Genomic DNA, 261,648 nt, shown 5'->3' with positions numbered 1-261,648 from the left:
TGACACCGCTTCTCACCCTCAAGTACCGCTGCGCCGCCTCTGAGAGCGCATCCAGCCTTTCCCTGACATTTTCTGGCCCTCAGCTGCCGCCAAGGAAGCACCTTCGCTCCCGTCATACAGAAGGACAGAAAACTGGAGTATACAGAGAAAAAGAAAAGGTTTTATTTAGGATGGAAACACATAGTAATAAAAGATAGCAATATAGAGGAGTTTTATGTAATATACCGTCATTAGCATAGAAATAAATGCAAATATAGTAATTCCTAACTGTTAACGCTGAACTTTGTATGTCAATACTTTACAAACAGTAGTAAGCTAAGGAAGAGTACTCTACCGGGAAAAGGGCTACAAAATCACAAGCGGTCTCTGGACTACCAGTAGGAACTCGCCATGTACTGGTTCAGACTAGGACAGCTGTGGGGAGGAATATTTTTTTTTTTTTGGTTAAATGAGGTAAGGCCCATGTTTGTTATGTCCCAAGTTGGAAGGTGTTTCAAACCAGCAAGGACAAATTTGGGAGAAACTGCCACAGACTAGTAATGGGCAGCGTTCCGACTGGAAATGCTTGCACATCCACATTTTCCGGGAACAGACACGTCAATTTTGCGTTACTCAGCTGTCATGTCAACCAGGCTTTGTGTGCTGAGGTAGGAATTCATTGTCCCATGTAAGATTTGGGAAAGAGGAAGAAAAGTCAAATAGACTGAGGTTCAGCTCCTGAGTCTCAGACTCAAAAAGATTTGGAAGTGCCTTGTCAAACACTGGGTAAACTTACTACATTCATGAAAAATAAGGGAAGGTAACAAAAAGAGAGCTCCTCAGACTATTATAGTGTCTAATGAGCCAAAGTTTTGAGTCAGAACCAACCTGGAACTTTTTACTTTGATCTTCACTTTAGTTGAAAAGTTATTTTACAAGCCTGATTCTCCCAGTTGTTATTCTACTGTATATTCACAGTCCCTGCTTTACCCAGAAGCTGGTGCCTGTTCCTCAGGCTCTCAGTGTTCTTCCTAAACCACCAGCGCTTGGCTCTTAGGGCTAACTCCCTGCTTCCAGACTCCTTAATGGTTTCTGTGCCACCAAGGTTAAGCATCCAGCCCTGACACCAGAGCTACCGCGTCTCCAGTCAGTCTCTTCCCACCATGGTTCTCATCACCCACCTTCTTCAGGTGTCCCCAAACACTGCTTTTGTTTCCTGCTCCGAACACGCGCTCCAGCCCTATGGCAGAAGTGAGTGGGAAGCAAGCGTTCTCCTACCCACCGTACATTTATAAGGTTTCTTGGCCACGTGGATTTTCAAATGCACTTTAAGCGCCGAGCTTTTCCGGAAGCTTTTCCCACACTCACAGCACTCGTAGGGCTTGGCTCCTGCGTGGATCCTCAGGTGGGCACCGAGGGCTGAGCTGTGCCTGAATGTTTTTCCACACTCTTCGCACTTGTAAGGTCTCTCCCCACGGTGGATCCTCAGGTGCACGTTGAGAGCCGAGCTCCGACGGAAGCTGTCCCCGCACTCCACGCAGATGTAGGGCCGTTCCTCGGCGTGCGTGGTCTGGTGCTTGGCCAGAGTGGAGCGGTCGCTGCACCTCCGGCCACACTCGGCACACTGGTAGGGGCTGGGCAGGAGGCCGCCGTGGTACATGGGCAAGGCCTTCCCCCCATGGATCCGGCGATGAGTGGTGAGCGCCGAGCTCTGGCTAAAGCCCTTCCCACACACGGGGCACTTGTAGGGCTTCTCGCCCGTGTGTGTTCGCATGTGGGTCACCAGCGAGGAGCTCTGCCGGAAGGTTTTCCCACACTCGGTGCACTCATATGGTTTCTCTCCCGTGTGGATCCTCTGATGCCGAATGATGGCTGAGCTGTCCCGGAAACGCTTCCCGCACTCCTGACACTTGTGGGGCTTCTCTCCGGTGTGGACTCTCCGGTGTATGATCAGGGAGGAGCGGTCACTGAAGCTTTTCTCACACCGGGGGCAATTAAAGGGTTTCTCGCCCTTGTGGCTTCGCTGGTGGACAATGAGATGCGAGTTCTGGCTGAAGCTCTTCCCGCAATCGTTGCACTGGTAGTGTCTCTCTCCCGTGTGGGTCCGCTGGTGCCTGATCACATTAGACCTCTGGCTGAAGGTCTTCTCACACTCGTTGCACTGGTAGGGCTTCTCACCAGTGTGGATACGCTGGTGTTTGATCAGGTCCGAGTTGCGGGTGAAACTCTTCCCACATTCGGAGCAGATGAAGGGTTTCTCTGCCAGGTGGATCCTCTGGTGCTGGCTCAGGTACGAGCTCCGGCTGAAGCTCTTCCCGCACTCGGGGCACTCGTAGGTTTTCTCCACTACTTGCTGAATCCAAATGGCACCGTTCCCACACATGGGTGGGTCTGGCTTGTCCCCGGCAAGGATAACCTTGCTGATGTGGGCTTTACCACTGTCCTCGCACTCCCAGACTTCCATCCCACAGGGAGTTACCATTCCCCGTCTCTTTCCAAAAGACATCTCCACCTCTCTTTCTGTCTCCAGTTCCTGCTTGTGGTCCTGTCTTTGATCAGTGTCCTGGAGGGTATCTCCTGTGAGCTTTCTGGAGGGGAAGAGATGCAGTTCAGCTCTCACAGGACTTTCCTGATGAAGCTTGCCCTTCTGTGTGTCACTCATGGTCCTGTCACCTGCTGGAGTGAACAGAGGAACCAGCAATAAATAATCCCCCACGCTTCTCTGAGGGAGAAGTCCAAACAGGGCAACTGCAGAGACCTACTGCACTTCAGCCGCCATTAACCAACAGTGCAGGAGCCAGCCCCTCGGTATCTTCCCTGGGCAGAGTGAGGGCATGGAGACCGAGGAGCGCAGGAAGGGAGTGTGACCCAAGGATGGGCGGTCACTGTGGCACAGATTGCAAAGAGGATCCTCTGTCATAAAGTTACAGCCCTAAAGGACAAAACCTGTCACTTGCTTGTTCTCAAAGTTCCCATGTCTAGTGAGGTTAGAGGAACATCATTACTGCTCTCCTCAATCAACCCCTACCGTAGCTACTTCTCCTCCCATTGCCTATGAATCACTGCTCTTCTTCCAGCATTCCCATGCTTAATCAAGGAAGGAAGCAGCCAACACCACAGAGCTGGTGCTAGACTAGACTATTTTCTTTCTTCTTTCCAGTCATAGCCCTTTTCCTTAAAAAGAAAGCCCTACATATTCTGCAGCAAATTGTATCTAAATTTTGTCTACAGAACAGATAGGCAAGTGAGTGGAATGATAAACTGTTTTATTAGTGAAGCATGGAAATTGGAAATTAACATTTAGACTGAAAGATTTAGAGGCTCCTGATTTTTTATTATTTATAGTCATACGCAGAACACGCCTTGCAAATGGATCCTGGCACGTGAGGTAAGCTGATTAGCTGGACAGGACTGCTTATGGAGCTAACATCGTTCTCTTACATGTGGGAAGTCCTAATATGAGATGAATGCAGCAGGATAAACCCCTTGAGTTTTGTTTTGGGTGATTGGCTGATTTTGGAAGACAACACTATGCTGGTTATACTGATTTCCATGGGGCATGCACCCCAAGGCAGCAAAATGATCAATAAAACATTAAAAATACTGTCAGCATGTAAGGAAGAAAAAGCCACACTTTGGTTAGTTATGCCTTCTAACATTCTGAGTATACACAGGATTTTATTTCATTTTGGATAGGCTGTTTTTGAAAAGGTATTAGATTCCCCAGTACAATAAAGTTTCATCTTTATTGTACCTTGCCAATGAATTGTTTTTGAAAGCAGAATCTATATAGTACAGGAGCAGAAGAGGCAGGATAAGTGCGGCGTGTGCAGCACAGTACATGCCAAATTTTCAGCATTCAGCTCTTTTCTTCCCTTCCCAGACATGCTCTATTCAATTTCTCACCTTGCGAGCAATCTCTCCACAGTCGCTGCTTAGCTGCTTCTGGCCACAAAGCTGTTTCTCTTCACTCCATCCAGGAGGTTAAAGCCAAGTCAGGGACTGCAGATCCTGCCCAGAGGAAAGAAAACGGATGTCATAAATACCCGTCATAGTAGCAGTGTTGTAGAGTGAGATTACAGGAGAATAAGTATTTGGGAGACAAAAGCAAACAGAGCAAAGTGACACCCAGAAACACTGAGTCAGGTTCACCACCTGTTTTGCCACAGACACTGTGACACCACTGTTCGGGTCCAATAACCAGGGCCAGCTCACGTAGCGAAGAAGGGGTCAACTACAGATGCTGAGGAGAGCTGCCTGCCAGCTCGCTGCCCTCTCATGAGCGTTTGGATGTTCTTCCTGCTGCACTTCCGTATCAAAAATGCCTCCTACTGAGTTTTGTGTAAGAATATACTGACTCTTCAAACCATTTTCTCTCCATCACCTTTCTTCCTAGTAAACTAAATGGGAACATAATGTAGCTAAGGCAGTTCTGTTCTGCAGGCGGAGGAAAAATGCCGCCTTCACAATTGGGCTGCCTTCTGCATCTGGAGTCCCGTTTATTGCCTTTACCAAAGGAGTATTTTCCTTGGATGCTCTCAGTGGCCCAGCCAGGCACACACAGGTCCGGGTGAGGGAAGAGATTTTTGGTCTGCTCACATGTTATCGACAGGTGCAGTCCGAAGGCAGAATTTCCTGTCCTGTGCTCCATAAAATGGCAATTTGACTGCCTCGTTCCAGATGGGAGTTTACAGGGCTGGCAGCGAGCAGAAAAACAACAGTTGAGCACACCTGTTTATGCATGAACACCGAGGTGATTTAGTCAGCCGACATGCAATCCCACTTCCCAGGGACCTCTTTTCAGAGCAGAAGTACGCTGCGCAGGAGTGGAGTTTGTGGGGTAGAAAATTAGGTCACCCATTTAGCTTTAGCACCACATTTGTGCAGTGGTATTTGTACAGAGGCATTTTAAGATGCTGAGGGCGCAGTGACATCCTAGAAATGCTTAAAAACTGCACGTGTGAATGCCAGCTCTGCAATGGCATTGCACCATTTTGGTCACATGGATTCCCACTAGGAACAAGAATAAAATTACTCATGACTGGGTGTTCGTAAGAAAAAGAAGTGTAAACCAGCATCTTTTCCTTCCGAAATGAGAAACAGACTGAACTGGCTGCGCAGTGGTATACTGGAGGAGGTATCATGCCAGAGGTGGGTTGCCCATCCCTCCCGAGGGCAGAGGGAAGACTTCCCCACCTGCATAATGCCACCGCGATAAAAGAAGGCCCCTGATAAAATGGAGAGCTGACATTTTGTTGGCTCTGCCTCTGCCTGGAGTCACGTCCCTCCATTGCCTCCTCCACAGTGGATTTGGTGGGCATCACCGCTTGGGGAGAGGCTGTTTCCAGTCCTCCCGGCAGCAGGCAGCGGCTGCAGGCTCTGATCCCAAGTAAGATGGCCTGTGCCCAAACTCAGGCAGGAGAGGACATGCAGGGAGGCGTGGCAGGAGGAAGGGACAGTGGGAACACAGGTGTTTGTGACGCCAGCAACCACGCCGCCTGCCCCAGCTCTGCTCGGAGAATCTGGAGGAGGACACGGGCGGGCGGGCAGAGCCGCGGAGGTGACACTCCGGCAGCGCAGGAGGCCCCAGGCTGTTACAAGCGCGGCTCACGGCGCCATGTCGGCCATGTGGGCTTGTCTGGTTCTGTCTGGTGAGTAGGAAATATCTCTCCTTCAAGCTGGGGAGTCTGACCAGGCTGCTCTTCACCGCTTCCCATCGCTCCTCAGCTTTGGCAATTTGGAGGCGAGAGGAAGAGATGGGAGCACCCTTGAACACCCCAGGTGCAAAGATTTCAGGTGCTTAAAATTTTGCCAGTCTCCAGCCATTGGAGCTGGTATTTTATTCCTCAGGGAGGGCCGGAAAGTAACCAAGGAGCTGGGGAGAAGGACTTGGAGCTGGACGCAGTGGGCAGAGGCTGGAGCAGAGGTGGAGGCTGGCGACGTAATGATGGGGACAGCTGAGCGCGTAAACCAGACACAAGCGCAAACACAGAGATCTGGTCGTGGCCCAGAAGGCAAAAAGGGAAGAGCTAGCCAGGTGAAGTGACAGGGCAGGCAGGAGAAAGAGGTCTGAGAGAGGACCTGCATTAAAGACAAACAGAAAGGTATAGGGATGGAAGACATGCATAGAAAGGCCAGGTTGCTGTGGCCACATCCTGGTGGGAGACCACGGAGGGGTCCCATATCCCCCAGTCTCCTCACTCCCCTGCTTTCTGCAAACCTGCACGCAGTCCCCTGGCAAAGCATGGTGCTCTCGTCTCATACTGCCTGATCGAGTGCTCGATAACCCCCACTGTCCTCTCAGGGGAGAAAGTTACACGCTTCTGTTTGCATCTGCAGACACATAGGTGCTAGTAAGATAGAAGCCACGAGGAAGTTTTTAAGTCTTTTTTTACCCAAAGGGGAAAAAAAAACCACATCTTGGGTTAAGAGACTATTACAGAGGTTGCAAAGTCAACCTCTGAGCATGCCATTTTACAACCCGAGATTCGTTACCCCCGTGCATGGATGTAGTAACCCAGCTCTCTAATTACCTGGCTTTTTCACATGGGTTTTGGCTTCTTTAGCTCCTGGATGGACACCACCTTTCTAATAAGCTGCTATTCAGTCTGTTGTGTCACGCTTATTGTTCAGTGTTTGACACTCCGATTTATTTACTGATCCCATTTGAATTCTGCTATAGATAGAATGACTCATTTCCTCATGAACTTTTTACATACTCTATCTTTTAGTCCTTCACAGCTATTAATTGGATTATAGTGATTTTGCAAATGGCAAAATGACGGCAGAGAGGAATTAAAGTCAAAAACATCCTCTACTTTTAGAATCTGAGATATCTCAGCCCTGTTTTCTCAGAGTACGTATGCTAATGTAGCACACACGTGCCATTCAAAGACACCACACACAGACTCCAAAACTGCAAGAGAGCTCAGCCTTCCCGTAAATGGCAACCCACAAGGTAAGGAAAATGCCATTAATAACACGCTAAGAAACGTGGTACTTGCCTCTGTGGTGTAGCCAGGAATAAAACCTTCTTCTTGGAAGGGTATCCACAAAACTACCCTTGCCCTTCCAGCATCTATTGACTCATTCTTCCATGCACCTTCCAAGCTGTGGGAAACGAGGCAGATATCCTGAATATACTAAGTGCCTCACCCCAGCAACTGATTCCCTGCCAGAGCAGGTCCAGTCTCTACGCTGAAGGAGCTGCAAGTCCAAAGGAAAGGAGAGTAGGTTGCTGTGTACTTGAACAATGTATAAAAAGCATATGTGAGAGGAGGTGAAATTAAGACTGCACATGAAGCTTTTATCTGGACACATCTAACCTCCAAATGTTTGATTTCATAATGATCTTTACAGGGAAGAACTGGCTTTAAGTTTTGTATAAGGGTTCAGTGAATGCTTGGACCATTGTAAGGGCATACACATATCCACTGGGGTACGTTCCAGGAACTCAAGGGGTCTGGATCCATTTACCCAGAGGAAGAGAATTAGCAGAGGCTAAAATCTTGAAAGGAAACAGTCTCCTTGCTCCAGCCCTGATAGCAAAGCTACATTCCCAGTTTCAGACATGACTTCCAAGACATTTCTCACAGTTCAAGATTTGAATCTCCAGAACTTTGGTCAAGATCCCTCAGCCATGTACTGTCTCCAAAATCCTACACTCCTTTCAACATGGACAGAACAGGTTTTCCTCAGGTCTAGACCCCCATCTTGAGCCTGTTACTGCATTTCCCATGTGCTGGATCCTGCACTCAGAGAAGGCAAGAGAGATCTGGGTTCAGCCGTCCAGCTCTTCTCAGTGTGCTGTGGTTAGCATTCCTGTTTCCTTCTGACTCTCTGCATGTTCTTTTTCACCAGTGCTCTTGGGTTGGGGCTGCATAGCCGGCCCTTCAGGTGGGAAGGCGCAGCAGCTGGGAACGCCACTCTCTGACCAGGAGTACCGTCAGTTCTTCAGGTTCCTCCGGCCTGCCCACCGTGCCAGCTCTGCCTGCCTCCTTCGTGCGCTGTACGGCTGCCAGAACCCCCTGGTCCAGAGACTGGACGAGTACGAAAACCACGGAGTCGTCCCTGAGGGTAAAGCCAACCGTGACTCCCAAGGGCAGGCAGATGGATGGAGATCCTGCACGGCCAGCCCTGGACCTGATTGCTGGGAGGGGACAGAGACTCGTGAGATGGGGAGGGGAGCAGGTGGGTAGGAATCTTGCAGCGAGGAGAAAACATCTGCTCGTGAGCATCCTTCCTCGCACTTGATCACACCTACATGTGTCCCTAGGGCCAGCGTCCTCTCATGCCTTGGGTCATGGAGATGACCAAGAAGCGGTGGAGATTCTCACTGACGTTCAGGGAGGCCCCCAAATAGCATGGGGGTTTTCAGGGAGGCATGTCATTTGGCAGTGAAGTTTTTGCTGAGAGCTGATGGGACCCCAGCACTGCAGTTTATCACTGAGTATGTGTCTTTATTTGCCTCTTTCTAGGGCCCATATGCTCCGAACTGCGAGGAGCTCCTTTCTTCCCTGACTTCTGCACCTTTTCTTTTTATCGCTGTACTAGGAAAAGGTACTTCATTAAGGTGAGTTATTTAGCTGTTTCCTGAAGACCATGCTGTGTTCTGGGCAATGATCAGGCAAAAGGGAGAGCCCTGAAAATGAAGAAGAGGGAAAACAGGAGGCTAAAAGACAGGGATGATAGAAGAGAGCAATGGGCAGCCCACCTTCCAGGGGCACTTGCACCAAGCTGACTAGCTTACACAGATGGCACTTACAGCCACTTGCCAAAAAGGAGACTTTGGGGAAGGTCTTCTTGAAGAAAATGAACCTCTGAGGACCACCTTAGCCCTTATCTCCAGGTCTCACTCCCAAGCAGGACGAGACAATCTAGGCTACTGCAGGAGAAAGGGTGATTCATGGGAAGGAAAGTAAAGAGAAAGACAACTGGGAGTCACGGGAAGAGACTTATGGAGAGACTTGACAAGGAAAAGAGATAAAGGTTTCTCTCGTGTCTTGGAGGCATCTTTGTAGAGAATGGGAAAGATTGGATTGTGAGACGAGTGCTCACCCCACAGAACAGAGGGGTGGCTAGGTGCCTGATCCCCAGGCCCGCCGCCTCCACAGAGGTGTGTTTTCTCTTCCAGAGGACTGCATGCCCAGGAGAGACTAAGGCACGAGCCTTCAACGACATGACCATGAGCACTGATGCCATGTTGTCCGGCATCTTCAGTCCCCAGACCCTTTTTCCCATGTCTCCCACAACTGCCCAGCCAGCCAGTGGCCAGCAGCAAGGACAGCTGCCCACCAGTGACATCCAAGATCTCCTCCTGAGGCTACAAGATACCCATGTGCAGAGTTCACTGCAGACACTGCAGCAGTTGTTGAGCATGGGGAAGGCAGTGGAGGAGGAAGAATTGCAGGCTGCTGCCCTGAAGCTGCTGGTGGCCCTCAACAATGCAAGTGTCTCAGTGGTCAACCAGCACTGATACAGGGCACAGAAGAGAGAAGTGAGCAGCAGAGGAGGATCAGCCATTGTGGCTCTTCTACACGGTGTCGAGTCAGACACGGTGTCTTGGGGATGTACGGGAAGACAGAAACAAGAGGAGTCCTCCTTCCTAGGTCTGAGACATTGTCAAGGTTGGCAGTGCTTCCCCAGGCCAACAGTGTGGGGACCAAGGGAAAAAGTCATCTTCTCCAAGTGCATGTGAAATAGCATTGCTCAGGATTCAAAGAGAAAGATGTTTTCCTCTCGGCTGTACGGAAGAGATACTGTCCTCTGGCACACAAACTGTTCAGCTGCTATGGTTTAATTTGGGAGATGCCTATTATTGAACGAGGCAAGATGGAAAAATAGCTCATTTTTCCTGCTTGGGCTTTTACCACCACCACTAGCTCTCTGTCCTGCGCAGAGAGATGGGATTTGTTGTGTCAGTCAATGAATATCATGGCAGAACACTAGCCTCTCTTCATCAAGTGTAGGTGTTTCTGCTCAGAAGCACTGAGGGAAGAATCTTCTTTGGAAGTATGTGTGTGAATATACATACACATATACACAAGAGGGGCTCTCTAAATGCAGGAAGGCCTTACCCTGCAAGGGAACTGCTGGTCTAGCATTCTCCTTGTATTGGCGTTTGCACGTGGTTGTCATCTACTTCTGACATAGATGCTATGGAACACACGGGGTAAATACTCATATTAACAAGCTCCTCTGTCTCTCTCAGAAAACAAGTCTGATTTACAGGAACTTTGGCTTGAAGTGCTGTTCCTTTTATGAACACTGGACATACCTGTAGGTAAAACCATGTAAAGCCATCTGGAGCCAGCACTTGCTGCTAAAAGCAGAGTGGAAACTTTTCAGGAACCAGCTCTGGTTTTCGGCGTCTCCACTCAGAACGAGTTTAGAGCTACCTCAAACCTACTCTAAACTCCAGTGGCTGGTTTCAGCTTTTAAGAGACTTCCATTAAAGTGAGAATCCCCTACTCGCCCTTCCTCCCCACAGGCCTTCTTGTAATCTATTCCACCAAGGGCTATGAGGAGAAAGGAGTCAAAGGCAACTCTCCCTGGGGATGGACCACACCAAGCATATTCCCACGGAGAGGGTCGGGGATGTCTGCGTTCCCTTTACTGTGCCTAAGTGACACAAACACACTTAAGTGAGATATAGGCTCTGCCCCTATCCATTGAAGGAAGGCCTTAGAAGAAAAGCTTCTCAGAAGAAGATCTCAAAATTACCTGTCCTCCATTGGTCCTGGGAAGCGTCATCTTCCCCAAGGCTGAAGGCAGGTCACGCACGGGAAACACGCAAGCCCTTGACCAAGAGCGCTTGCTTGCTTTCATGATGGACTGCCAACACACAGTCCTTACTGGGTGGGATCCCTAACAAAACGCAGCCTGCCCTGGCCTCACCCTGGCACACCAGCTCCTTCTCTTCCGCCTACCAAGAGCCCAAAGCTGCCCGATTCCTGCCTGCGGCACCAGAGCTTTGCGTCCCCTCCGGCTGCCCGGCCATTGACTGCTCCTCCAGCCCCAGCAGCCGGGCACCGCCAGGGCATCTCTTGCAGCAGCCTTGGTAGCCATCACCGCCCTCGGGTCCTGGCTGGCAGCCCACGCGTGGGCTGGGACACACGTGGGGCTGCCAGATTTGCCCTCAGGGCGCCGAGCGCTACAGATGTCCTACTCCGATGGCTCGGGCCGGGCCCTTCACGATGCAGCGCCCCGAGCCGCGGTCTCCGGGCCACCCTTTGGCTGCCCTCCGGCCGGGTCGGTGGGGGCCGCGGGGGCTGACGGCCGCGGGGAGTCGCTCCCCCGCGCCATGACCGCCTGCTCCGCGCCGCTCGGGCGCAGTCCCCCGCCACCTGCCCGCCGGCCGGCCCGCCCCGACCGAGCGCCTCAGCCCCGCGGGGTCCCCGCCGGCCCCGCTCCCCTGGCCCGGCTTCCCCGGGCGCCTCGGCAATGTCACGTCGATCCTCACCGCGACCGCCGGCCCGCAGCCCCCGCGCTCCCGGCCCGTTACTTCGCGGGGCTCCGCTCGCCCGGCCCGGCCCCCTCCGCCCCCGCCCCGGCGCCGCCCCGCTTTTGTTGCGGCGGGCGCGGAGGAGCCGCGCTTCCCCCGGGCGGACTTACCGGGGCCGGGGCCATGTGCGCGGCGGCGGGCCGCGGCCGAGGCCGAGGCAGCAGAGGCGGAGGGGCCGCGGGGGGCGGCGGCGGGGCCGGGCGGCGGCGCTGCGGGGCCGCCGTGCGAGGGGCGGCGCGGCGCGCTCCGCTCCGGTCGCTGCTGTTAACCCTTGTCTGCGCCGGGCGCGGCCCCGCCGCCGCCGCCGGGACTGCAGAGGAAGGGGGGTACCCGCGGCGGCGCGGCGCTGCCCGGTGCTGCGCGCAGGGCCGCCGCCGGGAGGGAGGTTTCCTCTCGCCGCGATGCGAGAGGGCGGCTGGGGAGCGATGACCCGCCTGCGGGGGCCGGGGGGCTGCGAGACCGGAGCGAGTCAGCGAGGGCACCGTCACCCGCGGCGCCCGGGGGTCCTCCCCGGAGGAGCTGGCCAGGTCCGGAAGGGAGGCGGCTGGGCGCGGGTGAAAGAGGGGCCGCGGCGCGGGTTTGCGTCGTGTTAGGCACGAGCAGCTCTCCAGAGGTGGGGGCGTTGTCAGCTCCCGCACTCAGGAATTGCTCGGGTCACATCTCCTCCCTGTCCAGACATAGGGCAGTCAAAACCAAGACACGAGTCCCAGGGAACCGCGCACCCTCAGTTTTCCTCCGTGGCCATGGTTCCCAGCACCGGCTGTGTTTTACCGTGACCGCAATTAAAACCTGGAGGGTTGGGAAGCACCAACGCTAAAGCTAAATAAAGCCTAGAGCTGCTTTCTGCTGCAAAATCTTGGTGACGGGCGATATGTTGTTCCCTGAGGACACTTTTCTTCAGGTGAGTTGAGGCTTCACTCTGCTACTGTGTCTAAAGGTTTTCTGAGATGCTGGTCACCACAGCATCTTTTGCTATTTGGGTACAGGTTAATACATCCCAGTGCATACACGCATACAGCCATGGGAAAGGATCCACCCCAGGTAAATTTTACCTGTTACTGTGCCTCCTGCAAGTGCTGCTGATGCACAGGCCTTTAGCTGGGTATTTTTTCCCCAGGGGAGTGCAGGAATGGCTGTTCCCTCTGAATGAGATACAGCAGTAAGTAAGGGGCTGAGGTATGTGACAATGACTTTTTAGCAACTGGCCTTCAAGAGTCATAATGGGAACGTGTTTACCAAGCCCTCCATACACGCAGCTGAAGAATATTTTTTTCATTTTTCAGAGGGCAACTGACTTCTCAGTGGCCCATAGATGGTTTGCTGACTCCTGGAAAGGTCTCCTAATTTTGGGAGATAGAAAAGCACTGATCACATCAGCAGAGAAGAATGAAGTCATGCCCCATAGGTGATTTCAATAAAATTAACTTTATGATTCAGGAGCTTGGCAAATACTGGGCCATTTTCTTATTTCTAATTGTCCTCAGCAACACTAAAGAGAATTCTCGTCTCCACCTTAACAAGAGTCCAACTGTATTCCGTTCCGACCTGTGGACAGCAACTTTTCCAAAGGCAGAGAACGCGGGGTTATTCCTATATACAAAGTCTAGCCTGAGCAGCGTGGTTGCTGACTCCAAAGGTGGACGCGAAGCTTGAGCAAATCTAGACTTTGCAGCTGTCCCTGTGCAAAGGGAAGGACTTTGCACAGACTGCACATTCTTTCTTGTCAGCCCTGCCCCAGCTCCCTCCGCCTTCCATTTGAAGAAGACGCTCTCCCTTGTGGGACCGGCAAGTAAAAGTAATACCACTGGTAGGGAAAAACAAACCGGTGGTGCAGAAAGGCCAGCTATCAGAGCATAGTCCAAATAGTGAGGAGCAAAGGAAGGAGAGGCATTTCTGATGGGCAGGCAGAGCAAGACCTCCTCTGCCTTTTATTGTAGAGTGTGCTGCGAAAGGCCACATGCAGCACAGCTTCGATAGCAAACTCAAAGGGAGATGAGGAAAATCTGTTTCAACAACAGTTTGTGTCAAGAGCAAATTATGAAAGAGCTGAATTGTCACTTACTCATTTGTGCTAATCGGTATTCTGCAGTAAGAGCACTGGTATTATCAGGGTTTGCCATGTGATTTATGAGCCCAAGCCCAGTTATCACCTATGGCCTCTGCTACAGTCTTCCACTCTGTCTACATTTTTGCCTTTCACTGGCTCGTTCTTTTTGCTTCCTGAGAGCGTGCCTCAGTGAGTGGCCTATACCTGCCTGGCTTGTGTCTTAAGCAGAAGTGTCAGCTGAATTTTTCAAAGTAGTACCAGGGCATTAGCTAAATGTCCTTTACTAGATTAAATACCACTCAGAAAACCTCCAATTTTAAACTCAAGTAAGTCCTGCCTCTTACTGTTCACCCGTTGCCCCAGTGTGCCCTGTAAACCTGGTTTCAAACTATATCAGTTGCCCCGTCTTTTGGGCAGCTGTATCTGCAGCAGCCCAGCATAGGAGGTCTCTTCCACAGACATTATCCATATGGCATGAATGACACTGCGGGCATACATGAAAGCAGAAATTGTGAAAATAGAAGTAATCTGACTCAATAGCCTCATGAAACCCACTTCTTGCTCCACAGATGCTGCCATCTACAAATGAATGTTAAGATCAACTGAACTCACCTCATAAGAAAGAGATTTCACCACCCATTTGGGCAGGAGATGCCTCCACGTGTTTTCCAAAACCATTTCTGACAGCAGTCCCACCAGGGGCACATAACCGCAGGTCCCACGGCAGTGCAGCCCGACAAAGCAGGCATCATGACATCTGTATCAATCTTCTGCTGTTCCATCCTCTGCACAGGTAGCAGCTGGTTGCATCAGGCAGAGATTTTCTTCACTGAGGATTCAAGAGCAGCTACTGTCGCGCTTTCTCCACGTGCCATTTATGAAACATTAAGCTTTCGTAGGGGGTTAATTATCTCTGCCTTCTCTAACTCCTTCCTCTACTCCGTGAGACACCTGTGGCCAAAAAAGTTCGCCATCAGACAACAGGAAAAGACTTTTCTGAGACACATTACCTCTCATTTCTGCAACCTTTATCACAAATCAAGTCTTACAATATTTACTCTGAAACCAAGAGCAAGGGCTATTAATTTCAGATAAAAATGTATCACACATCAGCCTTCACTGATTTTCTATCTGCCTGAAGGTTAATAGCAACAGCAACTGTATTACACTATATAGTAATGAATAAAAAGGAAACATTACACATTCTAATTTAAATGTGAAGGAAACTGGAATCAATGAAAAAGGTTAACAAGCCTTACTTTGTTTCTTCGTGACTGTAGAAAAATGTCCGGATCAATCTCCTCAGATAGTGTTTCACAGTCTCGCCATACAAGTCCTCACCCTCATTTTCTCTTTCTTTTTAATCTTGGAGATAATAGGATCACTATTTACTAGTTTCCTTGATGGTTATGATCCTTGGAAGTCTCACAAAATCTAAGAGCATAGGCCTTCAATTAAGGTCTCGAGACCTTAAAAAAAAATCTTCTTTGTTAATTAAGAGGTGAAAAAGCGCAGCCCACTATGTATTAGAAAGGAATACCTTAAATAACTCTGAAAACTCAAATATGAAACCCGAATCAACAATTCCCAATTCAGTGAGTCCAATGTAATTTTCTTTTTTTTGCCAATATTCTGAAACAACTGTTCAAGTTTTTCAAAGCAGACTAACGTTGAGTCAATTATTCCAGCTCCCTCTGAAATGAACAGTTGTGTGGCTAAAGTTGGCTACAGTTGGCTGGAAATCTTTATTACTCGTTTGCCCATTAGGCACAGCCTTTCCAAGCAAACAAGATCTGACTTTGTAATTACAGGTATGTTCATAGATTCATAGATTCATAGATTTCTAGGTTGGAAAAGACCTTAGAGATCATCGAGTCCAACCATCCCTAATCCCCATTAAACCATATCCTCAAGTAGCTCATCCACCCTATTCTTAAACACATCCAGGGATGGGGACTCAACCACTTCCCTGGGCAGCTTATTCCAGTGGCTGACAACCCTTTCAGAGAAGAAATACTTCCTAACATCCAACCTGAATCTCCCCTGACTAAGCTTATGCCCATTTCCTCTTGTTCTATCTCCCATCACTAATGTAAAGAGCCCTTCCCCTAACTCCCCACCATCTTTTCTCAAGTATTTATAGGCCGTAATCAGGTCTCCCCTCAGCCTCCTCTTCTCCAGGCTAAACAGCCCCAACTCCCTCAGCCGCTCCTCATAAGTTTTATTTTCCAGCCCCTTGACCAGTTTAGTCGCCCTTCTTTGGACTCGCTCCAGGAGCTCAATATCTCTCTTAAAGCGAGGGGCCCAAAACTGGACACAATATTCCAGGTGCGGCCTCACCAGTGCCGAGTACAGGGGCAGGATCACTTCCCTGCTCCTGCTGGTCACACTATTCTTGATACATGCCAGTATCCCATTGGCCTTTTTGGCCACCTGGGCACACTGCTGGCTCATATCAAGCCGGTAGTCAACCAACACCCTCAGGTCCTTTTCCGCCGGGCAGCTCTCCAGCCACTCCTCCCCGAGCCTATAGCGATGCTTGGGGTTTTTATACCCCAAGTGAAGGACTCTGCACTTGGCCTTATTAAAGCTCATGCCATTGGCCTCAGCCCAACGATCCAGTCTGTTCAAATCCCTCTGAAGGGCCTCCCTACCCTCGAGCAGATCGACACAGCCTCCCAGCTTGGTGTCGTCCGCAAATTTACTGAGGGTACATTCAATCCCCTCATCCAGGTCATTGATAAAGATGTTAAACAGAACTGGACCCAGCACTGAGCCCTGGGGAACCCCACTGGTGACCGGCCTCCAGCCGGATTTAGCCCCATTTACCACCACTCTTTGGGCCCGGCCATCCAGCCAGTTTTTAACCCAAAGGAGGGTGTGCCTATCCAGGCCAGCAGTTACCAGTTTCTCCACCAGAACACTATGAGAAACTGTATCAAAGGCTTTACTGAGGTCTAGGAAAACTACATCCACAGCCCTTCCCTCGTCAACTAGGCGGGTCACCCTGTCATAGAAGGTGATCAGGTTTGATTGGCAAGACCTGCCTTTCATAAACCCATGTTGACTGGGTCTGATCACCCGGTTAACCTGTATGTGCTCATTAATAGCACTCAAGATAACCTGTTCCATGACTTTGCCCGTCACCGAGGTCAGACTGACAGGCCTGTAGTTCCCCGGATCCTCCTTCCGCCCTTTTTTGTAAATGGGGGTAACATCCGCCAGCCTCCAGTCCAGCGGAACTTCCCCAGTGAGCCAAGACTGCCCAAAGATAATGGACAGGGGTTTGGCAATGACATCCGCCAGCTCTCTCAGGCGGATACCATCAGGCCCCATAGACTTGTGGGCATCCAGCCGAAGGAGCAGATCCTTGACCCGTTCCTCTTGGATCACAGGAGCTTCGATCTGCTCTCCCTCCCTGCACTCAGACACCAAAGGCCAGCTCACCTGGGAACTGCTGACCTTATTATTAAAGACTGAGGCAAAGAAGGCATTAAGGACCTCAGCCTTGTCTTCATCCCTAGTGACTAACGTACCCCCTGAGTCCAGTAGGGGCTGGAGGTGATCTTTAGCCCTCCTTTTGTTATTAATATATTTATAGAAAGACTTTTTGTTGTCCCTTACGGAGCAGGCTAGTCTAAGTTCCAATTGGGCTTTTGCCTCCCTGATTATCTCCCTACATGCCCTAACTTCCTCCCTGTATTGATTCCTGGATGCCTGCCCATTCTTCCAAGACTTGTAGACATCCCTTTTTCTTTTGAGAAATTACTCAAAAGAGTTACTTGAGAGATTTTTCAGAAAACCAAGAGATATGTGGAAGAAGCAACAAGAAACTAGTGTCTTTGCAAGTAACTTTCAAGAAAACAAAGCATTAAAGCATTCTGAAATACATAGTAAAAAGTCTCCCAAAGACCTTACTCTGCTCCCAGAGTGATGCTCTGAGGACTGGGAGAAAGTCAGGTTTATTTTTTCATAACCTTAAAATAAACACGCTTGTTTTTCCTAACTTCCGTTTGTGTAGCTGAGGAGTCTCATTACGTTCACGGGTAATAGAAGAGTAAATCTCTGACTTGTCTATGAGTCATTCATATTCTGCCACTCGGAGACCATGGATCCCTGATTATACTGGTGTCAGCAGCCAAGTAGGCAGCAGTTCCTCCTAGCAAACACCTACATGCATGGCTCTGAAGTCATTTTAGTGGGAGAAAATGCTCAGAAAGGCAACCTGTTGATGTGAAAGCAGTAAACCAAAAGACCTGTGATTGATAGTTGTGTATAACTGCAACCTGCAAAATCATTTTTGTCTTCTTTAATTTTAAGATAAGGATGAAAAGGTGTGAGTCTAAGCCTCAAACACAAAGGTCCATCTAGTCAAGCATGTTGTCTCTGGCAGTGGTCAGAAAGCTGTAGGAGGAATATGACACAGTTATGTGCTGGAAGTCTCCTAAGGATGTTGCAGAAGAACATTAAGTGGAACAGAGCAGTAGGGAAGAAGGAAAAGAGATTCTTTCTTTTGGAGTATTCACATCTGTGAGGTGCAGCTGTCCTAAAAAAGCTTAAAATCAACTGACAAGCAGGCAGGGCAGAGTTCCTGAGGCCCCAAATGGAGGCGCAATGGGTACTCTCAGCATTGCAACATAACCACTCCAAAGCTAAGGAAGAGAAGCCACAAGATGGAAGGGACAGTTGACCTTGCTGAAGTTTCACATCTAACACAGCAAGAACTCCATTTATCTCCATATTGCTCCGGTACAACATCTCTCAGCACTATCAAACAAAGGTACTCTTTGAGTGTATTTCCCCAAAATACCATCTGGTACAAATGGACAATGGACATAGTTTCTTTTCTCATAATAGAGGTTCTCCAAAGTGAAATAAGATCAGAGATGCTGCTGAAGCCTCATCAGGTTCAATACACACCTGGCATTCAATTTTCTGACAATGAGAATCCCCATCAAATTCATTCTGCCCCACCATCCAGAAAGACTCACCCTTTCTCACCTGAACATCACCTCTGTGCGAGTTTTACTGGTACATGAAACAGGTGCTATAAACAAAGTCACCATTCAGTCACAGTCAAAGTTGAGACAGTAAAATCAGGCTAAATTTAAATGTATTCCCAGCATTACGGCAAGCAGACTGTTTATTAAGGCTTCATACCACAACTCCTTGCCACGGAATCCGAAACATTGGTCCTTTTATTTTACCAAGATGACACACCTGCGCTGTGCACAACCCAACTCAACTCCTACCTGCTCCTTCCAGAGCTTGGTTACCCACCATGCCTACGTGCTTCAGCACCCCCCAGCAGTGCCTGATCTTCCCAGGAGAGCTGGGTTGGTCCTTTGAGCTGAGTCGGTCCTTTGAGCTGCGTGGGCAGAGAGGTGGGAGTCCTGGAGGTAGGAAGCACCGGGGGAGGAAAGAGGAGCCAGAGAGAGTGAACCAGGTGATGGCCATGGAGGTGGCGAGTGGTTGGGGGCTGGCTGAAGGTGGCTGCTAGGCAATCACCACCCTCTTCTGGGCAGGGAAGATCAGTGTGGTGTGGGCTTTCCCTACAACAGGCAGTAGGAGCAGCAGAGGGTACCCAGAGATCCTAAATGGGTGGCTCCCAAAGGTCTGGAGCATTTGCTCACAGGTGCACATGAGCTCACAAGCATGGTAACTCCAGTCGGAGAAATGAGGCTTATAGTCAGCCATGCATCTGCTGGGACAGACACTTGGGAGCCGTTGTCCTCCACCTGGTAGGACAGGAGGTCTGGCGAGACAGCACTTGTGCCAGCTGAAGAGCGCACCGCTGCAGCTAGAGATGTGTTAGTGACAGTAACACGAATGGAAAGATACAGGCTGGTCAACGCTTGCAAAGTTACTTTTAGCTGCTCCTTAAACCCTGGAACCACAGCTTAGAACAAACAACAAAAAAGAAAATGGACCAAGAGCATCCAACCATACAAGTTCAAAATGCTGTTGCAGTGGCTTTTGTGTTCCTCAAGAAGCAGACTCTAAGCAGAGTTTATGGTAGGGAAAGATAATACAAGTATATGATACAGTAGGCAAGTATAGGTACCAGACTGGGCCTCTCTGCCCCAGTTTCTTTCAAGTCTGATCTTCTCAGGCCAGTTCTCACTGATCCTCGTGATAATAGCACATATTATACCTCTCTCTTTTTTTTCTCCCTGTGTCGTGCCCCCCTCATTATGGTTCTTAGAAAGAATAAAAAATAAAATGGCATTAGCTGCTCTAACAGCATGCAAAATGTCTTTCAGGAGCTCCTACTGATCTCCGCCTGATCTCAGTAGAGTCTTTTCAGATGCTACTTCCCTAGGCTTCATCTCCATATTCTTCTTGTCTCCTTGTCCTTCAGGCATTTGTACTCTGAAGGAGAAAGAAGCAAGCTGCTTGGCAGGCAGAACTCTGTGAGTCTACACAGGCTTGCTTTTGTATGCAGGCTGCATTGCCTTGCACTTCAGTATTCTTGTTCCCCATGAAACAGTGTGACCCTTGCATATCTTCATCCGTATTTCTAAGCACCTGGATTAATCCTGTCCTAATAAGTCTGATTCTCAACCACCTCTTAACATAAAGGGAGAATGATTATGTTTTAAAGGCAATCTCTCAAGCTCAGCAGAAGAATCTCTTTCAGATCTGATAGCTTTTTAAAGAAATCTCAAGTATCTTAATTCCATTTTTCAGTAGACCTTTCAATACAGGATATCTGGGACTAGATGTTGAACAGTGGAATCTCCCCCGTCAGCTCTTGAAAATAGTTGAGAATTCTGTTCTTTGTACCATGGCTCATTACTCAGCCCCCTTCTGTTGTTCTCTGCCTGCCAAATGCAGATATGATGGGCATTGTGAGATGCTCTAATGCTAGATTCCCTATAGCACAAGCACAGGGAAATGCAAATAATGATCCAACACTGCAATGTAGTCTCTGCCAGAAAAGCAAGGTACAAATATGTCTACACTTACTTCAAACCATGGCTGTAACGTGTCCTGATCTATCTGCATGAGTTCTATTCTTTTATAGGTTGATATTTTGAACAAATAGCTCATTTTTACAATTTTCTTTATCTCTGAGTTTTTATGAAGCTGCTACATGTACATAGTTTATGCGTTCCATTTACATTTTTCTGTACCCATATGAGCCTGCTGAATTCTCCAAAGAATATCAGATTTCAATGCACTTTGCACTGCTACTCCGTTACCTCTAAAGACCAGGCCATTCTTTACAGCAAACTCCAGTTTGAATTGGTAATGTGAGCTCACTGTGTAATTCCCTGACTCCTCTACAGTGACAGCCTTAATGCCTTTTCATAATCTCTCATCTTTTACTGTGCCTCTGCAAATTTATTCCACATTTCTGCAAGCAAGCAATCCCCTTTTCTCAGATTTATGTGCCTTGTATTTCTGGGTGCCTTTATCTTATGTAAGTCATGTTTTCAAACCTAATATTGGCTCTTTGTTTCCAACAGCTGTAATAAACTAAATATATAACAAAGAGTGTAAGAGCAGAGCAAGTACATATATCTGTGCCTAACTTGCTTAGACCTGCTCTCACTGCTCATCCGAAAGAGACAATGTCATCTTCTTTACAGCCCTTTTAGTCTCTTTGTCTCCAGCACTGGCAGGAAATTAAGGCCCTTCAAAACTCCCTCCTCAGCCCCTCCATATGCTTATATGTTGGATGAAAACATAATCTTCCTTTTTCTGAGGGCTGAGATTCTTGTGTAAAATCACAGGATTTCAGACACAGAGGGCTGAAGGAAAACCTTAAGGTCTCTCAAAATAAAAAAAAAAGACTCCCAAAAGACAGAAGCACTGCTTCTCCATCCCACCCCACCAGCTGCTTGTAATGCCATCCTTTCCCACAGTCAGATCCCCCTGCAGCACGTTACTTTATATAGGGAAAACCTGGTCCCCTCAGAGCCTTCCTGTGTCTCCACAGACTGAAGACCAGCATGAAAACATGCTGGACTGGGACAGGGGAAGTGCAAAGGCTGGATCCAGCTGTGAGCCAGATTGTTTTTTTTGAGACAAACAGCAGCTATGAATATAGGTTTATAATTGCACATTCAGGTACTCATTGCTTAATTACGACAATGCAGTAAGACACATGACAGGCACCTGTGTAAAGCACATTCCTGTAAAGCAGCAGCATGGATGTTATGGATGTCACCAGTGAGAAGTTCAGTCCTTGACTTGTGCTGATGGAGAACGCATTTTTCTTAAGACCGATGTCACAGGTTTATATGTCTTACATACTCACTAGTGGACCACTTACACCACCTAAGGAACTACTCCAAAATGTTACAAGAAGATCTGTTTAAGAGGCCTGTAAAAAACCTTGACTGTTGGAGCATTCGTAGTTCCTGCCTCTTGAGTCACTGCCTACCCAGCCAGGGTCTAAACTAACACTGAGCTGTACCCACCCTTTGGGGCAGGGAGGCGGTATCTCAAGCATTGCTTTTCCCAAACCTTTATCTCAAAAAAACCCAGTCATTCTGTATGGCATCACAGGTCTTATATGTAATTTACCTACGCAACAGTTGACATGAATGTAATTATTTGAAATACAGATATTGTTACAGGTGGGTGCAAGATTAAACTTAGTGTCCTGGTTGTTATGAGGACTATCCTAAAGGCACTTCCCATCCAGAATTTCGTGAATGATATTTAAGATTGCACATGATATTCTACATCTGAACTCTTATCAAGTAGAACGGTTAAACTAGCAGTTAGGCTCCTACTCTTAAAATATTTAATTAAGTCTCATATACAGCTTGGTGAGACATTAATTATTTCACTGTCCTGGAACTAATCCATAAGTCTAAGGAGTTCACAGGTATATTTGGTAATACAACCTCTATAAATTCCCAAGGACAAAGTGGAATGAATAATTTTGTTTTCTCATGAAGATGTTAGATAGGTCTTACATACAGCACCAAATCTGGGCTGAACAGAGAACTAGAAGTAGAAATGCCCAAAACACATTACAAAAGGTTCAAAGTCCACGCTATGATTGTAAAAATGTAGTCAAAATTTGTACAGTAACTTGATGTCTGTGGTACAGCAACTCATTGGGAATCTCTCTACAATCTCCAAACTGATTTATTCAGTAAGTCCTGTCTATGTGATTAAAACCACTGCCACAATTTCATGTTACAGATGTTGCAAGTATACAGCCAGATTTTCCTTTTCGATGCCAGCATCAGGTATGAAATCCATCTTTTTTCCTTCAGTCTGGTATCTCTGACGTAATTTCACACACAATTCCTGCTTGCACTGTGCTCCCAGAATGTGTCCCCACTGCTGGCTTTCTAGGGTGAACTTTGGTATAAATCCTTCTGATTGTTACCAGTACCAATCTAGAGTTTTTTTCCAAGTTATAGGGTACATCTCTACTCTTTCACAGCGGTTTATCATCTTAAACCACAGAAGAGTGACATATGGACTGAAGCAAAAAATACCACAGCAGGAGCATAGTGTTCTGATTCTTATTTGTGTATACCAGAGCATTCTCATTTTCTTTTCATGGTTATTCAATGGCCTATCTGCAGTGGTTTACTGCCTGCTGGGTAATGGCTCCTTTCTAATCAATTTTAGATTATTTTTCTCCATATTTACTCGTATCTTCCTTTACAGCCCTTTTAAACCAAAATCAATTTCATTTTTGCCTCAAATAGCCATCCTGGCTGAGCAAAGATAGATTCTTGAAATTTGTTCCTGGAATACAAATTACAGTCCACACCGTATTAATCCTGGTCTTAAACAGAGGAGCACACACACATTCAGCTCTTCTGAGATCCTGGCCAAGGCACATTGTAACTGTCCACAATTTAGTTCACAACTGCTACTCTGCACAGAGATCCCAAACAACTCTGGAGCTCAGCTTTATGTTTCAAGCATCCTAGGTCTGCATTCACACCCAATACGATAATGCCCCGTCCCTGGAGATGTTCAAGGCCAGTTTGTATGAGGCTTTGAGCAACCTGGTCTAGTGGAAGGTGTCCCTGCCTGTGGCAGAGTGGTTGGAACAATATGATTTTTAAGGTCGCTTCCAACCCAAACCATTCTATGATTCTATGATAAACCCATCCCCAGGTGCTCTTCCAGTGCTAACAGCAGCCTTGTACCCAGTTAGCACGTGCAGTGCCGTGCAAAGCACTGTTGTATAGCAGAATCTTACTATGCCCAAAACACATTTATTCCTACCCTGCCTTTACATTGCACTGAACAAGAGCTACACACAGATCTGTGGTAGCTGGCACTTACTCTGCAGAAAGCAAGAAGTGAAAGAGCAATGTCCTTCACTGCTGCAAATCCTTAATTAAGGTCCCGATCCTCGGTCATCTCCCATCAGTTTGCTGATTATCCTCTGCGCTCTGCTACCACAATAGGGCAGATTGGATCTCTCTGGGTATTCAGGCGCCTTTGCCCTGTGACTGCATGGGATTGGTGGCAGGACCCACCCTACTGCCCCTTCATCCCCAAAGTGATATGGTTCACCCGCAGTACAGCAAAAAAGAGCAGTCCCCAGGAGGGAGGAGAGGGCATCTGGCCTGAGGGAGAACAGAGCAAGAGAAGCGGGGGTGAATGCACACGTATACTGCTGGATACAAGAGGACCATACACTGAAAGGCAGGAGCAATCCTGGGCCTGTCCTATGGTGACACCACGGAGCCACGTGCTTGCCCAGGAGATGTCTTCTACAAAAGGTCCCAAGTCCAACATCTTGTGCTGTAATGCCTAACATGAAGACAAGCTGCACAAGAGATGAGCAAAACAAAACACAGGCCATGGGGAAGGGGTGAGGACAGAGGCACGTGCGTGCCCACAGTGCTGCATGTGCCTTCTGGAGGAGCTGCGTGCACGCTTGTCTGTGTCTATTGCTGAAGCCCACTCTACTGTTGTAGAGTGATTCCTACCTGTGATCAGGCATCAGCCAACTCCTGCTCCCTCGGCTTTCTCTGCAGTGCCTGTATCCATCCAGCTGTGACACTTCACAGTATGAAGACACTCTGGCCAGGTGGAAAGCTGTGCAAGGAGGAGCTGTTTTTGCAGCAGTCGATGACAGCTGGGGAGATTCTGGAGAACAGTAAAGGGCTGCAGAGCACACATGGACCTTGGGAGTCCTCAGGGAGTTGCTGTTCGCAGAAACCAAAAGGGGAGAAGATAATAGAGAGTTTGGAAACACTTGCGGAAGTGAGGGAGTCTGAGGAACTGGAAGTGAGGTCTTCTCTGAGTAAAAGCTACCACAACAGCTCGTGGCCTGTACTCATGGGTAAAAGCTGGCCAAGAGCCAATAGTAGGGAAACATGACAGAAGAGCATATGTGATAGCTTCACAGGAGCTTTGCAGTTCAGCGTCAGTATCCTTTCTTCTTTCTCAAGCCCATGGTGAAGAGAAAGGATCACAATCCCCCCATCTGCAGCAGCACCTCCTGCATGCTCACCCATCACTGCATTGCAGAGAGACTCCTCCTTTATCCACTGCCAGGGCCCATTCCTGGAGGCACCATAAGAGGAGAGGCTGTGGGTGCCCCATGCTGCCACAAGTCAGGCAGATTTTTGTGTCAGCAAGGAAAGTCAAATTTATCCCTAAAAAAACAATAGAAACATTGTTAAAGACTAATTCACAGCCAAGGCAGCACTTCCCAAACATAATCTGTCTCAACTCTTCCCTTTCGGATTTCTGGCGCTCTCAGTACAAGGTAGCAGACACACACTAATGCGGACTCTAACTTACCTATGGACTCTCAGTGGTGGGGCATGGTGATATATGACATTTGAGTGAGTCGCATACCTATATAATAGCAGGGCTTTTTTGAAGGGTGCAAGTCTTTAGATGATGTGGGAGAAAAAACTAAAAACCCAGGTTGTAGATCCTAACGATTAGGAGCTCCTGGATGTCCCAGCAGGAGTTACTTCCAAATGAAAGCCACTTTCTTCTCTGCAGTAGGGAAGTTGAAAGAACTAACCAGTGGGTGAGGCAAACAACACTGTTGTAACGAAAGACGAAAGAGGGAGTCTAGACACCAAAGCCAATCCAAAGAGAAGTAAGGCAGATTTCAGACAAAGGATGGTGAAACAAAGAGAGAGAGGGAAGAAAGCCAAATCTTCAGAGGTCTGAAAAAGTAGCAGAAATAGTCTTTATGTGTATGCAGATAAATCCCATTCTTTTTCTCCATCAGCATTTTCATGTAATAAATCAGGAGAAATGGCTGATAATGTTTAAAAATGCAGATACTTGATATTCCCAGTTCTTTTTCCTGGCTAGGCATAAAACTGGCTGCATCTTGAGACAATGAAGAGGTGAACTGGTTTAAAGGTGAGAAAAGATTGAATGCTGACTTGCCATCTAAGCGCTTTACCCACCACCAGGCCAGCCTGACAGCCCGGAAAACCCGAGAGCTCCTTTGGGGAATCTGATTTCTCCTATTTGGATGAGAGAGTGGAAGAAGCTCAAAAACATCTTCAGAGGTTGCAGTGCATTAGTATGGGTGGGGGGTGATGCTACAAGAATACTGTAGTTGCATGTGGATCCCCAAAACTTAACCTGAGAGCAGCCAGTCTTAAGAAAACCCTGTCATCCCTTCAAACTGGGAGCAGTGTGAGACTCCCCAGCTGGCTGAGCCACTGTCTCCCTGGGATGGTATTTCTCAAACCTTTTAAACACACACCTCCTCTCACCTTTTTTTTGCTTCATCTGTCTTAATGTGATCTCCTGAAGTGTTCACACCATGGCTAGACTTTCAAGATCAGATTCCATGTAGTTTGAATGTGCCCCTCAACATGACTAAATCAGGATTGTTTCATTTTATTACTTAAGTTTTATAGATTTTTTTCAATTTTTGCAATGAAAATTTAAAAATAATCTGTGGGAAGAGTGCTTTGCAGAAGAGAAAAGCATAAGGAAAAATTCTTTTCTTAGAAGTATGATGCAGTAATAAATCTGTGTGTATAAAATTGGAGAGATCATCTCTCTAAGGAGCTGTTCGGTGCTTGTTTAGACAATATCTTTTGAAGCAGTCAGCAGGTTTTCATTAAAAAAGAAGTATGATGTGGGGAGATAAGCCCAGGTTAGTGGTGCTCAGGTGGGTGCCTGTTTGTTTAAGCGTCTTTTCATATTATAGCTCCTTGGAGAGGAATAGGGGTCATATTTAAGAATAAGAACAACTATTTGAGCATAGTGCCCGGTATAAGAAAAAATCCTGCGCAAAAGCTTTAAATCTGGCTTCTCTGTAGGAGATCTTTTTTGAATGGCTGGATGTCTGGGGCTGGCTGGCTGGGAAGCAGCTCGGCAGAAAAGCTCTGGGGCTCCTGGTGCACAAGCTGACCACGAGCCAGAAGTGTGTCTTTGCAGCGAAGAAGGACTACAGACTCTTGGACTGCATTAGGAAGAGCCTTGCCAGCGGGGTGATCCTTCCTCTCTATGTGATACCTGTGAGACCACATCTGGAGTACTGCATCCAGTTTTGGTCTCCCCACTGCAAGAAAAACAGTCATACCTAACAAGTCCAATGCAGAGCTACCAAGATGGTCAGGGGGCTGGAGCACTTGTGGCAGAAGGAGAGGCTGAGTGAATCATGTCTGTGCTGCCTGGAGAAAGAAGCCTCGGGGTGACTTTGGTGCTGGCTGCAACTATCTGGTTGGAAGATAGAGAGAAATGAGAACCAGAGTCTTCTTGGAGGTGCAAGGTGACAGGATGAGAGGCAATGCGCAAAGTTGTGATATGGGAAGTTCTGCTTACATGTAAGGAAGAAAAGTACTACCATGAGGGTAGCCAGGTACTGAAGCAGGTTGCCCAGAGATGCTGGAGACTCTCCATCCTTAGAGAAATTCAAAAGCCAGTTTGGCAGTCTGATCTAGTTGGTAGGAGAAGTGAGGCATCTCAAAATGGAAGTGGCAGATGACAGGAAGGCAAGAGGCAGAAAGAAAGGCAAATGTGAAGGAAAACCAGAATATAGAAAAGGAGAAGAGAGACAGAAAAAAAAAGAAACTAACATGTAGAAAAAGCCTGGTGGAGAATGACAGGAGGTATCACAGATACAAAAAAATGAGCACAGTGACATTTCAGAGCAAGGAAGCAGGAGGAAATTTCCCTAGAAATGACTGAGAGTGAGTGAAGGGTCTCTGTTATTCTGTAGACCTTCATAAAAGGAAAATTAGAACAGGAAAAGCAGCCTAAAACAAAACCTAGATTTGCAGATGCCAGAATGTGGATCAGGACAAATAGAAAATAAATGTACATTGTTTGGCCCCCTTCCTTTCTTCTGGAAACACAGCAACTTCTGTCAGCTGAAACAGCACCCCACAGACCACTGATGAGAACAGCAAGCACCTCTGTGAGAGCACACCAATTAAGCTGAGTTTCCCATTCAGTCAGATAATTCCCATTCCTTTCTCTTCCCATATGTTCCTTCTAACTCCTTTATACCTCCTAACGTCCCTCACAGCATCTTTCACTCCTTCCTCTCCTCTTTCCTGCTTTTCTTCTAGCCTTTCTTTCCTTCCTTGCTGGGATACAAACCACATCTGCTGGGGGAGTGGTTTGAGCTGGGCTGTATAGCTAATGTGTCAGTGGCTCATGACTAGTAGCAAAATGCAAGCCTTCTCCTCAGAGGTGGTACTCATCTGGACCTATCAGAAGTATTATCATTATGCCAACCAGTGCCCCAGCCACTGAAAACTGAAGTGACTTCATATCCTCTGCACCACTGTCCCCCCAGTCAAATCTGGTTGAATTGGTAAATGAGTTGACAAATGATGAGGGAACAGCTGTGAAAGTGACAGCAAATGAGGACAGAAAAAAATGTCATTCTTGGACAAGGTTTGCTTCTTTTGGAAACTAGACAAACCCACTCTGCATTGAATGCGGTTCCTTCTCTTTGAGAAATTCTTGTTTAGGCGGAGTCTGGTGGACCATGCAGGATTCCCGGTGCCCAGCTCCATGATTTACCCAGGACATCGCGTCGTTTCCCAGCAAAGCCACACAGCCCTCCAGATGTGCACACAGCACCTGGTGCACAACCACGCCACCCTATCCTGTTTGCAGGTCGCATTTGTCCCCATTAACATCTCCTCTACCAGAGTTGGGTTATACAGATGCCATCCAGTACCTTAAAGGTAACAATCTTCAAAAGGTCTCAGCTTTCGCTCTCTTAGGAGGACCTAGGTTTCCATTCCTGTACCTGGCAGAATTTTGGCCTGTTGAGTTGCTGAAAGCCAAGTATTGAGCCTCGTGCCCCCAGTAGCATCGTATGCAGCCCAGTGCTGTTCTTGCCCAGATGAGAAGAGTTCTGGATAACTAGAGAGTAAAATAGTATTGTAAAATATTGGGCCTCCACACATGGTTAATAAATCATGTTTTATAGGGTGATTTTTTACTGTATATTTGAAAAGCACCATATATTTATAATAGCAATGGTTCTGAGAAAGGTTAAACACGTCACTGCTAAAGAAAACATATTATAAACCTGATATTGCTGGAAGGGCAAGTGCTCTTTTCCAAGAAACTGAAAACAAACTAGGTCTTGAAAAATGACAGCCAGAAGCAGGGCTCTCACAGCTTTGTCCCTAGATGGCACAAATAAAAGAGAAACAGAATTACAGTTTCATATGCGGATGCGCAACGGTGGGCTGGGCTGGTCGATTCTTGGACCATCACAACAGCGGTAGCAGCTCTTTCTAAATATGCCTAAGCTGAGCTTTTCAGCTAAATGAGAAGATGGAAGACTGAGTTGCCACTGCAGGGCCCTTTTTTGCATGTCTCGGAATTATAGTTCCATTAGGGTTAAAAAAATTGTAAACAAGTCTTCAAACAAAATGCTCGAGCACCTCATTCACTGCTTTGCTACCCATAATGAAGTCAAAGCTGATGCTGTAAAGCAATTTAAAGCACTTTAAAACGTAGAATGCAGAGGTATTTTACAACCCACAATACTTTTTGCTACACGGATGCGTTAGCAGTGTTTACGTACCAGAGCTAACTGCAGCTCTCACAGAAACGTATACAGCAGCCTTGAGGGTTTGACTACCTCGTACTCTGGAAAGGCTTGGGAAGCCGTTTATGGCAAGTTAGTATTACTTTCTTTAAAACAAACTAATAAAAGAGGTGCTCTGTTTTTTTTTTTTAAGAAAAGGGACTATCTGACAGTATCTAAATCCAAAGGAACCATCAAGTAAGTTTATGGATGGTCGTTCAGAGATGACATTTTCACAGTGACTGAAAGCATGAACCTGTCACAGAGAATCACTTCTCAAACAAAAGACTACAAAGGTGAGGTGATTGTCGGTTATTTTTATCCCAAAGAAGTACAAAGCACTCATGCCAAACAGCATGATGTTTGCTGGACTGAAAGAGCCGTACCTCTAGAAACAGAAAGAGGAGAAGGAAGTGATTATTGCTGAGTTGATTGGAACAACTTCCTAAATCCCACACATGAGAGGGTATTTCTCACATCTGCAACACTCAAATGTGATGCGTTCCGGAATGAACATGGAGCAGGGAGGTTTCCATCACTCTTCCCAGCAAAGTCAGCACCTGGGTATTCCAATGAAATACCCAATGTGCTTTTCCAGTACAGTTAATTACACCCTTGGATCTCTTGGGAAGCAAGTGTAATGGAAACACACCAGCTCCATACCTGGAAAACAGAGCTTTTCAAAATCTCCTACTGAGAAATGGTCATGGCTTTTGTTTGGTCCTCCAGGGTTTACTTCTCCAGCATTTAACATGGCAGTCCGTAACTTTTGAGCTCATCAGCTGATGGATGATGTGCTTGGAGAGAAACTAATGTGAAAGCTTTGGATAGCTCTTGGGCATTTTTCATTGCATGCCATCCAATGGACGCCACTGCATCGCAAAATCCTTTAAATTTCTTTTTCTGCGGATGTTCCCAAAGGATTCAACTTTTTGAACTCATAAACAGACACTGCAGAATACCAATGCTTGAGAGGCGATCTGCATTGCTGTTGCATTGCATAATTATCCAGGACAAAAAAAGCCAACAAATTTGTTACCACTGCTTCTGATTATCCACATTACACTCCTGTGAGTAAACACCCTACTGGAACCACTTCACTGCAATTTCAGATCAAAACTAAGGCATTTAATTTTTATTCTGGCAAGGTGTTGATTGAACTGTGTCCCTACAAACCTTTGCAGAAATTTAAAAAACTCTCAGATCCACGAGTATTGTTGTCATGGTTTGATGCGGGGGCGGGGGGGGGAGGGGTCTGGTGGCAGGAGAGGGGCTTTGCTCCCTGTGACCTCCCTGGATTTGGAACCGGGTCAGACCTGGTTCTGGCCACCAGATCGGACTGCCATCCCCCTCAGGGTTGAGCCAATCAGCACCTCTGCGAATTGCCCTATTTAAGTCAGGACAAAGGAACCAGAAAAGGTGCTTCGCCCAGGAGCGAGGAGAGAAGGGAGGAGGGCACTGCCCCCGCTCCCTGGCTCCCGGCCGGGCAGCTGCCTGCGTCGGGCCGGCGCCACCCACTGAGGAAGGCGGTGGCGGAGCCGGCTGGGGAACTCGGGGGCACCCCACTTCCGGGGTGCCCACTGGGCTGAGTTCACCCAGAGAGGACTGAGATCTGAGAGAAACAGCCGCATCGACAGCAGGTCAGTGAGGATGGAGCGGGAGGAGGTGTGCCGGAGCCGAGTTTCCCCTGCGGCTGATGGTGAGATGGCAGGCGGCCCCCCTGCAACCAGGACGGCCTCGGTGGAGTAGAGATCCACTTGCAACCCATGGAGAGAAGATGCCTGAGCCTGAGGACAGTCGTGTTGGGACTCATGACAAGGCAGAGAGGCATCTGGAGTCTGCGTGACGACCCACACCGGAGCGAGTGGCTACAACTCCCTAAGAATCCAAGACTGTGGTAAAGCCCACACTGGGGCAATCCGATGGGGAAGGATTGTTTCCTGTGGGCTGGACTCACGCTGGAGAAGTTTGTGGATTTTTCCTCATGAGTAGGGGATCCACTGGAGCAGGTGAAAAGGGTGTAAGGACTCCTCCTCCTTTAAGAAAGGAGCATCAGTAACAGCATGGGATGAACTGACCTGCACCCCCCAGTCCCTGCCCCCTGCGCTGCTGGGGGGAGGAGGTAGAGCCGGGAGGAAAAAGAAAGTGGGGGGGAAGGAAGGAAGGTGTCGGTTTTAAGATCTGGTTTTGTTTCTTTTTATCCTCTCAAGTAATCAGTTTTGTTTCCCTTTGTCCTTTTAAGTAACCATCAATAAATTGTTTTGCTTTAAGAAAGCCAAGTCTGTTTTGCCCAGGACCATGGTTGGTGGGTGCTCCCTCTGTTCTTGTCTCAACTCTCAGTCCCTTTATTATATTTTTCTCCTCTCCACTTTACTGGAGAAGGAGAGACTGTGTGAGTTTTAGTTGCTGAATTGGCCTAAAACCATGACAATTGTGATGGTGAAAATTATGGTGATCCTAAACAACTGTGTAGCCTGGATGAGATATGCCTCTTTAGTATATGGGATTGTCTGTGATCTATGGAGGCAGGGCTATTGTCCTTCGAAAAACTGCAGTTTGGGTAGCTGGAGTGATAGAGACTACTAACTGCTATATTAAAATGGCAGTATAAAACATTGCCAAAGGTATTGCAGGTTACATCTTCAAAACAGTTTTAATAGCAGGGTGAAGCTACTCTACAGAATATTTCAAGAAGTCTTATAAGAAATGCATCTTATTGCAATACACAGGATACTTCTTCTAAGTCTCTCAGAAGAAAAACTGTGAAACATCAGTCTGCCATAGATGAAAAACTTAAAAGAAGCTGGGAAGAGACAAAGAGGTCTCCTGAGGGTGAAGGAGATGGTTAAAGATGGCTTTTCTCACTGTGGGTCTAAAGAGTGTACTAAATCTAAAGCAAATCCATTCCAAGTAACTCCCATATGGACCAGGAGAGAGAGAAAAACCGATGCATTGAGGTGCCAGTAACCAAAAAGATAGCAAAATTTACCTTTAGTCCAGTATACCTCCCATTATTTCACCAACTGTTTTAAGAGAACACCTTTTATTACTCATGCTTTTTATGAAGCTCCTTTTTTTTTAGCAGCCTTGTCAAAAGCATGTTTTCTTTTAAGATGCTGAAGGCTGTTCTTGAAATGGCTACTACTAAATTGTCTAAGGCAGAACAGAACATAGCTTTCTTCTGTCGGGGGGGGGGTGAGCAGCTCTGAGAGGGTCATATTTCTCTTAATGCAGCTGGACAGGCCTTCTTTCAGCAGAAGCAGATCTTAAAAAGTGCTTCTTGCTATATCATCTCATTTTATACTCAGAGATTACTTTTCAGAAGGTATAAACCAGGAGGCAATACAGAAGGAAAAGTCTAAAAGTCTGGGATGTAAAAGCATTTAACACCAATACTGGATATTTCCAAGGTTTGCTGTTAGCACCCTCAAAAGCTTACAAGAGGAAAAGAATGATGCAGGTTGTGTTCCTATGAAAATCACTCTTCTAGTCCAAAAAATGTTATATCAAGGGAATAGATATGATACAGATTGCAGAGGCGGTCACATCTAATAAAGGCTATGACATATTTCCAAGCAATGTTATCAATGCGTTGCCTAGTAAGATCGCAAGGTCTGAGAAAAACAGCCAGTGAAAGAGTTCATCAGATCTCCCACACTCACTGGGTTGGAAGCTTTATCCTTTGGCCAATTTCCCTCCCAGACAGGAAGCAATGGAGCTGTCCTACAGCTCCATAAATGCACCTTATCTCTTGTATGGAAATGAACAGCAAACTCATTTTCTTGTCCTTGATCTGTGTGCTATGTAGGACAACACACAGCTTCTAAGAGATGTGTTTTTTCTTTTTCCATTCCAGCTGGAGGCCAATCCCTAGCAGCATACCCCAGGGACTGACTGTGGGACCAATGCTGTTTAACATCTTTGCTGATGACCTGGGTGAGGAGGAAGAGTGCACTCTCAGATGATCCAAAATTGAGAGGAGTGGTTGATATGCCAGAGAGAGGGTCACGCTGCCATCAGGAGGGACCTTGTCAGGCTGGAGAAATGGGCTGACAGGAACATTGTGAAGTTCAACAAGAAGAAGTGCAAAGTCCTGCACCTGGGCAGGAACAATCCCATGCACCAGTACAGCCTGGAGACGAGAAGGCTCGGTGGGATCTTCTCCATGTGTATAAATACCTGATAGGAGGGAGTAAAGAAGACAGAGTCAGGCACTTCTCAGCAGTGCCCAGTGGAAGTCTGACAAGCAATGAGAACAAACTGAAATACAGGAAATACCAAATAAACATAAGAAAAAGCTTTTTTTACCACGAGGGTGGATGGTCAGACACTGGAATAGGCTGCCCAGAGAAGTTGTGGAGTGCCCATCCTTGGAGATACTCAAAATGTAACTAGACACAGCCCTTGGCAGCCTGTCCTACGTGACCCTTCTCTGAGCACGGATTGGACTGAAGACCTCCAGAGGTGCCTTCACACCTTAGTGATTCTGTGGTTTTGTGAGAATAATGGTCAGCCTGGCCCCAGGCAGCCAGATGCACCAGGCTTGCTCTCAGAGCATTTTCTCTCTAAGGCACTAGTGGACAGTGGTTTTTTTAGAGCATTCCTGTGATGGGTGCTAGCCCAGGGCTGAAACTGGGATTGGCCCCAGAACAGCAAGGAAATCTTGGGTAGGACTTTGATGCACCTAGTTTTGCTCAGATGAGTCAGAACTGAAAGTTTTGCTGAATTCTATATTCGGATGTCTCTGAAGACCTGAAGAAAACTCTAAATGCTTAATGATTTTATTCTCTTGGCCAGTAGAGGGAGGAAAGAGAGAGAAAATGGAAAGAGAGTCATTCTTGATTCTCCAAGTCTGAACAGCAATTCTTTTTCATATTGGCACTAGGACTTCACGGCCCTGGGGCCAAACTTGCCCTGTCAGAGCTACTGTAATGAATAAAACCACATGAGATTTAGTTATTCTTTTAGATACTGTAGCCACACTGAACATCCTGCTGTGTGACTAACATCAAGGACCAAATCCAGCTGTGATCTGTCCTGACCGCTGACATATCACTGTGGACAACTGGGCTCAGCACAACTTTCCATACACCTAGAAGTGCATTTGATGCATCAAAGTCTGTGTCTCATTTGAACTCTTTTCCCCTAGCAAGACTGTAAAGTGATCAAATGAGGCCGCTACAGCCATTCACAAGGATGTTCTCTGATACAAAGTGAGGAGAACGCACTCTCGGGTGTTTACTTCCAGCATCTACCCCTGAACTGCATGCTGGACTGACAGGGGACAAGATCAGCCCCCCACCCCAACCTACCTATTGCTTTCAACATTTCATTGCTGAGGGAAAGAGTACTGTTCTTTTCCCTTCTGATATCCTGTCACTAGGCAAAGTAAGGACTTGCTGAGTGTTTTGCTCATGTGTAATACTGAAACAAATTAGCCTCACAAAAGCTAAGGTTGTAGGACCTGCCCCATCATAACGCCACCACTTCTAAGAGAGTTGCATTTATATGCTGCTGTCTTACTTAGCAGCAAATTATGAATGCTGAATTTAATGCTGAAAGTTATTGATGGAGAAATATAGGAAAATAAGTAATAGTTTGATCTAAAATTAGATCATCCTTGTCTGTGTCCAGTTTCAAATACAGTTATTCACTTGGCTCTGGCCTGAGTAAGCCCCAAAGTGAACAAGATCCAGGTTGCACTGCTGCACCAATGCTGTTCTGTCATTAAACTTTATGAGCTGCACCAGACATCTTCATTAGTCCCTCCTCTTCTCCAGAACTCCATGTCGGCAGTTTTAATAGAGTTCTGCTCTCAAAATAGTATTTCCAGGAGTGCATAAACAGTGTCGAGTCCCAAGTGCATTTTTCAGAGCTGAACGTATGGCACGTAAAAGGCAGTCAATCAACCCTTGATGAAACAGATTCTTCTGCATATAATTGCCTCATAAATGGCCCTTTGGAAAAACTTTGCTCAGGCTTGAGCCTGGCTCTTGATTGAGATGTCTGTGAAACTTCTGTCTGATATTTGTAACTTGCTATGCACACTCAGTTACTCTACAGAACCTTTTCTAGAGCGTGAAAAAACGTACACCCTTTAGAAAAATGAGAAAGAAAAACACGACAGAGATTCTCTCTCCTTTTTTTTTTTGTTATTTTAACGTGTCACATTCCTCACAGCTGAACCTGATGGCAAATGAAGAAACATGTTGTATACAGTTAAAACCTGTGATACAACCAAGGATAGAGCATATTCTTCTCAAAGATTAATATAAACTTTAAGTGAACACAGGGACATGCCCACGTGGTGGCAGCAGAGGAGGAAAGTGAGAAAACATCCACGAGAAGCCCAAAGATAAACATTAGTGACATGAGCTGGAGCATTTCTTAATTAAGTGTACACTTCAGTGCATGCTTCTTCAAAATTAGGACTGTGACTCAATGCATCGAGCATCCGTGACTAGCCAAATCCAGCCTGAAGACAAAGGCTACACCCCATCGCAATGGCAAGCATGTTGTCACCTGGCACTATTTCAGAGCGAAGATGCTCTAAAGCGTGAAAGCACGCCATGCCACCTACCATAAAGACACGTTTTTCTTCCTGTGGCTCACAGATTCTGTCACCCAGCAGCATCTAGAAGCAAGGAGCGGATTTCATCAGCTGGAAACAGAACAGCTAGAGCAGATAGAGGGCAGCAAGGACTGGCAGGGTTTCTCTCTGTACCCCAGATGTACAGGCACACTGTGGTGTGCAACCTGTCCTGCACGTTAGCAATGTGGCATCCACCCTTAAGAAGTCTCTTGCTATTACTTGTGAATCTGGGGAATAAAAATCTCAGCCTTAAGGAAACCTGCAGCTCACTTGCCTTTGGTCAAGCAGGATGGAAGAGCTGAGAAGGTGAGAAAAAAGCATGGGGACCTGATTAGACTCCCAGCCTCTTCTGGGAACCACAGGACAAGGGTGATCTGTGTTGAACCCAAACTGTACAGCATCCTTCACACAAGCTGGCCCAACAGCTATTCCCCGGCTCCTTGCCATGTGCATGCACACACTCATCTTCTCTCTCCCAGGAGGACTGTTTCAGCTGTCACAGGTCAGGGATAAAGAAAAATGAGCTTAATAAAAACAGAGGCAGACAAGAAAAACCCTCAAGCAACTAAATCATGGTTTTCTATTCAGAGAAATACCTGGTATAACTGAGTGTATTGCATCTTTTTAAAAGTCAGCTCTGTTTTGCCTCTTGCAAGCTAAGTGGGTGCATCCTCTCTTCTGCCTCACCATTCTGAAAGGCTCTAATAGCTGAACAAGGCACCCAGCAGTCCCCAGACTCCCAGTGGGTACTGGATTGTGCTTGTATTTCCAGACGAGTCACCTCTGAATAGATCTCCCAGGGAGCTGCAAGGAAGGAGTAGGCTACAGAACATGCTTTTGCTAAATTTAGTGCTTTTACTTTGGTGCAAAATATATATATTGGCCCAGCTAGGGAAGGGAGCGGTAGATTAAGGTGCTCCTCTGGCTTTTTGCAGGACTTACATTTCCTCAGAAACTGTTGGGATAAGAGGAGGGACAATGATGAAGAAATTAAATTCAAATCATCCCCATTTGAGTGTTTTAGTTTCCTGATCAGAAAGCAAGAACCGCTCCCTCCCAGCTGGTTTCATTACCAGATATCCCAAGCAGTGCTGTGCTCACAGGGGAATAAAGCTCCTTTTCTGACCTGCTCAATGCCAACAGTAGACCAACAACAAAGGAAAGACCCGGCATCAGTTTCCTGAGTTCTTCCAGGTCCTCAGGAAGCAGTGTCTGTAGCTTGATGTGTGATGGGGTATGTGTCTTGGGGACACAGGAAAGTAGAAGTGTAGTTCTCCATCAGGACTGGGACTGAGGGCTGACATTAGTATTTAGGGTAGCTCTGTATCATGGAGATCCAAAACCCAGTTTGAGCATGATGTACTGTTGCCAATAACTAGGATTCCTCTCCACGATCGGGGCAAGAAAGGGAGGAAATAGCAGTGGCTAGGGATCCTGGGACACCTGGTGTTGCCAGTCTTCACTGATGACCAGCTGCAAGTCTTCAGGACCCAGTTCTACTCTTCAACATACTGCTAAGGCTAAAGAGCTCTCAATCCCAAATAAAACTTCTGTGCCCTCCTCTTCTGAATCCTACTCTCTTGCTCGCAAGTCTAAACATGGAGATTGTCGTGATTGTAGAGCATGGTGTGCTCCTGCTGTCATGCCTACACATGCAAGTCCCCGTTCTCTGCCTATGGCACACACTCCTCAGGCCTCTTCTTTGGGATTATTCACTGTACCTTGTGGTGTTCCCAGCTCTCTTGCTCCCCTCTGAGTACTAGATCTTACATACAAATGCAAGTTAAATCTAGTTTAGGGTGCATGCTGGAAACGTTTATCTGAAAACAGTGGAAAGCAACATATCATTTGCCAAGAGCCTGCCATTACAATTTGCCGTAGTGAGCAGACGCCTACCTATAACATACTGATCTCCAGGAAGAAGTGATTAAATCTAGCACAACTCCACCTCGCTGGTCAGAGTCAGCAGCAATGTCCTCTCTAAACTGCCGTAGACTGGACCTCCCTTGTACAGCAATGTGGGGTGATATAGGGTGATAGCATTTCTATGAAACAGAATCATAGAACGGTTTGAGTTGGAAGGGACCTCAAAGATCACCTAGTTCCAACCCCCCTGCCATGGGCAGGGACACCCTCCACTACACTCCACATGCCTTAGACAAAGGAGAGAAAAGATCTAGAGCTTCAGACCGTGCTTTGGAATCGCATAGGAGAAGGACAAGGCTGGACATAGTCATGGTACAGGACAAATCAGTTAACAGCCATATCACTAAGTGCTGTCAATTTTAAAAGGCATTTTGAACAAAAGAGAAGCCTTTTCCTCCCAACTCTGCTGAAGCCCCAGCTGATTTCCACCTTATATAATCCCCTTTTTCAATAGACTGGATAGAAGTTAGTATTTACTAAGCCAGAGAGTACTATTCTCTCAAAAAATCACACGCTGAAACTATTTATGCCACCCTTGATATGCATGAATTTTGGAATCTGCTAGTCAGCAATAGATTTTTTTCTGCCTTTTTTTTTTTTTTTAAACAGAAATATGGCATTTAATAGGTCCTTTCAGGACTAGCAGCCAAGCAACTGTGAGTTCTCCTTCAGCGGGCAGGCCCAGCTAATTTCAAAATGGATTGCTCTGCAAAGGAAGGATAGCACTTCCCAGATCACAGACATGGTTTACTGGCCCAAGTCTCGTATAAAACAGTCTCTCAGTGAAGAGCTAAACAGTTTTAAAAGGTGTCAGAGAAATCATTAGGCAATAAAAATTCACCAAGCAATTTTGCCAGAGAAAAGGAATAAGTAAAAAGTGCATCGTTTCTCTCTCAGACTTCCTCGCAAGGCAGCTGCGTTCAGAGATGTGCCACAGCTTGAGTTGAGCTAAAGGCAATTAAAAAGCCTTCGCTGGCTAGTGTCAAACTTTCAACTTCAGTACTCACGCACTTTTATCAGAAAAGCAGCAATTGTATAAACAAACTGATCTTTATTTGTGGTGGGTGCACTCATTCCATACCCAAAGAAAACATATACACAAAGAACTGGCTCTTGCAAGGAAATGAAGATGCTAAAACACAGCTTCCAGCCAGTTCAGGCTATTTTGCTTCAAGGATATACTGATCTGCTTCTAGTTTATAAGTTTTAGTTATATCAAATGTTACAGATTCTTCTCTGAGGCCTTTCAGCCCATATACACATATCACAAGCTACTTAGAGTGTTAAAAGAAAGAAATCTGAGCCCAAATATTAAGCATGAGCTATTCTGGGAAAAGAGTAATCAAAAATTTTATTTTAGTTTGTGTTTTTTTCCTGGAAAACACAAACAAAATATCATGCCACTCATCTTAAATCAGCACTTGCTATTTTTTTTTTAAATTGCTTAACAATCAGAAGCTTGTAGATTCTAGCCAAATCACTTTTAAGCAAAGAGAAAAAAAAATCCACAAAGTGAGAATGGTGAAACAGAATAACATCTCTATTGCAATTAAGCAGAACATGCCTCTCTGATAGGACAATCAACTTGGTGCAGTAACTGCTAATGGAAGGACGTTCCTAGAATCATCAGGACATGCTGTGTTCCTGGTTACTTGAGAAATTTTAACAAGAAGCCTATTCGAGATTTCATAGTCCCATTTCTTATGCCATAAAAAACTTGCACACAGCATTCAAGCACATCCAGCATCTAGTGCCGGGCAGGAGCCCTCCCTCTCCCTCCAGATCTCAGTATACAAACCCCCAAGCCCATGGAACAAGAAGGCCAAGTTAGCTTGAACTGCAGCTTGGGCTGGTGGAGGAGTTTGCAGTCAGGGAGAACTTCCTTCTGGTTTTGAACTCCTGTGTTGGCCATATAGTCAAAGGGCACAGAAGAGTTACAAGTGGTGCAGTATACACTTACCGTGCCCTCTTTAAGCAGAAAAACAACAGTGCTGTGGGATTTGTGCATGAGGTATTTCTGAAGGGATGAATTGGGAATAACTTTTGCAGTGTGGTAAAGCCACTGTGCTGGAGAGCAGAGCTATTCCCTCAAAAAGCAATGCTGTGTAGATTAATTTATGATCTGCTCTTGCTTCAAACAAGTCTAGAACTAGAAAAAGAGCTCGTTAGAGTCCATGCTTTTGAGAATTACTTGTCAAGCTTAAATTATGCAACTCTACTTTCCCTCACCATCTATATCTCCCTCTTCAACACCTCAGTTACTCTTCCTTCAAAAGGTGCAAATAATTCTTGGTTCTCCTGTTCCCTTTCCCCCAAGGGGTATATTTATAATATAAGAGTCAGACTTTCTTGTAAAAAAGTGCAGAGGTAAAAATTCCTCTGTACAAAGTGCTGCACCTCACCCTGGATTGGGGCTCTCTCTTCCTTTACCAAATGTCTCTGCATCAAACAGATGGTCCAAAAGGAGACCATGAACGCAGATCTCAAGGGATAACATAGACAGCAGATACCCTACATGTTCATTTCAATTCTAGCTCCACACTGGAAGTGTTCTGGGAACAGGTTTCCTTCTTCCTAGCTCCCAGCTACCAAGAGCAGGCATGGTGACCCATCCTATCTCCCCATCTTTGAAGGTTTCAGTGGGTAGGTCATTCACCTAACGCCATGCACATTTTCACAATAGGAAGCCTCCTTGGTCTGTGATACAGCACCGAATAACAAACCCTAAGCTGCTCTGTTTACACAGCTGAAGACACATTGGGGAAATCACATCTTTGAGCCAAAACCCACAGCCCATTTGCTGTCATGATGGTAGAGCAGTTTTTTAAAGTTAGTTATAACACAACAAGCCAGTCATCAGCAACAGCAGCCTGACAAAATACTGCAATTTACAGCTCCACTTGTTCAGGGGAACTATTATTTTTGTAAAGATTGACTGATGTTTTCTGAATTGCACTAGAATATGAGGTTTTCTTTCCAAAAGCAGCATGGGATGGGGATAGGAGAGAGAAGTGTTTCTTTTAAACAACAGAGACATAAATGTTTGGTAAGTCAAAAGAGCACGTGCATAACTGCTGAATTATTAAACTATTGTACCTGAATGACCTGGTGTAAGAGCAGGCTGCAGTTCTTCAGCCATTTTGGCAGCAGAGAGTTGGCAAGTTCACTTGGCTAGACAACAGCCATCAAGTTGTTTCATCACAAACGCTCCCGTGTTTGTATTTCCATATTTAAGTGGACTGCGATATACAGCACAGAGATGGAAAGAGCCTGCTATCTTCTGTTTAAAGGACAGATGTGTATGTAGCACACAACAGTGTTAAAACCATAGATGGATGGAGGCAGGGGTTTCCTGGCTTGTAATTCACTGATACATGCTGATAGAGTTAAGCATTAAAACCATTCTTCACAAATACACTTCACTTCCAAGTCTAGTTTTTAGCTACCAGCTCATAGCAAGCTTTAGATAAGTCAGATACCACCTTTCCCTCCCCCAAGAAAGTATATTTAAACCTTTCCAATTCAATCAGAAAAAACAAGCTTCTAGCAAATGGAATTGTATCGGTATGGCCTTCCTAATATGAGAGACAAGGCTAAGAGCTTGGCATAGATAAACCTCCCTGAAACCTGAAGGCATATTTACAATGGATGAGCCATCGCACCGAATTCCAGATCGCTTCCTTTTCAGCAAAGTAAGGCTGCAGCTGAAGCAGTCCATCTTAGCTATCCATGCTGCGGCAGCAGCTACTTCCCTTGGTAAATCAGGTTATCTGAGATGGACAGGAGGTACCAATTTTATTTTGACAGATGAGTACCAGCTGTGTAAAGGACTTGACACTAAACATACACCCAGACACTGAAGGATAGTATTTCCTAGGCACCTTCCAGGAACAGAATTTATATCAGCACTACAGCACTACAAGTTTTGCTGCAGTAAAAAGAGAATTCCTGAAACCAAGTGCTCAAGTTTGAACTTCCAAAGAGGAAAGGTTTGCAGGAAGGTGACTTGAATCACAAACATTTACCCAGTATACATCACAACCTCTTTATTGAGGAAAAATACACAAAACTGTGAAAACCTCCTGTTCGTGTTAATCAAACCTTTTGATTTGTGACTGAAATCTAGTGTCTGTAGGCAGAAGCCCTGGTGTAGGCTATTGGCGACTCTGGATGGCACTTGTCACTGCCCCAGCTTGCTATACTGACCAGCTTATAACGCACATCAATCACCCAGATCAGCAGCCACCCACAGCCTCCCTGAAAGAAGAAAAAGTGGAAGGAGAGAGAAGGAAAAAGCAAGGAGCTATTGCCTGTCAGCAGTGTCAAAAGCATTCACACCCAGGAAGCCAGGGGAGGGCATGGCTTTGAGTCCTGGTTGCGTGTAGTGCAGTATTCCCATCTGACTGGTTACACACCATGCAAAAAGCTGCCCTGGCAGCTCTCTTGCAGATGTTGGTCTCTTCAGTATTTTGTTCCTAGTAGTTAACAAAGTCCTCCTGGGAGAAGAGAGACACCTCTCCTTGTTGGAGCGTGACAGCCAGTTCTTTGTCTGGGAAAGGCAACAGTGGTGTGGAGGCTGCAGATGTAGGAGTCATGGCTCTGTAACTCCTCCTGGGAGCCATTCCATATGCTTTGGGGGCAGACCCCAGCCTAGGGATTACTTCTCTTTGCACTTATGTTATCCAATATTATACAAAACAGTATTTCATGTCAGGAGGAGGAGTCTCTCCAGACACTTGTGTGGAGCCATATTGGCTTTTGCAGTGAAGCGGGGCCCTCTGGAGCTGGGAGGTGTGGAGCTAGCAGGGGAACCAGGCCAACCAGCCAGGAGCAGCAACAGGGTAGCAGTCACCAGTAGCAAGTGTGTATGATATATTAAGTCCTATAGTCCCCATACCTCTCCCTTGTCTCTTGCAGGGGTCACCAAAAGATCAGAAGGGTTGGGGCAAGCCCCTAAGAGAGAGCAAAGGCAGCACACCATCATGGAGAAAAGCCTCTTGCAGGGCACAGATGAGCACTCGCAAATCTTCTGGCAGCATCCCTGAGTCAGTCATCACCTGGCCAGCTTTCCCAGATTAACCTCCAGCCAGCTAGCAGGGTGCTTCCTTGCCGCTATCTGTGCTAGACTTTGGCTAAGGGCTGGTGAGACGGAGCACAGAGAAGCTCTGCACCGGCTGCGTTCAGGCATGTGTACCCCACATCTCCTGGCAGGGGGGTCCGTGGCTGTTTCGAATGAGGAGGTGGCAGAGCTCTCCTCAAATTGAAGATGAAGGGGAGAAGTTTCTCCTCCCCAGCCACCGAGCTGTCCCAAAGAGACAGGCACCAGGAGCTATCTGACCATGCTGCTGGGCAATGGGGGTGACACAGGCCAGAGGCCTTAGGCATTGAAACACCATGAGAGTGATCTCCTCTCTCTTGAGTTCATTCCTCTTCCCTTAGCCTTCACCTGGGCTTTGCCTTTCCAGATGCGGCAGCTTTCCAACAGAAGAGGCAGCCTGGCTCCTATCTGGAAAGGATTTCACACACTGCAGGCAACATTTGGGGGGCAGGGGTGGGAGATGTCTCTCCTGGCACTGGCCCCAGTCTGAGCTGTCACTGCCCTCAATAGGTCATCTTTCATGTCAGAGCAGCTGGTACTTACTGCCAGCCCCCATCTCTCCCCATACTGCTGTTAAGCATCCTGTGACAGCACTTGCTTCCTCCCCACTGCCTGGTGAGCAGGTTGTTGCTGCTGAACCACCTGTGTTGGAAAGCAAATCCTCATCAACACCAGGTACAGCTTCCCTGCTCTTACTTCTGTCAGCTCCGTTCTTTTCTTGCCTCGACTCACTGCTTCGTTTCCCCCTCCTCCCAAATATCCCATAACCAGACTGCAAAGCAGATGAGATAAAGCTTTAATAATTAATATGTTCCCTTGCTGTACTCACTGGATGCCTGAGAGCCCTGTTTTAATGTGTCAGATCTGGCTTTCTCCTAATACCACTGTCTGAGGCTACAGCAGAGTCAAACTGAACATCTTTTGAAGGCTGTTTCTAAGAAGATGAGAGAGTAGACCCTCCAAAGAGGCATGGATCCAGGGGGTTGAGGGAAGACACTTTCCTCAGGCCAGTTTGCCCTAGGACCTCACTGCTTGAGTGCCAAAGCCTCCCACCATCGGTGCACATAGTTAAGCAGTTCTTGGAAGGGCTGTGGCTTTTTTTTTGTGGGTACTATTAACAGGACATGACACGAAACATATGCTTATATAGACTCCTCATTCACATGCTCTGTTCTTGTGCACTAGTTCTACTTAGATCACGTTTCACCACTGCTTAATATTTGTCGTCGGCTCTTCCCCTTTCCTTCCCCCAAGTCCTGCCCTAAGTTGCACATAACAAACTGGAAGGAATATTTCTCTCAGCTTATCCAAGCTTTGCACTTTGTTGTATGAAATCTAAATTATGTGCTGCAGCAAAATATTCCTCTATCAAGAATATTGTGTGGTTTAGACAAAGGGTACAGGCAACTTAAAAGCTTTTTCTTTAAATTTCAGCCCCTGCTATTTTAGACATTATGTTGCTACCAGCACGGAGGTGCATATCATATTAGTGCTGTGCATGCTAGTCTTTATGGAGAAAAAAAAATAAGAACAGCTCCCTTGGGTTATGCATGCATATTTTTGGCTCATTAACTTTAATGGTCATAGTACAGCTGTGACAGGTTGGGAAGACAGGTAGAACAGGTGATCTTTGCTGTTCTCCAGATGATGTCTAGCCTACACTCATACCTTAAAGTCACAGGCAAGTCTACTTGGAGGAGCCTGATTCAAAGCAGAAGCATTCCTAGCCCTCATGCTGTATTTTAACCGGATAATAGGAAGCAAGCCTCCCTGTTCATTTCACTCTTAGCATCCCTTAGCGTGTAAAATACAGAAATGCCCTCCCACCCCCCTCCCCCCACACATACTAAACTCTGTGCCCCATGTCAGAGTCTTATTATAATTATTAACCTCAGCACAGCTGAATATGATGGGCTCTAAGCAGTACCTGGCTCAATGGCTTTCTGCAGTTCCAGGTCATTTCTGAGAGGAAAGCCACCAAAGCCATAGCATGCATGTATGGCTTTCACAAGGATGGGATTGTCATCCTTTATATTTGGCAACAAGTATTTTTTCCCCAGAACGGTTCTGTCTGAGCACTAGGCAAGGAGGAAGGAAAACAAGTATGTTTTCAGTTAAAAAAAAACCCTTAGTTCAGACAACAGGAAGAGCCAAAATTTCACTTGTAACATTTGCTACCCAGCAACACTCATGCTTCAAGACTTACAACTTTACATCACAGGGACACTTTTGGGAATCCCAATTCAGATATTAGTGCTTTTTGTGCCAAGCTGACAGAGAACTTTGACTTGTACCTCCAAAGGTTTGCTGCTGTTACTATTAAAATAGAGAGTCCGGAGGCAAGTCCGTCACTCACCTTCTCAGGAACCAGACCCCCAACACAGATGGAGCTGACATCGAAGCTACAGATCTGGGCTGTGCAAGTAGCTTGACAAAACATTCAAGACTATCATGCGTGTCTACATACAACAGAGATGAAGGTTCAACAAAAGCACATGGTACCTCAGCCTACCAGAGGCCAGCAAGTACATGATGAGGGGCCAGAGACATATTATAGGCATCAGCAGTTTTTGGCAGGGCAGAGGAGAAGCTATCCCAGGACTGCATGCATACAGTAATTACCAAGTACACATCAAAACCCAGACTCCATCTCTACTGCCACCATTGCTAGCAGCACAGAAAGCTACACAGGAAGGTTTAAGCTGCTGGAGGGCAGCTCTGGATGTGTGTAGGCATGTGGGAAACAGTCAGCCCATCTGTATTTGCCAGGACTGAAAAGATGGCTTAGCAATTATCCTGTCTGGAGGCCAGCAAGCCCTCAACGCTCTGGGATGAGAGGACATTGCCCGCCTGAAGTTGCCATGTGCTGCTATCAGGACCCATTTTTACTCAATTAGAAAGTCTCCACACAAGTGTTGACCCTCATACTGCAGGCTGGCCAGCCAGGGCCAGGACACTTGGGTTGACTGGCCACTTTCATCCATCCTGGGCTTCCCACACGGGTCAACCAGTGATTCTGTACTTGCTGCATGCCCCAGCACAGAGAATGGATCCACTGCTGGAAATCCACTTTTCTCTGAAATTATTTCCTCACTGTTAGTGAGAATGTTTTGGTGTGTTCGTTGTTTTTTTGTTAAAGAAAATTGATCACTGCTGGGTAAACTAATATGTTCCAACACCAAACGAGCACCAGACTCATTCTGGACAGCCATGTCCGCCAAAGGTTCCACAACAGCCCACTGGTGGGATTACTTCAATCTGTATTGGGGAGAATTGGGAACACTTTGCTCTAATTTTCCCTTCAAAAGAACAGAAGTTGTCCCTACATGCTACACCAAAAAATAAAGACCTCAACTAATACCAGTGGAGGAAGGACTTAAACCTTGATGTCCCAGACATGTACAGGCTGGCAACATGTCCTGGCTGAGCAGCTCTCCACAGATCTTTCAGGAAGTCACATTCTGCAGGTGAGAAGCATTTCCTGACCCCTTTTTTTCACTCAAAACTGATATTTATGAAGTGTTTCTGTTACAGAAATTATCCCTTTTCCAAAATTAGTTCACTAAGTGTTCCCCACCATTTCCAGTAACAGCAAATAAAACAGTACATAAATAACCTGTATCCCATCACCACCAGCTTTCACTGATCACAAGGAGTGTTAGCATGAGAAAGGAAAGAAACGAAATCAGAATTGGACAGTATTTGCTTTCCCCAGAAACTGGGAATACAGAGGATGAGTCTGGGAGGGAAAAAATATTTAACAGAAAATAAGTCCATTATAAGCTTGTCATTGGTAGAGCTACTTCAGAGAAACCTATTGAGGGTTTTAAGTGTTGAGGTACAACATGTGCCCTATTTCCTGTCTTTCGGTGGCACTCTGGATCTCAACATGGGAAATAACCTTTTTTTATAATAAGCTCCCTCTATGCCTTTTGTGTGCCCCAGGAAAAGGCAGGGCCCTCTAGTAACAGCAGCCAAGCTCTCCAGCAAAAGTTAGCACAGATGGATTGAACTGTTGGGCGTTCTGCTTTCTGTTTATGGTGTCAGGTTCCAGACAGTGGTTATTAATTAATCAGAGGTCAGTAACATGCTGAGACCAATCGTTCCTTCCAATAAGCCTCTGTTTTAAACAAAAACAAGCCAACCCAAAACCTCGTTTAAATAAACAGTCATTCCTCAGGGACATTTCTGTATTTGGCTTGGTGACAGCGAGAACTGCAGACATATGAGGACTACCACCCAGCGTGAAGTGCCTGGGGTGAGCACTGAATTAACTTGCTGCAGTTTTGAATACATCAGAGTGCAGAAGAATATCTCAAAGTGATCTCACACACAGCTTTAAAGGAAGCACATTCAGCAAATAAACATTAGTAGTGTCCCTGCCTGTCACCTTCAATTCTATTTTAACAACAGGATTGCTTTGTGGCATAGGCAGGGAAAGACCCAGAGCCTGCCTTACACTGGCTGCTGCCTTCCAGTTCACTGTGTTGGCTGCTCATACAACTCTTCAAGAAGGATTTTGAAGCCTCTGTATCCCCTGGATTCATCAGTTTTGAAATACAGGGTCAGGAAGCTGCTGCTGGAGAACATGCTAAAAGACTTACTGGCCACATGAGTTTGCATATGGGGGAAGAAGAAAATACTGCAGTTGTAGTCATTGCCAAGTAGTTTGAGACACAGCCCCTACACTTATTTCCAGGGATAAACTTTTTAATCTAAGCTTTTTGATACTCAAAGGTATTAGCGGATGCCAGGATTTCTCTGAGGTCCTTCAGGAGGTACATCTCTAGTGGCCTATGCAATATCATTCCCTACCCAGGCTGAAGAGGTGAAGTCTAGAGCAACGGCCAAATTATTCTTATGCTTTATAAGAGTGCATCTCTCATACTTCAGTGAGAATTCTTCAATAATCAGTTCTCAAAATGTCTATGTACTCGGGAGGAGAAAGGGAGGAGACAGTGGGAGAATGAGGAAGACATGAAGCCATTCCAGTGAACTCTTCTGTACCCAAACATCCTGTTGGCCGTATGACACAAGGCAGCTTTGATACTTGCAGCAGCAGCTGCTCATACTGTACCACTGCTCAAACAAGTACCAAGATACAAAGGCTTAGGAGAAAAGCTTTTAAAAGACGGATTGATAGAGGTATCCTCTCAGATACAGCCATGATGCTGGAACCCAAGAGCTACTGAATTCAGGCCACTTCTACTGAAGAAGCCCTGGCTGATAAGAGCTGCTCTCAACAGCTCTCAGGAAGCCTGCTGCCTCTTGGCCCTGCCATGCAGGCACTAACCAGATAGCGTTGCCCTTCTTCCTGCCTCCACACCCCACAACTGACAGGAATTTGGTCACCTTCATTCAATAAAAGGGGTCAGAAAAGGAAGACAGTAAATGAACATGTAGTTCATCCTACCCAGAAGCCTTAGAGGGATGTGATCGATCATGAACACTCAAATGATCCCACATGCAATCCCTTGCATCCTCAGTTACAAAATCTTTAAGCATAGCCTTCAGCTTATTTCCTAAAGTAGAATAAATTGTCCGAGTGCAGTTCAGTATGTCGGGGTAAATGCTAGAGTAATTGGGAGACGTTATTTCAGTCATTGCAACTGGAATTAGATCAAAGCCTGGTCACTCTTAAAGGAAAAAGGTAAACCAATCATATCACAAAGAAAAAAACTGTTTCTGCACAAATTTCCTTAAGCAGGCCTATTAGTATTGGAGAAAGCAGAGATCTTAACGGTACATTTTATGTTCTGTTGGTTGAAGTGAATGTTTGCATGGCTTCAAAGCACAAGTTCTCCATGTTGTTTACAGAGAGAACTGTTTAACCAGGAAAAGGGCTGTAGACTTGGGAAACAACTTGAACTCTGTAGAGTGATCTAGAGGCCAGACACTGAGACCTTGCATACAGGATCACTTGGAGTAACCTTTCCTAATGGGCTAAATTCAAGCTTAAAAATTCATTAGCTGCTCCTGAAGCGTTTACGTAGGTGTTTCTTTTGCCTTGCATTTATAGCTGCCACAAAGCTGATCAAAATGCAGAACGCCACCTTGTAGGCATGTTAACATTTTATTACATGCTTTTGTGGAATAGTCTGTACTGTTCTCAGGAATTCCATAAGTAAAATGTTGCACAGCTAATGCCTATCTACTGGCTAAAATCGCACCCCAGTTTACTATGGTAAAAAGGCAGCAGGGCTGACCGCATGATTCCTGGGGAGATGAGAGAGAGAGGATTCAACCTGCAGGAAACATGAAAGGTGTGGAAGCTTGATGAGGCTTTCAAACTTCCACCTTGAGGGTCCCTGTAGCTGAACAGTAGTGGTAGTAGTAGAACTGTAGTCAACCTGGCTAAAGTTCAAGTTCTCATACAAAGCACAGAGATAGGTTCAAGGATCTTGGATCCAATGTATTTGAGAATGTTGGAATTAGCTAAGGTTTGGGGTTTTTTGGTGGGATTTTGGTTTGGTATTTTTTTCCTTCAAGTAGCTATTCATTTCTCCAAGCATACATAGCAGCTCTGGCAGCAGGAATTGAAAGTGAATACAGCACAATAGGGATGTGCTAAACTAAGAAAGTACATTCAGTACTGACATGGCTAACACAGAATAAAAGGAGGTGGGGACACTTTTTTTTTTAATGAAAAAAATAAATAAATAGGCTTTTTACTCCTTCCCTCTCACCAGCTTTGTGGAAAGTTAAAACCAGTCTCACCTTTGTCCTCAGCCATCATGTTTCCAGGTTCCAGACCTGAAAGGAAAGTGCTGCCTTATCTGAGACACAGAAATGCAGAGGTTACAAGGCTATTCCAGGAAGGAGAGTCTGAGCCAAGAGGAGTTTCGAGCCAGGCTGTGGGCGAATGGAAAAGGCACCTCCTGGTTTTCAGAGCTAGGGCTTGGGGGTGTGTCTTGGAAATGTGTGCACACATGAAAAAGCAGACAGATCTCTGCTGTTGGGGCTGTAAGTCTGATGAATTTTTAATATGAGAAATTTAATTGTTGTGATTTACTTCTGAAGCCCAACACACTTGCCTGGTAAGTGGAGAAGCAGATGTGCTCATTCACCCAGCAGTGAGGAATACAGGTAAGACAGGAGAAAGGGGATAGGGGAACAAGATTAGAAGTGGCTCAAGTTGCTAGAAATGCAAAATGGTTTGCTTCAACGAAAAAACAGGAGTCAGACTGGACACATCTCTCCAGCTCCAAGTTTCTTTCATCTGAGGCACCAGATTTGCTTAATGGTTGCTTAATTTGCTTAATGGTACCAGGGCAGTGCTCTTCACAGAGAAAACTGTTTGCCCACGTCACCAGCTGAACCCTGGCCTGGGGATCCGAGGGACTCTCCTTTGGTCTTCAAGCTTAGAGCCTAATTAACTGCTTGGTTCCCTGGGCATGTGGCAGGGTTTGGGGGGGCAGAAGTGGCAACAGCAGCACCTGACAACAGTATTGCCTACCAGGTGAATGAATAGAAGAGAGATTATAGAAATAATAACAGGCAGACCATGGGGACAGGGGATCCTGGTTATGTAGAGCAGAATGGAGAGGGGCATATAGAGAGCGACAGCTAAGTTAGTTATCTCCTTTTTACAGGTTTATTGTGTGGAGCACAGGAGTTAGATCACTACTTATACATTTAATCAGCACGCAAGACAACTAATAGATTCCTTATTCTTAATGGTCATTTCTCTTCAGAACAGATAGATCTGAGATGGTTTAATACATCTTTCAACATCTTCAGAAAACATCTAAACAGCATGGAAACTTTTTTGTTCGTAAATAACAGGGTTTTTTTTTTTGAAATGTAACAACCGTACTTTAGGCTCTACTTCTCCACCCCCGTCCCAAAATCTTAATAGGCTTACCAGATAATATATCCTGAACAGAAAGTCTGGAGAAAGCCTTTTATGGCTGCCTCACCCTGGAAGTGAAGGTCACTGTCACCATTGAACCTCAAGATTTATGGGATAGAGGGAAGCACCACCACATAAGTTGTCTACAAAATAGACAAGGATGGGACGTAAGCTTTCCGCTTTCCTCTTTTTCTCTTGAGGGCTGTAAGGCTAAGCTTTGCAAAAATGCAGTGTCAGAAAAGATTTCCCTTTCTAAAAGCCTCTTAGTGACACTTTGAATTCATGCATTGAACTACAGACATGTCCAGAAGATAGCTTGCTATACTTGTAACCAGAATGGTAATTATTTGTCAGTTCTTCAAACATCAAAAAAAGAGGTGTCCATTATAGCCACTACAAACCACTAGTGTCAAGGGCCTGCTACTTGGGCTACTTTGGTCAGAAGACATCCCTGCTCTGACAGGCGGCCCCCACCTCAGGCTCTTTTGTGCAAGGTGCTCTGCAATGCCCACAAGACTGTGAGGCACCCGTATTCCCTGGGGAATAAGTCACTTTGAGAGTAACTGAGACCTGGCACTGAAGAACCTTGTATCCAGGAGTGCCTGAACAGTTTAAATTTCCTTTCTCCATCTAATACAGAAGATACTCGCACAGCTTTGTTTCCCCAGCAATGTTCTACCTAACCAAGCCAATAGCTCCTTGGTCAGGGTGAGTCCTTAGTCAGGGTGGGTAGCTACCTGTCCTGGTGTAGCCAGGCAGTAGGAATAGCTTCCCTTCCCTTGGCCCCATCACTTTGACCTGCTGCCTTTGGCACACAGCTTCAGACACACACAGCAAGTTGTCATGCTGCAAGTTCAAGCCTGGGAAAGAGCAACCCAAAGAGACTGATGTTGTCATGAGGCACAGCCATGCCATGATTAGGACCTCACATCCAATACAGTTAATTGCAACAGTATTTCTAGGAAGGGAAAGATACTGAGCTAGCTGAAGCAGCTCCAAGTATTATCAGAAATCCCTCTCAGAGCATGGAAGTGTGCCATATAAAACTCCCCATCTACCTGCAAAAGAAACTTAGTTCAGGTCCTCTCTTTCTCTCACCCCAGCATTAAGGTGAGCTCTCTCTCATCTATTAACTCTTTGGTTAGTCCAAATCCTTCATACACCATCAGCTGGCCGTGACAATTAGACAGATTCCTTTCAGTCATGAAGTCCAGGAATTCAAGCCGAATAATGGATTTTAATAGGGCTACAACTCTCCAGTGGAAGCTGCAGCACAAAGCAAAGAACAAAGTCACAATGCCAACATATTTTACAATTGGCTCTTATTTCCTAGGGATAGCTATCAAAATGTGAGCAAAGGCAAAAGGGATTGTAATGCCCATTAAAAAAAAAGAAAAGAAAAAAATAATAAAATCAAAGATAGGAAAGATAGGATACTGGTCTAAATCTATTTCAGTCATATTATTCATTACTTCTGAAGTTAAACTTTCAAATAGCTTAGAAGTCTATGCTATTGCCACATGAATAGAAAGTTATCTTGTACCCTAACTAAGCATGATAAGGGAGGAAGAAAAGGAAACAGATGAAAGTGCCAAAAGATTTTTAGTGACATAGTTTAGCATTGCCATTGTTAACCCCTCAGTTATGCCACATTCAGGCCTCTGACATGCTTTATGATGAGAGCTTTGCCCAGAGGTGTCAGATTTGTCTGCTGTTTCCTGTAAAGAAGGTACTGGTACCCCCCAGCTTTCCTAACTCACTTTGAGGAACTTGCCCACTTTTCTATCATGCGCTGAAATCCCTATGGATTCATTAAAAACCACATCATAGATATTGATGGATTTTCATGTGAGTGTTACAAAAGCCAGAAGAACTCAGGTGCTCACCTGGTGGCATTTGCGTACCTCATGGGATATGCCGGTGACTGGATCATTCCTTCCTGATCTGCAAGGATGACATCCATGCATCATGACAACTCTGAGCTCATCTTCTTGGGATTTTCTGGGGCATTGCCAGGCTTTTGTCCTGGAAAGAATAAGAATGTAGAGCATTAAATTTAGCTTTAATATTAAGTTTTACAGGGACTTTCATCAGGGACTAGGGCAATTCCTATATGACATGTCACCCCCATGGAAAAGCATGGATCGTGGGTGAGAGCCAATCTGAAGAGCAGAACCTTGAAATACTCAATTTAAAAGTTTATCTGGAAAAAGATGAATTAGAGGACAAACTAATTAGGAAAGCTACTACATTCCTATTCAACCAAGCCGGACCTTGTTCAACATAATCCTACAAAACTCAAACTCACTTTAGCCTTTTTTCAGGCTTCAGAATTTGCATATCAGTCAGTTTTGTCCAGGCTAGAGCTTCAGAGTGCTCTGGTTTTTCATATATCTGGAGAACATCTGTATGTAAAGTCTCCAGAAAGCCCACAAAGGCATCTTGAAAACAAGTACGTTCTTGAAGTGTCAGTCAAATAGGTCAGTACATCTTTAGAGGGCTGTGGTTGTACAGCTTGACTGTACCTTGGATCCTGAGCATCAAGTATTCAATGCTGAAAGCAGCAGGGACAATGGAGCAGAACACCATCTTCACCAGAGGCCTGGGCCTCTGGAGAACCACAGGAGACTGCACAGTACCACATAGCACAGCTAGAACACCACCACCACCACTGTAAAACTTTGAGAAATGTAGGCAAAAGTCATACAAGTTACACTGTGGAAAGACAGAAAAGTGAGGAACTATTCACATTTGAGAGATGTTCAATGTTGGTAACGTGGCTGCTTGGCAGTCACCTCTCGATGAGGCAGCACCTCCAGTCCCTGTCCTGCAAGAAGCACCCTACGGCTGGCCAGCAAGGATTTATCCAGTTCATTGCACAGTATCAGTTGCCTAAAGTCTACCTACGAGGCCACGCATCTTGTCTTCTTTACCTGTCCTGAAAAATTTCTAGGGTAGTTAAGGGTTTGTTCTTGGATTTAAATTGAAAATGGGATGGGACAGGGAGTTTTTGCCATTACTCCATCTCCACTGATGGGTACTTTCAGTTGTTAAGTATGCTAAATTACTTCCAGGTTACTTTCTGGCTCTTTGAAATTTTCAGCCTCTTTCTCCCCTGTCATACTATCATCCTGAACTTCTAGCTCATACTGACATTAAAGACCAAGTCTATGTTTTAGGTTCCTCAGTATAAGTAATTTCATTTAAAGACAGGCACCCACTGACTTCTGTTGCTCACCGGCTCTAGGGAAGGAGGGAAAAAAAAGAAAACAGGCTGTTTCAATATGTTGGCATATAAATAGACATAGAAATCTAGTTTAATATACCCAACCTTGAAAAACTGCCAGCCATAACAAATGCTATTACATAGCAGTGAGTCTGTGTGCTGGAGGACGCTCCAGGGAGCTATCTATTAGACTCCTATTCAGGGAAAAGTTTGACTGATGGCCCCATTTCTGATAGTATTTTCCTCTGTCCTGCATATAAATAGTTATGATAGTTAAATTGTTATTCTCAGCTGGAATAGACACACTTTTAGAAAATTTTTGTATGCTTTTATAAATAAGTTCTTGGAGGAAGATAGTTGAGGATTGCTCTAAGAGCTCCTTTCACTCCCATCTCAGAGTTAACTGACATGCTAAACTTCAGATTTGGTGAATGTTTTTTTTTTATCTTAATGAAAAAAAAAATATTCCTAGCTTGTTCCATTACCCTAAAGATCTTCATCTGGAAGCATTACTACTGCATTCGGTAACAAAAGGGTGTTCTTGTTCAAGTGTCAGGAAAAAGCAGGTTATTGCCCTTATATGAGAGCTATGATGATCATGCATATAGCCTATCTACACCCAGAGATAAGTTAAATAGGGCCTCTTCCCTAGATCATTAGCCATCACCACTGGTATGATGTAAGAGGATGAAGGTCTACACAGAACAGTTATTATCCAAAAACTTTCTCCAGAGGCATCGCCTAATTTTGAAAATATTTGGTGTGGCTGGTATGAACCTCAAGAAGTTTAACAAGGCCAAGTGTAAGGTCCTGTGCATGGTTCAGGGCAATTCCAAGCACAAGTACAGGCTGGGCGGAGGATGGATCAAGAGCAGCCTTGAGGAAATGGACTTGGGTGTATTGGTTGATGAGAAGTTCAACATGAGCCAGCAATGTGCGCTCACAGCCCAGAAAGCCAACCATATCCTGGGCTGCATCCAAAGAAGGATGAAGAAAGAATATTATCTCCTACGTGGAGGGCTATGGTCTTCCTCACCTCATTGTCTCAGAGGGTATGGAGGAAAGGGAGTGGAGCTGACTTTGAATAAGTAACTGCTGATTCAGGAGGTCACAAGTCACTTATATAGACAAATGTCCATAAGAGTTTGCCCAAACACCACAGCTTATTTCTTAGTGTACAAAGAGGGCTGTTCTCCCACTGGGTCAACGCAGCTCACTTACACTGGGACCAAAGTCTTCAGCCAAGTGTACGGCCTGGGCTCTGAAGCTTAACTTTAGATTGCCACACATTGGAGCTGTGCAACTGCGGCTGGAAACCCTTTCTGAAACTGGCCCAGGTGAAAGTGAAAAATTTCTAAGACTGAGTGTCTTCAGCTGGATTGTTTGTTGTCACCTACCACCTTTATTCCTCTCTGGCTCTCTTCATAGATCTGACGAAACTCCTCTTGGCAGCTCAGTGATGATGTTATTGACAGATGCTTTACTATAATCTTTGCCATGCCCTTCAGAGACAGTCAGAGTATCCAACAGCACTCTGTGTTTCTCACGTATCCTGATGAAGAAGGAGTAGAAATAAACCCCCAGGGTTCTTCTGACACACATTCTGTGGATAAATGTGCACTTCAGCAATAAAAGCATTAAGACAGTAAGAGCTTTCTACAAAACCTGCCAGTCCGCCCATGATTGAAGATAGTCTACCAGGTCAATAAAGTTTGTGGGAAATGGTTTTCCAATATTTAGTTTTCTTTTTTTTTAAACCTGTTCCCTTCCCACCCCAGTATTACTGGGCTTGCTGGAAGTCTGAATATCCTGATATCACTGGCAAGAGCACAGCTACTGCCGCCACTGGAAAGGTCAAAATGAATGGATCTGATAGAAAGCTTAACTCTACATGGGGCAGATATGTGTATGTGCGTGTGTGTGTGTATATACATATATATATATAGGTATGTTTTTAAAACCCATTCCAATTAGTTGGCTCCAGTATGCAGGCTGGTACCAGCCTGCAGGACTTCTCAGTGTGCACGGTCACAAGGCAGCCCTGTCGTCCTCGCCTCGGAGAGCCAGGCAGCCGAACGCAAGCTGGGCAGCATAAAGGAGCAAGCTGCCCAGGCTTTGCAGGAAAGCCGACTTGCTTGCAAATTTGCTCTGAGCTGTGTTTTGCATCAATGCCTGGAAAACAGATAAACAGACACCAGGTTGGTCAGCTACCTGGGCTACCAACCTCAAAGGCTTACTTGCTACTGAGGAAGAAATGTAAATTACTATTTTTTTAATTGACCTTGTGACCAGCCCTTGACAAGAGTTATGAAATGTTCTGCTTTTGTCTATGCACTCTCTGGTTCTCCAGAAGCACAGGAGGAGAACAGGCTTAGCCTGTAGCTGCATGCACACACCGTGCAGTCAGATTCAACACTTGTTAAATATGAGACCGAATCAACAGGGAAATATTTGGAAGCATCTGAGTGGTTATAACAGAGCAGGAGGAGAGAAAACAAGATCACAAATAAGAACTGTACCTCCCTTTAGTACCAAGCATAATAGGGTTTTTTGCCTCCCAAGGCAGCAATTTTAAAAATCATATGCTCTGCTCTCTATGCAGCTTAAATTCTGTTTAAGTGTGCCTTCTCCCACACCAACGTTTATGAGCTTTCTGCTCAGATGGGACGCTGACACCACACCGTGCCTCTGTGTACCTGCACGGGATGCAGAGAGCGCAGAGGGGGAGAGCTGAGCCCTTCAACCAAATAGGAATCCTTCAAATCCAGAAGGGAGATGAGGAAGGTGAGGAAGCCTCCTCAGGAAGGTGTTGTGGTGTGACCAGCTCTGCACAGCAGCCCTTCTCAGAGGGCACACACGGGGAAGCATGACGTGGCTTAACTCGTAGTGGAAGAGAGACTGGCCAAGCTGAGTTCTGGGGAGGGTAGGCTTCCTCCAGGAGAACTAACCTTAATAAACCTCTTCCACCACAGCCTAGGTTGAAAAGCAACGAGTTAATCACGCGGCTTTGCACAAGGGCAAGGCAAGGGCTCCTGCACGTACTCGGCACTGTTGGAGGACACAGGCCCTGTGCTTGTGTTGGGGGACAGCAGGGAACAGCAGTGCAGGCGTGGGTACAGAGGTCTTGATGAGGGTTAAAGCCCAACAGGCTGAGCCACGACAGCTAGTCTCTAGGTTCATGTTTAAAATCATTTTTGCATTCAGGGTGACACCGCAATTCAGGTCATTACAGCACCACGCGCTTGAAATGACTTTGAGCTCATGCAGCGATGAGCAGCTCAGCCGAGAACCTCGTGTGCGTTTCCAGCCCCTGCTAACCAGCCCTGGAGCTGCTGTGCTAATGAGAGCCCCGTGGTCACTGGCTGTGCTGCACTTTCCTGGGGAAGGAAAGCATCCCCACCTCCTGTTGCTTGTCGCTTCGGGGGACCTATTTTTATCCCAGTGGTGTGATGTCTTGAAGCGCCAGCAAGGATGCCAGTGGGAAGAGGAGGAAAGCACACACTGCATGCCAACACCCTGGCTACAGCACAAGTCTGCAAGCAGAGCTGGTAGCACGTCCTGTCCTGAACAGATTGCTTTTTAAAGCCATGAGCAACAGCATTCTCCAATTTGTTACAAGAGCTAGTGTCACCCAGTAACTCAGGGGTACTTCAGCCTTTTCATCAGTCTTCCTCCAACGCTGTTGCGGTATCAGATATAGAGAAACTTTTAAATGTTTAATAGGCAGGAGGAGGCACAACAGTAGGACAGGGCTGTTTGCTGTGCTTTAAAAGCAGTGGCAAGCTGACAGTGCCTCACTCAAGACCACAGCTCTGGTTATGCTAAATGCCTGTGTACAAGATCAAGTAACTGTTCCTGCCCTGAGAAACTCAGTCTAAAACATGGAAGATAAAAAAAAATAAACCAAAACAAAACAATACCTCATTCCAAAGGATGGTAAGGAAGAGATAGAGCAGATTAAGCAACACACCCAAGCGCACAAGAAACCTGCATCATCAGTGTTAATGGACTCCTGACTCCTTCACGTGAGCCTAGTGCTTCTAGCTACAGCAGAGTCTTTCTCCCCTTGGCTCTGCCCAGCAGCCTCTCTCCCCTCTCCCTCTGTGTACACACACACTCTTCCCAGAACAAAATCCAGACAGCTGTGTCCACTTGCACCGAGATGTCAGGAGAGTCACACTTCTTACTAGGCTCTACCCAGAACTGCTCCCTAACTGAACCAGCTTCACCACCTTCTCCAAACCAAGCGCAGCAGCCTCTGCCACTTGACAGCTCCACGCAGTTCTGCAGCTACCCTGCGTGCACATCTCCTCCCCCATCAGCTGTGTGGGCAGCTTGGCTGGCTGCTCCTGTGCTGAGGTCTCCGGTGCACTGCCACTTCCCTGCAGCACGTTCTGTTCTGCATCTGAGGAGAGGTACAGCATGCTTGGAGACAGCTTAATACAAAACTCAGGAACAGTCAGCACAGCCAAGCACTTCCCGTGATAGAAAGGCAATCATATGAAAGTCAGATAAAGAAGCCAATGGTCAGTATCCGGCTCAAAGAGTCCTCAGGGCTTTGAACCTTTTGTATGAAGCCATATGTAAAAGCTGTATGCAATGCTACAGCCTCCACCTCTAGGAAAGATTTATAGCTACAGAGCTGAGCAATTCCCTGCATAAACTGCCTGACCTACAGTAAATCCATGAAAGCCATTACAGCCTTCAGAGAGCCAGCGGTCAGCAGCCAATTGTGTCAGATCCAAGGGTATGGAAGATCTCCAGCCAGCTCCCAGCTTATCTGTAGGGTCTGGCTACCTTACAAGTGATGACTTGTTTTGTTAACTGGTTTTAGTTTAGAAGAAAGTCCTCCCTTAGTCAGCACCTGCACTAACATTTCTGTTAGGTCAGTGTGGGACTATGAATGATGCCACGAGGGAGAAAGACCGGCAGCTACGACACAAAGCAGGAGAGTCCAAGTGCTCACCTGACCTGAAAGTAGAGCATTATCCACACCATGCTCTTTTCTTTAATATATACTTTAATTTCCTGCTCATAACTGCAGCACGTTTTATTCAGGATACATAAAATACCCCAAACCTAAATGTATTCCTGTTACCAAAAGTCCTCTGTTTTCTGCTGGCAGCAATAGAGTAAAACATAGGATGGGCAGCAATATGAAAACTCTGTCCAAGATTAGCTCTTTCCTGTTTCTCAAGAACTGGTGTAGGACAATCACAGTTATTCACTAAATGGAGAATTACATACTTGGCTGTATGTGTGCGCAGGCAGGGAAGGAGGAGGGATAAAGCTTTGGAAGACAAATGCTTTGCATCAGCAGTTTCCCAGTGCAACTACTTTGAGCCAAAAGTCCAGAGTGAAACATTTCTCTGGAATGACAAATCGGTTCATCTATCATGGAAAAGAGACTTGAAGCTATCTAGGGGCTCTTTGAAATCTCTCAAATCCCATCAGATTAAACAAACTGTAGAGGTGGACTTCTCCATTTGCCAATAAAACTATAAAGCCAAATTCACCTTGACCTGAGGCTCCTCAGCAAGCAAGCAAGAAACTTCAGGGAAAGAAGAGAGAGACCAGGTGCAAGAAAGCAGTATGACAATGCTGGGTTCACGTGGAACACCTCAAACAGGTTTGCTCCCCTGGTTTCTCTGCACAAGAGAGTCTCCAGTTTAAGAACAGCATCCTCTTTCTTCTGTCAGATACGCACCACTTTCATGTAATCAGTCCTTATATGCTACTCTTTTTAGCACTTTCTCTGGCAAAATTTATCCTGCAGACTTCTGAATGTGGTGCTAATTATATCTAGATACACACACACACGCAAGTTCAGTTTATAGTGTTGTCCCAAACTATTCCGTCCATTGTGTGGGGCTGGTAGGCATTTTCACAAGCAGCTGCTTTTTACTGAGGAAAGTATCTGTCCAGAGATTATATTCAATTTGAGAGCCAGAAGTGTGAAATACAAGTCTTATGCTTCTGAAACTCCCATTCTAATTTCCAGTAAGCTTGGTTTAGGGGGAAGGCGTAGAGAAGAGGAGGAAGTGAAAATTTTCTGCAGGAAATCACCTGGATTATTTTTTTTTCCTTCCTCTTAAGTTGTCTCAAAAAGTCTACCAGACAAAACCTCGATGCTCTTGGAATATTTTATACAAAGGGGTTATAATCAGGACCCACCTCACTTAGACAAAGAAAACTCACCTTTCATTGGCGGTCTTATCTAGTCTGAAAAAATCCCCTTGAATTGATCCCTGGTTTCTTCAAGCTGGCACAGACAACAGCCCGACTGACAGTGCCATAAAGAGTAAACAGTCCATCTTCCTTGCTGCAGACGAAGGGGCTATCAGAACTACCCTAGGAACCAAGAGAGAGGACTCGCAGTTATCTCGTTTGGCCTCTGTACTGCTGCAGCTAAGAAGATTGCTGTCGCAGGTCGGATTTGCCCAAAAAAAGGCTCCTCCAGGAACAGGGCACGTAGCTGTCGGTGCAAGTAAGCCCTAGCCTGGAACGAAGAGACTGATTTAAAGGCTTGCTTATCAGCACGGAGTGAAAACTGAGCACAGGCTGCAGACAAAATATGACTGAATAGTGCTCTTTAGTGTTACACGGAATTTATTAGTCTGCCATAAGATTGTGGTACTGAGCAGAACCCACAGTTAACTTGTCAGTGCCTCAATCAAAATTACTTTGCCTTTTATTTACTCAGCTGTTTTTACCTGCTTGCCTCATGATTTCAGGGAGATTAGTTAGTTCTTGAACAGTGTTCTGAATACAAGAGTTTTATAAAAACAATAGAAGTCATCATAGTTTATCCTGACAAAAGAGTGCCGTGAAAAAGAGTTCCAGGCAAGCAACGATGGGAAGCATTTCACTGGATTAGGAGATGGGACTCACGAAGGGCAAGGGAAGGACATCCTCTCCTCCACAGGTTTCATGAGAATTACAGTCCAGAGAAAGATTACTAAACTCTGTGGTCCCGCTTCCATGCAACACTGCACATTGCCTGTATCTCCCATGCAGACCGACTGCAACTGTTGCTCTTCTAAGTACTGTCCACTCCAGGGACAGCAAGTCATTGGAGCTTTTAACTGTCACTTGCTATACGCTGTTCTCTCCTCTGTCCTCCCCAGTCCCTTCCCCTAGATGATCTACCAACAGCCTTACACAGACACCTTCAAGAGCACTCACCTTTAGTTTTACCTCACCTGACAGAAGTCCTGGCTTCCCACAGAAACAAAGCCAGCACAAAGCATCCTGGCTGTGATCCCTCCAGGGTGACTGAAGTAGTAATTTCTCTCACAGACTCTGTTCTTAAGTACAGGCACTTGTGTGTCTGCTGCAACCACCTAGCTCAGCTCCCATCTGCCTGGGAAATAAATTCAAGGCTAGGTCTAGGCAGAAGAATAAAATACGAGATGGAAATGTAAGTTCTGCTCATAATAGGCAAACATGCAAAAATCAGAAGAGCCATCTTCTTCCATGATCCCCCACCCAGACATAGCGCAGAGAGAAGAGCCTCCTCTAACGTCTCTGTGCTGTTGGACAGACACATTGGCCTCACAGCAGCGTTGTACTCCAGAGGGTTGTCCAGTTGCATCAGGGCAATGTCAGAGTCACAGCTCAGCATGTTGAAGTAGGGGTGCACTGCAATGGTTTTCACCTGTCTCACCTGTGACCAGGGCAGAGGGGTCAGGGCAGAGAAAGAACAAGCTGCCCCCTAAGTGTGCTTGTAAAGTGCCTGAAAGCGTGCTTGTAAAGGAAGAGGGTAAAAATCCCACAAGCAATGACCAAGCTCAAAATAAGTCACGACAAGAAAAAAACAAGGTGTGAGGACTTTGAAGACAAATCTCCCAGTTCTCTGGTTTTTAGTTGAAAAGATTTCTGGGATGGATTATGTAGACCTCCTGAGCCTAAAAGTGAAGGTTGACTGCTTCATCGTGCAAACACAATCCACTAAGCTTTTGCAGAAGACTAGTGTGACTCACTTGTGCTTCTTTTCGACATGTATTTCTTCCCCCTCCCCATTAGGAAAAAAGAGTCAGCAAGCTTTTTATAGACAGATATATTGCTTAGCACCAAGAGAGTGGGATGCTGAGGACGCTCGGTCATCTTTGTTAGGTTTTAAGACTTTTTACCGCTAGTAATAAGAACTAGATATAAAACATACTTCAAGTTAGCTGAATGAGACCAGAGTTACTGGATTTCCTTTCTCATTCCTCAATCTGTGCTACATATCAGTCATTTTGTCTTGCTGCCAACACTGTTCTATCAGTGCGTATAGATCTGCTTTGAGAAATATTGTAGGGGCAAATACGTCAGCATTTTTAATGGTATTGCTTGGGTTTCACCTGTTCTGTTGACTTTCTCAGGGCTCTGTCATGGTCTCCTACTGTCACAGTCCAGCGCAAGGGTTTATTGGATCTGTATAATGAAAGCAAACATATTGGAGCTACTTACAGTCAGCCATACAGCTTCCTTATTCAGCAGTCATACATCCCTTCTGGCTCTTCTCTAATTAGTCACTTATTCCCAGGACTGCTGAGCAAGAGCTTCTCACCACAACAAATGTGTTGCATCAGTTCTTGCTTTGCTACAGCTCTGATAGCAGATAGTCCAATTAACTTTAATGGATCTCCTACAAGCAAGACCAAATTGTTGCCATCTCTAAAATCAGTGATCATGGAGGAAGGGCATAAGGAAAGTTTCATAGAGGACATGAAGGTGTGAATATAATTTATAGCTCTCCAGCTGTTTGCACAGCCGTCTGGAGGAACAGGGGAAGTGCACAGCATGGGGACAGGAACAGAGGTGGCCTGACGACTTGCTGGTCACACTCACAGCTGCACACGGCAGGTGGCTGTCAGCAGCCACGTAGGGCTGACAACAGTCCCATCACACTGGTAGTCTCTAAGGAGCTTCACGGTGGTGTGCCATGGCCAGCAGCAAGGACAGGCATCCTCAGCCCCACTAACATGCTTGAACAGCCACTGGGGAGTAACTGGGGGAAGGCCACAGGTGTCTGCAAGAGAGCCAGAAAACTAATCATACTTTCACAGGCAAGTTTCTTCTTTTCCTAGACTACCTTACACAACGGTTACAGCAAGGCCAAAGACACAGGAGAGACCAAATTTTTCTGCTCTGTCTGGAAGTGGTAGGAGAAGGGAAAAGAGGCACAGAAAAGCTTCAATCCTAAGGAGGTGAGCACTTCAGAGAGCAAATGAGGCTCTGGCACTGAAAGCAGGCTTCTTCCATCCTCTACCCTGTGTCCCCACTTCCAGTTAGGAAGCGCATATTACCAGAATGGAGACGACATACCACATGTGTGGAGAACAAGAGATGAGGCATCTGCCTATCACGCAAGAAGTGCACAAAAGGGGACCTAAGGTCAGAAAGCATCTGTCTCACTACATAATCCTCTCATATGTTAGAGGAAAGCTCCTCAGACCAGATCAACTGAGTAGAACTTAATTTCTTTACCTAAGGGGACATCTTTCAGAGGCAACATCGGCACAGTAGTTAAACCTGAATCTTGTCTTCCTGCCTCATCTGTAAGAGAGGAAATAAGAATTAGCTCTGACTTGGGTCAATAGTTCTGGCTTGTCTCCTCAAAAAGTCCCCATTCTGGAAGGGAAAACTTATTCATCTTCTCAAGCAGCAGCTGGCACACAGTTGTGAAAGTAGAAAGCAAAGTAGAAAGCAACAACAGCAGACTAACCCCCAGGATCAAGACTCTCCTCCGTAATGAGATTTTCAAGGGGAATATCAGACTCACAGAATTAACAAGGCTGCTTGTTTCAGGTAACAGAAGTTAGTCATCTCATTTCTCAGTGAGAAAAAAACCCAAACTTGATTCATCTCGGTTATTCAGGGAAGGGAGCTCTGCCACAAGTAGCTATTCTGCTTTACAGTTACCTTGACAGAATGCAGCAGGATTAGCCTAAAAAAATAAGCTCAGGTGCCTAAAAATAGCTGCAGATGATGCAGACATTGTTAGACACAGCAAGCATCTCTCTGCTAACCTGAATGAACAAAAGTGAGCTGGGCTCTGAACCCTCTGAAGCTATTCTCCCCATCACTTTCAAAACATACCAGCATTGTATTCCCTGGGCTCAGAACTGGTTTGGGAGTTGAGAATCCACAGAGATTAGCTGTGGGAATGAACAAGAAGCTGTATTTCTAAAACGAGAAGTGTCATCCTGTAAGCACTTGTGGCTTTAGCTAATCTAGGTTTCTAAAAAAACCAAAGCCCTAGAGTCTTGGTGAGTTTCTGATTAAAACAAGAGCTTTTGCAGAAGAGGTGCCTGCAAAGCAATGTTAATCAGTAACATCAGTAAGCAATACCAGCCAGAATTAATCTACTACAGTTATGCTATAGGTACGCAAAAGTAATCCTAATTTGCTCATAGTGGAATTGTGATTAATTTTCAGCAGACAGTGTGAATGCTCTGTATTGCACAAAACTCCCCCACACTTGAGAATTGTATTTGTTTGCACCCCTCAATGGTGGCAAAGTCTTTCTTGAATGGTCTACATGTACAGGTTGGGGACCTAGAGAGCAGCTGCTGGACTTTTCTTCCTATTGAGACCACTCAGTTTGCATAGCATCTGGAAGTCCCATAATTGCAGCTGGATAGGAAGTTTGCACTTTATTCCAGAGGAGCTTTCCTGTAAGAATCTGAATTTCCGATGGCAAAGTTGTGCTGGAAAGCATCGAGTGAAACATTCCGGGCTGCTGAAAGCTCTCCCCTGAAAGATTCCAGATCCAAAATTGTCAGCCTCCTTCCCCCCACCTTAAATACTCCTTTCCAATGGAAACCAGATTTCTTTTCACGGAAACTGTAGTGTTAATACGTATTCAGCATTTGGTAAACACATGCAACTAAATTACCTCCACAAAATAGATTGGGAAAAAATAGAAGCAGTTTGCCAAAGATCGCTTGTCAATGGTGAGCCCAGGACAGTTCAAGCCTCTTATTCAGCTTATTTGGTGTAAAGAAAAGAGTACCAGCCTCTCATCACTCTGTCTTTTGGTTTACATACAGGACTGTAAAGAGACAGCCAGAATTCAATTCAAATATCTTCACTTCTGAGCACCAGATTGCTTTTCAACTTAAGAACAGATATCAAGCTCTGCTAAACTGAGCGTGGTACCTGGAAGCTGTTTTTTAAAAAAAGATGGGGTATGACAACACGCTTTCATGTCATCCAAAGTAGGAGGAACATCTGGAAATATACATGTTCAAAAAAAAAGGAAAGTTAAGAACATTTATTTCACTAGAGTTAAAAATTATTATATTGATAAAACTGAAGCAGATTTAAAGTGAGGAATTAAAAAATATTTCCTTCTGAAAGTGTGGGAACGCAAGCATCAGGTTAGCAGTTTTTCATTAATGAAATTGCAAGAGAAATAGTTCAATCCATAAAGAATTCATACCTATTTCAGTGGAATTAGACACCTATCAACAACTGCTCTTTTGCTCTGCCTTATGTTGAACATTTGTTGTCTTTGGTAACACTGAGATCAAAGTTAGTCTTGCTCTCTCTTTTTACAGAGAGATACAGAGCAGAGGCCTGATCCAGCAGCACACACTTGTGTGCTCTGCTGATTCTGCAGCAGAACATGAGCCATGGTCCTACATCCAGCCCCGCAACACCAGCCGGCTCTCCCTGAGAAGGCACAGCCTGGGAACAGGATGTGGGATCTCCTGTGCCAGTGACGCACTTGGCTGCATCACGATGGCAGCACCAAGTACCACGTTACCAAAGAGTATTTTGGTGATAAAACAAGCCTGTTCCCACAAGGATTTCTAATTTAAAACTTAAACTATTAGCGCTCACCCAACTGGTCGTCTTCTTCATCACCGTAAAGAGTAACTGCATCATAAACGCAGTCTGGGCTAAGTCCCACAGCAAAGTCTTCAAACTCCACCTGCAAAGAGGAAAAGCAAGAGGAAATCATCAAGACAAACATTTACCCTTTTTTACCACGGGCTAAAGAAAAGCTACATTTCAGAGGAATCTGATCATGGTATCCCTTGGTGAGTGTGTCACATTTTGCATCAAAATAGTCTGTTGGCAACCTTGGCCTGACTGCTCCCTCTTGTGCAGGGCTACAGACAGGTCTGCAGAGGATGAAGCTGGCCTGAGCTTTGCCTTAAGGGATTTCAACTCTCATTTTTACTGCAATACTTCTGAAGGGTCACTGTCCCATAGGAAGTGTCCTTCCAAGAGCTTTTTCTTCAAGCATGGAGAGTGGGTGTTTTTTTCTTTGTTTTGTTTTTAATCCAGCCTGCAAGTTCTCACACCAACAGAGCTGCAGCAACCCAAGCGATAGGTCTGCATACTCTCGAGCATCCCTGGGTTTAACACTGGTTTTGCCACCCCTTAGCCAAGGCAGCAGGAGAGGTGAGACATTGCTGCTTTGAACAATGTAAGGTGACAGCGTGACTCATCATGGGCTGGGATGAGCTTGGTGGGATGCTTGCTACACAAAAGCAGCAACAGGCAATAAAAATACGGAGAGATGCTGGTACTGTGAGTGGGAACTATTGTCACACAACCCACGCACAATGCAAAACAAACACCTTGGTATGGGGCCAAGGAGTATCTTGGGGGTTTTGACACTGCCTTGAGGCAAAGGCTGACTATTTTTTGCAACCAATCTCTACCTTCCCTTTACCCCTAAACGTCCGTGCTGGACTTCAAGATAAAGCTGTCTTGAGCTGAGATCGGTGCCTACAGACTTCAAGCACTTAAAACAGTCATAGCCCCTCCATATATGAGTTTGGAGATAAAGTCTAATTGACAAAATATGCCCTGCAAAGAATCAGTGACCTGGAAACCTTACAATTTACTGTCTTGCGTGTCACAGATATTTCTGGCAAGATTTTATTGAATGGCTCCCCTGAACAGTTCCTAGTGCAGAGGTTTAAGTGCAGTTTCTCCTTTTATTACCTTTACGACATACTCTGCTGGAGCCTCAATGAGCCAGTGGCACTTTGTGTTCCTGGGATACAAGCCAGAGTAATTAGCAGTATCAATCTTCACCTCTTCTACTAACACCACCACACTCCCACAGCCTGAACCTGCAACACACTGACAGGAAAGGAAACAATTTAACAGATGGGATTATATGGTACTTCTAATAAACTCAACAACTTGATTTTCAAGGAACCCAAGCACACTAAGGATAGTTGTTGCTATCAAGTTGTTGCATAGGTGAGGTCACCTGTTTCAGAGTCCTTATGGATGGCCATGAAGGTGAGCTTGAAGCCACAGCCAGTGTTGGTCCCATCAGAAACAAACAACTCTGCCAGCAGAGGAGCTGGGAACTCATTCCCGCAGGATTTACCTGAGGGAGACAAGGAGTTAGTGGTAAGGGTGGGCTGAACACACATTTATTCAGGCAAATCTCACAGTGGTTCATTAGGCTAGATCCCATTGGGAAGGTCTCTTCTTATGTTGAGTGAAGAGACTATTTGACTTTCATTACCTATAAAATATTTAGAGGCAGTGGAGAAAAATTCAGGAGATGAGACTTCATCTGAAATAACCATATAAACATCCAAATATTCCTAGAGGATTCACTGCATGGACTAAGGATTAACATTATTATCAAGGCATTACTGTTAGTACTAAGTTAGAGTGGAGAGGCAGCCAGTATTTGCAGGAAATATTTATTCTCTATTGGTTCAGTATTAAGCACACCTTACAGAGGGACAACAGGCTATGTTTCTTTTAGTCTCATCTGTACAGTTACCCAGTAATCTGCATGCTTGTTGTGTCATATCACCAATTTTGAACCAAGGAAAAGCCAGCCTTTGAGCTGCGTCTCCAATTCACGTGACCCTTGCTGGCTCTGCTCACACATCACACATCTGGACATGCACCAGCTAAGCAAGGCTAAGCACTCGGTTAATTCTGATACCCAGGGTCTGTAAGAGTGAAACAGGTATACTGGAGACAAGGCAGACGGGGCAGAGTTATGTACAGCTGAAAGACATTTTTGAGATGCCCACCACACTGCACTAGATGCCAGCACAAACATGGCATGTCCCTCAGTCCCACCTGCCCTGCTCCTTCTGAGTGTTACCTCTAGCTCTTTAGATTCATAGTGCAAAACACAAAAGGCTTCTCGAAAGCCAGTTAGATTTGCTGTTTTTCATGATAATGAATGACAAGAAATTACACCCAGTAACCCTCACTCCAAGACACCCAGACTTACTGATCAGCTCTCTTCCGTTAGAAGAGGGACACACAGTCACATACAACTTGGTACTCTATATATAATTTGGTGCAGCATATCAAGATGATTTTGTCCTCCGGCACTGTTACATTCCGGGTGCCGAGGCTAGAAGCAAGCAGTAGCAAAGGCGTGTATCTGCATGGCTGAGCTCAGCCCTTGTCAGTCCCACCGTGGGCTGGGAGTCTCCGGTGACCGCTTTCCTGCAAACACACACCACGAGCTGACAACTGATGTCACCAGCTCCACCTGGTAAATTTCTATCATCTCCCCCCTCTCCATAAGCTGTCTGGGAAGAGTTACCGGTAGCAGAGGACTGCTGTGAATTTGCACAGCACTAGGTGGGGGCTGACGCTTCCCTACAGCAACAATGGCTGGGTGACTGACACACTGCCAGCCCAGTCCATCTCGTTCCCCTGCCTCTTGCAGGGGCTGAAAGCTTCTTTGTGTGAACTGACATCAACAGGGCCGAACTAAAGAGTAAAGGGTACAACAGATCTCTAGCCAGCCACAGCCATTTCATCAGCGTGACTCGTACAGAATCTGTACTACAAAGAGACTTTGTGTCTTCCTTCCTTCCTTCCCCTGCAGCGTTATCCTGCCCAGCAAGCGTAGCTGGGGATTTGCATGGTGGGGAACACAAATCCTGCCATGCAGACACTGCTGAGAGCAGCACAGGGCTGGAGCCCTGGCAAAAACATGGGTGGATGCCTTGAGGAAGATCCAGCGTTTGGTTACTACAGCAGTACCTATTGTCAGGGTAGTTATCTTCCAAAGCCTGAGGATACTGAGTGTGGTCACCTTCCCCAAAGAGCAGGATGCCTTGCGAATTGCACTCTGTCAGCACAGGGAGAGGGCTTGGCACAGCAGCTAGGGAGAGAAGAGTTGTACAGGATATTTCAGTACAGGCACTACCGGTCAAGGCACAGGCTATGACACTGCCATTGTTTCAAACACGAAATGCTTAACATACAGCTGAGAGAAGTCTCAGATGAGAGCACGTAATTTCTTTCCCAAAGTCCTACTTAAAAATCCCCAAACTTTCCGAAGCTGTCCCACCAGCACAGCGGCTCGCATTCATTCAGCCTGCCAAGAGCTGACATGGCTACTCCAAGCTCACTTTTAATGAAGCAACACTTTTATGTTGGTCTTCCTTTCATCTTCCGTGGGTATTTAGTCTCCGTGAATCCTGATAGCTCTGCTTTGCAAAGGGTAGTGCACCCACTTTGTAGCCACATGGCTTCTGCTCCTTGCAGTTACCATTCCCAATTAAGAGGCACCTTCTTCGCTGCAGACAATTCCCTTTTGAAAGCATAATCGTTAAGGATCTCTAACAAAGCCATAATAGGTTGGGTATTAGTTAATACCAACACCTCAGCTTTGATGGCTATGACAGAAATAACACCATCTCTTTAATAACTTGCATTAGCCCTGTAATCATCTGTAGAGAAAAATACAAGTGGCTAGCGGGGAGTCGCTAGACCTGTGTCTAGCTATAAAAGGCACTTCTGATAAGCCACTAAAACTGTGGCACTTAATACAGTGCCCCTCTTCCCATATGCATCCAAAGTTGTATCTGATGAGGAGATAACCCCCAATCAATCCTGCACACTCTTTCAGGAACGCAACAGCAGTGCAGACCTTGAGCTGGCAAGCTCTCAATGCAAGCTTTTATTACAGCAACGCTGGTATGCAGCGCTCGAGGGACACCTTACCAAGCTGGAAGGGCTGCATTCAGCCAGAAAGAGGGCAGCTTGAGTAGCCTTCTGCTTTTCCTTCAGAGGATGCAGAGGTCAAGACCTTCTATTACAACAGGGTTTCTGAAGAAGGACTTATCTGCTTGAAGCTTTGGTTTATCCATCTCAAATTAAAAGATTATACACCTTGATGGTGATGCAGCAGCTGAAAATTAAACAGAACTGCTGTGGGTAGAGGGAAGGGAGGCAGGAATAGCAGGGCAATTTGGGTCCCTACAGCACAGGACAGACAGGAGAGGAAACAACCTCCCAGTATTAATACCTACCTGGTGCCATGTGCTAGGCAATGAAGTCCACGAGCACAGCCACCCAGAAGATGCCTAGTGAGCCCCAGGCTGTGGTGCTTCACTTGAGGGTATCCCATCTTCTGGCACAACTGATCCCTCAGGGCACCACACTGGCCAGAATCCAGGTGCTGCCAGTCCTAGACACGCAATGGGGACTCCAAAGTCACCCTGTCCACAGCCCATTGGGGAGGAAAAGTGTCATTTGTTCCTGTGCCAGCAGCACTGACCTTTGAAGGTGTTGCATGACAGACCATCTTTCCCACAGGAGCCAACACAACCTTGCTTCCTTTTCCCCAGTCATGAGGGCCTGGCACTGTCCCTGCTCATTCAGCTGTGCTTGTTTAATCTAAAACACATCAGTCTAAGCTCTGTTGTTTTACTCCACTGATCTGACTTGTATTTTGGCACCCTGCCCTTCTCCAAAGACAAACTCCTTTTTTTTCCATGAAAATATAAAAATGAAAGCCATTTCACTAACATCAGCTGCAGCACTGCTTTGAAAATGTTCACACGAGGTAAGACCGAGGGCAGGAAGCTTCCCAAGATACTGTTTGGTTAAAAAATAGTCATGCAAGTACCCCCCAAGGGGACTAGTGACAGCCCAGCCGGCAGCCTTCGCTAGGGCAGGGCAAGACCAGCCCCACTCACACTGTTATGACCAGCACAGGAGGGTCCAGCACTGAGCAAACTCCTCTATTGCAGCTATCTGAGAGAAGGTGTCAGAAAGTTTGAGTGTGCATAAGGGGACACTGAGGGAGTGGCGGGAACCACCTTCTTTCCAACCTCCTGGTAGCATTGCCCACACCAGCCTCCCTCGCCCACTGCCTGAAGTCCCACCACTGAAGTACCCCCCTGGTTTCAGCAGAGGTGGTGGCACTTGCATGCAGAGATAGAGGTCCTGCTGTTAGCAATACCCAGAGCAGTTCTAGGCAAGGGGACAGTCATGTTTCAGTCTCCTGCCCACGTCCATACCCACAAAAGACTCCTCCTGCCTTCGTTATCCTGAAGCTCCTTGCAAAGCCCTTGCTCAGCAAAGTGCTGACAGCGCTGTCAGTGCTGCAGCTTCCTTTTCTCCCCAGGAGAGGAGAAGGTTTGCAGGTGGCCAGGACAAGCCTGCTGCCCAGCAGGAGCCAGGGCAGACAAACTGTTACCCTACACACATCCCTCTCGCCATTGGGAAAGCCAGCACACAGCATGGAGCCCAGCACCAGCAGCAGGTTCATGCCCCTCAGCAGCACAGTGCAGGTCTGGCTGTCAAGGAGGGACAGGTCCCCCTAACACAGGACAAAAGCCAGGGCCCCAGCTTCTGCAGGAGCAACCAGGCATGTCCAGCATCTGCAAGATAACTCGCCCATCCATTCAAATGATAGCCAACAGCCACATCTCCTGGGAGCCACATCCACCCTTTCCCCAACACCCCAGCACAAGCAGCTCGGGGGTCCCACATCATTTGCCTGGTGTTGAGGCAGTTTGGGGTCATCAAGCACAGGCACCCAGCTAGGCAGGTAATGCACTGGTTTGCCCCCAGCCAATGCACACAGAAAGGCTTCAAAACAGGGTCAGGGCAGGTTATTCCCCTGCTGGCTGGACAACGGATATTGCTTTCTTCTCTCAAGTACCCTACTGCAAGGCTGGATACTTTGAGGGGCCAGGACGAAGTCCCCAGTGAGCTGCTAGTGTGAGAGACCAGCCCTGGCTGGGAGACAGCGTGCTCTCTCCTGGGAGGGCTGCTGGGCAGTGGGAGACAGGGAAGTCTCCTCTGTCTCCTCTGCTGTGCATGAGCCCAAAACTGCTAGAGATGTCAAAATAAAAAGCAACATTCACAAACATTCCCATCTCCTTTAAAATCTACCAAAACTCAAGCAAGTGCAATTCCTTTGAGGGAACAGTTTTCCGATAACCAGAGGAGAGAGCATAAAAGAGTACACATTTTAAAGTTCAAGGGAAATATTCCCACTTCTGTAACACCTTGTCAGGACAGCTCTGCTTGCCAGAGGCTCCGATACGCACACATGAGTATGCACAGCAGCACTGCAGAGTGCAACCTTCGCTCACATGCTCCAAGGTCCTGTGCTGCAGGAAAACGCTGATCTGTGCATCCCTACAGGGGCTGGTCCTCTGATTTTCCATCTGGAAGAAGTCACCTTCTCTTGCATTACCATTTCTGAAAGAAAGTGGCTTCTTCCCCTTTATTCCTGCAACTGTGACCAGAAGACGCTGCCATTTGACCCATCCTCAGACACGGATGTGACACCTTGTGTGATGGATGCACTTGACCCCCCCCCTCACCCAAACCAGCAGCAGTTTGGTACAGGCTCCAGAGGAGATTCAGGCCTGAGCCATGGCTTGGCCAAAAGCAAACTCACAAGGAGCAGAGCGACACAGCAAACACCGATAAGTTGTGGGTATGGGGAGCCTCATGCGTGCCTCTCCCACTGCACACAATTTGACTACGAGGCAACTGCCTTATCCCGTAAATATGGCAGCCCTTGAGCTCTCCCTGCCCGGCAGCGTGGTGGTGATCTCCCCTTGAGCTGTGACGCCGCTCAAGGATGCTCCTCGAAGCAGCAACATCTTTTACCAACAACAGATCACTGGACGAGCCCAATCTGAGTTCTCCCTGGAGCTGGGCAACTCTCCCCTTTTTAGCAGGGATGCCTCTCAGTGTAAAGAGATATCGGTTGTTTAGCTTAAATAAGCAAGTTTTAAATAGAATAAATCACTTAGAGTTATAATATTACATGATTTAGCATGCTGCTTGCTTAGCTTTACTTACCTAGCATGGGTAGCTAGAGTTGCTGCAAGCTGTAGATGTCCACTTAGATTTACTGAAGGTGTACCTACTCAGTCAAAACAGGGCCTCCAGAACCGACATCAGAACATACAGAGGCTTCAAGGCTGCCACCATCAACTGCAGCTGCAATTAGACAAGGTAACGACCTATCTAAAGACAGTGAAGGAATCCAACAGGGAACAAGATGACGCCAGACCCAGATATTACTACTGGACCAAACCATTGCTTGAGGGGCAGGTGAATAGTCTGTAAGAGTATAATTACCCAGGGATTTCCTTGTTCAGGTCAGCTCCTCTCCAGAGACCTCCAGCTCAAGCTGACGCTGCTGCTGTACCACTCAATTATAAAATTATTTTTCCTGGAATCTGATGTCTGAGAGTCCGCTTTTAGCATGAAACTTTGAAATATTAGCTAAATGACAGAGAGAATCGGGTGTTGACATATAATCCTTAAGATATAAACACATATTATCCCTTAGCCATAAACCATTGACCAAGTCCGGGACTAGGAGTAGATCCAGCCGCACCTAGACTCCTCTCTGAGGAGGAGTTTAGGAAGCAAGGGAGTCTTTTCTGAACTTCGTGACTCAACAGGAGGGTTTCCCTTACCTTTGATCATCTCCACTCTCTATGTAAATCATTCCAAATAGATTCTAATCCAATTTTCCTTCTGTATGTTTCCTCCATGTAGTAAGTAACAGAGTGAACCTTGCCACTGAACTCTTAAGTCACACTTTTATCTAAACACTCATCTGCAACACCTTGCCCCAGCCACTAGCCACAGAGTGTCCCAGCCTGGAAGTCTTCATCCTTGTGGGGAAGGTGGATGGGCTGAACCTCGTCCCTTGGAGAGGAAAGAAAGGGTGCACAAACAAGCACATGAACCCCCTGCTTCCAGGAGCATGTCTGATTTACAGGTACAAACAACTTCTTTCAAGTCACTGTTTCATTTCTCCCCTTCCAAAAAGTACCACAGTCACATGAGGGGATCTATCAAATGGGAATACAAACTGAAGTTAGTCACATCTAATTGAATTTACATGAGGCAAATTCAGAGAGAGATCAGGAATATTGTTAGCTATCTTTGAACATTAACATAAGCAGGATACCTGGGACAGGGACAAAAGAAGAGGGGGAACAGCATGGCAGGGGTGAGGAAAGGAATACAAGTTGCCTCTGTATCAGTCTCATACAGCATGGAAACTTAATAGTGCTTGGGAAACTCCTTACACCATTCTCCTCAAAGACCAGGGCTGATCAAATCAGAGGTGTTATGCAAGATATGAAAAACTCAGCTCAGTTCAGTTCAATCCAGACTCTTATTAGTGAGTTTTTCTTTATACTGGGAGAAAAAAAGGATCACGGTTCTCCTTGGCTGCCCTGACAGGGCATTGGCAGTGCCAGCCTTCAGAAGGGCTAAGCAGGGAGCCCTGTAGTTTCCTCAAGGGTTGTCCATACGGTTCAGATGCTGTCAAGCCCAGTTCATGCCTAGAGGCATACCTGTTTAGGCACAGAGTACAGGCACACAGGCAGCCCATAAGCAGCTCTCCTCACGCTGCCTGCCAGGATGTCTGAGCCCTGAAACGAATGTTTCTTGGGTGTTATTTCCCTTATTCCTGCCATTATGGGCAAACTGTAAGGTTATCACCATCCAAGCCAGCGATTTGAGACATGACAGTGACAGAAGGGTATTTTATGTTGGCTGATCTGCCATCTGATGGTGACAGGCAGTCATGGCCAGTTGGCTGCAACCCATCGTAGCTTTACACAACTCATGGAATTGCCTTTGAAAAGCCTAGGAAGCTAGAGACTTGTGCCACTTTCCTAACTCCAACACCCTAAAATTACCTCCAGAGGTTTTGCCTTTGCCTGCAGAAGGACTTGGAGCGAGCAGGTTTTAATTCAGCCTGCTTCTCAGTGGGCAGGAGCCTAGTAGCCCACTGCTAGCTAATAGCCCAGGGCTACGGCCAAGAGGAAGCTGATGGCTTTCCAGCAGCTAGCCAAGAGCTAGTGTTAGCACAACGGGGCTGAAGGAAACTGTGCTGGTACAGTTTGTATGGGGGAACACAGAAATCTGGTGCCTGAAGAAAACATAGGCATACCCAGAGCACAGACCCTGACCAAGGGATAAACTTCCGGGATATTTAATCAAAGCCTGGGACAAGAATTAACTCAATTGTGTTCCTTTGATAAGAATTGAAGGCATAACTCAGGGAACATTTCTCTAGCATAAAGAGCATGTAAAGGGAAAGAAGAGGGGTGTTTTTTTGGGAACGGGTCATCAGATGAGGGTTTTGCTCTCCCACAGTGGCAGCTCACCTCCAGCCCTTGTGTTCCCACTTACCAAACTGGGCTGGGTGCTGCAGGTGCAATGGGGCCGTGTCACAGTCCGTGTAGCGTAGCTGGTTGAACATGGGGTGGATGATGAGACATGAGACAGGGAGGCTCTGCTCCTGCTTGTCTGCCCGCTGCAGGTAACGCTCCCCCACTGACACCACCAGGCTCTTCAGGAGTTCCTGATGGAAAAAAAAAAACAACAGTGCCAGGGTGATGAGGGAAGAGGCTGCTGCACAAAGCAAACCCTGATGCTGATCCTGCAGCGTGCTCCTGACCTGGGAGCCGGGGCTGGCCTTCAGTAACAGGACTTTCAGCGGGGCTGATTTCACATTAGCAGCAACACAGAGGATTCCCTGACCTCCAGCTGGAAAAGATGGACTTACTTTTAAATGGATAAATAGATTTCTTTTTTCATCTCCTATCCATCAAGCCGCTGTTCATACTTGGGTAGCAGAGAGTTGCCAGGAGGCCAGGGGAGGTGCCAGCAGATTTCATCGCTGACAGCTCCATACAGGGAAAAGGACAGTTTATCTTTTGCCTTGGGACCCATAGAACCCCTGTGCTGGTTTTGACCTTGAAACATCAAGCTCAGCCCTTGTTACCTGCAGTCTGGGATCCTAAAAGGCACATGAGAAGCCGTAAAAGCAACAGGAACTGATTGCCAAGTCATTCTGGCCCCATAAATCCTCCTTTCTAATTTGTTCATTTAGGATATGAACAGAGGCCTACATCCGAGAGCTTTATGGTGATTTTAGGCAACTACATGCAGTTTAAATTAACACTAGACAAGTGTACGCCCATTATGGCTTTTCTGCATATTTTATAAGCAATATAATGTCACAGTTAAACTTAGAGCAATCCACTCCAGCAGAGCCAAAACACCATTCAGTATTTCTTTTACCAATTAGGTAGATAGCTACACTATCTGAGCAGAGTTACCCAATAAACAGATTGGCAGTAGATCCCATCTTTATCAAACCAGATCTTTAGTGAAGAAGTTTCCTCTAGGGACCCAGCAAGTGCACTGGGGCGCAGGGTGGGACAACTTTGCGCTCAATTGGAGACATGAACTGGGTTCACTGATCTGCCCAGTACTGGGCACTTCGAGAGACACCCACAGGATCCACACAACTTGTCTTTGTTTTGGCTGTCAGCGTTTCCCATTACCAACGATCACAGCCCAGGGCACAAAACAGCAGCGAGCTCATCTCCAGGTCTTTGCAATTAGGACTGATTAGAAGGTCTTCCTGAATGATTACTGAAACAGGACAAAACCCAGACCTGAAGCAACCACCTTTTCTCTCCAGACTACGTTCACTTGAGAGGCCAAGAAACACCAGTGCTCAGACAAGAGGTTTGAAGCCTATTTATCACTGATTTCTAGTAGTTTTATAGATTCTTATGTTTTTTTTAATCCCCTGTCCTCAATCTCTTCTCTAACCTCCATGGGACTGCACCCCTTCACAAAAGTCTGACTGCTGTGAATTACCATCACGCTGTCTCACCCACGCAGCCTTTGGAGGTGATGAGTCCAGGCAGCCTAGCAGGCTCACGCTTTAGTACAGTTGCCTGCCCTCAAGCGTGGCCTCAAGTATTCTAAATCAAGATACGGGAAGATCGACTGGGGCCTTTGCTTCAAGGCTTTCTAGCAAATTAAGAGTTTTATTATTTTTTCTTCCACTTCAGGAAACCCTTCCTCTCATTTTCTAATCACTCCCAGCCATAAGTAACAGATCCACTAATGACACAGCTCAGCTTTAATCCCAGGAGATTGTTTACTGGAACTGGAAGGTTCCCGTACTTCCCAGCAATGTCTGACACTGGCATTGCCTGGCAATGCAAACAGTGCAGTAATGGGAACATAGGAATAGCATTGGCAGCTTAACAGCAGAGAGTAAAAGCACTGGCTAGTTTTAGACTGAAGAGAGAAATGAGGAGGTGCCTCATTATCAAGGTTAATCTCGCACATTGAAATTTTTATTCCATAGCAACTTTCTCATTATTCAACATCAGTCCTCAAAAATGATGCACAAGTTGAGCAAGAAACAGATGTGAAGCTGACAGGTCTGCAATTACATTATAATGGATTATAAAAGGGCTGGCAAAGGGGCCACTTATATCATTGTCCCTGCCCATTAAGAGGTCTTTAGCATGGCCTGTGAAGCTGGTCTTGCATTAAAAGTACAGAAGCCAATGTGACTGCTAGGAGTAATGGGACAGTTGCCAGGGCTGCTTTTACTAGGAAGCTGCAGTGCTTCTTCTGCCTCAAAATTGCTTCTCTGGTCTTGGCGCTGAACAGGACATTTGAATTTGATTTGCAATCTCCCTCTGTGCAGGGGATCCCTCTCCCCAGGCTTTGGGGAGAAACATGCAGAGACTCAGAAGGAGCAAGCAGGGTGCTGGGGGGTGCACGAGTTGCTCGAGGACCCATGGCAGATCTGACTTGGCAGAGCACTGGCCTCGCTCAGCCCCAGGGAGGGGCATTTCCCTCCCTGACCAGGGACAACACACCTGGGCCCAGGAGCTCCTCATGTCCTAAGAGGAACTTCTGCTGCAAGGGGTGTCAAAAGTGAGTGAGGAGGTCAGGCTGACCACACAGTGGTCACCACCACATCTTCTCAGACCAGACCACCACCACAGAAAAGGAAATTCATAGATTTCATAGAATTTCTAGGTTGGAAAAGACCTTAGAGATCATCCAGTCCAACCGTCCCTAATCCCCCATTAAACCATATCGCTAAGCAGTTCATAATGTCCCCAGTTTGAGGGACACCTTCAAAGAAAAGGTCAGGTGCATTTTGAGATGAAGTGACTCCTGTTTCCTCCCAAAATGTGAAATAACAAAGATCAGCCCCATCCAGAAAACAATTGTATTACTGTATAGGACGCCCAGCTGCCTGGAGCCCAGAGAAGTAATTTCCAAGCCGTGACTGAGCCTTGACAGGCACCTTCAGCCTCAATGGTATGCGAGGGGAATGAGACCCTTGAGTGAACCCAAACAGAGGTGACTGGACAGACATTTCACTCCTGCTTCTTGCTTTCCTCAGCTTCCAGAGCTGGATGCTAGCCAGGGGTCCAGAGGATCCATCCCGCTGACCCCAGCACCCTACCCTCTCCCTACATCCATGATTCCTTTGCCTTCCTGCCCTTCATGCTACTACCTGCGTACATTCTCAAGCTGCCGCATGCAGAGACTCAGAAGGAGCAAGCAGGGTGCTGGGGGGTGTACGAGTTGCTTGAGGGTTTCTGGGGAGAAGGGGGTGGCAAATAGTTTGCCACAGGTGTTTGCTCTGGCATCATGCAAACAAGTAGTACTTTTCTAAATAGAACCATGCCCTGCTCAGTTCCTCATAAAGCATCATCCCACAGCCCTTGCTCTGTGCTTTTCCTCGTGTGAGTACAAACCACCAGGCAAGGTAACTTCCCTCTGCAGCAGAGGGCCAGGGAGGCACCCTCCCTTCCCACCTCTGCAGCCTCTTTCTATACCATAAACCCCAGCAAATCCTCAGCTGGTGCTCACCACAAAAGCTCTGCAGCTGCATTAGCTCACACCAGCCAGAGATCTCATCTTAACTATTAGATGAGCTCATTCCCTCCTGTTTGGGAGGAGAGTCAGCCTGGGAAGATGGGCAAGAAGGACTTTTAGTCCAGCTTCCACTCTTGAGCGAGCAGCATTCAATGACTTGAGGATAAAGGAGAGATGCTCCTGCCTGTCCTCCCCTTCCCCAGGAGGAAGGCAGAACACTGCAACACAGACCTGCCAGGGCTGCCCTCCAAGCACCAACTCTGTCTCACCAATGAGTCAAGAAAAGAATCCTAGGGATAGAGCATCCTCTGGGCTTTTTAGATCAATGGGACAAACTCCACACTTCAGGCCTACACAGAAGACAGAAACAGGAGTGGTTTGCAATGAGACAACTCCCCACATGCTCAAATGCATCACCTGAAGCTCTTCTGGCAGGTAGGGAATTTATGGGACAAATCCCAGGTGTCACAGCTTTCCTGGTTACAGCCTGAGCTCTAAGGTGAAGGTAATATTATGGAGACAAATGAAAACTTACAGAAATTGCATTTCTTGATAAGAAGCTGATATGTCCAAAGCTGAGATCTCCTGTGAGGTACTTTAATTATGTGCGTGCAGTCATTAAAAAAAGCAAGTTTTTCATCCAGTAGCCTGATTATTCTTAATGAAATACAACTGGGACTTACAAAATTAAGTAGCAAGTGCAACAGGTTACAGAAATGCCACTAGTCTGTGTTTAAAGTTTATTATTTCAAAGCTTCCATACCTTAAGCGTCCTGGGTACTTAACTTGAGTGTGTAAAAAAATTGTGAAAGGTTTTGCCTCTGAACTGGGCTGGCCCAGCACTCAGTCTTGGCTTTGGTCTGAAATAAATCACAAGGAGACAGAGCTTTCTCACATCACTTTTGGCACTGATTGTGCCTTAGAAACGTGGACAATGAGCACAGGGAAAGTTTGACTTAGAGCAGGGTCCAGCTGGGGATGGCTGGCTCTCATTAAGTTTTAGATGCTTCACTGAACTGTGCAGTTTGAGATAAATTTGTGGCAATCATGTTTATGTTCTCCGGAAAAACCCCCCTTGGCCCTCACGCAGCAGGGATGGATACACGCACAGATAGACCTACTGGACCATATGCTGGGTGGAGAAGAAAGGGGTGTGCTGCTCCCCCAAGTCAGCCCCAGAATGTGATCATCACTGCAAAGATCACAAAGGAGGGGTGATCTCAAATACTTGGGACATAAAGAAAAGGAACTGATTGCAACTCCTCATACCATTGGTGTCCCTCTCCAAGATGGGCGGTTTCAGGAGAGGGGTAGCATCAAGCTTCTGGCTCCTTAGCTGAGGAGGGGACAACAGCTCTTCCTCCACTCCCTTCAGCTGACCTATGTTTGCATCAGCTAAAAGTCGTTTTATTAATCACTCCTGTCCAATGTGTTTCTCATGCCAATAGGAGGGGTCTCTTGCCTCTCCCAAGCCAAGTCTCGGATAAGCGTTCAGTTCCCACCCACGCAAACATAAGCAATATAACACTCATGATTTAGGAGGTGCTTAAGCTGTGTTTTCCCTGGTGACAGCCTGGAATAACTCACTGGAGTCACCAGGAGACTGAGTCTGGATCCAAAACATTACCAACTATCACAATAGCACCCCTCCAGCCCTCTCTAACTTTGAGACCTATGTCCTCTGCATAGGCTTGAAGGCAATGCTACTTGCTTAACCTTCCCATCAGGTCGACTGGCATTAGAAAGCCCACTGATGTCTCCCACCACCTTACCCAAGCACCAGTGAACTGAGGACCCCACATCTTTCTCCTCTACCCAGACAGCCAACCACCTCAAGACCTTTGCAGCAACAAGTGGGACTGACCCCACAAGGTTGTGGGGATCCCTGCACAACTCCTGCAGCACTCCTGGCCATAGAGGGGATAACTGAGCTCCTCGCTGCCTCATTCAGCCCAGCCTCTCTCTGCCCTCATTCCCTTTTTTTATGGCATTTTATCATATTCCCAGGGCACTCTCCGGTCTCAAAGCATTTGACTACTGCAGAAAGCTCAGTCACAAAATCAGGTGCAATTTTCTAAGCCATTGACCTGGACCAAGCTCTCCCTAGCCCTTGCTGCTGACTAGCTTTTCCAACAAGAGACTGTGATGATTATTGCTACAGCAGCAAGTCTACTAGTGAAGTAGAAAATAGATAGACTTTATCAGGGAGGCAAATGATGGAGAAAACACCATGCCCTTAGGTGAGCAGAGAAATAGCATTAGCAACAGCAGAATGACCAGCACCATATTGGAGCAGGAGGGGAGGGATGGCAGTTAGGTGGTTAGCCCATCTCTCACCCTAGCTGGGCAGATCTTTTTAGCACTGGTTTCATTACCATTTCCTTGCCTTACCTATAAGCATCCCCAGGAAAGAAATTTTCACATGGATGGGGGAGCAGGCCAGACAGGAGTTACAAATACATTAGCCACTGCAGAAGGATGCATAAGAAAGACTTGAGAACATGCTGCCATTCATTGCTCTCCTAGCAATGAACTTTTCTGACTTGACTGCCCCAGGGTCACCAGTTAGCAAGCTCAGCAGGACCAAGCTGTTTCTCTTTCTTGCACAGTCAAGGTCCCACTCCACAGCTGAGCAGCCTGTGTGGGGAATGGCTCACTTGGAGAGGGCTGTGGCAAGCAGCACCTAGATGGAGAAGGTAAGAAAGGCTTCCAGTGCCAGCAGAGCTACAGCAAGGGCAACCCAAAACCACTCACCAGGGACAAGCACACCAACCTCCAGTCTGATTTATGAAAACTGACTGGTTATATTCACCTGTTTGGTACCTTACAAGAGCAAATAACACCAGTGCTCACTGTTGTAACCCCCACAACTGCGGCACATCTCCCCACAGCCCCTGCCCCATAGCCCACACACAGGACTCACCACACAGAACAAGAAGAGACACCAGCAGCAAAAGGAGCCCTGCTCCCACCATGGCCCAGGGAAAGTACCTACTGCTAGAGACTGGGCTAGGCTACACACAAGAGAAACAAGCCTCCTCTATCCCACCTAACAAACCCCTTTAACAGATGAGAGGCCAATCAGTTTTGTCAGGTGAGGCTGCAGGGCTGCAAGTCAGGTGGGTTTGGAGGCTCTCCAGCCATGTCTTGCTGGGGGTCACCAGCTCCCTGGGCTCTCCTGTTTGTAGTTTGCTGCCTGCTTTGTGCAGGGAGAGCAGCAGGAGCTGATGTCCCCCCTCACTGTTGCCACCAGCCCTGAGCTGCCTCAGTCCTTGCAGACTGAAACAGATCTCATCGCTTTGGCAGAGGAGGGTTAGCACAGGCGAAGGCAAGTCCAGCCAAGTTCTTCACCCTGCCGTCTCTCCTTGCCCAGGCCAGCTAGAGGCAGCACGTATATAAGGCATGTGGGGTGTGTGTTTGCCTCTTCCTTCCCAGAGGACACCAAGAGGGCTGGACACCTCTGGCAACTTTCCATCTGTGGAGCTGGAAGTGGGGTTTACAGAGAGGTTTCAGTAGCTGCCATAAGCATGAGAATCATTTGACCTATTTTACAGGGAGAGCTGCTATACATATACTGCAAGAGCAACTAAAGCATGGAGGTGCCTTTTCTTTGGGGCCAGAAACTGCAAAGCCCCACCAGGAGGTGCGGTGCTGCCAGGCACATGGGGCCCTGGTGTCACCCGCAGCAGAGCAGCCATCCCCACCCACCATGAGAGCTGCTGAGCAGCCCAGGGGCTGCACGACGCAGAGGAGGCAAGAGCTGCCCAGCCTGGCACCGCTTGCCGTGCCGCTGCCTGTCCCCATGGGCACTGCCTGTCCCCACAGGCACTGCCTGCCCTGTTGGCCAACTGGCAGCAGGAAGGTCCCTGTCCTGGAGTACTAACAACGCCAAAGGCCAGCTACATCTGCAGGCAATGGCAGGAGGAAAGACCGCCGTGCTGCATTCCTTGCTCTGCTGAAAGGAACACAAAACCTGCACACCACTCCACGGGGCTGGATCCAGGCTATGACCTGGCGTACGTCTTCTTTCTCCATCAGTACAAACGAAGACCTGGGCAGGGGGCAGTTGAGTAGCAAGCTCCATTAAGAAATCCTCCGCTGTTGGGATGCTGGAGAACTTCAGGGTGTATGGGCTGACTTCAAAGTGAGTGTGCAGTTCCCCTTCATGCCTTTGCAGACACCAAGATGGCAGGAAACACTACGGCTTGTGTCCAGGGATTTTGATTCTCTTTCAGATCCGTTTTTAATGGAGGTGTTTATCACCATCATGAAGCCCTGGGAGCACACAGGAGCCTCTGGGAATGTCTGCCAGGAAGCCGGGAATTAGAACCAAATGAGTTTATTTTTAATTTCTGTTCTGTTTTTCTCTTTGCACTCTGCGGACTTGACGCATTCCCAACAGATGTATAAAGCCTGACACGAAGAGCTTATGTCAGTATAACATGTCCAATCATCAAGACCGTGTAAGCACCAGCCCTCATCCCTTCTCATGCTCGCGCTCCAAAAATGCCTGCTCCAATATTTTTTTATGGCCAGACTCAAACACATGTGCTGCACAGTTGCTCCTACATGACCAATAACTGAGACTCCTTCGGCAGTAAAACGTTAAGTCAAGTGGAGCAAGAAACTTTGGCCCTTCCATCTCCAGAAGAACTTGTTCATGGCTGGTCCTAAGGAACAGACTGACTCCGTAGCCAAGAGAACAACATGACACGGCACTTACTTTTCTTACTTTTTATATAAAATAGACATTTACATACATTTTCTTTTGCAAGGACTTCAAGCATAACTCCTTTACGTGAAATCTAGCCATAAACCCCACAGTGAAAAAAGCAAAGACTTTGCAAATTCCTGTACCACTGACATACACCCAGCTGCTGCTAAGTGTGAATTTATTTTTTTAAAGATTTCTAATCCATGGGCTGTTTACTTGTGTGTTGGTTTTTTTTTTAAAAAAAGATGTGCACAACTGGTGTGTTTTTTTTAAAAAAAAAAAAAACAGATACAGAAATAAGAACCTTATGAACAACAGGCAATGCAAACAACTCCCACATGAGAGGAACACGCAGCGTGACATCCACGTCAGGCAGAGATTTCTACGCTAACACAGTTGTAGAAGCCATAACTTTACAGACGATACCACTGGGGGTATTTTCCAGAATGAAAATTTTTCAGCAAGTCAGTGCAAACATGACAATGAACTTTTGCACAAAGTTACCGAGATTACCTGAAGCAACTTTGCCACATTGAAATACGAGTGAATGCCAGGCGCGCTTTTTTTAACTTTTTTTTTTTTTTTTTTTTTCTTTTTTGCTGCTGGGTTTGAAAGTACATGAAAGCAAAACGGTGCATTTTGAAACAGCTGCAAGAGACTGAAGGTTGGGGAAAAAAAAAACCTCTAAGGGCTAATTTTTTCCAAAGATTGTGCATAATTGCATATATGAAAGATAGAAATTGAGCACTTGGTCAACTTAATCACATACAGATTGAGGAGACTTAAGTATATACCAACTGTTTCACTGAGCTGGAGGACAAGTGGGGCAAAAGATCATACAACTATACTCTAAATTGCCTAATTATTAAAATTAGAATGACAATTATCTTCTTTCACCAAATATTGTACCCCATATCTGGCCTGGTTTCTATAACTGTTGAAAAGCTTTCACAGTTTTTAGATAATTTCTCCTGCAATTTAGGCTCTTTATTTTGGATTTTTTTGACTTAGACTTTTTCCACCCATGTGTATGCATGCACACCCACCCCATCCTCATCGAGATCTCTGTAATGAAGGCCATTTCCACTGCTGCATTCACTTACTGTTTGGCAAAACCAAGTTGCCTGCACGTTCATAGGAAAATCTAGTCCAAGGAGTCTATGAGAGAGAGAAAATACCCCCACTGCATCGTTTATCCTGGGGGATGGAAAAGGAATGGAAGCAAACAATGCTGGACTTTAAATAAGCAATAAAATAAACCAAAATCCATCAGCTGAAAGTATTATTCATAGGGAAAGGAAAAAGCAATACAATTACTATGTTTTTCATTTAGGATTAAAATGCACAGTGAGTACACAAATGTCCTGTCTAACCAGCTTTCCATTAATTCTCCACTTTAATACTGGTGAGCACTGAGGTTTCACCAATGCAACTTGCAGAGAGGGCGAACTCTCCCCCACCAGGTAGAGCTTCAGCCATATATTAATTTGTAATCTCTGCTAACCACGCTGAGCACTGGAGTTGGCAGAAAACAATGTATTTAGAACTCATTATTTTAGAAGCTGTGCAATGCCAAAGGAAGAGGAGATTTCCTATGATTAATTAGGATAATATCCAGTTTATGACAAGGTAAGTCGCTCTATTTATCTTCCGCAATAGCATTCCATTTTGGTGGAGGTAACCCATTTCCTATCACACTCCATTCTTCTTCTTTGCCTGCAATAAACCTTTCACAAGATTAATGTCCTGAACAAACACAGCGTTTCAGCACGGATGCCAACGAGACAGGGAGTCAGCTCAAAACTTCACAAGGGTTTAACTGCTTTGGTAGCTCAGAGTCTGAATCATCCTCCAAATAACGCTGCCAGTTTGCAGACCGTCATCCTGCATAGATGGGGTATAAAGTGCCAGTTGGGGAAAGCAGGGCTCATGACTGAGCCCTCCTCTCTCCGTAACTACCATAAACCCAGCTCCAAAATGTGGGGAGTCGGCCTTTTGGCATATAAACACAATCCAGTTCAGCTGGGATTAAATTCCGTGGATATGTTACCCGCCTAATTCAGGCGAGTGGATGAACATGCGCCATGCCTTCCAACCAAACCACCTCCTTCACTGGGAGGACGGTCTTACCTTTCTATGTTATTCTGCAAGTAAGACAGTGTTGTAAAAACAGTAATCCTTTTTCAGGATCTGGGAGGGGACACCCAAAGCTATATTCTACTTTACATGTGCACTGGTAGGAGGTCAAGTTGACTTTGATCAGGTTCTAGGACCGGAACGAGACAATCATTTCTACCAGGTCTCTCAGGAAAGACAAACTAAGCTTTAAGCCAAAGTTAAAAACACAAAACCAAGTCATCCCCCTCACAAAGCATTGCTATAAAAAATACAACTTCTTTTATATTTGAAAAAATATGTTTCATTGGCCATAATTTAAAGCCACACTGCTGTGAGGCTTGTAGAATATATTGTATTTATTTAATATATCTTTATGAGACAAAGTTTATAGCTGATACACATTTTCAAATGAGACGTATCTCCCCTCAGCCCTATCTCCCACCTTTCAGCTAGTTATCGGAGCACTCTGCAGATGCCTCCTCCACGAGGCGCTTTGCATGGCATCGTTGTCGGGGGCTACACCAAACATCTATCTTCCAGCCCTCAATCTTGCCTCCACACAGCGGTACCACAGCCAGCCAGCCTGGGCACACAGGGTTTTGGTGAAGGTTCCCTGAAAGCAGGCTCACCCTGGGGAGAGGCAGAGAGCTTCATGGTCCAGGTACCTCTGAATACCCCGATAATGAACCATCGACAACTTTGCAGTGCGTGGTGGGAACTGACTTCTCTCGGAAGCTTTGATTTCCCCATCCCACGGGACTCTGCTGGTGCAAACCCATCTCCTTCCAGCTACCCTGGCAGCACCAAGGCTGTGCAAAGCTATCCCATGCACAGCATCCAGCAGAGCGCCTGCACTGGGAACCTGCAGAAACATCAGGTCAGCAAGTCCATGGCCATAAAACTTGTGTGACAAGACAAGGGCTGCTGACCCAAGGCCCCCAAACCAACCCTTGGCCCCTTTCCTTTCGAAAGTAGGCTGCTTGGGCTTGGGGGAGAAGGGAAAATTCACCAGTGAAAAGACTTGCTTGGTCTTGGTCCCAGCTGCTTCCTTGGGATTAATGAAGCTGGTGTGAAGTGAGAGAGCCTAGAAATGCGTCACCACCTTCTGCCTGCAATGGTCCCTCCTTCCCATCAACCTTAGGAGCCGGCCTCTGCAATGCTGTAGGCACTGGCCAGTCTCCTTGGCCAGTGGGGACTGGCACCTCTCAAGTCCAGCCTCGTCTCGGTGGGCACACAGCCATGGCTCCAGTGGGTCTGCAAGCCCTGGCAGGGCAGACAATCATGCCAGCCTGGACTCTTTCTGAGCTCCACATGCAGTTGGAGTCACATTAATAATTTGTCAGTAATTTGACCACCAGTAGCAGCTAGACACTGAGCTTTTTAAATGAAGCCAGCGGAGCCAACGGCACACAGCTGTCCCATCACTGAGGGAATGCGGAGCTTGCTGAGGTGCCAGGGCCAGCACCAACTAAGCCTGGGTGCCATGTGGGTCACTGTCACACAGGCTTTTCCTGACAGATGTATATCAGGGCATCACATACCTAATCTAACCTGTTCTTTACTAATAATGCCAAACCCTGGCCTGCTCTTCTTCAGGGACTGGCCACAATCAAGCTCAAATATACTAACTTTTATGGCTTCCCGCTGCAAGAGGAACAAACCACTGACCTACCCTGATGTCAAAACCCAAAGGCAGTGGCACCAAGCACGACCTCACCAATGCTCTCTGTGAACTGGTACAAACCATGGTGGAAGCAGCAGAAGTGCTGTTACTGCAGTGAGAGTAGGGTCCAATGTGCTCCACAGCCCTTTGCTTTAGAAACATCATTAGGGGGAGTTATTGAAGCACGCCTCCGTGGTACTTCATTTTTCTAAGTTCAGACAACACAAGTCACGACGCCCAGCCACGTGGCCAGCTGTGAAGGATACTGCCCAATTTGTATAAAACACAGAAAATATATTAATTATTTGATTATTATAAGTTAAATAAATAAAGCTCAAAAATAAAAGCCCCAATTCTGAAGAGAATTTGTTTTCCTACTTCAGTATTTAAAAATATAGATTTATGACTGATCAGCTATAGGTCATTTTCTGTATCTTTTGGGGGCAGGCATGAGAACACTTTGACAAAGTGTTTTGTCAGTGTTATCACCATGAAAAATGGGCTTTGTTCCTGCACACCCATAAAAAAGCCTCCTTAGTACCTTTCCAGGCTAGGAAATCTTCCCTAATCTCTCTGTGGCTTTACTTTACCTCCTATACTGACCAGACTGGTTGTGTGTTTTTTTTTCACTGGGGACTGGACAGGAGGGCAAGTAATCCTAGAGCTTCCCATTGCCTTTGGATGCTTTCATTTTTTTCAGAGTAATAATTATTTGGCCTGGAGGGGGAAGGCAAAGGATAAAGCCATATGATATTTGACGATACTGACATCATGAACCTGAATTACTACAAAATTACTATCTTATGAGTAAAACATTCAGGTAAGGTTTTCCCTCAAAGGATCATTTGTCCTACTTGTAGAATCGTCCTTCTAGGGTGATATTCAGATATCGTTTTCCCTTTCTTCAGAATAATTTTCAAGTCACATTTAGAGCTGTAAAAGTGGCCACCATTTCCTCAGTATTAACCCCTTGAAACCTTTTTGTGTGACCATTATGACCATCTTTCCTGGCTCAGAAGGACCCGGCAGCACTTGCAATGAAGCCCATCAGTGGTACTTTATGTGGACGAGGTGAGCCTGTGTTGAGTAACAGGAGGTGCTACTTCACCCCTGCTGCAATGGATGAGTGCTTTGTCTCCATGGTTTCCCCAGTGATAACCAAGATATTGAAGGTACATCTCCCACCCACACTCCTGGTGTGATTAAAATGGGTTCAGCCTAAACATCAATCTTGATTAAAGGAAGGTTTTCATTCACTCTCCAGCACGTCCCACAGGAGCCAAGTGTCTCCTGTAACTTTGGTCAAACATAAGCATGCATTCAAAATTTGCCGTCCATAATTCTGAGTCCTATGAAAGTTCCTTCAGCATCACTTTGAGCAATAGGCTTTCACCATACACTTCTCCAAGGGGCATGAGTTTCTTTCCACTGGTCACTGAATGCTAAGTTTGGTCTTTCTCCTGGACTTCCTGAAACCGTTTCTCCAAGCGATCCAGTTTGGCCAGATTCTCCTTCAGCAACTTGCTGTTTGGAACCAGCTGTAAGGCTTTCTCATAGTAGCCACGGGCAGCGACGTAGCTCCCCTACAAAGTAAACGAGTGACAGATCTCATGCATGTTCCCTGACATAGAAAGTTCATTCCTTGGGACTGGTGAAGACCGTAACACAAAGGAAAAGGAGTTTCTAAAACTTGATATTGTTAGGTAATGGGAATACTTCTTCATTATGAAACGGATCACCAAGTGCTGTTAGCCTAAATTTGATCAAACACACATGGCAAGAAGTAGATTTTTCCATTATGTTGTACCAGAAGAGTTAATTTTACTCAGCGATAGGACAGCTTGAGGATATCACACAATGTGACTCCTTAAGATCTAAATAATAATGATATGCTAAAGTATTCAAAAACATAAGCAACCAGAGGGTGGGCTATTTCCATAATTTCATTCCAGTATTCTGCATTAGACATCTTTATTAAATTAATTAGGTAGAGAAGAATCTTAAAAGTCAACTCACAGTGACATTTTTCTAAGGTAGGTCAACAACTGAAGCAGAAAAACTTTAGAGATGGGCAGGTTGCTCCTTGCAGCCCGCCCCCTTACAAATATGAGATTTGCATTACAGGATACATATTCCCAAGCAACCTGGTTGGAAAACTCTAGCTGGGGTGAACAGACTTTCCTCCTTTTTGGATAAAATATGTCGGGAACACTCACTGTTCACAAACATACAGCTCTTGGCAGTGTGAAACAAATTTAGCTTTCTGCCCTGAGCAGGAGCCTCTGCAGTTGACAGCTTAAGGAAAAGCAAAATTGTCATACCTTGATGTGCTCAATGCCTCCCATATTCATCCAGGCCTGCGCTTGGTCTGGGTTGAGCTCCACAGCCCGTTTATAGCTCTACATAAATATGAAACATTTTTAGGTTAAGAGCCCGAGTCTTCAAACAAAAGCACTGCTGGAGGGGAAAGGGAAACTAAGTTTCCTCTCCCTCTGAATCCATTTAAAATACAATTTTAAATTCTTTTCATATACAATGCATAAGCTGAATTTCATTTTTTTTACAGCAGAGGTGACATAACGTACCGCTTCACTGCTGAGCTCATCTCACAGGTTTTCCCTGCCCATGGTGCTACACGAGGAGCCATGCTAACCCCTGTGACCCTCTCCCTGCCACTCCGCACCACTGGGGTCTCCTGCACGTCAGGGTCATTTCCATGGGCAGGTCCTTGCCACCCACAAGCCATGTGTGGGCTGTTATGCTCCTTATCTGCAAAGCTTTAATTTGGAGCTGGCAGCAGACTACGGTACAGCCACCTGTGTGGAGGTTTCACAAGGACCTGAGGGCAATGCTATCCCTCCCCACTGCTTCTGCTACCGTGCATTGGAGAAGAAGCAACAAGGACCTTCTGGACTCTCAAATAACTATCGTTTTTATCATGCCACAATAGGAAAGGATTCAAATCAGGATTAAACATCTCTAGGGATATTGAGCATATTCAGAACTGTCCCAATAACAATATTCTGTCATATCATTTAATGCTAACAAAATTTCTGAGCTATCAAGCCTCCTGCTCCACTGGATAAGCCAATCTGTCAGCTATTAGGTAATGAGGTGAGGTATGACAACATGGTGGACTCTCACAGGTGCCCAAGCTTCCAGCTGAGCCACATGGAGTTGGCCATCACCAGCAAGAGGGGCTGAGGCTGGATAGACCAAGGCCCAGGTCAATGAGAAAAGGCCTAGGTTCCTCCATAATCCCACCACGACTCTGGACTTAACCTCTCAGAGCAGGGAGTTGCATTCCCATACAGGAATGAGGAAAAAAGTTGCAACTAAGTCTGCCAAATTTAGCTGTCCCATAGCTTTAGCTGTACCACTGGAGAATGGCTGAGCTCCCAAGGTCAACAGCCAGGATGCACACACCAGGGAGTATTAGATGCAACGAGCTAACTCTATCTTTTAACCCACAAAACTATCTGTAGGGCTCAGAGCAGTCATACCTCAAAAGCCTTGTCAAGGAGATTCTGTTCTCTTAGCTGGTTTCCTTTAGTGAAGAAGAGCTCTGATATGACTTTTGGATCCTTTGGTTTTAGCTGAAGAGCTTTCTCTATAGCTTCAAGTGCCTGTGTAGAAGCAAGACGACATTGTGTTACTGTATTCTGCGCCTTTCTGCTTCTAATGCTCTCCTCACCACTAGGGCCTCCCAGCATAAGAGTCATCTTCCCCCTTCCCTTGTTTGCTCCACACTGTTAACACATGTGGAAATGAGCTTTTTAGATGCCTGTGGCTGATGTACAGTGGGTCTGACAGCAGCAGGAGCAGTAAGTGGTAAGAAAACCGCACTGCTTAGTTTCAGTCCCAGTACCTAGACAAACAGAAGGTTTTAGTGAAAAAATTCACCTACTGGATGTGCACTAAGGCCTGTGACATGTCTCTGGAGAAACGGAGTGTAAAATTCAACCGGAGCTCTCTGTGTGAGCCCTCGGGACAAGGCTACCCTGTGACCTTGGTACCTTGGCATAGTGCTCCTGCTTGCTGTGGATGGCTGACAGAAGGCGGTAGCACTCCAGACACTCCGCATCCTCGTTGAGTATATGGTTCGTCATCTTTTCGGCTTCCTTCGTCCGCCCCATCATGGCTAGAACCTGAGCCTGCAGAGCCACATTACAAAGGGTTAACGATCTTAAAAAAGCTCCTTAACACCCGATGCTGCGCCCAGCGGCTGAGGCCCCACTTTCGTGACCCTGCCCTGGCTGAGCTCGCCCCACGCTCACCAGCGCCAGTCGCGTCTCTTTGTTGGAAGGCTGCAGTGATGCCACTTCTCTGTAGACCTGCAACGCTTCTTCATACCTCCCCGTGTTGTAATAGAGAGCCCCCAGCGGGGACAGGCTTTCAGCCTTCCGGGATACCTTCAGTGCCCTGGAATTTGGGAAAAAGAGATGCCTCCAGGTGGTGCAGGGATCAAAGCGGAAGAGTGAGGTGCGGCTTGTGCTGGGATGGAGCAGTGAAGCTCTGCGCCCTGCTCATCCCAACCTGGGAAGCACAAATTTAAGGTGCCAGGGAGGGATGAGTGTGCTCACAGCAACAATCCCTCTGACTACGTAAGAAGGGGAGAGAGCTACCTCCAAAGCGCACGTGAGCCTGCAGCAAGGTGGGGATGGCTGATGGTGGCAGAACCCAAGGAGTGTGAGCACAAATCTGGATGCCAAGAAGGAGGCAAAAAACCACCCTCCAGTCCACCCTGCTGCATACTGGCAGTTAGAGGCTGCCTACTGGCACATTGCAGGGAAGGGCTGGAGTTCTTGATGGTGCCAAGGTTTTAGTGCTGGGCTGTGCAGCACTTATGGCTGTTACTGGTGTGCACTGTCCTCATTTTGACTGGGACAGAGTTAGTTAGACATCAAGGACTTTTCAGCTTCTCATGTTTTGCTAGGAGCACAACAGGCTGGGGGGGAACACGGCCGGGACAGAGGGTCCACAACTCCCCTTACGATTTGAACTTAGACTTAGGACTGAGGGCCAAATTAGCCAATGAAGCATATTCTACATCACGCAACATCATGCCCAGTATATCGATGAGGGTCGATCAAGAAGAAACTCTTTGTTCTTCCAAGGGCTCTCTTGGAGTGCTGTCTCTCTCTTGCTTTCTTTTTGGGCCTCTCGCTCATCTGGGATTGCAATGTCAGGACTTTGGTTTGGGATCATTAGCCGGATGGGACGGGCTTTGGTCACTGGGTGGTGAGCAATTACACTGTGCATCATTTGTTTGTATATATTATTATCATTATACATATATATATTCATATGTTACTGTTGTTATTATTATTATTATTAAATTGTTCTTATCTCAACCCACGAGCCGCCTTCCCTTTTCCTTTTGAATTCTCTTCCCCATCCCCTGGGGGTGAGGAAGGGTGAGAGAGTGGCTGTGTGGCCTTTAGTTGCCGGCTGGGCTAAACCACAACAGGCCACCCACAGACCAGCTTTGAGTAAGGTGGGAGTTGTGCTAACAACTTGCTCATGCCACTGAGAAACCTCTGACTTTATTGTTAGAGCATCCCCCAGCCAAAAGCAGCAGTGTGTCCATCTTGAGTGCTTGGGAACAGTCCAGGGAAGTCAACACTGTCTAGGACTGTGACGCCTGTCCAAGCACTCCTGAAAAATAGCCAAATAAGCAAAGGTAAATCTGATTTCAAAAAGATGGAGAAGGAAGGGGAGGAAACCCAAACATATCCTGACAGATTCAGGTGTCAGAGGCTCTTTAGCAGAGACAAGCTGTTCAGGGGGAGGAGGGAAACCTCTGTCTCCCATCCCGAATTCTTACCGCTTGTACCACGCTTCAGCCTCTTTGTTTTGCCCCAGGGAGCGGTGAAGCCTGCCCAGGTTCACCATGGCCACGTGGTGAGTGGGGCTCAGGTGGATGGCCTGCCTGTAGTGGGACACGGCTTGCTCAGGAGCCCCTAGAGAGGAGAACAACTGTTAAACTGGTGCCTCAGAAAAATCCTGTTGCAAATTCAGCAGGCAGTCATGCTCTGTCTGGGGTTTCTTTCAGCTATTGCTCGGTGCATAGGAACCATTTTGAGAAAGAAATCCTGCTGCAGCCTTTCTAAAGATTAAAAAAATTGCTGTCCGGATTAAGATTTAAGCTCCAGTATCCAGAGATGATGCTGAGAAACAGATTTTTTCTCGGGGTGGGTTTTTGCAAGTCGAGGGTACAGTCACCAGAAGAAGATTGCTGCCTGAAAGCACTCTCCTATCATGCTGCAGGGGAGGATGCACCCACCGTGCTAAGGACAGAGCCCACCCCAGAAGGGAGGCTGGGACATGTGTCCCACCTCCTGGGAGAGCATCCTTCCACCCTGGCCCACTGGAGAGATGGGCAATGGAGACACAGGGAACAACTCACCCAGTATTCCCCACAACCTCACCAGAACTGCAAATATTTTTGGCTCTTTCCAAACAGAGACTCTTCCTTCCACCTCTGTTGTGCTGGCCCTGCTCAGTCAACAGGACTGCAAGTAGCTGCCTGTGACCAGCTAATTCCCACCTCGGGGCAACAAATCCCAGACCAGAGGTGCCCAGGTGCCTATTTCGGAGCAGGTAGGCACTGTTCCTGTATTGCAGAGGAGCCATCGGGTGGCACTGCTTCGCTGCGCGAAAACCTCTGCCGGCGCAAGGTCCCGCAGTGGGTGACACCACCGAACACCACAACAAAATACACCGCCACGCAAAAGGAAAGGTGCCAGCCCAAAAGCCTAAAGTTCCGCTTCTATTAGTATCTCTTTATTTAGCTAAATCATGGCTTTCCTCAGGAAGGATCCTGCAGTGCCTTCCTCAGGCAGGGCCTGCTGACTACCTGCTAAATAAATGAATGGGGCACGGTATAAAGTTCCAGCATTTGAGCAGTGCCAATATCCTATTTGTAACCCCGGTGCTCGTTTAATTGGTTTGCACACCCTAGGCCAGCCAATTGCCTGATGAAAACCGATACTCATGGAGCTTTGTCCACCAACAAAGCTTTTGAGTACTGGCATTTTTAAGCCGAATCACTTCACAACGTATTTAATTCCATTTCTGGCTGGAAAGCAGAACTTGAAAACAACCTCTGTGTGCTGGGGCACTGAACATACGCTGCCATGGGAATTTTATTTTCATAGCTTTTCAGACCTAGTTTGGTTTTCCGGCGACTAGCTATGCAACGTAAAAGTAACATTGACACTTCCTGGTGTTTCCTTTCCAGGAGAGAGGAGGGATGTCTGTAGGGAGATTTAGAAGCACTTAAGATTCACCCAAGGTCAACAACAGATCTTTCAGGGTAGGACTTTTTCAAAATCCTATCTATGAAACATCCTGGGAAGCAGCTGGGCACGCACCTCAGGCCATTAAGTCAGCCTCAACACACAGGGGTAATGTGCAGGGGGTAACGCGCATCGTTAAGGGAGACATGCTGAGTGTCTGTAACCACTGCAGAGCTGTCTAGAGTTAACGGGTCCCCAGAGCTGACACTTGCTGGAGGCTTGTTGCACAAAATCCTGCAAGTTAATCGGAGTGGTGCTTCACAGCATTTCCCTGCACCCGCCGGGGAAGAGCGCAGCCTGTGACGGGCTCGCTACCAGCCGCTTCCTTCACGCCTTGTCATGTCTCCAGGAGGGTTATTTACACATCATGCCTGAAGTATCAAAAGTCAGTGGTTTTTCTTTTTCCTGTTGTTTATGTGTAGGGAAGTGTAGGAATAAACCAGGAAAAATTAGTTTTGACTTTGGCAGAATACACAAGTGGAAAAAATAGAAAGTGCACTGCACTGCGTTTGAACCACGAATTTTGGCAGGAACTGGGCAACTTATCTGGGTTGGGAAGCAAAGATGGGTACAATGTCAGAGTGAAATTACTGAGGAATTGTTATTATTTGCAAGTTCAAATTTTGTCAGGGCACAAATTCAGAACCTCAACCTCTGTTGCTAATGCTATGATCCCTTTTTTGACTATGAATTCTCATTTTGGCTTGGTATTTATTTCATGCTAGTACTACATAAAAGTGATGGCTGAGCGTCAGCTCAGAGGTAGGACAGCCAGCTGCAGACTGATGGACACCATCGCTCTTTCTTCCCAAGCACCACTGGAGCCAGGCACAGCGTGAAAGGGGCACAATGGGTAGCAACCACACACTTTAAGCCTACAATATTTCATCATTGAGTCTCAGCTCTGTTCTGGAGGGACCGGAGTGAGACAGTAGTTCTGTTTCCACTAGTCATTTGTCAAACTTGGCCTTGCTTATAAAGCTGTCAATAAAAGGCAGCAATTAAGGTGGCATTTTTTTTTATGTTGTTATGTGGATGCCAGGAAGTGCCTTAGTCCAGGGAAGCTGGATGGGAACCAGGAGCCCAGAAAAGAAAGGCTTTGAATGTCATTATGGAGCTTCTGAGAAATCAATTCACCCCATAGTATCTTAGGTTTTGTTTTCACAGACGATTGTGGTTTAAAAGCCATGTTTGTTTTTATAGCAGTGGCACTCAACCTTTACAGTCAAAGAGCTGCTTTGTCACCAACTAGAGCTGCAAGTGCTCCGAAGACCATAATGATCCACTTGTGTGCCTGGAATCTGGTTTGATGTGGCCACGCTTTCCTGGAGAAATAGCAGTATTGTCAGGGTGCTGCCCAGCTCAAACTGAAGAGGACAAATGCCTGTGCAAAGATGGTGAGAAACACTGAAGGAAGGGGCCGGGCTGCATGCCACTGCCGCACAGCGCCTGCATTGATTACAAATTTCAGCGCGCTGTGCCATCTCAGCAGTGCGGGGATATTTATTTCCAAGCTACAGCGGAGGCACATCTATTGCTTTGGAAGCTTTTGACACCCTTTCAGATACTTACTGCTGAATAAAACAAATGAAAGGAAGTAAGGCAGAGAGGGAAAATCCCTCATTCCTTCTCACTTACCGGTATCAACCAAGAAAACACCGTAGTTGTTATGCAGATCGGAGCTCTCTGGACAATTCTCTATGCCAGCCTTATAGACCTCCTCCGCTTCCTTAAGCCGTTCCTTAAAAGAGAAGGAGATTTCTCAGCTGTGGCAGAAAGGGTGTCAGCACCATTTGCCGCATACCTTCATTTTGTGACAACTCCCTCGCTGCACGGGCAGCTCGGGGCGCCAGCCCACCCCACCTTCTAGGAGGCCAAAATTTTACCCCATGGCATGGATGCGATACAGCTGCCGTCTGGTACCCCAGAGCGGTTCAGACAGCTTTCCCCCCATGCATTTTCAATTGGAACTACCTGTGAAACAAAAATAACAGCTGGAAAAGGTGGCTCCTGTGCAATGTCAGTAAGCCCCAGCTGGGCATGCACCCAGTCAGGAAACGCACAGCGACAAGGGTTGTGTTGGTGCTGTTGAGAACTGTCTGTCATTTGGGAGCTGATACAGCTTAATTTATTTGCTTAATGAGCATCTCACTGGCTAACTTTTCCCCTCCGGAGCTCTTCTGTTTGTTCCCTCAGCAGCGGGGAAAATACAAGGAACAAAAGCTTGGCGTGTGCGATGGCTGCGGGATGAGGAGGTTGTGCAGTGGGATGAGGGAAGCTGGAGGAGGATGGGGGACAATGAGAGAGTGAGGAAGACCTGACAGATTCAGATTAAAACCAGGCATTGCCAAGCATGAGACGTAGCTCACTGGGATTGATGGGATGTGCTACCACACTGATTCCCGGGCGCGCTGAGGCCTTACATTTTCCATAGATTTCAAGGAGATTTGTCAGTGCTGAGCATTTCTGGAAAATACAGATTTTTTTTATAGGAACACCCTGCCTACAGAAAGCGTCCCACTGGCTGGGCTCTGTCTAGCCTAAGCTATGGGCAACCCGGTCCTGAAAGGAAAATAAGGTGTCTTGTTTGGATCAAATAGCAACTCAGTAAGTTTTCCACTTCCCTCCAGCCAGCCAGTGTATGCCCGCTACCTGCATGCTCGCTAGTACAGGTTATCACAGTCTTCCTCCCCTCCCTAACCTCAGAGCTTTGCTGTTGGGTACATTCATGGAAGGAGGCCATGAACAGCAGAGACAAGTATGGTGCAGAGGGGTGTCAGGCGAGCCTCCAGCACCAAAGATGCTTTTTTCAATTCTTCCCCTTCTGTGGAGCAGCACAGCCCTACAGCAACAAACTCCACAGCCTCCTGATGATGCTACCAAGTAAAATCAGCCATCTGAGTCTCCGCCAAGGAAGGCCTGGAGCCACCAAGGCAGACCTCCTGCCCAGGAGCTGAATCCATGTTGAAATAAGAGGTAGGTCCATATCCAGCTGTAGACTCTCCTCAAGTTCTGCAAATCCCAGAGCCTACGGGGCTTTGTCTGCATTTAAAGGGTGCACCCGATGGCAGCTTTTGCTCTGTAGCTGCTTAAATGTGTGGACTCCTTTCTCACCTCCTTCTTCAGAACTGGAGAGCTGGACTTAATCGCATTGGAAAAGTATGACTTGATGAAAGCACATGGTTTGCTATGGTTAAGTGCTTTCACATTTATATGATAAAGGTCAGTCAGCAGAAAAGATATCGTGTGATAAAACATAGAAACACATTTTTTTAAAACTGCTTAAGTTTGGACATTTTGGATATATTTATGTGAATTTGATATCATCATCCTGCAGGATCAGGAAAAGTGTAGCTATTGTCAGAATTGACTAAAATGAAGAGCAATTTCTTGAAACAGCATCTGTGTCACTGAGACATTAATAAACATATTTTCAAATCTTTCTGTATTAATTTCTTGTCCTCTGATTTTAATTTTCAGCCAAGGAATGCGGCTTTGTGTGCATATTAGTCAGTTTTCTTAATTTTATTTACTGATCATAAACTTGATCTTTAAAGCATAGAAGAGTTGTGTTAAACTAGACTAGCAGTGTCTCACATCGAAACATTCACTCTCACTGATACTGAGCACTTTTAGCACTGTTATCTTGGTTGCATTGCTTTTTTGGCACCTAACACCCTGACCCTGCATGCCTCAGGCTCCATGCAGAGCCTGGGATGATTTCTCTAACAAACTCTCTGCATTAAGCCCAGTCAGAAACTGGGAAGGGTGGGCCCAGCTTTTTGTGCCAGAGCTTTCTCCCTCACAGCCTCTCCTCTTCTTGGGAGAAATGCTGTAAGTTCATCAAGGCTTGATTCTCTTTAACACTTAATAATGCCACTCCCAGATCTTCATGAAACATTCATCAACCTCACAAAATTCAGAAGATTGGCTTAAAAAATGTATGAGATTTTTATGATATTTAAGAAATTATGCATGCGAGGATCTCTCAGTTGAACTGCAGGGTTTTTAAGTCTGTTTTTTTATGGCTGTTTCTGTCTGGTTATGCCTGAGTAGGCTCTCCTCTACAGCTAAGTGGGTTAAAAAGTTTCCTTTTCTTAGTTTAGGCTGATATTATTACACACACATACACGAAATCATTTGAATCCAAAAACTGAAAAGACCCATCGAGTAGCACGAGATGCTGTTGAAACTGAAAGAGCTGAGAAGAAGGTGCTGTTCCAGTGCATCAGAGTAAATCCTGGGGAGCAGTGCTACAAGAGCAGCATGGAAATGGCAAACCAACCTGTTTGACTTGTGATATTAGCACCACTGCAGTGATCATGGAAAACAACAATTCATTGTGACTGAGTTACGATATCAAGCAGAAAGAGCAGTAAGAAGGGCAAGCATGTATAAAAGGTGCAAGCAAGTCAAACTGTTTTCTACAATGTGGCGGATTTTTTTCCCACGTCAGCTCTGGATTCAGAGTCAACTCTCAAGGAGAGAAAAGGGCAATTACATTGAGTTACAGGCTAATTCCCTGTCGCATGAGACATTCCTCTGAGGAGCTGTGCCAGGAAAGGACCCATAAGCCCCATTTCGGACTCATCGCCCTTAAGATAGTGAGGAACATGCTGTGTGGGACTGACAAGGCAATCCCAGCTCTATTCCACTGAGCCACATTGAACCATTTCTCCTCTTCTTAGCCTTAGTGCAAAGCTGGAGGAGCAGCAGTTTGTCATGGGCACGGTCACCTCATGCGAGTTATTTTAACATGCCACTTATGGCACTTCAGCCCCTTTCTATCACATCCCAGTAAGAGGGAACCAGGCTGTTTTCCCTTTTCCAAAGCTCCACAGCAATGCTGTCCATGCAGCCCACTGCATACTGCCTAGCATCACAGACACCCCAACAGCTGCGAGACAAACTCTGGGCTACAAGCAGGAAAAAAAATTAGGTTTTTTAACTTTCAGCCATTTTGGAAACTATTGCTTGGACAAAGCAAAAAACGGGGTCCTGTCATCATGCTTTGTGCTAAAGATCCAAAACTTCTGCCCGTACCCTTCCAGGATGCGCACAGCATTAGGGGGTGATTCTGCAGCCCACAGCCACAGGCAGCGGCACGTATTTGTAGGACAGCCTCTACCATGGTCACTAAGATGAGTGTGTGAGGCAGGAGCTGCACGACCAGGTAGTCATCGCCTGTGGCTGAACATGAGAAGGTGTTAAAAGCCTGCAGGAAATGGCTATTTTCTGCGGAAATTGTACTATCTTTTTTCCTTACCACTTACTCAAGTCACAAGAGGATGAACAATCTACGCATAAAAGTAGATAAATTACTGCTGGACTTACTAATGGCATTTGCTTTAGGCAGAAGGCCTCGGGACTCTGCAATGGTTTTACTGCTCTGTTGACCTTACAATCGATGGTTCTAATTAATAATTTCAATTAATATTAAAACCAGGTGTTACTGCAGAGGACTCATTTCCTATACTTGCAGGAGACTCTTCACTGATGGGCTTATTCAAAATACAGTTCCCATTCAATAACGTTCTTTCAATTCATACCCCGTATTTCTAGTTCCCTGCAACTGATACTGATAACATTCAAATATTTGAAAGTCACTTAAAAGGGAAAATAAAATAGCACATACATATCACAGGTGAATTTTGCAGAGTGCCTACATCCTTAAAGAAGCCTAAATCAGAACAAGACCTTTGCTTATAGTTTTGCGGAAATTTATCCACTTCCCTTACAGAGAGAAGATTTCACTAACCAGATTAATGGAAAACAGTGAAAGATGATCTCCTTTGCCTGTCTGTGTTTGCATTTGGCAACCTTTTAAGAGAGCTGCTTGCGGCCGCAGTCCGTGGGAGCAACGCCCGAAGCGTCCCTCAGCTGCTGCTGCAGGCTTGGAGAAAAGCAGGTCTTGGTGCTCTTGATGTGGGCACCCACGCTTCAGGGCTTCTTCTGAACTCCAGCGTTTTGCGCCTCAATTTCCCTTTTCCTCCACGGGGACAATATTTCACCTCACAAGGACCTTGTAAAAATAACTTACCTAACTATAGAGCGTAGGGAGAGCCCCGAGTAATGAGCACGGGGAACAAGCCCGAGAGGAAATGAGTAATCCTGCCTGCAGAGCCCAGCCTGGCCACGCGCAGTAAATAAGGCCTGAGGGCACATATTGAACAACGAGGTTAAATGAAATATCGAACAGCTGCTCATTAGGAGCAACATAAAGCTAGCGAGCCTTTCCACCTCCTATACATGATCATCTACCATTATAATTACGGGCCGTATCCCGACGTGTGCATGCAAGGGACAGAATCCAGGCTGCAGAGGCCACCTGGTTTTTGACATTTCCTAGCTCGAGAGCGATTTATTATAAAATCTCAAGGTTCTCTACGTAGGCGTGTGTGTCTGAGTGGGAAGCACTCGCCTCTTCTCCTATCACAGCATTCATTCAAGGTGTGACGGATTAAGACTTCTCCATAGACGCAGGGAGTTGCAGGGACGGTATTTACACACCACTTTGACAATGATTTAATTCAGAGCCACGTCACGTGGGTGTAATTACTCACTGCAAACGAGTTGCCTCCTATTCTGAAAAAGCCACCTCTACAGCAGCCCAAGAGCTCTCCGCGGACCGTCGCGGACACACGCCTGCCTGGCACGTGCGCGAGGCGAGGGTGCTCCGCCGGGACGCGTGGGAGGTGTTGCGGTGCAGCAGCAGCATGTACACCCATGTAGTAGGCAGGAGAACTGGAGTGATGCCTGGTACCTGCTCGGCCAGCAGCGAGGCCAGGCTTGAGTATGCGTCTGCAAACTCAGGGCCGTACTTAATGGAGTCCCGCAGTAAGATCACAGCTTCCTCCTTCTTCCCTTGGGACCTGCAGGATAGGGGAAGAGGGAAAAAGACAAATAAGTGTTCCTGTAACCACATGTTTAGCTCCTCCCACTGATTAACTACTATAAAGAGATGTGAAAGTCCCCGGCTTGACCTTTTCAATAAAGACAAAATGATTCCCTCGTGCCTCCTCTGTGTGCACCCAGAAGCTCCTCAGCCCATTGCTGTTTCCACATCATAGAATCATAGAATGGTTTGGGTTGGAAGGGACCTCAAAGATCATCTAGTTCCAACCCCCTGCCATGGGCAGAGAAATCCTCCACTACACCAGGTTACCCAAAGCCTCATCCAACGTGGCTTTGCACACTTATGACTTAATTAAATGAATACTTTGAAATTAAAATTTTGCTAAGTTAAATCTGCCTGGGATCTCTAAATAATTCCTTAGCAAGTCAATCATCAGGCTATATGCTATGGCATCCAATTATTATTACCCAGCTGGCTTGAATTGAATTGAATGTAATTAACTAATTAAATAAAGTTTAGACCCTGCCTACAAAAGGCGGGCCATTTCCTCCTGGCTGTGGAAGATGCAACGACATCCTTGGAGCCGCAGCCCAGGCTGGTGAGCAACAATATGCTATTCTCAGGAGCTGGGAGGACATAGGCTTTAATGAACCCACTATTCAGTCTGCTATTCTAGTGGCTGTCACACTGAGGCCTACGCAATGATCCCAGTGACGACAAAACACCCCCAAAAAACAGTGCATTCCTCATCCTCACACATGGAAGAGCAAGAAGTATTTTATTTTGGCCATCAGGCAAGCTGTACAGGCCACATGTGCTGTCTGTTGAGTCATCACCACTAGATTTTGTAAACTTCTCCAGTCCTACTGTACACCTCCTCTTGATATTTCTCTTTATGGCAAATACATAAAATTCTGCCCCACTCATCCCATCAGGAGTTAAAGGACAAGATAGCAAAGTGTCCCCAGGCATGAAGTACTGCACAAGACCCTCCCATCGATGTTCTTGGGGAGTCGCATGCCCTAAGGGAAGGGATGCTGCTGGGATAACACCGGGTTTGCAGTCAGCTTTGGGTTTGCTGTTGGCTTCGGGAGGTCTGGCCCCAGTCATGTCACTGAGACCCTGACTGACCTGGGAACAGGACGTTTGTTCTCACCAACCCTGCTCTCGCATCACTAGGTTGGGGACACCAAAACATTTGCATTTCCTGAAAAAAAACCCCACAGAGTCTCTGCATGTTCCTAGACAACAAGTGCTGTTATAGATCCACTTATAGAATCATAGAACGGTTAGGGTTGGAAGGGACCTCAAAGATCATCTAGTTCCAACTCCCCTGCCATGGGCAGGGAAACCCTCCACTACACCAGGTTGTCCAAAGCCTCATCCAACCTGGCCTTGCACACTTATGACTTAATTAAATGAATACTTTGAAATTAAAATATTGCTAAGTTAAATCTGCCTGGGATCTCGAAATAATTCCTTGGCAAGTCGATCATTAGGCTAGAGGAGCCTGTTCTTCAGATCCTAAGGATTATGAACAGAGATAGTTAAGAAATGGCTATGTTGATGAGCCAAGTTTTTTTCCAGCATTGCTCTGCATTTATGGCCATAGAAAACAGAAGAGGTTTCCTGAACAAATATCTAAGGATGTTTATTTACTTGAGCTACAGTTTCTCTAGTATAGCTCTGTATTTCTTTCCTGAGAAAGAAAAATGAGAAGGTTTCCTGAATAAACATCTAAGGATGTTTAGCTGGACTGGAACAACATTTTCCTTGTGTTGGGTGTACAAAGAATATGAATAGTAGGGCTTACAGAAAGAAACAAAGGGCTCTGGGACACAGAAAATATGTGAACACCCTGTCGCTTTGGCCTTAGATTTCATCTGAGTGACATGGTCAAGTAACTAGATCTTGTTTATAAGGTGCAAATTTCAGCTGATAATATACGTGGCTTTGCAGATTTTTTCCCTTTCTAGTTGTGTAACTGGAAGAATATTTTGTCTGTGCATTAAGCTAAGTAAAACCAGTTGTGCTAGTCTTTTTCTTCTTCTAGTGGTGTTCCACATAAATTACATGAATGAAGCAAAAACAAATAAAGAACCACTTTTCTCCTACACTAATTAAAGACTAGCTAGCTTGTCAATTTATAAAACTTTTGGGTCCCTTGGCTGGAGTTTCATGACACATTTTTATAAATCAAAACCAGATGACTGCTTTGTAAAGGTATTGATGTTTGGCAAAAAAACGTAGGAAATACCAGCTACAGAAATAAAAGGATTAAGTGATCCACTCAGCAGCAGTAAAAGTTCCCATTAACCACAAGCATGCACTCTGAACATGGGGCAGCCCTCTTAATTACTCTTTTTTGAAAAAAGACCTCTTTTTTAAAAAAAGATCTCTTTGTTTTTCTGTTTCGTTTGATCCAAGAACAATGTTTGTCTCCTGAAAGTAGGGGTAGAGAGGGAAAGATTAGGGCATCTTTTTATGTGACAGACTGAATTACATTAAAAAAAGCAGATCCAGTAGTTTCTCAGAGGGCTCAGGCCTGCAAGATACCAAGTGCTCTGGCCAAGCACTTAAACGCGTACTTAACTTTTATGTATGCAAGCTGAAAATTAATTACTGGCTGAAGTGCTTTCCTGGATCATGGCCAACACTTTTCAGGATCGAGGCCGTCGCTTATATAAATCTCCTGCAATTTGGGAAAGCACAGAGCATTGGAAGAACAGTCCGATACACTAATTTACCATAAACTGGGGATCTGGAGCAGGAAAAGTTAGGTAATGTATACCTTCGCTATGACAGAGAGAGGAACAAATTCAACTGACACGAGGAGTCTATGATCACTTAATCCAATTTTTCCCCAAATTACCTTGCCTTACAATGCCCTCTCCTGACTCCCTCTTCCACTCAAGCTCCCAGCCTTCCCTCCACAATCAGCGTGCTCAAGCAGAGAGCAACGAACAGCTCTTTCCACCAGGACTCTCTCTTCCATGGTTTTGCAAGTGCCTCATAGTTGGAGAAGCTTCAGCTTCAACCACCCCGCAGAAGTCTGGTGATGCATGGGGCTGTGCAGGGGCTGTTAGCACTGGAGTAAATTTAATTTGCAACAGAAAGAGTAATCTAGGAATTAGGGCTCTAGAGGAATTTTTAACTTTCGCGATTTGTTTTACTTTGTGAAGTTAGTTTGACTGCATTAAAGACAGAAACACAGCACTCAACATGGGCTCCACAACTCTTTTGAACATCTCATCTTGGTTTCACGCCGTAATCCAAGGGGAGCTTCCAGTGCCTAACTCTGCCTGTCTGAAAGGAAGCCTCTAAGCCTGTTTGACTCCCTGGTTTGAAACTGATTTAGATAACTTAGATGCACTCCTTTGCCATTCATCTATACTATGTGGGTGACGCCAGAGTAGGGGAGCAGGCAATACACCGCAAGAAGGGCTGCCTTCAGAGGGACCAGGTCTGACGAGAACCTCATAAAGTTCAACAAAAGCAAATGCAAGTCCTGCACCCGGAGTGGGATAACCCCATGCACAAGCACAGGTCGGGGGACGACTGGGGTCCTAGTGGACAACAAGTTGACCATGGGCCAGTAATGTACCCTACATGACAAACACGGCCAATGGTGGGTCCAGAGAAGTGATCCTTCCCCTTTATATGATACCTGTAGGACCACATCTGGAGCAATATCTGTCCAGAATTGGGCTCCCCAGTGCAAGAAAGGCATGGACTTAATGGAGGAAACCTAACAGAGGGCCACTAAAGACAGTCAGGGCTAGAGCACCCATTTCACTGAGGAGAGGCTGAGTGAGCTGTACTGAGCATGCAGCCAGAAAATAGAAAGCTCAGGGGTGACTTCAGTGCTGCCTGCAACTACCTGGTCAGAGGATACAGAGAAGCCAGAGCCAAACTCTTCTCAGAGATGCATGGCGACAGGACGAGAGGCAACTGACACAAATAGGAAACTTGGGAAATTCTGATTAGATAGAAGGAGAAATATTTTTCAGCGTGAGGGTGGTCAAACAATGGAACAAGTTGCACAGACAGATTGTGGCACCTCTGTCCTTGGAGGTGTTCAAGATTCAGGGGGACACAGTCCTGAGCAACCTGATCCAATTGGACTTACTCTGAGCAGTGGGCTTGACCAAATGATCTCCAGAGTTTCATTCGAACCTAAGTTATTTTTTTAATCTACTGTAAATTTGACACTGCCAGAGTTTGTTTGTTTGGGTTTTTTTTATAAACAGGCTACAATGTGTATGTGATACTGACAGATAACTACAGCACTTCATGCAACGCAGAGTATCCTAATGGGAGACCATCCAGAAAGCCAGATGCAGTATCACTGAACGTTACCACTCAGTTTGCTTCTTTGAATGGAAGGGAGGAATGTTTCATTCTGAAAGATCTTAAATCTCAATACACGTAATATCTATCTGATGTTTTTCAGCATCTTCAGACAGTTACACAAGCCTATGTCAGCACATTCACACACGTACATATCCATAAGACTGTATCTGGGAGGGCAGACAGTCCTCCTTCCTCTGAATAGATGCGTTTGTTAAACTTGGACTAAATCACAGCAACAAACGCACAGGACACCTCGTGCGTTACTCTACATTCGGAAAAGAATCAGTTCTTTGAATAAACTCAAGATTTCAGTGGACCTTGTTCCTAGGCATTTCACTTTCCCCTTGAAAATGCAGCCATAACACTCCCAAAGCACGCAAGAGTTACGAGATTTTCTTCGTAAGAAATAGCGTACCGAATATCGGAGTGCTTTAGGTATGGGTAGATACAGTACTGCAAATAAGAAGTTCTCTCCCAGTTGTCCCGCAACAGAAAGCCGAGATAAATATTTACCTTCAAATGTTCATAATATTTTATTTCTTGTCTCTTTACAGAATATCCCACAGGCTATAAATTTGTGAGGTATTCTGAATGATATTTATCTCAGTTTTTCAAGCTGCATCTCAACAAAACTGAATCTATATAGAGCAGTTAAATATTTATATAATGGGAAACATCAAAACAAAAAGAAAGCAGCATCAGGCTGCTCTGTGTCACTGATCACAGACCACAAAAGCAGAGAAAGAGATTTCTCACATTTAGGTAGGCCATCTTTTGGGTCTATTTCAACTCACAAATCTGTTGGCATTCTTTAATTATCTACTCTCCAATATTTATATTAGGCAAGAAAATGATGACATACAACTTTATTTTAGGATATGTAAACAAAACCAGAGGCTTGTTCAGCCATTACCCTGCAATGCTTCCTGAGAACATTCATCTTCTGGCACATAGCTGTCTTCATTACGTGCAAACAGAAAATGGAAACATCCTTTTTCATCAATTACTTCTGCAGAAAAAAAACTTAAAAATTCCACCCTGTGGTCCTCAAAACAGATTTTTACTCAAGCTTAAATCACAAGCACGGGAAGCTTAAATAGAGAGCTTATTTACAGGGAATAATAAGAGGCAGATTCCCACATGGGAATAGCAAACCCATCCTTCCAAAATCCTGGAGTTCCCCTTTCTCAGCACTCCAGAGGAGGTGAAATCTAATATCCGCCATCAGATTTCCAGGCCACAAGCAGGGGTGGGTATAAGGAACTGAGCAAAATTCAACTGGGAATTGCCCATGCCAGACGGCTTCGTTACATGTCTCAGTACAAGCAGTGCAGTTATTGGACATGCCTTAAGTGTTGCAGATCTGACTCTTCCTGATCTGCACCACGCACTGAAGCTTCTGCACAGAGGACAGAAAATGCTTTTATGGTTTGACTGTTTATCCTCTCGCTGCCATATGTTTAAAAATCAAAATGCTCTTCATAATGTCTCGTAGCACAATCAGAAAGTAATATCTGCCTGCAACATTCTGCAGATTTCCGTTTATTACCTAGATTTTACTAGCATTTAGTGTCTGCAGAATACATATATATGAAAAGATAATTTGGAGAGCCAGGTAGAAAACATAAACAAAGACAAAGTTGTAGGAAGGGGAGCTTTAAATTTCTGCCTTGTTCCCATCTGGTCATCTCACAAGTCACCTCATGCTCCAGCACGGCTGATGATCTCTGCTGAGTTGATGGATGATCCAGGAAAGGTCCTGGCAAAGGGGTCTGGGCTAGAGTTTTAGGAGAGACACTCATACAGGATCTGCCTGAGCAGCATCTGCTTTATATATGTGCTAATCCCACCACCATGAACTCTACCTATTTTTTAACAGGTCTTTGAAAGCTGAATATGGGCATTGGGACACCCAGTGCTCATTATAATTAACGCTATTGGTGTGTCTGGATGTACTAGGTTGTTTTGGAAGCCCCCCCAAAAAATCTAGAAAATGAGAGCAAATGGGCGTGGGAAAAGGGCAGGTGGAACCTGAGCGCCTTCTTTTAATGAGTTTCGCACAAGCATCACACACCTTTAACGTACTGCAATAAATGGCACCACAGAAGGATGCAGAGCACGTACAGTCCAACAGAGGACACAATATCTTAACTATCCCATTAGGAAAAACATGACACATTGCACACAAAACAAACAGCATTTCTAAGAGATTTTCCCACATGTCTCCTTTGTGCTTTGCCAGTGCAACAAAACCAGTTTCCATCCATCTGCTGGGTCATAAGAGCCCATCAACAGGCCAGATTTAAGTGTTATTGACACGGGATGTCCTGGCACTGCTTCTGGCTTATGTCCTTTTGTATTAGTGTTTTATATTTAAAAAAAAAAAACAAAACAAACCAACACGGAGAATGGTAGCTAAGGCAAACATGATGGATTAAAAGGACAACATGTATTTTTAAACAGCATTGCCACCTAAGATTAATTTCAATAAACCAAATTTGATGAATAATACAAAGACCTTCCATTTCTCTTGTAACAAGACTGTCTTTACCATTTTCCTTTCTTGTGAGTATTTCCAGTAAAGCACTCATCTACTTTCTATTTAAGAACTATTCAGCTGCCATATTCTAACCCAAAACCATCAGGTTTACTTGTAATATTATTCTGATTACTTCTCCACCACCAAACGGACCAGGCAGAACTTCAGCAATACACTTAATATCTGTCATATAAACTCACATTCAGAGTGACATTTCAGAACCAGAGAGATCAAGTACATTTTGATGAGACAGTGCCACTTTAAAACCAGTCCAACATTAAAGCTCAGTCTGCTCTAATAGATTTATCAGAGGCCTATTACCAGCAAAATAGGGGAGGTTTATATCAGCAAAAATGTACTTTTACCGCTGTAGTTTACGAAGTTCTGTCAGCAAATAACATTCTATCCTCACAAAAACAAAGGGGCTTTGCTGGTGCAAGATAGTAATGCAGGAATGGAGATGTTAATTTTTTTAATTGCACCCCTAGCAGATCTTATCATACTGGCTTCTGTAGATTGAAGTTCAGTCTTTAGATATGGTTAGTCAAATTAATTTGCATGATTACGATTGTCTGCTATTCTCCTTGATAAAGGCTGACACTCTAAATAACAATGAGTGAAATTATGAACTGATTAACTTGGTTTTTTGCTCAGCAGAGTAACCATATAGAGATGTAAGCCAGCTTTCCCCTCAAATCCAGACCCAGTTCCTCTGCAATGGGACGAACCTTCTGCGGCTCTGAGCATCTCAGAGTTAGGTGCTTATGCCTAAACGACGCATTGACCTTCCATACAGCTAATGAGGAGAAGTGGGAGCTTGCAGAGAGGGATTTGTTGGATCTGTGTTATTTATTAGATCTGCATCAGATGCATGTCTTTGAATAAGATGGCTTGCTCCACTGGAAAGGCTTACACCTCTCCACTGAGACAGGAGTCTCAGGCAACTAGTTGGGTTTAGGAATCTCATTTTTTGGTGCCTGATTTGGAACAAGTGAATTCCCTCCAGCTGGAACACAAATGTAAACAGCACCTGAAGTGATGTGGCAGACAGCATAAGGATATCCAAACTAAGCCTCACCTTCGTGCCAGCACTCTTGGCCGGCAACAAGAAAGGCAACTACCTTTACCAGTTGGCAGAAAAAATGCTTTGGTGATGTGTGTAGAGAGAATGTGAATTTCTTTGGTACCAGTTCTGCATTCAACTTACTTGAGCAGGTTGCCGAGATTGAAGAGAGCTCGATTGTGCTGAGGGTTTAACTGAAGAGCCCGTCTGTAGTAGTCCTTTGCCTCCACCACGTCTTTGGTCAATGTCCCCAGGTTGTTGAGAGCACTTGCATGACGAGGGTACAGTCTAGGAAAAATGAAATATCAAGTTAGAGACATTCATTAATTGACAAATAAAGTTCAGGTCACTAATGCTGCCACCACAGCTCTTTGGCACTCAGTAAATCGAAGGATATCAGCTAGGAAACACTGTTTTCCCTTCATTTGCTGTAGGTCCTGATGCAATACTGAAGAACCTTTTCAACCCCAAAGAGATTGCAAATCAGATCTTCTCCTATGGTTCCCGTATGCCTCCAGGGCAAAAGGGAACACTGAACAGCTTTGAAAGCCTATTTTACCCTCTAAGCAAAAGGCAAACCAACTAAAGCAGCTTGAATGTCTTTATTCAAAATGTTTTTCAAACAACCAAGAACTGCTTTGTCAAAAATATGTTTCCAATGGAAATATGTTATGACATGTACAGAAACCAACACAACGCTGTTTAAATTGATCTGTTTCGTTGCTGTTTGGTTTTGGTTTTGTTTTTTAAAAAAAACAGTTTTTCACAGTAAAAGTGATAATAAAGTGCAAAAGGAAACTTGAAATGAACTGTTGAACAATGTTTTCAGGACCAAGTAAAAAATCTGGTAACAGACTGCTTAACAGTATGAATTCTCTAAGCTTTTAGTTGTGGTTTTTTTTACACCACTTGGTTCGGTTATCCTTTTAACTGATCTCTTGATCTTTACATCTACCTATTTCAGTTATAACACTACATACTGGGCCCAGTGCACCTCTGTTAAAATTCTCCATGAATTAAGCAGCACGTCATGGTCCATTCAGCTGCTTAAATTCTCAAAGTCATGCTCCTACATTAATATCGTCATTTGTAGGTCCTTCACCAGAAAACTCCAGAGGTGAAAGTGATCCAGGGTAAGATCTAGCACCCAGGATCCTTTGTGTCACGGATGGGTGAAAACTGAGGATCATTATGATAAAGAAATAAATCTATGACAGTAGCACAGAGGTCCCAGGCAAGCTGGGAGACCAGCTGTGTGGGTATGTCTGATGCTCCGGTATGAAATGGTGCACAGGTGCTTCCCCACTGAACTCCTCCAGATGATCACTTCAATTGTGACAGGGAGAAAGCGGGTTAAGATCATCAAGGCTTCAGTTTGAGAAGATCTAGTTGCAAATCCTGCTACCACTACAGATTTTCTGGTTTGGACCAGGAAAAGTCGTCTCAAATTTCTTTGCTTTACATCCCTGTTCATGGGAAAGCAATATGGATAATGACATTAAAAGTGGTTGGCTACGACAGCCCGGGGTCCAGCATGAGGAGGGGCATTTAAAGGAAGAAGAAGGGATTAAGACTCTATGATACAGTCTGACTATGAAGTTTGCAACTGTTTTTAATCTAAGACTTTCCATGGGTTTGGTTTGTTGTTTTTTTTTTTTTTTTCCTGGAGTTTTTCATTATGTCAGTTCAGCCCTGAGATTTTCTGTGCTTAAGTACCATGAATAATTTAGCACTTCATACACTGCTGCAACATTTGTATCAGTCACATTTTTGCTCCACCATGCGTAAGTGATTCTGGCAGGGTCTTGCTTGGGGGTGAAGTTGGGAATATACAAAGGAACTCCAGGAGCAGTGGACCCACACCGGGGACAAACCCAGGATGCTTCCTACAGCTAAGTAAGAAAAGAGCCCCAAAATCCTTTTTCCGCCCAAATCCAAGCCTTAGTGGGCAATGAATGCAAAGCCACATAGTCAAGGAGAGAGCGTTCAAAGGTGCGGCCACATGCTTTTTAAAACTTCACCTATTATACTGACAAAAGATAAATGTAGCGACCACCACTCATACTAACAAAGGGCTGCAGGCTCTGTCAACATCTATCACGTACAGATAAGCATCCCATCTCTCAGAGGTCACAACTTCTCCTGCTGCAAGCTCTCAGGTGCAGTCTACATACCTCAAGTGTCTGTGCATTGCCCAGTGTCCACTCACCCACACTACCTGCACTCCCCTGCTCAACTGCTTTTTGAAGAGTTCCCTACTTGATCTTGTCACAGAGGAGCAAAGAGTAGGAAATCCAAGGCTAGACTGCAGTTGGCACAGAAACAGCATCACTTTCTGTCACTAAAGCTACCCAGTGAGCCTGCACATTTCAGGATGTGAGAGGGGACAAGCATCAGCAAAGGATGAGATGGTGATGAGGGTATAAGTGTCGAGTCTTGACCTTGATCCTAATATCCACTTAGTCATCGAGGCTAAGCCTTCCCAGCTGAAGCAGCCTGGAAGAAATGCTTTCCACAGCAACAGCAGGGGAGCAATGGAAAGGATCAAGCTTGGCTGCTCTTCAGTACTCAGGACACAGCTCAGTGTGATACCTTGACCAGGATCTTGAGCAAAGAACATCCTATCTACCTTAGGGCAAATGACCAAAGGTTCAGCTTTGTTTCTCATTTCTTCCATGGGATTTTGACATTGTTTTGGACCAAAAAAGGTTTGGGAGTTATATTTTGGAGGCTTTTTTCCAGTTGGCTATGATAAAAGCCATGCACTACTTCTGTCAGTACTCACACATAAAACCAGCTCTAATATCTGACACGAAGTCACTTGAGTTATGAGCAGGCAAAAGTATTTCAGACAACTCTTGGAAAAGTAAGAAACAGATTTACATTTTACAGCCCTAAACCTGATGGTTTTGCTCTCAAACTTTCAGAAATTAATTCTGTTCTTGGCCTCTAGTGCTCCCATGACATTTTAGGCCCAGGAGATTTGCTTGCACCAATTTGGAGAGGAATGAAAACTCAAGATTAAAAAAGAGAACTGATTTCACCTTTAAATTGCACAGTTCTGACCAGCAGCTTCATAAATACACTTCTGAGCTCAGCACTAAAACCTCTTGACAGCAAATCACAGGATGCAAGCAGGTCTCCCATGTATCCCGGGCTCTATTTCTTGTGTTTTACATTTATTCATTACATCTCATTGCCCTTTCCAAGAAATGTAAGTGAAAAAACAGAACATCAGCTAACACAAATTGTCAGCTTAAACTCGCTTAGCATCTGGCCTGAAGAAGGTGCGACATTTGCAATTTTACATATCTGAACAAACATTAAGAGAAAAATCTGAGCACAGTGAGATAAGGCAGTGTTGTTGGGCTTTGCCATTAGGGTTCAGACCTTCATGCTTTTATTTGGAGTATTACTTCATTATGGTGGTAGAGCCAGATGCCACTCAACTGAGTTTGGCCCAGAGTATAACCAAGCCCTAAGAGAGCATCCCCTCTAATAAAGTAACCAGAGACAGAGTCTGAGCCCACGAGCATCCACGCTGTTATACTGTTAACATGATCCCTAACTGTTTTACACCACTCTCAAATAGTTCCCAGGAGTGGTCCAGGCCTGAGCCCAGACCAGGATCTGGTTCCAAAAGCCATCCTGGACTTAGCCCCTGTCTCTTGGAGGATACAAGCACTTACTGAATGCTTGCAGGTCCATTTATGCCAGTTGGCCTCAGGGCTAGAGAATGGGGCCCAGGCCCTTTTTTATTTATTAATATGCATGATGACTAAAGGACTAATGGCCTTACGCAAACTTCCCTCTGTTCATGCACACCCACTGCTGTTAAAAACAGAGTAGAACAAAGTCTCACGGCTGGATTTACAGACCGTCATAAAACTTGACCACAGGTGACTAATTAAAGCAACGTTTACTCAAGAACTCTCAAAATGTTTCTGCAAAACTTGCAGATATACCATTTGCAAATTGGTTTGCTCTTTGCTGTATGTGATCTATTATTTTAACGAATGGTGGCACAAGCACTTTTTTCCCCCCATTTTTATGTTATCAGGAGGTTTGTGCTGTTTTTCAAGACTTTTGGAATTGGTCCCAATGATTCCTGATGTTTACCTTGCTTATTTTGACCATAAGCTCTCTGATGCAAAGACCGTCTCTTCCCCACATGGATTTATTTCTTGGAAGGGTCAGAAACCCATTACCACGACAAGGAGGTCTCCAGATAACTTGAAGTCTCTTCCTGCCACAATAATGACAATACTCAGAGCCCAGACCTTGTTTTATAAATAGCCAGGACACTCTGAGACGCAAGGAATCAGTTGCTGGAACACATATACCTTATTTTGCAACTTCTCTTAAGAAACAAAGCTTTCTATCTGGACACACATGGAGCTGCTTTTCCTTGCCACCACCATTGATAATGGTAACAGTCTGCAGGCAATATCCTTCTGCTATGCATCTGATTAGGTAGAAATTCCTCTAGGCTTCACCTAATCAAATGCAAGTGCTGCATTATTTATGAAAGAAAGCTGAATTTCATTAAACTTGTTCTACAAGAAGTAGTTCATGTAAAAAAATCAGTTTCTGCTTTCTTTTAGAAATCAGAATAATTTTCTCTAAAAATGTACATTCACAGGTAATTATAATAGAAGTCTTGAAATGGCAAAATTACTTAAAAAAAAAAGAAACCAACCCATAAAAGTATATTTTAAATCAGACTGGGATTTAATTTCTAAAGAGAAGACAAGTGGGATGTTTCCTTGTTGCAGAATGAATAATTCAAATGATTCCTCCAGTGCTGTATCTGCAATTGTCAGAATAAATTTAAGCAGCTTTCTCTTTAACTATTACAGGTATACACTGCACAAGAACTCCTGTTAGTAATTATCCCCACTTCTTTTAGGCTAGTAAAATTCCCTCTAATAGCACTGAACAAAAGCCTTATTGATTTTGTTCAGTGGTATTAGAGATTTCCAGTTTCACAAGAAGATACCAGCCATAAAACATATACAGTCATCAAAACACTGATGACCATTTATTTTGCTTTTTAGTTTAATTCTGCTATTACCTGAAACATTAGTTTTAAAAAAGAAAAAAAAAATCAGGGGTTTTGTTCGGCAACATCTCTGAACTACAAGATAATTCCAGAAAAAAAGAGAAAGGGAGGGAATTTGTTGTCATGGCTGCAACCTATAATCCACCAAGAATTTTAATTCTTTTAATTGAGATTGAGAGAGACCACTTAAACAACTGGCAAGCTCTGCTCACAGTTCTGCCTTTAAACAGCCCTTGGGCTGGTGCCAGAGGTATCCAGGGCGCAAAAGGCATCGGCGTGAAGACTCCCCACTCGCTCTTTAAGAGTGTTATGTGGTTTTTGCACAACCATCGCTGCACAGGGGCAGAGAGCAACAGGAGACGGGGCCAGGCTAATGCACAGTTAGGCTGGGAAACTACTAGGAACAACACGGAAAAGGCTGCAACGCTGGCTTTCAGGGCTCTGGGCAACCCTCCGCATGATACAAGGGGTTATTGAAAGCTGTCCAGACCCACCTCTCTGAGATGGGACAACAGCGAGATGTCACGCACCGAGGTGACTCTCACTGATGCGCCAGCCCAGTGCCTAATCCCTCACCGCCCTCCAAGCACTGATGATAAACCTGTCGAAAGCACGCTTCCAGTGACTTAAAACATGAGACCTTAAAGCCATTACAAAAGGCGTAAGAAACACTGGCCATCATTAACCTAACGGCCATGCCATGGCAGCGGCAGCAGAAAGAAAACACCTGCCAGCATCATCTTGCACAATATTCGAAGGAGCTCCAAGCGTATTCGTTTCTGCTAGAGAGAAAAATCAGCAACTGATTCGGCTGGGGAGATCTAGTGTGCCTGGGTTTTGTTAATGCATCTTTTGATTAAAGAATGCGATTAATCTTAGCACTCGCAGGGAGCGGTCCACCTTTGAAGCAGCTGTGATTAATTACCACTGCTGCACCACAGTGAGAAAACGGGTTGTGTTACCTCTCTCTTGGTAAGAGGAGAAGAGGGGATGAAGAGCCCTGGGACAGACCTCCTCCCACCAGTCCTCCACACCACAGGATACCTCCCTGCTACCCGCTCTCAGCTCTCCTGGTGCCTGTGCAACCCTACCGCAACGCTCAGCATCAACAGGCTCACGTCAACTAGATTAAGCGTGAAGAGTCAGGTCTTAATTACCCAAGCCCTACTACTTGCTGGCAGCACAGCAATTTGTTTTTAAGGCATGTTTTGCCCCATTACAACACATACCATAACACTTTATTGGCATAATTTTGCCAACAAAATTAAGAAAGTTACGTGAATAATGCTTCATCCGTGCCAAATTTTTATACTGTGCATTTTATATTTACTCCGGTATATTATGTCAAGCCAATTTTCCAATTTTAATATTACATCACATTCATTTCCATGTATTTACCTAAGTTCTCAATAAAGCTCTTTGTCAGGCTGAATTAAAACTTGACTTGATACAATCCCGAGACCAGTCACCCCATGGGGAACAACTCTGAGCTGGCAACAACTCAGATCATGGCCTCATGATAGCGTGCCACCTTGTTCCGAGAGCTGCTCTCCATGACGTGGAGAGGTCTAAGTCACAGAGCCAGCTCCTATGTCTTTCTCAAAAAGACCTTCAATTTGTAGCATTTGAATTCCTTTTATAAAGGGAGAGATAATCCTGCAATATTAAGCAGCAGCTGGTCTTCTTTTGAAGAGTTTTATCAGTTACATCAATATTTCCTTAAAGGTAACACCCTTCAGCTTGGCAGATGGTTTGTGGCAGGCTGAGACCTTTTGTATTTTTTTAAAAAAAAAACCTGGAAATCCTGTTGAAAGTGAAGCAAGTGAGAGATCCAACGCTTTTAGGTTCCTTTGACAGCCTCGGGCATAATCTTCAGTGAAAGCATGACAAAGCAGCCAGAGTCCCGGCTGTACGCAGCACGGCCCAGCGCTGGGTGTTACATCATGCCCAGCTCCACAGACTCAGCTATGAGGTGGTCCGGCTCAGCACTTGATGCAACGCTAGGAATGAGGCAGGGAGAGATCCCACCCCAGCATGGTGCCAGGGGCTCTCAGAGCACCTCTGAGTGGTTCTGCGAGTCCCATTAGGGTCCTCACTAGTATTACATGGACCAGCTCAGGTCCTGATGGAGGTCCTGCTCAAGAAGTCAGAGGAGGGGGTGCTTGATCATCAGTGCCTACGAGTATTTCACACACCCACATAGGGTGTCTACCCTTGCTTCTACTGAAGGGTGAGGGGGGTCCCTTGGGTATCCCAACCCACCTCAAATGTCTTCTACCTTCTAGTGGGCAGACATTGCCCATATTTTGGCACTGAACATCTACACTGAGAGGCAGTGCGCATCTCTGCTGGTTTCCCACATGGCCTAGGACAGGTCTGTCTCTCAGGGTCTCCGTGCCCTGTCACTAAAGTGACAACAATAAAACTTCCCTTCCCTGTGCGGTGGCCTTTTCCCTTTTATATTCAGTATAAACAGTAAGTGCTGAATCACAGCCAGGGATCAGTGGAAGGAAGAAAGGTCCTGGCTATATGGCTTCTTCCACCCGCCCGGCAGCCCAGCCAGCCGGAGCAGCGGCCAGCAGGCACCGTGCCACTGGTGAACCCTTTCACCAGGGTGAACCTCCACGATTGATGGGCAGAGCACAGGGGACAGCAGCCATGCTGGACCCTAATATCGAGGGAAATCTCTCCAGGACAGAAATGTGAGAAAAAGAGAAGCTGAACAGATTTAATCTGTAAATTGACAAAAGCCCCATGAATTCTTTGAGCCCAACATCCATTAAAAAAACCAAACCATATCCAGAAGCATGCCATTTAAAAAACAAACCTGTAGCACTTTAAATGATATTACAATTTATGAATTTTCACAAAATTTTCAAAGTTGGCCAGAAGTAGAAGCTTAAGATTTACAGTTGAGGAGAAAAAAAGGATTTTAATTGAAACTGTCACAACTAAATACAAACAAGTAAAACCCTTCCCACTAAACTCACATGTTCCCTGCGACGCCGAGGCAACACGAGGTTATCAAACTGGGATGCCTGCTTATACTCTCACATAAAGAATTTATGCAGGATCCATGTAAGTCCTGAAAATCTCAGAAGCCACTCAAGCCAAACAAAGGACAAATAATTCACGGCACGCCTGACTTACAGACGGCACGAACAGTGCAGGCGTCTCCACAGAGCCCATGAAAACTCAGACACCACAGCAAACAGGAGATCATCAAGTGAGTTCTTTAATCAAATCATTACACGAGAAGATGAAATAACAACATGCATCTCGCCTAAGCAGATGGCTGAAATCACGCCTGTCATCTCCCAGGGTTCACAGGTGCCAGAGGAAGCCCCGTATTGCCACTCATGACCATAGCTCTCTCCGAGATGTCTGGGGGTTGCCTCATTCTTCAGTCTAAATCAGAGCAGCCCCCCTCCAGCACCACTCAAATCGCTCGAAGGGCACATTCAAATGTCTGGGGGTATGCAGAGCACCACAACCTTTCCTGTCAAGCCTTCACAGAAAGTCTCAAGGCTATCCTTGATAGAGGTGCACTGGGAACCCATTTTTCTGCTGCCCCTTGGTAAGGGCTTGCGAATGCAAGACTCTCATGAGCACAACAATAATCAGTGCTAGCTAGCCATTCTTTGAGAAAAAATGGTCACACAAAGCTTTCATAAAGACAAGGATGGCAGGTTAGGGGAAAAGAAACAGCTGTGGGAGTAATTAACCCTTGGATTTGAGGTTCTCATCAGCCAAAAGTGAAAAGTAGACTTGAAAATCTGCAAAATACAACCATAAGTTTCTTTCTGCATAGCCCATGTAAAAAATGAAATAGACCTCTTGTCCCAGTAAGACAACAGCTTTGCAGCTTCATCAGGGAAGCATTTTCCATTCCCCAGATTTTTAGCCTCAGTCCCTGACATGTAAGTAGTCAGAGCAATGACCCAGCAGCTGAGGAAAGCTATGGAGCAGTCATTCTCATAGCTATGGCTCTTCTCCAAGGCATTTGAAAAGCCAGCAAGTCTCTGAAGGACAGTGTAGAAGGACCCGCACCCACGACAGAAGCCACAGTCTAGGAAAGGACTCTGCCTGTAAATACCAGTGTCCAGGGATGAGTTATACATACATCTGCGTATCCCTGCAGGGACACCCAGCTTCCATCGCTGCCAATGCAGTGACATTGCACACGTACTGCCTCTGCATCAGGGCTCATGGTTGCACTTCGGCCAGTTTGGTTCTGAGTAAATAACAGCCTGTGCCTTGATTGATTGGTGTTTGGTCAATAAAAAGCAGAAAAGCCGAGCGGAGGTGGACGACACCCCAAAACAGGCAGGGATTAGTGCTTTATAGAAAACAGGTTCAAAAATAAATTACGCTGGCTGAAGTAATTTGGCCATCATCCCATGCACTGCGTTGTAAAGGCCATTAAGTCTCTGATTCAAATTATCAGGCAGCCTTTTCAGCCATCAATTACTATTAAATCGCTCAACAATTGTGTCTAGCTTCAGGAGAGCCACCGCATACGTACAGGAGAGCACCAATTACCCCAAAAGCCTATTGCCAAAGGGTGATTCAGAAGAACACCGCGCAAGGATGTTTCCGACAGCTCGGACGCGATCTGTGGCAAGTCTGCAACATCCACTAACACAGGGTATTATGCGAAGTCTCTAAGAAGATGTTTCATCAAACGCCTAACCGGAGGGATTGCTCCAAGGGCCCGACCTGAGTAACGTCGGTGTCAGAAGGGCGCTCACGGCTTCGGGAGCAAACGCAGCCCTGGCAGTCGCAGCAAAGCAGCGCTGCACGCTTTTGACTCACTGTAAAAACAGGCTAACAAATGGTGCTGGTATTTTAATTCTTTCCAGAAATAAATCACAGATGGTATCCACGGCCACCTGCAGTCCACGCTGAGAGGCATTTTCAAGGCACACACGCCCAGACGCACACACACATAAAGGGCTGTATGAACACAAGTTTTTTACTGCATGGAGAGTGCAATTTAACTGAATTTAAACAACTCTAGATAACGTTGATTTAAGATACATAAAAACTCGGTGGGGAGGTGTGTGGGAAAGCTTAGCGAGAAACCTGAGTCTCCCTTACAGCATTAGGGCTTTATTTCTAAAGTGGAGTGAAGAGAAAGAGCAGCCTCGCTTGCTTCTTTTCTACCCATTCCAGTGATGTTATGCACCAATTTTATTCCCTCAGTGAGGGATACGGATGTAGTACTCGCACTCCTCCCTCCTCCCATATCTAGCCTATATTCGAGTACCAAGTACACATAAGCACAATCTCATGACACTTCTTGATGCCACAAACCAGTATTCCCAGTTTCCATGCTGTCAGCAATGCCCTAAGCTGTATTATTTGCAAGCTCTGCAAGAGCCAGACCACACATGTCGCAGCACCAAGTGTTTTCATACAGGTTCATCTGCCTCCTGGCCCGTTCTCTCCCCTCTCTCAAGGCTGAGAATCAGAGCAGCTCCCTGAGCTGCAAAGCAAGCCAGCCTGAGGGTTCCTGCTCACTGCCTGCAGGCTCCCTTCTCTGGAAGATGCCTCAAGGGAGAATGGAAGTTCCTGCATGGATCTGCCAATAGCAGGCTGGTCCCCTGCCTGCTCTGTTCAGCCAGCCGCATTTGGCAGGAAAAGTCCATAGGCAGCTTGTGGCAGTGAACCTGTTGATGGATACATACACAGACACACTGCAAACACGTGTGTGCTCTCGTGTACACACACTGGTTCATTTATGTCCATAAACTCACAGTATTACGTATAAGGTGGATATCTCCCACAGGACATCCTACTATCAGATATTCCACTGATGGTAAGAGTCAGTTCATACATTTGCCCATGCCTCCCTTGGGAAAGAGCAGCACGCTAGAGAGCAGCTCTGGGTTGTCCCAGGGCACCCAATGCTAGCAGGGCAAGCCTGAGTCTCTCTCTCTCCCCTGATCTGACCTTCCTGCTAGTATTTTTTTCTTTCCAGCACTTTTCCTTTTTGAGTCCTCCAGTCCCAGATCATTCCTGTGACCTTCATCCAGCAAAAATCAGTTATGAAGAAATAATTCAGTTCTGATTTGACCAGTTTGTATCATTTAATGGTCACAGTGTCTGCCTTTACACAAAGATAATTCTCCCCTACTATTAACTTAAACATAATACTCTACTTACATTTTTTAATTAAGGCCAGATCTACATGTTTTTATGTCCAAAAGCGCAAACGTGAATTTTTAGATGTTGACTTTTTGCTGGACACAGAAATGAAGCTTGAAGAGCACAGAATTATTATTAGCACATTTATTCATCCAACTTCAGCAAGAAACCCAGCAACCTCCTTCAGCCCCACCTGCTGTTGCTCACATCGATCTGCCATCCATGGGAAGCACAGCCCTGGCAACGAACACGGAGATAGAGAGGGTAAGACAGAGCTGCTTTGGGAATTCAAATTTTGAATGAGTGCAACTGTGGCAGGGAAGGTGAAATCTTCTTCCCCCCCCCCCCCCCCCCCCCCCCCCCCCCCCCCTCTATTTTTAAAAGGGTTATTAAAGACATAACGAATGTTCATCAAATGAGTTTTAAGGCTCTGCTGGTTTTCTTTCTCTGCGTTTCAGCTCATGCCTGTTCCTGAGGAGCGACAAAACAGTCTCAACAGCAACATCAAGCAAACAAGGCTGGGGAGAGGCAGGACAAAAGCTCGGTAACTATCAACAACAGTAATAATGTCTTCATCAGCACATCAGAGTTGTTCTTCACATTTGCACAAGGTTGCACGACCTCATATTCTCACTCACAAACACAAGAGCAGCAAGACAAGTTTTATTTCAGATACAGCCAGCACTGTTTGATCCCCAGCAGCAGGGGGTCTCCAAAATTCCTAGCAACAGCCATAAATCTGCAGCAGAAGCAGCAGCAGCAGGAATGTTGAGGCCAGCTTTCACAGTAGCCATGGTCAACTCTCATCTCCAATGGAGTATTTCTGGCCTTTACTTTTTGCAGGGAAAAGAAAACAAGTATCTCCTGGGGTCACTACCATATGTCAGGCAAACCAGCGAAGCAGTCTAACCCAGCAGTGTGTTTTTCTTGTTTTACTGAAGGTAAGCTGAAAAGTTTATAACCCACTGCTTTAATTGCAGAACGCCAGCTGTTGATCAGGTCTGCTTTACGGGTAACTCATCTCACATCTCCAAAGGGCTCTCCTTCCATTCCTCTTTCAGGAACGCAACATACAGGAGGAGCTTTTCCTATGTATACAGAACTTTTTTTTCTTTTCATTCTCCCCTTCTCCAACGCAAATGTTCTCCATTTTTTCCACTTCTTTTCAGTTTTCATTTCCCCACTCTTAGACAGTATGATTAGATTGCACTAATTACCTAAGCCTAAGTCAGGGTGTTGAGTCACTGACCCCTGGGCTGGGGTAAGGAATGAGTTTTTTGACCAGCCACCTGCAATGGCATCAACAGGTGGCTGTTGGGATCAGCTGCAAACTCAGCAGTTTGCCTTGGAAACCTGCCTTGCCGTTTTGCTGTCAGAGAAAACACGTTCTTCTCCTCCATCACTCATCTGCCCTGAAGTTAACAGAGATACACCAACACGTGCCAGCAGAGGATCCCGCCTGCCTCTGGAAGCAAGAATGGGAGCAAGTGATTAAAGCACCAGGGACTGACTTTCCCAGGATGCAGACTCAATTGCTGTTATTTCACTACGTAGCCCATGTGAGCTCCAACATCTTTTCCCACAGCTATAGCTACGACATCACCTGCCTACTTCACAGGAGCAATGGGTTGCTTCACTAAACAGCTACATGGCAACCGACGCTTCTGGTAGAGCAGCAGTGTGTGGAAACGCATCGTTACGTTGGTGGAATGGTAATTGCGAGCGGTTCAAGCAGTCGAGTGTGGACTGACAGGATCGCTTTTGTTTAGCAAACAGTTAAACTCTTTCACTGGAGATCAAGCAGACCTACGCTGTAATTTGGCACAAGCTTTAGAAGCGAGCTGGAATGATGGACGAACCATCACCCATGTGCCTCAGACAGAGCCAGTGCAGGGCGATGCCGCTCTCGCTTTCCTGCCTCCCAGGAGCTGCTGGGTGGTGGTGGCAGTCCATGTCCTTACCGAGTCCATTTCCTTATTAATTCCCTTATCAATCTGCTCACTGTGCACTAGGCAGATATGATATTTTGATCTCCAGTACTTCTGACAGCACTGCCACTGGACTGCAAAGCCCCTTGAGTAGCTGGTGTCTTCTGTAATCCGAGGGGTGTGGATCTACCCGGACTCCCCTGGAGAGCAGATATTCAGTGAGGGGTACCTGGAGGAAAGTCAGGGAAGCTTGTTGTGTTAGCACCTGAGCTGCTCGTCTGCCTACTCCCTGATGAGGAAATTCACAGAGTGAGTGGTGCTTCAGCTTCCCAACTGTTCTTCCATTTTTCATGTCAGGCCAGTGGCCAAAAATACCCTGAACCATCAAAATCTGGTCAGGATATTACAGGTACTACTTCCTTCTCTCTAATTGCAGAGTAATTGGTCTACAAACAGAGCAGTGGTTGCAAAGCTGGGGCCTGTGAGGATGTATAAATAGCTTGGACATGAAATCTGTTCTTATCTGAGATACCCGTCTAGGGTCTTGCACTATATTCCACCATCGCGTTGCCTGTCCCACACCCATCACCTTCTCCACCACTTCAACACAGCCTTCACGCATAGGCACCTAGCAGAGGCTGCAAGGCCTATATGCAACCCCAGGCATTTCAGAAGGAGTATATCTCTGGGGAAAACACAGAATGTAATTCACAACAGGAGAACACACTACTCTTTTTTACTTACACTGTTTTATCGCTTATTACAGAGGCCCCAAATGATTTCCCTGTGACAGAGGTGGGAAGGAGGGGTAAAAATAAGGAAAGTGTAAGTGCAGAGAGATGAGGTGGTGGGATCAAGTAATGCAGCTTCCAAATGATGGAGCTGGCATGAGACTTCTGACTCCCGGTCTGCACTGCTGCGTCAGACAGCGAACACGTGAGGTGGGGACAGCGACTCACTTTTCAAAACTCCCAACTAATCCGGAAATTACTGAAGTAACTGGAGCACTAGCCCAGGTGCCACTGAGCATCTAGAGAAGAGTTTGGTTGGTTCTGCGTAGCTTCAAGTCCTGACGAGGCTTTGGATGCTCTATAAACAATAATACCATCAGCACAAACCATGCTATCTAATAAAGTTGAGGAAATGTTTGCAATCAGTTCTCAAAACAGACTCCTTCATAATTGAAATACTGCAGAGCAGAAGACAGCATTATAATTATAATAAATGGGAGCTGCTGAGTTAGAGAAGAGCAAAATCTTTTATCAGCAAATCCCATTTACACAAGCAGACGCGACGTCGGTAGGAGCAGAAAGCTGTTACGTTACTCTGTGTACTAGCACATTCACTTGCAAGGCTTGGATAATATTTGTTAGTTCCTTTTCTTTTTAACTTGCAATGGCCTTTTCTGGTAAGTTGGAGAAAGTTCAGAGGCTAGCTACAGGAACAACTGGAGGATTGCAAAAACTCGCATAACACTGAAAACACCAGCAGCTACATCAGCGGGTTGCATCAAGCAGCGGGTTAAGGGAGGAGTTGATCACTCTATGGAAAACAGGCTTTTGGTAATGGGTTTTTCAGTGGGGTGTTTAAAGGTGTAAACAAATCCAATGACTGGAAGCTGACATTGAACAAATCAAACTAAAAATAAAGGAGGACATTTTCAACAGCCAAGGTAATTAACCTTCAGTACGATTTATTGATGGTTGTGCTGGATTTTCCATTCCTGGAAACATTAGAAAATAGGATGGAGGTTTTTCTAAATGACTTCCTAAATGCCCAGCATGGCGAAACAGAACAGGACACTGCTCAAAAAAGCTAAAAATCACCTTCACCCAGGTTCAGGCCTTCCTCAGTGACAATGAACTCCCATCCTCCCAGCTTAACCTGGGCGGGTTAGGAGCCCTTGGAAAGCCGTTGGCATAACCCTGTCAGCTGGCCAGAAGACAAAACATAGATGCAATTTCTGGAGTCTCCTGCCACACCATGTGTCAGGAAAGAGCATTTCTTGCACCTCCTGACATGCCTTATGGAGCCAGCTCTGCCCTTGCTGTGCATCAAAGCCACTCCTCACCTTGTCTGTCCTTCCCACATATGCTTTTCCCCCCGTCCCCGAAGACATTATCTGCACTGTCCATGCTTGCTTTTCCTTGCCACTCCCCCACTTTTCCCTGCAGTAATTCCCCTGAGGGGTTCATCCCTTCGCCCAAGCCCCCAGGACCAGAGGGGAGAGGTGGGGACCTGCTTGCTGCACGGAGCACTGCCAGGGCAGCAGGGAGCAGCCAAGGCCCTGGCTGAGCTGCACCAACAGCACTGGCAGAAGCGGCGAGCGGAGGGATGCTGCTCGCATCTGAGGATGGTTGGGAGGGTCCTTCAGAGATACCAGACAAGCCTCCCGTATTACATCCCAACCCTAGGCCCACATTTACCACCCATCCATGAGCAAGGCAACTCAGCCTCCTGCTTCAGCTTCCCCCTGCACAGAAGCACAGTAATGCTATTTACCCTGGTACTGTACAGGAGCATTTTCAGGATCAATTAGTTTAGTGTTCAAGCAAAGCTCTGTGGACAGAAGCCTCAATACAAGTAGTAAGTACCATTATTATTACTGCACTTCAGATGGCTACAGCGCTGGCATTTTCCAGGCATGCACCATTAACAATTTACTAAGATAAATGGCCCAGGAACCTGAAAATGCATTTATGACAACTACCTCCTGCTTACCAGCATACATTCAGTCGAGTAAATGACACCTCATTGCTCAACGTGTAGCTATGGTAACATTTCTATCTCATATATCGAAGTGTGCACACACACACACACACGGAGCTGGAGCGAAGCCGGGCTACCTCATTTAATGACATGCAAACACCAAGCCAGGGAATTTTCCCAGCCTCCGAAAGCTGAGCTGCCCCCCGGGAGCTGGGGGTGAGGAGCAGGCAACCCATCCCATGGCCGCCAGGGAAGGGCTGGGCTAACGGCAGACTGCACCGCACAGCCAGAAGCCCCACCAGGCCCTCAAGGGACTTACTTGAGAGCAGTTTTGTAGTGGTAGATCGCCTCAATGTTACGGCCCTGGTCCTTCAGAAAATTGGCGTAGTTGTAGTGCACCTTGGCGTTGTGGGGCAGGGTCTTCACTCCTGAGCTGCAAAGAGGAACAGAAGCAGGATGGTGTTAGTCGGTGGGGTGACCTCACCTTCCCTGAGGTCTGTCTTCTTCTCACAGTCCCTTTTCTGAAAAGTTTACCTGGATTTCTAGTGCCTCGTCACCTCCTGCGCACTCATGCCAACACAACTCATGTCACAACCCCAAGCTTGCCCCGCACACTGGTACACCAGGTGCTCCGGGCAGACACAAACACGTGGCAGTAGTTCAACTTGTCCTGGCTGCTGTCACTGTGGGCACCTCCAGCACCAACACCGCAACACTCCCTGTGGCCAGATGCTGTCGTGTTTCAAATGCCGAATTATTAAACTGAAAGACCCTAAAAAGGCTAACATTTAGAGGCTAACATATAGCCGTAACAGGCTCCCTGCTTAAACCTGAGTCTCATGAAGCACCTTATGAAAATCTTGATCTAAATCTGACAGCTGGAGGTACCAGAAAGAACATACCTTTTCCATAAGCATCAGCCACTAGAGGGGATGCATAGCATACTCTGAGTACCGAGCCAGCATGCATGCACCACTTCGCAAAGTATTGCCAGGAGGTGAGGGCTAATGGGACTCTCACCCTTAGCTGGCAAGTCGTACACTCTCACATTATAACGTACGACTGTGGGCATGTGGCTGCACAGCCACCCCATCCCTCCCCTTCATCTCCTTTGCCATGTAGATTGGATTCAACATTCGGAATTAATAATGAGGGCACAAAGACAAAAGGAGAAGAGCAAGCATATGCTTATTTACTTAATTGAGAGCACAGAAAGCAAGGTACACCTTGCATGGCTAGAGGAAACACCGTTTCAAGGTTAAAGAGAAAAAGAAATCACAGGAGCATGTACACCAGGGAAGCATTTCCCCTGCAAGAATCCAGAGAGTTTGGTACTCTGTTTAAGGGGGGAATTCTTTCCAGCACATAAATAAGGGCTCTCTGAGGCAATGGGAAATAAGGATGGATGAATCTGTTCATGTAAAAGCAGACAAAGCGCTGTTTCTTGCTCACAAGCAGATCCCTGTCACCTGCTGTCTTTTCTCCCCCCATCATCTCTAACCCACCTGCCTCAGGTAGGAAAAGCAGAGACTAGGAAAATCCCAAGTCTTCTTGCTTTGCCTTGTCTGCCTCTCCTGTTTAACTTCGGTGAGCAAGGAAGTTGATCATGATGAGACGGGACTGCACACAGCCCCTGCAGTGGGGTGCACACTCTCTCCCGTGGGGAGAATGCACTCACAGCTGCGGAAACCCTTTGTCGGGGATTTCGTTGTAAAACGGTGCTGGAGAACTGTAGCGGCAAATAACGGCATCTTTTATCAATTGTCACTAATGCCTACTCGTGAGAGCTTCCAAACCTTCGCCCACGGCTGCCTCACAGAGTTCAGCACAACACAGCCATGGTTTGCCTACAGAAATTAAAAACACACCTTGCATTTGGCTTCCTAATCATCAGGTATTTCTAAATTACTTCCTGGGAGCACTACAGGAATAAGACATTTTGTGACTAATCGCTGAATTAAATCAGTTAATTGATGCTATTCTTAAGAGAATGATTTTCTATATTAGTTTTCACAGAGATATACTGCACCAGCAGCAAGTAATGTGTGACTGCTATGGCTGTGTTAATTTCCATTGGCCTTGGGAGCTATTAACTACACACTTACAACCTCTGGGCATTACTGGAATATTAATTCTTGTACAGAGAGGGTTTCATTACATCAACGCCAGCGTTACGGGCATGACTCTGCACTGTCATGGACAGGCACTCAAAGCTGCTGCTATCTCAGAGCTACGTGCGATGAGTTGCTGGCTCTGCTACAGCCCCTGCTGAAACAGAGCAAACCGAGTCAATGGCGAGGAGTACATTACACACACACACACAAGTACTTCAGTTCTAACGTGACACGGTTTTAACAGCAAGATGCACATGCTTAAATATTTTAATTCTGGACTGTTTCCCTTCCAGTAGAATTTGTTATCAATCCTGCTGATCCCATTTATTAAAACATCACTAATAAAGCTGCTTTCATCTGCATGCTTTGAGTGGGGTGATATAGGAAAGGCAGAAATCGGTTCGGGTTTGGGTTCTTGCAATGCTCTCTTCTGCATCACGCTGCTCACACTCCCTGACCTATTTATTCTCCTCGCACAGGCAAGAAGGGGGGTGTTTCGTTTTGCAAACGCACGTAGCAAGCACTGAGGCTGCTTGGAGTCTCTGCGCTGCGGGAGGTAGTAGCAAACACAGCGCTGGATGTGGAGGGGATTTTTTAGGAGAGTTTAGGCAAACACTCCTGCTAATTGATCCTTGACCAGTCGAGAAGGCTGTTTGCTTGTTCACAGAGGAAATAATCATGTCCATAATGAAAGCCAAGCAGGAAAGGGTGGAGTATAAATAACAAAGCAGAACACAATGTTTTTCCATTTCTGCTTCCCACAAGCCCCTAGTCTCTCACAATTTCAATCTAATTTTCCAACGTGCTTTTCCAAACTCTCCTGTTTCCCTCTTCCTCAGCCCAGCACACACATGTCCTTCTGAAAACCTATGGCACCAATCTGGCTCCAGCCAGAAACAAGCCCACTGAGATCGGACGTCACTTCTCCGGAGGATTTCCTTCCCTTTTGACTTCTACGACAGCAGTAAGCGACATAAATGGAAAATAAACAAGAGGCAAACCCTTTTACATAACACTTGCTCTACATGGAAAGGCAAAAGTCTACTAGCCGTAAATCAGAGAAATAAAATACCTCTGGTATTTTCCAGCCTCAAATACCAGCATCATTACCTAAACCCACTTCAGTTGGGAAAAGTCTCCTGTGATCCTCTCTGCTGTTTTCCTAAGTGCACGTTCTGCTCTGCAATGTGACCCGGTGCAGGACAGAGGCTTCATTGGTTTTCTATGATTTCCGTATGAAAAGCGCTCAGTTTACAGGGAAACGAGGCCTCTCCTGCCTCAGCAGGAGCCCTGGAAGACCATGGGGACTCCTCTGCTTTGGGAATCATTCTCATCATTAAAGGTTCTCTACAGAAAATGATTCTCTTGATGATACAAACAACCGCTTTCCCTGCCCTCCTACCTTGTATTGATTTCACAGATATCAATGTTGGGCCATATTAAACTGCTCTACAGAAGACACACAAAATGCAATAGGACTTGCTCTCCTCAGCTGAGCTAGCTTTCAGAATTAACACAAGAACACAGCAGTGAATGCCACCCTTGGGGCTGGGTTGTTTTTTGCAAATTACTGAAGCCAGCAGACCCGGCTTGGGAGGGAAAACTGCTGACTAAGAAAGTGCCACTTTTATACAGTTCCTTTGCTGGTTACAACTGCGTTTCCACCAGGCACTGTCACAAATGCGGGCAGCACATGCAGATGCTTTCCAGGAGCAACAGGAAACGTGGCAGCTTGACAAACCTTGAGAAGGTCAGTCCAGCGGACGCAGAGGTTAGCCCACAGCCCTCATCTCCCTCTCCCTGGCTTCAGACATTAACACCGACCACGGTTGGAGCCTGACCTACTGGCCTGTGCATTCGCTCTATAGGGTAGTTCCTTAAATATTTAACAATTAAGACCTCCCTGCCCACCTGCCAATACAGTAAGACAAACTGCTTGGGGCTTCTAGAGATCTGTTGGAATAGTATGCCTCAAATATCTAGAGATATTTGGCCACTTCTTGTACCTGTAGTTCATTTGCTTCTCATTTAGTCCTTGCACTTGTGCACCTATGTGTCGATGCATCACTTCCTCAAGACAGCAGCATCCTCACCCATGCTGCTCCTTTCAGCCAGGACCCAGCAGGATTTCTGCATCCAGAAAACTTGGACCCTGGGCTGGAGATTGAGAGTCAGGATGGCCCAGAGATGGCGAGAGTGCTGCTGCACAATGTCAAAGCAGGGTAAGCCTTGACAGTAGAATGAAATGGGGTACAAGCACAAAACTGATAACATGCTGAGTGTACAAACGTTTCCTGAACAAGCATAGAGAAAGCATGTAAAACAGAACAGATCTCAGCCAAGGGAATCGAGACAGATTGACCCTGAAGAAACACATCCAAGCAAATGGAGAAATGGAAAGTAGAGGAGAAGGAAAAAAAGTAATAGGAAGGAAAAAAGCAGTAATTAATTAAAGCAGCAACTGGGAAAAGAAGAATGAAGAACTAAGAATGGGAGTAAAGATTCTCTCAGCACATACTTAAAAAAAAAAATTAAAAATTCAACACACACGGACTACCAAGTAAGTTGATTTATGTCTCCTTTCCCACATCTATAGATTTGCTCTGGTTCCTTATTATTTTCCCTCGTACTTCTTTACTGTTCCTTATCTCCTCCTCCTGCTCTGTCCTTTCTAATTTATTGTTGTTGCACATGCCTCCATCCACTTTTCCCTCCTCTCCTCACCAGCCTATATATAGCCTCCTCCTTCTGCCCCAAAGAGGAGATCTCCCACTCCTGGCATGACATTATCTTCTTGCTATACTACTCTTCTTTTGCATTTCCTTCCCACCAACAAGAAGAGTCCTACCATATTACAGACTCACAAGAGATGTATAACGCCCATCAAAGATCTTCAAAGAACAACAAAAAGGCCAATACAGTTAAAAAGCATAGTAAAAAAGGCTATAAGCAATGAAGAACACCCTTTAAAAAGTAAACGTCACAGCTACAGAAGGAAAAAGGAAAAGAGTATAAACTTCAGTAAGTTAAAACATAAACCATAATCAGGCAGACCAAAGAGATTTAAGGAAAAACTTGCTAAAGCCATCAAAGTTAATAATGGAATACATCAGACATAGGAAACCCGCCAAAGATCCCCTAGGGCAAATAGATGATGGAGGTCTAAAAGTAGTGCTTGAAAAAGAAAAGGCCACGGCAGAAAAGCTAAATGGATTATCTGCACCAGTGCTCACTACAGGGGAACTGAAGGAGGTTGCCACATGGGAGTCTTTCCTTACAGGATCAAGTCCAAAGCACTGTCTCAAACTGAAGTGGTAGTAAAAGAGGCTTTAAAACAAATCAACACCAAGAACAGTTTTAAATTCATTAGGCCCGGTAGTATGCATCCAAAAGAAATCAAACGTGAAGCTGCTATTAGCTGCAGTATGTAGCCTATCGTTTAAATGAGGCTGGCACTAGAGAAACAGGAGGTGACGAACATGACATCATTTGGCTCCAGCAGAGGGATCTAGAGGGCAACAGACCAGCAAGTCTGATTTCCACTCCAGGTAATTTGTGGAAAACCACAATAAAGTCTAGCTCTAGCAAACTTCTGGATAACTACAATCCAACAGAGAAGAATTAACCTTGTATTTTGCAGAAAGAAGTTGGGCAGATCTGTTGCTCTTTGATAGACTCAACAGGTACGTGGTACTGAAACTATGGAAAGCTTTTATGAAAATCCAAATATAACGCAGTCACTCAGAATCACATACATCAAGGTTGTGCACTTAAATGTTCAAAATGGCTTTTGATAAAATCCCTCACTAAAGACTTCCGATTTCTTAAAAGCATCATGGAGTAAGAAGGAAGGTCACCTCCTGAATCAGTATCTAGCTGAAAGATATCAAGTAAAGAGCATGAATATGTGAACAGTTTTTACAACTGGAGAAGACTGCAAGCAGAGTTCCCAAAAGACATGCAAGCATCTGAGCTGCTTCACGTGTTCACGAAGGATCTCGAAAAGGGAGCAAACAGAGAGGCAACATGTTTGCTGATTACACTGATATGAATCACACTGCAGGAATTAAAGTTAACTACAAATTCTTGCAGAAGGATCTCACAGTATTGAAGGCTGGGCAAGAAGATGGCAGATGAAATGCAATTCTGGTACAGGCACGAGTATCAGAGAGTGTGTACACACACACTCTAAACCTGCATAAATCTGCGCACAGATTGATGTCTATAAAAAGAGACGCTTCCACTCACAATAGGAATCTTGGAGTTTATGCAGGCAGTGCTGTGAAAATATTACCCAGTGCTTAGGCAAGGTCACAAAAGTCAAGTGGAAGATCAGGAATTAGTAGGAGAAGAGAACAAAACCCAGTCCTACTTAACCGAGCTGCACATATCTCTTGAAAGGTGATTCTGGTCTCCTTCTTGTAAGGATGGATAAGAGTATGAAAGCATCCAGCAAAGACTGACAAGCAGGATCGGAAATGCAGAACAGCTTCCATATGAGGAGAGTTCAAAACCAGCAGACTCCAGTGTGAAAAAGAGACAGCCTTGGGTGAGAGCATGGGGATAAAGGCATGGAAGGCAGAGGAGAAGTGACGAGCTGACGGTTACTCACTACTCATTCAGCACACCAGAACTAGGGGACATCAAACAAGATGATGGGATGGATGAGGAAAGGGATGCCATCCAGAGGGACCTTGACAGGCTGGAGAGATGGGCCTGTGAGAACCTCATGAAGTTCAACAAGGCCAAGTGTAAGGTCCTGCATGTGGGTCAGGGTAATCCCATGCACAAGTACAGGCTGGGCGGAGAATGGATTGAGAGCAGCCCTGAGGAAAAGGACTTGGGAGTGCTGGTGGATGAGAAGCTCAACATGAGCCGGCAATGTGAGCTGGCAGCCCAGAAAGCCAACTGTATCCTGGGCTGTATCAAAAGGAGCATGGCCAGCAGGTCGAGGGAAGTGATTCTGCCCCTCTACTCAGTTCTCGTGAGACCCCACCTGGAATACTGTGTTCAGCCCTGGAGTCCCCAACACAAGAAGGACATGGAGCTACTGGAACGAGTCCAGAGGAGGGCCACGAAGATGATCCGAGGGCTGAAGCACCTCTGCTATGAAGACAGGCTGAGAGAGTTGAGGCTGTTCAGCCTGGAGAAGAGAAGGCTCCGGGGTGATCTTATAGCAGCTTTCCAGTACCTAAAGGGGGCCTACAGGAAAGCTGGAGAGGGACTTTTTACAAGGGCGTGTAGTGACAGGACAAGGGGCAATGGATTTAAACTGAAAGAGGGCAGATTTAGGCTAGATTTAAGGCAGAAATTCTTTACATTGAGGGTGGTGAGGTACTGGAACAGGTTGCCCAGAGAAGTTGTGGATGCCCCATCCCTGGAGGTGTTCAAGGCCAGGTTGGATGAGGCTTTGGGCAAGCTGGTGTAGTGGAGGGTTTCCCTGGCCATGGCAGGGGGGCTGGAACTAGATGAACTTTGAGGTCCCTTCCAACCCTAACCATTCTATGATTCTATGATCAGGCAGAAGGCTCACAGCACACAGAAGGGAAATCTTAGTGTAATTTAACAATGGAGCCCAGTGCACAGGATGCTGTAGAAGCCAAAACTATAAATAGATTAAAAAAAAGCAGTCAGAGACATTAATGGAAGAAAAGTCCATCAGTGCCTGTTAAAAGCAAAAAAAGCAAGTTAACTCCTGACTCAGGAAGTCTTTAAACTGCAGATTATTGCAAGCTGGGAAAGGACTGGAGAGAAGCATCACTGTTGCTGGCCCTGTTCTTACATCACTTTTCCAGGCATCTGCTGCTGATTGCTCTCAGGGGCAGGCCACGATATGAGGTCACCCAGCAGGAGCACCCCTACATTCTTGCCTTCTCCTCAAAAGCTCAGGGCAGATCTCTCTCCTGGAAGTGTCGTCAAAAGACGTGAACTGAAGAGTGAGCCAGCTCAACCCAAGCCACTGAGCCCGCGTACTATTCTGGAAAACACCAAATCCGTACCTTGAGGCAAGGTGTGTTAGCTCCAGCTCAGTGCTGCACTGAAGTGCTGGCATGCTTGCTGAATTTGAGCTGGCTTGCAGATGGCCACCCTGTTTTGAATGGAGGTAGGATGGACAGAGGTCCATTTGTGTCCAACTAAGCAGACATAACCTTATCCTTCTCTTTTGCAACAGACCCCCCGGCACCCTATCCCATCCCAAGAGTCCCCCTTCACAGAAGGAGATCTCCTCCTGTCATCCACTCCCATTCAACTTCATCGTTCTTAAACATGGGCGACCACAACTATATGCAACGCGATACTGGATGATGCCTGCAACTCGGCATATGGAATTGCCATCTTCCCACTCCCCTTTCAACAAGACAGTCATCCGACTTGGAAAGGTGTCCGGCTTTCCTCCAAGTGGTCACCGTTACAGCCAGAAGGGTTTGGACTCGAGGTGCGCTTCACGGGGATCGCTGCATGAGCCCAGATCCATCACCATGGCTGCTGTTATTTGAACAGCAAACAGCATTTCAGAGAATCATAGAATGGCATAGGCTGGAAGGGACCTCAGAGATCATCTAATCCAACCTCCCTGTCACGGGCAGGGACGCCTCTCAACTAGATCAGGCTACTCAAAGCTCCATCCAACCCGGCCTTGAACACCTCCAGGGAAGGGGCATTCACAACCTCTCTGGGCAGTCTATTCCAAAGTCTCACCACCCTCGTACTGAAGAATTTCTTCCTAAGATCTAATCTAAATCTGTTCTCCTTCAACTTAAACCCATTTCCCCTTGTCCTATCAGTGGACACTCTTGTAAAAAGTCCCTCCCCAGCCTTCCTGTAGGTTCCCTTCAGGTATTGGAAGGCAGCTATTAGGTCCCCCCGAAGTCTTCTCTTTTCAAGGCTGAGAGAGACAGGCAATGAATCGTGTTGGAATGAAGAAACCCCTATTCCAGATTTTTTTTTTTTTTTTAAATCCCACTAACGGAGCTCCAATCACATCAATAGTGTTTCCTGAAGACCAAAGGGTACACATAAAAAATAATTTCATACTCTTTAGTGCTGCATAAATTAAACTTTGCTCTGGCCAATAAGTTAGAAAATAAAGCTAAGCAACCCATGTGCAGATCACCTGCGCTTCTGCAATTACTTCACAATTAGACAACTGCTGAAAGCAGCTGGAGGCAAATGCAATACATTTGCTAGCAAAACACAAAATGAAACAGTCTGTTTTAGTGCAAAAAAAATATATAAATGAGGTTGTAAAGAGAGCTGTTTGGCAAAGAGTAATCAAATAAAATGAAATATGGTACATTAAGTTTGGCACTTCATGACATTTCATTTTGGTCATTAAGAACATCACTAAAGAAAATTCGATATATTCAATAGTGTTACTATGGTGTTCTGGAGGGTTGCAACAAACTTTTGCCATGTCTTTTAAAAAGAAAGTGTTACGTTATTGATAAATCTACAAAACTGAAGTTATTTAAAAACAGTTTGTCTTAAAAACGCAATTGTCAGAACCAAAGTTTGTGCATAAGCGTATAAAGTGCTGACACCAGTTTTTGCACAGGTGCCAGGAAACAGAAAGTAGGTGTTGTTTTATAATAATCAAAATGGTAATCACAGCAACGCATCAATAGCAGGAATCATGCTAAAGAAAACCATCCCATGTAACAAACTTATTTTAAGCGATACAAAAATGCAAGTATTCTCCTGTGGTAACTCATACCTGAAGAGGGATTCTCGTGACAGCCAGATTTCATTTTGTTTCACGGTCTTCCAAGAGAAGAGCAGCAGCAGTAAAGCAAAGAGGGTCAGAACAGCAATTCTCCACTTATTTAACCATGTAGACAGCTTTTTTAGACCATGGACAAAAAGGATGCAGTACCCCATACTGGAAAAAAAACAAAAAAGGAAAAGGTACCAAAAGTTATATTCCAGTACTCTGGTTTCTATGCAAGACCATCCAGTATTGTATTTATTACACAGTAACAGGTTTTTTTGGACTAATTATATTTTCCGAGCTAACAAACTCCAATTCAATAGTATTTTTCCTCAAGTCACTACACAATTTCCAAATTAACCCAAATGATAGACCCGGATGCCAGAAGTACAGTAGCGTACATAATACCACCCGGCATAATGGCAGCTTACACCAGCCCGTGGAAGGCAGCTGCTTTTCTGAACAGCAGGCTAGGAAAGCATCATGTAATAACAGTAATACTGAGCACTACTGGAGCAGCGTGGAAATGAAAAGCATTTTAACAGAGGGAAGTCTCTAAACAACCCCAGTGGTGGCTGCTATCGATTCTAGTTTACAAATCGCGAAGCTGAGGTGGGAGAGAGAGTGTTGCAGCCAACGCCGCAGCAGGAGCGGGTGGCGGAGCCCACGTCAAAAGTCAGGAGTCCCTGCCCATGTCTTGCACGTCTACATCAGGGCCAGCCCGTCCCTTCTTGCGCCCAGTCCAGAACAGCTGAGATGCGCTAGCAGAGCTTCCTTGTTGCCCTTCCATGAAACCACACATGGTCTTCTCCAGCACTCAAGCCTCCCGGCACTTTCACGGCTCTCTGCGCACTACTGAGGCGTTTTCTGTGAAGCGAACCACATTTTGAACTGAAGTCTTATTCTTATATAACTTTAAATCAATTCAGTAATTATTTACCTTAATTCAAGTTAATTCTTCCATGGCGCCCCTCTCCGAGTTGGAAACGGAGTGCTTTCAGTTGCCGTACTCGGTAAGCTGCTAATTCTACTTGGCATTTTTAAAAAGGAATTTCAATTCCTGGTGCTCAAGGAATTTCATTAGCTTATCTATAACTCTTCAATGCAGTTACTTAGCACCTGATTTAGTTTCAGACTTAAAAAGCTATCTTAGTCCAGGCAGCTCTCCCTGAGGATAAAAGGGAGCAGAAGGATCTGGAATAAGACTTGGGGACCACCAATACACAGGGACAGAAGAGCAGCCCTGCCCAGACACTGGCACATCTTGAACCCCAGCTGACTCCCATGCTTGAACGCAGACAGGCTCATCACACCTGCCCATGCTCCAGCCAGAGATCTACAGGCTTTCCTGGTCTGTACTGGGACATCTGGGCAACTTCCCAGTGAGACTGCTATCAGGTAAGAAAAACTAAGAATGCAATTCCCCTGTCAGAGGTGACCTTGCAAGCAAGCACACAATATGGTGAAAGTCAACCTGAAAATCAGAAAAAAAAAAAGTCCCATCTTCAAGGAGCTGTGAGCATGCTTCTCGATACAGTTTCTCTGCCCACTTGGAGGCGTGGGCATGCTGCTATTGCCTGGGCTTCCTAAGGATGGAGAGGGACAGTAATTCTTGCTTTTACTGAAGAAGAAAGTACCTCTGTTGTACGTACGGATCAGCACCAGGCAGCGGTGCTGTCTCTAGCACAGTATAGGTGCCATACAGGACACAGAAAGGTATAGGCATAGGGGGCAAATCCAGAGACAACATCAGATCTGGTGATCATTCAAAACTGCTTCACTGTTTTTTTAGAGTTGTCCCGTTTTTCAGAAATGGGTATCAATTTTTTTTTTCACTTAATTATGCTTGCATTTTGCTGCAACACACTTCTTATGGTGTTGGTACTGGTTTTTTCTGTTAGTTCTTTTGCACATATATGTTTATTGCACCTACATTAACTGCAAGCAGACATCAGACCTACAAACCAAGATCCTGGTGCCAAACAATTCAGCCTTTATAGCTATTGAACTCTACTTTAAAACCTCTGAAAAGCTAATCTTAGTAATAAGCCCTCCCTTTCCAATAAGAAATGCTTCAAAAACCTGCAGACGGTTTTCACTCCATTATTTTGCCTTTCAACAATTTCATCTGTCCCTTGGAATTAATTATCTGACATAAACATTATTTAATTGCTTTAGCACAAGGCTGTTTTTCAAAAGGAATTTCGCTACACCTTCATATTTTCAAGAACAGCCCTCTTCTAACAGAATTGTGAATGTGTCCAGAAAACAAAAAATGCAAACGTCAATGTCTTGGTATTTATGTCAAGCCCTGCCCCAGCTGTCGGGAATGTCTGCCTTAGCAGCAGCACTCAGTCTGCTTGTCCAGGGCACAGCCAACACTATGTTACAGCTTAGGCAGCCTCTGGAAAGGTGCTGCTTCCAGAGGCTATTCTTGAACATCTGCAGTGCATTGCCACAGTAATTACAGAGGGATGCTGGATGCCACAGAGGAGTAAGGGTCCATCTCAGACTGCAGCTCCCATCCCAGCTGCACTGGCAATGGCGCAGCGCAGGTACGCAGCAGTGCCCAGCTCCGCGTGGCACTTTCCATCCGGGGCTCCCAAAGCACTTTGTAAGGGAGGTCTGCTGCAATTTGCCTCTTATAGAGCAGGAACCTGAAAGATGGCAATAAAGTGATTCGCCCATCTGACAGGGGACTGGCGAACAAGACACCGAGGCTGCAGTCCAGGGCTCTACCCACAGCACAGGGGAGTACGCAACGGAAATCGAGGTATCTTGCTGAAAAGCCCACGGGACTCCCTGAGAGATAAACAGGTAAGTGACCCAAAGGCAGGCTCCACATCCACACTCAGCAAGACTACAGGATTCCACAGTAAGTGTGAATACAGAGGGGAATGGGTTCCCAAATAGCTGCTTGAAGTGGATTGAGTAGCTAATGTACCAGAATCCCAAACCACAAAGCTGATAAGGGTAAGGTAAAGGAGAGATGCTAAAGAGGACAGGGTTGAAGCATGATTTACACTTTAAATAAGACAGAGATAATTGTGACAACATTAGGACTGAGTTGTAGTTGTGCCACAATTATAGCCTAACTAGCCTACAGTCAACATAACCTGCACTGCAAAAAAGTGCACAGGAACCCAAAACAAAGGAAAGAAGGAAAAAGATCAGAAAGCACAGAGTAGGTGAATAGTTTTATTTTCAGAACCTGGTAATTTGGCTTAAAACTTCAGACAGTTCCTGCCACAGATCATCAAGGAAAGGGTGGGGAGGACATATCTGCATTATCTTGTCAGGGACTTTGCGGTGCAGATGTCAGATGGAGCCACATCTTTCTGGATGGCTTTTTTAATGACATGGTCATTTCAAGCTCATCCCCTGGCTGGAGGGCGGATGCTACATTCCTGGCTGCAGGTCTTTTGCAGGCCAAGGACCAACGTATTAAGTAAGCATCAGTCAAAACCCCATAATTTTATTATTACTGTTTCCTAGTCCCAAAACCACACAATCCCTCATACCCTACAACGCGCTTGTTTCACATTAGACTCAACAGTCCTGGTACAGAAATTAGCTGTAGTACAGAGACCATGAAGTCTTGAACCAGTAAAGCACCAAGCTTAATAAGATGGAGTTGCTGCAGCAACATGCCCTGATGGTCGTTGGACCTGGACAGCCCTCCAGCAGGATCCATAGGATGCAAGTTCATCCCATTTCCCTTCTTCCCAACCTCAAGCAGTTTCAGATCAGCCATCCGAAGCTGCGCTAAGTTTTAGTGAGTTGGTGCAGTGGTGGGAAGAGCTCATTCAGGTGAGACTGCACTTATCTAATTAAAGTAACTTGCCAGGTGACTCTAAGACACCTCCTTTGTGGTTAACTCTGCCACAACCCTGCCGTCACCTACAAACACAGAGAACATTTCAAATACATTAGCTTTTCTTCTCAGAATGATGGGGGGACTCAACTCTGTATCAAACGTTAGCGCTGGCTTGCTAGGAAATCAGATTTTACTCACAGACATTTAGAGAAAAAAAAAAGAAAATGTCTCAAAAGCACCTTTTATCAAAGACCCATTAGCCACTTGAAAAAATTACTCTAAGTATTATGTTCCAGACATCTCCATAGCTATCTGCATATGTATGGAGGTTGCAGGGTTGGGATTTTTTTAGTTAACTCTAGCATTTCCTAGGGAGGGGTGCATTTCCCCTGAAGGGCTTTTCTCTTGGCACTGTCATTCCCTGTCATGCAAGCACTTTTCTGCAATACTTTGTAGCCAAAACAGAACAATGGGAAACAAGCAAAATCCCCAACCCACTATTGTTTTTTTAAGTCCATTTTTCACTGGATTACTATAAAATTGCTACACTACTTTTTTTTTTTTCCTTCTGCAGGATAAGCAACAGCCTGCTACAGCAACTGTCCCCCACTGTGAAAAATCCATGCCAGCTTGGTCCCCAGAGTCAGATGTGAAGCATGACCTGAGGAACAGTTGACAGGTTAACACAGTAATAGTTTTTCCATGGGCTCACAACAAGAACACTTATTACAGGAGAACTTATGGCTTCAGAAATTCAATGATGCTTGCAAGAGAGCTCAGCACACAGACCAACAAGCCAACGGTTTCACGATTCCTTGAGTTTCAGGCTCCTGCGGTACTAAACTGGTACCTTAGGCATGTCCTGAATAGCAGCAAGGGCAGGGCTGCACCTGGCAGGCAAATCCTGGGCACCGTTGCCATGTGTTTCTGGCAGATCGCACGCAGGGAGCTGTGCAGTGACAGATTTTTATCTATAATTTCCGTGATTTGCTAATATCATTCCACCTGCAAGGAAGTGAAGTGAGAGGAGGCACAAGCAGATGGGAATGAGGTGGCACGCAGACCCCGTTTCCCATGGTGTGCTATGCATATCACCTGGTTGAAACAAGAGCCAAACCAGCAGATACTTAATATTTGCAACACTTCTTCCATAATTAGATCACAAATTCAACATTTCCTTTGGCCATTACGGCTCCTTTCCCAAGGCGAGGCCATTACTGACAACACTTAACACACGGCTCCTCTCTCCCTCTGTGGATCAGATTTATCACTTTTCAGTAAAAGTCAGGAACGGCTTTGCTGCATTTTGTTCTTGGTGACAGCATCTAATCAAAGACACGTGCCGTTAGTGCCGCAGCCCAAGATTATTGGGATGTTCTGCTACAGCAATCTGCTTGCATTGGAAACTATCTTACCTCCTCCAGAAGCTGCTTGGAGACCTATTGCTGCAGAAGGCTCCTGAAAACTGAGGCACGTTCTACTCAAACATCTTACTGTATTTTTCAAGTTGCCACTTTGCACAGGGCAGGTCTCCACTCTGTGGAAGGAGTGTGTGGGCAGAGCAAGTGGAGCACTGCAGTTTGGAGGCACCGTGCAAGAGGGAACCAGCCTGGACACCAGCGCTGCAGCCCCAGCCTTTTCTATCCCTCCCAGGTACAGCTGTAAACTCCAAAGTTAAAAAGCGAGGGGGAGAAGCTATGTGGAAAAGATGCCTCCTTCACACTTTTTAATGGTTATTTTGAGGATGTCAAATCTTGTGAAGTAGTTGGGTTTTTTTTTTTTTAAGAACAGAATTTATCTCAACTACATGCATGTAAACTTGGAGTAAATCCACTGATTTCATCAAAGCAATTACCCCAGATTTCAGAGCTCTGCCTAGATAAGAATCCAGATGCATACATACATACATATCAGTTAAGAAAAGAACTGCCTACAAGCAGCCTGTCAAAGTATGGAAGAAATACTGCCCTGTTCAGGGGCTGCTAATGCAACGAAAGGGATTATCCCAAAACTATATTGAGACCAGAAAATGCACTTGGCTTTGACATTTCACCCCAGAGGCTCTTTCTGGGCTGCAAAACTCTTTCTTGATTTCCAGCACTTATTTGAGATGACTCCCTTTCCCTCCATAAAAACCTAACCCTCACTTTCAAGCTGCTCTGAAGCAAGTTTAACCCTTGCACACATGACTTAAATTAAGTGCATATTCTGCTGCTGCCCTTCAGAGAGTGGGGAGTGCAGCCTTGAGAAAGACAGTGTCTGCTGCCAGGTTCAAATGGTGAACACAAATATCTGATTTTCTCAGTTTTAAAGTTCCCCACAAGCTTCCTAGCCCCAGTCCCACACGCGTTACCTGGTATAATACGCTTTCCATGTTCCCGGTTCAAGGCTTTGCAGCCTGAGCTGAGGAAACACAGAGAGGAAGAGCCAAAGCCAGCTGAAATGCAGCTTGCAGGCAGGGCTGTTGCTGCAGGGAAAAAAAGGCAGTTCATCCCTGCTAAACTCATCGGCTCTGCTCACACTTCTCTAATGGGAAGTAATTGATTGCAAAAAAAGCAGGCTTGAAGTGCCACGTGGGCTGCTCCTGCCTCACCATGCAGCAGTCAGATGCAGAAGGCAGCGCTGGCAATAACAAGCATGGCCAGGGTGGCTCTTCCTGCCCCAAAAATCACGCTCAGGCATGGAGCTCCAGTGATGAGCAGTGCAGCAAAGATGCTGTTTTATGAAAACTGTCAAGTTTTCCAAGACAGGAGCTGTTTGGGGCCAGGATAAAGTCTGGACTTTTTTTTTATATTTTTTTTCTGGAAAAACAATGCATTTGTATGTGCGTGCTAGCTTGGACTTGGGTCACTCAGAAAAGCCAAAATCTGAGAAATTAAGGCACTCGCTGCAACCTGGATGATCTCAATTCAAACCACTGTGTCAGGTCAGGCTGAGAGCTGGGGATGCAATAAGTGAGCGCACTTGTAGGGCTCCGAGTCTGGAGTCCCCAAAATTCTTCAGTCAAAGCCCAAGTGCTGACCTGGAATAACCACGCTATGCTGGTGCAAATGCATTTCAGAAATTCTGAGAAGTTTACTTTGTACTGCCAAGCTTACTGCTGGATCAAGATTTTCTCTTGCAGCTGGTACAAGTCTAGCCTAAATTCAGTGAGTTATGGGCTGGTTAATCTGACAGGAGCACAAGCGTGGGCCTGGATCAGGTCTGGATCAAACTGCTACCACTGAGTGATCCAACAGGGTGTAGATCCAGTGCTAATGATCCTGGAAAGATGCTGGTGTGTGGCAGATGGACCATGATTTCCCAGCCCTCAGATGAGCATCTCTGACAACAATGCAATTCTGGGCCACATCCGTCCAACTATCCATTTCTGTCATCCATGTTCTTTGGGCCACAAACTCCATCTTCGGTTGAAGTCTTTTGTTTCCAGCTTTTTATCTAAAATTTCGCTGTAGTCAGCACACTTCGGCAAAAAGTTTTGGGTTAACTAAAACGTTGTATTTTCCATGGGAAAATCTTGTATCGAATTTTCTCCACCAGTTGGGACTATGAAGGAAAAATCTGTAGGAACAGCCATGCCTTTAGACTAAACATCCAAAGGCAAGGAGGATGTTGGATGAGCCTCTGTCACATGTGGACAACCAGCAGCATTCACTATGTATCTCTGCTTCTTCACTGGTACTGAGTTTTGGGGACAAAGAGAAAAGCGTTGTTTAAATTGCCTGTCTCCGAGTAATGATGACACAGAAATTTAATTTTTTCCTTGGTTACTGGAGGTTTTAAAAGACATCAGAACCACCATCAAGATATAATATTTAGCATACAAACTGGATCTCATTGGAAAAACACAAGCCTTACAACTCAGAAATCTCAGTGTGACAACCAAGTAACTGCCAGCATACTTAGCTTACTACTGAGCCTGCAGAATAAAATGTCAAATTTTCATCAGAATTAAGAGGCCTTTTCCTGGAATAAGGTCTGCAAGTCATAATACAAAGACACAGACAACCATAAACACTGGCAGAATATGTCTAATTTGGAAAGGTACCTTATGAGTTAGTGTTAGACTTTGTCCTTGGCTCTAAATTAAAAGCTATGCAGGCCTATATTAAAGACACTTAGACATGATTGGCTAAGTCATCAAAATGATTTACCTCCACTAGCAATGTGGTCCTCTAGTCACAATATGATGTAATTAGAGAAAATGCAGGGACTCTTACTTCCCTTATTAGAGAGAAAATACGGACTAGAAATGAATGATTTTGCTAACCTTTGAATAGCTATTTAACATTTGGACACATTTCCCTTCCCTTCCTTCCAATAACTCACGTGACAAACAAACCCACTTCATTAGAGTGGTTGAGCCCAAGATTTTCCCTCCAATAGATTCCTATCCGAAATATTTCCAGGTAATACAGAAACTTTCAGGCTTTTGACTACTATATGCATTACAGAAAGAAAACATTTATGTAAATGAAAAATTCTATATAATTCCACAGGGATTCCACAGAAACTTCCCTAAATCTTATATACTTTACTGGGGAAGGGTCTATATGCTACAGTTTTAATTAAAATACTGTAATAACTTCTGGAATTCTATAATAGGGATATAACTTTCCATTCAATTCTATCACAAGCCTCCAAAAACTTCATGTAAGAAACTATTTTCTATTAAAATTCACAAGTCATCCTCTTAAGGGCAGCATATTCCCTTTTAAATAAGAATTCCTCTTTTAATCAACATAGCCAAGTAGATTATTTCCACAAGTTGAGATTAACTTATTACTACTTTTTTAAAAGCAATATCCTTACATATCCGTATTATTTTCAAAAGCAGAATAAATGCGCTTGAAGGTTTTCCTTTGGCCTAATATGTCACAACAAAACCAAAAAACTTTCCGGTGTAGCCATTAATGCTCATACTCAACACAAATTTACCTTTTTCCTGAATCAATCATACATGGCCAAAACTCAACACGTTTCTCAAAAGGATGTTTTAAATTTAGTTAAAATAAGACTGCAGTCTAGACCAAACGCGCCATGAATTAATCTTTTTCAGCTTTGCAGAATCATTTTGGCTTTTGTTCCTATGTCTTTACTGCCTTTTGCCAAAATATCTGGCACTCGAATTTCAGAGTTCTTGCCTGCATTAAGAGAGGATGGCTGCTTTGATTTCTCCTTAAAGTGTTTAACAGGGTTTGGATACGCATCTGAAAGGTAGATGCTTGCAGAGTTTAGCCTTTCTACACGCAGTTAATTCTCATTAATTAATGAGAACTCCCTCGGCCTCCTTCTGAAGGGCAGAGTGGAGTCATTATCCCTGGAATGGGGAAGCAGAACCCCACTCACTCACCTCAGCCAAGGTCCCAAACTCCTTGCCTCCAATCACCAGCCATTTTGCAGACCACTGCTCAAACTGACACCCTGGAGCAGGGACAGGCAACCCTCAAGGTAAAAAGGGACTGTGCTAAAGCTGGAATCTGGCCCACTGCCGTCATGTAATGTCTTCCCAGTCCCCTCCCAGTGCCCTCGGGTCCAAGGCTGAATTACAGAGAATACAATCCAATTCACTCTTTCTAAACTTCAGCAGCTTCGTGGCCCTCGCAAGAACAGCAGCAACAGAGTAAGGCACTAAAATCATGTGGTTTTTTTTAAGTAGATGGAACAGGTGTGACTTAGATTCCATATCCAAATCCCAAATGAACTGTGGATTTAACTTGAAAGCAGGCAAAAAGCTTAATTATGTTTCTGAATTGAGATCAGGGAGCAGATAAACTGGCTCCACAGAGTCAATGGGACTTCTACTCCTGACTTCAGCAGGGCTGGGGTTTGACTCTAAACAAAAAGAGAAGCTTCTTCTGTAAATCAGATGATCCCTTACTAGATCTGATCTAATACTGAAGGAATGCTGAAGAGGTAAACAGGAATTCAGCTCCTGGTGAACTTGTAGCTTCAAACAATCTTAAAGAAAGGAGTGGCAAAGGAAACTGAAAAGACAAAACTACCCCAATAACACAACTGGTCTTTAAGAAAAAGAAGATTATGTGGAGAGCATAACACGCTCCCAGAAAAGAGAAGCACCAGTAAGTCCCATTCTCAAGTGGCTGCTTTGTAAGTAAAGGGGACTTCTGCTCCGGGATATCCAGGTTTATAAAAGTTACAAATGATTCCACTACCTACTAGGTTGTTTCTTGTTTTCAGTCACAGAAGTTAGTAATGTATGGAATTACACTAATTGGAATGAATGCATTAGCACGAAAAATCAAAAACTTGCTCTATGCAAAAGCAGAACTTCTATATGGTACCTGTTTTGCTATGGCACGGGGAAAGCTTTAACATGATGTGTTAAGTTTCTGAAAAATACGACTGCATTTTTTTCTGGATGCTGGCTTTCTTGCAGATTTTTAGATAGACATCAAAGCAAATGCCATCCTGTATATAGCTATGATGTCATGTTCTAGTATTGACAAGTAGGGATGCAACATCAACTTTGGATATAGTAAGGAGCTGGTGGAAAAAAAAAAAAAAAAGACAAAAACTCGTAATTGCCTGTGCTGGGAACGAGTGACTGTGCACTCTGCAACCCACTCATTGCAATATCCACCACGAATGAGTTGCCATAAAAACGGTACAGGTACCGCTAGGCTGCCTATCGCTTTCAGCAAATTGGAAATAAGCCATGTATCAATGTTTTGGTTGATTTGTTGGTTCAGATGAGGTTGTGAAAACAGCTTAAGTTGTCCAGCTACAGCAGCCCAGAAAGGAGCCACCGCTATGAGCGTAGCAGTGAAAGATGAGAAAAACAGAAATTGCGCTGGTAGGAAAGGTCTGATCCCATGAGATGAGAACAACCTCAGCTCCGCTGGTACATCAGTAGGGCAGCTGGCCCTAGAATTTGCATGGCCTCTCCAGTTTCTCCATGAGAAGGGCAACACAAAGTGAGAGCTAGTGCTCCTGTTTAAGTTCAGACAAATTGCTCACGGCTCAGAATAACTGGATGCACGTCATCGTTCTTGATTTTCGAACAATTAGGCTGTCCGTGGTGTTCAGTGCAGCCTTAGCAGATACCGCAGTAAGTGTAATTACATCTACATTTCGAAGAGGGAAAAACCCACAGTGGTTTGAGTCTTTCACTCATCCAGCCATTTATTGTGATGCCTCTTCCGAAAATTGTGGCCTAGAGTTGTATCCCATCCACCACTCCCAGGATACGTATTTCACATCCCTAACCCTCCTGAAAACAAGTTTTCTCCTCTTCAGGGTAAGAAAACAACATAAAAACTAAAATTAAAAGTTGAAAGACAATAAATTGTTTTCCTCTGAAATTTTTCAGGCTAAAGTAATACTACTTTCAAAAATTCCTGTTGTAACCCTCAAAAGAAAACTAAATAAAAGAAATATTTTTCTTCAAATATTTCTGTTTTGCTAAAGCCAATTAAAGAAAACATGCAACCACTCTGACTTAGCTTATATCCCTCTCCCGCAAGGCACAGCTGGAGACAGAAGAGGAATTGTTTGAAACACTCATCAATCCCCAGAAGGCAAGGCCCAGCCATATAATTAGACATTGAGCAAAATGCTTATTCCTTGTTCTTTTCAAATTACAACATCTTTTACATAAATCCTTGGGTCCTCGCTTAACTTCTGGTGAAAAGAAAATGCTTGACATTTTGCCCAGGTAACTACTGAGGAACAGTGAATGAGGACCTCAGGCTGTGACACACATACGCAACTGTCACATCCATAAATATTGACAAAAGGCTATTACTTCAAACAGAGATAGACAAGCACCTTCCAGCATAAGCCCAAAACCATAGACCACTGGGTTCTCTCCATCTGATTCAGTATTTTTGTCTAAATAAAGCCAAATTACAACCTCTGACTTGCTGAGTTTTAGAGAAGGAATGGCAAAGGATAGGAAAAGCCCCTTCCAAGATGCAACATAAGAAAACTACTAAAAGCTGTTCTAATTAAAGAACACGAGCCCTTCCTAGAGCCATCATTATTAAACCACCACAATCCCAAGGAAGGGCAAAAAACCAACATAATTTTTGTTCTGCCATAGTCATGAATATTCGCTGAAGTCCCCCTCACCGTTTACGTCATTTTGCACCCAGAGGATGTAAGCGAGCTCATTTCTTGGTAACTCAGAGTGCCAAGCTCAGCTCTCTCTGGATCCTTCGGCTGAGAACTGCCCACCTTTCCTGCAAACTGCCAGGGTTTGCCTTCCCTTCTCATGCCAGCTGCCTGCCAGCCTGGGGTAAGAGCAAAAACCAAATATTGTGAGGCAGGACATGAATGATCTCAGCAAAGTATGAGATCCAGGGACTCCAACACAGACTTACTATGGAGAACTCACTTAATCCTTCTGCCTCAGTTTTCCTGCTCAAAAAAAAAAAAAATCAGCAACTATCAATTATCTACTTTGTAGGTCATATATTTGCAAAGCCCTCAGGGAGATGAAAAGCATTATACAAACTATATGCACACATGTTAACGCTGATTAATTTTCTCTGCACAAACATACCCTTTTTTCTTCTTCATTGCCCCTCCTCTCATTATATCAGCAGTCTCATCTGGAGGAGGACGAAGAACTGCTGACAGCTGAAGTATTTTCCGCAGTTGTTCTTTTGAGATTCAGAAACGCAACCACTCAACAGAGCCCTATGTTCAGCTGACTGTTTCCTTAATAGCTTTGCGCTTTCATGTGTTTCCTCATTTTCTGTTACATGAATTTAAAGCAATCTGATTTCCAAGTTAATTTGAAATGATGCAAGATCCATTAGTTGAGGGTATCGTTTGCAAAATAACTCTAAGGGACAACTTTCACCCGCTATACTTCCAGGTATGCTCTCAGCAAACAAAAGCAGGGCTAGTGATGTGAATAAAGTCAGCAGGATTTGACCCAAAAAGTAGATTAGTATATAGCAGAGCAGAGATATAGCCTAACTGCATAAGAAGCTTGTAATAAATGCAACAGCTCCTATGCAGCCTAAGTTTTATATTCATGAGCAGCCCTTTTGTGTTAGTGCTTATACCAATGACCGTCAGAATATGCATACGGCTTTGCAAAAGAAGACCTATAAATGTTTTCCTTAGGATTTTTGGATTTACATTTTCTGAGGAATACAATGTAAACACTTGGTGGAATAAAACTATTGTTTCAGTTGTCATAAAGTAATCCAGAGTGAAATTGAGGACTTGTGCTTTGTTGGCAGCTCCACAACAGCAGTTCCGATTAGAGGTAACAGAAGCTGACTCTCTGCACCCAAGAGTAAAACTGGGCTTTCTGACTTGCAGCATCCAAGAACAACCATTTATGCTCGTGGCTGGAAAGAACTGCGTTGGCATAGGTTGCCCAGAGAGGTCATGGAGTCTCCTCCTTGGAGATATGAAAAAGCCATCTGGACATGGTCCCCAGGCAACTGGCTCTGGGCAGCCCTGCTTGAGCAGCCAGGGTTAGATCAGATGACCTCCAGAGGTCCCTTTCAACCTCAACCAGTCTGCGATTCTGTGAAATGGGCAATAGCCTGGTGCATCTTGGATGAATGTCCTTTGCCACTGCAGCCTCTGGTCTGGATATTGCAGAGATGTCAGAAGTTGTCCTTGAGTATATGCAATCAGAAGCACACAGACTGCTGAAGTGACAATTGTTAGAGGCTGGAAGCTGAAGGAAATACCAGGGCAGAGGCTGGGGGGGATGAAGAAGTGGCTGGATTTTTCTCATCCTCTTCAACAACTGCAATTCCTCCACTCCTAGGTGCATATGCAGTCAATAGCATACAGGCAGGAGGTCATGCACCTATTCCACAACTGAAGCCAGCAGCCTTTTAGGACAATACCATTACCTTTGTTTTTACTGACCATCTAATGGAGCAGGAAAGTTGAGCATTACCACAATAAAAAATACGGTTAACTTTTCAGATATTGTCTTTAAGGTAAACACATTGGACAATATAAGTTGATAATGCTACCAAGAGAAAGAGTCTTGGAGGACAATCCTCCAGAAACAACACCTCCTCACTGTATTGAGCTGTTTCAAGCACCCCCAAAAAATCTTTGTTTAAAAAAAAAAATAAATTGTGTGTAGCTTTGCTCCTGCCAAGCAATCTGCTCTCAACTGACTATAAAATCTCTCATACTATCAAGCCAAAACTCAAAGGCAGAGAACACACTGACTAGCAATATAATGTTTGAAGTATTGTAAAAGGGAAGAAGTAATCATGCCTGCTTTTAGAAAACGGGATGGTGGTCTCATTAGAAAGGAATTCAATTGCAATAGTTACCTCGGCATGTAAAGGACTCGCTCTGCCACCACAAATCCCACCCTGAAGAAGAGGTTGCTGGCTGGGATGAATGGGAAAACCAGGAACAACAAGCCAACCAAAACTTCTTTGTGTTCCAGTTTCTGCAATAACACAAAATTAAACAAGTATCAACTAAAAAAAATCCAACTTAATTCACCACTAACTTTCCCCTTTCTTTTTGAGATTCTTATTCATTTAAAAAAAGCAACTTAGATTAACGTTTGATATGTTTTGCATTTAAAAGAAATCATTCCAAGACACTGTCCTTCCATATTTATATATTGTTTGTGCTTCTGATATGCCCCAAAAGTGCACAAACACTACTCCCAGTGTGTATTATTACCCTTAGTATCTTTTCCAAAGTCAGATCTATTGTACGCAGCTCTCTTGAGATGGCATAGGTAGTACTTAAAATATACCCCATATTGGTGATACATAAGTATAGAACAGAGTGAATGTATATATTAGCATGTCTACCACAGTGTGGCTGTATGCAAATACACAAATGCGTATCACATACACACAGACTGCTGTGTTCAATCCTAAATATTCATAACTGAGAAAAAGCTGTTCAATCAGTCACATTTTGTGTAAAGAAAACTAGCCCCAAATGGCACATTAATGCAGTCAGTTTATGCCTTTTGAGACAGTATCTGAACTTGAAATGATACTTTCGCACACGAGGTCTCCACACTCATACGGATTTGGACACTGGAGACACGCTATACGTTAAAATTAATGTCTTTCACTTGAGCTCAGTTAATGCCCTTCACTTGAGCTCGCTTCAGTGTTGGCTCGCTCTTTGAGGAGAAACAGAATTGCCACACGCAGTTCAAAACAACTGTGATCCGCACGGCCAACACAAGCATCTTGGGATGCCGTGATCAGCAGCAGCCACTGTTCCTGCCATGGAGAGACCCAAGTCTCCTCGGGCAAGTTAAGTTTCAGGCTTAGCTCCATCCCAAGAGGGTGAATCAGCTCATGCTTTCTGTTGGTGATCTCAAAGGATGACATCAGGCTAACAAAGTAAAGCATTAGGCCTGTTAAATCACCCAGGCAGACATCCGTGCTTCCCTGCCCTGCGACGCTGCTGCCTCTGCAGCCGTTGGGAGCAGCTTTGTCACGCTTAGGAACAGATGCAACCAGAATCACTGCATGGCTGTAGCACCTCCTAATTGTTGTGGGCAATTTCTCAACTTCAGAGAGAAACTGAATTCCCTTTACTGGAGGGATCTAAATTTAGGAACATTGAACAAGATTTTTGAGTAGAGGAGCAGAGCTCGATCAACAATGCAGGGCCGAGCAGTACAAGCTGTCTCGCCTTTGCACAGCTACAGACTGCAACACCAGTTACCGCTGGCCTAATCAGTGGCTGAAATTTAGAAGTACCAGTATTAAAATATAGTCATCCTATTGTGTGGGAAAGACAAAAAATGTTTTCTATGGGTACTAAATGCAAGGGTACATGTTAGGAGGCTCTGATGTTGCTATGGAGGAGCTGAACCACAGGATCACAAAAAAAAGCATACTGGCTTCCCCTGGCTCAAAGAGGAAACACGAGGCAGACAGGGGAGCAGAATTCAGAGCAGAATTCACATCTCCAGACTTCTTCATCAATATCTGCTTTAAACAGCATCATAGTTACCTGTTTCTATTGTCTACTTTTTCAATGTGTTGAATTACAACTGCTAGTGCCTTCTTGCAGTCACAACAGCACCTAAAACACATTATCCCCAGAGCTGAAGCTGACACCAATCCATAAAGTTGATGAGCAGAGGTGCCCAGTAATGGTCATTTTGGCTTGCAATTACAATAGAAGATTGAATAGGGGGAAAAAAAAAGGATTAAAAATTATTTCTCAACTCTGAATGCAAATTATCAGTCTCAGCTCAACTCTAACTTCCCTCCCACCCAGCTTGGGACATATACTCAATTTCTCTCTTACCATTTGACACTCTCTTCCCTTCCCATCTTGTCTGGCCTAATTATGGTGCCCGTTTGCTGCCACCACTCTACCTCAGGGGTTTGACAATAAAGACCAAGAGGCTCAAGAAGGCACATTGGGCCAAAGGGAGTGCACTGCTAATGCAAAAATTGTTCTCTGTCCCCAAGAAACGCTCTTACTTTCAAATGAGCCAGCTATCAAGTATTTCTCGAGTTGTTGTTTGTTAAATCAATAATTGGGAAAGCAACGTCTAGTTAACATCTCTAGGAAGGATACAGTGTTATTCAAGGCTGCAGAATGGCAGATAAGCAAGAGAAACCGAACGCTGGTGAAATAAAGCCTGTACATCAAACGAGAAACAGGTAAATGTGGAAATTAGCTCAGCTGAAGGAGAAAACGGTATTGTGTGCCCTTTCTCCCCCCACAATAAGTCACAGTTCTAAACTAAAGTCATTGAGGGCTGCCAGCTCAGTCCCTCCAGCAGGGCTCAGAGACAGGAGCCCAGCACTCATGGAGCAGCACAGCCCTCCCTGGTGCTACTTATTTCTGAAACAAGAAACATCTGGCAGCTCCCTTTTTAAGGCGTTTCGTTCTGGCAGAGGCTTTTGTGAAGAGCTGGTCCTTGGAGGCTGGTCCTTCAGCTGATTTTGTGCTACCCGCGGTCTCGCTGGCGAGCCAGCAGGTCAAACTGCTGAGCTCGTGCTGCCATCACTCCAGAGCTCAGTCGGGGTTTCTCTCCTCCACCCAGCCATTAACTTCTCCAAAATATGTACAGGCACTTCGTGTATTTGACACCTTGGCCGTGCGGCTGGGTCCTGCCTGGGAAGGGAGGCTGGGGAGGGCCTCTGGGCAGGAAGAGCAGGTGGGGTTGCTGGTCATCTAAAAGTCATCCGTGGCCATCAAAGAGATGGTCTGGATGCAGCCTCTGGCACAAGCAACTCCTAAATCACTGGCTGCCCGTAGTTTGGAATTTATACTGGAGGAAAAAGTTACCCTATTCACAGCCAGATCTTATTTCTCACTTCCCTAAATAGTTCCCTCTGACCGACTGGATACTGAGCAAAACTGGCCTTTGCCCTGATCTGAGTGCTGGACATTCTTCTGTCCCGGCCTTGCAAGAGCTGGAAGCACAGCAGAACTCTCTGTCTCTGCCTTCTCATCAAGGGCTAACATCTGCTCACCCAGGTAGCTCAGAGAAAGCAGCTAAAAGGACAGAAATGCAACCACAACGTGTTGAAAGGATTGTGTGTACCACAGGTGATAACCGTAGACAGCTAAAAGCTAACAGCACAAGTCTCATAAGACACCATATTCTCCTTTATCTTTTCCCTATTAAAATTTACCTAGCAGATTCACCTTTTATTCCCCCTTCAACTGGAGGGGCTGACAGATTTATAAATGAGTAGACAAGCAGGACAGAATGGCACAAGAATATCAGGGACTGGTATCGTAGAACTGCATGAACAGAGAGCAGCAAGATCTTCCATCCAACACAAGCCACAGGAGAGGCCCTCCATGAGTTTTTTAAATAAAAAACCCAACCTGTAGCTTGCTATATTTTTCAAGAGGGAGAGGGTACAGAGAAATATTGGGACCATTTATTCAGTTTAACTACCCTGGTCATATAAGCCCACTTAAGAGACAGCTGAGCTAAAGGTGTGACAGAACCCACATCTTCCTGGCGCCCAGAGCAGTAGTAAAAGCTTTTAAAGGGCAGTAGGCAGTTTTGTTTGTCTTCCTTTTTCCTGAAAATAAAAAAGCTCAGACTAGAAAATATAGATCACTTCATTCCTTTTACAGAGAGACATCTCCTTTCCTCTTAAAGGTAGTGTTTTCTTTTGGTAATACAAAACTTATCTTCCTATTTGTCACAGAGGTCAAAGTGGGGGGGAAGCACCTTTGAATTAACCTTAGAATGATTCCTTTTGTTAAAGGCAAGCTGACTTCAAATCAAAATAGCATTCCTTATAGCAGATAGTTTGGTGTGGGTTTTCAAATTCACACCTACCACTAATTACAATTAAGCTTTCATTGTATCGTAAAAAAAAAAAAAACCCTCCAAAACAATAAACCAAAAACCAATAAAACATAATTTTTTTAACCTGTTACTTTCCTTAGATTTATCAAAGAACTAAGGAACACCATTTCTTCTCCCAAAGGCAAGGCAAAAAATTGTCACACTATCTCAAACAAAATCACTCCAAGGCCAAAAAACATCAATACAGCAATAAATCTCAAAAATTGCTTCCTTGGCAATTTGAGGGAAAAGGAGAAAAGTTCTGAGTTTGCAACTGAAAGAGATCTTCCCGTATTACATATAAGACATATTCCTGAGCCACAAATAAATACTTGCTGACTACTGTTAAATCACAAGTCTTCTACAAGCCAGAACCCACAAAGTACGCACGCAGGAGGTACACAGATTACTTTGACATATCTGTCATAAACTATGGACTTGCTTAAGCCCACCATAAATTCCCTACTTTTCTCATTGAGAAAGCATCATCTGAGGTGCCAGATCTATTAAGTCTCACACTGTGATGGCAGGACTTACGTTCACATCCCCTGGTACCTCCAATAGCTGAGGCATTGGAAAGCAGAGCCATGAGGACAACTTCCCTCCTGGCTTGACAAAGTTGCACCTCAGGGAAGACAGCGTCCAGGCAAACAAGTCCAAGCAAATTCCATTCTGTTCTACCTTGGAAGATTTCCGAAGGTGTTTATACATGCTTGCCTGTTTGATGGGAAGGTGGCAATCAAACAGGTTTAATTTCTTCCTCTAACAGTTTATTTTGAGAATGAGGCAAGTCTCACCTCTCCACCATTTAGAACCAACAGCTCTACGGAGTAGACTTCCTTCCTACCAAAAGCATAAATCACCCTCTGTCAGTGAGCTCCGGATGGTCCATTGCAGCCAGTGAGATGTTATGCTTGGAACATCTGACTGCAAGCGCAGAAAAGCTGGTATCCAGGAAAGTTGGCAGTGCATGGCTGTATAAAAGCAATGATTGCTATTACATATTTTCAAATGCTTGCAGGCCTAGGAGGTAAGTGCATTATCCATCAAAAGAGAGACAGATTCAAAGAAGCTACATGCTTGTCTCCACATGACAGGCAGAGGATTACACTTCTTCATTTCATTCCTAACATCCATTTGTGCAAACCCTTAGCGCAGACTGCACACAAACTTAACTCAGGTGTTCCTGTTCTATCAGTCACTCGTGAAGCCACAAGCAGCTTGGTAACATGACTCCTCACCAGCCTGCACCAAAACACTGCAGTATCTCACCTGGCAAGAGGTCAGGATCTGCAAACATCTACTCTTGCGCTTTCCACATATATGGTACTAAAGATAAAAGGGACGGTGTAGAAGTGTGTCAAATTCTCTCTGCATTCACACATAAGGTGATAAAAATCAAACTTATGCTAATCAGGAATCAACCCTTAGGGATTCATTCCTTCACAGGAAAAAAAAAAAAAAATCTGATGATGTAAAACCTTGCAGAAGGAAGCACTGGGTGCTCCCAAGTCCCACCTCACAGGTGCGGGCACAGACAGGTTATGGCAGAGCTGTACCATGTTCCATGTAGCATCAGCATGGTCGTCTTTAGGTCACCAGCAGAAATCAGGATAGGACACATACATCTTTATCTTCTGTGGCCAAACAGGAGGGCACTGTGGAGCTGTGGCTGTTTTGCTCTCCTGCCTGTGCCATCACTTCCCAGCAAACAGTGCTAAAAGTCAGGTGTCAACAGATGGTCTGAAAAACTCAAATATTTGGTAAGGAAAAGGTAACTGCCTAGCTTCAGATGCGGCTCGGGCACCTGCCTTAATCAGCTTGCTCCTGTGAAGAGAGCCACAAATTCTGTAATCACTACAATTTACCAGGAGTTTCATTCTTTCATCTCATAAAAATTAAAAAAAAAAAAAAGTCAGCATCTTCAGTAGCACCAGCTGCTTAAACGCCAGGCTTAGCAGCTCACTGTCTTCCTAAAATAACTCCATTTTCCTTGGTGATCATCTAGTTCTGATAAAATCACCCACAGTTACTACTGACTAGAATTAAGCAAATTTTATACTTCACAGATAGTCCAAAGCCATGGGATTTGCAATGCTATTTTGACCACCAGTGCTGACTGCTTATTAACTACATGACACGTTGATCCTATTTTGAGCACTTGGTAACAACAAAAACTATTTTCCGGTTCATCAGCAGCAGCACCTCTTCAGGAACTGGTGTACAGGCAAACATACGCCCGTCAGAATCTGAACTAAAACCCTTGAAGGTACCATTGGTTTCCTAACCCTGGATTATCTGAAGAGAAATCCTTGGTACATACCTCAGATCACTCTAACGAGATCGTTGCCTTTCTGTTTCCAGAAGAAAGCAAGTCCTGGTCTGTACCACTAGGTAAAACAGCCTGTTTTTCAGAAATGCTGAAAGTGCCTAGAAACTTTATTTACATCAATGGGAATTGTGGATGCTCAACAGCTCTGGAAATCAGGCTTTCAATTACAGAACAAAAGCTGAAAGTAGTTCTTTCCCAATCCCATAACCACAGCAGGGCATAATATTTCACTTTGTATTTTAGTATCTTAGAGTAAATTTTTGACACCTACTACCTTCTTTTTTCCCTGTAGACCTCAGCTATCCATCCATTCAGCTATGTGTTTACAGTCTTTCTTACCCAGGTTTCTAAAATTCCCTGAAGATATAAGCTCCTTTCCCCAACCCTTAATTTCTGCAAGCTCTAATTCCACTTGACGAGCCGATTTGAGCAGGATGCAGGAACACGGGCGTCTTCGAAAGAGAAGTGGAACATTCCAAAAGGAAATAGGAAAGTCAACAAATTGCCCCAGGAATTAGAATAATGCTTTTGACCTTCTGGTTGTTTTTCCCTCTTCCCTTTTATTCTGTGACTGCAGACTGCTTCACTACGTGAGGGGAAAAAAAAGAAAAAAGAAAAAAGAAAAAAATAAAAGGTAAAATTTAAACACATGCACACTGCTTTGCAGTGTGCAAAAGCATGATTTTTGGAAAAGCGACTCTGTTCATGGTGAGTTCGCTCTTAAAATGTAACACAGAACAAGATGATTCCAACAAAAAAATCACACAATAGTTTGGCACCCTAATGTTTAACTAAGACCACGTAGCCACAATGAGCATCATTATCTCCCCAGCTGTAAATTTCTTAGTCCTCATTCCACCTGCCCTTTCCTACTCACCCCTACTATTGTGCCGCTCCAAAACCTTTCAGCTCTGAGTGGGTCTTGAAATCTTAACTCGAATCAGAAGAAGAAAATGGTAGAAAGAGTATCTTTGATTTGAAAATATAGTAATTCAGTCTTAATGCGCGGAAAACGGCAGAACCACCTGCCCCTATGAAAATGACCTACCTAGGGTGACAAACTCCTGCAGGACTAAAGAGTCCATTTGGTGAGATGCTGAATATCTTCATGGTGAGCCAAATCAGAACTACTTCAGTTGTGGTCATATTTACTCAGAGTACCACGCTCCAAACCTGTTATTCCAAACATCTACCAAGAAAAAAACACTGATGCAAAAGGTATTTTGCTAGTTCTTGTGTTTGCTTTTTTAATTTAGAATGGCAATGGAATACAGACTGAGGAAGGCTTCTTCCTTCACTTCAGTCTGTCGGCTGGCACAGCCAGCACCCTGGGAAAGCTTTCATGTTTCTTCCAGTCCCACGAGGGACCCGCAGCTGATCCGCTTGCAGCACTCAACGGAGCAGAAAGGCGGCCAGCGAGGCACGCAGGGCGCCCGAAGGAGCTCCCCCGCTTCCTCCAGCTTTCACTAAACAGAGTCTTTCTGGCTTATTACTCTCTCCCCGCAGCAAACATTAACAACAGAAGCAGCATAGAAAAACCTCACTGCTAAGGATTAAGAACATCAGTGCTGACCTTCTCTCTGTGTGGAAGGAATTCAAGTGGGCCCTCAGGAAAAATGAAAGTCGGATTTATTTTAAATGGACCTTTTATGAAAATGACTGTGGTTTCCAGCTCGTCAGATAGACTCCGTCGATAAATAGCCTTATTCACCTTGCCATGCCTTTGAAGCAGGTATTGTTCTGGAAGTGTTGTGGAATACGGATTTTGCTAGGCACACTTTCTAACTATACTGGTATTACCGTAGAATATTATAAAAGGCAATTGTTCCCCAGAAAGGTCCATAAGCTGTGATTTATTAATGAAATGCCAAACCTGGGAAATGAGGCAAAGGTCTCAGGAGTGCAGGGTAAAGTAAATAGCATGACAGAATACACGTAATGAGCGCTAGCAAAAACAACAGAAATGTGCACACAAAGAGAAGACGCAAACGTGTTCCTCTCCTTGATGGTATTAAACATTGTCAGCTAAGAAATACAGCCTGTGAGTGACTGAGGAATACGCTTGGATGATATTTATACATAAAAACCACTGGAGAAATGGCAATGATGCCAATTACAGCACAAATTAAAGTCATAATAATTCAGTATAAAATGCCTTGTCCTGGCTAAGAAGCACGATGCAGAGAAACGTAAAGAGGCAGCACTACCTTAAAATTAGACCTGAAGTTAAAAACAATCAACTGTAGCATAAGAAAGAACATAATAATAATGTGTCACAGTTGCACGTAATGAATGTAACCTGAAAACCATCACAGCTTCCTGTACCATATATAGCCATGTCACACACAGCAGCAAAGCATGCTCTTTAAAAAGATATATTCTAGAGGACACTCAAGATCACTTTTTAAGATTGATGTGAAACGTAAGTAACATTCCCTCCTCAGACACGAGCAAACTGTTGCACCATCATGATGTGCTCCTGCTGAACAAGTAGAAGGTGCTGTGAACCACCATAAGGTACCTCCATAGCACTGGCCATGAGCATAAATGCAAGACAATGGCCAAGCAGTATGAAGCACAATAAATTCTCCCAGAATGGTCAGGTACAAAAGCTACTGTTTCAAATTAGTTTTCCAGACCACCTTGCTCTGAATTACCTCAATGCGCACACATGAGTTTTCCCACTATTAGCCCTCCATATATCAGGTACCGTATAGAAAGTGGAATTTGATCCATCATGTGCTCCGCGCATACGTTCACAGCTACAAACTACAGGACAAGCTGCGTTCTAATCACATTGCTAATTAAGCAATGACCTAAAATGCCACGCAGAGTGGCGTTTCAAACACCTGAAGGGTTTTCTTTTAATGCTCACTGAATTACTATGACATGTCAAAGAAATAACTGTCATCCTGACGATACGCCCAGAATTGTTCTCCTCTCTCTAGCTCACCAGGTGCTCGCCATTTCTTCCAGCACAGAAAGGCAGCGCAATAGGCCCTTGGGTATGTTAGTGGCCATTTGAAGCATCAGATTATTTCTCTGGCCTTGTAACTGGTGTGCTTGGCAATCAAAAAGAGCGTGTTCCATCCATTTCATTAATATCTTTGTCATCTACCTAGTCCCAAAGCAGATAAGGTCCATTCCTTGCAGCTAAGGCTCTCTTTGAAAACAAATAATAAACAAATTTCATCTTTTTTTCCCCAACTACTATTATTTCTCTGGGATGCAGGCATTTGCAATAGCATCCTTGGCCTTTATTGCATGCCCAGTACATTACCCAAAGCCCAGCCAGACTGGGTAAGGAAGTTCACTGCGAAGAGCTGAGCAGAATCTGAGGATTTCGAGATCCACTGTTGACTCCCGGCACCTTGGCTAAAACAGCTGAAGAGAGGCCGATCTGCAGAGCGTGCTGGGCATCTGCATGGTGAAAAGCCGAGTCTCAAAAGGTTTCAAAGAGCTGCTTAACGACGACGGACTGCAATTTTGCCACATTACTCACTATGAAAAAAAAATGATGGCCAGAGATGGCAGCAAGGTCCTTTACTCCCAGTGGGAGGTGTGCCAAGGAGCAGGTCTTTTCTTTACACCCATCAGGCCCCTTGAAGACAGGCGTTAGTTGTCACGTGTGACAGGGATGGCTGCAGCAAGCCATGGCTGTGCACCTGAACACTGTGCAGAGCAACAAGCCCTTCTTGAGGAGCTGCTCACGGGGAGCAATTTGGTCAATAAGCAAGAGGGATTAGCACTACGCAGAAGAAACAACCCAGCAAATGAAAGTTATATACAAGGAATTAACAAAGCAATATTTCAAGTGACTTCTTCATTATGTAAGAAGGATGACATCCGCGAAAGTGCATGAGGAAGATGAGGGAGGGAGGGTCCTCTCTCCAAGCAATAACAAATCGGAGAGCTGCCTTCTCTGTTTCGGCAGTTTTCAGCATAAAAACCCCCATCTAGTAACAGACACGTTCCAAGCAAAGCACTTCTGGGTAGAAACCTTGCACTGTTTCTTCTCCTTCTGAGGTATAACAACATTCACAAAATGAAATGGAGTAAGAAAGCTTCATGCATTAGATGTCCTTTATCAGCACTACACATACATGCCAACAGGGTTATTACCCTAATCACAAATGCCAACAACAAATTAGCCCTGTTTAAAATTCAATGGCAACAAAGGCAGAAATCCAATACCCGCATTCTCTAATTACAGTCCACGTAATACATTCTGTGAGTCTCCTGTGAGCTTGTTTTCTGGATGCACACACATTGCCTCTTGCCACTGAAAATCAGTTCAGTGTTCACTGCACAAACGTCTTCAGTCCTGCCAAAATCATTTCTAGCATTTTTTCTCCATGAAAGGAGAAAATGTTAGTGCCAATGAGAACGAATATGAGGGTTTGTCCTCTCTTACCCCTGTATACCTACACATCCAGACGAAAGGCACACAAACTATTTGTCTGTTCACTCTAAAACCATTCCTTAGAAAATTGCAAGCTGCTGCTTCCAGGCCAGACTTTGCAATGAAAAAGGAGAGAAAATGGCTGCCAAGACAGTTTTACATGTTTGCTTCAAAAAGAAAGCAGAAAATCTTATGCTTTATGAAATGTGAAAAATGAACTGATGCACCTCATGCTGCCTACAAGGTGCAAATCACGAGAAGTAGCCTATCTGGGGCTTGACTGAAGGATGGTCCTTCCTTGGAGGGAGCGATGTTGTATGAAAGGCCACTGCCATTGCATTTGGAAAGAAGCTTCTTAAGAGTGTATTATAATCAATTGTGCCTGCAGTTCATGTGTCCTGAACTTCCCTGTCCTCACTGTAGAAGATATTCCTGAGAGTGTTTAAAGCCAAACAGGATAATTTATTTCAGGAAATGTGTCTCTTCCTACTGTTTGCTTTCCTCAATAATTCATACCACTTGGCACATCGTAATCATTCTCATCCCACTTAACGGCAGTATCATAACTGGGTTGTTATGAGAGTCGCTAAAAATAAAGTAGAAAATATCTTCAGAAATTTAGAATTTCCTGAAAACGCAGAGTATTTCAGCTACCTCTAATAATACATAGGGCTGGGCAAAGCATGTCAAGTCGACCACCAACGGAACCAATATCAGCTCCATGCTCACAGTGCGTTTGCTCCGGGGCTGGTGAGCTGACACTGATTAGAGCACTTTGTCAAGAACACGTGATGGCTGTGGTTTTACTTCGGTTAGATACAAAAGTAGATCACTTAGGATCCAATTTATTCCATATTTGGGGTTTTCAAGGATAAACACAAGGGACTCTACAAGATGAATTTCAAAGCATCCTGCAAGTAAACGCCTCGAGAGCAGAATTCATATTGCTTAACGCAACATTAACGGTGGTTAAGAACAAAGCAGTGAATTTATTCCCACAAAAATTTAGAAGTTGCAGTTTCAAATCAAACAGTGGTATTCATAAATCCAGACTGAACTGTTTTGCCTTTAAGAAAAAAGCAGAAGGAATACAAATATGTGATAAAATCTAGACATTTAATGCACAGAGCGTTCTGAAATATTTTGTTTTGCAGTTTGACAGAAGACACACAATTCAGTTACCCAAAGGAATCCTTCTCGATCATCATTTTACCCAAAATAAAATAACACAAAATGCCTTTGGATGATCCCAAAAGATTTTTTCCCAGCAAGCCAACAACATTAATCTTACACATAGTACCAATTCCGACAACAAGAGAAGAAATAAAAAGCAAGCAAAACTTCAAAGAACATGAGATAAGATTTTTCAGAACTGTTCAGTACTGGGCTAATGAGAATTTTATCATTACCTTCCCTGAGAACAGGATTAGGTCTAATACAAACACTTCTGAATATCTCTAGCAGTGAGTAATGAAAGCAGGAGGAATACAAGATGATGTACAACCTGCAGGCAGAACTAGTGAATACCTAATAGGGTATTTTCCCATATTTCCCATACAGCATCTGTCAATGTAGAATCTAAATTAATGACTTTGCAATCTCAGAGTGTTTGATTCATTTTCCATCACCTTATCAGGAGCACAGAAAAGACTGCCAGAGTCGACTGAAGCATGTACATGACCTGCACATTTTAGCACAACATAGGCATTAAAAACCCATTATTCCCCTACTACGCCTTTGAGTGAGCTGCGTATTTAAGGAAGAGAAACTTCTGTACTATTTAAAAAATTATTACCAACACCCTTCTTAAAGAAGTTCATAGATTCATAGATTCATAGATTTCTAGGTTGGAAAAGACCTTAGAGATCATCGAGTCCAACCATCCCTAATCCCCATTAAACCATATCCTCAAGTAGATCATCCACCCTATTCTTAAACACATCCAGGGATGGGGACTCAACCACCTCCCTGGGCAGCCTATTCCAGTGGCTGACAACCCTTTCAGAGAAGAAATACTTCCTAACATCCAACCTGAATCTCCCCTGACTAAGCTTATGCCCATTTCCTCTTGTTCTATCACCCGTCACTAATGTAAAGAGCCCTTCCCCTACCTCCCCACCATCTTTTCTCAAGTATTTATAGGCCGTAATCAGGTCTCCCCTCAGCCTCCTCTTCTCCAGGCTAAACAGCCCCAACTCCCTCAGCCTCTCTTCATAAGTTTTATTTTCCAGCCCCTTGACCAGTTTAGTCGCCCTTCTTTGGACTCGCTCCAGGAGCTCAATATCTCTCTTAAAGCGAGGGGCCCAAAACTGGACACAATATTCCAGGTGCGGCCTCACCAGTGCCGAGTACAGGGGCAGGATCACTTCCCTGCTCCTGCTGGTCACACTATTCTTGATACACGCCAGTATCCCATTGGCCTTTTTGGCCACCTGGGCACACTGCTGGCTCATATCAAGCCGGTAGTCAACCAACACCCCCAGGTCCTTCTCCGCCAGGCAGCTCTCCAGCCACTCTTCCCCGAGCCTATAGTGATGCTTGGGGTTTTTATACCCCAAGTGAAGGACTCTGCACTTGGCCTTATTAAAGCTCATGCCATTGGCCTCAGCCCAACGATCCAGTCTGTTCAAATCCCTCTGAAGGGCCTCCCTACCCTCGAGCAGATCGACACAGCCTCCCAGCTTGGTGTCGTCCGCAAATTTTCTGAGGGTACATTCAATTCCCTCATCCAGGTCATTGATAAAGATGTTAAACAGAACTGGACCCAGCACTGAGCCCTGGGGAACCCCACTGGTGACCGGCCTCCAGCCGGATTTAGCCCCATTTACCACCACTCTTTGGGCCCAGCCGTCCAGCCAGTTTTTAACCCAAAGGAGGGTGTGCCTATCCAGGCCAGCAGTTATCAGTTTCTCAACCAGAACACTATGAGAGACTGTATCAAAGGCTTTACTGAGGTCTAGGAAAACTACATCCACAGCCCTTCCCTCGTCAACTAGGCGGGTCACCCTGTCATAGAAGGTGATCAGGTTTGATTGGCAAGACCTGCCTTTCATAAACCCATGTTGACTGGGCCTGATCACCCGGTTAACCTGTATGTGCTCATTAATAGCACTCAAGATAACCTGTTCCATGACTTTGCCCGTCACCGAGGTCAAACTGACAGGCCTGTAGTTCCCCGGATCCTCCTTCCGCCCTTTTTTGTAAATGGGGGTAACATCCGCCAGTCTCCAGTCCAGCGGAACTTCCCCAGTGAGCCAAGACTGTCCAAAGATAATGGACAGGGGTTTGGCAATGACATCCGCCAGCTCTCTCAGGACTCTCGGGTGGATACCATCAGGCCCCATAGACTTGTGGGCATCCAGCCAGAGGAGCAGTTCCTTGACCCGTTCCTCTGGGATCACAGGAGCTTCGATTTGCTCTCCCTCCCTGCTCTCAGACACCATAGGCCAGCTCACCTGGGAACTACTAACCTTATTATTAAAGACTGAGGCAAAGAAGGCATTAAGGACCACAGCCTTGTCCTCATCCCTAGTGACTAACGCACCCCCTGAGTCCAGTAGGGGCTGGAGGTGATCTTTAGCCCTCCTTTTGTTATTAATATATTTATAGAAGGACTTTTTGTTGTCCCTTACGGAGCATGCTACTCTAAGTTCCAATTGGGCTTTTGCCCCCCTGATTATCTCCCTACATGTCCTAACTTCCTCCCTGTATTGATTCCTGGATGCCTGCCCATTCTTCCAAGATTTATAGACATCCCTTTTTCTTTTGAGATGTTCCCAAATCTCCTTTGTCATCCAAGCTGGTTTTCTACCCCAGCGGCTCGACTTCCGGCACACAGGGACAGCTCGCTCCTGTGCCTCCAGAATTTCCTTTTTGAGTAGTAACCATCCCTCCTGTGCCCCCTTACCCTTGAGAGCTGTCTCCCATTGGACTTTGTTAATCAGACTTCTAAACAGCCCAAAGTCAGCTCTCCCAAAGTCCAGCTTGGCCGTTCTAGTGTTCCCCCTTCTAACTTCCCCTAGAATTGAGAATTCTATTATCTCGTGGTCACTATACCCCAGGCATCCTCCAACCTTCACATCTCCCACAAGACCTTCTCTGTTCACAAACAGCAGGTCTAGGGGAGCACCTTCTCTAGTCGGTTCACTGACCAGTTGTGATAGGAAGTTGTCCTCCACACTCTGCAGAAACCGCCTAGACTGTTTCCTGACTGCCATGTTATACTTCTAACAAACATCAGGTAGGTTAAAGTCACCCATAAGGACAAGGGCTAGTGAGCGCGAGACTTCCCCCAGTTGTTTAAAGAATAGCTCATCAGTTTCACTGTCCTGACAGGGTGGCCTGTAGCAGATTCCCACTACAATATCCGCCTTCATAGGCCCCCCTTTGATTTTCACCCACAGGCATTCTACTAGGTCATCCCCAACATTTAACTCTAAACAGTTTAGACCTTCCCTTACATACAGGGCAACCCCACCACCCCTCCTACCTCTCCTATCCCTCCTGAAGAGCTTGTAGCCATCCATGGTAGCACTCCAGTTATACGAGTCATCCCACCATGTTTCAGTGATGGCAACTATATCATAGTTTCCCTGGATAACAAGAGCTTCCAGTTCCTCTTGTTTATTGCCCATACTGTGTGCGTTCGTATAGAAGCACGTAAGTTGGGCTTTCGACCCCACTGCACCCCTAGGGGGGGAAGTTTTATTACCTGAGCTGTTATTTTTGGGATTCTCTTTTACCTCTGGGCAACTTGTGTGTTGCTCCTGACTACACATGTCACCCCCTACTATCACTGAGGCAGCAGGCTGAAGGCACCTGCCTACACTCCCTTCATCAGACAATGGAGGGCCGTCCTCGGTTGTTAATCCTCTAAGTCTGACAATACCCCCCACCCCCTTCACATCTAGTTTAAAGCCCTGTTGATGATCCCAGCTAGTTCTGTAGCAAGCAGCCTTTTCCCCCGTGGAGACAAACCTGCCCCATCCCTAGATAGAAGATCTGGCATTAAGGTCAGCCCGTGGTAAAAGAAGCCTAGGTTGTTTTCCTCACACCACTTTTGTAGCCAATTATTTAAATCCTCAATCTTTGTTTTCCATCCCGTGTCATGTCCCAGAGTCGGTATGACAGAAGAGAATATTACTTGGGCCCCTGATCCCTTCAACATTCTTCCCAAAACCCTGAGATCTTTCTTAATAGTCCGGATGTTTCTTTTCCTAATGTCATCCATACCAACTTGGAAAATAAGAAGAGGGTAGTAATCGGTGGGCCTGACTATAGATGGGAGTTTTTTTATCACGTCCCTAATTGTTGCCCCAGGAAGGGAGCAGACCTCCCTATGTAAAGGGTCAGGTCTACAAATCTGGCCCTCCACACCCCTCAAAAGGGAGTCTCCTAAAACAATCACCCGCCTTTTCTTCATAACTGAGGATGTCTTGATGATATGTGTGGTCCTAGGGAAGGATACTAGCGTGTGTGTATTGTCATCCTCCCTGGGGGTCGGTTCCACTTGCAGAGCTTCATATCTGTTGTGTAACGGAACCTGGGAGGTAGTTGTGGGAGCAGGGGGGCAGGCTTGCCGCGCTGGGCAGGGACCTGCTGCCATTGCTCATTCCCACCTGGATTCCTCTTCCCGGCCAGGCGGGGAGAGGGTGGGGGCTCCTCAGTCTGAGAAGCTGTGGTAGCCTGTTGGGTCTGCGGGAGGGAGCACAGGGTACTGGTCCATTGGTCGATCTCCCTCTCGCACTCCCTGATGGCCCTCAACCTGCTTACCTCCTCTTTGAGCTCTGTCACCAGGCGGAGGAGTTCCTCCACCCTGGCACAGCTCCCACAAGTGAGTTCCCCGGTGGCGACCTGAGCCAATACACTTGGGGGACAGGTCCTGCAGCTCACCTGGGTGGCAGCGTGCACCCAGCGGGGGTCCGTCTGGGAGGCTGCGTCGGTCCTGGCTGGCCCCGGGCTGGAGGCAGCCTTCGCTTTATGCCTAGTGACCACCATGTCAGTCAGGGACTTCCGACCGGGCTCGACGCTCTGCCTGCTTGCTCTGTCTGCTCGCCCTGCCTGCGCGAACTGCCGCGCAAACTGCCGCGCCCCTCACTCTGCCGCGCCACGCCCCTGTTCGCAGCGCTCCGGGTCGCTGCGCTCCTCAGGGCAGTTTAAATCTCCCGCGTCTGTTCCGGGTCCGCCCCCCTGCGTCAGCAGTCACGTAGGCACTGCCGGAACCGGGACACAGGAGATCCCGGCTCCCGCCGGGCGATGCCTGGCGTCCAGCTCACACGACACTCGCTTTTTCCACCTCAGTCTACCCCCCCGGCCGCAGAACTTACCGTCCGTGCTACCGAGGCGTGCAGAAAGTTTCCACAACACAACTGCAGAAGGAATAACCTGTAACTCCTTATGATCCACAAAGACGCACCTTCCATGTAAGCGCATATCTGATCTCTGACAAGTTCAGTAAAACCTCACTTTCATTTCTGCAGCATGATTAATGGTGGATCTGAAACGCTGAATTGTGAAGCATGGCTTACGACTATATTATCTACACTAAACAACAATTTCCAGATCCATTTCGGATTTCCCCTGTTCCATTAATTTGCTGATAGGAAGCCTTCTGCATAAAACATTTAGGTTTCAGAAGCATAGTAAAGGTATGAATACAATAATTGACTTCATTTTCAAATGGCTCTGCAGAGGACGGTTCCCAGTCCTGTTGGAAGCAAGTGACAAAGAGCCTAACGACTATGGGGGAGGCAGAGACACTTAACAACTTCAGTGGGGTTTGGATCATTAACAGTAATTGAATGTAGGACTCCAGGCCAAGTTTTGTCTTCAAATAAGACCAATTAGAGACTGAGACATTCAACTTAGAGGGACACTTTCATGCGTTAACCTTGCCTCCATTAGTTATGTAGCGGTATGGTTTTTTGACCTCAATCAAATGCATTTGGGAGGAAAACTTACTGACCATTTAATCTGAAGATTAGGAAACAAAAGATTTTAAGCAAAACGTTGTATTGTGTGTCTTTTGCTGTTACCTTGAATGCAGCTATGCAGTGCAGGCTGAGTAATGTCATCATTAGCACCAGGAACACTGTGGCTAAGTTCCTTGCATCCCAGATGGACTCGACCAAAGGGATGCTGCCGACCTGCCAGTCGTAGCACAGGGTGATTGGTGCCAGCAGAAGCCACGCATTGAAGGCCAGAAGGTAGGAATAAGTTAGAAACCTGCAAAAGAAAACAGGTAACATAATTCGTGGAACGACTGCCAACACATGAAACACCTTCCTTTGGCAATTACTGCATACTGCATGTGAGGAGTTAAAAAAAAAAAAGTTCTGCACACACAGGCAATACCATACCTCTGTCAATAAAGAGATGCTAACATAGGTGAGGGGCATGCCAAAGGTCATTTAAAGAAATAACATAAGATCAATAATATATAATATATATTTACAAGGTTTCTAAGCATCAGCCTTTGGAAAACAAACAGAACTTCATCTGCCATTTGAATGCTAGATTTCTGAAGTGACTTTCTACGGGCTTCAATAATAAATAAATAACAACTAAACAGGTACACATATATTAAACCGTTACACAGTTCACTGCATCACTCCTGCAACACAAAATATCACTTTAACTGGGCTTAACTTACAATTTAGGATTTCACCTATGCACACAATATTGAGCAATTAAAGTCAGATCTCTCTGTCTTTTCTCTTTGCATCCTGACATAAAGAGAAAATACAGAAGAAAGGAGGCACAGGGTGATCCTTGGCTGATCTCATCACAGCTTATGAGGGCTGGGGACAGCTTGCATGAGATGTGCCACAGAAGTGATAGAGAAGTAGGAAGCTTTTCAAATTATTGTAATCTTCATTAACTGGTATTCTCAATGGAGAGGAAATTAATGGGGAATGGGGAAATGGGGAACACGCTGCCCTCTGGGAAGGGGGTGCATCTGGGAAGGATGCAAGGCTTTCAGAAGACTGAACAAGAACAGCATGTGTGTGACTGGGCTAAAGAAAACAAGACAAAAATAAAAAGAAAACATGAAAAAATAAAATCAAACCAACATCCCCTCTCCCCGCAAGCCTTTTGCTGCTTGGCACCTACTTGCCTAAAAGCGCATCCCCCTCAAACCACATTTCAAAAGTTCAAATACTTTTGTGTGCAAGAGTCTGGAGATTATTCCAGCAATTGTGAAGTCAACTAAGCAAAATTGCAACATCCTTAGAACAGACAAACCCTTCCTTGGTTTGCAAATGGAAAAATCCACATTGTACACAGCACCAAAGACGGCAAATACTCAAAAAGAAATGAAAATATATTCTGTCCTGCACAGGATTTCTTCTGTCTGAGCCTGCTTTGGCTGTTGTTATCACACCCAGTTGCCATGGTACCTTAGCAGGTTGATTAAAACAATAACAAAGGATGCCCAAGAGATGTTAAGCCACGTAGACAGAGGATCATTTCACTTGCCACTTACAAACATACCTCCTTGGGGTCAAAACGCAGCCCCTTAAAACAGCACTTACAACATCATTTATATTTGTGGCAGAAGGCGTAAGACACTTGAAGCTAAATATGACTCCACGCGGGCAGGATGGAAGTTCCCAGATGGGTGCTAGGCCAAGACACTGGGATGAAACAGGCCTAAATTTTTGTGAAAACATTTTTAAATAACCACAAACAGTTAGGATATCAGTTTCCCTTCTCATTTGAGAAAAAACAAACGCCTCCAGCAGCACAGCAACCCAAAAGCAGGGAAGCTTACAGAGCTGGAATAATGTTTCATTGTAAACAGTGGAAAAGGCAAGTTCTCATTTCCCTGCTAATCTTTCTACGCTCCAAATTCTGATGGAAATAAATAGTCCCACATTTTTAAGGTTTTCAGTCATTTGGTATATTTCTCTTTCATCCCCCCATTTTCCTCCCCTTCCCTACCCTGAGATAGTAAACAAGGGGAAAAGCAAGAGAAAATCCATCTTCCCTCTTAACAGAGGCGGTGATTAAAAAGCCAGTTTCTATTTAAGAAAGCATCCTTCAAAAACATAATATAATTTTACTCAAACTCTTCTTAAATTTTTGATTGTTCCCTATTTCTAAAGAAATAAATGTGTCTTTTCTAGTCACCAAGCCAACCTTTTCTGGCCTGCATTACAGAGAGGCACAGCAACACAAAATCTGGTGGAGCTTAATGACACCAAGGCACTCGCTCGTGATGTTGTGTGGCCTGGCCCCACCTCTGCTGGGCCGCAACACAAAACAGATTTCTGTATCAGCCTCAGTACAACGTCAGCTCAGAAAAGGTTGCCAGCGTTTCTTTACAGCTACTCACTTAAAAGCCAAACCGAGATCCATTTCTAGCTTTACTCTTAAAATAAAAAAGCATGTCCATTGATGCCAATCTGAATAATGGCATGGCATACGATATTGTTACAAGCGTGTATATTAGGATTTTCAGAACTGTTGAGTTAGTTTTGCACTTGATGCCTTAGGAGAGCCCGGTTTTTGGAGGGAGTGCCCTTTTATGCCCTGGCATATTAACATTTTCAATAAGGATCACAACATTCACTGAAGTTTGCATGCAAACCACAACCACATCAGAAACCCTCCCCTGCTCACTCAGGCTGGGCTGCTGGGTAGGAAGGAATGAAATGACATTTGGGATCTTTGCAAACCGCAGCACTGCGGTCAGAGACGGACTAGTTGCTTTTCTGCATCTTCACTGATAAGGCTGGAGCTGATAAATCATTGCACAGCACAGAATAAATAAACACAGTCTGCTGCCATAACAAATCTGAGTCAGTTTAACAAATTTTAAGAGGAATTAGGGGTGGCCAGATGAGTGTGTACTAATGCACTTCTGCTGGAAGGTTAAGACAAGCTGCTGTTGAAGATGAGAAGATACGCTCCAGGACGCACACTGAGCAGGAGAGGTTTGTAAACAAATCTCTCTTTTCCTGTGCAATAATTAGTGTCTTAAATACACTTTGCCAACAGTGGTGAACTGTTTTAAAGCCTGTGACAGTCATTACCATCTATGTATGGTTGACTGGTTCACCTCTCCAGGCAACCTACTGGTGAACCCTTGGCCACGTTTCTCATCGTCAAGCCTGAAGGCTCTCAATGAACATGCACGTGCCAACTGCAGAAGCAAGATCCAGGAGGGCACTGCCTGATTTTAGGAGGCATTTGTAAGCTGCAAGAAAGCCTTGAGCGAACTCTGATCCAAACAAAAGTTTGGATGCACTTTCGGCATTGGTAACCTGCCCTTGAACACAATGGATGGCTGTATAAAATAAACCACTGCAAACTATTGCTATTCTAGGTACTAGGAACAGAAAAATAACAAGATGCTAATAATAGTTACTGACAATTCAGTGCTGCTTTTTACTTATGGCTCTTGAAAGCATGTGATATTCCTTTACATCTCTGTGGCTCTCATATCACAAGGCTAACTGGGGAAAAAAAATAAATGCAGGAGAAACTCTGGAAGAACACTCTCACCAAAGCTGACACTGCAAGGAAATAATTTGCAAATTTTTAAAAGACTCAAAGATTCGTGGAATCGTTCCAGGAGCTAATTACATTTCCGCAGCCTACCTGCAAACAGCAACAAAAGTATTTTCTTTTAATTAGTTGACTAAGTGAATGACATTTTAAATTAATCATCTTCTCTACATTGCTGCTCATGTCTTCTGGAATTCCAAGGGCAAAAAATCCCTGCCTGTAAAATCTCCTGCTCTATCAGTTAATCCCAGACAAGACAAAGTATTACTGGTGAGGTGACTGGAAGAATCCGTCTCTTAATTGGCAATCAGTTTTCCCCCAGGCTGGTTAGCAGCATTTGCATTACAGCAGTCTTTTTCTTTTTAATTTGCGAATTGAACACGGAAATCCAAGTTTCAGTGGGTATCAAATGTTTCTTTTCACTTCTCAGCATTTCTGGCATGTTCAGAAAAACAGAGCTCCTCCTGTAGGTAGCAGGTGTTGTCATGGTAATCCACTTTGTTTAGTTTTGAATTTTTTAGTTTAAATCTACTGTTGCACGCTTTGTTTGAGATAAATACAGGATGACTCATATCTAGAACCTGTTGCAGAAAACAACTATCTGAAACATTCGCTTCTGCTGCAAAAACGCAAGCAAAAGGTGCTACTTAAAGCCATAAACAATACAACATAAAATACTTGAGGGATTGTCTGTTACCCTTTGCTGTAATAGAGACTAACGAGCTTGGAAAAGACCTAGTCTCAGCTCTGCCAAACCGAGGCAATTAGTGAACATGGGGATTGTGAAACTAGCTAAAAAAATACAAGATTTACAGAAATTTATGAGGAGTTTCATTTGCTTTCTGATTTTGGAGAATTTTAAGCTATTTTCCCCCAGCTCCCAGGGTCTGAGATTATAGCTTTCCTTCTGAAACTGTGCTACATGAGTGATCACAAGACTCAGGCCATGCCCCACCGAGGCCGCATGGAAAAGTGGGGACCAGTGACCCTATTCTTTCCAGGTGCATACAGTGGTGCAACCTACCACCTACCCAGTTGTGGGACAACCCATCGCATTCCTGACAAACAACACAAGGCCACCTTACCCCAAAGGCCCAACAAGGTATGCACCCGCCAGTAGATGATGTTCCTGCACTGCAGGGTTTACAGCAAGGCAAAGTATTCTCCTGGTTGGGGAGGGGAGGATAGGGGGAAAGATTTATCAAGAAGAGAGGTGATAACAATGCACTTAACTGGTATTTGGAAAAAGAAGGGGTGTAGAAAGAAGGAGGCAATCTGAAACAGAAGGAGGAAGATAGTCCTTGCCCTTTCAGAAACCAGGAGACCTCGTTAATGTTCTTCTGAGAAGATTTGTGCACTGCCAGGGACTCAGGGAAGGTTCAGTTCAGCGTAAGGGTGAGAAGAGCTCCTTTATTAGGGAAAAAAGATTCTCACTTGCATTAACAGCTGAACTGATTTCAGCTTAAGGTTCTCTTCATCCCCTACAAAGCCCTCAAACCAAGTGTGTTCAATGAGCCACTTCACAATAATATCCTCCCAGGACACATGTGGCTGCAATTATAACCAGGTGGTGGTATTTAAGGATATTGTCTTAAAATTGTATGTATTTGTGCTTCCCCTGGGGAACTGCCAGTCCAGTCATACCTTCCCACATGAGTTTATTTTCCTGCTCTGTATATTGTCAGCCTAAACATTTTCTTTTCATAGCCTTAGAAGAAAAATCACACTCATGTCTATCCAGCACATTCAGTGATGGTGGAGTAAGTCTAGACAAACAAGCAACAGACAGACTAATTCTAATTTAACATCCAAATGCAAATATCCGCTAGACAGAAAATACTTATAACTGGGAAAAGTGCCTGTGTATTCCCTTTCATCAAAACTTTTGCATCTAGGGAAAAAAAACTCACAGTAGAGGACAGGAGTAGGAAAGACAAAGCTACAGATAAACAGGCAGCTGCAGTTTGATGAAGAGCAAGGTAACTCCTCTGGAAGGTGGGTTTGTGTGCACCAGGGGCACAGGGGGAAAGGCAGACTATGTTGTCCTCTTATAGCTTCACAGCCCGAAGAGCTTTGATCTAGTGAACAGCACTCTCTCAGTTGTTTCAACTCTGCGGCTAGGAATCTGAAAAAAATATGAAATTCTTCAAGAGTAAAGACTTTCAAAGAGCCTGTGAATTTCCAGTGAAACCCGAGCCTGCTGTCAGAGTCTCAATGATGGAAAACCTGGGATTGATCTCTTTCTGTTTTCCCTCCGCAAACCCCAACGTGCTGCGGGTGAGAGCGTGCCTTGTGATCAAACGTGATCCTCAGCTCGCCACGGACAGCAGCACGCTCCAAAAGCCAGGCAGCTGAAACCCCCAGCCACCCATGGGCAACTGCTCTGGAAAAGGCTCGCTGAGGTGGCAGGGGATGGAAGGTCCTCTGGACAGCCGCCGAGATACTGGTGGCTGATCTTCAGGAAATTAAAACCAGAGCTCACAAACCTGCTGTGATAACGCTTCTGGAAGTAGTCCGTTGTACCCCAGAATATTATCTACCTCACACTGGTGAGAGCCAAAGGGATGTCCTAGACACGCTGCTTTGCCTGAGAGACTGGCCATGGTCTAGCCCTCCTGCATGGAAGTTTTTTGAAAAACAAAACGCGTTGCCTATAGGAGTTAATGGGTCTGCTTTGGCTGCACCCCTCTCTGCTCCATATGCTAGATTCTGGCAGGGAGGGCTTGCTGCATAACCAGCACATGCAGTAAATGCCATCATTGATTAAAAATGCCTGTCAAGCTCATTTCCAGAGCAGCACTTCCTACCTGGGTTTGCTCATTAAACCAAGAAAATTTAACTGAGATGCTGAAATCTTTCACGTGGCTCTGGGAAAGCAGGTTCCTCTGGGAACCTGCTACTGTAGGATGGTCTTTGCTTCGTAGCACCATCTTCCAGATTGGCTTCCCCCTGACCCCCAGCCCCCTTGGAATATAAAAATACTTTTTACATTTAATGTATGGGCTGTCTGGCCCCTGGGCGGGCATGACAGAAATTCTTACCGACACTGTTGTTCGCCCTTTTGTCTAGAAGCGAGCCCCGAATGCTGGGCATCTGCAGAGACTACCTGCAGGGCTGAAGTTAAGCACCTCTGAGCCCACAATAGAAGGCACTGACAAAACAGGCAGAATTTTTCCACTCAGGAAGCATGTGCCAGCCTGGCTAATTAAGAACTGATCTGTCACAGGGGTCCATTTTAATGCCATTTCCTACCCTAAGGTCAGCGCAAATTCCATGCCAGAGTAGTTGCTGCACTTGACTTCTATTGCCTTGGCAGAACCAGCTGGCACAGGGACCCACTTCTCCAGCACAGGTCCATTGTGTGCCTCTCAGTAGTTCATTCCCTTTGAAGTTACAACTGGGATGATTAAATGCATTGCTCAGAAAACAGTCGCAAATCTCCGTGAAAAGGAGTATGTGCCAGTTTTTATGTATAAGCATTTCTTCAGCTTTCTGTGGCACTGAATTCTCATGTACCTGATTGAAACAGCAAACAAATGCAGACAGTCAGCTTCCAGAGAGCAGCTCAACCATAGAACAATGTTATCTCTAGGCAGTCTTAGTAGAAATCCATTAACTATTTAATGCAACAACACAAATAAGCCTGCTTCTTGCCCAGAGTGATCAGCCAAGGGATGTCATGTCACAAGGCAAACACCAGCAGAAATTAATATCATTTGACTCCTGAAGACAGAGTTTAAAAAAAACATTTTCTTAGTTTGAAATTACTGGTAGGCTTTAATCTGTTTCACACACCTTGAGACATGCTGTAGAATGGATTTTTCCCTTGTCTTACCATGGTGTTAGTAATATAATCTGTTTATTCAGAGGCCTCCTACTACTTTCCCCTCAAGAATGGGAGAATAAAGAAACATTGTGCTAAACGTCTGAACCATGACAGCCCACCGCTCAACGCCCTGCTAACACTCAAGCTGCACTTCAGTACGCTGTTTACCTAAAGCTGGGTAGCTCTCGAAACCTTTCTAATTGCATTCTTCCTCAACTTTCATCTAATACAAGCAAGAATGTTGTTACAGAGTTTTGGGATGGGTTTGTGTGTTGCAACAGCTTACCCATAGCAGATTTCTGAATGGCAAGTCACAATGACTGGAAATCTGTGTTCTTTATGGTAGGTCATTGGAGAAGGTACGTCCTTTCTGCAGAAGCATTCAACAGCCTGTGTGGACAGGCTCTAACAATAGCGCTTACAAATAGGAGGATTCCCAACACCTTCATTTCTGCCTGCACTGAGAAAGGGAGCGATGGACAGATTTCATCTTCTCAGATCACCCTTGCCAAGCAACACACTGAAGGACATGGAAATGTGGCTTTCATTTATCTCACCGGAAGCAACTGGTAGTTGCGAATATTAGAAAAATCTACTACCTTGCAGGGACTGAAGCGTTCATATTCTGACTTCCAAAGCATTTGTTTGCATCCCTATTCACTTGTCATTTTAAGGACAGTAATTTAGTGAACGTACTTTTTTAGTTTAAAAGACCGAGAAAACCTGTCACTATTTCGCCATGTTTCTTCTTCCAAGGATTAAATAAATCACTTTTCTCTCTACTTTAATGCATATGCTTACATTGTCCAAGATTGAAGACAGGTTAACAGAACACATAGTCATATTCTAAAGCCAAACTGGGCCACACCAAAAGTCTGTCCAGATCAGGATTCTCCCTCCAGCAGTAACTGAAAATTAATGCCAAGCAAAGCATATAAGAACACAATACTTTTTTCTAGTTTCTAGCTAGCATGATGTCCCTGAGTTGGATGTGGTCTCTACATATTTACTAGCCTGGATTTCTTTTTGTAACTTGGCAAATGTCTCTACAAGTCTGCACAAATTTTCCGTACACCCATAGCATCCTGCAGGAAGGAGCTCTCCAGCTCAATTACCTGTTGCAAGCCACCTCCTTGGCTTGCTTTGAACCTGTCTCCTCTTAGATTCATTTGATACACCTTAATTTCTGTATGCTCACCTCCTTCATGCAGTCATGGGTGCCCCTCAGTCATCTAATTTACACTACAAGCATCACAAGAGCTGGCAAAAATCTGACCTCGTTACTCAATACTTTTTCACACCTATAACTTACACCTACCCTGAATCTTAGCAACACTCCAGTAACCCTTGCCAGTCTCAGGACAAACCTCACCTGTACAGCTCACCAGCTGACACAGAAACCTTGCAAGAGTTAACAATACTCCTTTGGGTTACTCCTAGGTCAGCCAAGACGCCAACTCCAGATCTAACTGAACGCATTTCACAAAAACTGCCACACATTTCCAAGCTATTGTTTTTCTTTTTTATTCCACTTGTTGTCATTAGCCTTCCTCCTAGCCCCACAGAGTTGGCCAAGTCTTACAATAACTTTCAACTCTGTTGAAAACTATAACATTTACCCTGGCAAGGCATGCACAATAGCCACACTTCTAGCTCAGTGCAAATAAAGTCAACTGCTTGCAAACAGAAACTCCCATTTGTGTCCTGTGTGACCTTCAGAGAGTTATAAGAAAAACTTGCCTGCTGCCTGAACACTAACCCTTGCTTCAGCCATAGTTAAGGTGTTAGTAACCACCTCAAGATCACCACCCAACACTGGCCTTAGTTTCATGGAGCTTCTCCCTTCTGGTCTTGACACTAAACTTAGCTCTTCCACTCCCATCCTCCCAACTCAACCCAAATTGCAAATAACATCTTAGCTTTAAATTCAGTTCAGTGACCTAATTACTGCCTTAAAAACCTCATTAAAAGCTTATCGTACTAGCTTTTCATATCCTGCTGCTGTAGGTGTCCACAATTGAGGAACACAGTTCTCTGAGGCTGGGCCATCACCACAAACCTCTCCCATGTGACAGGACATCCACCAGCTGGGAAAGCACCAGGGCCAGCATGTCACCACCTCCAAATCCACCCTCAAGTGATTTAGTCAGCCAACAATGCTTCTTGTTTCCACTCTGTGGAAATAATCAGGCTTTAGAAACAATCTTATGTCTTCAGCCTCCCTCTTCCTTGCACCTAAGCTAAACGCCAGCCCTGCACTTCAGCCTAGCCTTCCTGCTGGCCAGATATACAGATCCTCCCATAAACCAGCCCAACGCCACACAACCATCTGGCATCCCAGACCTGCACTCATGATGACGGATGCAAAGTCAGTTCTGCAGCGATACCTTCAGCTCTGACCATGGTAAGATAAAGTCTCAGGTGAGAGTTATAGATTGAGTCTGAAAGAGAAGGTAAGGAAAAGGTTTGTTGCCAAGATAAGGGCTGTGGCCAGTGGGTGCATCGCGGGCTGTTAGTTCAGAGACAGCCACTGGGTCTCTGCCTACCTTGCAGGATTGACCACGCACCTATTTGGCAAAAAATTGCCACTCTAGCTGTCCAGAAACTTACTGTAAGGCTTCATCCACATTGACTAATCAGTCTTCCCACAGCTCTGCAAGACTGGCAAGATACAAAAAAAAAAAAAAAAAAAAACAGCTCTCATCTCCAACTTCTCATCTGCAGGTGGACCCCACAACAGGTCTAACACGAAGACTACTGCCAGTAGTGTTGCTGGACCTATAGCTATCTCTGAGGCAGTTGGTGGGTCACTGACTGTTTTGAAGCAAAGGGTTAGGGTCTGGCTTCAGGAAAGGCATTGCTAAGCAAGTCTAACGTGCTGGCAGGTAGATCCTTCAGGCTTAGGGTGGTGCATGGGATCAGGATAGCTGAGTTTTGGCCTCTTCCAGGTTGTTTGGTTTCAAGTTCAAGGTAGTGGTTAGATTAAGGTTTGACTTCAGAGAAACAAGAGTTGGAGAGAAGAACTTATAAGCAGATTTTGCAGGTACCTCACATCTAAGGTGAAGGCTTATGCCAGGAGACCGGGGTTTAAGTCAACAGAAGCTCAGGAACAGCTTCTTTCTATATACTACAATGCTCAGAAGTTGAAGACAGGAACTATCACAGAAGGTCAGCAACAAGATCCATGTCAGGGCAAGCAGCTGGTACTGAACTGTGGCAACAGGCTGCCAGAGCCCTGATGAGCCTCACCTGGCCCCACATCTAATGCCCATTGCTCTAGGAGCTCCATTTCAGCTCAGCCCTGTCTCCTGGATGGACACTGGACTTGTGCTGTAGGCAGCCTGTCTCCTGGATGGACTCCCTCAGGCACATGCTCTTGTTTTTCTCTACTCCTGCCTCTCACCCTTTCTCCTGGATGGACTCTGGGCCAGTGTTGCAGCCTTGCCTCCAGTCCTCCAACCTTCTGTTGTCAGGACTCTTGTCTGAGCACAAGCCATGGGAGGCTGGTGCTAGATCAGCCAAGAAGGAACTGACCAGCTAAGTTTAACTCTGCATATTAGAAAGCCACGTAACAGCTGGCATCTGGGCTTGCTGAAAGGATGGGTTTTCTGGATGGAAGATACAGGCTTCTGGGTAAATGGGCTAAAGTGAGGATTAAGACCAAGTTCAGCAGAGTGGAGGAGCTGGACTAACTACAGGGTTTTGGAATCTCTCCAGAACAATAACACTGTATTTTACTGGCAAGGTTTTCCTTAATTAGGTTTGGAGCAGGTTAAGTGTTGCTGAACTTCAGGCGAAGCCAGGGCTGCTGCTGGGGCCAAGGAGGACCTCAGCCAGCAGCACTCTCACTTGTCTTTCATAAGGCTGCTAATAAAATCCACAGTGCTGGTGGTAAAAATAGTCACTGTTTCATACCCCAAGAATGACTTAGCTTTTGGGTTCAACAAAACTTCCGCAGTCATTACAAATGTAAAGAGACAAACACACGAAAGACATTTGCAGCACAGAATATGTAATTGGAATCAGGCCAGGGCCATTTATGACTTGATGACCCCCATCTCAGCATAAACATATCAAAAAGGGACAGCAGCAAATCCTTCACGCTGTGCCACACAGAGTCTGGTATTAATGATTCTGCCAGAAGAGCTGCAAATAGATCAGAGCTTTCCAAATCAGACACCGTGCTTCCTGGAAGCACTTTTAGCCTTGATGGTAATAGGAGCTGTTGTCACATTATCATAAAGGTCTCCCAAATGAGATCCAGTCCAATTCTGCAGCAGATGTTGAATAAAGATTGCTTGATCTTAACCTGTGTTTCTGCTGCAATTTCACTGTTGGAATGAGAAGCCAGCAAGGCCAGAAAGTGACACAGAGGAGGAATGTTCCCATTTTCATTTGAGACATGAGGAAATTCCTCCAGAAGCCTCCAAAGTGTCTTTCCCCAGTTCAGTAGCCAACCAGAGCAAACGGTTATGCATCTGGCCCTGTCTTAAGAGGAACTTCCTACCAACTTCTCGGAGCACTGGTCTGGTTAGGTCAGGAGAGAAGAGCTAAGTTACAGCTGCCACTGCCTTGCTGGTATGGCCTAGAAAAGCCAGACGGATGTGGTATCAGCCTACCTAACCACACATCGTCCCCCAGGCAAGGAAAAAAATCATTTTCACTAAATTTAAGCATTTATGTATCTGTAAAAAAAAAAAAAAAAGTGATAAAATGGCAAAAATCTGTTAAAACATTTCAGATTTGTTGTTTTTAATTAATCCATGGCAGCCCATCCTATGCTTAGCCATGGCTGTGCAGTACTCTGTGCCACTGAGGTCCTGCCTTCCACCTTCACTGATCCGCCACTGATATTTCACCAACAGGCACAGTTGTCTCCTTTGTATACGAACTTCAGCTGACACCAAAACTCTGAATGCTTGCATCCCATACCCCAGGAGCAGCCAGTTTCAAGGTTTAGGATTAGGGTTTAGTCATTGGGCTTTCTCGTCCTGTGTTCAGGCAATTAAATTGTATTCTTTGGGCTCTGCATAACAACAACCCCATACTTTTCAGTAAGAAAGCATCTGTAATATAACTCTACAGGACCTGGAGCGTGCTTTGGGGTTCAAATAACGCTGGTTGCTTTCTATTCTAGAAAGAGTAACAAGGAGAAGTAATTAAGTTGAGACAACAAAACAAGTCTTCTCATTTGCCATCTGTAAAACATTTTAGTGCAGGGAAAAAACAATGTCAAGACTACACTTTTGAAAACTTTTGTTTGATTAGTGGCATTGTACCTCGTCAGTAAATACGGTGAGAATGAAGCTGGATTGTCCTGCTCTGAAAACATCGGCATGGATCCTCCCATTATCCAGAGGCGGAAATACAACACCAGAATCACCTTCAAAGAAGAATATCTCAGTTAGCAACGCACTACTAAGAAGAACTAAGGCCTCCAGCAAATATTCTGTTGTGATGGCTCTCCATCCTCTGCTCCATGCCTAGAAGTGAGTCTGCTCAGCGATTTAGGCAAAATTCAATCTTGCCACCCTATGCAGGGTGCCAAACATGCCAACCCTCAGCACAGACAGCACGCTATGTTGTTGTGTCCTGTCCTTTCATTTGTGTGTCACTGACAGCAACTGGCGTATCTTGGCTGCCCACGACAAAGGCAGCGTTTTGAAGGACAAATCCTTCACCCTGCTGTAGCTCAGACTGCAGAGTTTTCCTATAGACCTCTATCCAAATACAGAGGGGAAAAACATGGCTGATGCCTGAAAAGCTATTATTGTTCATTCATGCTGGCATAGGTATAAGGATAAACTCCATCGGTGTTTCTCATGCTGTGTAATCCTAATCCCTAGAAGGACTTCTGCGAGCTGGCACTCCTCCACTTTTCCGGGAACAACTCATCAAGGGACAAGCAAGGGGAATCATCTCCTAAATCAGCACAGGAAGTCGCATATCCAGCACACTCTCGTGGAGGAGCTCCTTTTCTCCCCTGCAACGTGCCAAGTCCTGCTTGGAGTGCACGAAGCAGCAGGGATTTGCAGGCAGAGCTCTTCTTGGGACTCTTACCGAGCCTTGCACTGAAACTAACAGCATGCCACTGGAAAGTCAGTCCAGCGCCAGGAGAGTGCCCCTGTATTTAGGGCAGGAAATACTTGTAGATGATTACATGCTTGTAAGGGCAACCACTATAAATTAAAAGAAAATTTGAACTGAAAACACAGCAATATTTTCTTGTCTCTGCCCAGCTGAAGTTTTCTAGACTATTTTCCAAGACTAACTTTGCATTAAGATCTACCATCAAAGCTTTCCGAGTCTTTTGGGATACAATCATGGAATGTTCATTCTCGGCACATACACAGAAATACGTGGTCAAGTCCATTCATACTTACGTAGCTTATCACCAAAGCAGCTCTCTTCAAAAAAGGCCTTGCAGTATATAAGAAATTCTGGTTGTTATTTGCAGTCAGGTAACTGAAATATAAAGAAACATATATTTGTTGAAATACTTGGAAACAAGAACTCATTTTTCAAACCGGAAAAAAAGCTGTACATTGCTTTAAATACCCTAATAATGTACAGGAATAATGACATCACTTTTACTCTTCAAAGCTCTTTCCACATGACTTAAGTAAAACATTGAGACCACTTCAAATAATACACACTCTAATACATCACAGTTTCCCCATCAAAATCTGGTTTTGGTTTGTTGGGATTTTTTTAAACCATCAATTAACTCCTTAATCCTCTGAAAACTCCCACATGTGTCTCACTAAGATTACTGTCTTCAGACTCTCAGAAGACTACACTGAGACACATTTTTAAAAGGTCACCCAAACAGAGCAATTCAATTTTAGACCATGATTAAAATGCAAAAGCTCCTTATTCCCAGCTCTCTGCTCAGTCTCTAGAGATGGGAATAACTGTCTAGCAGAACTGAACTTATTTTAAGCATGTTTTTTTAAAGTGTATTGTGCACGCTAAAGTTTCATTACAAGTCTGCTGACAAGGTGTTATGATAATTAACTGCAGAGAGACAAACACACAGGTGGCTTATTGCTGTAGAAGCATTCATAAAAACCTTCCTGTTTCTCCATGAGTAAAATTAAACGGTATCTGGAGCCAAAACTACACATTTATTTTAATACAGAGCAGAAGCACTTGCCAAATTCTAAGGAGTTTTCTTAATATAACAAACGGTGCCATACCTATGACATACCTATAACATTAATTCAATGATAATTCCATTTCTATTGAACCTTACAGAGGCTTCATCATTGTAACAAAGCAATGAGAAACAAAAAGAAATACAGAAGAGACAATAGGAATATTTTAAGCATATAGGAGCTAGAAAACTATTGAAAAAATGACAAATAGTTTTAAGAAGTTGGAAGTATCAAGTAAACAAAATAAATTCAGAAGTAAAACATTTGCAGGTTCCTCTGTGCAACATACAATCAGTGTCGGGATACTCTATAATAAATGATTTACAAAAACTGCATCATGAATCACACACCTGCACGCAAGTTTCCTTTCCAAGCACGAAAGCATCATGCATTTCTCCCATGAACATCTAGTATATAAAAATGCATCTTATTTCCTCTCCAAACTCCTCAAGACAGTCTGTCATCTGATTGCTTCCTCCCTTCAAAAAAACAGTATTGCAACACTTCCTAATGCTGCCAAGAGTCTTCAATATCTGGCTTTTTGTTCAAATTTTCTATAGTAGGAAGTTTGCAAGCAAGATGGAGAAAAGATTACACTGCAGACAAAAGCACTAGGGGCAAAGTCAGCAAGAAACAAAGGTGGCATTTAACAAGAAGAAAGAAATACATCTGGGTGCTCTCCACAAAATAACTGCTCTTCAGAAAGCTTTCTCTAAGTGTCATGACTAAAACTTAGGAACCAAACCATACATTGTAAAGTAAGCCAGATGACTTTCAGTCTTTGGTGTCTACTTATTTACAAATGTTGACATTTAAGCACCGAATCTGAGTTAAATGTCAGACTACTCTTCAAGGGCTGAACTCCGCAAAGTGCAAAGTTTTTTGAGCTCCCACCGATTTTAATCAGGCTCCAGCAAGAACAAGTGAGATGAAACTAAGCCTTCAGCTTTCTCTCTCCATGAAAGGTCAGGTTGGCCTTCAAGTGTTCACCATGGCCCTGCTCCAAAGCCCACCGGAGCCAAAGGGAAAGACTCTGGGTGACTTTAACAGCATTTGGATCAAACCCCAGTCTTTTGTTCCCTACTGGAACCTTTTATGAAACTCAACCCTCTCGTGATTTACAGTGGGAACAGGAGGGTTGGGTTGCATTTTGTTTATATTTTTATGGATGGAGGGAGGAGAGCCCTCTATTAATAATCACACTGCTTCGCTCTTTTCAAGAACCTGTTTTCACTCACTTGTAGTTTTAACTAACTGCAACACTTTGGGCAGAAATTTTCCATTACAAATATTTGCTTTAGGTAGAATTATTCTAGGAAAAGATCAGCCAGAACAGTTCAGCTTTTTCTCCAAGAAATTAGAGACAGAGGAGCATTTTCATCAGTGTCAAGAAGTCTGCCAACTTCCTCCTTGTGAAACTGCATCACGTCGCACCAGTGACCTAAAACTTGTGAGGTGGCTGTCATTTCGGGGCCATGTGTTTGCCATCCTCCAGAACAGCGACCCATGGTCAGGCAAGCTACCAGCCTGGGGGGCAGCACCTGCAGGGAGGTGGGGACATGCAGACCCCACTGCTTTGCCATGCTCAGTGGGGATCTGGCTTTTAACAGATCACGTTTGCATTGAAGATGTTCCAGCTGGAGCAGCTGCTAGGGACAACACACCGTTTGTGAAGGTAGCCCTTCAGCAAGAAGGGTCAACGTTTTAAGCTGCCGAGGTTCAGGAAAGCATATCTGTGCTTCAGGGCCTTGCAGACACTGATCTAGGTCTGGAGACCATCACAGAGCATAGAGGAACCCTCATTATTACCATCTCTCTGTTCCCTCTCAAGCCTGGCCTGAGGAGAAAATTAAAGCCAGAAAAATCAATGTAAACGGAAGGCAGCAGTTGCTCTTTCATCCTTGGCAGCACAGTGCAGGAATGTTTACTCTTTAACATCTTGATCTTGACTTCTTTTTTCTGCCAATGAGTAACTACAATGGTGCCCACATCTCGCACCTTCCTTGCAGCAAGCGTAACACCACACTAGCTACCAAACCATTTCAAGGCAGGTGTTTATCTGAAAGTTGAAATTAATTTGAAGTGCTCCACCGAATTGCAGCTGGCCACTGCAGAGCAGGCCTTTTGAAAGCATGTCAGAAAATCCTGACAGGCCCCTCACAGTTTGTGTTGTGGAGCAGTAACATCTCCAGGAAAAACAAAACAAAACAAAACAAAAAACAGAAACGTCCGCATTCCCACCAGCTGTAACCACTCTCTGCTAGAGAGCAGACAGCACAAAAGGAACCAGAATGAAAGCAACAGGTAACTGGGAACGGGTGATGCATGAGAATTCAGAGAGCCCTGAGCTTTCTGATCCTCCAAATGCTTTTGCTGCTTTGCATCAGCTCAACCTGTGGGAGTGGCATGAACACACAGGTTATGCTCAATGCATCAAAGCTTTACAAGAACCACGTGGTTTTCTAGAGTTGCTTACTGAGGCTGCTACTTGTTTCAGGGAAGGTAACTTGTAAAACATCTCATGTCTGGTGCAGGCAAGGAGCCATACATGGTTTATGTATTAAAATCAAATGAACTGCAAACGGGACCTGGATGAGGAATTTCGCTAAATGTCAGTGACACACAGCAGTAGCATTTCACATGTAAAAGTGCAGCTTGCAAAAACATCTAAAGTTACACTGAACTTTACTCAGACAACCTTAAGATTAGTCAAAGCTCTTTATTCTGTCTTTAGCTAGGACAATCAAAGAAACTACTATTACAACAGTTTTAACTGTTTTATACCCATTTTAAACAGCCACCTTGTCTAAAGTCATTTGCAGGTCAGATTTCCACTCATTTGCCAACCACACCAGGCTGCCAAACATCCCACTGTTCATGGGAACCGCTCCCTATCACCTGCTCCACCTTGATCTGCGTTAATGGGGCTCCCCATGCCAAAACACACACGCACGTTCATTCCCACGTGAGAGCAGGCATGGGACGTGTGTATGAAAATTGTATTGACAGTAGTGCTGCGTGGCAAAATGCTACCTCCAGAGCAGGCGAACATTTCAAGGTGTTGAGTCCTCCAGATTTTCATAATGAAATGATAAAATAGAGGAGGAAATCCAGATCCATAGATCCAGAATCTATGATTCCATGATTCTATCGCCAGGTTTGCTAAACAAGCGTGAGAAGAGCCCATTTGGGCAAAGGTTCCACCTCTGCTTCGTGCCAGCTTTCCCACAAAGCAAACCAGCATGTAATTGTCTACTTGCTATCTTTTAAAAGCCTTTCAGGAACACTCCCTGAAGCAACCAGAATCACAACAAACAATAACTCCAAGAAATGCTTAATAATGCAGGGACTTCTCTCGCACAGTTCAAGCGGAGGCCAAGACAGATATTTGGCAGCTCTGGCTTCCTGAAAAGGATGGCTCATCCTGAAATCAATTACATCATCAGGGCACTCGGAGGTTTTATAATTGAAGACAGCAGGGTAGGTGGCCTAGTAAAACTCAATACCGTGCAGTTTAGAGGAATGTAAACTTTGCTGGTACCAGATGGACTCTGCGTTAATCAAAACAAACTTCTCTAAGAAGCAGGCAGCTTTTTTAATTTGCCTGTCCTGTTGGAGGCATCTAGAGCTTACGGAAAGGAGCAGGGCAGCTCCTCAGCTGCCGTTCATTGCCACAGCTGCGCGAGCTGTCGCAAACCAGTATTGGCAAGGCATTTATCCCACGCTGCAGCTGACTCAGCTTTGGTATAAAAGGTGAACTTGCTTTTGTGTTCTCTTTGAAGGCTTTCTCAAGGGAAGATAACAAACAATTAAGATGTATGATGGATGCTCCCCATCGGGGACATCTAAAAGACCAAGATAAGTACTCGGTAGAACAAGCGTTGGCATTTTGAGAGCTTGTTTTGGCCAGGTCTCTCCACTGAGAAGATCATTCCTCCAATTTATATTCTTCTCATGAAACAGATCGAACTCTTAGCAACCGCCAGTGTTTTGAACTTGCACTTTCAAAACCCTAATACTAAAGGAAGATATTACAAGGATGAGTATAAAAGCAAGGCTGTTAACTTACTCTTCATTATTGATGGGAGTAAGACATCTCTCATCAAGACATTTTTTAGCTTAGAAGAGCCATCTTAAGCCAATGTCAGAGTTTCACAACATTGGTGGATGCACATCTAACTCCAAGCCAGTTAGACAGACTCCCCTGCTGAGAACGCACGAGTTTTACAAGAGCCATATTTTGTAGAGCCCACCTTAACTTTTCTACCCAAAGATGACCTCCTTACAATCTGTCCAGCCAGCTACATCTTATATTGGAGAAGTATCGTCTCAGCCTAGCTCAGCCTATATTCCTCCTTGAGGACAACCATTGAGGGTCAAGTGTACGTGCTCTCCCAGGGAGTAAACAGGAGTGAAAAATCCATTGTGGAGTAAAAAAAACTTAATAAAAAAAACCCGAAAAATATTCTAGACATGTCTGGATTTTTAACTTGCTTAAAATACCTGTTAAAGCATGGAAATAAAACGTAAAGTCATAGCTACAGGTTTTGCAAGGGAGAAACAGACAAGCCCTCCTTCTTTCTTCTTTATGAGCAGTCTTGATGTTTTCCGCAGCATATGTGTAGCATCCTTGCTCCTTATCTCCCCGGAGAGCCCTAAACCCCAGTCACCACTACCCACGCAGACCCAGATGTATAAACACACACAAACAGAAGCAGTTTTACAGACTTTTTAGGGGGCCATAGAGAGATTTTATGAAAGTCACAGCTGCTTTAACTCATTTGCACTGATAATTGCATGTATTCTTTGTGTATGTTTTCAGATGTGACCACAAATTTGGGGTTCTTGCTGTTTATTGGATTTTCAGGAAAAGCAGAGCAGGGCATAACTGCATTGGCATATGCAGCAGAGAAGAACATCCGACTTATGGCTTTTCTTTATTCTTTGATGCAATACATACCTCATTCTGTGTGGGATGAAAGTGGAGGAAGAAAACTAGGAGCAACAGGGTAAGGAAAAGACAGAGGCACAGTAAGGGATTAGGAATAGAAAGGAAAAAAAAAAGGAAAGAAGCAAAATGCACTTAACGGATCAAAGACGTGACCAAGAAGATGAAAAGGGGCTTCCCTTCATACCAGACATTCCACCAATGCAACAAGGAGACAAGGTGGAGCAGGGCTAACAGGAAAAATAAGACCTCATCAAAGCACAGCCACCTCCTGCCAGATCTCAGGAAACCAAAGCCCCGTGCCTGCAATTTAAAGCTTGCATTGATTTCAGCCATTTTATTTCCTCTGCATCACACACACCTGAGGCATTGAAATCCACCGTTAGGCTTGTTATTCCCTGTCCTAGCCCATTTAAGGGCTGGTATAGAGGTATTTCAAGCAACTGCATTATAAGCAGCACTGTAGCAGCTTTGGCTGCTCCACACATTCTACTACAAACCTCTATTTTCAGCTGCTTGTTCTTTTGACAAGCTTTACTCATTCAGGCTGAAAGTTTTCCCTTCCAGGAGCTTCTGTCAAGCTGAAACTGTTTTCTTCCTTGAAAATATCAGGTAAAACAGTTAGGCTGTTCCTGAAAAAAAGCAATTGTAGAGATTTGTCCATATCAACAAAGTTGTGCAACCACTTTATTGGGAAAACTTCAGCGGTTCCATACTTTGAAGTGGGGATTTGAAATTTAGTACAGGGACTCCAGAGATGCTCCTGTTGTTGCTCTCAGTGACAACTCACTCTGTATCTGGGCATGTGACAAGCCACTGGGAGAAAAAAGAAAATCTCCATTTGCAACACTCGCTAGAGATTTGTAACAATTCCTCAGGGTTTCTATCCCTACCAAACACCATCTTGCAGGAGCCTGCAGGAACAGCCTCAGACTCTCCTTGCATTGCTCCTGCAAAGCCATTGAGATAGGAGACTCTCTCTCCCGCAACGCCTATATCCATCCTGGAGGAGACCATTTGCTTGGACTGCAGAGGGCTGAAAATTTGTGTCTGAAGAAGAGGCTATGCAGGTATGTGTTATAAGGAAGAGAGGGGATGAAGGAGAAAGAGAGGAAGCTAGGCACAAAGAGGAAAGGGATGGGAACAAAGAGGAGCCAGGAAAGAGAGAAAGGAAGAGAAAGATGGAAATACATAGAGATACTCAGACCCCAGCTGCTGTCAGAGATCCAGCGGCAGCATCCAAGAAAACTGCTGCAACTGAAGCTCCACTCGTGTCCCTCAGGAGCTGGACGGCGACACCGGAGGCAGGAAAGAGGCCGCCTTCCCCGGAGTGGCTCCGCTTAAGGAAGCGGCTGCACTTTCGACAAACCAACCTAGCACGAATAGATGGACTCAAAAATACAGAGCATAGCCAGGACTCCTACAGACGGCTGCCTTTGGGTCTTTGCCCGGAAAAGAGTCAGCAGCTCTCGAATGCATCCTCCCCCAAAACACGGCACAGCGTCCACGGGCCACGCTTGCTCTGCAGGGCCAGGCTCGGCAGAGGGGCTGCTTGCAGGTATCCAAAACACTCATCACAAAAAACAGCTTACTCGCCAGCTTTTACATGAAGAGGGGAGGATGTTATCCGCCACTCACGCACACGGCTCCGTTACTGTAAGCGGAAATTATTGAGGTGTCCCTGGGAATCCAGCATCCTAGTAAAAATTTACAAACAAGCCATAAAAGATGCAGAGGCCTGCTGCGTTGCTTTGATGATTTCCGTAAAGCGTTTCATGTCAGTAAACACACACACTGGTCCAACGAGTCTGCTAATTTACAGAAGGAACCACAGTAGCTTCAAAAGTATGTATGTGCAATTAGGGAAATAAGGCTCTAAGTTTTTGCTGTTGTCTTTGCCCAGGATCCCAGTAAGCAAACTTTGGGGGAGGGGGGGGCGGGAAGATAAAATTAGAAGTTTACACCAGGACACAAGAGGAGGAATATATCCATTCTATCAGTAAAATATGGCAGAGAAAGAGCACAGAAACCAATGTCTGTGAGACTGTCAGTCTCTTGCAGGTGAGCCTCCTGCACTCTGCACAGGAAAGGAAAGATACACACCTCAAAGTAGGAAATAATACCTACCACTGCTAGCAACAGCAAGCCATCCTGGATTCAAATACAGTGCCAAAAAGATCAAATAAGGAATGAGTGTAAAAAAAAAAAAAAAAAGAACAACCCGAAAGAGAACAGGACAAAACAGAAACCACCATATTCAGGCAGCCTACCTACTTCTCATGGACAAACACACGGCACCACGCAGGCAACCAGCCCCCAGAAAACACAGCGAGGACTCAGTGAGGAGCACAGTCCGGTGGTAAACACACCTGGCAAAGGCAGGAGCCCAAGCACCCAGCCTCGAGGCAAGGATGGATGCATTTGCCCTTACCACAACCACGAGGATATGCTGGGAACAGAAAAGGGCTTCCCTAGAGAAAAGACCCATGACCTCCTCCCTGCTTCATCCATCAGCCCTAAAAAAAGAGATAGGCACTGATGAGAAGCATAGGGGTAGGTAAGTGTCAGCTGGTCCAAATCCTGGCTCCTGAAACAACTCTTTAAGGAATTTAAATAATTCACTAGTACAGAGTTTGAATTGAGGAAGGAGGGGAAGAAAGCAAAATTTTACAGCTGAGCCTGCTCTCAATCCAGGCAAATGCTCAGTTGGGTTTTTTCCTTAAATATTTTTTAAGTCATTGTTCGAGGTCAGCCTGAAAAGAAACTTTTTTCAATGCTTGGAGAGGCCCATAATGTTTTAGTTGTGAGCGTTTCTGGTAAATCAAGTGAAAGTGGTAAGTGAAAATCTGGTTTCAGAAGAAGACATGGGCACAATTTACAAAGAAATGCAGGGAGAAAATAAGTGCCTGAAAGCCCCTGTAAATGTAGTCTGAAGAGTACTGCTTTATTTCAAAACCTATTTTTTTTTAGATTTTTTTTTTTTAATTCTTCCATAACTTACTTGTAACTCAAAACTACTTGTCAAATTCTGTTTAAACCCTCATTTTTCACAATTTGACTGGAGGGAAGATCACACATCTGCAGTTTGAATCCTTGACTGAGATAAGAAGAGGGAAAGAGGAGTAGTTATCACACTGCTATGATGGGGCAGAGGGATCATGGACCTTCAGGACAGTAAAACACAGAGTGTACGGGGAGTTCACCAGGGTCAATGTCCAAGAACCAATTTATGGCCATCTAGAAACAAACAGCGAGTGATAATGAGACATTCATGCATTTGACAATCTTCCCTCCTCCTCCTCCCCTGGCTGCCTCTGCCTTAGGACAGCGAGCTCTCGGGGTTGCAGCTGGGTTAAAGGACCACATTAGCGCAGACTTCAGGAGCAGGTAGCGAGCAAGGAGAGAGCAAGAGCTAGTTTGCTTACAAGAGGTTTTAATGACCAAAAAGCCTGAGTGGATTCTCCCGAAAACACCCTCTAACTTAAGGGGTTATAACCTATTCATTTGCACTGAGAATTTTCCCAAATTCACACAATGCAAAGGGATGGTCCTTGTTTGGATCCAGACTGTCTGTCAAAAGCCACCAGTGACAGAGACACTGTATTGTCCTCAAGCTGAAGCTTGGCCTGTTTTCCACAAACGTTTCCTTCAAAACTAAACCCATGCATCAGCTACTTAAAAAATGGTTTACTGGATGTCAATGCTAAATACCTCAGGAAGAAGGTAATTCCTTTCCGGAAAATTCTTAATCTGACATTTGATCTGGCATGTCCCTTTGCTTCTGTCAGATTAAATAAAGCAATCCGTAAATATGTCACAGCCATCTCTAAATACAAAATAAATGGTAAAAAGACCAAACCCTTCTTCACTCTTTTCTTGTTAGGAAACCGTCTGTTATTTTTAACATCCTCAAAAATAGCTTGTTCTTTTTAAATATGAATGACACGAGTCTGTTAGCAATATAGTGAAGAAGCAAAATAACATTCTTCAGAGCTGGTATCCTTTCAGAGAAACTTTTTGATGTTTGCAATCAAGTGAAACTCAGTGCCAAAGTTATACTGCAAGGCAGAAAGAATCTGAAAGAAAACAATTCAAAAATTGGCAGCAAATGACTTCTTTTGTTAGCAGCCCTGTAAGTAAATTGTGCCTGTGCTATTACTGTTGGCATGAAATACCAAACACTATACTTCCAATAACTTTTATCTCTGTTGCTTTTCCACACAACCATCTACACACAAATCCTTAAATTCTTCAAATTAAAAATGGGCTGGTTCTTTCATCACGGGCACTCATGGTTCAGTTACGATAGGGTTCATCTGTGAAAAATAAAAATTAAAATCCGCAATAGCCAGTAAAGATTAGTGGCGTGCTTTAAATGGATTTCCTCTGCAAAGCTATTCTTTATATCTCATCTAAACAGATAATAAATGGTAAAAGCCAAAAGCACATCAATAAAAGAACAATTCTGAAACTTGGCAGAATTAGATAAAATAATTACATTTTATCCTATTTTGACCACAATTCAGTCTCATCTATTGCCAGGAAAATAAGACCACAAATATTCCAGTCTTCTTTAAGTCACTAAGATATTTGCTTTGAACTGCATTAGCGACTTCCAAAAATAAGCAGTAGCAAGAAAACGACATTGTTTTGTAGTCTCCATCTCCACAGAAGTGGGTTTAAATTCTGATATTTAAAAGCCTGGCAAGCATGAAAGATCCTGCACAGTTGAGCACGGGAAAGCTTACGGGGTGTTGCGCTCGGCCAAAAATACGAGCAGGTTCTGTCCTGGGGATTTGGCAGCAGCTTGTAACACACCCTCCAACCACATAAGACTTTTACAGGATGGGGCTAGAGCTGACACTCGGTAACACTCAGATGCATATTTGCAGGGACAACCAAACCTTCCCACTTAACTGACAGCCTCTCTTCCCTAGACAACCCACCGCCCGTTTGGCTTGAGGGAAACCCGTGAAAACGCATCGTGAGGTTTGTTCGAGGCTGCGTCACTATATAGTCTGGGTCATTCTGGTAAGCTGCGACCAAGATCAGTTTAACAAGGTCATCTCATCCCTTCCACAGCCTCACCATGCAACGTGTCCCCACACTGCCGAAGGGACACTCGCTCTGGCTACCACGTGGGGCATCCTCCGGCATCACACCTCTCCCACAAGCCAACCAAAAGGAAGGTGTGAGGCTGTGGGCAGACAGGCCCTGGTGGGCAAGGAGAAGGAGCCACACATAACTGGGAAAGGTTGCAGGTCCCTCAGAGGATACTCCTGTGGTCTGGACTTGTCTGGACTACAGACAGTGATGAGATCTGGTCAAAAATGATGCAGATGTCCAGACAAGAAGACACAGGTGACGGAGGAGGGGAAAAGCGAGAAGTGGTATCAGAGCTTCCACAAACACATCTGCTGATTCTTAAGGGACAGCAGTGGCTCTTGGGACCGCTGCTGCACAGGTGCATGGACACTGCCAGGACCTCAGTCTCAAAGGCCACCAGAAGAGTTGCTACGGAAGAACAGTGCTATGTCCTCTGCTCCAGAGAGTGACAGCAGTCCCAATGCACCTAAGGCAGGAGAACCACTTCTCCCAAATTCACTTGTAAAAACACCCCAGGACAAGCAATGCTGCAAAAAAACTGATCCAAAGGCTCCTGTAAATTCGCTCGCAGGAAACAAACATTTTCATTAAACTAATCGATCTTCTTTTATTTTCTTGTTCCCCTTTAATATTTGCATTGCATATGTTTGGTCCTCTTACTAAACACAATAAACAGGCCTTTGCTGAATAATTAAGAAAAAAGCACCAGCCAGCATCAGTAATATTGCCAACCAAGACCAAAGACAGAGAGCTGCCGTTATTTCTGTATTTGAGTTATTGATTAAACGTAACATCCATAAAGCAGCGATCAGAATTGCTATTCCGCAAACATTCCCAGAGAAATAAAGACTTGCTCCAAGTGCCAATCACATACACTCTTGTGGTTAAAACGCAATTAAACAAGTAAAGCATCAAATATACCCACAAGCTAAACAAAAACAAATCACAGAAATCTGAACTGTGGAGCAAAAACAAAGGCAAGATTTTTAAAACATAATTCAAAAATGAAAAGTGTCAATACAGGCTGTGGTTTGTAAGCCATTGTAAAAACTTTCAAATTACAATGTATATGTACAATTACAGTGAAAAGGGTCTTTTTCCAAAACATGTCTCAGTAGGAAAAATTTTCTCAAACAGTAACGCTATACTTATTCCAGAAAATTGTCTTTCCTTTTTATGCTTCCTGGTTTACTTTTGAAGTTTTTTTAAGCAGTAAAATGGATGGGAAAAAATACATTCTTGAATTAACTATGCAAAACTCTTACCCTCAGACCCTGAGGAAAGAAAGTTATTCTGAGAAAAATAAGAGCAAGAATAATACCAAACAAATACCCTGCCTCAGCAGTCTTGCTTTGATCTTTGACTTAGCTTGTGGATCCCACATGGGCAAGAAAGGAGCAGTCTCCCAACAAGCAGCAATTTCTACTAAATCTGGCCACCGCGCGCTCCTCCTGTGGTGTTTCACGTAGGAGGCACCTATGCTACGGCCACCAGCCCTGCCTCAGAGCTTCTCCTCTTTGGCCAGGAGCCTCCAACCTGCAGGCAGGGGGCTACTGACATGTTTTCTGAGGAGCAGAGAAGTGGGGCAGTGGAGTTTACCTAAGCGGCTGCTGCCTGTCAGAGCTTCCTTCAGAAAGCACAAGCTCGCCCAAGTGCACTTTACTTGAGCAAAGCTCTTGCATCCACTTCAGTTCTGTCTCCTTGAATTGACAGCTCAGGGCTATGACTGAGAAGGCCGAAAAGGGCACTTTTCACAAGGACCAGAAAGAAACGGATTTTACAAGATGGATGGAGCGAACCAAGGCAAAGTGTTGATCAACATACTGTGCTTTGGGCAACGTAATAAAGTTCACATTGCAAAAAATCACTACAAATCATCTGCATCAGTTTAAAGTGTTGACCAAACCATACATGCTGTGTCACCCCGTAGGCTGCTCACTTCAGGCAAAAAGAAAAATTCTGCCCAAATCACCGGTATCTATTACAGAGCAATAACCCACTGCTCCCTTTTTTTGTTTGTTGGGTTTTTTCTCATCTAATGAGCTTGTTTTAGTGCCCTGAGCAGATCCAGGAGTCTCTCCCTTTGCAAACAGCCACCTGACAGCACACCAGAGCGGCTGTCTCTAGTATTAGGACAGAGACATCGAAACACACAGAGGCAAATTGATCTGATCGATCTCTCGGAGAGTTGAGAAGCACATGGTCCTTAGAGACCTTTATTTTTTCAATCTGCAATGAAAGGGCCTGGCAGTAAACTGGAGAGAGCCAATTTTATAAGCTGGGAGGGAAATAATTATAGAACTGTAGCAGTTCAGGGATCTTCCAGCTGGTTTAAATGATTTGGCTTCCTTACGAACATACTGAAAGGGAAAAATAAAAAAAGGAAAAGTCCTGAAGGTCAGCCACGAGTGCTATAGGTATCACACGAAACTGAGTCCTCAACTTATTCTCAAACATTTAATACAGAGATAGGGCAGGGGAAGGAAGAAGGAATACAGAGGAGGAATGGAAGTTACAGCATCCATATGTAAATACGGATTAAGGAAGCAGATCACCTCCTGCAGTATCTTACACAAATGAGCAATATCAAGAGAGGGACCAGATGGCAAAACCATTTACCCCAAGATCTTGTGACCACTGTGGGAAAACGCTCAGGTGAGGTGTAAATTCAGATTCCCCCAGAAAACACTGAACTGACCCCACTCTGCCATGGCTCAAACGGCAGCTTTTACTGCTGGGTGAGATACCACTTCCCGAAGGGAACAGGAGATGATTCTTTGCCTCCTTCATTTGGTTTTCCCTTTTTATTACACAGGCTGAGCTACTATGTGCGCCATAGTGATAGCTTCACAGGGAAGCAGCAGAATTTCCAAAATGCTTGGAGAGGAAGGAAGTGTTTGTTTCAGTTTAAAATTTTTGGTTATTTCAACCCAGATTTGCAACTTTAGTGACCCCGCACTGCACTTTTGCGAGCTCCACAAGAAAAACAAATGGCGTTGCATTGACCAGCCTTCAGCAATCCAGGCTGGTGGGGACAAGGAGCAGCATCTTAATAGCCTCCTCTTTCTATCCCACCCCTGGGAAAAGTGTGACTGTTACTGAATCTAAGTCTTTTTCTACATCTCTTATTTAGAAAATGTCCAAAGTAGAAACAAAGCATGTTGTTCACTGAGGAATGCTTGTTTTTTCCTTTTTGTTTTGTGTTTTGGGTTTGGTGGTTTTTTTTCAGATGGTTAGGGTTAATAATAAAAAACAGTCTGATTTAAGCAAAGCTCTTTAGGATGCCCAGGTTCGTTATTTTTTCATTAGGATGAATCTAACAAATTAATTTTCATCCTGTTGCGAGTCAACAGGAGCTCATGCTCCTTCCCCCAAGGTCAGCAGGCCACACTCTGCTTTGGTTCCTTGCTGGCACAGGCTGCACGCTGATTTTGGCAGCAAACCCAAGGCTGTCCCCGCTGCCTGCTTGTCTGCCTGGGCAGGGGTGAGCAGGCTGGCAGCAGCGTCTGCCTCCAGCACACGTTACAGCAGTGCTGGTTGCACCGAGGTTCTCCATGTCCTTCGCCCATCTCCTGGGCACAGAGCAAGGCTTACAGCTGACTCTGGTTTTGAGCTGATGCAAACATGGGTGCGCATGAAAGTACTTCAAACATGTAACTTGGATCCTGTTTATGCCTCTCCAGCCACATCTCCAGAATAAGGACTGTCCTACACTAGATCACACCCCTTGTCTCAGCCAATCATCCCCCAATCGCACACAAACTCACTTCAAAACTCAAACCTGTCAGATACTTCATTTATTTCAATTTCATTTTCTCTCTTACTGACTCTGGAAGGCCATATCTGATATAAATAATATCAGCATCCACCAAGTTAGGGAAAAGGAAGCCAAAACCATACAGATTCCATCCCACTTCCACTACCATCAACATCCACCTCTTGCTGATTTCACAGTAGGAATCATGACTCCTTTCCACTTCTTCATTACTATTTTTTGAAACAACTTTTGGTAGAGGGTCAGCACTCGGAGAAGAACGAGACAATCCCACTGGGTGCTGTTAATCCGTGTCCTACCAGCATTCCTGGTGCTAACCCACCCACGGCTTGGGATCTACAACGCTTGTGCAAGCACATCACCACGCTCACACCTGGGAGGGCACGCTCCCTCTCCTGCGCTTTTCACTCTGCCCCTGCAACTATCACCAGACAGCATGCACCACTGGTCTGACAGATCTGCTCTCCTGAAACAAGGCACTCCAAGCCACATATTAAAATCCTGGTGACAACTGTTGGAAACCCCTGCAAGAAGAGTAGCAGCAGCAGGAGTATTATTCAGAAAGGCTAATTTTTGCCAAGGGAAATGAGCTTCTCCTGCCTTCTTTATGATCAGTGGTGAAAGGGGAGGAGAGGGGAGGGCTGATGCAGAGCCATTCTTCCCTCTGAGTCACCCTCTGGGGACCCTCTTTCTCTCCATCAGCTACAGAGGGAGCTCACCTCCCTTGGACTCGGCTCCCTCAAAACCCACACTGTCCAGACACAGCTCAGGCTCTGACAAAAATAATTAGAACTACGGATGGAGAAAAACCACCTTTCGGATCTGGTATTTATTGAGCAAAAGAGCGCAGGATACTTTCACCCTCTTGGCAGCCCTGCCTTTGAGTTCCCAGTAACAGATGCCAGCTTTGATGGAAAAATATGTTGCCGAGCCTCAAAAAGCGTGGGGCTGGCTTCTCCTGTGCTGCTCTGTGGGTCAATCAAAGAGACAGATTCATAAATGGAAAAGCTTCTGTCATCTCACAATAGCAATACACAGACAGACTGCCTCTTGACAGGAGAAAAGACGACTACAAATAACGTTGATATGGTAACACATACTTAAAATGACTAATGAGAAGGCCAGAGGAGAGCTTATCCAGAGCCTCAAGTGCCAGCCAGTCTTACAGCACTTTAGCAGAGGCAACTCTGGAAAAACAAGGTGGGGATGTTTGCTTTATGGCTTGTCCCAAGAAGTTGAACTCAGACGGGCTCTTTGGGACCGTGCCCCTCGGGTCTGAGGGGTGAGCTCCCGGCTGCCCCACGGCCACTGCGTCTCACCAGAGACTCCATCTCTCAATGACCACTGCTGAACCGGGCATGAGCTGTGCTGCTGGACTTTTCCTCAGAGAAAAATTTGGGTAACTATTACCTTTGTCTCCTTCTCTGTAAGTGTCCTGGTTTCGGCTGGGACAGAGTTAGTTTTTCCTTTTTAGCAGCTAGGAGAGCTCTGTGTTTTGGATTTAGTCTGGGACTCGTTATGAGAAGAATGTTGATAGCGCACCGATGTTTGTAGTTGGCACTGAGACATCAAGGACTTTTTCAGCTTCCTGTGTTCGCCAGTGTGCGGGAGCACAACAGGCTGGGGGGGAGCATGGCCGGGACAGAGGGTCCACAACTCCCCTTATGATTCAAACTTAGTTTTAGGATTGAGACCTAAATTGGCCAATGAAATATTCCATATCATGCAATATCATGTCCAGTATACAGATGAGGGCTCACTGGGAAGAAGGGCCTTTCTTCTTCCAGGACTCTCTTCCCAGGGCTCTCAGAATGCACGCTCTCTCTCTCTCTCTCACTCTCTTTTTGGGCCTCTCGCTCATCCAGTGTCAGGATTGCCGTGTTAGGACTTACCTGTTTCAGGATTGTTTGCTGGTACAGGACAGGCGTTGGTCACTGGGTGGTGAGCAATTACACTGTGCATCACTTGTCTGTATATATTATTATCATTGTACCTATATATATAGTCATATATTAGTATCATTATTACTTTTAATTTATTATTATTATATTGTTCTTATCTCAACCCACAAGTCTCCTTCTCTTTTCCCCTTTAATTCTCTTCCCCATTCCTCAGCGGCAGGGGAGGGTGAGTGAGCAGCTGCGTGGCATTTAGCTGCCGGCTGGGCTAAACCACAACAGTAAGCAAGCTGCCCATCCTCCAGTACCTATCAGGCAGCTCTCCAGAGATTTATAACCCATCATCATACTTCCCATCAGAAGTTTCAAGGACTTCACCTTCAGAATGGCAGAGTGAATTAAACTAAACAATCCATAGCAATGCCTAGCACGGAAAAAACTGCAACCACTGGAAATGGATTGAGAGGACATAGAACAGGAAATTCCTTGCGCTCTCAAAAAAGGAGCTGGTGAATGTGCTTGGTACAAGGCATCTCCACCAGCAAGTAAATATTTTTGTCAAACTAACATACAGCTTTCCATCCCAAATGACTTCCCTGCTTTCTGCAGAAGTACCAGTTATCTAGCCTTCCAGATGTCCTCAAGCTGCTTCACGGCCACTTTTCAGAGCAAGCGTGTGGAAAATGTAGAACTGTTCCCAAAACGAAGCTAACCATTTGTACAGGAACTGCAGATGTGATTCCTGACATTCCTAACACAACCAGTTTCCTTAAGTGTATTTTGTAAGCAGTCACTTCATTCAAGTCAACCACGCAAAAAAATCCCCAAACACCCAAATCAACACTCTTATGAGAACGATAGCTTATAAAAAAAAAACCCAAACAAACAAATAACATCACAAAAAAACTCAAACTAAAACAAACCACCTGCCCAAGCAGTGTTTCTTTAGGACTTCTCTATCCATGGTGTTACAGGGAATTTGCAAGACTATTTCATAGCTCTGCCACATCTGCAACATGCATGCCCACCCCACGGCAGCTCCATGCTGCTAGAATATTGCAGGATCCAGGTTTATCAGAGACTCTGGGACACTGCAACAGCCTCCCCGTAACGCGTTACAAACTCCGTTCTTAATTTGGGTTTAACACTGGGAAGTGAGTGACCATTTCACCAGTTTTGTCCTGCTGATGACTATATGACTCAGAGCTGCGGTAACAGCCTGAAACGGAGACTTATTTCAAAGCCTTAATATCAGAGACTGAGAAAGAGGGCTGGTACAGACAGATGGACAGCCCTAGCATAGTTTTTATGGGATACATTGAGGATCTTTACCCCACTGTGGACTGACAGCAATCCAGAGGGTTTTGTGGTTTCTGCTCCTTTGACTGTTTAAAAAAGGATGTGCTTCATCTTTTTTAAGACAACAGCTGACATGTTTCAAAGTTTCCTTTTCACTTCTATCACGAGAACAGAGAAGCAAAGGGTAAGGCTGTGTAAGGAAATACTGTTTAGGAGGTACACCAGTGCAAAATGAACATTGTTTCTAAGATTTCAACAGGGATGACTCCCAACTCCAGGAGGAAAGACACTCCATTTACTAAAAAATACGTTGTTATGAGACTAGAGCTTCAGATTATAGGAGTCAAAGAAAAGCAGGCTTTTTTAACCCCACTAACTTTGTTTTACCTGTCTGTTTCTAATCCTAAAAACCTGTGAGATTATTTTTTTTCCTAGACTCTAAGGCATATGCATTTCTCCAGGAGACCGAACCACTGCCAAAACCACACTGCTATCCAAGGATCTTAACACACTTTGCAAAAACATTAATTAAAACTCACACAGCAAGAAGAAGGGAGTAAGGCTGGATCTTTTGTTTCACAGCAAGCGAAACACCATGACCAAAAAAAAAACGACAAAAAGATTTGACAACATACCAACCATCTCAAAACACGCTGCGGAGGATGGCAGAGGGGTGATGCTGGGAGGGAAGAGAGGTGGGGGAGGAAGAGTAAAACCCAGCATTTTATCTCTCGGCAATGCTTTTACTAGACTATGCTTCTACTATGCAATATTAGGTTGGTTGAGATTGAAAATGGAGATTTTGGAGCCAGTTTTCTTAACCCTGGCCCTCCTCTGCTTTCTCACCACACCTATGCAATCGCCGCATCCAAATACACCATCCAAAACAAAGCAGTTGCTAATTATCATATCTCATTATAAGGACACCTCATCCGTACTTCTTTCAAGATTTATCACAGAGTCATTCTTTCTCTCTGCAGCATGATTTCCCACTCAAGTGATGGAAAATGAAAGGCAATACTATTTAAACACAATTTGCAACATGGTCTGTATGTTTTAATTTCTTACTGTCTTTTGGGAACATTTTCCTACAACGAGTACCTAATCCATAAATATACACCCATTTGCTTAACAAATTTGTGGACAAAAGAAAAGTAGAACTAAAGCAACAATTTAATTTCTACTGAATAGCGCACATTGATTACTCTATAATATATAAACACCATTCCATCAAAATCAGCTAAGGTTAGGAAGGCCATTAATATATCCTTAACAACATGGCAGGGCTAGAAAGTAAAATAAAAGGGACTCGTTCACATCAGACATCATTTGCTGGTTTTGTAATTGTTATTTCCCTTAAAAATAAAAGCAAAAAGCAGCCTCTCGGGGAGCGGCGAGTGATTGGTAGTTTTGCAGACATCAAGAACAACCTGAAAAGCTGTGAGTTCAGTAGCAAAACATGGACGCTTTCCCAAAGGCAGCAGGTCGTGGGACATCACAACTCCCCACACACAGCAGCAGGTCTTTATCTGAAAGGCACACGTCCTGAGCAGAGATCCTCTCTGTTTAAGCCACCCAGAGGTGGGACAGCACAGGGGCAGGAGGGAGGAAGAAAGCAGAGGAAACAGAGGAACAGAGCTGTTTAGGTTCTGTTTCTTAACATAAATAGCTCCATATAAAAGAATTTACTGAACCAGAGAAACAGAAGACTAAAAAGGAAATCTGAAACCTCTCACACTCACACGTTTTCAGCTCTTTGGACCCTAGTACATAACTGATACCATGGTGGCTACTCAGAGGAGATACCATAGCATCCCTGTGTGGAGTCACCTACTGCCTGACACCAAAGGCATCTTCTCACACCAGAAACATTCAGCCTTCAAAGCAGGTCTAGAGACTGTACCACGCAGCCTGTTTTTGTTATGTAAAGAATGTTTTCAGCTCAAATTTGTTTCCAAAACAAAGGAATTCACCTCCTAAAGCCTGCCAAGGAGAGTGGAGGACAACATTCCTTCCTCTGCTCTCAGGAAATTAGTTACCCCACTGCTGGGAGGTGTTAAGACGCCTCAGTCTCTTCCTGATGCCAATATTGAAAGGTGTCAAATGCCTTCACCTCACACTGCTGTCAGAGGATGGTGAGGGAGCTCAGCACTACATATCCAAGCTCATGTAGAAAGTTTATTTTGTCTCCTCTGAACCAGAAACACTTCAGACCACTAATATATGCAGCTCCAAGCTATTTCCTCTTTAGCCTCTTTTCCTTTAGCTAAAAAGGAGCTGGTACCATTGCTGAGTGATGGGTGCTTCCTGGTGCAGAGCTGGAGAGCCATTCCTCTGGAGCTGTTTCTCCACAGCTGACGTACAGAACAACTCAGCCCATAGAGGACTTTCCTCAGCCAGCAGCAACTGAAACGGCAACCCATCGACCAGCAGCTACAGTATTGTCTCCCGTGTCATAGAGGCCAGCTGTAGCCAAGGAAAGCCCCCAACTTCATCTAGTGGCTGAAGAAAGGTGAGACAGGCTAAGGGTTGTGCCAGGTGTGGGGATGACCACGCCTACTCACCTTCCAAGGGAGACAGAGGTTATAGAAGTGCACATCCTTCCCCAAGAGACCAGCAGCCCTTTTAGACTATCTAGCCAAAAAGGAGCAAGTCACTCCTCCCCAGTAAAAGGAACTCTTTCTATGGGACCTCATGGATGAAAATCCATGGCAAAGACAGCAAAAGAGACAGACGTCCATCTGGGAAGATGTCCCTCTGGGAAGTTCATTACCAGGAAAGGAAAGATAATCATCCTTTTCTTAAACTATGATTCATGTTAACTTTGCTTACAGGCTACATAATTTTCAAGCAATCATTCAGACTCTGACATAATGGGTAAGAAGAACCCCATAAGCATGGCAAAGGAAACCTATCCAATGTGCTCATGAAAAGGGAGATGAGGTCTCCAAAAGGCCTAGTACAGCGAGAACTAATGCCTCTGGGAGTCCAGAAAAAAGAGAGATGGAAGTTTCTTGACTAACATGACGGGAAAGCATTGATATTTCAGTTTTAGGTCCAGTTTAAGTTTCAGTTCTCACCTCTCTTAGACTTGTTCTGCACTAGTGTATATCAGGGCATAAGCACAAGCCACTATCCAAAATTATTTGACTTCATTTTTCCTGTTCACCAGTAGCCGAGATAAAGCTACTATCTAACTATATAAAGGAAGTTCTCTACTGCTTCATTCTCCTATAAAGGCACCTTAAACATATTTGGTGAGGATACTGGTGGCATGTTTTTTATCCCATGTGTTTGCAGTTGCTGATGTTTTTTGTTCTGTGCTTTCTCAAAATGGCCGTGAGTCAGAATAAAAAGCGTTAAGTTTCTGAGGCTGCTGAGATTTTCATGGCACTTGACTAAAGGAAACAAATAAAAATAAAAACAAGCACTCCAAACATACCCTTCTCCTTGGCAAAAGCAAAGGCAGTTTCTCTGGAGAGCCTCAGCCGTTGTCACCACACAAAGCTTGCCTAGACAATGCCAGTAAGAAGGTTACTACATTATTTAGTAACCACCCATGGCAATCCTCTGTGTCCCCTCCCTAGGAACACTTACGAAATAAAGAGTTGCTGTTGGATTCTCACACTTTTACCATCACTTTTGTACTTCACTTGACATTCTCTTCAGTTTTGTGGGCCTGCACATTAACATGTGGCACGAAAAGGAAGACAAGAGAGATGCGCGTATATGAAAAGAAAACGTCAACACAAGGGTTAAGTGGGCATAAACTGGCCACAGAGGCACTTAGGCTGCGAAATGAAAGCTTTCCAGGCAAACTTGTCAGACTGTGGAGCAGCCTTCCAAGAGGAGTCATGGAGAGGATCCAACTGGACACAAGGCAGCACAGAGCCAGTCTACGAAAGGGATTAGGTAACTGGCTGCGCGTGATAACGGAGGACTATGTCTGATAAGCTGAGTAGTCCCTTACCACCTGATGTTCCTTTGACAGAAGGAAGATTACTTTAAGAACCGACCACCTGCAGACTATCTTCTGGATGGTGTTGGTTTGTTTAGGTTTTAGATTTTGTTTCTTTTACTGAATCAGAGAGTATACCTCTCTTCTTGTTAAAGCCACGACAGCTCCCATCAGAGAAGCCACATAAGAAAATAGCATTAACAGATTGGAAAAGACTTTTAGAATTAATGGTCTAAAATTCACTAAGCCTAGTTTAAGAAGGCGAGAAGAATCTCACCAGCAGGCTTAGCAAGCCGGTCAGATCTGCACTGTTAGCCGTCTCTTTCACTAGGCTTGCAGGGGCCCAAGTCTTGTCATGAGGATACCAGAGCTGTGGAAACCTCAGCTGTACGGAAGGTGAACAGAGCTACAGCCATCAACACCAGATGTTCCGTTGCAATGACCCAGTAATCACCGTGATTATGTGTCCCAGTTACCGGAGGACTCTGCTAGAAGGATTAGCAGGTCATGATCGTCACACTAAGCTCTACTCAAAAAAGCATTAAACATGAGGACTAAACATGCAAAATAATTTCCTGCTCAAGTACTTCAACGTTTGGGCGTCCAAGAGAAGAGAAGCCCTAACTGGCAGAGGCATCTAATTGACTTGAAGCATCACCACTTCAAGTGATTGTGCCTGGAATCCCATGCCTCAAAAGCAGGCCCTGGGAGCACCATCTGGACTCGTTCAAGAGCCCTGCAACTTTATCCAGTTGAAAACTAAAGCCTTCTTCAAACGCAACTTGGGGGGTGACCGTACCATACTGACTTCCCAGGACTCCTGCCTCCCCAAAAGCCTCCTTCGTGTCCTGGTTGAGTAACCAGGGGACTAATAACACATTGAACCACTGCGCTAAATCAAAGTCAGTAATCTCAAACTCTAGGCCATGGCAAGGTGGCATCTTTCAGGATGACGCAAAACATCTCTCGAGTTTGATATGAAAAGAGCTCCTTTTCAAACTCTCACAGATGTGTTTTCTTCCTTACTAGTTTTTCAAAGAAGATATTGGACGTAGGATCTGCCATGTTTTAAAATGTAAGCTTTGAGGTAGCAAACACTTCTAGAAATTATCTTGAGAATCTTGCTGAACTTTATCATATCTGGAGTCATAGCTCTTTCCATACAAGTGTGCACTTCATTACTTGGTAATGGAACAATAATTGCTCTCCAGTTATGCAAGATGCACCTCTAATTTGTAAGAGGTTTCTGAAGAGGTAATAACAGATGCTTTAAAAAATGATACGTGAGAATATGAAACTTGCTATGTAAAAGATAATGGTACCCACAGAGTAGTCTGCCAGCTGGGTCACAGTCTCAGCTGGTATAACGTAACGATGCTGATGTTCCATCTTATGTATTCTCAAACACTGAACCTGGAGCCAAATTAACCAAATTACTTCATGCTTTAATCTGACTAAATCATCAGCGTAGGTCAACACCTGACATCCCTGCTTTCCTGAGAGCTTTCTATGTACTCTAGGTAAGGCTGCCTGCAATTCAGCAGAAGGCATCTTTCCTCTCTGAAATTATAATTCCTGATTATAAAACACGCCAAGCGTGAAATAAAGATATCAATCTATATCTTTTCTTGTTTCTAAAACTAGATTCAATATAAAAACTGCTAGGAACTATACTGTGAGGAACAATCTTGTGTTAAAAAGGATGATCTATTCAAATTTTCCCCATCCCTTTTTCGCCAACTTTAACGCTGTGAACAAGGGCTCAGTGCAGGATTTTGAAGATCGCGTGTTCACTCACAGCCCTTCCAGACAAAATGTCAACTCCAGACTCCAAGCACTTGCATTTGTTAAGGATTCCATGACAATGTTCAAAAGATCAAGAGAAGTGTACCATCCAAATGTCATCTGTGTGTGCAGATGCAGTATCAAGTACATCTCCTCATATGACTAATTTTCCAATTAAGATTGAAACACTGTTGTGCTAGAAACACAACAAACACATGGGAAGATCTCAGGTTTGCCCCATAGGAATTTATTACCAAAGATATGCTAATTTTATTCTAATCTACTTGTTTTTACTCAGCAAAGTACTGACTTTCACAATATGTAAATTCTGCGCTGCAAAAACTAACTGTATTTTACTGTTTTGAAACAGTTTAGCACGACATCCACAGGAAAAAAAAAAAATAAAAGAAGATTGGCAAATGCTTCGAAAGCTTGCTTCACCTACTCTGATCTCCATGCCACTGCAGACATATTAGCAGGACCTAAACTACCTAATCTGAGAGTTGTTCAGATCCGAGTACACAAACCGCATCACAACAGCGACCGCTGGGTAGACGTTCCCTGAGGAAGCCCAGCCTTTCAGTCCATCTGGAAGAACAATAAAATAACTATCACAGACTGCAAAACTTCCAGCTAGGAGAGCCCTGTTTAATCTAGTGAAAAAAGACATAATGAGATGCAGAGCTTGGAAGTTGAAATTAGATGAATCAGACTAGAAGTAGGCACGCATTTTTATCAGGGAGAATAGCACATGGCTGCAGCCATCCACCCAAGGATACCTCGCATACTCCATCACATCAGGTCTTTAGAGTCAGGGCTGCTGACAGATGTGCGACACAGCTCAGAGAGAAATTCCGGCCTCATGCAGTAATTCTTAGACGAAGCTCTGTCTCTTGCACCATGCTCCAGCTCAGATTAGGTGATCGTAAGTGGTCCCTCTTGACCTTAAAAATTTACAATGACACTCCTAGGAACGGTAAAAATGTCTTCAAGGAGTTGTAGCTCTGCGCAACCCCGAGAGATCGCAAATGGCATGACAGTTTTGCGTCAACAGCCCGTGTCATTTCCATCCTGTACAAACCGTCTGACGGCCAGGGACAGAGTGGAGCTGGACAGCTGGCATTCAGCTACCAAATTTAGTCGCTAGCTCCTGGGTTGGCAGCAGCTGAAAGAACTGTAAAAAACCTTCAGGTACCTTGATGAAGCCTCTTCCCCACAAAACACCAGCTGCCTGACAGTGACAGGGACTTTGAAAAGAAAGAAAAACGGTCTCATTCGCATCTCCCAGCAGAGAGTTGCTACAGTGTGGTCTTTATAAAAATGGCATCGCAGGAACGACAAGATTCTGTCCTCCCCAAATAACTAAGCAATTTTAAAATAGTTAATCCTGGAAACACTCTCAAAAGATTAGCTGTGGCTCAACAAACTTTAAAGATGATAACTTTTAATTTAATTTAAAGTTGAACATCCTTGTGTAATAATGGCAGAGATGAAGGACTATTAGGGAATAATCTTGTTTACGGATCAGCGAACTCGGAAAATTGCCAAGGCACTGTGAAACATATTCCTTATTCACACCTCATAATTAACTGAGTGCTCTGCAGAGACAGGATGCTGCAACATTAAAGTCATGTTCATTATTAGAAAGCTGCTCATTTGGGCTGGGATGCCACTGAGGGGGTCTCATTCTGTTCTGGCATTTCCAAATTCCAGGGAGAAAGCACCTTCAATCCATCAAAACAGCAGACTCCTGCAGTGTAACGGAGGGCAGAGAAAGCCTTTGGTCTACAACAACAGTGTAGCTTGCGCAGAGTAAAACATCTCCCACCTTCCCTGATGCCATCTGGGAGCGTTTCTCTTTTAAAGGCAATTGAAAGAAGAAAATACAGTTCTCTTAATTAATTCACACTGAAAGGCGCTTCTGATGGAGTCAAGAGGCCAAATCAGATCAAAGTAAATAATGCAACAAATAGTGACATGAAAGCCCCGGGATAGCAGCTATCATGGCTTGCACTGTCTAGGTCTTCATACTTAAAACCAAAATATGCTGAAGCTTTCATCTTGCAGGAAAGGGAAGGGGATGGGGATAGGGGGCTCTCTCTTTTCAGTAAATTTTAAGAGAGAAATTGTCAATTTACTGGCAAAAATAGGAAGAGTTGCACTGAGGTAGATCTGCTTAAGATTTGGGAAATCCTGGATTGAGTCTCTGCTTTATGCCAGATTTTGTTTGTCAATTCAGGCAAATACTGAGAATTTGTGCCCTTTAGTTTAGGCTAACGGAGCATAAACACTTGGACAGAGAGGACACGCACACCCTGGGTCCTGGGTAGCTGAGACAGCAGTTGCAGCTCCTTTGCACTGTAACTACACCGCTGAGGAGAAGAGAAAACTGCTGAAGCCCAGAAAAAGCAGTGAGAAGGACACAGTCTTGTGAGTCGGTGTCTGAGGAAGCCCACAAGCTTTATCCAAGCCAGGTTCCCTGGAGTTATTACTCATCCTCAAATAGCAGTTAAGAAAGGGAGGGGATACCTTAAATCCATACCTAAGTAACTGAGGCCCAGACACAGCAGCTACAGAGTCTGATGGTCTCTTCTCTGGCCCTGAAAGCAGCATGGCCCATCTTAGCCAAGTTCAGGATGCCACTCCAGCCTTTCTCCTGTAACGCGGAACCGGCCAGGCAGTCGCAGGACGCTCTTCAGCCAAAGCCAGAGCACACAATTCAAAACACAGTAATAAAAGACACTCAGATTTTCCACTCAGGTTTTTACTGTACATCTCAATTACCTACACAGACTGCAGTCAGAACAGAAGAATAAATAATATTTTAATAAGAGTGGTGCCATAAATCAGCATGTTTAGCAAGTTTACAACAGAACCGACAAGCAATAATACACTGAATGAAAATCCAAGGTGTCCCTGCACCTGGAGTACTGCATGTTATTCTCAGATCTCCCCTTCCTCTGCCTAGTTTTCAAAAGATCTAATAGAGATCTAAGAGGTACAGGAAAGGGTAATAAGGCTTATCAGACACACGGAATGGCTTTTGCATGAGGAAATATTCAACGGAACAAAGCTCTCCACCCTGGAAAGGGAGTACATATAAAGAGACTATAAAATTATGAAGGGCTTGGGGAAGTGAACCAGAGAAATTACTTTCTACTTCTTATCATACAAAGTCAAAGGGCTCCCAATGAAATTATCAGTTTTCAAGCAAAGGGAAAGATTTCTTTGTATGGTGCGTAATTAAATCACAGAACCCATTGCAATGAGTTGTCCTCAAAGTCAGTGGAGAGGAGGGTTCTAAAAGGGAATTAGGCAACTCCACAGAGGACAGGTCCATAGTGAGTCTTAAAAACAGTGTTCCAGATAAAGCAGCCAGATTCATAGACTCTAAATCACTGACTGGCACACATTCAGCATGCACAGTGAAGAAAGATAACCCTGTACTGGCCCCATTCCCATTCTTTTCTTCTCTGTAAGCATCTAGTGATGACCACAGTCAGATACTAGAGCTAGATGGACCACAGGTTTGATATGGCATTCCCACAATGTTCTTCTATTACATTGAATATACTGACATGAGTTCTGTAGACAAATCCTAATATAAAGTAGAAGGAGTTCTTTTTTTCTTTTCCTGATGAAATATCATGCAAAAATTCCTACATTCATATTTATGCAAAGCACTAGACCAAATGCCTTCCGGGTGGAAAGTTATTCATCACCTCCAAAAGTTTTGTATGGGCAATGAAGGAATTTTGTTTTCCATATCGAGTAATTCCATGATGGAGATATCGTTCGGGATCATAAGCAGGGTCACAACAGTGAATCCACAGTATGTCAGCCAAGATCAGCAAAGGAATGCTGATCTGTAACGGATAGATTAGAAAGACCGGCATTAGCAGCCATTTAGGTCACAGACCAGCTGATGGCTTTCTAAAGATGAAAATTCCTGATGCTTGTAACCAAAAACATTTGTACTCTAAGCAATTCATCTTCTGACATGAACACAAGACATAATTAACACTGAAGAGATGGAGAGAATGAGGGAGAAGAGGGAAAAGAACAATGACAAATGATCTGAACTTACCACAAAACAAACATCTCTGCTTCAAACATTTACAGATAACTCACAGGCACAGCAGTGATACAAGCCGCTGCCATGAGATCAGGCAGAGATTACGATAAATGCAATTAAATCAAGCAATGTCAAAATATTGCAAGAAAACCCAAGGCCATCATTTTATAGCAGCTTTGTCTCTGCAGAAATTCCTAATATGGTCTTGCAAGAATGGCATGTGTAACAGGGTTGTATGATCGGATAAAACTGCATTTGAAGGGAAAGGAAATAAAGGTAATGTTCCCTCTCCCTTCCAGCCCTGACTGACAAACTACTCTTTTTCTGAATTTTATTTTGAACAATCAAGTCCTTGTCTCCATGGAAAACAGAGAAGAGACAGTTTTTCCTTCTAATTTTCTTTTTCTAAAATGAACACCCAGCAGGTTTGTTGGCATCTTTCACTGATTAAAAGGAACCATATTTTATCCCATAGTTTCTGTACCAGTACAACCAAAGTACAACCATAGTTTCAAAGCACAAATTTTATGCTTAATATTTCCTTATTCTACAGCTGATTTGCAAAAACAGAGGATTCATAGGTCACAAAAGGATAGATCTGAGCAGACTTTCAGCCCCCAGCTTGAACAGAAGACCTACGGCAAACATGCTGCCAATCAAAGCTTTAAACAGACAGACAGCAAAAGAATGATACTTCTCTAAGACAATCAAACCTAACTTTAAGAAAGGTTACAAAAAAAAAAAAAAAACCACACCACCACACCAAACACCCAAACCACCACCACAACATATTTCAGTGGAAGATTTTCGTTTAAGCCGCTCCATGATCAGTTGTGGCAGGTAATGAGAATTCGTAAGGCAAAGCAGAGCGTCGCCAGATGCTGCAAGACCTCTCGGACCCGTAAAGCAAATGCTTGATAGTGGCGTTCCAACAGCCCAAGCACAAACCTTGTCTTTCAAGGCTCACTTCGGCCAGTATCTGAATTTCAGCACGGATGTTTCGGAATGTGGAATGCATTTACAAGAGTCCCTTCTGCGCTGCAGCTTCCTGGACATTCGTATTCTGGAAATTGCTTAAAAGAATAGCAACAAAAAAAATCTGCATTTCAAAGATCTGCAGTGGGAGACAAATGTGCGTTCCAGCATTTCCAAGCCAAGTAGAGGATTAAGGTTTCTAATGCACTAGTTGGAAAAGGATATTGGGATAACTGAATTAGAAACGTGAAAGTGGATTTACCAGTCGTCTTCTTTAGATTAAGTTGAAGATTAAGCTTCTAGTCAGGGAAGGATCTCTTCGTCTTAGAAAGCATACAGGGAGGATGGGAGAAGCATTAGACATGCTAACAGATTTTGTCTTTTTAAACCAAATATTAAACCTCAACAGCTACTTCACACACAGACACAAAAATCAAAGTAACACAACTGGAACCACTCACATATTTGTTGTATTTGATGAGATTCCTGTCCTCATGGGTTTGAGCAAAAGATTGCTTGTATCAGCCTGTGAAAACCTAAAGCCATATAATTTAGTCCTGAGAGTCTGTGGTCCTTCACCTAATACATGCTGTGATTACGAGGTTCACAGAGGAGACATGGACCAGCTCGAAAGCATCAGTCATTAATGAGGTAGGTAGTTACAGCTAAATCCTTCACTCCTGAGAACAGTCCTAAAAGTTTCCTCTAGATGTCCAAAAATGTGTCTGGAAGTCAAAGATGTAAGATAGAAACTGTTCAATTAGATTAGCTCCAGGGAAATACCTGCAATAATCTGGGCATCATCTATCTTCGGGTGTTGTGGTTGGGTTGTTTTTTTTTTATTTCCTGGGTGACTGAAATATCACTCTGTGTCAAACTAACCCAGATGTATTGCAAGGAAAATGACCTACTAAGTTTTTTCTGTTTCTCAGCTACTGTTAATTCCTTGACACTGGTTTACAGGGCTTTCAGAGAAAGCAAATGAACAAGGGCATGCTGCTATTTCAAACGCTGGTTTAATGAGACTGCCATGAACTGTGAATAGAAAGGCAGCCCTGTGAAGTAAAGGGAACGAACAGTCTCCCGTGAGTCAGCTCTGGGACACACAGACTGCACCTACAAATTAGGGATTTCCAATTAGCAACACAGGGAATAGAAGAGGTCGACATACAATGAAGTAACTGCAACTGCAGGGCTTAAATGCAACTCCTATTAATGAGAGAAAAAAAAAAAACCTGCTTCCTCTGCACATGAATGAATAAGTGATCAGCATCTTTCACAAGATGGGGAAAAAAAAAAACAACAAAAAACAGCCCTTGACTTTTTCTCCTGATTCTGTTTTGTGCAGTGTGTTTCATTGTCCCACGCATAGTTTTCACTTACGAATTCACAAAAATGGATTTTCATGGACCAAATGAAAAAATAAAGGATCTTTAAAAGATTAAAAAGTCTTTCCCTTAAAAAAAATAAAATAGCTAAAGCATGTTAAGTCCTCATCAGCTAAGAAAAATAACAACAGACTCAGTCTTGCCCCTTTTTTCTGACATTTAACGTACATGAAGCCAAACTACTTAAGTTTATTTGCTGCTTACTGAAATAAACAGAGCCTCTTGATACTGTCACTTATCAATAGCCCAGGGGATATTATTTACTTTCCACTTCCTTCTCGGAAGGATTTAAAAAGAGGGAGAGAGGTATTTTTCTGTACTGCACAACAAAACACACTATCCAGAAGAGCAACCAAAATGATCCAGTGAAGGAAGTCAAATTTAAAACTGAGCCTCTTCTATTCAAACAAGTGCATGTACAAGTGCCTGCTTTCCATACACAAACAAGCCAAGAGTGCAACTGTGGCTCTGCGGCACACCGAGCACCAGAGCAGAGCAGGCTCCTGGCTTTTGTCTGGCTCTCCATGCTCCCTCCTCCTCAAGCCCAGGCAGCAAGCAGAGGGAAAACTCCTGAGTTAGGTACAGGGCGGAGGAGAGCAGGAGAGCTGAACCCCCAAAGCTGGAGAAAAGAGAGCAAAAAGAAACCAAACTTTTCAGCCCATGGGGCAGAAATGCATGCAGAGGGGAAGGGGACATAAGCAAAGAGACAGCAAGTGCTGACAGCTGGAAAACTCCTGAGAGACTGCCTCTTAGCCCGGCAAAGCTCCCACAGCAGGAGACTGAACCTGAAAGACAGGAGAAATGGGAGCACATGGAGGATGCGCCACGCAGTAGAAGGATGTTAAGTGGGGGCCCTTGAATTGGTTAGGCAAGGACTTTGGGGCTAGGAGTATAGGAGGGACCCTGGCAGAGGGAGTTTAATCACAGTAGCTTTTGAGGAAAGCCACAAGATCCAAAAGGCAAAGCCTGAGGAGCAAAGATCGGAAGCAATTAAATGACTAAGGAGAAGCAAGTAAGGGAGGAGATGAGGGCAGGCTGGAGTAGACAAGGCAGGACAACAAACTGAGGAGAGAAGAAGGAAAGGGCTGCCAGAAGCTGCTGCACGTGCCAGGGTCTATTTCTCTCTAAGCGTGGAAGGGAACATCATGTCATTGTGCCTCCTCTGTCAGCAAATATCTACAGGGAAAGTCCTCTGTCTCTCAATACTGACTCTATAATAGAGTACAATCTACTGCTGCCACCAGCTAGTCTGCTTCCCCAAGCAGCAGATGTCGATGAAGCTGATCCAAAGGTTTCAGTCCAACTGTTCACACCCATGTGGCTCCCAACTGCAAAATTTCTGGCTATTCACTTTACTTGTTTTGAAAAGCAAGGAAATTACACATCCAGAAACTATGCCAAAAGTACTTTAAAAGATTACAGACTGAAGCAACAAACTGCGAGGAAATACCAGCACTTGGTAGTTTGTACACAGAGAAATTATCGAGAAGTTGTTAATCTGTCTCAGAGTAGGACTTGAACAACACGAAGTAAATAGGGCATGGGGCCACGCTCTGGACAAGGAAGAAACAAAATATTGAATAGCTGCTCATTAAGTGAGTGCCATCCATTCTGGGCAATGAATAGAGCAGGAATCATGCAGAAAAAAAATGGTATGTGATAGTGTAATTAAAGACTGTCATAATATAAACACACAACAGAGCCAAAATTAAATCAAGCCTTTCTTACCTGGTGAGCACATAATTTTGCAGCCTAATGATGTTTAAACATGTCTTTTTGTGTGTGCGTGCAACATTAGTCATCACCATACCAAAGCGGTGCTGTTTTTAAACAAACTTTAACCAGCGAGCAATGAGTTCAGTTACTTGCATTGAAACAGCACTTGCAGATTTCAAAGACTGAGACACATAATGCCACAAGCATGCCTTAAGACAGACCATCCTTGGCTTATTTGAGGGGAGTCTTAACAACCACACTGCACAAACGGAGGTGGAAAAGAAGCACGTGTTACTGTGCCTCATCTACCAGCACACGCCGTGGGAACAGAGAGATGTAATTATTTTCCCAAGATTACACAAGGGTTCTCGGGAAGATGGTCACAGGCCACAGCGTGGAAATCCTTGGCTGAATCCAAGGCTTTAAGCATAGGCGCACCCACCTCTCATGTGTTTCTAGGCTCTAGCAGAGTCTTCTGGTGGCCTCAGGTACCATTTGAGCACAACAATAACTATTGTCACTGACTGCAGGCACAGGAGAAGATTCAAGTATTATTGCTAGCGAACGTTTCCTAAAAAGACAGGACACGGACACAGCAGTAGCTAGAGGCAATTGCTCAGATTCACAATGGAAAAATGGTTTAAAGAACGGAGTTCAGAGAAGAGTAAACCACGGGCTAAATCCACCTCTGCAATACACCTCCCCAAAGCGGGCCAAACTTCATTCGAAATTTAAGCTTACTAAACAGCAAGAACGACAGAGCCTTAGCAAACCTGCTACAATTTAAAAAAGCTTGCAAGACCATAGAAGCAGCATCCCACAGTTACCAGGATAGGAATGACACTTACCTAATCTCTCATCTTTCTGCACACACTGTGCCTTCCTAGGTCTTGGGACTCAAAGTCCTACTTGTCTTTTAGGGTGAAATTGGGTTGTCCTATTCTCAGTTCAATTTTTCAACATCAGTTCCCAAAAAAAACCTCAGCCTACGACCAGCAACAACTCAGCACTTCCTTTTCTCTCCTTTCACACGGAGGCAATCCAACACCAACCTTTGCAGACTAGGAGCTTGCTCCTTTATTTTCAAAACCTCGTAAGCCCCAGGAGATCACCAGTGAGAGAGGAAGGAAGAGAAAAGCCCATGCTGGCTTCACTGCTTAACACTCCAGGGTACTTGTTTTGCTTTCCTAGGGAAGAAAAATCATTTTGACTGCCAGGCTCTCAGGCCTTTTTTACCACAGGCTGAATCCCAAACCAGGCCACTGTCCTGGAATTTCTCCACTAACGGTATGGTGTTTGCAAAGGCAAGGACCAAGCATCCAGGTTTTCTTTTGTTGTATGTTTGCTCCTGACCAAACCAATGCATCAATAACAGTGACCTTAGCGTTCTCTCAGAGGCGTGCAGTGCTTTTTACTGCTGTGCTTTGTGTATGAACGTAATCACCAACTGACCTTCAGGGTGTGCAACTAACAACGACTTACTAAAGGTTAAGCAAGTTGTACCAAATCTAACAGAAAGCCTTTCCCTCACACTTCTACAACCCAGGCAGTTCCATACTCTGAGCCACACCTTGCTATAAAACTCCCTCTGACAAACTCAAAAAAAGGTGAAGTTTGCCCACATGAAATCCTCTATCTGGGAAACCGGCCACACTATTCTGCCTATGTCAGCTACAAATCTAGGAAGGAGCATTACACTGTGTGGCAAGGGGAAGCATTAGAAACACAACTGAAACTTCTGCTTTTTGAATAGGAATTTCATGTTAAAGCAGAAATGTGCCGTACTGTCAAATTAGTTTAAAATAATAAATAAATCATTGCTACACACGAGTTGGAAATAGAAGCACCCAGTGAGGAAAAGCCAAATCAACACCAAGCAATTGCTACGCAGTTACATGTTATGTGTGCCGACACTTCCCCCCTCCTCTCTCTCTCTCTCCAGTCTTCCTTCATGTTGGAGAACAGCATCTGTTTCAGCTCAAGCACTGACCACGCATGCTGCACGGGGACACAGGGAAGATACGTTATGACCTCAACATACTTTTCCTCATCGTATATCAGCCTTCAGGCCAGTGCAGCCATCCCTGGAATGCACCACGTTCTGCAGAGCGTTTCCATTTTCCTTCCCCTGCTACTGCAAAAGGAAACAACGTTCTGCTGGTTTAGTCATCAGATCACATTTATCCCTTCTATAGCCTTAAGGATTTTATTGAATTTTGGATCAATGGGGTTTTGTGCCTGGATCCCACAGTGCTAACAAGTAGTGAGCTCACTCACTCGCTTTCACACGTACACAGAGATTTAAACTGATGCTGTTCGGCACAGCTCCAAGTACACCTGCTCCTTCTCTCATTCTGTCACTTGGCAAAAAACTACTAAAAAAGAAAAAAAAAAAACAACAAAAAACTAATGCAATGGTTCATGTACACGGAAAATGGCAGTGTTAAACACTCATCTATTGTCCATTCTAAGGGAAGAGTCTCAACCAGCTAAATCACCAAGACCAGATGCAATATAAATCTGTTTCTAGCTCACCAAAGAGAAACAGAGATTTCAGTTTCAAAAGTATGCAAGCTGTTGAGGAGTCTTGTTTTTCAAGAACGCCTGAAGCTTAGACTGTGGGCCTGCCTCATGCTCATTTACAAAGCTCAAAACCATCAGGGTGACTAGCTGGTACGAGAAGAAAGTGGTCACAGGCTGGACAGCATTTAGCAATGCCAAGTGTGAGGCACGTATGACATGGCATGACTACAACTATATGTGGCTTTGGAACTAAAAAAAAAATAAATAAAGCCAAAGAAATATATCTTAGTTTTCAGTGGGTTCAACAAATCAAGGAAAAGAGAATGAGTGACAACAACTACGGACACAGTTTGCGCAAGGGACCGTGACAACTTCTTGTTTTATATGTATGATCTTGTTAAACATATTCATGGCCCTAGCAGAGCATCGCTATGGTGAGCAAGGAGGTGTTGGCACTAATATTGCTTTTTAATAGGACATGAATATGTACACTGCACCATCATAGTGAAAGAATCGAAACTCTGGCCTTATCCCAAACAGCAGCACAAGCCTGACGGGAAAGGTCCTGTCTTCCTTTCTCCATTTGTGTTATATGGGAGGGCACATATGGCCACAAGCCTGTTTCGGATCTTAAGACGCAGGGAGATGGACCAAACTCATAAGAGATGCTAGTTTCCTCATTTCAGTAGTATATGCCATCAACCCCTAAAATTGCAATAAATCACAGTAATAAAACCTACAATTTCATCCAGACTAACTCATTCCTTACTCCTGAAGGCATCCAGGACTGCAACCCACACATTCACCAGATAGCTGAGGATAAGAGCAAGTGACAATAAAGAACAGAAATCTCTCTGCACCAAGAATTACATAACTAGCTCCAGTTACTGCTAATTAGACTGATCCCCTTAACTCCTCCATTACATTTTTCAGCTAGCTCTCGTAGCAAGACACATGATAAATTGTTATTAAATAGAAACCTAATTGATCACATTACATGTACTTAAAAGTACAGATTAAGCAGTGCGCTACTATTTTATTCTAATGAAGACTTTACAGCTAGCAACCTGGTGCACTAGATAAGTTATCTGAAGCTACTTCACTGTGCCAAATCTGCCCTCTGACTTCAGAGTTTTTGAAATATTTAAAATCTTTTCCCTTCCCTTTTGCCATGGAAGAGATCTACATGAGTCAGAGAAACATTGATTACAGAGGAGAAATTGTATCATTAGTTTTGTATATCTGACAGCAACTTCCAATTTTTTTTCCTTTTATCTTTTTTTTCAGCTATAACAAGGATTTACTTTTTTAGAAAAAAATAAAAAAGATGGACTATATTTTAGTAGAGCAATTGCCTTGAGTGCTTCCTACTTCATACCATATAATATGCCAATAGCACTAGAGAAAGACTGTGTACAGGAAGTATTTCAACTATTTAATCTATGAGAAAAGTCAGCAAACGGAAGTAAGTGGAAGACTGCAGTCATACTCTCAGGTAGTAGTCCACAGGCCTTCAGGTGATGTGGACCTCATTTTGAGAATCAGTGAGCTGCAATACATTTAATCTTGCCATTCCATACTACTGCAAGCATGCTCCATGTGGTTGAGAATCGAGATCTCTTGAAATCACAAATGCTGTAGCAGCACGTTCATTCTTTATAGTGACAGGCAAACTTTGACATTAGACAAGCAAGGCACTGGTCAAATTGTCCAGGCTCTAATAAGGCTGTCATTCCATGCAACAAGAAATTATTGGGCCTTATCCTGCCTGCAGAGGTAACAGGAGCTCAGAGCAAGGGAAAAACCAGCAAAGAAGGTTGCCAACAACATTTTAGAGAAGTTTCTTGCAAAGCAACATCGATTAACCCATCCCAGGCTTTCCTCCAAGGCTCTCAGGCAAAACTTTCGCATAGATGTGTGGCAGCAGGCTTCCCTCTCAGCCACTGGGACCAAGCCAGCTCTACTTCAGGCATGCCACAGCGAGCCATCACACAACAGGTCGTTGCAAGTGTGTTGCACACAGTCCCTCACTTGAAAGAGAACCTGAGCGGCTAACACCGTGAGAGCCCCTTTTTAAAAAGAAAGCAGCTAAGTACATGCAGAGCTTGATTTGCCATGTGCAGAAATCCGTTACAACACTTGAAGAGGCAGCTGCTGAAAAGCAAATGCCAGTTGGCAGCATAGACGAATTCCCTCTGAAGCCATCCCACGTGCATGGCCTCTCCAACACAACTCCTGCAGCCTCTCCTGAAGAGGCTGGAAAACCAGAGGCTTTCCCCTCAGTGTAAGGAAGGGACGATCCCAAAAGCAGTGGCAGAAGGAGGGCGTCTGGAAAAAGTGAAAAGCAAAAGTAGCAGTGAAAGGAGCAGGAGGAAAGAAGGAAGCAAGGAACAAGAAGATGGAGGAAGACAGGAGATATTTTTGATATTGATACCCTTCACCATAGTATCCATCAGAGAAAACAGAAACAAACACAAATATCAAAAAGCAAAAGCCTTGAAAAAAACGTGGAGAGAGCAAAGGCCGGGAATAGCAGCTGTATCAGCATCTGTGCTTAGGTTACTCTTCCCCACCAGGTCCTAAAGTTTAGAGGCAAGGTGTTAAAGAAGGCATTTGGAGAGCCCATTCTGGCCTGGCATATCAGAAGGAACTGGAGTCACCCACACTTTCTAACTGAGGATACAGCAGAAGAAATAAACTCAAAAGACAAACAAACAATCAATTTTAGAAGCTAGTCCCAATAGTCAGAAGAGTCTCAATGCTGGAGCAGCTGGCACTTACCCACTCTGAAAAGCCTTGACTTCCTCACCATTTTTGTGTGACAGGTTCCCGCACGGAGAGAACACATGACCAAACCCATCCCCTTCCTTGCTAAAAGCAAAACCAAAAACCTAATCATCCCAAGTCAGACCAATCAGATAAAACACCTGCAGAGCAGAAGCTCTGGAGTGGGTTGAACCATTTAAACTACAGGCAGAGGAAACAGACTGAGATCTGAGAAGTTACAGATCTCATGTAACACTTATATGACATCAATACTGATGTAGCAAGAAGATTATTTAAAAACAAAAACAAAACCAAACAGCTCCTACTGAAGTGAATAATGAGGGGTGTTATGTGGGAATAAAACACTCCCTTTCCCAGGTTTCAGGAGTGCTGCATGGGTCCCGTTCAGGTGCCAACCATTAAATGATCAGAGAACTGCAGCAAGCAATTCCTGACCTGTTTAAGGAACAAAACGCTTTCTCCAAATAATAGGTAACGCAGAGCATTATTACAGGTCTTCAAATTAAATCATACTGTGAGTGTTTTGTAGTTAAAACCAAAAGTCAACAACAAAGGACAAGCTGGGCAAGGGCTACCAGGCAGACTGTACAAAAGTCAAGGTTAAAACAAAAAAAATCACCACACTCTGGCACAGATCCACGGGGTGGCTGCTGAGTCAGACCCCCTTAACGGCTCATACTAACTCAGTACTGTTCCACAGGAATAAGGGCACCAAGCGCTGGTGCCATGCCCTGAGTTACAGGAGTGCCCTTCCTTCCCCAGTGAGGTGCACACTGAACATGCTGAGAACTGCTGGACACAATCAATGAAAATCCTTCTGCTACTGCCTGAGCCCGGCTCTCACCTTTACAGGCACATTCTTAACCATAAAGCAAAAGTGGGCACCACCTCTGCTTTCAGATATATACATAAATATGCATACACACACACACACATATATATACACACACACCCATGTGCAGCAATTATACCTATAGACATGTGTATATATAGATATCCAGCAATATCACATCGTGCCCTACTCATACTGCATTCACTTCACTCCAGGCATTATTGTGTACATGCATGTGCTTCCCCTCTTCATGTTCAAACCAGCACTACAGTTTAGGCTTTCTCCATGGAGAAGCTGAGGAGAGCATTGCCTACCAATATCATAATAGGATAGAAAGTTTCAGGACAAGGACAGTCCTCGGATATTCTTTTCTTCCCTAGCAGAAGAAATGCACTTTTGTAACTCCTCTTTTTATCCTCGACCTTCCTTCCACCTTCTCCTCTCTTCCCTCCCCAGTAGCGTTACACATTAGAGCACATTTCAGGACAAAAATGGCTAAAATACAATGAATGACTTGACATTGTAAGATAGCATCAGCTGCAAACCAAACCACAACAGAGCAGCAGGTAGCCAGCAGTACCTCTGAATGGCCCACATGGCTTTGCTGGGCACAGAAAGGCCACTGCTCTGCTGCTCCTCGGGTGACGATGGGTGGCAGGAGCTCCAGGTGCCCCGGTGAGCAAAGCGATGTTTCCCATTCTCCCGGCCGGCTGGAGGGACCTGCAGGGAGGCAGAGGGAGATGCCGCGAGCTGCCGGGCAGGTCTCTGGTGGATGCCTCCATTTCTCCTGATTACACATGCAGAGAAAAAGGAAAAAAGAGGGGAAAGGAGAAGAAAAGGACTTTAAGATTTTTATTTTCGACATTACTTATCAAAAGGTTGAACATTATGAAAACAGGACAACATGGTATCTAACTACAATAGATGACGTTTTATTTAATACAAAATACAGTCTTTGTGTGCTGGGAGGACAGGATTTATTGGTTCCTAACAAGATCTAGAGGAAGAGATCCAGCAGCAACAGAAGATAAGCACTCCGTATCAAGCTGTTGTCCGGATGGAAAACACAGCGAGGAAGAATATGGTGCCATTCCTAATTTTTTGCTGCAGAAAATAATTGGTATTCTGCCTCATTTGAACAGAAATAAATCTGTACAGGTTGGAGGAAGGAGCAGAAGGAGATGAATTTTAGCAGCATGTAGAAGGCTGCTGGTTTTCTGCTATCTCCTAAAGAAGTCAAATACAGTCATAAAATTCTGAGCGCCACAGGCAGACAGAAAAGCGCACAATATATGCAACCAGAGCAAGTATGAAAATGTAGCACATCTGGACTACAGAGCTTCATTCCTGCAAGCTAAATAACTGCCACATCTGGGCAACTGGATGCCACTGAAACAAAGAAATAACCTGAAGCAGCCACTGGAATGTGAACCTATGGTAAGGGGGAGATTGAGGGGAGAGAGGAGGAGAAAGGCAGATTTTCCCCCAATTAATTAACATTTGTGCTACCTTTAGCCAGGCAGCCCCTGGAACGCGTCTGGCAGACTGAAAATGCAAGTGTTAACAGGCATGCTTGGCTGTCAGTCCTCAGTGAACTCCTCCCTGGCTACTTGCCCACCAGTTACACCACTATGAATTACTTATACAGACAAAACAGAAGAAATTCTCTGCCAATCCATCGTACCTTCCCTCTGATCGTTATTGCTGCCAGAGGGACCCAAGGGAGGGCAAGCAGGGTCTGAAACGTGGTCTACCTCCAATGAGTAGCTAGAGTAAGGGATGAAACGGGAGGGAAGCCATGATGCTCCTTAAAAAGGGGAGTCCCTCTCCTCCTCCCTGCATTTGCTGCTCTCACATCGTGCCAGCTCTGGCACTTCCCAAACCCTTCTGGGAGCAGATTTAATTCACTTCTGCAGAAACATGAATTCAGTGTCCTTTTTTATACCTTGGATACACTAGCTCACGCAGGGGTGTGACAGGCTCCAGAGCCTGTGGGGCAGCACTGGTGGGAACAGGGGAAGCGACAGGAAGCGCTCTCTACAATTACCTGAAAGGAAGTTGTAGGGAGATGGGGGTCGGTCTCTTCTCCCACGTTATGAATGACAGGGCGAGAGGGAACGGCCTCACGTTGCGCCAGGGGAAATTTAGGTTAGATATCAGGAAGAATTTCTTTACAGAGAGGGTTTTGAAGTATTGGAACAGGCTGCCCAGGGAGGTGGTGGAGTCCCCATCCCTGGAGGTGTTTAAAAACCCTGTGGATTTGGTGTTGAGCAATATGATTTAGGGACCCTGACAGTGCAGGGTGAATGGTTGGACTTGATGATGTTGAAGGTCTCTTCCAACCAGACGATTCTATGATTCTATGACAGCAGGAGCAAGACCTCACATTCTCAGTGGCAGTAAGCTCTTATGTTCACTCACATGTCGATAGTGATGTCACCTGCACCAGGTATGGTTTGGGAGAGAAGTGGATAAAAAGCAGCTTCTATCAAACAAAAGACTTTTGATTTTTAATGGACATACAGAATAGTATAGTTATCTGTGACACTAAGTGGGTAAGGGATACAAACTTCAGAGTATTTGATTTTTCTCCAGTGACTGCTCAGAGCTGCTAATTATTCCAATCATTCCAGAACTGGCTGGATATTTTCCCTCTTTTTCCATTCTGTAAGGAGAGAAAGGATCAAACATGATTTTACTACTGACCATCATATGGCATTTCTACAACTATGCCGTTGTGACTGAATAATCAAGCAGATGCTGCGAGTGGAAGGAGTTAAGCCAGGGAAATTTTAAGATGCTTTGGTCAGAAGTCCCACGGAAAAAATAAATGTTAGTCTCACCAGAGTGAATTGAGCCTTTTTGAGATCAGTTCTTCACATCTCGTCTATTTACCCAGCAAAAGTTATTAGGCAGCAATACAGTAACAAAAGAAAAAAAAATACAGAATGAAACCTTGGCACCTTCCAGATTTGTCAAATGTGTGCCATCTAATTCAGCGGGGCAAGTCCACCTTCCACAGTGCCATATATAATAATATATATTTTGCACACACAGGTGGCAACACTTGAAAAGCACAGCAAGCATAGCAAGTTACTTACAATTTGAGTCCATTGCAGGAGAGGGAAAAGAAGTCATAAACCAAGCACACACCAAACACAGTGACTCCAGTTTCTTTCACCAGCATTGCACACGTCCCAAGGAACAAACTAAGCAGCAAAAAGAACGGGGAGGCAGTGGGAGGGAAATGTTCCCCAACATAAAGCTGATCCACACTCCTGAAAAAAGAGATTTGACATATACATATTAACTTGTGTTATTTTCGTGTTTAGTACATTCACACAAATATTGAGACACTTTTCCTTAATTTCTTAAGATCCTGGCAATAAGCGACATGAACAATCTACACTGTTTTGCTGATAACTGAGGAAAGGTTTAGACACAGGACAGGAAGGGAAAACACAAATATTGAGAAGTGCACCAAGAATCTGAGCAGAGGAGGAGAAAAGCCAAGTGGACTTGAAACAGTCAGAGGAAGGCAGAGTAACTACAAAGACAGAAAGGGCAGAGAAACACCTGCTTTCCGTCATTTAGAACACACATGCTTATTTTTCCTTATGTGACAAAATGTCGTCATGCAAGCAAAAATTCCTCCATCCCACCCACATTTCCCCGGGTCAAAAACGTGTCATAATCATTAATAAACTGGGCAGTTAGCCCATATCAGAGGGAAGAAAGTAAGAAAGAACCAAAATCAAGAAATTCGATTCCTGCAGGGTCACTACCAGTTTTAGCCCTTTGAAACCTCCCAGTGAAAACAGTGTTGCAGACTTACAGCAAACATCCCAAAAGGGACATAAGCAATTTTTCCACACGGCCGTGACGACATGGTGCTATTCCTAAATAAAATAACAATGCAAAAGGGGCAGAAACCCCATCCGAGTAAAGCTATTTCTTATCTATACTTGTTCAGTTGCAGTTTTAGGACACAGACCAGCAAACGGTGCCAAGTTTTCATCTGAAAAGGATGACTAACAGTCTAGACACAATCCTTAACTCTCCCAGACCGGGTATTTTGGAGTCCCACAGTTACAACACGTATTTCAAAGGCAGGCATGTGTCCGTTCTTCACTCTACATACAACTGGCCTTCTGTTGAAAACATTTATTCATAATTTTTAGCTCTACAAGCCCTTCTCTGGTGTATGGTCAGCTGCAATGTCAATGGAAGTGAGGATCTCCAACGTTCTCTTCTCTTTCTATGTTTATTTGTTCTCATAAGTGTTACTTATTTGGCATTGTGGCTGAAAGCTGAGGCCAGGGCACTTACACCGGGGAAGTACCTCTGCCAGCAACCGAAAACTGACAGGTTTCCCCTCTGCCTCCCCCTCAGACTAGAGCATCTCATCATAGTATCACAACCAACAGCAAGGATCCATACCTATTATAGGAGAGAAAAGCCAACAGAAAGAGTAGGCAGGCTAGGACATCCGCTCTGCCTACTATACCTGTTACCTAAAAGGAAGAGAGACACACAGGTGTAAAAGACATATATAAAAAGGCGTGTGCATTCAGGGACTGTTTCAGTGATCCCGGATAACTGCTACTCTTTTAAGCTTTTTCTCTTTCAGTGTTATCCTCCCTCAATATACTGAAATGTTACTTGGTTAGTGTAGGATATGCTCGGCTTTGTCAGCTGCATTTCTCTCTTGGCAAAACAAATGAGTAAGCCAACAGTTAAGTCATTCTTTACTTTCTTATTAAAATATTAATAAAGTTGCAAAGAGAAATGCCGATTTTAGGGATCTGTTTTAATTTTATATAATAAGGCTCAAATGAGGAATGCATCCAACTCCCAGAATTGAGATTTGTTAAAGAAAAATATTAACAAAAGAGCAACTCTTTGGAGAAGACTTATTGTATAGAAATGAGTTAATAATTAATATTTGAATAAACTTTATCACCAAAAAGTGGTAAGAGCGGTATGTAATTTATTCTCTTTCTGAATAATCTGGGTTTATGAGTTTTTTCTACATATTAATTAACCAAATCTTTTTATAAGAAAAGAAATACTGAAGAATGTATACACACTCTTTTTACAAACTATTTCAATATTCCGTTTCACAAAGATCTAAAAATTGCCCATAAAGCAAATAAAAAGCCCTTTGAAATTTCGCCCCTTTTGAGATTACATAATTAAGCTATATTCAGCGCTCTGGCATTTATTTTAACCTTTTCAAGTTCTGACCTAGACAAAAATAAATTCAAAGAGTGCCTCCTCTAAAACCTCCCTTATAATATAAAGCTGTATTATCAAAAGGAGCCTAGCTGATTAGTTCACACAAGACAGCACAGGGAGTAACTGTAAAGCTCACGGCTTTTTGTTATTAAGGTAATCTCTCCTCAAAAGTTCTCAGCCACAGAAGCAGTTTCCCTCACTCGTTTACAAAGGCTCCTAATAAGAGCACGTGATGTCAACGGTATCTCCGTTAACGAGTGTGTTTCTTTTTTTTAAGTATGGAGAGCTAGACATTGCACTTTCTTCTCAAAGACAGCAAGACTCATTTTATCTACAGAAATACCTCCTCACACTAACAGACTATGTCTTTAAATGTTTCCTTTCCATGAACAGAAAAATGCCCGATCTGAGCTCTTGCTCTGTAAACTTACCATGACGTTCATTAAGCTAACGAGTTTTTTCTGAAGATGATACTCCTAGCTTTTAATTGAAATCACTATAAATTAACCCATGGGTCATATCACTTCTAACTGATCTCCTCCGGAAGACACACTAATGCTCCCTTCACTTTTTCTCCCTTAAATTGATGACTATAGGAGACTACTGAAGGCACACAACAATGTCCCAGCAGGAGAGCATGGCCTCGCAGAGGTCTTTGATTTCAGAAGACTCAACATTTTCGGCAGCTGAATGACTGCCCGTTTACTCCCAGCATCACTGATTAGGACCGTCAATTAGAATTTAGTGCTGGAGCAGAAAGATGGCAAGTAAGAACCCACTTTTTTCTTAATTACTCCTGCAAATTATTTTAACTATATTATATTCTCACCTTTGCTCCCCCAGAGCAAAAAAATCACAAGTACCATATTCCATAAGACTCAGAGGTTTCTTTAAAAAAGAAAAAAATCAAAGCATGCATTTATTTTTAGCTTCTGTGTCACTGTTTTTTTTTGTGTGTCACATACTTACAGCCTCAGTGTGAATGGGATGCACAGCAAAGAACAGCGCCGTGACAAAAGCAAGTCGACAGTCCTTGAACACAGCTTTGTCACAAGTGTACATCAGCACAAGAGTCACTAGACAGTGTAAAATTACATTCACTGCATGGAAATAGAAGGGGTTCATACCAGCCAGTAATATGTTTAACCTGTAAGGAAACAAAACCGAACCATTACTAGACTGGAGAGGTCTTGTAATAGCAGGACATTTTTCAAATACGCTAAATTATGCTTCTTGCCTGATTTGGAGTCTTCTAATGTAAATACTATTAAATTAAGTAGTGAGAATCACTTTGAACTTCTGGTTTATCTGATTAAAGAGAAACCACTTCCCCAGCTTTTAAAATACAGAGTTGAATTTGGCAGCCTTCTTGACAGAGAGACGGGAGGAGCTTGTGCCCTCCCAGTACAGTTTACTGGAGTGAGGCGATGTCTGTGCTTCCTTAGCAGCAAATAACACTGTTCAACATCAGACACATGGCACTTGTCCCGCTTCCCTGTTGGCACCTTCTGCGGCTGTCTCAGCCACGTGGCAGCTTTACAACATAGGTAGTTATTTTCTACTACGGAATAGATGCTTTTGCTTGGCAACAGCCAAGGCAAGGACTCGGTAAGGCGCTGGAGCATCTACTTGGCGTTACAGGCACATTTACTCCTGTTTAACTTCCAAAGTACTTTCACGTACTGAAGGTTAAGCATTTATTTAAATGCCTTGCTGACATCAGGATTACACTAAGAAGCTGGTCTAACAGTTAGCATCATTTTTCTAAGGACATTGATACTAAAGATAAGTTAGCTAACATCACCCTAGACTCAATGAGACAATTAAGGTTCATCATTTGTGTCGATCAAAAAAAATATAAAATATAATAAGTCGTGATGACATTTCTTTTACAGCGTGTATTAACACATTTTTCTGGTCACTGTTTTTTACAGCCAGCTTGCTTAACAGCTGCTGACAGGCTTTGCCTTACATGCAGTGGAAGATAATTCAATTCTCTTTAGAATTAACTGCATCTGTACATGAGGACAAATACACATATACACATGGTGTCTCTATCCCGGGAAGATTCCATGTATGAACAAGGAATTAGGAAGTACTAATGTTAAAAGGGCATTTAAAAAAAACAATAGACAAGACAGCCAGCAAAAAAAAAAAAAAAAGACTTAATCTAAATATTTTGCTTGTAGTTGTAAACATGCTAAAGAGACAATAATCCTTCCTGTTGTTACTAACAGACTCCAGGTCTCCCACGACATACATGATGCGACAGCAAAGCCACTGAGTTGTTGCTACTCTGCAAGCACCATATTTTTTTTTTGTAAGAGAGGTGTGGTGTGGCTGTGAGGGCCAGACAACATATGCTTTTTATAAATACTCTCTACATTCCTTACTCATAAGCAACAGAGTGCTCTATGTCCTGGGCTGCATTTATGAGGCAAATCTAATTTTACCAGACCAGGAGTCTTACTCGTCCATTCCTGCCCGCCTTCCACTGAGGTGTTTGTGGAGGCAATAGCTGCAACCCAGAGAGTTTGGGAAAAGTGAGATTTTAGTATGGCTTGACCTTTCCCTTTGAAGTATGGGTTGATAGCCACGTTTTGACAAGATATCAATCTGTGCAACTCAAGAATACATGAAGAGTTGGGGCTTTTTCTTTTGTTTCCCCATTTCTCCTGCAAGTCACTTTGGGGCAGCAGCACACATCACTTTCCCTCATTTTTACCAGCACAGAATGACAAAACACAGCAAATGGCAGTAACAGACACCCAGCCAGAGTTTCAGCTGCAAACACGCTGCAGCAGTGGGAATCCCCAGGCCTAAATTTTGTTTTCAGCATGCTCTGGGGAGCAAGGGGCAGCACAGAGCCACTTTGCCCCAATGAAGCCAAAGTTCCCGCTCATAGGCACCTGCAGATGTGTGCGATGGCAGGGACCACCTGCAAGACCCGTTCTCTATACCAGTAAATCATTTCTGGCTGTAAATCAGCCAGATGGAGCATAGTCATCACCATCGCTGTCCCCCACCAAATGCCAAAACGTGCTCTGGCAATCTGATTTCTGGAGAAAGCAGATGTGGGCAGGTGAGGACAAGTGCTCAGGCAATCACGTGATATGAACCCAGACACCAAAATGTGAGAGATTCTCATTTATTTATTTTTTTGGCCAAGATGTGAGGACTAATCACTAAAACCATAACATCTGACAACATTCTTGAAAAAATCTTTCATTAGTCTCCATAGATCACGTCTGATCACTTCTCATCCTGCAAAACAGGTCTACTGGCAGGAGAGGCAGAACCTAGTAGGGGACGGATCTTCCTACCCCCATCAGGTCACCTATCCCAAGGGCAGGGTGTGCTTGTCACACCCCTTATAGAGGCAAACATCAACTCAAAAAGGCTTGTAAACTGCAAATTACCTGATGACAGTTATTGAAAACAGTTAAGTAAAAGCATCAGCCTCACAGCTTGGCTATTCCTCTGTGTATTCTTTAAAAAAAACAAAAACAAAAACAACAACAACAAAAAAACACCCACAAACATAGCAGCACCATGGTATTCAGATAAGTCATCCATTAAACAGCAAAATCTGGCTGCAAGCGTATCTGAGTGTATGTTTTAAATACCATCTTTGGTGGTCCATGCACACCAAAAGTGAATGTGTGCAGGTGCTATATTCACACCAGTGGTTTTTGCTGATAAAGCTCTTTGTCATAAGAAATTAGGCCACATGGCAACGAAGGAAACATTCTTTTGTCCTGAAACAATCCCAGCAGAATGATTTTGAAATGCTAGCAGTGGTTGAGTTTATTGGACGTCAAAAGGGTGAGTAAATCTGGGGCTCCAAACAGCTCTAATCCAAATCACGAGGACTTTGTAAAGCTCCCCAACACGCTCATCTACCCATGTAGGAAAAAAGGCAACCTACTACGGGAAGCCAAATTTGTTCCACTGGTGAGCAACTATGGAGCAAATTCTGGGCAAGGGAATGGGAGGGGATGGGTAAACCAACAAAAATAACTTCTCCCTTCTTAAACTTTTAATACCTTCAGAGAGATTTGGTCTTGTCTTTGTTTACTGGCAACAGCACTATCACGAAGTCATGTAGTAATTACACACAGTATACACCTCAGCAAATAAAGAAAGTAAAACAGAGTCAGGAATCCCAAAATTAACTAAGAAGTGGTGTTTCTCAAACATGACATTCATGAACAGAAGCTCTGAGGCAGTAACTGCATTCCGTTATGGGAGGGGAGGTTTGTCTTATGTTTCCACATGTAAACTGGCTCACAAATTGGGAAAATCTTTCATTTTTTTAAGTTGCAAGCCCAAAAGACACCAATACTACCATCATTTCTAATTTGCAGCACCATGTGGTCTGGAAGACCTCAACCAACAAGGACAAGGACAGGGGAGGGATCACTCATTAATTATGGTCACGGGCAAAACAGACTCAACTTGGAGAAAAAAACAATTTAATTTGTTACCAATCACATCAGAGAGGATGATGAGAAACAATGCCAGATCTTAAAAACACCTTCCCCCCACCCCTCCCTTCTTTCTGGGCTCAGCTGGGCTCCCGATTTCTCTACCTCCTCCCCTAGCAGAGCATAGGAACAAGGAATGGGGGCTGGGTCAGTTTGCCACACATTGTTTCTGCCACTCCTTGCTCCTCAGGGGGAGGGCTCCTCACACTCTTCCCTTCCTCCAGCATGGAGTCCTTCCCACGGGAGACAGTTCTCCACAAGCTTCTCCAATGTGAGTCCTTTCCCATGGGCTGCACTTCAACATGAACTGCTCCAGCGTGGGTCCCTCCCGTGGGGTGCAGTCCTTCAGGAACAGCATGCTCCAGCGCGGGCGTCCCACAGAGTCACAGCCTTCTTCTGGTGCAGCCACCTGCTCTGGTGTGGGGTCCTCCATGGGCTGCAGATGGATCTTTACTCCACCATTAATCTCCATGGCAGCAGGGGCCCGCTGCCATCTCACCAGGGGCTGCAGGGAATCCCAGCTCCAGCACACCTCCTCCCGCCCCATCTGCACTGACACAGTGTCTGCAGAGTTGTTTCTCTCACATCTCACTCCTCTCTCCCCTGCAGCCACCTCGGGCCTGACTGGCCTAACGCACCTTGGCCATCCCGGCAGGATGAGCTCTGCCCAGCGGGCACCTCGGGAGCATGGCGCTTCGGAGCACTCCAAGCCGCGTTGCCACGGCCGCCATCCCCACCGCCAGGCACCGAGCAGGGGCCCAGCACAGATGGCCACTCGTGTCTTCCCCCTCTCTCCGCTGCAGGTCCCGCATGGAGCAGGTTTTTTCCCTTCTTAAATACATTTATCACAGAGGTGCTGATGGACTCATCCTTGGCCAGAGGCGGGTCTGACTTGGAGCCGCGGAAGCTGCTCCCAGCTTCTCCGAGGGGCCACCCCTGCAGCCCCTCCCCGCCACCAAAACCCCGCCACACAAACCCAACACAGGTATACAACCACCAGCACCCCCAGGCTCCAATAATAGTGCTTTTTATCCGCTTGTACACACAAAGACTCATTAAACCTTTTTAAAGACCTCTTATGATTTAATAATATTGTAAACCATAATTGGAGAGTTTCTCTTTTTATAAGCGTTGTTATTATCCCTGGGCAGCTCTTGTTTAGTTTAATCTGTTTTATTATTTTCAAAAGACTAACAAAAACCACAACATGTTATGAAATAGAAATGCAGAGGATAATAATGGTAATTTGTTATAGCGAGTAACACTTAATGGAAAGTTTCAGAGCATCTCACACCTCATAAAACCCCCACAGTTTTTATAGCGCAAGGCTCACATGTAGATTTATATAAATTAATCTAACATACAAGGGTGGATTAAGTTTCCTGTTATCTTCCCTTCCTTTTGGAATTGCGTGATATAAATTACAAACTTTACGTAAACTAATGCCCGATTTCAGTGCACAGTGGAATCTCCTTATAAACTCCACAGATGCATCTACTGCGTGCCAGGAAAATGAGCATTTGCACTCAAAACAAACAGCGCAGCTGCATCAATGGCAATAACGGTTAAAGCTCTACGTGGAAACAGCTCAAAGATTAATGAAAAACCTGTAGCGGTAAAAAGAAAATAAGCCCCCTTTGCAGCAGCGTTCAGGGGATGGCCAGCACGAGCAGAGCAGAGTTTCCACTGCGGTGCAGCAGCACTTTGTGCTGATAATCTTTTTATAGTACAGTACAATGCCTCAGAATTAAATGGACAATAAGGCTTAAATGGTTTGTTACTTGATTTGCTATAACGGGGATGGGTGAGAAGACAGAGGCCACAGCAATTCCCAAGCTATAGCAATTCCCTTAGTGCACACCAGTCATCACTTACAAGAGCACTAGTTAAGTGTTGGCATTCAAAGCAGGTTATTGCTTTCCAGCACGGTTAGGAAAAGAAAACAGAAATCACAATTAGACTGGGAAACAGAAGCACCTTGGAAGCAGGAAATACGCCAGGGCAGAAATTTCTAGCGAAACGCCAGTAACCGTGGTTTGATGATCCTTCCTGCATTAAGAATACCAAAAGCATCATTCAAGTGGCTTTTGATTTGCCTCTGCAAACGGCCTTGGAAAATGAAAAAAAGTCAGACGATGACAATTTACAAACTGACAAGCCAGGTGCCACTTTACCCGAATTTCGAACAAAAGAGAGTTTGTATTCAAAATTATTCTTAAGTTCTGTCTCAGCAAGAGCAATGCACTGAAGGAAACAAAACATCTCATGAAACTCTTCAGCAGCCATCCAGCAGTCCTCTTCCAAGCGCAGAGTAAGAGATGAGCCGTGCTCAAGAGCCTAGCTCAGACAGTCATTCATCAAGAAGAGAAAACAATGCTAACAGAAATCCAGTCTAAACTTATGAGGCCTAATGAAGACAATATTTCAAACTGAGTGCAAGAGTTTTCCACCAAATTTGAAATAAGTTTGGTAATCTTTCAGCTCGAGCTGCAGACCATGAAGGAAGTGCCATTTTAATCTACACAGAAGCAAGCAAAAAAAAAAAAAAAAAAGTCGAGTGAGTGAAAAGAGAACAGTCTTTTTTTTTTTTTTCTCCTGTCTTTTTTTCTTTCTTTAAATCTGAGAGACAATAAATGAGAACGCCCAGGAAAGCAGTCAGAAAGAGTGAGTAAACGCAGAGAAATGCCTTTAGCTAACCAGCAGCAGCCAGAGCACTTTATTTTCATGGACTCTAAAATGTATTGACAGGGATGCTCCTGTGGGGAAGGAGGCTGGTCCAAAGCTGAGCCTTTTAGGTAAAAGAAGACAAAAGAAAATTAAGGGTGACATCGGTGCAAGAGGAATAGGATGCCTTATGAGAGAAAATCCCCAGGAATTGGTAGGTGTTAAATAGAGACAAAACACCGCTGAAGCAGGCAGCAAACACATAGGTGTGACCGGATTCACATCTGCCAAGTCTTTCAGGAGAACCTGCCTAGACCATTTAGTGAACTCTTCCCTCAAAATAAACAGCTTTTAATTCAAGAGACAGGCAAATTTTATTGAGTATTAAGCACAGCAAAAACATTGTGACTAGGTAGAAGTCCAATGTGGTTTGTACGCATGTCTCCTCCTGGGCAGATCCTCACCTCTGGGCTTGGCTGCAAGCAGCACGGCAGTGCGAACCCCCAGCCCAGTGTGCACCATGTCTCCCTCCCCGGGCAGGGAGCTTCCCTCCATCCTCCCTGGGAGTCCTGGCCTCCTTCCAGGGACTGCGAGCAACACTGTGTCCTCTAGAGAAACACAGCCCAAACCTACAACCAAAACCCAAAAACATCAGACACCTACTACGAAAATTACATTCAAGGAGGTGGGGCAGGGGGGGAGACACCTCTGTGCACCTGGAACCGGGAAAAAAAACCCATGATTTAAGGAACACACGCCCTCTCCCAGACCTGAAATGGCAGCAAGGCACTCTGCTCTGGGTCAGAAGAAAAGCTTACATGCCTAGAAACATGCCCGTATATTCCAACCGTAACACAACCAGTCTCATAAAAGCAACTGCCTGTCTTCACAAACTCCACCTCGCCCAGTGTGGCTACACCAGTACTACATCAATTTCATGGCAGGTATCACAGTATCAGTATGGAGAGTGATGGCTATAGCTAGGGTAGAAATATTAGGCTAAGCTGTACAAGGAGAAATACTGACACAATCTTAAACATTGTGATATTGCCCTAATACAGATGTACAGAGTGAAGAAAATACTTGTGCACTGTGTATTTAACCTGACATATTATAGCTCCACTACATTACTCTGTGATGTCAAACTGTAATATAGCATTAAATCAAGAACAAATAAAATCTAAGGTCTTCTTTTCTTCCCTGGGTTGTTTTGGCTTTTTTAAGCTCCCTGTCCTTGAAACTCATGCCACTGATACAGCTCAAAATATAGAAGAATCAGCTGTAAGCCACTAGATAGATCAGAAGGTTGGCAGCGTATTATTGAATTCATTCTCTCTTTGGCTGTATATTTACGTCTAATCCAAGCTCACAGTCACTTAAGGCTTTGATCCAAAGCTACTGGTAGTCTTATACTATGCTCTTGGTGTCCACACAGAACACTGAACCGTTGCTGAAGGGTCCCATTTACTTCCCAGGCATGTATGTACCAAAGCTATCACCAGCGAGCAGCCTCGGCAGGAGAGCCAGTGGGTCATCCATTCTGCAGTCAGCTGCTGAGCACAGCCTGGACTTTTTAATTTATCTTTTCCCCATTTTTTTATAGCTAGAGTACTAGTAGGATGGGTCTGTGCACAAATTGTGTGTTTATGTCTTTTCTGGTGGGAGAGCTGAGCTCCCCTTGATGGCCTATCTCCCTCAGCTCCTCTCCTCCTGGGCCACCAGAGCCGCGCAGCAGCAGCAGCTGGAGTGGACACTCTTAATGCCCTTTCCCACAGAGCCAAGCACATTCCCAGTGAACACTGACTTCCACCTCCTCCAAGGAAGACCAGGTGTCTCCTGTGCTTCTCTGTCCAGTGTCATTGTCTTGAGTCTCTGTCATGGCTACGTGGCCAAAGGCTGCCACTACATTTTTCTTTTCAGCCAGTCTTTTGTCCATGGTGAGCTGTTACCGGAGGCACCTCCCTCACGCGCATCTGCCTTGGCAGTGACCTCCATCCCGCTACCAAAGAGGCTGAGCGAGCAGGACCTTCACTCCTCCTGGGCCTTTGCACCACCATCCACAAAACCAGGAGGTTGATCTCCAATTAAGGGTCTTTAAACCTTGGCATTGAAGTTTTTCAAAAGGCTTCATTCTCACAATCTCCTATCACCACGCACCTTCAGGCTAAGTCTGCTCTGTTGCTGACTACATCAAACCTCCATCACCTGTTTGTTTCTGGGTTGAAAATCTATCTAAATGGGGATTTAAGAGACAAGAAGAAAAAGAGGGAGGGAGACAACACCAAGGATTGCACCTTCTGCTTCAACAGTTCAGAAATATTTTTGAAAAACCACTGGAACGAAGGAATAACTTAAGTGCTACTGAGGGAATAAATGATTCACCAAACTTCTGTTAGCGGAGACAAGGTGCAAGACATAAAGCACCCAGTTTAAATACAAAATCCTGTATGAATTACAGAACTGGCAGCTCTTTTTTTTCCTTTCTTTCTTTTCCACTCTTCATCTTAACATTTTATCTGGAAGACAGCAAGAAATGTTATATCCTGAGTCCAAAAAGCCACCTTCTTTAGAAAGGAGTATACTGAATCATTTCTTGGAGAAGAAAACAGCTGCAGGTAAATGTCTCTGAGTGACAGCACTGGAGAAGAAAGCATGAAGTAAGTTTTTCCTAAGGACTAAGCTAAACCATTGCCAAGCTAGAGCTGTCACCTAACAGTTACCCATGTACAATAGGAATGTTTCTCAACCAACTAGTTTTAACACTCCTCTACTTTATTGAAGTGAGGAGAAAAGGTGAGAGAAGTTCAAAGACACAAAGCAAACATTATTTAATTCAACAGCCCATGTGCAAGATTTTTTTCCCGTTCTGATGTTAACCCACACAAAACAATGTGGCAGTTCTGTGAATATTTCAAGTTTTCCTTAATGGTTCCAGTAACACAGGCCACTCTTACGTTCCTCTGATCATTCTTACTGACAGATCCGGTGTGAATAATGTCAAATACTTGAGCTCTTTTCACTGTTTGGCTCCAGAGCATTAGTTTACTGGAATGAGGACTGTCATTTAAGATTTCCAATACATGAGGGACACTGAACCACTGTTACAAAATTTCAGCAGTCTCTGCTTAAGATTTTTTCTGACAGATGGGTGATAAATTTTTTTAATTGAGATCATTGCAAGAAAATGTAGCATATATGTAGGATATGTTCAGCCTAATGAAGAGTCCACAGGGCATTATGAGTCTTCCTCTTACTTTCACAGCCACGAAGGACAGAAAAGAGACTGAGACAAAGTTTCTGTAGATTGATGGATCCGTAGACATAAATTTCAGCCCACCCTTCACATCTGTTCTGTACATGCAGTTTGGAGATCTCCCAGATTTTTAATCTTAGTACAGCAAGACTCAAAACAAGCCTTTCTAGATGAACGTTTCATGCAACATAAGCGCAGCCACCAGGCAGGTATATAGAATTATGCTACTATTAAAATGCTTTGGATTTGACCAAACTAGCACAAAAACAACAAAAAAAAAGAAATAAAATAGAACAAACAAATAAAAATAATTAAAAAAAAAAAAATAAAGAGACCAGAATAGTTTGGTCCCCACCTCCCTTCCTCAGCATGATCCTGCAAACCACACATCACACAGCTTTCTCAAGTATCTTAAGTGGATGCACTAAATTCTGACAAAAATATTAAGGAACAACATTCATTTCCATTCTGTTAAAAGTCCATCTCTGTTGAGCATTCTACAACCAGCAGAGTAAATCCTTTCTCACGCTGCAGGAGGGAACTGGTTGTGCCCTGTCCTTCTGCTGGGCAAGGCTGGGGAGGACGGCTCAGGCAGACAGAGCTCCGCTCAACAACAGGCTCAATGTCACTTGGCAAGAGCTTCCCGCAGCCTCTTGGGAAGTGTTGGGTTCGGAGGATCCACTCCACCCAGATCTTAATGTCTTCCTCTGACACTCAGCTGGTAGAAACAAAACGGGAAGAACATGGAAACTGGAGGGCTGAAGGAGTATTTGGGACACAGTGGAAATAATTTTCCCCTGCAGCCAGGGAAGATAAACGATTCCCTCCCTATTCCAAATGCAATGCCAAGCACTGAACAAATGACTGCCTTTGACAGTCTTAGCTGTATGGTTATTATAAGAGCTTGAGGATGAAATCTTGCTCACAAAATCAGTCTCACTAATTTCCAAAAAGGACTAGGTGGGGACAGCACTTTATTTTTTTGTTTGGTTGGGAGTTTTTTTGTTTTTTGTTTTTTTTTCCACACATACTCCTCGCTTTAAATAGCAAAGGCAAAACCAGTTCAGAGTCCAGACATATCAATTGGAACTAAAGCATTTGGTTTCCATTCCATTATTAAAGTTTAAGATTCTTTTGCTAATTAGCATAACGTAACCTCAATCCTGCAACCTGATCTAGGAGGCCAAGTCCAGCACCAACACCGCACGCAACGCGGTCAGTGGTGATACATGCAGGTTCAGTCACCTCTCAGATTACCCCCAGATGTATTGCTGGAGGAGTGGATTAATCAGACGACTCTCCAAACTGCACCAGGATGGCTGGACACCCGACAGAGAAAGCATTCTGTGTGCACAGAGCCGGTTCTGCCCATGGCTGCCTACATCCCCTTCGCTCTCTACAGAAATCTGCCGAGAGCCCCTCCAAGGAGAAGGTACAAAACCTATCCTAAACAATCCAGTTTACAAGGGTCTGTGCGGTTCACAGTTTTGCTTTATCGAGGCTATTCCACCCCATGTCCATCCAGCCCTGCTTCACTAGACAGCCAACACCGATTACTTTCAGCTCCAAGCCCACCCTTACAACCGAAGGGTAGCAAGTGCTCTGTGGGAGCGCCGAAGGGATGCTGCATTCCCCAAAATCGCTCTTGCCTCACAGAAACACAAAATTTTCACATAGTGCATGAAATGTTATTTATAAATCAAGTATTTTAACAAATAGTTACTCAATTAGCAGAGTCATGAGGTTCCAGTAACACCTCGTCCTGGCATACTTACCACTGTCTATACAGCGTGTTCCTTATGCCTGCCATAGATTTGTAACGAGCATCTGTCGATCACCTACAAACAGGACCCCAGTGCTAAACATCACCCAGCCACACCAGCTCCTCAGCACAGTTCCCCGCAAACACCCGTATCGTTTTTAAATACTAAAACGTGGCAAACATTCACCACCATTTATGTTTCCTCAGAATAAAAAGAGAACAAGCTAATGGAAAGGATGGCAAACTGTATGAACTGTAACTAAGCTGATCTGCTCCAAATTATTCTCTTCAGAGAGAGAGAGGTGCCAGAGTTTTCCTTCTAAGATTAGCGATGGTAACTGTCAGTTACTTTGCCGCTACCCAACTTCACTTTATTCCTGTAAAACCGAAACTCCTCCTCAACAACTCAGGGAACATCTGAAGCAGGCGAGGCTGGCGGGGAACTCCGTGGCTGACATGAGCGGTTTGCAGCTGCCAGGCTGGCTGCAAGAAACGGCGCGGTACCCTTGAGGCAGACCCCTTCGCTCGGCGTTAAAAAGGTAGGGATGACTACGGGTCTGCTTCAAAACAGCACCGGGGACGTTTCTGGCATGATCATTCAACTGCAGAGAAAAGCACTGGAGATAAACCAGAGGGGATGAGTAAGAGGAGGAACTCAAGGGGAAATCAATCTGAACACCCTTCTCAGTCTAAAGAGCTTTCCGAAATGCTCCGGTTTCCCTTTTATCCCCCGGGAGCCACCTGTTCCCAAACCGCGAGGGAAGCGGGGCACTTGCTGGGAGAGCGGCAGCCTTCCCCGGAGCGGCTCGTCATCATTCCTCCTCTCCAGTTAACTTCCACTCGACCGGACCGCGGGACAGCCCCGGCAGCAGCCGGCGGCCGAAGCCCCCTTGCCCGCCGCCGGGGCACTCCCCGTCCCATACAGCTCCGGGCAGAAATGCTGAATCACGAAGCCGAGGACGCGGGACCGGAGGCGACAGTACCGGGGGGCTCCCTCTGACCCCCTCCCGGGACTTGGCCACCTCCCGCCGCCCGGCTCGTCCGGGAGAGGGGCCGGGCGGCGGAGGGGGAGCCTCGCCGCCCGCCCCGCTGCGGCGCCGGCGGCGGGCACTTACTTGAAGGTGAGGACGCAGAGGGGCCGGTAGGACTTGTGGCTGGTGTTCTCGGCCATCCGCTTGCCCCAGAAGTCGTTGGCGAAGGCGGCGGCCACGGGGGCGGCCGCTCGCACGTCGGGGTTGTTCACGATGGCCCAGACGTCGTCGTGCACGAACTCGCCCCGCAGGGAGTTGCCGTAGCAGAGGGCGCACAGCCCCGCCAGCACCGCCGCCGCCGCCCCGCCGCGCCACCCGCCCGCCGACGGCGGCGGCGGCGGGGACGGGTAGAGGGGCGGCGCGGCTCGGTCCCGGCTGCGGGAGCCCAGCGCCGAGCCCGTCACCATGGCGCGGGGCGCCGCGCCGGCTGCCCCGGCTCCGCCGCCGCCGCGGCGCGGGGAGGCAGCGGCGGCCGCATGGTGCGGGGCGGGCAGCGGGACCGCCGCCGGCCACTCGCGCTCTGCCGAGGCGCAGCCTGCCCGGCTGCAAATAAACAGCGGCCGCCTCCCCGCGCCATCCCTCCTCCTCCTCTTCCTCCTCCTCCTCCTCCTCCTCCTCCGCCCCCCCGCACGCATGCTCCTTGCCGCGCTGTCACCCCCGCCGCCACCTAAGCCCGCCGGCGGGGTGGGCTCTGCGCGGGGTGGCCCCCTGGCAGCGGGGAGGGAGACCCTCCCGGTACGGCACGGCGTGGTACGGCAGCCCCCACGCGAGGCCGTGCAGCCCGTGGGCGGCGTGTGCTGCGGGGCTGGGAGCGGAGCCCCGGTGCGGCGGGTCGCCCCTGTCACTCGTGGGAGACAGCCGGAACGCTGCCCTGCCTGGTGCCAGGGTCTCCTGCGCTTCCCCCCGGGCATCCCCTTCCGCGGCCGGTCACGCCAGGACCAGCCTCCCTGTGGGCCATGCTCACCTGGGGAGTAGGAACGTCTCAGCCGGCTCCAAGGCATCCACGCTGCTCCACAGCATCTACAGCATGCACGCTGATCCACAACACCATCGATGCTGCTCCGCGGCATCCACACTGCTCCACAGCATCAATGCTGGTCCACACCATCCATCCCGCAGCATCGTCTGTGCCAAACAGTCCCCACACTGTGTCCTGCTGGCAGGGAAAGCGTTTTGGTGCCACAGAACTTGTTTTCCTCTACTCTGGTCCATGACCTGTCCCTCTTCCAAAATCACCCGAGAGCTGCCTTCTCCAAAGCGTTATTCTGATGACCATAGTGTGTCCACCCCCTCCCATACATGACCTTTCTTGTGTTAGTGACAGCTCCCAATGACTTTTGTTTAAGGAAAGCTGTATTCAGATCACCTGCTCAGCCACCTCGAAAAGGTATGTGGACATGACTTTTTCAGAAAACCGAAAAACAAAGACTTTAGAAATGCTTTTTACCATTTAAATAAAACCTCCCACTTATAACCAAAGAAATAAATAACAGTGCTTAGCAAAGAAGCTTAGATTCAATTAGGTGAAGAAACCTACTGGACATACTCCGAATTTGTTCCTGAGCGTGTTTCACCAGCAGCCTGTGCAGCTCCAAGCTGCTGTGTGTGTGTGTGCGTGTGTGTACACACGTGTGTGCCTGACTGCGTGTGGGAAAAAGAGGGGAGCGGAAGCCGTGAAGAGTTCATGCAGACTGTCCAGGGCGAGCCCTCTCCAGGAATGCTATTTTCCCCAGCATATTTGGCACTTGGAGTGATCTGGTATTTTCCAAGCACAAGAGAACAGGCTTTTCAGATGTGCTTTTGTCATAGCTAAAAATAACAGTTAACTCCGACTAGGACAGCGTGTTTATATCCGGGACAAGAGGAAACTCCGCCAAAAGCAGGGCCATCACTCAACCTTTCCCTTTAAGTGGCTAATGAAATTTTGCTAGTTAGCTCCCCGGAGCTTGCCCCAGCATGGGAGACCATTTGTGGTGGTGTGTTGGTATTCATTTCCACCCAAGTTTCAAAGATTGGGCACGGAAAGTTACACTGCAACATCTGTGCAGGGGCACAGAAACAGCCTGGTATCCAGAAGCACTGAATTCCCAACACCCTCGAGTGCCCAGCACCTCTGGAAACAAAGTCGCTACTGAAGACATGCCTAAAAGGTGGAATTGGGACTTTTGTTGGTCAGTTACCAGGAGGGGAGATGAGGGGAAGGTTGGACTGTAATGCTGATGGTATTAAAACCAACCAACTCCATAGTTTTGAAATGGGCAGCTGAGGGTCTAAATATTCCCTGGAGCAGATGTACCACACATGGGTAAGCTGGGCAGCCTAAAGGGGGGTCAGCCGCACTGCTAACCCCAAAAATACCCAATGCACCTGGCAGCCCAGCTGGGCCTCGGCAGGCTGTCCCTCCCAACAGGACCCCCATATCTCTGGTCCGCCCGCCATGGACCAGGATTGGCACAGCCTTTCTCACTGATGTCTTTCAGCCTCCTGTCCTTCTCCTTCACCACAGGTCAGGGGCAGCCCACCGATAGCCCACTCCTGCCATGAAACAGGGCCCAGGGCTGCCGTCAGGCAAGTTGATGTTGGGGTAGGGGACAGGTCTCTCCATTTGTTATCCAGGACTGTAGTACCTATCTCTGCTGTGTCACAAGTCCCCCTGTCCACTCTTTGAGCTTAACTAGTTCACCCCATAAAGCTCACAAAAAAATGCAGAGTTCTAAAATGGTAAATTATGAAGAGGTGATAAAATACCATTTTCTAATGAAGGGATTTGCTGTCAGTATCTTATGACAGTAATATACACAGCCGTGCAACATCACGCAGTACAACAGACATACTCTACGCTTCCTATACAGATCTATGATTTCCCGTTGGCTTTCGTAATCCACTGTGCTTGACAACACCAAAAAGCATGGAAAGAGATGGCAGTCATGACCTGTTCAGGACTCCTTCTGCCCTCATTCTCCTTAAGAGGGCACCAACGCTGGCCATTGGCTTTCATCTGGCACAGAAAGCTAGAGTTTGCAAGGGAGAAAACCCCTATTTATTTTCTCATCTGTTTTCTTATGTGCTTATTGAAATGTTATGCACAAAGTGTAGTTAACACTGATTTGTCAAGTTTCTTTTATGAGAAGAATATCTATCCTCAATGCTCCAAGACAGACCACATCTTTCTTTTCTTCCCTCAAGCAACCATCTCAAAGAGACGAAGTAATGCTTCAGCCAGCCACGGAGGAAGACCTCCTGTTCTTCATACCAAGACCTGCTGAAATACAGGCACATAGTCTTCTCCTTTTGATCCACGAAAGGAAACATTACCTCGCCATGCAGCAGTCACGGTCGCAGACTGAATCCAAGATGTTGTCTATTGCTAGAAGTCCTGACCACCTATAAAGAAACTAACAGCAAAAAGTCAGAATTCAGAGAGCAGGAGAACACACACTGAACACTGCTGTGTTCTGGGTCTTAAGCCTGTCCATGCATATGCAGGCATATTCATAGAGGGAGAGGAAAGGGAGAGAGAAAGAAGAGAATTCAGTGATGGGATGGTTTGCTCTAAAGCTGCTTTGCCACTTCCAAAAATATCTGGTCTAATAAGTCTTTCCTCCTCCTGCAAGCCTTGATTCTTTCTCTACCTAAAGCAGCCATGTCATCGCTTCTGAAATGTAAAGCCAAAATGCTTCTCAGAAAAAACTAGCTGAGTTCTGGAATCATGCGCGTAGTCGAAACACTCCAGCTATTTGACTGCCTGCTTGTATTTGGATCACAAGTTTCGTGCCAGCTATATAAAAAGATTAACAAATGGCTGTTAAAACTAGAGACCTTGAAACCAATTATGCGTGATTCTCAAAAAAAACCTTGCTCTGCTAATTGAGCAGAGCTCATTACTTCTGAAGTAGGAAAGTTTAGCCTCCTCTCGGAGTAAAACATACGGCAGGGTATACAAGCCGGTAGACACATTTGAACGGTTACACTTCAAAGGGCTGAGCACTGATTGATCTGTTATTATCTGAAGATGGCAACTGCTCAAAGGCAGAGAGAAACTGCGAAAGTTTTGAGTTTCCAGCTTAAATGTGGAAGTTCTGAAGAGTTTAGCTTTGCATTGACTGATTAAAGTATAAGAATGCGGTAAATACAATTTAAAAGTTAAACTACCATATGGTCATAGCTAGAGGTAAATTTCAAAAGCAGCACATGTAAATAGTTTCTTGCTGTCTGAGCAAATAACTTTACATTTAAACTAAGTCATTTGGTAACTGGTACAATTGATTTCTGCTTGTAGTCAGTCACTGAATGGTTTTGCAATTCATTTCAGTAGCCCCAGGATGAAACTCTGTATCTGCCACGCGTATAATATTCAGTTGATACAGATTATGTTCATATGGTTAAAAGCAAAACAAAATTAAAGAATGAGCCAGCCACCAGGTTCTGCCAGCTATTAAAGGAAATTGCCATCTCAAATGAAGGAGTGTTGCAAAACCTGGAACTGAGTTTGGCATCTTTAACCCAGTGCGCTGCCTGTGCTTTAAGAGCTTTGGAGAGACAGAAGCAATCCATGTGGTCCAGAGCCCCTCCAAGGAGTTCAGAGCAGGCATCCTTCTGTTTAGACAGGTAGGATTTGAACTTTGGAGCTACCGGGAGCACTGCAACGGTGCCGTGAAACACTGCGCTGTACTGGGCCAGAGAAATCTTGGTTATGATCCTTTTTGCTTGTTACTAAGTTGCTTCTAGGTCTATGCAGGCTCCAGAAAGTTTCTCTTTGGTGAATTCTTCCTAAAGCCCAGTGAAAGTTCCTATGTTTTTGCTTTCACTTCCAACGGTGGCCAAGAGCCGGAAGTACTACAAACAGGAGAGGAAAACTTCTTGCCCTTAGTACCCTGGTCCTGTGATCTTTTGGAGACAAAGCAATGCAGTACCCTGACAATGACCTCCCCTTTTCACTAAGGATGTAGTATTTCAAGCTCAGTCCACAACCCCCTAATAAACCTTCTCCCTCTAGCAGTCACAGAGGGGGCTAAATGTTAGCCCTGATAATTCAAACCCCTCAGCTTTTACAAAGCTATATAAACAAGAAGATATCACGTGGTAAGCGTTGCTTGGTGGATCCTCATGGATGCACATTTCCCATCCCTGACACAGATGGCAAGTAACACAGAATCCTCCCTGACCCATTTTTAGATCCATTTGTCACCTGTTTCATATGCTTGTGTAAAATGAGAGATTTCAAGCTGAGAAAAAGCTTGCCATAGTTGTTACTGGATTAGAGGGAATCTCTTTTTCAGCTCATACAACAAATGCATTTTCTGCCTTTGAAGAGACTCGGGTTAAGCCTTAGTCTATGGGCAGGATTGTACAGGGTCTTTGAATCCCTGCGGTGGGTGGAACATCCATCATTTGACAGGGGAGAGGCATACAGCAAACGGTACGGAGTGACTTGGGTTTGGTAGTTGTAGTTTAAAAGTCAGGGACAATACAAAGGTGGGACAAGTCCCAGTAATGAGAATAATGGAATTCTTCATGTACAGAGTGGAGGCTGACTATGGCATAAGCTGCTGAAGTCATCCACTCCAGCGGACTCACTCATTGGCTGAGGACATTAGTACTTTCCAGTTTTGTGTGCTTGATTTAGGTGTTTGGAACCCCATGATGGAATGAGTAATGGAGGAGAGGAAGCATTTTTCTTTCCTTATTGAGCAGGGTTCTGCACTTTTCCTGCTCTAGAAGCACTGCAGAAATTTCCCAAAGCCAAAGAGAGTTCTCACTCTTGCTCTTGCCTGAAAGATCTTTTTTATGGCATCAGAGCACGGGAAAAATGCAGCCTACAGGGCTTGAGTCATAAGAGTTATCACTTGTAACGTTCATCTTTTTAATGCTGATTAAGTACAAGACAGTTTAAGTTGAATTTTTATGTACTTCACGGAAACCAGCTAATGACTCAGAACCACAAAAATTAAAAAGGGAACACCCAACTCAAGGCAGTCCCACTTCTGGGTGAGGGAATGAAGGACTCTTAGATGACCCAATATTTTTCTCACTTACAGTGCATAGCCCCAGACCGCATTTTTGCTCTGCCTGGAACCTTGTTTCTGAGTACAAGCAGGTCAGAACGAGTGAGTCTGTTTAAATTTGGGATCTTGCCAGAGAGAAGTTGTTTGAAAAACATTTCCTGAGAAATGGAACTCAGCCACCATACGCTTCCTACAAGGCTGTGCAAGGGCACATGCAAATTGGCACATGACTGTAAAGCTGGATGCTGAGCTGCTGCTGGCACCCGAGTCAAATGCAGTATAAGAAACAGATTTGAGCACATCACTCTGGTCAATATTTAGTGGTTGGGATTCATATTGCTCCTACAGGGAGGTGTTGGATTCGGAAGAAGAACCTGATTTTGGCAAGACAAAGGAGGCGTTTTCAGCTTGGCCTGATCTGAATCGTTTAATTTGACCCTATACTCAGCCTTCAGAGTTGGCTCTATGTTCCTCAAGGTAATTGTCTCTTGGAAGTCAGTATGTCAAAATAAGAGCAGAGATTAAGGACCTCAAGTCTGTTCCATATTCAGATTCAGTTGGTTTTGTTTTCTGAGCATCTCTGAGCTGGAATTCAGTAGCAGTTCTCTCCAAAAAGTAACTGATTTATATGTAAGATCTTCTGGCATCCCTAGTTTCGATTGAATTGCAGTCACTGCAAATGGTCTGATAAAATCAGACAGTCGGATAATATCAGGAAATCTCTACATTTACTCTCTGATTACTGAGCAAGCTCAATTTCATCATGGTGAAGTAGAAGCCAGTGGTTGCAATTACCTTTCTTTCTTTTCATCTATTTTTTAATATTTGGATTTAAGATGGAAAAATTACAAATGAATAAATCTGCACGCTGTATAGTAATATTATTCATATATCTATGATTAGCAACAGCTGGAATAAATTTTAGCAAAAATATTAAAGTCTATATTGTAGAATAAGCCACATGGAGTCACTGTAATTTGAGGAGGGTGAAAGTTTCCATAAAAGCTACTGAGAAAGGAGTACATCTCTTTTTTTTTTCAGGTGGCTTCTTTGGATTTTATTTTTGCAAGCAGATACAGTTTTATTTTACAGTGCTTAACTGCCTAGTGCTTATGTAAAACAAACACTCCAGATAAAACAATGCATCAATCAGCCACTCTGGGCACTACTCCTTCTCACTAGTCCTCTTACACCAAGTTGCACTCAGGAGCTCTAGCTGTGTTCAAGTAAAAATAAGTTTTCAAGCGCAATTAGAACCACCGAAGCCAACAGCCATGCTACACTAGCTGGAAAGCTATCATGCAGGTCTGCTTTTCACCTGCAAACATCACCATGTGCAGGCTGCTGTTTTCCCAAAGTGTTTGAGAAATTCACAGACAGCTAATATATCAGTTAAAAATCAAAGCGCTAAAGCCCTGTACAGCTTCTCAAAAGAAACCATTTGAAAGCCCAGCTCAGTGGCCGATTGAGGAGGGCAGTATCAAGAGGATGTGGGATGGAGAAAGAGGCAGCTGGGAACAACTGGAGTAGCTTTTCAGTGCTCCCTTTTCTATCTCCGTCGTTTCCACAGACCATGCATTTAAGTGACCCTCGAACTGGAGGAAGGATAAATTGGACCATCTCCAGTGATCCTTGCTCTTCAGCACTCCTGTGAGTCTGTTGTGGAAAAGTAAAATATTTTGCAACACTTGAGGAATTTTTAATAAAAATGTTAAGCTCATTCTGAACGAAAGTGATTATCTAGGGGTGGAAGCACCAGAAGGACCAGTAGAAGTGCTCTGAGAATGGTAGGTGCAGATGGCACCTAGGTCATCAAGACACCCGCAGAACTATTCGTTTCCAATCTAAGAAGAACCCAAGAGACGTGTTGAGATGTCCAAAGCTGGTGCCCCTGTCCCTCTGCGCCACTGCAAGTAATCTGGGCTAGGCCACTTGGATTCATGAGTCTGGGTGCTCGGGACCATTAGGGTGCGAGTCTGTGCGCAAATCCTGTTTTGTTTTGGGTAAATCACTTTTCTCTCCCACAACAGCTCACATTTGGCATTGTTACATTGCTACTGCAGTGTTACAAAATTAGTTTTGGGGCTACGAACTTGGCAATGTTACAGTTATGAGCCATATGTGCTAACAATACTTCTACACCTTTTATCCACATGAATGCAAACTCTTGTCTTGCATGAAATGCCCTGGGGAGACATATGTGTGATTTTTCTCAGTTTTCCCCAAGATGAGCGCAGATGCCCACGATTTTCAGCTTCTCCGGCTAATGGGGACCACAGGACTCTCTCCTTTCAGAGTCTGGGAACTCATTCTCTCTCCAAGGAGATGAATCTCTCTTGTTTTCTTGTGCCCACCCACATTCCCTTCACGTATTTCAGCTGACTTTTCCTGCCCGATTCCCCTCCAGCTTTCTTCCCAATCAGTAAGAACTTGTAACCTTTGAATTTTTATTGTTAAACAATTTAAAAAACAAATTACTGAGCTTTGCCTAGTTTGGAGCTTACAAAATTTCCCATGGCTTCATCCCAAAGGCCAAAGTCACCCACAGTTCAGCTGAAACACTCTGAGGATCCCTGCAATAGGAGACTGGAAGCTTTCTGGGCAGCACTTGGCACCTAGAAGACGTAGAAATGAAAACAAGCCTCAGCCTGAGAGCAAATCTAGCCTGCTCGCTGTTACTAAACCTGCTGAGCAACACTTGTCTGTAGCGTTTTGTGTCACCTCTACTAGACCAAAAATTGCATGCCAATCTGCTTGATGATGCTCCAGATTCACTTTTTTGTGCTTTTTCACTTTCTATTTTGTCCAGAGCAATGAAAAATACCGATGTATGAATCCTTCCACATAAGAGAAACTCCAGCCAGTCCAGAAACTCCAGCAAAGCAGCCCAGTTCCAGCCCATTACACCTGCTCTTTTCTTTTGTCCCTGAGACATCACATCAAATTCAGGGGCCTGGCTCAAGGTTCATCTGACCTTACTGCCCCATCCCAGGTCCTTCTTAGTTTTTCCTGTGGACTGTCTAGAGGTTTTCAGAGATGCTCCATGGCCCAGCATATCTCAACTATTACTGAGTTCATTCCACAGCTCTGTTCGTCAGGCACAAGACAACCTTGAACTTTGTAGATTAGAGATCATGTATGCTCAGACAGAGCTTCCCTGGAAGCTGCTTCAAGAATAAAGAGTGATTCTCCACAAGACCCAAGGATTTTTGTGACCTTCATCATCATCTTCTTGGTGTACAAAGGCTAACACTCTTCGGTACAAATAAAAAGAATAATATTTGCTAACAAACCACTCTATCAAACCACAATATCCCTCTGTACTCTTAATCCTTCCTTGGGAAAAGATGGAGAGGAAAAAAATTAATTACCTGAGAGACAACATCATTTATATCACCACTGCTTAAACAGACCTGTTGATAAAAACGGTAAAAACATACTGAGCTTGCCCTTAACAGTTTTACAAGGAAAAGAACTGGAGAGGAGCCTCAAGGAAAACTCAGGCACAGCCCAACTTCAAAGAAGTGCTGCAGAGATCCATGCTTTGTCATTTGGGCCTGTTTCTAGTTATTTCTGTATTTACATAGATTGACAATCATGAAGAAGACAAAAATCATAAAGACGGGGTTAGTCTTTTTTTGGCACAAAGCTGGTGTCTGCCTTGGGAAATTAATCCATGCTAAGCTGTAGTAAGCTGAGCTGTTGAGTTTTTATTCGTGTCACTGAGACCGCTTCTACTCACTGCTGGTCTATAAACTCTTATTAGTCAGACTTGACAGTGGGTGACATCCTGATGAGAAGCATAGCCTATGGATCATGATCCATTCAATAATGGTTTATAAAAATGATATTAAATGAGCCATTTTTCCTAAGACCACATACCAAAATATTCTGGGGAGATGAATAAAGCGATAGTGGGGGATTTTTTTTTTTCTTTTTTTTTTTTGAGAACGGGATTAGAAGGTTCCAGGGCACTTTGTCAGTGAAATAACCACATCTGTCAACTAAATTGGCAGAGCTATTTTATTTAGTTTCTAGAAAGAGTTCCTCAGACGCTGAGGTCTTGGATACCTCCCAAAAGATTTGCTCTCTGGACAGCTGAAGCAAAATAAAATTAGGGGGGAAAAGTAGTTCACAGCCACAGCTAGCATTTTCATTTCTTCTGAATATCACATAGTCTGAAATGCTGATGAGAAAAGACGGGCTCATGAAGGGTCACTTGACAGGAATCACATTTTAATTTCCTTCGTAAAATTTTGCAAGGTTTTCTCTTTCTCTCTCCAGCGGCCACCTTGCTGATGTTGCCTTTTGGGAAGCCCATATGATTCTCCCTATGAGGAAAAGATACCCCAAGGCATTTCCTTTTTTCTTTTGCAAGATGCAGTCAGAGAATCCCATGAATTTTTTTAATTTGTTTAACTGGCTTCTAACTTTGCAGACTCCTGTCATGCCACAAAACTGACTGATGAATGACAGGGCCCTGCTAGGTTTGGCTAGGGTGTAATGTGAGCTCCCAGGGCTGGAAACAATAAAACACAATTTTCTGAGAAACGGGGTTTTGCAAGAGACATGCTAGCCCTGACTTCACTGCACCCTTTCATTTTGTTAGCTGCAGTTCAGCAAGTTACGGCTGGATTTTGTTACGTTTTCTATCAGTACGTGCCCTCTGTTCTCAAAGGTAGGAGAGTATCCTGTGGGTAGCTCCAGGTCATTGAGCAAGAGAGTTGGTGAGTGCTGTGCTGGGGACTTGCTCTGCACATATGGGAGCCAGCGTATGGTTTGCAAAACAACACAGCCAAGGCTCACACAGAGCAGTTCGGAAGAGAGAAGAATTTCAGATGAATCAAAAGGCAGCCTCTCCCCTCACACACAGACCTTCTTTGGAGCACCCTACACTGCAAATCCTCTCTCTTTCCATCTATCTATACATTTTCAGAGGACTGTGGGTTGAAAAGAACAAAGAAAGAAACATTAGAGTTCTTCTTTCAGCTGTCCTTGTGGCATGCTGGTTTTGGAAACTAAGTGAGGAGATGTTCGTGCCATGTTTCAGCTGACTGTCATTAACACAGACGGGCTCTCCTGGAAGAGAAGCTTCCTCAAACTCAACACTCTTTCCTTGGCTTTCTAGGTAAACCTGGTCAGATCTGACTCCCTCCTGCAGAACATCCTCCTCAACATCCAGGCAAAGACAATGATAAACACTTTCGCCTTGTCAGGCTGCCTGCAAGTCACCTTATCAAGTCTGGAACTTCATTCAATTCATAATGAATTTGTCCATCCAGCTGACAGTGTCACTGGGCAACTGCAATAGTAAGCCTCTAGCTGTTTGGACCACCCTGCCAGCTGTGCCACCAGTGGCACGGACACTGACCTCCTGCACCTACACTCCAGCCTGGCCCTTCTTGAACCACCCACAAAGCTGCAGTTCCTCACCCCTGCCCAGTGAAAGCCTTCTGGTTCCAATCTGGACAGGGGAAGGAGGAGAAGAAATGGTGGAAGAAAGCAAGCCTTAGCTTCATCGTTGACCAAATCTGAAGCAACAGGGGTATAGGAAGGCCAAGAGCTGTGCCCAAAGCTACAAAGGAACTCAGGCAGGAAATACAGACAGGAGGTGAAAACACATCTCCTGGTTGGGAGGCCATCTTCTCCCCCCGAGGGCACACAAGGATTAGGAAGGGATAGACCTGCATATAGCACAAAGGCTCTCCACTCCGGATTTCACTGGCTCTGCTTCACACTCGGATGTGGAAGTGGGAGCAATGGAAGCAGGCATCAGCGTGCCGGTGCCTCTGGGAAGAGCTTCTACTGGAAGAGTAGCTGTTGTTACAGGTCTTAATAGAGCCAGCTATTTCTCTGCCCTGGCCAGGGATCGCTACAGAGCACAGGAGAGGTTGGAACAAGGCTTTCCCCAACATTCCTGAAGCTGCCATATAGACTTTTTCAGTCTTTGCACTCCAAGGTTTTGAAATAGGAGTGAGACAGGACTTTGCCTGGGAGGCAAAATCCCATGCCCTTCCCCTGCTGACCTTGGAACACAGTTATCTGTAAATCAATCCTAGAGCAAAATCCCTAACGGGGAATATGACAGGATGCCACATCATTACAGCATCTTGCAGCAGCCAGTGCTTGCGACTGAGAAGCAGGAACGCATATGCCCTTACAGTGACAGCATAGGAGATTTTGTTTTGGTTTTGAATAAATGATTGATAGGGCAAAGGCAACTGGGGGAACAGGTCAAACACAGCTAATGGAAAAAGTAGACCCAGTCGTCATCCTGTTATATCACTTGCTAATAGAGTAGTGTTTAGCAATAACTTGCGCGTTGTAAGGCTTAAGGTTATCAGCAGAGTGACTGCAGAGAGCTAGTTAGAATTCATCCTGCATCTGTGACTGTAATCCAGCAATTTAGACAAAAAACATGTACTCTGCATAGGTGCATGACATAGACTATTACTATTATTAATACAGTAATAGTCATAATAAATCACATATTGAGTGTGTTTGTTATTCCGAGGAAAACTTAATTAGAATTTCCAAGCTGGCAGCATTTGATTTACTTTTTGCTATCTCCGAAATTGTATAATTAGTTCCCAAGTTACAGCTCCTGTGAAATCTCTGCCTTGTTGGGGGCAGGAGATGTGGAGTTACAGCTGCAGCCATCGCTCTGGCAAAGATAGCTTTCCCTTGAGAGTATCAATTATTAACATAAAAATGAAAAACGAGTAAAATTCCCCTAAAAAACGGGGAATGCTTGGAAGGCGCCTCTCGGGGAGCCTGCCCTCGCATTGCTGAGCTGTTTTTGGTAAAAGGAGCTCTCTAGTGGCTAGTTGTAAAACTGCAGCTCAGGAAGAAGATGCTACGAGCACACGTCGTTATCAAACGGATGTGCAGATGGAAGGCCTAGGTCTCCTCTTCTAAGTACTCGGTGCTAACGCGTAATGTGCAAAGTGCTGCTTAAACGCCATTATCACCCAAACCAATACCATAATCAAAAGTTTTAGGGCACGGCGCAGAGGTCTCGTTCATTTTCCCCTATCTTTCTCCATCTGTTTTTTAAAGGCACTTCTGCTGCACTGATGCAGTGGCTCCTGCTTGGCCTGTGGGGCAAAGACGTGTGCACGTGTCTGCTGACATCCAGGCCATGAAAAAAAAAGGTTCAAAATTTTGCTGTGTTCCTCTCCAAAGACGGCAAAGTGCCTGCCATTTGGGGAGCTGAGGGCATGTGCACGTGCTGAGGCAGTAGATATGGCACAAGTGAACGCCTAATTGTGGCTGCTGGCTTCTAATGCAGGCACTTGATCAAGCGAAATTGTCTCGTGCCAGACAAAATCAGCCCTTGGTCACTAATCCTAGAAAGCAAATCACAAAAAAGATGTGTGGCTAGTAGGGTATAAAGGCAGATAGCCCCTCTGACTTTCTGAAATGAAGACCTTAACACTTTAATTAGCAGTTATTATGCAGGCTGGAGCACGTGCTAGAATAACAATGTGTTGTCTTTACACTGCTTTTAATGCCTGTATTTTGTTTTTTCAACATGTTACTGATGAGTTCACTAATGTTGATAAAAATGAATTAAAAAGTCTATTTGGTTATCACTGGATATCACAGATGGAGAATAATCACTTGACAAATTGGCAAACTGAGATTATCTGCAAATATTATGAGAGACACTGGAAGCTCTCATAAAATACATCATCATTTTTAATAGCATTTTGCTATTATGGTACCTCCCTTGTGGATACTGTGGTTTAATATTGCCACTATGAAAAACGATGCCATAGTTGAAGCTTTGCCACTGAAAAGCACCATCTTGTATTTCCTACGCTCTGCTTCCCACAGCAAGGCTTATTCTAGAGTAGAAAATAAATTAAGACATAATAATTAACTAAATGTGTTTCAAAGGCAAGAAATCCCACACAAGGCTAAGTTGCTCACCTTTGATCGCTGCAAACAAAATGACAGTGGATTTCCTGCAAGTTACTGCGAGCCAGAGGTTTAAACCTTTTGCCTTTAGATGGGTTTGCGGCAGTTTTTTCTTCTCCCGTTATTGACCTTCATTTTCTGAGCTCAGCTTACAGAGAAGCCATAGTTTTAGTAGCTGAAAAACAATTTCAAAAGTATAAGCCACAAACAGCACAGAATCCTGCCAGATTCAGGTCAGTCATGACAATAATAGTTCTTTCTCCTCTTAGCATTTCAGCTCAGTGATAAAATGATCACTCCTGATAAACGCAAAACCTATCAGTACATTATCGTGTCTAAGCACCCTATGGAATATCTAAGATACAACGGCCCATTTTCCCTTTATTTTTGCAAAGCTGCAAGAAATGGTGGCAATGGCTTGACCATTCTCATGGCCTTTTTTCAAAATAAAACAAACTGTTTATAATTTCAGACCAGAAAACTAAAGCAAAGTGTTTCTTACCTCCTCTTTGTAAAAAAGTCCTCTGATGCTTAATCTCAAGAACGTGGGTCCCTTTTTCATTGAGATTTAGGTTAGAAGAGACTGTTAAGATCTTCTTGTTTGAAGTCCTGCATCATACAGGGTGCAGAATTTTTCAGTAAAGTCCATGAATAATTTCAGTTTTATTTGCAGTGTTGAGTACTTGCAATGCACAGAGCCCCCGCTCCTGAGGGGGTTGCTGTTCAATTCAAGCAAACTGGAGCAGAGCCTTAGAGAGAAGAGCAGCTCCTGGAGTCCCACCACCATTTATCAGGTAGAATCTGGTATTTTACACTGTATCATCTAAAATGATAAACCAGAAGATGTGTAAACTGTGTTTTAATGGGAAGATTAAAATCCATAATTCAGGACAGCACAGAAAGCACCTGGTTTCATGCTTCATTTCCATTTTAAACATCGAAGAGGCTCTGAGAAGCATCTGCTGAGCTTCTGAATGGGTTTGGATCAGCTGCAAGTGCCTGTTTGCCAAAAGCAAGTCCAACTCAGACATGAAATCAGGCAAATCTCAGTGATGCTGGGTCAGTTTCACATTTACATCCCAAACTGATAGCAAATCTAGATTGGAGGCAAATACATCTGGAAAAAAAAAAAAAAAAAAAAAAAGGCAGAAGCTTGGCATGTCCTTCACAACATGAGATTCTTAAATATCAGACAGTTTTAAAAAGGATGTACCTTTTGGAGCTTCATTTCTGCTTTACTTTCTCTTCACTTATGGATGCAGATTTATGGAAATCTCCATTAGACAAAGATTTGCAAGTGGAGAAGAATATTGTTATTCCAAGAATAGTTTGGAAGAATAGTTCCAGTAAGGTAAGTGTGAAGCTAATGTAAAATTTAAGACTCTGGGGTACCTACAGCATCTACCTGAGATCACTGAGTTACAGCCTGAAGACCACCATAAATTCAGTAGAAACTCCATAGAGGAAATTGGAATTTTTGGAGTGCCACTGACTGCATAGAAGAAATGTCTTAATTTGCTTGGTGTGAAGGGCCCCTGGAAAAATTACTTTTAGTACAGAAATAACAAAAAGTGTCCATCTTGCTTTCAGCTCAGCCGTGAGATTTTACTCTCCTCAGTGGGGTGCAATATTTACTCTGTGGCAGCTATCTGATGGATGAAAAGAGGTGGTAAGGCTGGAGTCACTTCTGATCTGCCACAGCCAGCATGGATCAGGCAGACCCGGCAAAAGCCAAGTTCTTTGTCATCCCCCAGGGACTAATAAGCAGACATCCACCTGCAGCACCGGCCACCACCCACACAGACACCACCAGAGTCTAGGCAGGGTCACAGGTCTCAAACCTGAAGGGAACCACTGCAAGTATCATCAGCCAAAGACACACTAACAAAAGGGACATCACAAGAAACAAGAGACTTGTGGACCTGGGGCAACGCTGCTAAATGCAACACCAGAAGTATCTTTTCCAGAGATGCACAAGTCATACAGGGAGCATCTGTGCTGTCACAGGCACAGAGGTGGTGCGACACCTCCAAGGACGCTGGCACAGCCGAGGTACCAGCCCCAAAAGATCAGCAGAGCTGTGCTGCACCTGAGCTTCCTGTCCCATATCACCAGGGCTACTGAGTGGAGGCGCATAGTGCACGGGGGCAACCACAGCTTCAGAGCCAGTTTGGTCTCTGCTGCCAGCCCTGCTGCTGAGACAGTTGTCTTGTGGAGCCTTGCATGGTGTCTCTGCCCAACACTTCCCACTGCTTCTCTTCCCAGGCTGGCAATCGTTTGCAGATCCAGAACATCTGCCTTTGTCCTAAGTGACAGTGATACTTTTGAAACAGGATTTAAGCTCCTTTGAGACTCTCATCCTGATACACAGTTATGCTAAGTGTGCCCCCTCCCCCATGCACATAGCACATAAAAAACATTAGCAAATCCTAAAATAAGTGAAGATGCTGTATAATTTATACTAACTAGGAAGCCACTTCACAGAGCGAGAAAAATGTGAACTGGTCTACTCAGGCCAGTGCTTTGGAAAAGCAGTGATCAGGTTAAAATCTTGGTTTCTAGTTAAAAACGAAACAATAATAAAAAAGGCAATCTAAGTAGCTAACTGAAAAGTTCTCAAAAGCATCATAGGGGTTTTCCCTTGCCAACGAGCTAGACACAACAGCACACCCTTCAAGGCTTCTGCCCATCACCTTGCAAGCTTGCTTAGACTTTCCTGTGCTCTCATTTGGAGTCGCTAGGATTAGCGTGGGCGTCATGTCTGCATTCTTGCTGTCCTCGGCAGAGCTCCCCAGCCGGCAGCGCTGCGGTGGCAGGGTAGATTTCCTACTGTAGGATGGTGGGAGATGCCAACAGGCGAAGGATCTGGCCTTGTTGCCAGTGTTGGTGTTGACAGTGAGTCACCCAGCTGCCTCTGCTGAAAATCAGTCTCCCTCTCTCTCCAACCCTGATGAATATTGATGAACTTCACAGCATAAAAAGCAGCAAAGGCAGGACAGCTGTTAGAGGGGACAAACACTTCAGTTCTGGATTGGAAAAAAAGAGACAGACAGGGGAGTGGTTGTAATGAGCCAAGACAGTCTTCTCCCTCGTTTGTCAAAATGTGATTTACAGACACACTTCCATTCACCCTGTGGCTGTCACTTGCCACATCCTATGTCCACAAATCTCTCTTGCTAATTGGATAGGCAATATGTGGGCTGCCTCCTCTATAAAAAGCTACTTTGAACTGGGACGCTTCCCAGCTCATTTTAATAAATCATGACTGCAATTAAATTCTTTTGCTGCATATTTCTGCAATAAAATCTGTATCATTCGCTTATTAGCCTTCTTTACTGTCCAGCTATCATTTTGTCTTGCTTCTGAAGCTGCCCTTCCTGCCTGGCCATTTGAAGAATGCCTTTCACTTTGAATCCCTAATTTAATTCAGCTGCTTCTTCCTTATCCTTATTTTCAGGTCCTCGTTCTGTTAATCCCAACAACCCCACTCATTCCTCCAGCCACTGTCCCTGTCCCTGCCATCAGTGACCCTTCAAGTCACTTTCAACAGTTCTGCTCAATAAAGCTGTCCCATGACCTCAAGAACCACTTCCATCAGCATGCAAACAAGTGTATCTGAGTCCCTTCCAGTGGCCAGATGCCAAAAGCACTTATTTACATAACAAAACACCTTTGTTGATGACATTTGTTCCTGTGCTCTTCTTTTTGGGCAGTGTCTGTGCTCCATTACCGACTTTCACAGGGTTTAACACACTGCAAGGGTTACTGCAAAGCAAACAGAATCATCATCTTCACCCAAGCAAAAGACTCTGCCCCAGAGCTTTGCCTGACTCCTTACAAGAAAGTGCAATCTAGAACTGCAATACCCTCAGGGCTTTCAGACCCTGAAGGCCTCCAAGTCTTGTAGTGGAGTGCCTGAAACACTTGTGTTGGTTGCTGTGAAGAAGTCAAGAGGTTAGGTTTGACCAAAATTCCTCATAGCTGTAATTTCCCTTTTCTGTGGGAAGAGGGTGGAGAGAGAGCCCTGAGCTGGATGCTCATGCTCCTTTTGGGTTTGGGGAAGGGACAAGGCTTGGAAGAGCCTTTACCAGCTAGGCTTGGCAGCTGGGGTACCAGCTAGCTAGCTGCAGGCTAGGACTATCACAGAGCATGTACAATCATCTCAATAAAGGGCCAGTAATGTCAGTCACAATGGACAGGCACTTCTTTGATTAAGCAACATTTTTCATTATTTGTTTTGCTAACTTATCTGGTCAGAAGCAAAAAATTCGTGCATTTGGCAATTCTTTCACATTTCTTCATGGCAGCTTTGAAGCCTCAGATGGCCAAGGGTTTCCACTGAGTTACATCTGCCAGGACTCACCACACCAGCTGCACCTCGTGCCAGCTAAGTAAGGGACAGGACGCCAGTGACCGAGGTGGGGTTCACTCAGGCCAAGACTCCATCCTGTACTGGAGATTGTGGCACGAGGCACTGAAGTCACAGGTCTCGGAGACATCACACTGATGGTCCCCAGCTTGCTACAGCTCTTAGCTACAAATTTGAGGGTCTGGACAGAAATTCATTTTGGTTTGGTTTTTCAACCACCGAAGTCAGATTTTTCCATGGAGAGAAAAACATTTTCTAACTGGTTCTGGCAGCAAAGACCTTGAGGCACCTAGGCAAAATGAAGTATAGACATTTCAAGCAATTTGCCCACTGATCAACGTGAAGGCTGCGGATACAGTTGAGAGAAGAACCCAGGAGCTCCAACTTTCAGGTTCAAATCTCACTCAGTCGTCACAAAACTTCTCTTGGTTTTCATTTTCCTGAAGGTCCTACCAATCCTAGTGTTTCAAAGATAACAGATGCATGAAGCAGCATCTCCGTTTGTGCTTCTTCAGAAAACTTATCAACTTTTTTTTCGTTTTTTAAAACAGGGTTATTTTTAAAAGGCAAAGTCCTTTGCCTTTCACCGCCTCAAAAGCACAATGCAAAAAGTTTTAATGTGTAGAATTATAGTGTAGGGTCAGTTTTATGCTGACACTTAGTTGGTTTCAGATTCAAAACAGATTGAGATATGCCTCTTTTCTGCATATCTCCAAGCTCAGCTTCAAACATGTAAGTGGGAAAATTAACATTAAAATGAGTCCTTAAACTGCAATTACTTGGAAGATGCAGAGCATGAAGCATTCAAACGGCTCTCTCTCAGTGACCTAGTTAGAAAATACAGATCAGAACTGCAATTTGGTTGCCAGCATTTCAGAGACACGAGGATGCGGAGGCTCCACCCTGCTCCCAGCTTAACTCTACCTTTGTACTCCAATGCAGTCCAAAGAAATGAATGAATGTCCAGAACGCTTTTTCATTCAATTCATTTCCATTAGGTTGTGATCTTCCTCAGGTGTTATGAGAGAACAGGAAAATACTTGAGATTGCAGGTGAGCTTTAGAGAGATGTGTCATGGTATTGTATGGTCATTGGTAATACAAGTACCATTTACGTTGGCACTGAAAATGCAGCTGCTGTGCCACGTTATTATGAAGTAAAAATGTATTATATCAGATAAAAGTATTTTCTGGTATTTTCTATTATGTAAAAATGGCTTTGTTGAAAGAGGCATTGGTGAAATTATCATCTAAATTCTAAGAAGACAGAAAATGAATTCCTTTTTTTTTCTATTTATTAGAAAAGGCATATTCTGAATACACCAAGCAATGGAGCGAGCTAATACAAAGCGTTATTGTGCTGTGTTAGTATGAAAGCAGAGTGTCCTTGCCCCGCAAAAGAGTAGCAGAGCAGACAATCAGCGTGAAGGACCTTGTGAAACTTTGCTCTCAGGATCCCAAGTTGCTTGACGTCCTCCAGGAAAATTCACAGACCATTACAAAAGAAGCAAAGCTGACAAAGCTGTCATCTTTCCCCTCTGTCTTCTGTCTCCTCGTGACCAGCCTTGCGATTTTTAAGGGAAAGCGCAGGACTGAAGCGCGACACTCACCCACCCCTGGCAGGGGAACGTGGGCAAGGAGGGACTCCAGGAGCTCCAGCCTCAGGCCTGTCGGTGAGAACAGAGTGAACCACTCATTAGCTGACGGCAGCAGCAAAGGCTTGTTTTCCCCATGGGTGATCTGCTAGGGGAAAAGGAGCAAGACGTATTTGGCAAATGTACATGTTCTTAATGCCGTAACGCGTCACGGCTGCATTCCCCTTCTTTTTGTTACTAGCTTGGGGTTTTGTTTCTTTTTTTCTTCCATATTCATTTGCGGCTGCTGGGCAGGATCTGAAGGAAGCACAGTGCAGCAGTCACGAGCGTGACCTTTCCCGTATCACAGCAAGGATGAGCCGCGGCTGCGATAAGCAGCCTGATGTTCTCCAGGCATCTCTGCCGCAGCTCTGCCTCCGGCATCATTAGGGGACTAATGCCAACACCTCCTGACAGCCCCTGGCCACATTCATCTCAAAGAGCCTGCGGTCGCCTCCCTCCGCTCAGCAAAGCCAGCTCTTGCAGTGCGCTTTTTAATTGCCTTTGTAAATGACAGATTGTCCGATCCAGAGGAGAGCTGTGAAGCAGTAACCTGCCTCTCGATGACCATGTGGGAAAGCGTTCACCAGTTTCTCCTTTCACTGTAGTTTGAAGGTGTTCAAACTACACCCGGCCCTCACCACAGGGCTTTGCCCTTTTGGCTGCATCAGGGCCACACAAACAGTTGATCTGATGTTTGGCACAGAGGAGGTGACGAGAGGGTTCTTCAGGGCAGCAGGAGCACGTGGCAGGGCATAGTGCCTCAAGGGGAACCTGCTAGAGAGTTCCACAGCCCCACTCCTTTTCGGCTACTTCTGATCTTCTCAGCAGACACGTGCCACAATCCTGTCTGTTATTCCAGGCACTAGAAGGAGAGTGAAAGAGTGGGAACCACTAGTGAGGGAACAGAGGTATTTTTTCCCCAAAATCAGTTTTGGGAATCAAATGGTAATTATAGTTACAAGGCAAAATGAATGCACTTTATGTGAAATGTAGGTTTAAGGAGCAGCTATACAATGCTGTAAGGCGAAGGGTCACATCTGAAAGCTCTCATTTCTGCAACTAGTTAACTTCTTATTCTGTAAGAAAGCCCCAATGACGTCAATAAAAACTAAATACTAAGGATGATAGACCCAATCTCTCTGAAGCCACTGAATCCTGAACTATTGCGTTCAGTGGAGGCAGGACTAGATATACAATACATGACGCCAAGACATACGTAACCGTTCACAGGCTTAGGTCTGCACCTACGTTTCAAGAGCTGTTGGCCACACGTATTTTCTTTGTAGGGTATAACAAACATCTATATCTTGAATTTCTAAGAGTCTGACAGAAAAATCTGATGAGCTGGTGAAAGACTAAAGACTGGGCCACTAAATAAGAGTGAAGCATAGAATAATAGGGAGAACATTCAGTCCTACCCCTCTGCTCAAAGCAGAGCTACCTTCAACATTTGCTCAGGGCCTTTGCACAGTCAACTTTTGATCATACTCGGGGCCTCCAGCCCTTCTCATCACCTCTTCAGCTCTGTACTTCTCTCTGGGAGAAAAATGTTTCCTTAGACATGGTAGAAATTTTCCCTAGTACAAGTTCTAACTGTTGCCTGTTGTCATTTCTCTCTGCACCTCTCAGCAGCTCTGTGGTCTCTGTAACTCCCATTAGGTAGATCAAGGCAGCAGCAAGGTTCCACCTGAGTCTTCTCTTCTTAAGTCTGAACAAACCCATCTCCCTCAGCCTTTCATTGAACATGACGAACTCCCGCCTCCTGACCACGTTAGTAGCTGTCCACTAACATTGCTCCAGTTTAATCAATGTCTTTCTACTTCCTGGGAGCCAGAACCAGAGGCATTACGCCAGATGTGGCCTCACAAGTGCTGAATAGAGGAGAACAATCACTTCCCTTGACCCACAAAGTGTACTGGTGTTAAGGCACCCCGTGCCTGCTATGATTGGCTCTCATTGTTGCAATGGCACGTACTTGACTCATATTCAGCTTGATGTCCATCAGGACCTTCAGGTCTTTTTCAATTTAGCTGATTTCTAGCTCAGTCCTCAGCTTGTACAGTTGTGTGGGGTTATTATTTTCCAGGTGTAGGACTTTGCACTTGCCGTCTTGAATTTCATGGTGCTTTTGTCATCCAGTTTCTCCAGCTTGTTCATGTTGCCCTGAATGCTGGCAGCCTTGCCCTCCAGCATATCGACATATTAACAACATCATGAAAGATATAATAGTCTGCTTAAGGGTACTGTGTAAACTTAGAATGGGGCAGGACTGACAGTTATGCCGTATTCATCCTTCTACTTGGAAAACACCGTGTACTGCTGTCCTTCACAGGGTAGTTGATGCCCTTAGTTTTGAAGATGAAACCAAAGGATGATGTGGTTTACAGAGGGAGCTCACAGAATTCCCTTGAGAAGATTTAACAAGGACTAGTAGAATTAAGGTGCCTTTTTATCTCTACCTCCAGTCCCAGAAATCAAAATTATTAGAATCAGCCTAAAGCATGAAGCATATCATCTAATCTGGGAAAAAAGATGCACTTTCCTGTGACCTTAACTCAGTCATATAGGTCAGGCAGCAAAAATGAGCTGCTTAAAATAACATCTAAGCCGAGCTTCACTGCTGCTCTACATTGGTATTTGTCCACAGGAAAAAAAAAAAACAACAAACCATCAAACAGCTATATTTCCTCTTCAGAGCTGCTTATTCTTTCAAATAAAAAGGCATCAGCTAACTAGCAACAGGAAAGAGTTAAAGGGAAGATAATGCTGTGTTCTTAGTCGTGCAAAACCTAAATACCTGTCGCTTAGAGTGAAGGGGAAAATGGTTCCTCTCCATGAACAGCTGTGCCAACAGCAATATCTGCACCTTCCTCTTCCTGTTTTCACCCTTGCACACACAGCAATGGCTTTTACTTGGCCCGTTTGGATTGTCTATCACAGCATATTGAATCACCGCTCAATAAGTCAATGGAAATCAATTCTTAAATCCATTAGAAAGAGTCAAGTGTACACTTAGAAAAATTCAAAGAAAATGAGGAGAAACTTACCAGCTTGAAGGGAAACATGGAGCAGCTTCCAATGTTAAGATCTGGATGGCAGGAAGAGCAGCTGTGAGGACTTAACCATCTGAAGGAGTGGGTTGACAGCCTGTCCTAGGGATGGAGACTCCTGCTGTCACTGTTCCTTCAATAGACGATCCTCTCTTGAGAAGGGCTCACCTCTGCGCTGAGCTTCCCTAAGACAGGAGACTGAACCCCATTTCCTTCAGTGTCAGCAATTTTCTGGATTGAGGTCCACATATGCCTGAATTGTCCACAACAAAGAGCTGTTGGAACACCACCAGCTGAGTTAGGCTAAACATACTTCCTACTTACCTACAAATTCCTCAAGAGAGGTGCTAAAAATTGAATTAGGGGAAAATAAACAAACAACAAAATAAGAACTCAGAGAAAGGGTCCTCAAAGCTACCTCCCCCTTCAGCTCACACAAACCTGAAGAGCTCCGAATCCTGTAGTGGGTGTAGAGCCCAGTGCAGAACACCAACCCCTTCCTCACTGCTGGGGAGGGTGGTGGAGGTATTTTATGGCTTTCTTGAGAGGGCTTCTGGTCTATGGAAACATGTTTTTCAATTCACTGACAGTGTGAGGTAAGGAATAGATAGGACAGGGAGAAAGCCAAGGATGGTAACTAAGCCGTTAGGAGAAAGAGGGAGAGACACAGGAGGCATGGGAGGAAAGCACTTAGTAGCTTGAAAAATAGTAATTTCATAAAGCAAAGGGCACAGAGGAATATTGTACCAACTAGCGAGAGGAATGAGATGTGGAAGGAGCTCTATTTCATAACTTGGTAAATGCCCAGCCAGTCTTTGAAGTGGGATATGTGCACCATGACTCCACACTGCCCTTTCTTTTTTTTTCCCCTTGCTCTCTCCCAGAGGATGCAGAGCTGGAGGAGGGACTACCCATCTGGGGATGGCAGCAGGAGCTCAGCAATTGCTCTTGGTCAGAGCCTGCGGGCTCTGGAAATGAAGAAGTAGCTGAGGACTCACTGCCTCTCGCTGCTGCAGTGAACTGCTGAGGCAGCTACACGTCACCTTGGGAGGCGACCACTCTGGATCATCCTCCTGTCTTCCTCTTCCTTGGCCTTCTCTCTACCCTGGCTGTTGAACTGAATAAGGCAGGAAAATCCTGCCACTTTCAAAGCAAGATCACAGTTTTTCCTGAGCTCAAAACAGAGCAGACACTTTGGATCCACAATCTTGCTGCTGTAAGAGCAGCGGCAGAACTGCATCAGCTCCACTTTGCCTCCACAAGTGGCAGCTACAACCAGCTATGGTGCTCAGGCATCTGGGAAATCCTGCTCCTGGAACTGTTTCCTGCTCCACCTGAAGCTACATCTCCTCTCCAAGGATCCTTATGCCAATAGCACTGTACAATGCGGGGTAGGTCAGAATGAATAATTTTGCCACTAAAAAGACA

At 44.9% G+C, this 261,648-nt stretch overlaps 3 protein-coding genes across 3 annotated transcripts; 1 reads left to right on the top strand and 2 right to left on the bottom strand.

Annotated features, from left to right (window-relative positions):
• Positions 1–1,219: 1,219 nt before the first annotated feature.
• Positions 1,220–2,641, bottom strand: LOC104377993 (uncharacterized). Its single transcript, XM_009984893.2, has one exon. The coding sequence runs from the start codon at positions 2,639–2,641 to the stop codon at positions 1,220–1,222; it is 1,422 nt and encodes a 473-aa protein (XP_009983195.2).
• Positions 2,642–5,596: 2,955 nt separating this feature from the next.
• Positions 5,597–9,454, top strand: ACRBP (acrosin binding protein). Its single transcript, XM_009984892.1, has 4 exons — positions 5,597–5,630; positions 7,840–8,055; positions 8,457–8,551; positions 9,113–9,454. Exons 1-4 carry the CDS (start codon positions 5,597–5,599, stop codon positions 9,452–9,454), a joined length of 687 nt encoding a protein of 228 aa, XP_009983194.1.
• A 79,627-nt stretch (positions 9,455–89,081) lies between these two features.
• Positions 89,082–237,644, bottom strand: TMTC1 (transmembrane O-mannosyltransferase targeting cadherins 1). The gene is made up of 20 exons (XM_086610428.1): positions 237,322–237,644; positions 225,010–225,187; positions 223,243–223,316; positions 221,904–222,080; positions 219,383–219,589; positions 180,964–181,045; positions 179,860–179,963; positions 167,277–167,466; positions 149,526–149,647; positions 135,429–135,593; positions 125,920–126,033; positions 109,896–110,039; positions 101,704–101,812; positions 96,579–96,681; positions 93,467–93,602; positions 91,917–92,061; positions 91,656–91,793; positions 91,143–91,265; positions 89,961–90,038; positions 89,082–89,222 (listed from the first exon to the last, which is right to left on the bottom strand). Exons 1-20 carry the CDS (start codon positions 237,642–237,644, stop codon positions 89,082–89,084), a joined length of 2,853 nt encoding a protein of 950 aa, XP_086466554.1.
• Between the last annotated feature and the right edge of the window lie 24,004 nt (positions 237,645–261,648).

Source organism: Tauraco erythrolophus, chromosome 4 (assembly GCF_009769465.1).
Source record: "Tauraco erythrolophus isolate bTauEry1 chromosome 4, bTauEry1.pri, whole genome shotgun sequence".
Classification (NCBI taxonomy): domain Eukaryota; kingdom Metazoa; phylum Chordata; class Aves; order Musophagiformes; family Musophagidae; genus Tauraco; species Tauraco erythrolophus.
This window is presented reverse-complemented; position numbering and strand designations above follow the sequence as displayed.

Coding starts and splice junctions, on each gene's coding strand:
- LOC104377993 (XM_009984893.2), bottom strand. CDS start 2,641: ATGAGTGACACACAGAAGGGCAAGCTTCATCAGGAAAGTCCTGTGAGA.
- ACRBP (XM_009984892.1), top strand. CDS start 5,597: ATGTCGGCCATGTGGGCTTGTCTGGTTCTGTCTG. Junction 8,056..8,456: donor CCACGGAGTCGTCCCTGAGG/GTAAAGCCAACC, acceptor GCCTCTTTCTAG/GGCCCATATGCTCCGAACTG. Junction 8,552..9,112: donor GGAAAAGGTACTTCATTAAG/GTGAGTTATTTA, acceptor TTTCTCTTCCAG/AGGACTGCATGCCCAGGAGA.
- TMTC1 (XM_086610428.1), bottom strand. CDS start 237,644: ATGGTGACGGGCTCGGCGCTGGGCTCCCGCAGCCGGGACCGAGCCGCG. Junction 101,813..109,895: donor AATCTCGGCAACCTGCTCAA/GTAAGTTGAATG, acceptor CCTATCCTGCAG/GTCCCAAGGGAAGAAGGAGG. Junction 93,603..96,578: donor TGTTTTCTTGGTTGATACCG/GTAAGTGAGAAG, acceptor TCTCCTCTCTAG/GGGCTCCTGAGCAAGCCGTG.